Below are 216,772 nucleotides of genomic sequence, written 5' to 3'. Positions count from 1 at the left end.
AGCTTTAGTTATGAATTTACAAAATGGTAATTTTGATTCTTACTGTGATTCTGTATCTCATGCTTCTTAATTTTCATTCTTAATATTGATTGAAAGTAAAAATACTTTCACCATGTATTTCGTTTAAAATCATTAAACAAGAGCATAAAAATCAGGAATGAAATAAAAATTATTTTGATACTGTCACTCGGTTCATAAGAAAGACTTATTTACTTAGTATTTTTTTCCCCCTTGAAGTTCTTCCCCACAAAAAAGTTGATGGAGTTTTGATGTTTGTGCAGAGGGTATCTGGCCTTTTGGTTTGTGATACGAATCAAGTTTTGAGTATGCACAGGTGGGTCTGTGTGCTCATACTTGTGATTCAGTAGTTGTGAAGGGTATACCTACAGCTGTGTGCAAGATTAAAGCAATATTCTGATAATAATCTACAATTACTATGGTAACTGTTTAGTAAACAGCAGCAAATGATGGCATAAAACTCAGATGCCTTTCCAGAGTTTATGTGAGAGATGTTCCAAACAGTCTTAACCAATGCAGCTTCCTCTAGAGAAACAAAGGTATTTTGAAGAATGTCTTAATTTTACATGTTGGAATACAACATTCCCATTTCAGATGTGTTCTCTTCAGAATGATCTGTTCATGTGTACCTGGAGGATAATGTAGAACTCCATGTAAATAATGCACAGATTTAAATTAGACTTTAAATCTTTTCAGAGCTTATGGCACAGTATGCAGCCAGTACAGTGATACATTCGTATTAATAAAATGAAGATCAAGGGTGGTGGCTGGCAACAAAACAATACTTTTGAAAAGATGCCTTATGGTACTATTAGTCCAGCAGCTGGGTGGATAAAACTTGCATTTCCTTCGGTGCACTGATAAATACAAGGAGAGGTTGAGGGGGGTGATTTGGGTTTGGTTTATTTTTCCTGAGAGCTTCTTTTTCTTAATTACAAAAGTTGTGGTTCATTTAAGAAATCAAAGCATTCAGTGAAGAAGCCTTCATGTTCAAAACTGCAGTATAAGCTGTACATAGTTTTCCTTCTTCTGCTTGGTGCCATTTGCTTTCCACCCTAATGACCTCAAAGTGCCTCATGTGTATATTGTTTCCATTAAACCTCAACTGCTATTTCTTTCTACTAAATGATGTATAATTTAGTTAACTCATTCCCATAGGTGTTTATGAATATAGCTTGTTACTTTGAGTATATAATGTAAATATGCCTTTAAGTTTGTAACTGGTTTGTTACATCATATCCTTGTAAGTTGACATAGCAGATGACACCATAAAAATTGTTTAAATGTTTTTTCCTGTAATTAACTGATTAAAACTATCTTGAAGTGAAACAACTGACATGTTTTTCCATTCTGTGTTGGGATTACTCAGAACAGTGCATATGACATTAAATGTTGTAGCTCAAGAACAGAATAAAAAGATGTAAATACAGATAACTATTTTGCTATAGTATTCTGCTTACTCGTTAAACAAAATGTTATTCGGATCGTTTTACAATTTTAAGACTGGTCAAACAAACATTGCATTACTTTGAAGCTCCATCATCTTTCATTGTAAGAACCATTTTTGAGAGTTGCTATAATGTTTTAAAGTGTGTCTATACCAGCTTGCTTTCTATCTACAGCAGTACTTTTCCTTGACATCATCCTGTGGAGGTCAAGATTCCTTCATATACATCATGTTTGAGTTCCAACTCAACCCCACCACAAAAATGTGTATCTCTGAATATAATTCTAAGTCTGGTGCAAGTTAAAGAATAAGATACACACCAGAAAAGGAGGGAAAACTAGTTAGTCCATGAAGAAAAATGAACACATGGAAATCTGTGAGAGTGTAATTTGAAAACTCAGTGGTCAGGGTTTAGGATGGATTATTCTAAACTGAATTGTATTTGTCTCTTAGCTTTTGCAAATGTTTTCTTATTGGTTAGAACTGATACAGTAATTCTTACTCTTCATCTGATCAGCTTCTAACTTAAAGAATTTTGTTATTGCCGGGTGTAACCGTTACATGGACTATTAACTATCAATACTTGAGCTTTTAACTGATGATTTAAAAATGCAGCTCCACCAGAGAAAGGAAACAGGTAAATGAATTAAGTTACTAACAAGGTGAGGGGTTAATAGAGAATGTTACCGGACTATAAGACCACATATGAGAAAGTGACTCAGCATTAAACATAGTTTCATAAAAATTAAAAACTTAGTGTTAGATCTCAGACAAATGCACCTTAATGTCATGTATAATGCACAATCTTCTGGTTTTGAACAAGAAAAAAAGGAGAGGTAAGGGGCTCGTCTTTTTTTCTTTTATCTTTTTTTTTTTTGGATGGGTAAGTCAAACTCAGTTGCTGGGGTTTATAAATTAAATCAAAAGCAAGTTAATCCACAGACTGTAGACCACAGACCTAGTTGCCTGTTTCTAAAGACAGCTCATAAAAATACCCCAATTAGTCCTTGACATATAGCAATTAACACTCGGTATTTTGTATCACTGTTTCTCGAACATTTGGCTTACTGTCAGGTATGACTATGCACTCTTGTACCAGAACGGGAAGACTTTAGTCAGTAGGGCTGTATCATCACTACTTCATTCGGGAACACTGAGCTATGTAATGTAATTTAATAGCTTGGAAACAGGCATAGCAGGTAAATGGACAAGAATAAAAAGGAATCCCACAGTTCATACCTTTAACTTGAGGTTGGAGAGTGTGTGCATGCACACACAATGGAATCTGACTAAATTATGCTTTGAGTACTGCATAATGTGAATGACTAGCAATATTTGGTTTTACCTAGAAGGAAAAGAAAGAAAGGGATAAGTCAATTCTTAAAGAATCTTGTAGCTCTAGATACCCATGCCCTGACTTGAGAAATTTGGCAATATTTGAGAAGATACTGACAGAATAAGCCTCTTGGATGAACTGTGATTTCAGCTAAGTGGTGATTTGGCAGACTCCAGGCACATCTCAATACCCACCAAATTATAGCTGATATGTTTTCAGCAATATACAGGTATTTATGTCAGTTTGAAGTAATGCACAGGAACAATTATTCCATGTTTGGCATTTACTGATTTTTTTTTTTTTTTTTTTTTTAAACCCAACAGCAAACAACTCTTCTGCATTTGCATTTTGAGTAATATGTATTGGGGTAAGGTAACCTGACCAAAAAGCTCAGTGTTTGGTGGACAGATGGATGGAGAAGGAAAAAAAAAAAAATACCAGGAAAGCTCTTTTTACTTCCTACCCAGGCCTACGTGGTAGATAAAGAAACAACTCCTAAATGAAAGCTGTTGCAGTATGATCTGTTGTCTAAAAATGGAGACTTTCTATAAAGACAGATTTAGATGTTTTCCATTTAATGAGCAACCTTGCGAAGAGAGAATTCTGATCTCACCAGGAAGGACAATGTGCAGGTGATATTGAGCTTGCTAACACTGGGAAATACTGGGGTTTTGTGATGGTACAACCATATTTAGTGGGATCAACAATAAATATTTGAAAGAGAAAGAATTACCATTTTAAACATAGATCGATCAATTCTGTTTGTCCGGTCAATGCTACAATTAGCTGTAAGAAAGCCTGTTAAGATGATTAAACTTCCTGTTGCATGCAAAACTGGCCTTGAAGTACAGGCTAATCTCCCCTACTCCAATCTTGCAGCCCGCCAAACCATTCCTGTAAGAGCTCTCTCCTCCCACGAGTGCACATGTAGAAAACAAATGCACTTCCATGTATTAAAGACCTCTTAGTCCCCAATGTAGGTAACGTGCCATTTTGTACCCCCTGTGAACAGTAAGTAGCCTAGTGAACTATTTCTTTCAAACTGAATATATGAGACTCTTTTTGTTATTTCTGAAGTAAAAGGGGGTTGTGAAAACATATTACTGCTGTCAGCAGCTACTGCTGTCCCTTTGCCAGAGCTGACTGTCCCTTCATACCCACCAACGTGCTTAGGGGCTTTTGTGTGGTTGCTTTATATTGCCTATGAGGGAAGTGTTACAGTATGTTTTTTTCCATAAGTTGTTCCTGTTTCCTTTTATGTTGTCTGAAGTTGTCTTCAGCTTTCTCTGCCAGGACGTAGAGTTTTTACAGGCTGTGTGTGCATCTGATGACCATAGGTGCTGATTACTGAATGCCCATTATAAGTAGTATTTAAAAGTTGTATTGCAAGGGCTAAAAGAGTGTGAAATACTGCATCTCTCTTGAATATGATAATGCTGAGAAGTTTTCTGTTATGTGGGCATCCAGCCACAGGCTGACCAATCCAAAGAATTGGTTTCTGAGTCTGATATGGTTTTACCTAAGTTTTCATTTGTCTCTTGCCTATTTGTATATAACAGTCCATAGAATAGATAATGGGATGAAGTCTCTGGTACATTAGTGGGCAACCCTTTCCAAGGAGAGGAGAGAACCAAACCCTGAAGCTCTAAACAACTCTTTGTTTGCTCTCTTGCCCTAACAATCACATCAGTAATACAGCTAAATAATTTTAACAGTTGTTGAAACTATGTTGAAACCAACATGGTGGAACAAATTAGTTTGGGAGGGTTGTCACTGTTGGCCTTCACCAGTACTAGAAATGCTGTTGAGTCACCAGCTGTGCAGGATCCGCTGTTCTTGTTTTCCATGACGTTACAGCTATGTGTTAAAAATGCTGCTTATGAAGGAGAGAGCTTTTTTTCTTTCAGGGCTGCTTCTGTCATGAGAATGATGAAATGACTATTTCTTCTTCCTTGGGCCTGGTGGTCTTCAGTGAGTTCTTAGAAGCCTGGATATTGGTGGAGACATGAGATGTGAGAATGGTGATCCCCAAGCTGAAGAGGTACAGTGTGGGACAGAGGTTAAATTTTGTGTGTGTGTAATAATGGGAAGGGAGAGGGAGAGCAGAGGAAGAGGAGCATTGTCTGGGCCCTGTTCACAGAATTAAGTTCTTCAGGATGAGTTGACAAGTGATACAGTATTCACAAGAGATTTCAAACTTTCTGAATACAGCTATGCAACTTCTGACTTCCCCAGGGCCTTAGAGTCTCATTGTGTACCTGAATAAATATGTAAAGTCTGTTACACTCCAGGTCCTGGCTCTTCCATAATATGCACTGTCTCTGAAATCCACCAAGTCATAGTACAGAACACTTCTCTTCACAAATAGTGCTTGTCTGGGATTTGCACAGATGAATAGCTAATTGATCAATATTGAAGGTTGACTGCTCTCCAGACATTTCAGTTAACACCCTGTTCTAGAGTGGTGGTGGTATTCAGACTTCTGAATAATTTTAGCTTGTGGCAGACTTGCATAGACATCTCTGTGTTAGCCATGTTAGTAAAGTAAACTTATATTTCTAAAGTCATGGTTGTGAAGGAGTATCCAGAAGGCTTTAGTGCATTTGGAGCTGGTTGCCCACAGAGGTGGGTGAGTCTCCATCCTTGGAGACATTCAGAACTCACCTAGGTATGTCCCCGAGTCACCTGCTCAAACTGACCCTGCTTTGAGCAGGTGGGGTTGGACTAGGTGATCTCCAGAAGTCACTTAAAGCATTAGCAATTTTGTGGCTTGTTTTTCAAGAAAATGAAGATTTTGGAGAAGCAAGAGAGCAGTCTCATAAAAGGAATGTGATTTTGTGCCTGCTAAATCTGAAGGATTGTCATTTTAGTCATGTCATTGTTATACCTCAATATTTTTCACTGACAGAATTATTGAAATATGAATATATTTCATGAACAAAGGCTTCAGTATAAGTAATAGGTATTAGCATAGTATTGAGGTGAGGGGGAAAGCTATTCCAACTGTTAGTAAGCTCAAAAATATGCACAGGTGTTTGCATAAGTACCGAACAGCTGCTTCACATGCTCTTTTGGCACAGAAAATGTTTTCCCAGAGCTGCTAACTAACTTTAAGATAGTTTAGTAAAAAAAATAATAAAAAATCCAGCCCTCCAAACCTTTTCCAGATTACCGATCTAGCTTAAAAGCATCTCTAAAACCTGGCTGGAATCTGAGGCAAGTTTCCTGAGCGAAGGCAGGCAAAAATGCCAGAGCAGAGTGTACTTGGAAGGCACGCACACATGCTCAGACTAAAGAAGCATCAGCTGCAGGGTGAGACTGGACTCGGGTGTCCTAACGCACGCAGAGCTCACAACTAGCAAAGGCTGTGGCTCTGGGACCCGGTACCTACTACAAAATTTATACTGTGCTCAGTAGCCAGAGCCAAAGGATGGGTGGGGAGTTGAGAAGATTGAGTCATTCCTCTTCATGCCTCTCTTAAAAAATCAAAGTAATGTTACTGCACACAAACATCCATCCCGTTTTTAGACAGACGTTTGTCTCAAGTGGTTACTAGAATAGATTTTAACAATATAATTGCCAGTTCACATCTCTTAGTCATGTTTCTCTTCTTACAACATTTAGAATAATGAAATATTCTAAAAACCTTGGCCCTTTTTGTATTTCTAGAAAATTTGAAAGTACCTGAACTGCATCATTTGTTTGTCAGGCTTGTTGTCTATGGATGCCTGCTAGCTTACCTCCAGCCAGTTCTGAAGTGGTAACTCTGGCTCATCAGCTTACTCAGTAACATGCTGATCATGACTCAAGTCCTTCCTGCACTATCCTTGATGACTTCATGCTCTCTGTAGCTTTTCTCTCCATTCATCTACCAGTCTTTCCAAAAAAATGCTTAATTATTTCCTGAAGACTCTCTTCGCTTTAGACATATCACCTCTTTGCTTTCCTCTCTTTCCTCATTTGTTCAGCCTGATACCTCCGAACTGACTCAAGCATTCAGGAGTGTGGTGGCAGTTCTGACCACTGACAGTACTGTCTTCCTATATTTATAGATTCCAGGTCTCATTTCTTGGTAAACACTGTGCCTTAAGGCCTTACAGTAATGTAAGTAAAGTAGAAGGTTTTTGCCCCAAGATAAAAAAAAAAAAAAAAAAAAGTAACTTGGTCTCTTTGGTCTCTCCTTTCAGCAAGGTGGAAAGTAAGCTGAGGGAAGGTGGGAGTGGATATGTTGGTTGTACTTTTCTATGCTATCACTCCCCAGTCTTGCAGTAATGTACCTTTGGAGGAGGAGAGGTCATACAGGCACCAGAATTACCATTGTCAGCCACTGGAGCTGTAAGACTCACTCTGACTTCACACCCTGAACACATAGCCCATATATACGTACTGAAACTCCTTCACTACAACAGTAATCTCCATTCTCTCCAGTTTCTCTGTTTCTACCTTTTAATTTCTTTAACATATTACATCTACATTCAGAGGGAAAAGTAGGGTGAGAATGCTAGCAGATTTGTATTGCTAACAGTACGTTAGGACAGTTATTATTTAGAAGAATTTAGAAAACAGGCTCAATCAGTTGAGCTTTATATTTCTAGATGACTTAGTTTAGAAGATCTGAAACTACTCTAACCTTTACAATGTCCTTTGTCCAGTGCAGGTATTTTTAATTGTCTATATATCTGCTGAAGCATGATCTAGAAGTTACCTTTAACATACTCCTAGGGCTTAGGTTTCAGTTACATCTCAAGTGCAAAGCAAAGGCTGGCACTTGCCAACTGCTTTTTTCAAGTCCCTGATCCCTTGATTTTTATTTTTTCATGCTTTTCCTAAATACCTGCACTTCAAAATCTACTTGTAATCTTCTGATGATGATATAGAAGCCTTCCCTTTCATGGAGCAGGAAATCTTTAGGTAATACAGTGGAGTCCTTTTGCAGACCTGGACAGAACACCGTATGGGCTTGCTCTTCAATTCACAAGTAGCATGTACTAAATCAGTGACGGTTTGTGTTACCATCATGTATCCACAAATGAACCTTTAACAAATCAAGGCTTCCTTATCAGGCTGTTGGCTAAAGAACTGTCCTTTGCAAGATATCAAAGAGATACAGATTTGTAAGTGGTAAAACTAGATCCTGCTATGTGTATGGACCTCTTCTGGGATTATGTGCCTTCTCAAAATTTTGCATGTGTGAAAAATCTCACTTTGTGTAATTAATGGTTATACTGTAGAAAAGATCTTTAAGCATGCTAAATTCCAAACTCTGTGTGTGGTAACTGGACTTAGGAACATTTAAATTAAACTGCTCCCATGTGTTGCGAAGGTCATTTAGGAAAGGCTGACATCATGAGTGATTCATGTCTGCAAAAACAGAGCGACTGACATACTATCACAACATCACTTGAGATGAAAGTCTTGGCTGTCAGAGCATTTGGTGAACACGCTGCCAGGACTTGGTGGAACTTTGACATCTGTGATGCAGCCCAAGGGGAATTTCAGTTTGCATATTTACATGGATGATCAGATGGTACTTCATCAGCCACAGTCCATCTTGCAATGAATTTTTTTTTTCTATTTCCACTATATAGTGGAGTTAGGGCTTAACTATATCTCTGACTTGGAAAATCAACTCTATTTGCAGTAATCTCACCAGCTGCTAACATGTTTGGATAGTCACTTACCAGACTCTAAATAACTTCTGAAATGTGGCTGGTAACCATGTGCTAATACAATCTTTTAGTGAGTTCTTTGCTTCCTTTTTTGGACAGTAACTTGTCGATTACACCTCTACAGCGACAGTTTAAAGAAGATCATGAAAGATTATCAGTTCACTCCACTTGATTTGTTACAACAGTGGAGAAAGCTAGTTAAGGTAGGTATCAACAGGTGCTTTTTGGTGTCAGTGGACATAGCTAGAATGCAGAAGTATTCAAAAGCCTGCCATGAAAAATGTGTCATACCTTTTTCTGTTTATGAAACTGACTGTTAGATAGCAGTTGACAGTAGTTTGTGATGTCAAATCAGGACTGAAGCAAAGATTCCTCCCAAATGGGGTTTTTTTGGTAGCATCCTCCAAGGCAGCTATATGCTATGTGTTGGAATATAGCACCTTATAGTAGTCATAGGTATTAGGCATTCAGGATGTAAAATTACTTTAAAAGTCTTGGTTTCTTTCAAAAACTTTCCCTTGCTGAAGACTTTTATGTCCTGTAGCTATGTCAGGGAGAAAGCAGCAGTTTATCAGTCAACTAGATAACACTTTAGACAATGTCTTAAAATGGCTTATTGACAGTCGTCTTCAGGTGAAATAGCTCCTGATGAGTTATTGAGGGCTGATGCTAAACATCAGCTGTATAAGGTTGCTTCCATTTTTTCAAGCCATTAATGAGAATGAGAAAGCTGAGATGGGATTTACCTTGGCAGCTTGGTATTCAACCTTGCTCAACCCCTGCATTAGTTCTGCTCTTGTGTTCACAGCCATTCCAGCTCTTCTACCAAAATAAATACTTCATGCAGCACTCGGCAGAGACATACCACGAAAGGTTTCTTTTCAGTGGGGCAGAGCTTAGTGGACCACATCATGTCCCCAGAGAAATGGCAAAAATACCCACTTCCATGTTGAAACAGAATGTGGTATCTCAAGCAAAATCTCCACAGCCAGGTGATTCTGCTCCTCTCCCATCACCAAGTACATCCCAAAAAAGTGGGGTTTTCTTTTTGTCTTGTTCTCAGTCACTTGTTGCTTATATACAGTGTTCCCTGAGCAGAAAATACATGGTTAAGCTCTACGCTATTTGCCACCTGCAGCATTAGAAGGACATCAACTTTGAGAATGTTTGTAGAAAATTCTCCTCTATATGCATGCTGCTTTAAGAGCCCTTTCAACAGGGTCACAGCCAGCCCTTTAGGAGATCCGTTATGAGCTTGAGTCTTTGGCAACAAGAACATGATTGATATCACTTGTAGTCTTACAGGTTCCTGTGGTGTGACTTGAAGCCTCCTGATGCTTTTTGTTAGTGTAGCAGTCACAGCGCTACATTTCATCAGGCACCCCAACAATGGAATTGCAATCTTGTGCTAAGATGTATAGACCATGACAGAGTTTTCTACCATTCATCCCCTAGGAACAAAGAGAAAAAACTTGCAATTAAAACGTCTCTTAATGTTTCAGGAAAGAGAAAGCGTATATCAAGGTTTCCAACAATAATATCGCCAAATTATTTAGTTACCAGGTTAGAGGGCAGTGTATCTTCAGCTTGAGGTCCCAGCAGAAGCAGCTGATCCATCCCTTTTGAAATGATGTGGTCTGATTAGATGGGCTCCCTGATCTCATATTCCTTTTTTACACCAGCTTTTCTTTTTGCCTCGGAACTTCCAGTGTGACCCCACTCTATTGCCATTTAGTGTTTTCATTATTTAAGTGCATTATTAAGCACTACCTGCATGGCTTCAAATGCTGCAAGGCTAATCCAGCCTTCTACTGCTCCCCTTACATCTCCTGATAGGCCAGGTGGGAACCCCTCACTGGCTTCCTATGCCACCAAAGCTTCCAAATACCCAGTTTAATCTTTATAAATTGGATCACTACATAACAACCCAGAAAGCATCACTGTCAATGTGTGACCCTCCTGTGTGTTGTGTTCCAATGGCCTTGTTATGCTCTGTTTTTAGCTCACTTTCAGACTGTGGTTGTCCCAATTCCACTTTCCCTCTTTGTTTGGTCCAGTACATCCATTACAGCTGGTAACGGGCCTCTGAGTTTGTCATTGCTCAATGAATGAACCACCTTAATAATGTTTTTGTAAGTTGCATGGAGAAACCCTGTTGTGCCTTTCCTCCTTTACTCCTTCTGCAGTAAGAAGCTTGCATAAATTTTAGTGCCAGTCACACATGAATAAGACTCTTTCAGTGCCATGAAAAAAAAGTCATTGAAAGGCCAGTTATGAAAACAACTTTAATTTCCCTTAAATTCAGTGGAAGCTGTATATATTCATTTTATCTCTGGATCAGCCCTTTAGCTAGTAGAACTTATTATTTAGGTGCTGTTGTTGTGCTGTACATTTTGAGTGAATACTTTTTTCAAGCAAAACTGCATAACTGCATGAATTTCAATGTATGGATTGAGAAATGTCAACAGAGAAACACACTGAATATTTCCAAAATTGTTTTAACCCATAAGTGGTTAATGTTAACATTTGTCTAGTACCAATAAAGTTAAATTTATGTGGTACGTAATTTAGGAAATTGAGTAGGCAGAGAGCTGGTGGATGCCTTCTGAGCTAAAAAAAATGTTCACTTTCCGTTAAACGCTCACACACATTTGTCATAGCAACCTCGAAGGTGGCCATAATGCTAAGCAAAATAAACAGTGCTAGCATAATGTTCACTGTAATAACATGTCTCATGAGCTAGTTCAGTACTCCTTTTTATTACCTTATTTTCATTGCTCATTCACTGTGTTGGAGTTCTGTTTTGTGGTTTAATCATTATTACATCATTTTCCTTTCTTAATTTAAAGCTGCTGCCCTTTTCCTGTCATTCCATGCCACCTCTTTACTACGTGCACGTATCCCTCTTAACTTGCTTTATTTCTTAATAGTGAGTTCTCCACTCTATTAGTTCCCAGTAAAGACTAATAGTTGATAAATTTTGTATAAATCTAACTAGACAATACTCTCTCATTAGGAGGAAAAAAAAAAAACATGAAGGATTAACAGGAAAAGTGCAATACAGTTAACAAAGTATGACAACACAAAATGCACAGAAAGGTTAATCAAAGTCCAACATAGTCACATCTGTGAAACAAAACAAAATTCTGAAGTTTATAGCTAATGCTCATTGAATTTCATAAATCATAATCAAAATACACAATATTTTGCACAAATCATGAAAGCAGAGAAACTGTTCTCCATTCCAGTCTTCTTCTATCCCCCTCTTCCTTTTGTAGACAAAGAAACCTAGGTAAAATTAAGCGTATCTACAGAACAACATACCAGAGATTTCCAGCAGATGGGCAATTGCTACTCTATGTGCCTTCCCAGTCACTCCCAATGCATATGGCAAGATCTCCGCTGATCCTCCCTGGGAAAGGCCACCTGCCAGGTCAGGACTGAAAAGGGACAAGGCTTCAGGGCTGGCACCCTATTTTACTCTTTTTACCCTTTAATAATCAACATAATGAAATGACTGAACTGCTTTTTCTTAAGCAGCATGTATGTACTGTATGAACAGAAAAAAATTAAAATACTCTATTACCCTTTTCCCTAGGAAAAACATGCTAGTTCATCATACTGGTAGCTACTTCTATCAGGTAATCCTCATCTGAAAGATGAAACTCTGTTCGCCTCAGATGGCTCATGTGGAAGAAAAGAAATATTCAGTTTTCAAAACCCCTTCTGAGTCCCTTTCAATCAATTCTATGTAAATTTGGAAAAATAAGCAGTTTTAGAAAGGTTTCATATTGCCCATCCTCTGATATTCTGTCCAAGTCTCTGTGTATAAATGTATGAAGAAATGACCCTTGTCATGTCCAAAGTACATCTTATGTTTATCCACAGTGCTATATTCATGGCAAGACTATGTACAAGTGATGTAGAGTCCTCCAGCTTTTAATGAACAGCAGAAGGAACCAACAGGATGACAAGAAATCAAATTTAATGATACATTATCTATATTTGCTTTATAAAATCCCAAAGAAAATATCAAAATCCTTCCTCCCAACCAAAAATATAATCCACAGAAAAGATACTTGTTTTCAGGAGCTTTCGCCAGGTGCTAATGCTTCATCTTCCATAATTACTGACGCAAGTGGTGAAATGCACCTAAAGCAGCAAAGTTGCTCTCATTTAACTGTCTGCACTGAAATGTGATATCGTTGTTGTTATTGCAATGGTTTTGTGGTTTCTCCCTTTTCTCACTAATCCCCCTCTCTCTGTGCAATGTTCATCTACCAGAATAATGGGGAGGAAAAACCATTATGCAAAATGTATTTCCAAAGGTCTATCTGCATGAGTAAGGACTTGCATGCAAGAATGAAGATTGAAAGTCTGGGTCAAATTTGGCTAAAGCATGATAGCTTCATTTACAACCAAAACAAACAAAAAACCCCCACTTTCTTATTCTAGATGAAAAGGAAATCCATATAAGCAACAGTCTATAAATGGAACAAAAGGTCTTTACTGATATTTTTTCAGCAGTACAATGTGACAATTCATTTATGGAATTGGGTTCATTTTGAGTATATACACCCTAACCTTTTCATGCAATGGTATTCTGAAGAAAATAATAGATTAGCCAAGAGCTGGTGGGCTAATGGTGTTTGTCTTTGTTTTATGATGTTAATTAGGTTTACTTGATTGTCTGCCATTTACCTCAGACCACAGGATTAACTGAATGCCCTTCGTATTAACTCTCTCATCAAATAATTATCATTACTTTTCCATGCAGTATTATTACATACAACATTTACTTTCATTTCCTCCAAATATTGAATAAAAAGTGTATTCATTATATAACGTATTTACTCCTAGAGTCATGAAGTCATGAACTCATTTTAAGGACTGAGGAAAAGAAGCAAATACAAAATGATTATGGGCAAGACATGCTGTCTGCCTCAGCAGTCAGTTTAACGTCTATCATGGAGAAATGTATTTTCCAAGGCCAATTGTGGCACAAGTATTTTTAACTTGCCCTTGCTTACACTGGTTTAAATCTGGAGTAACTCACTAAAGTTAGAGAGTAGAAGCCTGGATGAATTCCACAGAGTGAGACAAGAATTTGGCTGCTAGCATATAAAGCTAAAGCTGTTAATCTTCCTTTTGATTCTAGAGTTGGTCATTTCTTTATAAATGTTTACTACAGTTGTAGTACCTAGGAAGAAACTTATTTAACATTTTCAGCTGAAAATATATTTTCTCCTCCTGAAGCCTACATCTCAAGAAGGTGTCTTATTCTATCAAGCACATTAAGCTCTCTCCCTTTCTGTACAGCTGTACTGCCTCTACACTTCTCAGTCTTACCAAGGGGTTTCCTTCACAATGCTTCCAGGAAGTAAGGATGTGATAGTATTCCCATTTCATGGGCAGCCAACTGAGTCTCATAGGAATTGTGGGTTAAATTCAGAGCAAGGATTTTTTCCTCAAGTGTCTCTGTAGGCACTTACAGACACATTCAGCTGCCTTACCTACTCAACACGGAAAAGCACCTGAAGTCACTCAATATTTAATATTTCCTGTGTGAAGTTATATTTTCTGTTGGACAGACATACAGGTGCATCAAGTTGTGACCATACCAAACAACGAACTGCTGGGCAGCTCCGGAGCTCTGTCAGGATTCACAAAACAGAGGATCCTCATCCTTTTTCATCCATGATTCTTGACTTACTACCTAAATCTGGAGTATAAATTCTCCAGTAAGATGGGCATACAAGGTGGTCCCAATAGTTCAGCCTGTCTAACCCCTTGGGCTGTGGGTCCTAGGCTTGGTCCCCAACAGCACTGGTGTGGTTGCTCCTAGGTGACTGCTCCATCCACCAGGTGCTCTGACAAATTTATTTAGTGAAGTTTGCTTTCTATAAAACACATACTGCTGTGCCAAAAAGGCACACTTTCAAGGCATGCAGCTGGGCAGGGGAGGACTAGGTTCTAGAAATTTCTCTGTGAAACCAATTTATTCATAACTGATGATCTTCAAGAAGAGGGCTTGCCTCAGCCTGTTGGCTACACAGTAGAGGACTGAATTTGGATCTCCCACGATACACAGAATGCTGGAATAGTGAGTTGAACTGTACCACCTCTAACCTTCTTAGCTATTAAAAAAAGAATTTGACTGTTACTTAGAAGAATAACAGTGACACTTAGATGAGCCCACCCCTCAGTGTGTCCTACTGGATAACCAAGCTATCTGTTGCTCAGATCACTCAGTCCTATGAACTTCAGACTTCTACATCTAAGTCTTTTCATGCTTTATGGAGTATAGGCTGGGCACTTACATCAAGGCACACATTACAGCTGGTAGCATGCACACCCTAGCTGAAGATTTGATCACCTTCGTTAACTTGTCTGCAAGAAGACTGACAGAGCTGAAAACTGACCTGAAAACTCTGCTCCAGTATGTTATCCCGATTCATCTCTTCTGTCCACCATAGTTTTCCTCTTGAAACATAGCAGTGTCTCAGCGGAATCACAAACTAAAACCATTTTTTTTCCATCTAAAAATACTTTTTCACTACCTTTGTTTTATCTTTATTTTTAGAAAGACAGTGAGGAGCACCAACCCTGTGTGAGAAAGGAGTGGTGAAAAGATCTTTAGATGCCCACATGGTGTACTTCATCTGTCTTAGAGTAAAGGAGCCTTTCCATTGACATCATGGGACTAGAGTGGGCCATTGACAACTTGTATACTTTGCACGTCCTGTGATTTGTAAGTGTTTCCAAGCAAAGAGCTTCCGGTCTGGCAAGATGCTGAACTCTTCATCTTAGTAAAGCCAATAGAAAACAGCATACCTCAAGGTTTGGTCGTGTCTCAACAGCACTTACTTTTTTGATTCATACTTATGATTGGAAATTTTCTAGGTAGGCTGGTGTCTGATTGGGTGTCTATATTGTAAAAAATAAAAAAAGGATGAGCAAAATCTCCTACAAGAGATTTTATATAATACTAACATGTGTACAGGTGCCATCTAACGATGGGAACAAATAAGGGGGATGATAATTTGTGAAGATCAGCATCAAGAGCTAACATAAAAGGTATTAAAAGTAAGTTTATTGCTAAAATGAGGCGTTTGAAAGACTATTAAGGAATATCATTCTCAGATAAGGGCCTGAATGGATCTACATATGGAGCTAAATGTAGCTGTGTGTATGGGGGTTACAATGAAAATCAGTTAAGTTGTGAAGCAAACTGATTTACTAGTTTGTTTTTATTTACTATTGTATATGCTGATGCAGAACTCAGAAGATCTACTGAAGCAAAAAACACTCTAAAAACACACCCGAACAGAAAGAGTTAGAAAAAAAATAAGGGGCAAAAAGTATATTTTAAAGTAATATAACTAAAATTATAAATAACTTTAATTTAATACACTTTTCTCCCTAGAAGTCCTTTCCATTTCACCAAGGGAAGGCTACATAATAATTGCTGTCTACAAAACCACTCTGTGCACCTCTATATTGTGTGTGTAGACAGTATACAGAGCACCATCTACTGACATACAAAGAGCATGAAATATTCTTCCTTCCTAAATCATCTTCACTGCAGCTCACAACTGTGATTTTAGTCTTCCTATGACTCCAGACAGTACATGTCCTGAATGTGATGATTTCTGTGAGTAATCACATCATGTATATAGTAATAAAAATGTGAATTTAAAACAAAAAAAATCTTCTTGCATTGGCAGGGAGAATAACATGCACTTGCAGGGGCCATAATCTCTCATTCATTTTCTCAGTCTGAATAATTGACACCAAATCCCATCTTGGATGAATTCATCTTTCATGACAGTAGTTAACTTTGCTTGCTTGTGGGAAGAAACAGTAGAAAGTAATATGTTACAGAGATCACTGTATCTGCCTTTCCTGTTAAGCTGAATTTAAAGATTTTAGTAGACTATTTGAGAGCTGTTGATTAAGTACCGCTGTCCTTACTTCACTCAAACAAGAGGAAGCGGTGTATTTCACAGTTCCTATTCCTCTGGCTTCCTCCAGACACACTGAAGTTGAAATTTGAGGACGGCTTGTAGCAGTTTTACTGCTGTCACCCTCCAGATACAAGCCTGTGTCCCTGAAGTGGCTCAGATAACAGTAGTTTACTGATAGAAGGTAGTGCAGCTATGTGAGAGCTCTATAGAGCTCTGTGGGCTAAATGTTTCTAACGTAGATTTTTCACCCCTAGTTTTAGAGAAATGAAATGCAGCTCCACAGAAAGAATGTGTGAATGACAAAAGATGTCTTGGAAATAAAAAGGAAATTGAGTCTTCCTTACTTCTCTGTTCCATAGTAAATTAAATTTTTTAAAGATCAAATAAAACAATAAAGGGAGCAAGAAATCCAGGTATTTTTCCCTATTTGTGCAGTTTAGCCACTAGTTACTTGGTGTATGAATTAGCAATGCAAATAGTGAGAAGGAGAAGAGTATTTACAGAGTAGCTGGAGGATTTGTGGAAGCCGTCACGCACACATGATGACAGTGTCTTGGTTTCACCCACATTACTCCCTCTTCTCAGTTACAAAGCCCCTAACTCTTTGAGGAGCAGCCATATGGTTAGGGAGAGGGGAACTGATGCTGCACAGACAGAATTTGGGTTTTTTTCTCTGCTCTCAGACAGAGATCTCCTTGGGGACAAGCTGGGCTTAGGTGGTTGCATAATTTTGCTTTATTTCCTAAGCAATTTTTTGCAAGATCCTTTTCAAAGGCTTTCACAATTCTACTTTTCTTAGTTTATAACCTTGTCTTTTGGTTTCTGTCTTTAAAACCCATGTGAAGGTATGCTGTTGGCAAAAATCTGGCAGTTAGCAAAGGCAGTCCTTCACAGCATAGCCAATATTTTAAAGGATTATACTAATATTAAGAGGACGCACAAAAATCGTGCTAGATTCTTTCTGAAAGAATTGAAAAATTTCTGAGCTTCCTGAGTATTCCCCGAAGGCATTTACAAAGAAAGTAATTTGCAGATGACCCTTCTAATTTCATCTTTCCAACAGTATGTTGAGGTCATCTGAGATTTATGCAATGCAGACATCTGGGGAAAGGGAGAGGAGACTCTTCTTAAAGATCTTCAAGGGTGATAATAATTATTGTTATTATGTGTTACCAGTAAGATCAGAAATATATCAGAAGCCTTCTAAGAGCATCAGCTGTGATGTTACCATTTGAAATTGGAACCCAAAAAGGAAAGCAATAAATATGGTGGAAGGTCAGAGGAAGAATTTGGCACTGTCAGAATGGACTGGGTCTGAGCATTTTTTGTGATGGGGAAAAATAGCCATTAGAAAAATGATTGTTGCTATTTATGAACATCAGGTTGCTAAGTGACATCATGTGATGTTCACTGCTTCATCGGCCACCCACAGTTCTCAAGGAACAGCAACAGAGGGGGTGAAAGGGGAGAAAGCAAACCAAAAGGCTGAGTTACTATTTTTAAAAAAAGGCCTACAGTTCAAGGCAAAGCAAAATAAGCTTTCTAAAAATACCTTCTTTCTTTTTCTAGGAGAATCCAATAGAATTAGGTTAAGAACTTTTTACAAAAGCAGTACATAGGTGAATCATTTGAAAGAGAGAGCCTAAGAACCAAAACCTACCCCCAATCTCAAATATAAGTTAGTGACCCGCTTTTATATATATGTACGTATATGTATGTATGTGTGCACGTATGTGTGTATTAAATTTTCTGAGAGGAAGACTGTATGCATTAAAGACCACGTCATACATTTTTAATTGCTTCTAATGTTTTCAGACTTCAATCATTTGGGCTCAAATGCTTCATGCTCCTTTAATTTACTCATTTTTTTATTACTTCAGCCATGTCAGCTCAGCTGCTTCACATAGATTAGATTATTTAAGAACCATTTCACTGAAACTTTCGGACTTCCCTTGCTTTGCAGTGTCTTGAAATTCATGAGGGGAAGTGGGACAAGGACAAGATTGAGATGGAGAGGAGAAAAAGGCTGGTTCAAACACCTCAGGAAAGCATGCATGAGAAACTTATGAGCGTGGATGTAGAAACAGAGAAGATGGAGAAGCAACAGACTGGACAATTCATTTTCTGTTGTCTTGTAAGAAAACCTCTAATGGTATGGGTTGGAGGCCACCATCCAAATCCTCACTATTTCCTATTTTGGATACTCCTCGCACTCAGGACTTGAGAGGCATGGGACATAAAGCAAGCATGCTCAGCCTTTCTAGCCAGTGTATCTTTTTAGTGGTTAATATTTAGTAATTTTTGTAATCTTTTTTTTTTTTTTTGTGATTTCCCTTTGATGGCTTTTTGAATGCTTTACTCTGGGACACAATCGTTCATCTTAACTTTACTGATGCTTTGCTTTAACCTTCAATACTAATATATAAAACGATCAAAAATATATCTATCCCCTAAAATGTCCCTTCTCCCACCCTCTCATAGCCTCCTGTTGCCTCTCTCCTCTTCAGATTCTTTCAGTCATGTTATCCAACTCTGGCATTTTTCATTTTTAATGAGCATAAGTACAACAGGTTATTAATTTGATGTCTGTTGTCCAGAGAAAACCATTTAGGATATTGAATTAATTTTATCTGTTCTCATACACAGTGACTAGAAAGGAAAGGCAATTTGGTAGTAGTGAGTACTGGGATAAATGTGTTAGCCAGGTGAGTTAGGGGGACTGTTTATTGGTTTTTTCCTCACAACATGACTATCAATAAGTACCTGTTATTGATACTACATCATTATTAACTTTCTGAATTAATACGCACAGAGGTGAGTAACCTGTTTACAGTTTCAGAATCACAAGTTTATGCTGATTTACATTCAGATCACACTTTGACCTGGAGCTTAATTCGCTATCTAGAAGGAAATTTCTGTCAGCGAATGCAAAACGTCAGGTTCTAATCTTACTTGTTGAAGCCTTTCCATTACCAGGCTCCCTGAAAACTGCTTGTGTAGCACTACTTCTTTAAATTAGAAGTGTGTCTTTTAGAGAGGGAAAAGCAAGAATTTCAGAATTTCATTTCATGCACACTTCTTTATTGACATTTTCATTTGTGCTGTTGAAAAAAAAAAACAAAAACAAAAAACAAACCAACAAAAAGACAAATATGCCCTCAGTTCATTTTCCCATGCTAACAGAGTAGCTTTTTTTTCTGTGGCAAACACACCTTCCAGACAGGGAGTTGCTTTCGGACTTTAGCGGTTCACTCCCTTCCTGTTTGAGACCAATTACGTCTCATTTGCAATACCATTAGTCAAGGAAGTGGCTATCCTGAGGTCACTTCTCAGCCCACCCTTCCTAAATGGCACTGGTATGCCTTTCTTCCAAGCCACCAGCCGTGAGGTTGGGCCCTCTTTGTGGTGTAGGCTCCTCCAAATGTACAAGCAATGTAAACCTTTCAGCACTGGCCGCAACTAGTGCAAGTTGAAATCCTCCAAACTAATTTGAAAGCTGTGGTTTGAAAAATGATCCTGGCTATTTATTAAAACAGCAAGCATGATCAGACCAAGCCAACTTGCTGGTTTAACAGATGGAAGCTTGTTAAAAATCTTTATTCCAATATGTTAAGAATCCAGTTTTGCTACAAATTGTGAAGTATGACTTGTGAGTCAAGCCCCAGTGGAATGGATGTCTCATACTTTGAAAGTCTCAGCTTTACATTCAAGACCCAACATTTGCCACTTTATGATGTTTTGATTTGGTTTTTTTTTAGAAGTAAACTATTCCCATAATTTAACAATATCCCATGTTTCCTGTCTTTTATTTTAACTAGGACAAATATTCTTTACATTTTATCAGTTGAGGAGAGCATGATGATTATTATTGTTGCTTAAATTTATTAAGTTCTGGTGTACCGTCTTTACTAGTCAGATAACAGTTTTTTACACCTGAAGCACAACAAGTTTTAAGTGACTTCCCAAGGTCACACTGTGTACATGACTAGCAGAGAAATCATTTTGTCTTACTAAATGCAAAAGACCTTCCCTTCTGCAATATTTGTTCTTCTCATCAGAAAGAAGCTAATAGGGTGAAAAAACACAGAGAATTCACTTAACTGTGGGAAATCTATGGAAGAGAGAAATGAGTAGTGATAACAAAAAAAGAGTTGGGAGCTAAAAGAGGGAGCTTTTGCAAATCTATACACCTGAATTCCCTATGGAGGCAGCGTAGTGCGTGCCATCACACACACGCTTTCGTGGAGAAGTCTGAGCCTTCCAGTCTTATTGACATAGGTTGTGGGGACTGGTAGCAGGTTTCTGACCTCAGAGAATCCCTCCCAGGCAACTCACACATCTGGTCACATGCTTTCTTTGCCATTTAAATATTCAGCATATTTTAATTAAATTGGTATTTGCAGAAGAACTGTCATAAGACTTTTCTCTGTTGTACTTTCTTGAAAACAGAGTAAGTATGAAACAGGCACCTATGACTACATCATACATGAGTAAAACAGCTTACAGTAAAACTCTGTGTACATTCATGAGATTAATTTTCAACCAGAAAACCTAAAAGCAGGAACACTTTGTGCTTGGTTTTTCACTCCTGTAACTCTAGTTTTGAGCTGAGCTGAATAAAGTTACCTTTTAGTAAAACAAGTGAAAGAGAACAGAGAATGGCTGTAATACATGAAGCTTCTCACAGTGAAGCCCCACCACTTAACTTCTAAGAAATAATGTCAGTGTAAATCATGATGTGATGAATGCTTCACTGAAATGATTCATGCCATATGGTCTGAAGAGCAAAACGGGCACAGTTTATTTTTAAAAGAATGAGAAATATGAACTTGGAATATTCATTGCTTTGTCCTGCCAGGCTGAACATTTGCTGTAGCAGGGGCCAGACTTACTGCAGGTCTGTCTTTTTTTGCTCACTTAATATGTTGCACTAATTTGAGACTTCAGTCTCATTCATAATGGAATCATGTCCACAGAATTATGACCAGTACTCAGCAGCCTCTTCTGCAAACAAATGTTCACTGGGCACCTACAGACTAAATCATCTTCTCACTTTCTCTTCAAAAAAATATCCATGAGAAACTTCAGAAGTAAATAGTCTTCACGGTGTAATGACTATCTTGGTAGTGAGAAGACAATTAAATCGAGTCCCCTGACAGAGGTGAAAGGTGATGGCAGTTCCATGAGTCACTCAGATTTCCCTTTTGTAAAGTTGCTAATGGTCAACACCTTTCTTGCTATATTGTTGTATATTAATATATTCAGTGTGAGACTCCACTTAAGCAAAAAGAAATCTAGGTTCTTTCAACAGTCTCTTGTACATCTCTTTCAACACTTCTCTTGTAATGCACTACCAGAAAAAAACAGAAGCAAATGAATGTAGATACCTGGTCTGCAACAAATTATTTGTTTTTCTCAGTGATGCTAAAAGGTATGAGCATAACTCACTGAAATATTTAGGCCCCACACCTGCTCCTTCTAATGTAAATGACAAAAGTCTCAGTAACTTCAACTATGTGCAATTAAGTATATAACAGTACAGAGCTAGACTGTGCCTTATTCATTTCATTCCAACTCAAGGACAATGAAGAGCCCCTGTCTCCTTAGACAAGTACTGGAAAAAGAGGACTAGTCAGTATGTTGCAGTCATTGTGCAAGGTGTTGCTGGCTGCCCGGTTCTGACTAGGCAGTCAGCACCCAGCTCCCCACCACTTGTGCAGAGACATGTGTCCTGAGAAAGTAGTTTGAGAGCAGTCCATTTTCAAGAAATAGAAATTTTCATTCTGCAGAATTTATCACTGTGCATAATTTCTCAAAATAATTCATTTTGGACTGAAAACTTTAATGTCACTACTTCAGCTGGCTCGATTTGGTCTGGGAGATGTTAGAAGGGTGATTTCTAAATCAAATGTTTATCATGGGAGGTCACCTTCAACTTCAGTAGGGTAACCCTTAAACTGATGGGCAGGATTATTGTAGCTAGTATAAATCTGCTCAGGTTCGGTGAAGTTAGCATAACCATCATTCACATTTACTTTATTTGCAAGATTGATGTAATTTATATATAGATCAATTTTAACTTGCAGTGCGGTTCCACAATGGCATAAGTAAGTTGATACTGTCTGGGGTGGGTACTCCCAAATCATCCTTAAAGATAAGTGTTTACAGAAGGATTAAAAGCTATTTAACATTAGTTTTTAGCAAGCAAGCTACACTTGTTTAAATGTCAGTAAAAAGACTGAAGAACAGTGCCTATTTTTTTTTAATAGGTTAAAAAAAGGGTCAGTAGTTTTTTACTGATGGAAGTTTAATAGGTTTAACCTGCATAAATTTAAACTGATAAAAAAAAATCTGTAAAGAAGTTACTTCATTTTAACAATTAAACCTGTTATTGATCTGTTTTAGACATAATTAATATAAGCGTCTTATATCAACTTAAGCATGCATAAAGTGCTGTCTTTTCTCAATCATTTTTAAACTGTGCACATACAGTACAACATTCATGTAGGCAATCGTGTTAGAGGAAAGTGTTTATTATGCAGTATATTCAATTTCTTCTCCACTCCTATGATCCCCTCTAGTGGTCAATAATTGCTAAACGTTCCTTAGTACTACAAATTATTTGTACCTCTTCTGCATTAAAACAGAGTCTGTTTCCTCCTCATCTGAATTCAAGAGATCTGTTTTTTGATTCCTGTGCTGCATACGAGAAGGACAAAGCAACCAAATCTTTTGAAACGTGCAGCTAGGCTACCCACGGGCAGTTTTACTTTCCCTACTAACAGCAGATAGATTGTGCACACCACATACAACCACGAGCCTGCTTTGCTGGCAGCGCAGACCAGGAGGTGACTGCTCTGCTGCAGCAGTAAGCACGACCCCTCCACCCTTGCCACTAGGCCGTATGAGAATGCCCAGCGTTCACTTGCAAGCCTGGCAGTAGGAACACTTCTTGCGCAGTTTTGAATAGCATCACAACACATGACTTGTCATAGTCATACGAGTAGTTCGGTAAGTGGTGGAGATTTACCTTAGTTTAACATCAATAGAAAACTGAGTTATGTATTTTGGTTTTTAGTAAGATTACAGGCAACTTGTCATTGTAGGGATTTAATAAGAATTGGCAGAAGACCTATCCCCCAGATTCCTACTTTCACCTTGCTTTCAACTCAGGGTACTTTCCAATATATTTAAGAGAGGTGTAGGCACCTCCAGCCACATGCTCAATTAAGATGCCATTTCATATCAGTTCAAGTTGATTCAAGTCAGTGCTGATCCTGTGCTATCTTCATTTTCTAACCTTGGTTGTGGATTTCTACTCCTTCCTTGTGCTAGCACCAGGACTCAGCTGACCGCTGAGGGAGGTGGCTAGCTGGCAGACTAGTGAAAAAGAACTCCTGACAAAAACCAAAAAGCTCTAGGGCACTGATGACCTACTTGAAGCCACATACACCTTTCACGTGAAAGTAATGGCTGTATGCTGAGATGTCTTCCCTTGGTGTTCTTGTTTATATATTACAAAGGGCACGGGGAAAAGGCAAAGTCCACTCCTGTGGGAGTAGGCTGCTACAAAATATTTTTAGCCAGCTTTATTGTGATTTTTCTTCCTCCCCCAGGGATGGGAAACTCAGGAATGGACATGGAGAAAGGTGTAGCCTGAATGAATGGCAAAGTTGTGAGAAGGTGTTAGGCAACCTAAGTATATGATCACAACCAAAAATGTCTTCGAATTGTGAGTCTCAAGACACAATTTGTGAAATTCAGACTTGTATTTCCTCATATACATAATATCTCTACAGTACAGAAAAGTTCGGATTTTTTTAAAAAATCTTAGAATTAAAAGAGTGATTGATGCATGTGCTTGGCTATCATATATATGCATTGTTATCAAAAGACAGTAGGAGAAATTACTAGTTTATGTACTGTCCTGTAACATAAATTAGCAAAATACACTTAAGGCATGTAGGAAAATTTACAGAGAGAGACCGAAGGAATAATGCTGCCACCTACTTGTACCACACAGTACCTCTTAAATTATCAGATTACTTTTTAGTTTTGATAGATGTTTTGCTAGTTTCACCTCCAGTTGTTCCTAGTTCTTTTTCTTAGCATGCACTGTTGGGTGCTATGAAAACTACTTGGTTTCTCAGAACAGCTGTACAGTGATGATTCACTGTGGGTAGCATAAAAATACAACTTTAGAAAAGAAAGGGAAAGAAAACTGGCTATTTCTATTTCTGTGTATCTTTTCTCACTCAATTGGACACCGTTAATTGGACATTAATGTTGTTCATATAGGAGTAAGAGTTCTTATTTTCACAGTCTCCACTCTCAGATGCATGCTCCTTCATTTAGAGAAATTACTGTTAACCCATTTGAAACAAAAATCCTCTTAAAGCTCAGTCATATGGAGCAAGACACACCTGAGAGCTGTGAAAGAGATGGCTGAGCTACTGGCACTGATGTACAGCCTATGGTCGACATAAACCTATCAGACTTTAAGATGCCCTTCTTTCCACTGACTGCCATAAATAATGTTGTTAATTTCTACATTTCTGTCTGTGTGTGTGGGAAGATGTCATGGCTGTCTTGATTCCCATTTATTTAAAGCTTAGTACTCAATAAAGCCATGTCTTCTGCTAAACAGAAATAATTCAAAATTGTTGCTTCAGAAATTGTGGAGATTTCACTCATTAAGAATATCTATGTTGGAATTATCTCCATCTGATTGCATGCCTTTACAGGTCTGATTTTCTGAAGGTTCATGTAAGACAACACTGGTTAAAAAAAAAAAAAAAAAAAAAAAAGGCAGAATTTTCCTTCTAGCTAATAGGAAAGATAGGAGTCTAGGGCTGAGCTAGACAAAATCAAAAACTCTGAGGAGATAATGTAGCAATATTGTTTTAGAGGGAATTTGAGGGATGCTTCACCAGAAGTGGCTGTGAGTGAGGGATAAACCAGGGATAGTTTGGGACCAAACACAAAAAAAGCTGGCACTTGTTTTTGCCTCTCAACATTGCAGTCACTAAGAAAAGCTCGGAAAGGAGAACCCAGACACCTCAAAATAGGAGACAAAAGAAAATCAAAGATCAGACAAAGTCACATGTTTTAGGAGACCTGCCTTTTTCCAGTTTTCCAGTTAATAGATCTAATAGTACTGAAACTGGAAATCCCTGCAGGTCACAGGACTGAAAAGTGACGTGCTCAGAGAGGGCCAGCGGGTCATCCCACTCGATGACACGCCGCACCAGCCCCAGGCTACAAAGCTTATGGCGCTGCCAAGGGCTTCCTCACAGGGGCCACGTCCGGCGGGAAACCCAGCACCCCTCGGGCCGGAGCAGCTGGCCGTGCTCACCGCCGCCACCACCGCCTGTGTCAGTCCCGCACCGCCCGCCCATCCCCGCTTCCCCCCCACATGTTACTGAAAATATCATGGACAACCTGGATTTTAAGCTCAGCCAGGCTCCGGGAGCTGGGCCCCGCCAGGCCCGCACCCCCGGGGCAGGGCTGAGGCCTCCCACGGTGGGAAATCGGGGGTACGGGCCCTGCAGCCGTGGTCTGCACCGCTTCAGGCAGAATTTCACAGTTCGAAATTCAGAGAGATCCCAGAATTACCGCAGAGATCCAGGCCTAAAAACCTGCTTTTTTGCACCACGTCCCAGGGAAGGCGCAGGGCAGGCTGTAAGAGTCTGCGGGCCGCAGAGGTGGCTCCCCAGGCACAGCCGTGCCCGGCAGGGCAGCCGTCCTCTCTCCCGGTCCCGTTTCTCCCGGTGGCTGGTACCCGGTGGAGGGGGGTAGGTGACGGGTGAGCCGACTGCAGCGGGCAGTGGTTTGGGGCCAAAGCCGGAGCAGGGCAGCAGGGACCGCTGCGGGGCCAGGAGACAAGCCCGCCAGGGAGGGGTGAGAGAGCTGGGACGCTCCTCCGTAATGGAGAAAAAGAAGGGCCGGCCGACACGGAAGGTCACCGCCAGCTACGTGCGACTCGGTGGCACCTCCGAGCGGTGAGACAGCCGCCGGGAGACGGGGCGGGGGCAGCCGGGGCCTCCCGCCGGGAGACGGGGCGGGGGCAGCCGGGGCCTCCCGCCGGGCCCGGGGCCTGCGGCGGCAGCGGAACGCCGCGGCGGGCGCAGGTTGCGGCGGGCCGGTTTGAGGAGGGCACAGAGCGGCGGCGAGCCGCGGTGCCGGCATGAGGGAGCTGGCGCCCGGCCTGAAGATGGAGTGCGACATCTTGGACGCGCTGGAGGCCTTGGGGTAATCGGGGAGCAGCAGCGGCTCCCCCTCCGCAGGGCGAGCGGCTGAGGGGAGCCCGCCGCCGCGCTGCCCGGCCGTGCGCGGAGCGGGGCCCTGTCGCCGCGGGCGGGAGGCCGGGCCGGAGGCGGGGAGCGGAGCGGGGAGCCGGCGGGGGGACGGGCCCCGCGCCCTGGCGGGTGCCGCGGCTGGGCCGCTTGCCTCGCCCGGCAGCGGGGTCACGGCGCCTGCCCTGGGCTTGCCCGGTTGTAACGGGGGCAAGAGGAAGGAAGCGCGTCTGCGTGAGCGTTCCTTGGGGTACGGAGGGTTTCAAAGGGCGGTGGTTAGTCACAGGGGGGCGGCCAGGTCCCTGCCCGGTTCGTTCGAGCCTGCCTTCCGCCCGCCAAGGTGCTACAGAGGCAACAGAGCAGAAAGTATGTAGAATTTAGTTTGGTATTCAGTTACCTTATTGCCGGTACTCTAGGGCAGCGAGTTGTTAACGTTGGAAGGAAATTATTTTGACTAGACGCTTGAATCAGTACTTGAATTCTTGGCTGTTTGGCGTGTATTGAGACACGAAACTCAAACGTGTGTGTGAAACCGTGAAAATGCCCATCTCCTATTCTCTGACAAACCATTTTGTTTATAAATTACCGCTGATTTTTTTGTGTGTTAAAGTCGGAATTATTCCTTGACAAAAGTAACTGAGATTAATTTCTTCCAGTGTAGTTACTAACCAGCTTACAGTAAAATGATTTTAAAATGTGTATAGTTGATGTTAAACTTGCTTCTTATCACTAATGTTTATCTCTGTGCAGGTACACGGGTCCCCTGTTGGAGGAGGAAGCCCTGAACAAAGCAGCAGAAAATGGATTGTCTTCTCCAGAATTTTTTGAGCTTTGCGTTTGGTTAGGTTCCCAAATAAAGTCACTTTGTCATATGGAAGAAAGCATCACTTCAACAGATGGTATATGAATGTCATTTTATTCAAGCAATTTAGTATGTGTTCAGTGGATTAGATCCCTGTTGTTCGGCTAATAGTGAAATTACAGCGTTGAAGTTTAGAAGATAGCTGAAAGGTAGCTGAACTGAGGTTGATATTTGTGTGTATGTGGCTCTTAGATTAAGGTCTTGTCTTGTGAAGATTCTTTAAAAAAAAAAAAGTGCTTTGGGGTTTTTTTTAGATCTACATAAATGTAAAAAGTACATTCATACATCCTATGAGTGGTTGTCATATGTAACCATATTTTGATGGCTTAAATTCCACTGCCTGGTATTTTCAGCTGATTGGTCCAGTGCAGTGTTGTGTTCAGTACTGTAGGTGGATACACGAGTGGCTCATGAGCACTACCTGATTCTGTGAGTGCTAGAACTTGGATGAGATTTTATATTGCTTATGTTTTCACAAAAAAAAAGTAGTAAAACTTAAACAACCACTGAAAGTCATGGCTTATGTCTCCTGTAACTTGTTCATCAGAAAACTGATTACACTGATACTCTGTTTTGTGACATAAGCTGTTCACTTCCTAGTGATGTTCATTTGCATTCATGTCTTCAAAGACTGCTGTAGCATTACCTTGTGCAAAGCATGAGTACAGTATTGCTGTAGCTATTAAAAGGCTTGTATGTAGGACTTCTTTAAGAAGAAAGAAAATGTTGTGAGTGTGGTAGGTGGTGAATCTTTGTCGGGGCTATTGAAACCTGCAATTCAAATGTGGAAGTTAAGAAAATTAGATTATACTTTGGTGTTTCTGTAAAAGTTCATTAGCTTTGCATTTATTTATTCCCATAGGTGATAAAGATATAGAGAGCTTCCAGCTTGAGATTAGTGGCTTTCTGAGAGAAATGGCTTGTCCGTATTCATCACTTATATCTGGAGACATCAAGGGCAGATTAAGAGAGAAGGAAGATTGTCTTAAACTCCTCTGTAAGTTATGACCATTTCTCCCATTTATAATACAGTATTTTACATGCATGCTCTGTCATTATTGTACAGTTTACATTAAATATTTCTTTATGTGTATTTAAGTATATGTGTATGATCATTACAACCTAGGTGAGCATGCATCAGCTCACTTGTGCAGAAGTGCAAAAACAGAAAACTATTAGGAAACTATTTTAGTAGAAACTAAAATTTCTTTATGAAGTAGGCCTCCTGCTCTCTCTCTTGATTCAGTACCAGCTTAGCTGAAACTGAGACCTTGCTTCCCATGTTTCTGAGAGCTTTCTGGGCAGCCTAAAGGACAATGCTTTGTGATTTGAAGGTGCTGAAAGCAGGATTGAGAGAAGCAAAGTCTAGGTTTAAGCTGGACTCGGACAAAGGAGTAGCAGCAGGAACCAGTGTGATAATATGAAACTAGCCAAAGAACTAGGGGTCTGGTGGCAGAAATGAGTTAAACAGTTTAAATGTGAAGTGTAGACTGAAGATAGGAAGTCAGGTGTTAGTTCTGATAAAGTGTGGGAAACTGATACTGTCTAGGAGAGAACTGAGAAAGTCTCCCTTTTATCATGGTCCTATTATAAATGTATATATTGTATTTGTATATGAGACTGTGAATGCAGAAATATTCAAGTGTCTCTAAATCTGCCTTTATGACACTTTTCTCTCTAGTATTTCTAAGTACAGAACTTCAGGCTTTAAAGATACTGCACAGCAAGAAAATTAAAGGCTCTCGTTCAGAAAAGCATGATGAAATTTATCAGGAAGTGCAAGCTATTTGCAGTGCACTGGGCCTACCAAATTCCTCATCTTGTGATATTCCTCCCTTGTTAACCAATGTGGAACAAAAGGTATGGGCTTTTATGTGTTCTCTGTATTGTTAAACTGCAAGCATTATCTCTATAAGCATTCATTTTAGAGTTAAGAGCCCAACAGTCTAGTCAGTAAAAGCTCTATCTGAGAAGTGCAAAGGAATTTTTATTCTGACAGCCAGTTTAGTGTCTAAGTTAAACTGTTTTAGTTATGAGGTGAAGTATTTCAGCATTTCCCTGACGATCCGATGTACCTGATGAGGCAGACTTTGCCATGCAAATTTAAGGTATGTGTTGAAGTAACATAGTTTTCCCCATTCGAATGTGCTGCAGCAAGCAGAAGACACTGGGTAATAACTGATTGCGTATTTATGTACCTGTAGTCTTTTCTGGGATGTATTTAAATTTAATATCCAAAACTTAAATTTTTGCTTTTTTAGTTTATGAATTTCTTAATTGCAAATATTGATTTGTTAGTACCATTTCCTTAGTTGCAGAAGAGGATGAAAATGCCTGAATTATCGATAGCCAGTGAATAAGCCAACTTAAACCTTCTTCAACAGGGTAGTTCTTGCAGTTGTGTCCCAGCAGTTTCTAACTCATGGATCACTGATGTGATCCTTAATCTGACTTCCTCACTGCAGAATGTAAATGGGCTCTTGGGGCAGAATTTATCTTCTCTGTCAGGCAGGTAAAAGTTTTGCTCTTTAATTCCCCCTAGTATTTGGGGAGAGAGTGGGTGACCAGTCCCCTTCAAGAATTATGGGAGATACATGGAATTAATTTCCCTCTGCTGCTGAGTCTTTGAGTTTAATAATATTACATGATTATGCTTCTTTTTTTCTTCTTCCTCCTCCTTTTCTCATGGGTCAGTGAGCAGTTGAACATTCAGAGGTTCTGGGGAGAGGGCCTGTTACTTGCATGGTTTTCTTACATCTGTACGTCTTTAGTATAACAAGACAAAACCTTTAATAGATTAATTTGTAAAAAGCACCATCCAGGTGAAAATGCCTATTCCTGCAGTATTAACTGTGCTTGATCTATTTAGTTCTAATGAAATCTTTATATCCAGTTTTTCCATTAAATTTTTTCGAGAGGGTGAAGAAACAATTCTAGCACTGTTTTCTGAGGATTAAATTTCAGAGTTCCAGCTAATAACTAATTGATTGAAACTTGCCTGGTACTGTTGCTCTCCCTCTACGGGTGTTAGCTGTGCTTACATCCATGTGGGTTTGTAGGTTGCAGCCACAGGCAGTGAGTGGCCTTCCTTGCTCTCTTCCTTGTTTCACTTCTTGGGTCCAGATTTAGTTTCATCCCATGTTAAAGAGGTAGGACTCTTAGTTCTGCAACTGCAGGACAGCAAGGCCAGACCCACTGGGCCAGTGCCTTCACACACAAATAGTCTAGAATGTTTTCTTTGAATTATTAGACTCCTGGTATCTGCCACCTTTTGCAAAGTCCAAGATTTCCTTTCACAGGCTTGAATGGGTGTGTAGAGTGTTAACTGTTACAGTTTGTGTAAACTGTTACAGTTTCATAAGTACTGAAATGGGCAGAATCTTTAAAGAGTGTTATCTTTTTTTTTTTTTTTAATAATACTGCCTGGGCTATTTTGCAATGGTTTTAAGGTCTGTCAGTTCAACAGTGGTTACACCACTTGTACTCACTTCAGAGTATAGACTGGTAGCAAAACTAGTTTGTTCATCTTCTGTGACTCCAAATTAATAGTGTAATTTGTTCTCTGTTTCATCCCTTACAAACAAAGATGTTTTTTTCCTATCAGGAGATTTAGAATTTCTACTATATGTTTCCTTGTCCTTCATCCCTTACTTTAATATAGCACAGGTTCAGAGTTATTTTGATACAGTGCAGAGTTAGACACTTACGTTTGTAGATGTAGCTGCGTTAGAATAGTGATATCACCAGTTGGAATTCGTTGGCTCTGTAAACGTTTTTTTTTTTTTTCCAGAGTGCCATTTGTTACTTTTTTTAGATTCTTGCAAAAATTCATTTGAAATGATCAATTTCTTTTCCGTGAATTTTTTTGCTTCTGATTTAATTACCTTCTGTGTAAAATTGCAGTTGGTTTTTAGTATTATACTATATCATTTGTAATAGAAACTTACATACTAATCCAGTATTTTTATTGAATTTACAAGTATACCTGCAGCATTTCAACATGTCTACTCTTCGTCTCTGTCTAGCATCTTCAGCATTGTCAGTAGCTGTGGGAATAGTTCTGAGAATAGTTTGTGGAGCAGCAATCTACCAAAGGGATAGATCACACATTGTATTTTGGTATGGAGTGTTAGAACATTCGTTGTTTTTAATAATTTGTCACTTTGTTTAAAAGACTAGTATAAAATAAGGATTTCTTTCTTTGTTCAAACTATGAGTTTTATAGTAGCTTAAACTTTGAATATGCAATTGTAGGAAGTACCTTTTAAATTTGCATCCCCTGTAATAAATTGGGATAGTGGTTATCGACATACATAAGAAAATGTGAGAGATGAATTGACAGTATTACAGCTTCCTACCACTAAATTTATTTTATTGTATAGCACTGAAACACTAATAGTAATTTTTTAGTTGTTTTTTTAAGATGCCATCCCCTTGTAAAGTATATTTACAAAGAGTAACTCTGGGAGGCATTCTGAAATTTAGTACCAAAAACCCCATAAATTCTAAAGGAACATTTGTCAAAGATTCAGAAAAGGTTATCCCGGCATTGTGCTTTGTAACTCATGCTCACATCTGGCTTTTTTTCCAGTCAAGATAGTGTGAATTTCACATCTAATTACAAAGTGATGTTCTAATACTGTTTATTTGAAAGACTTCTTCATATCATATTATTCAAAAGACTTCTAAACTTTTTTTGCCCACATTATTTGTTTTCTAATATGTGAAAAATAGCCCCCTAATACTAGAGAATTAAAAGAAATTATAAAGGGTTACAGAAGAATTTAATCAAAACTAAGCTAAAATAACATTTAAGTGAAATATGAGACGAGTATCTTTAAAAATATTTGGAAATACTTCCTAGAATTTATTCATGTTTAAGTTAGTGTGTTGCTTCTAACTGTTAGTGTTGAATAATTTTACAGACACAATGGTGCCTGTACATTAAGTATCAATGTAGTTGCAAGGAACAAGACAAAAGAGTTGTCCTGTTCACCAGACATAAAGGTCAAACAAAAATGTCTTTAAAGTTAGATAAATATTGAAATTAAAATGATCTGTTTGTAAATGGAATAGAGGCAGAGGCTGGGTTAAAAATATTTTAAGATTTTACATGATCTTTCTGCAATTGTGCAGTACACCTTATGACTAGTTAAGATAATGTTGCTTGCTTAAAGTGTTGATAGTTTAAATTAATAAAATTGCACCTCTCTCCGGGTCAGGTTTTTTTAAAAGTATTAGAAACACTGGAGGTGTATGCATATTTGATGTTTATCTGTGCAAATGGTGTTAAACGTAGAAATTCTTGCTCTATTTTGTCAGAGGGTAAAGATAATTAGTAAATATATGGAACATGGTAGTGAAATGTGACCTAAAAAAATTTTCAAAGGAGTATAGACATAAAACAGATGAGAAATGTCATGTTCAACACACAAAGATATGCTTTATTTGGTAACAATAGAATAACTGTGTGTTTTTATACAGCAGATTTTGCAGTCAATATTTTTGTCTGAGACAAATCCAAACAAACTGATTTGTTTTCAAACTATTTTTAGAGAGTATGTGAACTTCCAAAGCAATCCCATAAATATTTAATGTTACCAAGGTCATCGATTACACAATATGTTGAATAGTCAAATATATTCATCTCCCTCTAGCTTTTAATTGGTTTCTTTTTACAGCTGAGTTTGTGAGAACTTCAGGATGGTTTGGCTGTTTACGATCTGTTTTACTTTTCTATGAGTATGTTTTCACTGCTCTTTTATCTGAGCACTGCTTTTGGTATTGTTCCCACTTACACACACAGACTTCTTTCTGGGTTTTGGTGGTGTTTTTTTTTAAACTCCTGCTTATCTTTCTTAATCTAGGGCAGCTGCCGTGTTTAGGAATGTGGGTTATAGCATAGACTCTCACATCAGTTGTATTCTTGTCCTCTGGCAGACAGGTGTATGTCAAAGCTCTTGTGCTCACGGCCCCGTCATCAGTCAAGGCTGGATGATGTATGCTGCAGCTGTAGGCAGCTGAGTTTATTTCACCATTGTAGTTGTAGGGTGTGTCCTCAGAGTCCTGCTGGTGGGAGTGACAGAGTGAAGTGGAGATTCAGTAACCTGGGTATGACTCTACAGTGTCTCACAAACATGAACGTAGACCACTTAATCGGTGAAAAGATTCCTCCTTAATGTTACTTGATTACTAAACCTATCACTGGGTAAAATTACATAGGTATTCTCTTTAACTTGGAAAGAAAAAGTTGCAGAAATTTGGGGGCAGTTTCCTAGTCAATAAAGGATTGTTTCCTTTAGCTGCTCTTGTTTGTTCTTAGTTCTGATTTTTACTGATTCTCATCCTTAACTGTTCTCTCTAAACTTCCCTTCATTTTTCAGTTTATGGAAATCAGGAGTATGCAGTGCTGGGTTAGGTCTTTTGATTGTGATTGACTTGTGATGGCAGAATGTATGGTGTTTGTATGTGGAGCCCAGTGTTTTATTTACCTCTTAGCTGCCCTTGCAGCTGCAAACTTGCAATAATTCTAATATCTAGATGGTATTCAGCATCACTGGTTTCCAGGTTTTATTTCACTCTGTATTGAGGACTTGTTTTGGTTCTGTTGTGCTGGTTTTTTCCAGCAGCCAGTCTCATTTTGATAAACTCTCTTCCCTTCAACTCATTAGAACCTTTGAAGCTATATTTCTGACCTTAATGGTTTATGGATAGACACCTCTTGCCTAATAGAATTTTCCATTCATCTGCTGTTTGTTCCTTCTTCTATACTAATTACTGATTTCTTCATCTCTTGTTGTCATGCTGATCTTACTGTATGGTTGATTATTAACTTTAGTTTTTGATTCTTCAGACATTTGTTTAAGCATAGTTTGTGTTTAGATACAGTTGAATTTTGAAGTAGATTGAGAAGCATCATGTACATGCTTCACTAAAATCAAAACAAACAGGCTACGTTTAGAAGTCAGACAAATCAGGCAACCCTGGAGGGCTTTTTTCTAAAGAAAATAAAAGGTACGTGGAACTGAACTTCACCCCTTATTATAACCTGCCTTTTGATATGGATGGAGTATAATAGCAGGGAATATTACGGTAACTAGATGGCCACTTTTCAGATACTACTAGGCTGTCTTTTCTACTGCAGTCAAAATTGTTTTCCCATAATTTGCTTACTGCACAGCATTTTTTACTTCAGACTTTTTCTGGGGATATTGTGTTTTTAACTTGCCATAGTGCTGTCCAAAGGTGATGCAGAAAGAATAAAATACACACCTTGGTTTTCACACAGAATCTGAGATCAGTCTTTCCTTGGAATATGCAAAAAAAGGAATAGGAAATAATTACAAAACCCCTGAAATATGAGAGCTGATTTATCAAGTACTCCTTTTCAAGTAGCTTTCTTTAATCAATTAACTAGGTGCTCTAGAATTTGATTTCTGTCTCCTAGAGGTTTTTTTTTTCATAGTGATCACTGGAGATGATATTTCTGTGATGTGTAGAGCTCAAAACTCTGACAAGCTGAACTAAGATAATACTGGAAGAGTGAGCTTTGAACCATACCTTTATGATAAATTTAATGTAAATGCTTGTGTGCCTACATGAAGTCTTATCCTTGCAAATGTATCTAATGGCTGCATCAACTACAGGTGTTACTGTAGGTCATACACTATTTTAAACTTTCCTTGTGACATGTAAAAGAAAACTCTAGTTTGAGTCTTGTTTGACTTGATTCCCTATAATTATTTACAAAAGCAAATGATGAAGATGTAGTTCTTCTCCCCATCAGACTGTGTGCAAAACCTGCAGGAACAGTAACATGCATGCAGTCTACTGCAACTGAAAAATCAGTTGGCTGGAAAGTTCTGTACAAGTGTTGTGGGTGTTTATGATAACAGTTTTAGAAGAGCTGTGACAAAGGAGGTTCCTTCAAGAAGAGGAGGTAGAGGTTTTATTGTAATGAGAGAGGAGAATGCAGTGGAATTTGTAAGGCAGAAAGAGACAACATACTTCATCCCTGATTATTGAGGGAAAAAAATAATGTAAGAAGTATAGGCAAGGCTGATTTGGAGTGAATGCAAAAGTCTTAAACATAATCTTAAATGGAAGCTATGACAGGATTAGAAGAAAATTAGCAAGCAAGAATGACCGCATACTTCTCATGTCTCCTGCCTTTCTTACTAGCACCCATCACCAGATTTTTGTAGCCAAGTCTAGCACTTGACAACAGAACTCCTAGCTTCCAATTGTTACATTTCCGTAGTTGTAGTTACAACACTTAGTAATCAGAAAAATGAGTAATTTAACTGGTCCTACTGCCTATATGCACTTAATAAATTTGCCATATAGATATTGTTCTATTCTAAATGGGAGGAGAAGTGATGTCCCATAAAATATTTTTGTATCGAGCTTGGTCATGTAGTGAAAGTATTCAGGAAGTCTTCTTTTTGTAACGGATGATAAGCCAGAAGATGCGTATCTGTTTTTAGGAGTCTGCTAAAAGAAATGTGCTATATTTGATCTTACGAGTAGCAAACTGTGTTTGCAGCAAGTTGTGCTGAAATAAATGTAAATAACATTTGTGTTCTGAGAAGTTATGTGTTTTGTTTCAGATAAAGGACATACTCTCAAAAGTTCAAAATAACCATGTGGGAAAATCACTGCTAACAAAACCTCTGGATTCTGACCAAGTGGTAAGAAAAAGTCTCTTCATTTCTTTTCTGTATTTAACAGGATGGTCTAAATTAATGCATATGACTTCATCTATCTTTGTCCATTTTACAGTCACTGTTCTATTGTTAAATATTAATACTAAAATTCAAATTGCTAAATATTAACAGTGCTAATCAGATACTTTCAGAATTGTTATAAAACAGACTTTGTGTTGATTCATCCACTTACTATCACAATATTTTGTATATACATACTACTGTAGCGCTATACAGATGCACCCCTAATTTTATGTAGTTTATAGTGGTTACCTGGGGATAGACATTTTAGTTGCTGAATGGGATTAACTTTAAATTGACTTCTGTAACTTTATAGATTTGAATGTTTGGATTTTTTATTGTAACACTGCAGGAAAGATTGGAAAAAATCAATGATGCGCTTCGCAGTGAGTACGAATGTCGCCGACGTATGTTAATGAAGAGGCTAGATGTGACAGTACAGTCTTTTGGCTGGTCTGACAGAGCAAAAGTAAGCTTGATGTATTTTTTGCTTCCTGTAGGTGGGAGTCTGCTACAATTCCCCAGGTCTTCCTACCAAATATATGTACCATGTAAATACACTTCCATTGCTGTTGTCTTCTTTCCAACCAGTTTCTCATCCCTGGTTGTAACATCCAAGTCCTAGATACTGAAGAAGGGAAAGGATTTGACCAGATGGCATAGCTCATCCTTTGTGACTGTTTATAGCTTCACAATTATAAATTCTAGCATCCTCTGTTGGGGCTTCTCGCTTCAAGTTCACATCTCCTCTTTCTTTTTCCTATATCCAACCCCTCCAATCAAGTAAACTAGGAGGGAACATCAGCATTTCTCATGCAGATGCAAGAGGAAGAGGAACGCTGGGCCTTAAAATAGATTGGGTGCAAAGAATGACTGCCCATAAAGTCAGTGAGATTACAGTGACTGTTACCTATCTTGGATCAAAGCTGATAAGCAGATGGTCAGTTGAACAGGTTATTTAAATAGCAGCTTGTATGGGAAAAGCACACAGTTACCTGTAATCCTTCATGTGGCTAAAATTTCCAAAATTCCAAACTGGATTTTCTCTGCTGGTATCATTTTAATTGTGATCGTTTAATTCGTACTATTTCCTAGCAGTCTGTATATTAAAAAATATAATGATTTAACCAGTCTGATATTTCTGAGCTAGAAATATATATTGTTTTTATCCAAGAGAGTAAGGAGATAAGATACAAAATATTTGTAATTCGATGAATACACATGTGGGAAGCTGGAGGCAGATGTTTTTGCTCATGAGCTGGAAGATCAACTTTCCTTCCAAAGGTTTGTGTAGAAAGCTTAAGATAGGTAAGTCTTAAAACTTCAAAAGCTTACTGAAAGTATGGATTGTTACAAGTCTTTCTGGTGTCGAAATTTGTCATTGACATATGCAGACAGAATCAGTTTCATGAAGCTCACTGAGTCTAGATGCTGCTGTGCTGCTTTGCAAAGGCTCACTATTTAATTTCTGCAGGGGTTCTGAATGCTTTTACACTGCAAGAAAGGAAGAGAAGGGCATTTAGCTCATAGAAGCCAGGAGATGTCCCTACGTGTATAACTTCCTTATAGCTGTACAAGTATATATTTTCAAGTTTAAAGTATACTTCTAAAATGTAGCTGATGTTAACTGATGAGTGAAACAGATGAAAATTTTAAGTCACTTGATATTATTCCATTCAAACAACGTGAAAAACAATGAGTACACTTTCACAATAGAACAGTAGTTTAAAGAGATTTTTAATGATGGTAAAGTAGTAAGATGATTAATTTTCCTGTCTTATAAAGACTGTTGATGTGAAATAGTATGCAGTTATAGAAATAACCAGGTTACATATTAATTCAAAATTACATACAATTTTTAATCTTTTTTTCCTTATTTCTCTTGTAGAAATATTTGTTTATAACTTCTCCAAGAAGGTTTTGGGACTTGAAAATATTTTGGTGTTGATATAATTTAGATTTTTTTTTTTTTTTTTTTAAGCCAAGGGGCAAATTGTTGTCCTTAAAGCTATTTGTTAGCTTGCGTTTTCCCACCATTAAATAGGCATTGATACCTTTCTCTGCTTTTGATGGTGTGGCATTTTTTGAGGTGGGTTTTTTTGTTTGGTTTTTTTTAAGCTTGGTTCAGTCTCCAAGAGTTTGCAGGCTGAAATGGATCCATAAATGGTGTAGTAATTGCCTAGCAAAACAGTCATGTAAAGGAACAGCGCCTGTTTGGTCCATCCAAGATCTAATTTTTCAAATCATTCTAGATGTTCCTAGAAAGTGTATGTATTTTTCTTTTTTGTTAAACAAATGAAATGTCAAAGTGTGTTTGGGAAAAATCTTACGTTCTCCCCTTCTCAGTCTTACTTCTTCATGGCTTGCACAAGTGTTTTGCTGCACTGATACATTTTAATTTCTTTCCACAAATTTGCCTTACTTTGAAGCTGCTCTGTTTTCATCACATTTAGAATTGATCTGTTAAATATGTCTGTGTAAAGCTCTTGAGAGACCAGTTTGGACTCTTAAATTTTAGTCTTTAGATATGTTGGAAAACATCAAAGAATCTGTTAGTGGATAGGGGAGTTTCCATTGTAATGGTGCTAAGTTTCAGCATCAATTAAACATAATCAGCAGCATTTTTTGTACAATGGCTCCGTCAGTATGAAGAGAATTGGTAACAACTGGCACTATATTTTGTACGATAACCTAGATTTTCAGACGTTACGCCCTGTGTTCAAATTGAAACTTACTGAGACCAGTACGTGGTTTACGGTAAGTGTGTGGTTTTATGCATAGCAAGTCAGTTGTGTTTGATTTTATCATTTAGGTAAAAACAGATGACATAGCACGAATCTATCAGCCCAAGCGCTATGCATTATCTCCAAAGTCAACTATTACATTAGCTCACCTTCTTGCTGCTCGAGAAGATTTATCGAAGATCATAAGAACAAGTAGTGGATCAACACGGGAAAATACAGTCTGTGCAATCAACAAGGTATGCTTTTTCTTTCTGGGATGTGATAAAAGGACATGGGAGTTTACAGACCTATCAAAAGTAATTCTGGAATTATACTCTTTGCGTAGTATTTTTGTTTCATTTTTGCAAGATACCTGGTGCTTTGAGAAAGGAAGGTTTGCAGCATTCCAGTAAACATTGCGGCAACTTCTTTTTTGTCTTATTACACAATCAGTCATGCAACAGCATGAAACAGTAGTCTAGTAGTCTAGATGAGAAGGAACAGTGGTGGGGGGGTGTATGTGTGTGTGTGTGTGCATGTGTAAATGACATCCTGGGTTCAGTGGAACTGCACAGCTCAACTTAAGGATACATGTGAGTCTTTCTGGTATCAGTTCCTGGGCTACCTGTTGCCAGGATTATACTGTTCAGTTTGTAAATGAGCATCTTTAGTTTATCAGTATATTACAAATCACAGAAGTTTCTGTGGAAGTGTCATTTTGCTGCAAAGTAAAATTAATTGGTTTGGCAACATTAATAAATGAACATTTTAGTGCTTGTGTATCATAAAAGCTGAAGCTTGTAATGTTAGTTTTACCATTCAAATGGTGACTAAGCCTGGTTTTATTAATCCTTTCTTTACAGATTTTTCTAAAGTTTTGTGCTTCATTTAGGTGCCCTTTATGTTTTGATCCCAAAGATTCTGAAATTTCTTAATGATTGTAGGATGTCAGAGAAAGTTTTTTTCTTCTTGAGAGGACTTTGATTGGAGTGCCTGGGACTGACCAGAGTATCTTAACATTCATCACACAGAATTTAGGAAATATGAAAACAACAAAAAGACCTACTTGGATACTTCTTTGTTCTTTAACGTAACGTTTTGTGTAACTTTGTCCAGTACGGTTTCCCTTTTTGTACACTGAGTACTATACACCAAAGTCAAGATCCCTTTTTTTTTCCTTTCTTGAAAGTGTTACTGCAGCATGTTATGTATTTTGTCCATTCCAGCTCTAATCTAAGGCAAACTGGCATTCCTTTTAGAGTTGCACATCAGTTTGCCAGTTTGTTTTTTGCCAGTTTATGGTTTTTGCCAGTTGATTGGGTTTGAACTTGAACTTTGAAATTTAAATAGGAGAGCCGAATCATAAGGAGTCTTTTCTATATGAATATATTTATATATTTATATTTATATATTCATATATGTTATATATATTGCTTATTATAATACTAATACTTCACATGCATGTAGTTTTCTTCATAAAGATTTCACAAAAGTAATATGAGCTAGCTAGTTGCAGTTATTTAAATTTTACAGGTGGAAAATGGGATCACTTTTAGAGTTCTGTTGTGTTGTGGCAAGTTACAAGGACAGGAAATAGGGATTCTGCTGTCACGCTCCACACCAAGGGGACCATATTTCCTGTAAAGACCAGGCAGCATGTCTTTGTTCATAGGACAAGAACTCTGTGTCACTTCAAGTTGTTATTTTTTTAAACTAAAAATGATCTGGTTTTCAATATAGGTTCTGATGGGGAGAGTGCCTGACCGTGGAGGCAGACCAACAGAGATTGAACCACCTCCTCCTGAAATGCCTCCCTGGCAAAAAAGACAAGAAGGTGGTGGAAGAGGTGGCTGGGGAGGGGGTGGTGGTGGTGGAAGGGGCAACTGGGGGGGTGGAGGAGGTAGAGGAGGAGGTGGTGGTGGTTTTGGAGGTGGGGGTTTCAGAGGTGGTGGAAGAGGTGGTGGTGGCTTCCAGGGTGGCAGGGGAGATTATGGTGGCAGGGGAGGTTATGGTAGCAGGGGAGGCTATGGTGACCCATATGGTGGGAGAGGAGGGGGAGGATACCGAAGATACTAAAATACTGTAAATAGTAACAGAGTAACTGGCAAAATATAGTGGTGGTGTTTACCGGTATCAGGAATTTAGATACATTAACCTGGGTTTAGGTTAGAATTAAGTATGACCATATGAATCATTGCATTAGACCAACTGATGTTGTCATTGAATTCTTTTAGTTGACTGAACAGAACTTTTGTACTAAAATGTGATGGCTAAAGTCCTTGTTTTTCGTACTGCTCATATGGTGTTTTTTATTATGTCATTTTATTTAAAATAAGCCTCAGAAAACTGAATAAAACCCTTTCTAAACAAACAAAAAATACATTATTTAATATTCAGGCCTCTCTAATTATTGCATGTTGCATGTCCACTCCCCTGCTCCAAAATGCTGTGTAGAAAAAACAAAATGGCCTAAGAACCAGATGGAAACAGTTTTAAAAGACTCTAGAATGCTGCATGCAGGTTTTTTCTCTTCATCTAGTTTTCATGTGAGACATATAAATTAATTTTTTTTTATGTCAAATGTTAAAATCCTTAAGGCTTTTGTCAAAATTATTGTTAGGTTTCTTACTCTTCCAGAACTTCACATAAAAGTAACATTCTGAATTAGTACTCTACAGACACTAATAAATTCAGGTTGTTTTGTGTGTTCATAAATGTAGTGGAGACTATTTGAAGGTCAGAGTGTATACCATAAATTCAGAGTCATGGTGAGTTTTGATTTTATTTTCATTTTATCTGTTTTCCATTTTATTGGTGTTTCATAAAAATATTTTAAGACCAGATTGGGCAGCAAACTTCTGCAGCCATCATGTCTGGTAAGAGTTCATTTATATACTCCTTCTGAATCAGCCTTGAGACATAAAGGTTGAATAAGCTGAGCTTCTTGAGAAAGAACATACCATTTTTTTTTTTTTTTCCTCTCCTCTGCCTGCTCTGTGTTTGGGAATCACCAACTGCCCAGCTAATAAAAACATCCCATACAGTAGTTGCCCTTCCTCAGTGACTTCTCTCTCTCACTCTGCCAGCTAATTGGTCAGATAACCTAAAAGAAACTCTGTCTTGATATGGTATGAGTGCCATCTTCACAGTGTTACTTTAGAAGGAGGAGTTGGCTTTCATAAAATTATGGCTGTAAATACATGTAGACAAGAACTAAATTTAGAGCTATCAGTTAAAGACAACAGTTTCTGTTGTCTGGTGTCCTGAGTACAGAGGTGGAACAGGGAGGTGATGTCTAGTATATACTCATGACAGTGTTTATCAGGGTCAGGTTACTAGAGGGAGATTTGGGAAGGCATCTGACTAACCTGGGGGTGTCTCTTGATCGCATAACACAGAAACCTTGAAGTACTTTTGAGTATGTAGCTGTAGGCTTAACTGCAGGTTGAACTTTAGGATTTGGTTTTAGTTTTATAGTCCATAGTTACGAGTTCTTTCTGCACAGATTTCTTACTGGTGTCCATATTTGGTACACTTTAAAGATGTTATTTTACCTTCAGGAATGTGTGCATCATGTCCTGTTTCATAGGTAGCTTTGTGCATGAATGTAAAGCTCTGTTCAAAATCAAATTATTATCTCTTTCAAAAGCCTATGTCAGACTTTATTAATTAACCACCAACTACCTTTTCATTTAAAATTTTAATCAAGATAAAATTTGTAAGTTTCTCTCCTGTTATTTCCTCTCAGATCTTAGTCTGCTTGTGATGTGATAGATGTGGCCTTACCTGTGCTTTAGGGTCCCAGCAGATGCCTAACAAAAAAGGGCAGTAGTTTTCCTTGCTGAACGTGTTAGCTTGGGTGTGAACTCTTGAAATAAGGGGCTTAACTTCACCCAACTGCTAGCAGTATAGTTCCTTTGCCAATTTTTTTCTACACTCCTTTCTGGCCTCAGCTATTGTCAGCCTCTGCAGTCATTATGGAAAGACCCTCATGGGTCACGAGGGAGCATAGTACTGGTTTTCTTGCTTGTGAGCTTGGTTTTTGCCTAATGCTTTGGAATAGCTCACAAATTTATCACTTACCAAGTGAGATTGCCGGCCTTGGAGGTTAAGTGTTAGTCAGCAAAGGATTGGAGAGAGTAGTTTTTAACAACCAGAGCCTTAATATAAAATTCTTTTTGCTCATCCAGTGTTGTTTTTAGCTACACATAATTTCCAAACAGCAGTCAAGCATTTAGCTTCACCAAGGAAATATGCTAGGAAAATCAAACGGCTGATCTGTGCATAAAGATTTCATCAGTCTTTTAAGATATGAAGTTGCGCTAGTTTAGTTGAACTGTTGTAACTGTATATGTGGATGTGCCTTGGTGGCTTTACACTCATCAGTTTATGCTGTTGGTAGCAGGTGGGACGGTTCTGGATGAAATAAACCATCACGGGAACCAGCTGTGTGCCCACATGTAATTCTAACAGTTAAATTATTTCAGTATTATACTTCAGTTATATTTATGTAGACTGTGTAAAAGATGGAAATTTAAATAGGTTGGAGATTTTTTAACCTGGGCGCTTCATTTTTTCTTAAATAATTCCAAAGCATGAATGCAGGAGTTGAAAACTGAAGTAAGCACCACCACATTTCATAGAGGTATCCTTTTCTGTCCTCTGTTGTCAGAATGTATGCTTTTAATTTATCAAAAGATGCAATAATACCATGAAAGTAATTGATTTAAATTTCTTCTCAAATTTTGTATGTTTATCTTGGAAAAAAGTATTTTCAAAAATTCTGTTGTAAGTAAAAGATTTTCATATATATGTTTGTGAGCATTTTTGTGTTTATTCACACTTAGTGAATATCTACCTGAATATTGTTTTGTTTGATCAAGAATTGAAAAATAGATGAGGAGTTTTTTCAGGATTTGAGAGTGGCACCTTTATTAACAGCTGTAAACACTGAGGAATAAAGTACTGTATTTGAAGTTATTTGTATCACTTGTGTAGTGTGATTTGGATCCACTATCATATGTTCCTCCTGTGTTTATAAGGAAGAATTCCTGCTGGTATTTACAAGTGATGGAACTTACCTTTTATGATAATGAAAAATTTTGACCAAAACTGAGAAGGCTGTAGATAACAATATAGGAAGATTTCAACAGACAGGGCACATCACAAATATATCCCTATTACATTGTCTGGGATTACTAACGAATCTCAGTTAAATTTTATCTTAGTACAACAATAATTACACAGGTCTGTATGATCATTACTTTTGTCTTTATGTAAACTAAGGAAATATACTCCAATTACTTCTGAAGATTTTTTTTTTCATTTCTATAATTATGAAGTAAAACAACTTGTTTTGTATGTGCAAGACTATAGAGCAGATTTGCTCATATAAATAGGAATTGCATTTTCAGTGGTTAGTCTGCACTCCTTGTCGTCTTCCTTCACCTCCCTCAGATGATTGAAGATAAATGAATGAATGTTCATTACCACATATAAAAACATCTTCTGAGATCAGGTATTTTGAGGTTGACTACAAGGTAAAGAATAACAAGTCTTTAGGGTGCTACAGTGCTGCCTGTGTAATAGCCAGCATGAGCAGACACTGCAGAAGCCTGGGTTAAACTTGGTTATCATGCTGTGAAATCTTTTCAGAATTAGCATTCTTAACAAAAGTGAGAGATTGTGCTAACAAAGAATTGTGATTTGTAATACTTGGAATAGTGAGTAGCAAAACAGTGTCAGTACTGCGTCAACTGCTAAAATACTGAAAGAATAATCTGCAAATACCTAGCTTCCTAAGATGTGTTGGGCAGTGTTCCGAGGCTTGCCTCACAGAAGGTGAAGCTCGACTGGGGACTCTGGTACTGGGTTAATCCTGCAGAAGTGTCTCAGATGACAGGGTCAAGGAGGATGAATATAGGTTGTTTAGATCTCTTTGAGATACAAACTCAGAGGCATGAAGTGCAGTTTTAATAGTTTTTCTATTATAAATATTAAACTGAAATCTTACAATTTATATAAATTTTTTACAATCTATACACTTTTTTAATCTTCTCAAACAGCATTAAAACAAAAATTTTTCAAGTTGACAAAGAGATCAGTTACAACAAAATAACAGATTGCTACTTAACAAAAACGTATTTCCAGGAACATATATAAGCTACTTTAAAGGTAGTTGTGTTTAATCTGAATATGAACAGTAGCCCTGCCTTGTTAATTATCATATTAATCTATTTACTTTTACCTTTGAATGATCAGAATTCACACTTAAACAGTAGTTGGGATGAGGGGACATGCTCGGTTTTTTTCTTCCTTCCTGTATATACATGAAACAAAGCTGAGCCTGGAGAAGGAATAAAAGTGAGTGCTTTTCATTTAAATTAGCCATGACAAGATGAATTTGAATATCACTGTTATCTAACATAACTTTTAAACAGCACTTAGTACTTTAATTGTATCTTTTTTCGTAGCATCAAGCAGCTTGACGATTAATACAGATGTGATTTTGTTCAGTACCTTTGTCAGTTTTAGCAGTATCCCTGTAGTCAGTTTCTGCCATTAGTCTTCCATAGAGAAAAAAGGAAGTTCAAAAAAAAAAATAAGAAAGGACTACCACCATTTAAAAAAAAAAAAAGAAAAAAAAAAAAAGAAAACTGTAAGGGACTTTGGGCAGAGAACCTGAAGGTACTTTGAGAACTGTGAAATTCCCCAGGTATCAACTGACTTCTTTGAAGCAGGAAGTTTTCAGCATACATGAAGCACCACATACTTGTTCTGTAAGACATTCCTGCAAACACATCCCTTTTAAGTCATTCAGATCATTTGTAGGAACAAGAAGGTAACACAGAGAACATTAAATTAGCATTTAAGACTGTAGACATCTATGGTCATAGCTCAATTTTGAGTATTAAGTGTTCAACCTAGTAACACAGTAGCCTTTGGGCCAGCTGCTGATATTAGGGAATTTTCTCTTTAAAGAAAAGCTTGTTCATCATCTCCACCTCCCAGCCTAGAGAAAGTATACGCATACACACAAATTCTATTAGAATCCAGAGTTTAGACCAGAAGTGAGCAGTTATCTTACCTGCACAACAAGATAGGAGTCTTAGCTGCTTTTTTGGGGTATTTTCGAAATTCGTGAAAATATATTCAAATTTTATCTTGTTTATTTTAATTGTTGCAGAAACAGACTTTTATACCTTAAACACCTATTAGAAATATGCCTTGCTGTAGTTCCCTGAATGGAGGACAAAATCAAGAAGCTTACAGAAAATGAGCAAAGCAAGTTTGCAGACATGACCTGAATGCCATTCTGACTGCTTCATTGATCAAAGTGCAATTCCATGTTAATTGTTAATAAATTCAGGTTTAGTGTATGAGGAAAAAAAGCTGCACAATCTTCACAGCTGCTGGTTTTTGTCCTATGCATTTTAGTTATTTACAGTAAGGTGACAGAAAATCTACTACTACTACTACTATTTCCCTCCATTTGTTTTTACTTATACATGGAGATGCAAGCACAATCCAAGTTCAAAACAAGAATTTACAATCACTAAACTGACAAGTAGTTTCAAACAGACTTTTTTTTTTTATAAATAAAGCGTTCATAGATAACAACTAAATTGTGGATGGAATGTACATTTATACCACTTTGAACACAAAGCACACATGCCATTGTAATAGGTTGACTAAATTTCAATCTACAAAGGACTTTGGAGGAGCATTAAGTAGACTATCTACAAAGTCCTAAGTTTCTGATGTTTAAATGTGTGATGAGAAATCCCTGTTTGATAAATGCAAGCAAGTTTTATACAACTGTATGTGTACAGATTCTCTTGAAATGCAAATGCAATTTTTAAATTGGCTGTTAGGACAAGTAGATTTATCAGTAACTTGACAGACTGTTTTGTTGTCTCTTAACAGTATGTACACTTTGTAGCTTTAAGAAAACTGAGTTACCTCCCTAGCACCTTTTACTATACAGAATTTACACATGGAAGAGCACACTCAATCTTGACTCTTTACCTAAAGTGCATGTGAAATTGAGGAGAGAGAAATGGAGAAAACTTGCTTAGAACCAGAAGACGTTCGGAGCTCTAGAATACAGTAACTGTTGCACTGGGATTACTGTACAGTTTCCCTCATATTATGGCCCTCAAGGTTCTAATCAACAATGATGTCCACCTTGACATGAGAGAAAAATAATGAACCTTGTCCCATATCTACTGTATGTGGACAACAAGTTACCTGTTAAGCCAATAAGTAGGGCTAAGTGTTCCAAGCTGTGGCACAGAACACAAGAATGGAAGCAGTATTCAGTGTAAACTCTCTATAGTCTCATCTATTTTACTTTAACAAAGGTAGGCATTTGAGCAGCAGGACTTCTAAAGCTCTGAAAGAGGTTTAAAAAAATTGTCAGTTTATCTTAAAGTAAGAATCAAATAATCAAATATCACTAGCTTAACTACTTATTTTAATATTCTTGTTAAACTTTGGAAATAAAGATGACAGTTCGCTTCATGATTGTAACTGGTTTCAACCACAGTGAGAAGGAACTGTTTCTCTTAGTGGAGTATTTCTAGTTTTACTTAAATACTCAGATTTATTGAACATTTGTTTCTACAAACCTGAATTTAGGCCAAATCTGAGGTGACACAGTTGTGAATAGCTACTCCTAGAGTAAAGTGTGCTGCTGGCAGCTAAGTCACTGGGGAATCCACGTGGTCTTAATCATGCACAGAAACTTCGTTAAGAATGTCACTCCTTTTAAAAGCAAACCCAGGAGGTACTATTTTCATTGCACAGGTAATGCTAAATTACCTTAAAAAGTCAAAGGAATGGAGTTATACAATCAGGAGTGTATGTTTAATATGGAAATGTGTTGAGTAAAGAATATTTCTGTTAACATCCTTCAGACTGTCTCTCCAGTTCACTTGGTAAAGCAGCTTTATCACAACCCCTCCTTCAGTCTTACATTCTTCCATAGGAGATTTCCTCTCTAGTCTGCTAGGAGCAGTCTCTGTGTTGTAGGTTGTCAACAACATGGTTTCTTCTCTGGATTGTGAGAGATTCAATTGTTTTATGTGCCTGGTCCAGTTGGATCTTTAAACCTTCATTGTCTGCCTTTAGAATATTTCTTTCCTAAACAAAAAAATAGAGAATGGTATTTTAGTTTGAATTTGTTTTAGGACTGTCTGGTTGTATGTTTAGGTTGACTGGCATAAATGTTAAGTTGGCGTAGCTCTTATCAGTGGAACAGAACCAGTAACTTATATGACTGTTTCCGTAGTCACTGTTGTATCCTTTGTGTAGACTCTTAAAACTTTACAGCAGCTTGTATCTGACAGTCATGTCCACAGCCTGCATTTACCCACCCTCCACTGCTCCTCTCAGAACAGCAGTACTCTAGGGGAAACAGGAACACAGCTCACACTCCACTGCTCTACTAATGCAGAAACTGATGCACAATGATCTAAGACATTAATCTATAACGTCTGTTGCTGTTCAGTAATTGAGGTCAGGATCTGCTGACAGAGCAAGGACGAGTGTAAATTGTGGGACGCACATGAATGGGACATTCTTACAAGTGCATCCACACTTCACATCCTTGTCTATATTGAACGTACAGTTGACTGAAAGAGAAGTGGTCTGTACTGCAAGATTCTTCCTAATTGTCTTGTCTCTGTTTTAATAAACGAATCATCTTTCATGAAAGATGAGCTTACTTTCTCAACAGCAAAGTTATACTGATCATTCAAAGATCAGGCTGTGGTCCTGTTGATGGACTGTTTCCATGTTGGTCCATCTCAGAATAGTGACAGTAATGAATAAAGTATGAAAATAATTTCACCTTTGTTCCTCATAACCATATCTGGATCCATCAGTCACATTGTTGATATTGTGATAATCTGTCTGAAAAGGTGTTGTTTCTACAAACCTGAATTTGGGCCAAATCTGAGGTGACAGTCTTATGAATAGCTACCTTGTCAGAACACTTGTAAAGTGAGCCACAACTGGGCTGATGCAGGTGAAATCTAGCAAGAGGCATCACGTCTTGTTCACACAGCGAAATTTCTTGGTGACTTAAAGTTATCAAAAAAAAGAAGGGATTCACTGTCAGTTGAACAAAAGCAGAGCTCCCCAATCTCCCCGCCCCATATATTATGTCACTTAGGGGAGCAGAGGCCACCAAAACTAGAAAGAAATTCCGGACTATGTTACTCGTTTTATGGAGTAACACCCTGTCCTAAACGATTGGATTATGTTCACATGCTTGCCTGTCCCTTTTAAGACTGACAGGGATCAGTGTAATCATAATAAGGGCTTCAAAATTCATTCCATAAGCCCTATACTAAAGTACTGAAATTTATGCTTGAAGTGAAGCATTGCTGGAGGTAAAGTGGCTAAGAATTTATGATGCCACTCATGGATTGTTCTGGCAATTGTATCAGTTGTTTTATGTGCCTGTTCCAGCTGGATCTTTAAACCTTCATCATCTGCCATAATTGCACTGGAGTAAGGTGACAACTTCCCACCCAGCCACTCCCCCACAGCCTCCAACCACTTTACGGTACTGTTGTGTAAAGCAGAATTTGTTTCATCATGTATGTACCTGCTCAAGTTCCTGGTATGAGGGTTTACAGCTGTGATGCTCCTCCTTCACTTTCTGGCTGGAGTCCTTGTTTTCCCATTTAACATATGCCTTTTTGCGGCCTAGAACTGGGCTTGGACATGGGGATGGTGGAGCTGCCTGGAGATAAGGATTTTCTGGCATCCTATGTTCTTTCTTCTCTGTCTGCCTACGAGATACATCACCAGCCAGCAGTGCAGGATCAGTCTGTGTACCTTTATGAACCACAGCTGGTTTCAGTCTCACTGAGATTTTCTGAGCTGAGGAACCCATAAGCATAATGGTTCGGTCCTTGCTGTCTTCATTGTGTTCCACTACTTCTCCATTAGGAAATGTGAATGGTCCTTCTTCATGTCCTGTAGAATATATATGGCAAATTGAGTCAAGATCATATCCCAGGAAAGGAGAAACAGAAGGCACAGTAATTAAACATGATTTTAATGAATAAACCAACATTTGTTCTTTATTGATTTTACATTCATTGCTCTCCAAAATAGGTGTCACTGAAAATTTCTCAATGTTGTGTTTCCTGGAACAACTCTTTGCCCTGTCTCAGTAACATAAATATGGATCACTAAGAGGAAAAGAGGTGTACCATCAAGGTCACCTAGAGAAAAACCTCTATATGGCTAAGAGGTTTTTTTATAGACCAGTGATTGGGCTGGAAGATTAAACCTGGGTGTTAGTTCAGTGTCATGACAACTTGCAGCTCTAAGATACAACTTATCTCATCCACTTTATAAAGGTGAAATAATGACATTTTTGATTTTACATTGCTTTTGTATAGGTTATCCTAAAATACTTTTGCAGTTAAAAGTAAAAACTAAGCAGGGGAAGGAACCACGCAATGGTAGAAGCAGTGGCAAAAGATGAGATTAAAGGATTTTAAAACAAGATCCGTTTCACATAAAGTAATTTTGGTTGGGAAGAAAACAAAATGAGACCGCATGTTCAGACACGTGCGGGGAAAGCACAAAGTCAGTCCAGTAGCTGCTGCAGGCTCTGAAGAATTAAATGAGGATTTGGATGAACAGATGAGGCTTACACCTTCAGCCAGACCTGAATTCTCATTCTTCAACACGATGTAGCACTGAGAGGTACCACATTCTGGCGCACTGGGTGATGATGGGGCAACACACCGCAGTTCAATCTCTCTATAAGCGTGACATCCCACAAGGTGGTTATCAGGCAGTGCTGCAGCCACAGAGATGTACATGGTCAGTTATCAAGAGAAATTGGCTGCACTGTGCTCCATGTAAGTGCTAATAAGAAGCCTGAGATGGAATCCAGCAATATGAATCTTAAATACAACAGAAAAGATTGATATCAAAGTGGCAAGAAGTAGATTTGAAGAACATTAGATACAGGCAAAGAGCAGGAGAGAAATGCAAAGACAGTATGGAGAGAGTTGGAGCATCAAATTCAAAAGAAAAATACAAGTAGCCTGAAGTCTTATTCAAGGACAATACTTCCTCCTTTGGAGGCCTGTGTGGTAGTACACAATATGAAAAGTTCATACAGCTTGTTTGATATAAGGAGAAAAGAACAGAGAGGTGTAGATTTTTCATTTCCAATTAAATGGAAGATGGATGGACAAAGAGGAATTGTAGATTCAGCTACTGAAGTGGAAAAAATAAACATAATTAGCTCTTGGCTTTCCTAGCACACATATACATAATCAAACTGACTTTATAAACTCCACATTGAAATCTGAGTCAGAATGGTGAAACAGTGCAGTAGCCACTTAATGTGACTTGTCACAAGGTGAGAGTTAAGGGAACCTGTCAGCTGTTCAGTTCATGGCATCTAGTTCTCATGAGAATCTGGCAGAAGATTTACTCAGTTTCTGTGGAATTTGTGCACCACACATTGTGTAGTGTGACAAGAGATCTCCCAGAAAAGGAGTCCTTATTCAGACTAGAACTGGAACAGTGTTACTTGGTATTGGCTCACTTATGCCTGGTTCTAGTTTATATGTTGATAAAACACTGCAGTTAACTAACAAAACCTAAAACAAAGCTGTACAACTCAGCTTTAAAAGAAAAAGGAGCAAAGGAAAGATTAGATATTTTGATCTTTTAAATGTGATCTTTTCTCACCATGGAATTGCTCTTTGACTCCTACTGGGCAGAGGCTTGAAGCAAGAGCAGATGTTGGGCTGCTGTCTGCAACTGAAGTTTTGGGTCTTCTCTTGCACTCTATCACAACCAGATCTTTACATTGCTTGTGACAGTTCATTCCGCAGTCTGTAAACAAAACAAAGTTTACATGATTCGGTGGCTCTGTTGTAGCATCTAAGATCAGCTCTCATACTGTGTTGCCTCCCCAGGAAGCAAGAAAGCTTCTTTGGTGTTCTCTACATGCGTTACCTGTAACTACGGTAAACAGACCAACGACATCTCTTTGCTCTGTAAGTCTAAAACTCCTTTTCATTGTGAAAATACAAAATAGCAATATTCAGTCACAACAGCATCCTGACTGTAGGAGTTGCAGAGAAAGCAGATACCTGTATGAGGAAGAAAACTCTGCAAAATACATGTGAACGTGCTGTACAGTTTTTAGTGTTGGTGTTTGCGCCCACTGGAATAGAAGGGTCTGTTCCCAAACCCTCTGAATTCAGTGACATTTTGCAAAGGGTTAAAGCTATCAGTTATGAGTTCCTTTATCTTTCTTCTGGACCATCTGTCTGTCATACTAGTCTTGAATCAGTCTTCTCCTCCCTGAGACATCAGATTAAATAGGTCCATAGACATAACAGTGGATCTCAGGATGATCAGGTTTGTCACCCACCATCAATTATTGACTAAAATTAGCAAAGCATAAAATACCTTACCTTTGCATCTGTATCCTTGTTTAATGACTCCCCATAGCTGAAATTCAAACAAACAGAAAGACTGTGTATTACTATATTTCTCTGCACATTTGATACCTCCAGATATAAAAATCCACTAAAAGCTCCACTCACTTCTAAGTTCTGAGCACCTGCAGAATATCTTGGCTTTCTACCCTTTTAATGGTAAGGTCAAAATATGAACTATTTACTTCTTTAGCATAAGGTAAACAGAATATTTTATGTGTGTTCCTCAGTCACAGATGAAATACCTTGAGCTAGTCTCTAATGAATAAATCAGTAGATCTGACAGCCCCCAGAGAAGTTACAGAGCCAGAGCAGATGGAGAATTCTATCTCAGCACCCTTGTTTGATCCCAGCTAAACTGGGGATTGGTAGAAGAGTCAATTTTAATAAATCTTTCAGTGCCATAGGCAGGGGACATGTCATGTCTGTACTAGGACATGAGTTCCAACAGCCCCATGGAGTGGAAGGCTCTGGATTTGGAAGTCTTGCCTGAGACTGCAGTGACACAACTGAACACCACAAGGTAGGAGCCATGTTTAGCAGACAATAGTACTGCCAAGAGGGGTGTAAAGGGTACCTTAAATAAGTACACAGGCAGAAGCCTGGTGTTCTATGTAGCTTCACTGGCATTTTATATAGGTCCATTTCTGTATATGACACATAGTGATTATGAGATTAAAAAAAGCATTATTTGAAACAACATTAACATAATTTACTAAAAAGTAAAGCTTACAAATCCAGCACAGTTGTCGCAGAAAGTAGGCCTTAAGTAAGTGGTCTCTTGGAAGTTGTGAGCAAAGCCAAGTCCTAATTTGGAATAGATTGAGCTAGCCCTCATAAAGTAAGCTGTTATTTCATCCCTGCTAATCAGACCTTCCCTGAAAATAAACAAGAAAAAGTTGTTTGAGAGACATACATTTTCTTAAAAGCATAAGGAAAATTAAACGTATCTTTCTTCACAATTCATAATGGCAATAGTTTTCTGGGCCAAAAACTACAGTGATCTCAGTAATCTTGTCAACTGCTCCCAAAGGCTACAGAAGCTTATCTACACATTTAAAATGCAGCCTGTAAGGATAAACGAAATTCTGCATATGTGGTGCAACCTCAAAACTACTTCATAGAAAACCTCTAAATAATCACTATTTGTTTTTCCAAGCTTTAAAATGTTAAGAAAAATGTTCTTAATTTGACCAAAATATACATTTGCCAATTCTCTATTTTTGAAGGATGGGTTCATCCTAGGAAATTTCTTTAGTAGTATATACTGAGTATCATTCAAAAAAACTATTTGTTTCTCTATTATCTGTTCTTCCTCCTACATCAACCTGGTTACCACTGCTGTAAGTTCATGAAGATGTAATTCAAAACACAATTAGAAGATGCTTTTGTCAGTTACGTTTTCACTTCTATTTGTGGGTGAAGAGGATGATTTTACCACCCTAATGATAAAAATTAAATTTAAACACAAAAACCCAAAAAACTCTCCCAAAACAAATGCTACAAAATTGATAAGCAGAACTAGGTACTCACCAGTCCTTAGCCATTACACAAAACGAGAATGGAAAACTGGTGGCTATCTTTTCAAATTCTTCCTGGGAAATGTATCCATCCTGATCATGGTCATAATTTTTGAAGACAGACTGTGTAAGATAATGAGGATGGGCTGAATTACCACTTTAGAAAGTCTCCACAATATTTGTGGATTTCCTCTCCTGCTTTCTCCCAGTATCTATTAAACAGTGCAACAGTCTTAACTGCTTTTTCTGCTTGAGACTAAAGAAGCATTATGATTTCTTGATTTAAAGCAAAATATAGATAAGTCAACATAGGCTAGAGTAAATGCTTCACTACACAATGACAGCTCTTTTTTAGTTTTGTTTTAAGATCATTATGTCTAGGCCTACATATACAACTTGTACTAATGCTCTCAATTGGTGCTCTCAGTGATGATCTCTGTAGTCATATCAATGTAGCTGCCTAGCTTATTTCATCAGGTCAACGTTATGTGAAAATTAGTTATATGACAGAGTTGTCATGTAGACACATATTTCTATGTGTGGAATGACATCACTGTTTGTCTCTGGCCCTAAAGCAAGGAGCACACCTAGGCCAAATTAGAAATATATTCCAAAACAGCATGTATCAAAGGATACCTAGCAATATCAGAAGTGTTTAGAAGGAAAACAGATGAAGCAGGGATGCAAAGACAAACTTTACCTTTCTTTCCCCATCAGTTTTGGAAACAGTCACCTGAGCTTACATGATGGTTTCCAGTAAAGCCAGTGACCCAAAAGATAGAGAAAAAGCAATGGCTGCTAGTAACAAAGCCATTGAGAGGTCCACTTTCAGACTCCACCAGTGACATGATGTTGGAGTCCCTGGTAGAAATGGACTCCCTGGCTCCTTGGAAGAATGATTCTGGAATTACATAAACCAGCATTCACATTCCCCACTGGCTCCTTAGCCATTTAAGGAATTTCCTTCCATGCCTCATGGGCCACTGCTGCTATTTACAGCTAGGCAGAAATACCTATTTCTGAGGACAAGTGCTTACAAACTCAGCACAGCTTTGAATGTGTCCAGTATTTTTTCCCTTTGAATTTTCTCATACCTAGAGATTAAGGCTACAATTTGTAAGGTAAATGGGCCAACCATACTTACATCTACCATCCTCTGAACATGTTTGCTGATGGTTTTTGGATCAGGTTTTGGGGCTACTCCTGAGGCCCAGTCTGCAACTACTGGTGGTCTGGAAGGTGTCAAAGGCTAGAATTAAGTGAATGGGACTTCATTAGTACCACATGGGAAGATTTTCAGTACTACACTTCTTTCGTTTGCAACAATAAACTATGTGATGCAGGACTGAAGAAATGGCCTGTTGGACCCAGCGTCATACTTTTGATAATTACGTGGTACTTCAGAGGAAGCTCTTCCCCGAACTGTCCAAAACAGTGGCCGTTCCTTAAATTGTCAGAGTTCACTGACAGCCCTATAAATTCACAGTCTTCCATATTTATAAAACAGGAACAAAACTACAATGTAACACTCACGGGTTTCATCATTTGAATCACATATGAAGTCTTCATTTGAAAGACTCAATATCAAGTGCCAAGATTGAGCCTGATGTCATGTCTCTACACAAGTAACTTCATTTTCTGTTTGTGTTCGTATTATAAAACCTGATATGGTGTCAACTATTCCATATACTCTATCTTAAGCTTCATCATCAACCAAACAATTTATGCTTTAACAGATTTTGCCCAGTCTATAAAGCTGAAAAGTTTTCAGTTTAGCATAAAATAAAATGAATGCAAGGGATAAAAGTTACATTACTCATAAAAAAAAGTCTTTTTGTTAAGAATCTGTAAAGGCCCTTACGGCAGCTCGGTGACTTCGTGGCTCTCGTGCATATGAAAGCTCATAAATTTCATCTTCTGTGTAGTAAAGATCAAGGGACAGCTGAAAACAAACACAACATTAGTTTAATCCCAAAACAGTCACTACTACTTGATAAACTTGTTCCTGGCATGCATTAGTTTTTTTGGTGGATTAATTTTTAATTTAGGTTGCACCTAGAAAAATGCACTTGAGCTGCACAGGTGTTCACAATGATTTGAAATGAGTGCATTTCTAAACTCCAGACTGTTATTTCCATTATCTGGAAATCCATAACATTACACAGCTACAGTCATTAGCACAGCAAGTGACTGTAGGCATAATTAGCAGTCAGTTAATAAGTAACCTGAAAAAAACCTGTTACTCCCATAATATTCAAGTGGTCTATCATGCAACAAAGCACAAAGTACCATTCCAATGAAACTGTCCATCAACTCAAATTCTCAGAAAATTCTTGTTCAAACATGTCATATTTATCCAATCCAGCTGTAACCATGTTGAACTAAGAAGTACATAATGAGGATAAAAGATGGATTTGCATATATTTAGTGAGAAACTTTAGCTGTCAACAGCAGTAAAGTGAGAAACATTACACCTATGGAAATAAATGAATTTGAAAAAATTATCAAATGTATATCTTTGCTTTTGCATGTGTCCTGGAAAATAGTATAGCAAATATTTTATTGACTGGAAATAAATTTTAAGCTAAGATTGTAGACTGGTAACATGACACTTTTTGAATATTTACATGAAAATATTCACACTAGACATGCAGTTGAATAGAAAGGCCAGACATAAATGTGTTACAAGCCTCAATCTATGGCAAATCCAAAGAAAATATAAACTTGTTACACAGAGTCAAGATCATGGCAGTCATGTATATAAACTAAGAAACCAAAATATGCTATTTTATCCAATGAATAACCTTACTCAAATTGCAGATATGCAATAGCTTTCTGTGAACAGCTGCAAGAATTACTGTTGTCGTCATAACAGTGAATAATTTTAGATTCTTGGGGAAATCTTAAAGTAGTTTCTGACACTCAAAAAACAGAAGTCCAAATGTTACCATACTTCTGTGAATTATTGACCTATGCGTGTAATTACTAATACCTCTTCAAACTGATTTGCCTGCTAATGGGAAAGCATATGACTAAAGGAAACAGAAGGAGAAAGACTGTTGGAAAAATCAGGGAACAAACAGGAAAATTATGTGCCCTGGAATATTAGCAGATTAGAAGCTCCTGCTTTAAATTAAAAGAAATACTTTATTTCACGTCCTGCCATATATAGCTGCACAAAATTGTGGCCAAAGTTCTACATATCTGTAATAGCCATTTTTATAAAACATTATTTAAAAAAAAAAAGGGGGGGAGGGACTTACAATAATTTGAGACAAAACATTTAAAACATTTAGCAGGAAAAAATTCACCACTTGATGTAGCTCTATTTCAGGCCCTCGGCATATGTGCTTAATTTCACACACGAGTGCTCCCAGGGAGAACAAATAACCTGAAGCACATAAGCATTTTTATCTATTAGCTTTTTACTGAAATAGGTCTTGTAACCAGAAAGTGGAAGCAGCCAATCTAGTTTTCCAAGCTGACTACTTGTTAAGGCCAAACAAAACTGAGAAACAAGAAAGGTAGATTTAGTATTTTAATACAAGGTAGTATTTTAACTTACTAGGAGAAGCTAAAATTATTGTTGTGACATAAGTATCGATTTTGTTAGTAAAATGGCACTGACTAGATATGACTAGAAGAGTAATACAACAACTATATTTGACTAACATTTATGTCAGACAGTTTTTTTAGTACCAGAAGAAACTTGGCGAGAAATGTGGTATGTTTAACCCTACACGTCTTGAAGGACTGAACTTTTATGTGAAAGTTTGCATGTTCAACACAGGGAAGCTTTGTATGCAATCTTTTGCCTCCACGGTGCATCTAAGGAAGCTTTCTACCTCTCTCCCTATTTAGGCTTAATTAGCAGAGGATTCAGAGTGCTTCCTTAGTGAAAGTAGTGAAAGAATGCATAATACTATAGCAAAGCAGAAATAAACATTTCCTTCCCTTATAGAAATAATTGGAAGCATACTGCTGAACTGGCACCTCTACCCTTGCTGCCAGATAAAGCAGTATCACTAACTTTTTCTCTTCTTCTATGATTGTACATTTCCTTAAGGTAAAAAAATCTTACAATATTATGTATTAGTTGTTTAAGAGATATATGAAATTATTTCTAAAATCGAGGTATTTACTACTTACTGTAAGCAAATGAACAAGGTCCATATTAGCCTCCAGGGGAAGTGGCATTTCCTGGAGTTGTATCAGCTCATTTATGTGGTTATACAGAGAGTATAGTTTGTATATGTTAATTTTTTTGTCCTCTAAGTAGTCAGGCATGCCCTCATAAAGTGATATCAAGTCTTTCAGGTGGACCCCAAGGATTGGGATCTTAAAATTACTGCACTCGTTATAGGCACGTCGGTAACTATCATAATTTCTGTAAGATGAAAGCAGTTCTGTCATTTCATTAAACACCTAAAAATAAAAAGAAAACAAAAAAAAAAATCAAACTTCATTACTGTTTTTGTTCTGGTCATACAGCACAAGAATTTCTCATGTTATTGTTAAGGGGTTTACTCACAATGACTCTTGAAACAGATTTTAAAACTTTAAGCTTCAAATGAAATCTAGGTATTCACCTCACCTAATTTAACTACCTATAGTAAGTAATTATAGATAGTTAATATATAGCCTAATCTATAATGCTGGTCTTCCTACATTACCTATTTAGTCAATGAAAAGAAATATGATCTCTCAAATCAAGGGGATGTGTAAGCAGTTAATGCATAAGCACAGCACAAGCTCTCTGACCTTCATAAAAGCAATCATCTTCACCTTAAAATGTGGAATGCACTTCACTGGCTTGCAGGTGACCAGCTGGAATTGCTGGAATCCTGGCAGAGAAACCCTATGCTGTGCTATGGTCCCATTACAGCGTGACCAGAACTCCCACTACAGTTCAAGGTGGCACATCTGTGTTTTTAAGAAAACATTTTTGCATGGAAATGAAGAGGAAACAATATATTGGACTTGTAAAAGCCAAATGAATCTTAAGTCTAGCAGTATAAATATTTCCCTTGTTTAAAACTATACAGGTACAAAGCTGACTCTTAACATTATAAAATCAATGGACCAATGTTTTCTTGTGGAAGTCCCTAACTGCTTAATTTTTAACCTTCACAAACTCTTATAGTTAGATTTTGAAGTGTGTTCTCAAGTCATGAATTACCAGCCTTTATTTACCTGCTTTCTATTAGCGCTGGTTTACAATTTCTTGATGCAAAAAGTTATTCAAATGATGGACACATATGCAGTCCACTCCTCATAATGACAAAATTTGTAAAACAACATGCTTCTAAAATAAGCTTGCTAACTGGTTTTATAGATCCTGAGAGCTGCAACCATTATCAGGGGGAGGTCATACTTCTGGTCTCTATTTCAGGCATGCACTGTTCATTCAAGCTGATCATACTGTGATCAAAACAAGTTCATTGGATACCTATACGAAATATTTCAGGCCCCAAACAAAATAAAATAAAGCATATTAGTCTCTTAAGAAGTTGTCTCTTAAGAAGCCATTTTATTGCAAAAAAATATGCTTTCCTTCGCAGTTTTAGTAGCTGGAATCTCAGCAAAAAAATACATCCACCTGTATTTCACAAGAATTTAATTGGAAATTACAACTGATTCCTAACATTCCACTGTATTATAATGTGTGTGTATTAGGGCTAAGATTGTTCAAGTCTGAAGTAGATAAAATCTGTCATAAGGAAAAAATCAGATGAACAAAACCAGTCCTTTCAGTTTTGAACTCAAAGTGCAGAGCTCTTGTGCTAGCGTTTCACAGACTCAGGATGGTCACTGTTGCTATGGCTGACAATAGTTTTGTTCTCAAGTGTTCTAGGATCCAATTCTCTGCTTTTGTGTTTGAATGCCATTCTGTACTACTGCATACAAATGAAAATGCAGCTTGTCACATCTGAGTATTAAGAGAAACTTTAGAGAAGCTATACAAATCTTCAAGAAAGCTGGGGTTGGAAGTGTAGGAGTAACTGGTGCTATAGAGATGAAATGACAAAGAAAAACCTTCCAAAACTAAAGGAAGTCTTCTTTTTTCTTTTTGTCTTTCTCTCCATCTTATCCACTGAAGTAAGGTTGGGTTTTGTGTGTGCAATAACAAAAAAGTTAAAGGCTATCCTATTTGTAAAACTTAGAGGAGCAATACCAACCTTAATTACATCATGAGGAACACATGAGCTTGTTTCCTTGAGTCTGGAAATGGAACTGTGGCAGAGACCTCCTATCACTGCCATTAATGTATTGAAATTCTGCAGCTGGTGAAGCTTCTGTGTTGACATACAAAAAAATAAGTATTTATTATTTAAAAGTTCAAATCGTTCAATATGCACATCCAAATTCTACATTTCCTCTATTGTCTTCCTCTGAAGTCTTACAAGTTTTATGCTGCTATCCATTTGACTTCACTCATTTTAGTAATGAATTGTAATTTTACTGGGTGGAACGTACTTCTACTGTTATTAAATCAAACACTAATTCTACAGATACAGGAAGTCTTCAAACTACTTCCTCAGTACTTTTCCCTCTTCCCACAGTCTACCACAACCAGGAAACACTGCCTATTATCTTGGTTATGACTGCAGTTGAATTAGCATGCAAAGAATACTTATAGGACCATAACTCTGCTTCTATCCAGTAACGTGTATCTGGTAGAAATGCTTCTAATTAACGGCCAAAGGCATGATAGTAGTTCATGCTTTGGAAAGGTACACAGTCACAGCTTGGAATCTCACCAGCTGATTCAAAAGCAAGTCTAGTTTTTCAGTGAAAACAGTTTCTTCAGAATGGATATGAGAAAGTCATGGTGCCATGACACTGTAATATCTGAATACTTTGTATGAAACCACAGCATACACAAATAGCGGTGCTGTATGTATGAACCAGGAGACTAGTGCCAACACTCCTAGCTGACCCTTCAGTAGTAGCACAGGAAGAGCAACTAAAGGGCTGTATCAGGGAAAGACAAAATAAACACCACACATGTCAAAATTTAACTGACCTGTGCCACATGAATGAACTTGATGAACACTTCAGCCCGAAGCTGTGGTGTTGGTCTGCTGAGAACCATTAGCTGCACCCACTGAGAGATACCATTGCAAAGAGCAATCGATCTTTCCATTGTTGGATTCTCCTTCACACAACTATTCACAATGTAGTTCTGATAATCTGAGAACTTAAAATAACCAAAGAAAAGTGTAAATGAAAACTTATCTACAGTTTCATATACCTCGTGATCTGTGTGCAGATACAAGTCTGCTTTTCAAATTAAATATGCAATATGCATTGTACACCTTAAATATCCAGAAGACTGGAATCTGTCCTTTATCAAAGCTTTGTTCAGTTCAAAGAAGGTGGCTTCAACTATTTGAATTAACTGAAAGCATCTTTTGCCATAATTTGTATCACATCACTGCACCATGTATATCCCAGGACCCTTGGCTCTTATAAACCCTAGGATGAGTAGAGTTGGGGCTTTCCTCCCAGCTTCAATGGCTCCACAGGTTCATTGAATCTAGGCTTCTACAGGGAAGGTTAAACTGAATTTAAAGTGTAATCTAGTAACCCAGTTGATAGTTTAAGAAAGTTAAATGTTCAGTTTACGTAGCTAGGGCACACTTCTGAATTCAGCTACACTAATATAAAAAGCAAGTTTAATGAGATTAATATAAAACTAAGACCATTAAGAATGAGTGTTACAGATTTCTTAATATTTTTAATACAGCTTGTTAAGACTCTCTTATTTAACCAAAGTGATTAAAATTGTTCAGTAGACACCTGTATGCGACAAACAGATTTATTTTAAGCCATTCCTCCTATTAAGATCTAAGAGAAGCAATCATTTGGTTTTGTTGATGCAATGTTTATCCATTCTCTTGATTTATCCATTAACAACAATACACAAGAATTTGAATCATCAGAAGATGTGACGCAGGATTTATACATTCATTCTTTACTATGACCCTAATACTAACATTTTACTGAAAACATTCATAGCTGTAATAGACACATATTCTTTTCTTAAGGCCACAGGAGTATGCTGAATGGCACTGATCCTTAAGAAAAGGTCATAAATTGTCAGGCTGCTGTTTGTTTCTTGCTCTCCCTCTCTCACTTTCTCTCCACTTTTTAACTCTTTTTCCATCCATTTAATTAGAACTATTAACACTTTAAAAAGCAGACATGACAGAGGACATCTCTGGATTTGTCCTCTTATTAAACTAAAAATGGAAGAAACATTAACAGTAATAAGTAGAGCTGTCTCTGAGATTACATAGAACTTACTTACAATTATTATTTGAATTTTGAATCCCAGCCAGATTTGGCTGGATCTTGAAATTTAAGCAACTAGTCTATATAATTAGATAATTTTTCAATATCTGACTACATAATTATGGACTTCATAGCAGTTTCAGTACAATTATGAATCACTTTGATTAGTTTATATTTTGTTCTCAGCAGCTCTCTCCTTCAAAAAATATTTTTTTAAAAATGCTGAACTTATTTATATCTAACATACTACTTAAAGTTTCAAAATAATTTTGGTGCAAGAATTTATTAAAGAGGTCAGCTGTAACAAGATTGTTAGTGGCAGATGCAATAAAGAAGTTCAGGTACTTAAATAATGCAAGAGTCTAGTATTGCAATGACTAACTTAGGAGCCTCAACAGGAAAGCAGAATCCAGATTCTTACAAAAGAGTGTAGCCTCCTGTATTTTATAACTATAAATGAAAATGGTTGCCAAACACCAGTATACCTGCAGTCATTACTCTGTGAACACCACTCCCTGCATTCTTCCTTGCTGCAAGACACATGGTGTCTCATGGAAGATTTTGCTGTGTGCTGTATATGTTCAGGGGATCAAGTATTCCTTTCTGACTTTCAAATGACCAAACCTATGAATAGTTATTCCAGTGACTGATAACAGAGCAGGTTATTTGCAGCCTTTCTCCCATGTTAGAATAACAAAAAGATTCTGTGGCTTAGCATATCATGGACACATTCTGCAAGAGTTAATGAATATAGCTATTTATTAATTACACATTATTTTCTGATCTGAGGTCTTGGTAAACTCAATTTATACCAAAACATATGCAGGTACCCTGCATGTAAAAGGTATACAAGTATGTAACTGTTAGAACTCTATGACACATGCTGACTGCAATCATACTTGTTATGTTCATTAACCATTAACTACTTTATGTCTGCACAGAGCTTGAAAATGTCAAGGGTTATATAAACTTTGTATATTATTACTGCCTACAGGCAGCAATCTGTGCATAACTTCGGTTCTATGGCTTTTTGAATTTAACACAAAACTTGAAGAGTTGTGTGCTATCAGCTCAAAATAAAGTACACTAACACACGACTGAAATCTTCCACAGTCTATTGAGAGCCCCTTTCCTTACAAGACTTCATCTTCAAATTGTAGTGTTTAAAAAAACAAAACAAACAAAAATCCCTAAAAAGACCACTTTGCTTTCACTGTTATCATCACATTGACTTTGCAACCATCTTAGATTTTGGTCTCTAACGTTCACTTTTCTTTTCCATGTGTGAACTTTATCAGGTTTGAATAGAAGTTTTGTTGTAGCATACAAGGATGCAAGTGAAGTCCAGGCACACAGGGAACTTAACATCTTATCAGCTACCAACATAGCTGAGAAAACACATCAAATGAAAGAAAATATAAAAGAGATAAATCCTTAAGAATTGTTTGTATCCTTGAAAGCTTGTCTAATAAAATATTTTAAACCCCCCTCAAATTAAAAAAAAATGCTTTTTCTCGGGTGCTTTCTCATACCTAGTCTTTATTTTGTTATGCACAATCAAAATTGGCAAGCAGAGTCCAGTGGACATCTTCTGTACAGACAGTCCATTAGTCACTGCACAAGAATGCTGCACTGTTTCCTACAGCCACAGAAGGTTAGTATTCTAGGAGAATATTCCAAGTTGCCTTCATCCGATTTCATCCTGATTACAGATTTGAGTCAAAGAAGGCTGCTTGTTCCTGTGCCCAATGACACTGCTTGTTCTAACAAAAAGAGATTATTTAGAAGCAGATCAAATGGTTTACTTCTCTTCCTTCCAACTGACCTTGCCCTGACTCTGTTCAGCAGTTGCTTAAAAGGTTCACCCACCCTCCCTCAAATGACTGAAGCAAAAGGGTATGAACTCAGAATAAGTATCACTGTCCACCGTCAACAATGGTAAAACACAAAGAGTCTGGGCACAGACTCAGCTTGTTCAACAGCTTGCACTGCAGAGCTACTCTTGTAATACTACCCCTTTCCCATCGAGTACACCCTTAGTAAGTTTGCAGATGACACCAAGTTGGGTGGGAGTGTCGATCGGCTCAAGGGTAGGGAGGCTCTGCAGAGAGATCTGGGCAGGCTGGAGCGATGGGCTAAGGCCAACTGTAGGAGTTTCAATAAGGCCAAATGCCAGGTGCTGCACTTGGGCCACAACAACCCCCAGCAGCGCTACAGGCTTGGGGAGGAGTGGCTGGAGAGCTGCCAGTCAGAGAGGGACCTGGGGGTGTTGATTGACAGCCGGCTGAACATGAGCCAGCAGTGTGCCCAGCTGGCCAAGAACGCCAATGGTATCCTGGCTTGTATCAGAAATAGCGTGGCCAGCAGGGACAGGGAAGTGATCTTACCCCTGTACTCAGCACTGGTGAGGCCGCACCTCGATTACTGTGTTCAGTTTTGGGCCCCTCACTACAAAAAGGACATTGAATTACTCAAGCATGTCCAAAGAAGGGCAACGAAGCTGGTGAAGGGTCTGGAGCACATGTCGTACGAGGAGAGGCTGAGGGAACTGGGGTTGTTTAGTCTGGAGAAGAGGAGGCTGAGGGGAGACCTCATCGCCCTTTGCAACTACCTGAAAGGAGGTTGCTGAGAGACAGGGATGAGTCTCTTTAACCAAGTAACAAGTGATAGGACAAGAGGGAATGGCCTCAAGTTGCGCCAGGGAAGGTTTAGACTGGATATTAGGAAGCATTTCTTTACAGAACAGGTTGTTAGGCGTTGGAATGGGCTGCCCAGGGAGGTGATGGAGTCCCCATCCCTGGAGGTGTTTAAGAGTCAGGTTGACATAGCGCTGAGGGATATGGTGTAGTTGGGAACTGTCAATGTTAGGTTAATGGTTGGACTGGATGATCTTCAAGGTCTTTTCCAGCCTAGATGATTCTGTGATTCTGTGATCTTTTCTATGTCCTTCCAATCATTGTTTCAAACAAACAAACAAACAAACAAACATCACTTACTGATATTCTTCTGAAAGACTTAAACTCAAGATAGGTAAGGTGATCTGACAGCTCTTCTGGCTCAAGGTGATCAAAAAGAAGTGAGACTTTCCGTTTCTTACTGGTGTTGGCCTTCACACGCTGTGTCAGCTTTCTAGACCAATCCCTAGAATTTCTTTTAAACAAATTTTAAAACAGAATTACCCTGAGTTATTTTCTGAAGAGCAAACTTTTACTCTCTCCCCAATACAAAAGTAACATTGTTTCCATGCCTTACTGCAATAAAAAATGAAATATTTGAATTTCTAACCAGTAAGCGCCTTTCATGCATTAACGATTACATGACAAAACATTATTGTTAGTTTTTATTATACGGATGTAGCACATAAGTACAATACAACTATATTACTGAACAGCATGAGATTATATATTGCACTTCCAGAATTCTATCCATAACTTTGTCTTCACTGAACACGTCCAGTGCTCCTCCTTTTAAGAATTCTTAAGATTTCCTTGACCAGCCTCTGAGTATGTTCCCCCTATGCTATTTGACCATTAAGTAATGAAATTTAATTGGATTTGAAGAACTAAATTCCTAACCAGATATAAAATGTATGCTAAACTCTGCTCTGCTTTGCCTGTGCATTTCCAACCAAAGTACGAATTGACAGTTATACAGTTCCACACAAGTATCTTCCTCTCATATAACAAGGTTCTCTTCCCAAGAAAAAAACTCATGTGCTGTATAGCTGTGGGATTTATTTAATGAATAATGATGTATAAACTCTTCTAAGGATAGATAACATATGACTTATCAAAATTAACCCACTATAGGACCATTATCCTGATATACTGGAGAGTCATTACGCTTGAATAAAAGAAATTCAGAGCAAAAGTTTGTTTTCTGAGCATATTGAGAATTCAGCACTCACATTTGAGATGTGTCAATTAGACGACAGTGTAACTCTTCACCGTTAGCTTTAACCAGTTCTTGAAATTCCTCCATAGTTGTGGATAGTTTAGAGTCCATTTTGAACATAACCCAGAATTCTGTAATCCAATACCTATTGCACATTGAAAATACACAAATACAAAAATAAAGGTTTTGTTCTAACATCAATAAGGCTGAAATTGAGACAGTTTTGCTCCTGTTTATGAGTTGTATTTATTCCTGACCAACTTCAGGTGATAAATCTTGCTTTTAGATGCTTTTGCTAGGTTACCTTGATTTTATCAAAAATCAAAATTTCAAAATTAAAAAAAAATTAGCAACTACCAGGCTTAATGCTGTATAGCACTATACTACATATAGGTTTGCAATAAATTCAATATTAAAATTTCTAGTTTCATATTAAATATAGATAATATGCATGCTGATTTTTTCTTCATGAACTTATAAATAATTTTACATATTCCTTTAAAACTTGAAATTATTTGGTCTGGACATCAAAAAAATGTACCATGCTGGTCAGAATTTTATCTATTAACTGAAGAAAAATTTACAAATTAAATATATTTAATAGTTTACAGGTGATTCAGTCTCACATGCACAAAATATTTTCAGAGAACTACACTTCTCTATGCTGGGCATTTAAATGGTCTCAGTCATATATTTTATATTTCAATTCCTGTATGTGACATGTCACCCATTGTGGTAGGTTGACCTTGGCCAGCAACCAAGTACCCACCCAGGTGCTTGCTCCCTCCTACCCCCCACAGCAACACGGGGGAGGGAATAGGAAGGGCAAAAGCTGGAAAAATACGTGGGTCAAGATAAAGACAGTTTAATAACTGAATGAAAGAAAAAATGCAACCAAACAAACCAGTGATTGAAAGGCAACACTCACCATCTCCCACAAGATGCCCAGCCAGTATCTGAGCAACAGCGACTCTGGAACGACTACCCCCCAAGTTTTTATTGCTGAGCACACTGCTGTGTGGCGTGGAACACCCCTTTGGTCAATCCGTGTCAGCTGGCCCAGCTATGTCCCCTCCCAATCTCAAGCTCACCCACAGCCTACACTCTGGGGAGGCTGAATGAGAAACAAAGTCTCGACGCTCTGCAATCACTGTTCAGCAACAGCTAAAACGTTGCTGTGTTTTACTCTCCCCTGTAAAGCACAGCATCATAGGGGCTGCTATGAAGAAAGTTAACTCCATCCCAGCCAGACGCCCCTGCATGTAGAAATCTGTGCTTGTTGGAAAAATGGAAATGCACATTCTTGTGGATGCATGTGTGTATGAATTTGCCTAGAAGCAGAAATGTTCCCAGATCACCTACAATACCAAAGCATTCTGACCTAACCAATAACCTGCTTTAAGATAATAAAATCATCACCATTTAAAACAAATTTTACTTTCCTGTTACTACTTATTTCCCATTTTGTGTAAAAAAAGAGATATCATATGCTAATCTATTATCAGAGTTGCATCTTTTTTTCCTCTCTTCTGTTTTCTCTAAACTGAGATATCAAACTTTACTAAACTTAATTGAAAAAAAAAAAAAAATGTGATCCAGGATCATTGCAAGTGACTAAGTAGAATTACCTACCAAATACAATGAAGTTTTGTTTAATATAAAAATAGCTGCAATATCCCACTTCATTTTTTTAATAGACCTATCTAATAATCTTAGACACAATGCTACCAATTCCTGAGCACTGTCAGTTTTCACTGATGTTTAAGATATAGATTCATACAGACTCAGTTCAAAACCATGACCCAACAATTAATGCACTGACTTCAGTGCATCTGCACAAAGCCAGTTGGGCCTTTTTGTGTAAAGCTGAAGCAGTACAGCTGTTTCTCTTTTTAATGTCAGCTTAAGATAGGCAAAAGCATTCTTACGTATGGTACATGGATAGCTGCAGACTAAGAGCTACTAAGCAAGAATGTTCTTACCTCACAAAATAGCATATCTTTACACACAGCATTGAAGATTTATTTTCTAAGGCATTAAGATAGGTAGAAAACTGTTAAGGAAAACCATGTCCATTCACATATGACATGAAATGTAACATGCTTGATACTTCCCTACCTGTAAACAACAGGAATCTTTCAACTGATGGTACATAATATCAGATTGTGGTTTTACACAAGTGTATACAAAGTATATCCCAAGATCGTCAGCAACAGTTTATTGTAAATATGATTACTATGAGTAATACTGATGTAGCCACCCAAGTAGTGAGTAGTGTTAAGTAGTGAAATGATTCTGCTTTCTACATGTGTTTCTTTGCAACATGCCTCACAATCTCTAAAACTCACGCACTTGCACATCTCACTAAATCTTGAAACAGTTACACCAAATTTATTAATTACTGCTTTTATGAAGAAATCCTTTTCAGTTAATTACAATTCACTGGAGCTTTTCCAAAAAAGATGCTATTTTCTTTTAAACATAACTAGTTGTTTACATGTGAGAAAAAAACATGAAATGCCTCTCGCTTGCTAACCTCACCTTTCTAACTACGCAACATTTTTCATTTGACTTGCTGTCATAACTGCAAAGAAACACACATATTTTTAGTCTATTAGCTCTACAGAACATGTTTTGATATTGTAGCAAATCTTTTTTGAAGACATGGAAAATCCATTTAGAAAATGTATTATGCACGTCTTGATTCTTCTGCTGTAGATTACACACACATTTTCAGTACTAAAAAACATAATTTAATGAAAATACCTTGTGGACCCTCCCACAATCTGATTGAAATTAACTGCAGCCTAAATCTACTGCAACTGAGGGGACATACCATCCACAATTTAAGCACCTATATTAAGTACTTAACTTAGGTTGACTATAGAATTAGTGAGGTCTGAATAAGTTCCCGAATATTTTCAAGGGCCCTGAACTGAATGTCTGAAGTTAGATGGCTAACAAACCATCCATAACCATCTAAAATCACTCACATAATTTAGGGGATCAAAAATGGTGAAACTGGGACATTTGCAAGGTTTTTCAAAATACAAGAGCCCAGAGTATCTGACCCATTCAAAACTGTCTTTACCTTTCAATGTCTTTAGAGGGATCTATACACAGAGTCAAAAACCAAGCTTGCAAAACATGTAAGTCTGATAAGTTTGAATTGCTTCTCTGACTGTAGAAAATGCTACTTCTCAGAAACACACAGGCAATTACTTTCTTCCATTTTCAAAGCGTGCATGAGCCTAAGTTAAATGCAATACTACACCACAGTTGTAGCTTAGCACACTTGATCTAACAACTGTGGTTAGAGAAGCAGCGGGACAGTTAGAATCCAACACTACAGTAGAGCTCTGTTGTAAATGATGGTGCCTTTAAAAGCCAATAAGATACAGAGTTTGGGGGAAGAAAGGACTATCTAAATTAAATTGTACCAACATTGGCTGGAGATTCTTAGCATGTCAGGTCTGCTTCCTGTACTGTGCTCATCTAATTAGGAGTAAACATTCTGTAAATCTAAGAAGTCAGGTAATATATTCCACAATTAAAATACTGCCAACATGATCTAGTAGCTTTGCTGTGAAAAATTTAACGAGCCAGAAACACACATGTATGAGTCCAGGCAGTCACCTCAAAATGGGAACAAATAGTAACGAAAAGCTTATGATTTATTTCAGTGTAATGTAAGTTTGAGTGTGTGAGTGAGAAATAATATTTATTGAAAATTTTCACCTCCAGATTATACAATCAGAGTATTTTCAAAAGTCACATTTTTGTTCTTTGCTCTTCTACTTGTATGGTGGACAGGAGAGAGAAAGATATTTGAAACTTAGGTCCAGGTTCACAGTACGTAACTGAGGTACCTACATTAATCTAACACCTGCTAGATATTCCCTCCATGCCCAGTGGGGGGTGATTTAGCCTACTTAAAATCTGAGTTGGAGTTTCATGGTTTTTGTCTGTGGATGGTAAACTAAACCAAACAGACAAACAAAAAAACCCAACCCTAAACCAAATAAAAACACACTATACAACCAAAAACTGTAAAAAAACAAGTATATTGTTTAATTAGTGGAACAGTAATACACCCATAGATTAAATATCTTCTACTTACCCATTTCAAAGTTGTCAAGTTATCTAATATTACCTTAATAGCAGGTGAGTATTACAAAGGATATAGATCAATGAGTTTCTGGAGCATGTCTGCAGAGGAGATGATAAACTGATGCATGGCCAGAATTATCTTTAGCAGCTGGTTGTTTTGATACGCATTTCCTTCTAAATCTGGAAAAAAAAAAAAATTTCTATTGAAATCATGATATAACTTGGTAAACAACTTGTAAGAGGCCTTTTTAGAATACTAATTCTAATCAGGCTTGTTCACCTAAGCTATTTCAAAGCCAGCAGTAACTTACTAACTTAGGAAGTGCATCATTTTTCTGATGAGAGCTATATAACAACTGTATTTCACTACCAGGACTTGGAAGAACATAACAAAAAAAAAAAAAAAAGCCAAAAAAGCAGCTGTGTCTCAAAAGCACTCAAAATATCTAGGTAATTATACATAATGATCACAGCCCAGCAATGCACTTAAATGCTTAGCTTTAGGCAGATGATATAACCTTTGAAACAAATTAATGAATTGCAGCTCAAAAGAATTCAGTTACTGATCCGTACCAGTCAGTCAGTGGCATGACTGAACTCATCAAACAGAATGGCAATATTCTTAAAGTGTTTGTGAGGCTTTTTTGTAGAGCTGACATACATAACACTAAAGTACATGCACAGGTTAGGATCTATATGTAGATGTGCATGGAATGAGACGTAACATATGCAGAAGCCCAGAGGTTAACCTACGCATACTCCCAGTGGTGGACCTAAATGTCCTAACACATTTCCTTGAACTATGCATTACAAGGATTTTACTTGAAGAAGGTTTTTAGACTACATCTATCTTCTGGGTCTTGTGGGTTTTTTTCCCCGTATTCAGAAAAAATCAAGGACATCAAATGTAGCAGAACATTTTTAAGAGTTTCCATTTCTGTAACAAACAGCAGTGAAAGTATCTGTAAATATTAACAGAGGATGGTTTTCTACAGCCTGACATGAGAGAACCTAGGCAGTTTGAACTGGAATTAGACACACTTTCAAAGACAAAAGAAAATTTACCTATTTGAATAATTTAAAATACATTGTCCTCTATGAGGATAAATGTAGTTATCATGTAAAATAGCAATAACAGGAACAACATACAGAAGCAATGCACAATAAGGCAAAATAGAAGAGGTAGGTAAAACAGCAGATTTGCAGCATGTGAAATGGCATCTATTACTAGAGGGGAAGAAAAAACATTTTTAAATTGCACAAAACCAAAAAGGAACATTAAACTTAGCCCACTTGCAAAACATATAATCCATGTTAGTCACTGAGCAAGAGTTTCCATGCCCTTCTACAGGAAGGTACCAAATGTAAAGAGAGAACTCTAGAGCCCAGGACTTCCCTTTTGAACAATACATTGGATCTTTAGTAGCACTAATAAAGCCTGATTTCCTCTAGATCTGTCTCCTCTGTTCTTCGTTCCACAATAGTCCTATTCATCCCTTTATCACTATACTCTCCCCTGAAAGTCTGTTCCTTCTCTTCCACACAACAATGCCATAACTCCTCGCTCGTGCTTAAAGCTATCAGCTACACAAAAGTAATATATGCTGTAGCTGAATCCAGGTGGAATGGTCAGACATCAAATCAAACCATTGCTGGGCTCACACAGCTGCCCCTACACCAATGTGGGCACCAATCTGGATGTCTCTCTTCTACACAAGCTATTCTCTGAGATTCCTATCTTTCTATCAAATTTAGTTCAGGCTGGCAGACGGGCTCTCTCTATTTCATACAGAATAGATGTAATTTAGTAGGAAGATGACTCAGAATGGCCTAGATCTGTAGTTTACAAGTAAAGTTATTGTTTTAGTTGACTGTTTGAAGCCCTGAAAGTAGAGGATGTGCCGGTTATCATATACCTGGTGTGGGTAATACAACAAAAAGTCTTGAACTATCTTACTACAGCCAGACTCTCAGGCAAGAGAAGCACAAAAGTCCTCATCAGTAAATTATGGCAGAGCCCATGTGAACATGCAGCAACCCACTCAGCGCTATTAAGCCCAGAATGAGAACTTCATGCATCAGGTGATCTTCAACACTGAACACGAGACACAATTTTCTGAATCTACCTTCTGTAGTTACACTTAAATTGTAAGGAGCAATTCTACCTACAGTGATATGGGCAAGGGGAAAGTCTGCCTGTCCTACAGCCCCATAAACGAGAGAGTATGGACCCCAAGTAACTAAAAGTTCTTGAGCTGCCTTTTGACTTACAAAAGTTCTCAGTTTGATAGCATGAACTGAAGTTTATGCATTCCTTGTTTGTGTTCTCACATAATTTCATTCGTTACCTAAAGAATATTTCTGGGATATAAACTGCCTAGGTATTACAGCAGGTGCACTGAGGGCAAAACAGCAAAAGTATTCAGGCAGAGAAGTGAGAAATTTGCAGAGGAAGGTTGGGACATCAGGAATCAATATTTATTAAGGCCCTTAGTATTTGGCATTTTGTACTCCTCCAGTGTCTTCAGGAAGAGTAAAATTATTTCAGGCCTGCAGAGAGGCCTGTATCAATTTTCATCCATTTTACAAAACTTGGTGTTCTGCCAGAGCCTCCATCCAACAGCTCTTGTTTAATCAGAAAAGCAGTTCAATATATGCTTAACTTGGAAGCCAAATGGTTATGTGCACACATACTATTAAGTATATACAGCTGTAATTAAATCACCAGCTTTTCAGAAGTGCTCAATATAGATCATCTCCAGCTGACAAAGACAGCAAATAACTCTCCCTCCTAGCAGTTTCTCCTCTGTGTGCATTCCAAAATCCTCTACCATGACGTAACACAGGTACCACTGGGTACCAGGTTCCAGACTGAATTTCTGTCCTCTAGAAGGCGTCTTTTCCATTTTACAAAGATGCAGAGAAAACCAGTATGTTCTGCCTACTATTAGAGTTCAGGTCAACACATTTATGGTATTTTCTTGCATAATAAAAATGCATTTATGCTTCACAAGATACAAACTAATTATCTCACAACAGAGATAGAATTCATTACAACATGCAATTATTTTGCACACATTAAAGCATTACTAAGTTTTGTGCTATCCATTCTCTTACCCTGCTAAAAGGCTCACCTCCACAAAGAAAACATTATATTAGTGATGGTTTAAAAACCAAAACAAACACTATGCAGCGAAACATCTTAAGGTTCCCAGTACGGTTCAGCGCTGAACAGCAAACCTGTATGGAACTGTAGCAGCCCACAATTTTACAAACACATGCAGTATCAAATATTTAATGTCATCTTCCTGCCCAATTTTAAAAGGAAGCACTTTTCAAGTGCATAGACCATGTTATAGCAAACATTACTAAAAAGAAAAATATTGAGTCTGATTCCTCTTTCATTTGTATTTCACAAAATCATAATTAAAAAAATCCATGGAGTAATCCACTGGATAAAATGGGCCTTAGGTGAGAAGAGACTCCAGCTCAGTTTCAGTTTCAGAACTGTCATTGGGTGTTTAGCATCTCTGACCACTAGGTCACTTCTTTTCGGAGAGCTAACCTGCTAAACATAGCTGTGTGTAAGGAAGTAACAAAAGTTATGGTTAACTATCTTTGTGCAAATGGCGGAGCCAATAAGAGGGCTTTTCTGACTATGTTGCAAGAGTGTCTCTGAATGCCTCTGCAGTATTCTCTCGAGCCTCCAGCAGTTTGTTTTAAAACTTTGAGACTCATTTTCATTTCCGTTTGTATACCTGTTTCTAACCACACACCCTGCTGAGCAAAAACCACTAAGTGAATACTAAATAAAGTGAAATGGGTGTGTTTCAGTTAGTCAATTTACCTTCAAGCAAGCTGCAAAATACTGCATAAGCCTTAGCTCTGTTTCATTGCAGCAAAATACAAATAACCACAGGTTACACGCTTTTCCTCCTGCAATGCCCTTACAGTACTAAGATATTTTAATAAATATTCTCTGAAAGAAACAAAAAAGCCAGAGTTGAATATACTTTTCCAGTATTTAACTACATGAGTGAAAGCACAAAGACATTTAGGGCTAATTATTTTATTATCTATGTAGTAGCACAAAGCCACTAAAAACTACAATTACAAAAGTTCCATTACATATGAGAGACTCAGAACACACAAGGGCAAGAACATCCTATTCTGCCCATCAGCCACTCTATTGCATGATCCCATTGGTGGCTCCCTTGTAAACATGATTTAGAAAAAACTGAAGTATCACTTGTTCCTAGAATAGTTGAAAGAATCAAAGTACTCAAAAGTCAATAAGCAAGGCTTTAAGAGCAAACTGCCTGCTTTTCACCAGGTCTTGATGGCCACCAAGCCTGTGGTAAATATACTTAACAGAAAGAATATGCTCAATAGACAAGATTGTTGTACCAAGACCTTCCCACTCATAAGTGCAATGATAAGGCAACAGGAAGAATGCCAAGGATGTCTTAAGTGAACTGAATTTTGCAAGAAAGAAAAGTCAGCTTTTCTAGGTCTAGGAGGTCTTTATTTCATAAGCAGGTTCCAACTCTATCACCTAGCGTACAATTTGAAATGAATCAGAAGTGAATCACAGAGCACTGACATCACGTGATCAGTGACTAAGCTACTTAAAACATGAATAACTTCTTGTAAACTCCCTTAAGTCTTCCAATGGTTATCAAAAAGTAGCACCAAAACCAATGCAATGCAAGAAAGCACCAAGCAGTTGCCAGGCAGTCTTATCAAGCGCAAAGCTGAAAGTTGTGGGTTGCTACACTGAATTGATGTGCTACACAGAATTGTTCAAGATTTCTGCTAAGTCTTTTTTTTTCTGGTGACTTAAAGAAGATGGTATTGGGATGGTGTTATAAATGTCTGCAAGGATTATTAAAGCAGCATGTAATTTGAAAACTGGGGCTACAAATGTTCTTAAGGTCTCTAAGACCTTGATGAAACACACAGACATGTATGAAATATGGAGGTACATGTGGGAGTACATGCTAGGGTTTAGTGACTGAACTGAAACAGTCAGAAGTCAATGTCTCTGCCCCACATGCAGGGTGTGGTACTATGAGATAACCTCAGAATGGCTAGAAGGAACCAAAATTGAATGAAATATTTCATGAGTATTTTATGGATACTTCCTGGAACCTCCCTTCACAAATAGAAAACACTCTGTTCTCCTTCAGCTTAAAACTTATGCAACACATAGTAGTCTTCTTACTACAAGATTATTATTGCCCCGTTGGAATTTGGTATCCTGTAACATAGTCATTTAACTCTCTTCATTAAATCGATCACTTTTGGTCAGAATCAGATTCTTAAGAAGCCACCATCCTATTCATCAGTTATGACACCATCATCGAGGGTCAGCAAGCAGATTCAACTTAAACTAAGTTGTTTACTTTTTGAGTTGGAAATAGCCTTTATTTTTTAATGACAGTTGAAAGCTCAGTTGATGGCAGAAATCAGGGCTAGGAGCTAATGTACTCTATTCCTCTGCTCCAGTGCAGAATCAGCTTTCTCAAAGCCAGTATGCTTCAGAGACAGTTTAATTTGTTGTTAAAATTCTACGATGATGATTTCACAGCCTCTGAAGGTGACTTATTCCAGCACCTAAGCACCTCTGTCACTAGAGATTTCTCCCTACTGTCTAATCAAAGACTTCAGGCAACCTGGGCAGCTTAAGCCCATTATGCCTGGCCCCCAGCAGACAGAAAAAAACATTCTCTTTCCCTTATCAATATATTTTCTCTATTTAAGGATTGCTTCACTCATCTCTTTTCAGACCTAGGAAACAGCAAATTTGTCATTTTTTTTCCCTCAGAGGCCAGGTTTTCTAGATCTCTGGTCAACTTTGATGTGCATTTCTTCAGCCTTTGCAGCTTGCACCTTTATGAAGCAAACCTGAATATAGTACTCCAGAGGAGTAGACTAATCAGAGTTAGAATATTGGTTTTAGTGTCCCGTATATAATACCTTCATATACATACACGTTTTTATGTATGTAAATGTACCTATATAAAATATATATATAAAAAAATATAAGCACACACCTCTATGCATGCTTTGAGTCTATCCCCTTTGAGTTTATGCAGTGGTACGGTATCATCAAACCATTTTCAGTTTTAAAATCCATCTTCACATTGAGATCCTTTTCTGCAGAAATGCTGCGTATCAATGACTTTACTGTACTGTTTTTACAACAGATTACCCTAAGTGTAGAACTTTGTACTTGTCCTTAGTGAATTTTTATTTCAGATCATTATTTTAAATGCTCAGTATCTTTCAGATATAACTTAATTATAAAGTCCTTACAAAGATGACACCCTAATTAGGTAAAAGAACAATTGTTTTAATTTTAGCTGCAGCAGAAAGCAGGTGGAGTCTTGAGCTCTCCAGCTTACATTTAATTCCATACAGGATGGTGGTGTTCCCCCTCATGCAACAAGAATGCTATAATGTTTAACAGACAGCACCAAAATAGTCAGGGAATTGCACTACAGCTTTTTTTTTTTTTTTTTTTTTAAATTGGCTCATTGTCCATACATGCTTGTAACTATTGAGTCATACATAAATTTATTTACACAAGTAATTAGTCTTAGGAGGAAAAACTCCAAAATTAAAATGAGAACAAATCAGTATTTTCCAGAGAGGAAAGAATCATAGTACTCTGTGACCAATCCTGCACCAACAGAACCCTAAAAAAGCCAAGTAAACACAGATGTTGGAAGAAACCCTAGATACTTGACATTTCTCCAAGTCTACCTCCCCCCTTCAAACTCCCTACCAAACGGTGGGGGGAACACACTGCTGTTCCTCCAAATACTCATTAACAATGCAGATATATCCAAGACACAAGTGAGTCTAATATGCATCCAAAAAGGATAAGACTGTTCTGTGTGAGGGTAGAGAACATTAGAGGAGAAAAACCTCAAGGGAAAGCCATTACCCTCTCTTAAGAAACAGTATTTGGAAAGCTACATCTTGCAGAAAGAGCTCTGGGTGGGTAAGTCTTTGAAGTGAAAACAAGATGATAAAAGCTCTTGTCAAGGGAAATGGGATGATTTTGAGAAATTAAAATGTAGTTTGAGAGAAACCAAATGAAATGTGGGTGGAAAGCACTCCATTAGCCTTGGAAATTCAGATCAAGTACACAGAACAAGATAAAAAGTTAACACACCCCCCCATACATTGTTCTACAGCATGTTTAAAATATTGATTTTAGCAAATTTAGATGAGAACTTTCTAATCAAATAGGCTTTTTTCTAAAAAGCCTACAAAACATAATTTGGGCATTAAAGAATTTTTCAAAGCTTTAAATCATGATACTGGAGCCACGTGCAGCTTTTGAGCTGCAGGCAACTCTTGAATAATTCAAGTGTAATGCTTGGCAACACAGCTGTGCTGGCATTAAGCACTGATGGATAAGACAAACGAGACTCCCAGAACAGAATCAGAAACTTCTGAGGCTGGTATCACTATTTGACCACTGAACCCAGCTGCATGCTTAGCACTTACTCATCCCACAACTGCAGTGTTTTATAGTAAGCTTCTCTCTAACTGCATGATTGATCTGGGGGCAGGCAGCCATCAGATCCAACAAAGCACAAAGTCAGCCCCATCCAAAGGTTCAAACTGTAACAGACTGGCAGACACCAGTTGCTTTCCTCTCAGGGACTTGAAGATGTTGCAGATCACTTAGATCCCAGTTCCTGGCCTTGATTTTCATTACTGATGCATGCTCCAACTCTGCATCCAACTCTTCTCTAATATTTCTGACTTACTGTTTCAGCTTTCCCTCCCTTACATACCTCAGCTTCCTAGTTTTTGCTCTAACTTCTAGATATATTTCTGGAATCAGTGTTTACAGACTCTCTGGCAAACTAGCTTCTAACCCAGCAGTTGGGGCATACCTTCTCACACTGCCCCACCAGCGAGTAGGCTGGGGGCGGGCAAGAAGTTGGGAGGGGACACAGCCAGGACAGCTGACCCCAGCTGACCAAAGGGATACTCCATACCATATCATGTGCTCAGCAATAAAAACTGTGTGGAAGTTTGCCAGGGCTGCTGTTGCTCGGGGACTGGCTGGGCATCAGTCGGCTGGTGATGAACAGCCAGGGTTTTTCACATCACATGTTCTTCTTGGTTCTGTTTGGGTGCTTTGGTTGTTGGCTTTGTGCTTTTTTCAAAACTTATTAAACTGCCTTTATCTCAACCCACGAGTTTTCTCACTTTTACCCTTCCAATTCTCTCCCCCATCCCACCGAGGAGGGGAGCAAGTGAACAACTGTGTTGTGCTTGGCTGATGGCCAGGGTTAAACCACAACAGTTCATCTTTAGGCTGAAACATCTCTTGTTCACCAGAGACCAAATGAACTAAAGTTTCAAAAGTCCTGCAGCTTCACTCCAAACTTAAAACACACTTAATCACAAGGTAGCACTATCAAATACCTGCATACAGAAGCAGCTCCCCAATTGCAGATTCGAGCTAGTTGCAGTATGCCAAACTCTCATCAGAGAAACATTCTCACATGTCCAAGTATAAGCTTTATTGGCCCCATTGTATCAGTTGGTCTAGCACAGACCAAGAGTCTTATGCCTCCTAAGTACTGTTGCAAGGCATTTCTAATTATTTCTAATAAAGGTATCTGATTATTTTCTATGTTATTCAACCTAAACAAGTACTTTTTTTTTTTTTATGTATACTTTTACAAGAGTAATGCTACATACTGGAGATAGACATTAAACATAACCAGTTCTCCTGGAGGAAGGGAGAAGACAACTCACCCATATCCAAAGTGAGTATTCTGAAAGTGAATCTTCTTAAAAAAAAAAAAAAGTAAAGGTTAAAATAGAAAAGAAGCTCTTGACATCTCACACTATTGTTCTCTGCCAGAGGAGTTCTGTATTTCAAAAGAAAGATATTATGGCATATCTCTAAATGATTTTTCATCACAATATAGATGGCATAAGGCACTGATTTTTTTTTTTTTTTTCTGATATGGCCTCTATATACATTTCAGTATTAAAACTGCAGTGTTGAGGGATTCCTAAAGTCATCTCCAACACAAGTGTAATCTTAATAGCTCCCAGCAGGTACTCTCTTATCTTCGCCTTTTGCCAGCTGTTGCACTTGCATCTTCTTACCTCAGTAATGGCGGAAAAAAGCGGTATCATGTTTAGAAAGTTATCTTAGCTTTTGATCTCTAGCCTGTCCTGCATAACAGAAAGATCTACTGAGCGATGTAACAAAGGGAAGCCTCTTCTTTTACAGACTTTCAAAAAAAGCAATGCAAAAATATGTCTTCACACTTGGCAATACACAGCAAAACACTGAAAGGCTTCATACTTAAAGCACACGCAAACCAAACTGAGTAACAGAAAGTAAGATGCATGGGGAAGCCTAAAGAACAAGCAATTTTCTTGCTTCAACTTCATACATTGAGAAGAAAGAATTAAATTCATACAACATTCTCAGGAGAATGAATTATTTTCTAGTGCTATCTAAGCTTTTATGCATTGCTAAATACAATATATTGTTTTATCTGAAGTTATATTTAGACGTATGAAGATAGAATTTTCTGTTATATCCCTGTAAATATAAGTAAATCCGAGACTGCTTTATAAAGCAAGAAGTCTAAGTTTTCTTAATTGTCTTTTATTACTTATTTCTTGACTTTGGAAAATTATATTGAAAAGACTGAAGTTAAATTAGCTAAATAGAACTTTAAAATATATATAAAGATATCTGAAGTTTCTTTTCTTTGGGAAATTTTTTACCACAGACATCAGGTTAAAAAAGAAATCTATTTTCGTTTTGGTACAATCACAATTAACTTTAATAGTTAGCTAAACAGCACTTTGTATTCTCCAGAGCAGTAACTACTCTTCTGTTCCCACAATGTCATGCATTCTACAGAGCAGTAATGACTCTTCTGTTCCCACAGTGTCATTAATTGATCATTAACATAGTTTCTGTTGCCAAGCAATACTAAAGGTTCTGCACAGTATCTGACCAAATCATACCCAGATTACTTAACGCACAGTGATCAACAACATTTTAATACAGAACAATACCATGAACAAGCTTTAACTACTTTTGGGGGGACTGGAGTCCTCAGCATTCAGCCTAAGCTTCAGGGGCGAGGGGTGGAACCCTGGAAGTTTGTGGAGCATGAGATAAAAACGAATGACTGTTCAGGCAAACCTAACAGAAAAAAGTAAATGACCAAATTTGTCTTCTGTGGGTGCGCTTATGCTTTGAAATACGTAACTGCTTTTGAGTCAGGATTCTATGTTAGAATTTGGTATATAGTAAATCTGGTAAAAAGATAAACTTGGTACTTGAACTGTGATTGTTTCACCAGTTATTGTATGTTTTAACTAGACTGGAATAATGTACTTCTGTTAAGAGATAACTGAAAGGGGAAAAACTGGATAAGACTTTCAAATTTTCCGTATTTTAGAGGAGAAGATGGCTATGGTTCTCCTGATGAGTAAACTCTAACTTGCCTGTTTCATTGTTTGTAAAATGGATGCAATACTTATCTGGCTTTCAAAGAATTCCTAAGACTAATGTATTTTTGCATGATATTGATACAAAAGTGAGCTATAAAAATCTTACAGTTCACAGAACTAGATAGTTAATGTAGTTATTTTTTATTCTAGAAAATGCTAACTGTGATTAACTTGTACAGTTTTAGGCAGCTAGCACCTAAGAGGCAACCAGCACCTTTGCCAGACTTCTGATTTCTAACAAAATTCTGTCACATATTTCATCCAGATCAGTCTGGAAGTGGTTTCCAGGATTTCTAAGGTTTGTTTACAAACATCTCACTTTACCACATATTGAGGCAACAAGCTAGTTTAGCACTGATCAGACACTGCAGAACAATTTATACCACAACCTACTCTTAGACCTAGATGTCTAAGAGTATTATGACCACTAGAAGTTCCAAATTGCACTAGGTTCACACAAATTCTACTAAGAACATCGCTAATCTTTGAGGTTATGATTTTTAACTTCTTTGAAAAGTAGTAGTCATGGGTTTAAATCTTATTTCTTTTTCGTATTGAAGATTGACATAGCGGTATAAAGAACTAACTCCACTGCAAACAGCTAACTGTGGCTGAGCTTCCACACCGAATTATGCTACATGCTGTGGGAAATATTTTGGTTGCTTTCCTAAAGCCCTTTTAATTACATCTCTCTTAAGAAAGCAGACACAGGGACACTGCATGGTGACATGCATTTAGAGATGATGATTTCTTTTTTCCATTGAGCACACTCATTTTGTCCAGCAGTAACTGAAGTGTCTGAATTGTAGGACAAGCATAGGTCTTCTGTGTGCTACAGTGAACATGCTTCCAGTACTCAAAGGTAAGAGGTGAATGAGTAAGATATTGCACTGAAAGATTAAGGACAGAAATACCTTCATAATATTAGAACTTTCAGATCTTAGGGATTTCTCAGCTCATAAATGACCCTCAGATGCTTTTAGGAAGACACAAGTGTTTTTATAAATTATGACTTTCAAGTGCACTCTTGGAATTGTTTGTTAGGTAGTTCTAAGTAACATTTCAGGACTTTACTGCAGGCAAAGCAGGGAGATAGCAAAGTGACACTATGCTAAAGATACATTTTGTTCCAATTGCAACAGAGTTTTTAAACACTTGTAAAAACAATTTAGACATATGTTTTGTGTGGGCATATAGGCTATAAGCTTGAATGTATGTTAAAATAGTTCATCAAATCTTTGGAAGGTGTATTTGTTTAAAAAAAATAAGTACATTTAAACCTTACTCAAGATTTTTTAAAAAGGTACAATTATAAGATAAATGTAGAGTCAAGGGAGAGAAAGAGGGACCTCTTGCCATGCACAAACATGTAGCGAAGGCACAAATAGAAGAAAACTGTCTGCTAGAATAGAAACTGACTTGCTAACACATAGTCAGAACATCAAGCTCACAGTAGCATGAGGATAGCCTAGGGTGAAAAGCATTATGAACACTTATTATTTCATTTCTATAGTTAGCAGATATACAATTAACAAATTAAAATATCTATCCAGTGAAGTGAACACTGCTGGTATATTCTTCCTCCCTGATCTGTAACACTTTCTGGACTAAATATATGTTAACATGCACTTATGCAGTCTCACAGAGATTAGTATAAGAACAACTAGCAAAAAGTAGGGCTGTGCTCCTAAGCATAAGTTTTCTGTGTTCTACTGAACTATCACCATTAAATAGTCAATATGGCTGTGGACCAGCAGACTAGACCCTACTCTGTGGGTTTCAGCAACAAAGCTGATAGAATAAGTGTCTTTACAACTAGCAACAAAGTAGGAGACAAAGTCATATTGACTTTCGGAGAATTGTCTGCCAGTCAAAAGTACATTCTTTTCCAGGCATTTTATATACTACATAATGGAAAAACATGGATGCAGGGGGTTAAAGTCACTGTCCTACTTACAATTCCACTCCAGAATCACAGTCACTTCCCCAGAATAAATTATCTCCCTCCTGAAGCTGCAATATTCCAAGCCAAGATCTATCAATTACTTCTTTGCTTCTCGGAACTCACAAATTCAGCCATCTTGTTGCCAATTAAACACCTACCTTTAATTTTCTCTTTATGACCTTTCTGTTCAGAATTGACCTCTCTGATAGGTTTCACTGAACCTAACCTTTCTAGAGCCTCTGTATTTTCTCGTCTTTCCAATCATTTTACCCTACCTCCTGCTCTTCATCTCTACACACTCTCCTTGCTTCTTTCATTTCTCTTTTCCTCTACTTCTCTGTTACGACTTCTCTTTCTTTCCACACCATCACTTTTTCATCTTTAAAAGTTATTGTCAGCTCCACGTATAAGCTACACTTCCCCTTCTTTTCTAAGGCAATCACACATGACGCATTCACTTGCGCTCTACAGCTCTTCTTGTCAATCCAGATCATAGCAGTAACAGCATCCTTAGCTACTTAGAATGTTGAGCGATCTTCCAAGCCATGTAGAACATTTTTTAAATCATTGTCCTATATAACCAAATCTCTTCTCTTCAAACTGATGAGAGCGGTTTCAAGTCTCTACAAGTCTAATCTCAGGACCAATATTCCTTTCTAAAACACTTTCTGCCTTCAGTCTCTCATCATGCTATTTTTCCTGAACTCTTGCCCTAGCTTACATCCTGGCTTTTCTGTTGCCTTTACTTTTGGCAGTTCATTTGCAGGATGATTCATCTTACTCATCCTGATGCAACCTTTCATGGGACTTGAAGAAACCTCTACTTTTAGCATATCCTTGTCATCATGCTATTGAATAAACACTGGTGTAATACTGATCTCTCAGTTGTAGTGATCATCTACATGACTTCACACTACCTCATATGACCGTCACTGTTTCTATCTCTAAAGCACATGCCTATCATTCACCAGTTCAAGCTACAGAAGACCAAGTTTGAGAGGTGAAAGACCACATGCTAATCATCCCAAAGTAGATGTTTAAGTTAATTAAACTGAATAAGCTCTTGGTCTTTTCTAAAGAAAAAAAGAAAACAAAAGGCCTCCTAACTCTTTACTTTTGCAATTAGCAGGTACAACACCACCATTGTGATTCACACTATTCTGTCCACATTTTAGCATCATCTTCTACCCAGTACTGTTGTAGACCCACAGACAATATCACTAACTCCAAGATCCAAATCTTTCCACCTTGTCTCCATAACACAGGTTTTGGATTAACTTGGCTCTCTGGACAAAACTTGTCTTTCCACAAAACATCCTGGAATCCATTTACAACAGTGGCAAAGCTCAGTCTTCTCACTCTTCAATTAGCATATCCCCCTTTCTCATTTTTTCCCCCCTTATCCATACTGTAAGATAAATAACTTATATTGGTGTTCTTCACAGCTGTGTGTATTAATTCTTAATACCTTCTTGGTTAGACCTTCTTGTGATAATTCTCTGCATATATGGCAAAAGGCTGCCAACCTTCCCTTACACACCATTGTTGACAGCAGCCTCTCTTACAAATGATTTGCTTTTTCTGAACTTGTATAATTGAGTCCAGGAACATACTTTACATAGGAATTGTACCTGTAATTGTACACATAGTAAGTGCAGTATACAATTAACATGATGCAATATATATTCTGAAATGTGACAGATCATCATCTCTATCTACTGCCTATTGTTCTCCTTAACCCTAGACAGCAATCGAATCAAGTGCTTTCTCCAGAAAGTAAACTTAAAATATACAAAGGAAATCTGTGCTTATGCCTTGGGGGTTTCTGTATTTTTAATATTGAAATAAAACTTTCTCAGGTCACAATAATGAATTTCTAGCATAATATACAAAATATTATAAGTCAGAATATCTCAGACTGAAGGTATAACCTCAGTCTAAACAGAACTATTAGAGTACAGGGTAACAACTTTACTTCAGTACTATGCATGGGAAGAAACTTGCTGAATCACTCAGTTTACTTGTAATCATTCAGCAACTATGCTTTTTTTCCCATCATTTTTCTCCCTATCGCTAACCCTCCTCAGACTCCCAAATTAAAAGTTTTTTCCATCTCTTCCTTTATTGGCACAATAATGTGAATGAATTTTGCACAGTGTTTTTGTTGGTAGCTACAAGAACCTTCTTTAAGGAAATTTGTTATGTGGGTTATATCTATAATTGTAACAGTTGCACTTTACAATTTATGTAAATACCCTACTGGGAAATTCCAGTATAGCTTAAGAACATGCATAATGTCATAGCAGATGTACAAATACAGACACTACTATGAATTGCCCAATGAGGAGTCTGAACTTCTGCAGCACACGTCATAATTCTAACAGTCCTTAGTGAGTTTAAGATTATGTTTGCAGATGCCCTACAATTCACTTTGCTAGACCTACGCACCACTTGTCAAGGTTCAAAAAACCCTATTTAGTGGACTGTGGTAAATTTCTAACTGAAGTATGAAATCCTTTAGAAAGATTCACATGCATATATAGCTGAACTGGACAGGTACACTTGCTTTTCTTTGTCAGCTTAGTCCTTATAATATATGGATGCCCAGGAATCCGAGAACACCTAAGCATGTGTATGCTGATATACATAGAGCATTAAAAAAGCATTAAAATAATTAAGCTAACGATAATCTCCCATTCAGGGTTTGACCTACACTACCTGAAATCAATCACCATAATCATTTTACTAGATTTTCATGATGTTACATTTATAATACTTTTTTTGCATAAAAATGTGGACACATTAATATTGGTCAAGCAGTCACAATATTAAAACTGTATGAAGGTCTTAGATGTGCTTTTACATGTTTTATCTTACTCCTAGTGAACCAAAACTTATAAAAATGTTGGTTGACATTTCTTTAGGAATTAGGGCTTTATAGCAGTTCATTGGACATGTTCTTTACAATAATTAAATGGAGGAGAAAAGAAGCCAAAAAAACCCCCTAACAATTTATTACTGACAATTACACATTTCATCAACTTTTCTCAGATGCGCATTAAAGCTAAAAAAAAAAAAGCATTTCCAATGAATGTGAAATATTAGTCATTGTTTATACAGTATTTATGTGCTGCATCACTAGATCAGCACTATGTATTACTATTTAACTATATAGATTAAGTATTTTAGAGCTCAGTGGCTGTTCAAGTACATTTATTTTTCTAAGGACTACTCTGCAACTAAGACTTTGCTGTATATGCTTTGGGAATAGCTCATAGCACTAAGACACAGCATTAACAAAGAGATACACTACTTGCAAGAAAATTATTCGGAATCATTTTGAGTGCTTTCAGTACTAATGTATTTTAATAATATAAAAAATAAACACATTTACTAATGATAAAGTTGGAAAAGGAAACTAGGGATATAGTGCTCAGGCAACAGTCATGCTTGTCCATATATTACAATTCTTATTGTAAAAAAAACAAATGGATAACCAATAGGCTCAAAAAGGTATACAGTCGTGATTTCTGTTTGGATTCTTTCTCTTCTGTAGAGAAGCAACTTAAAATCTATACTGATAATGCAAGAAGTAATCCAGTGTTATTTCACCTAGCTTAAAAATAGTCCTGCTCATTTCAAAATGTTTATATTAAACATGTTGTTTACACACATTATGAGAATATTACGGCAACAGGCAAAATATAATGATTACTTGCTAAAGTTTACCAAATTGGTACTTGAAGGAACAACAGAAATCACACATAGAAGTATAGATGACTGGCGCTTGTCTTGTTCACTCACAAAAAAGCAGTGGTCACACTAATCTCTTAGCATATATTATATGCATATGCATAAACAGATCCACAAACCTATGAAAATATGTGGTCACCTACAGCATAGAAATTTCTCAGTTATGCCTTTCTAGCCAGCATGCTAACAAATCAATGTAACTCACGTGTAAGTGACCTAAACATAGCCAGGACAGAAACAAATTAATACGATTCTAAAAACCTCCAGACACTCACCAAAAGACTGAATGCAGGTTTCAAGAAGATCTTCCAAAGTGGCCCCTTTGGCTAAGTGCCCCAATGGCACCATCGTGACCTGGGTAAGATTTGAAAGGCTGGGACAGTGACTGATCTGCTTCAGCTCAAGTGCTGATTCAGGGGCAGTGCTGCATGCTTGGGCAGGTTGCCTAAAAGAAAGCACAAGAGTGAAGTAAATACAAGACCGAGTGGTAAATCTTACACTGCATGGGAAAGGAGGAGAAATTTAAAGGACAATTAACTCCCTGTAGCTAGGGTGCTGAAAGCCACAACCCTCCCACTTAATACGTACACCAAAGAGACTGCTCAGTAAGTGACTTTTTTTTTCCTGCTAAATGTGGACCGTAGAGCACACAGCTACAGAGCTCCTTGAATGATCTGTCAAGATTACCAGAAGTCTTGTTTCTTTGCTGGGGAGTTAGGTTTACATTACGATTTCAGCACAAGCATAAAACTCCCCCAAACTATGTAACAGGAATATTGTTATGCAGTAATCTACCACCACATATTTGTGTGCCCACCAGAAGTAAAGGAGAAAAAAATTATAACTGTAACCAAATATTACACACATTGGAAAATGCCAGATGAGCTTTATTGATTTAATTTAGAAAATCACTATTAAGTAAACAAAATATCAGTGCAACTTTCAGTGATTTCACAATTTAAAAAGAAAAAAACCAAAACAGATTAATCTGCATCTGTTCTATATTATTATTTCCCATTAAGTTGTTTTAAAATTGCATGCATGACTAAGTTAATGTCTTTAATAATAAAGGTAAAAAAGACCAAAATAACAGGAACCACTTCAAAATCTGACTTGAGAGTATAACCATACAGTTCACAAAAGGGCAACAACCACTGCTGTTTCAATAAAACTTGGGTTTATTTCAGGGGCAATTTACACTCTAGAGTCTTCCTAAACAAGTGACTCCAGCATCTTTAAGATGCTATCTTAAGCTTTTGTACAAATTTTCTTGAAACACTATGTGAGACTTTATTAATAAACTGACAGTCCTGGAAAGAAAAGGCATAGAAATTTATCCAGGTTCCATATTACATACAGATAGTGAAGGCAGACACAAACATCCCTGTATATAGGCACTCCCGGATGAAGTTGAAAATATGCATGCCTTGTGAAGACAGACTGGACCCTACCTCATCCCAGTGAATGTCAAACCTCGTTGTAAATTTCTGTCTCATCTGAATGCTGGGAAAGCCATGGAACTGCACTTGATGTCACTGACAACTCAACACTGACCCCAGGCCCCCACAGTTTCAAAATCAGAAAATACTGGCCTGACCCTGCAGGGGTACTGACCATCACTCAGGGCCTCCGTAGTTAAACTGACAGTGGCGACGCAAAGAATGTTTTCTTCCCTTCCCCCTTTCTCTAAATTTCCCTCTTAGCTTTGTGATCTGACTTCCTGTTCTCATACAAAAAGAGCAAGGGCCCGAGAAGCTTTCAGGGTTTTCTTTTTACAAGCTTAAACCCCTCTCCTAATTTTTTTCCAGTGACTCTTCAACACAGGGCAGAGGGTCCTAGCAATGCGGTAGTAAAAGTAGGAGTTGTTGCAGAAGGTATTTTAGGTCTTGGCAACAGAGCGTAGAAGAGCCAAAGTGTCCACACCCCCAAAAAAGTTTACAATAGCACGACGGCCGACTTGGCAACGCCGAACAGACAAAACTCCGCCGGTGACACGTCTGAAACTAATCATTCATTAGAACCGATTCCCTTGCAGCAGTTACTTGACATGAAAAAGAGATTAAAGCTGTGCTGGGTGGGGGGGCCCAGGAGCCCCCCGCGTTTCCACCGCATGCTATTCGGCGGCGGGGAAAAGACCACAAGCAAATGATCGCGGCTCCCGAAGGGCCGCCCGCGGCCCGGCGGGGAGCGGAGGGGACAGCCGTGCCCCCGGCCCGGCCGCCGCTCCTGGCCCGGCGCCCGCCCCCCGCTCACTGCCGGCGGTGCCGCAGGTAACCGGAGCCGCCACGCTGGGACCGTAACGTTGAGGCTCGTCCTAGCCGGCGCTGGCCGAGCTGCCCGGCGCGCACTTGCACTCAAAAGGCTGAAATAAAATCCTCCCCCCACACCCTCCCGCGCTTCTTTCCCCCTCCCCACCCGGCAGGGCTTCGGCCGGCCCCCGCGGTGCCCCAGCCGCCCGGACTACCGCGCCCCACGGAAGCCCCCGCCAGCCCAGCCGGGGCGGGGGGCAGAGGGCCGGCAGCGCCGTGCAGCCCTCCCCGCCGCCCCGGGCCGGCACCTCACACCCTCGGGCGCGGCGGCCTGTGACCCCGCGACCCACCGCCCGCCCCGCCGCCGCCGGGAGCGGGAGAATCAAACGGCCACGGCGAACTCACTGGTTTTCTCTGCGCTTCCCTAAGGTTCCCATGTCGGTGCCAGCCGCGGCTCCGCCGCCCGGCCGGCTCTGCCGGCAGCGCAGGGCGCGGGGCTACGCGGGGCGGAGGAGGCCGGGGGCAGCGGCACGGGCCCGCGCATCGCCGCCTCCCGCCCCGCCGCTCTCCCGCTCCCCGTCTCGCCTCGGGAGGAGTCTGGAACCGATTCAAGCGGGGCAGCAGCGGCGGCAGCCGCCACCCGTGACGAGCGCAAGCGAAGATCTTATCGGCAGAAGGAAGTACTGAGCTACCGGGCTGCTCTTCTCCGAAGCCACCGGATTTACCAGGTACCGAAACGCGCTCTCTTGATCACACCGCCCGGCTCTACAAGCGGCTGCAACTTTCTCCAGGGCACAACTTGGGCCCGGCAGGGCAGGCGCTGCCGCCGGGGCAGGCCCCCTCCCCACGGCGGGCTGACCCGCCGGCGCTCACGCGTGCCTCAGCAGCACGCACACCCACCCGCCCGCCCGTGGCCCAGGACAGCTGCCGCCGGGGCACCCGGGATGGGACGGGGGCTGCCGGGGGCTGTCAAGCTCTTGGCCAAGCCGCAGCCGGACGCCGCCCGGTCACACACCGGCCGCCGGGTCCTCCCAGCCCCGGGGTTACGTGACTGCTGGTGGGGTGGACCCACGCGCGCCCTGAGCCCGCACGCCCTCATTGGCTGGTTCGCCAACGGCCGGCGGGGGGCGGGGTGTCAGGCGGTGGTTCCCCCCCCCCGCCGCCGCTGCTACCTGCCGCCGGCCGCGGGGGGAGCCGGGCCGGGGGACCCCGCGCACGGAGCCGGGGGGGGCCGACCGGGGGGCCTGGCCGGCGGGAAGGCGCCCGGGTCATTCGCGCCGCGCCCGCGGGGACACGCTGCGCCCCCCCCCCCCCCCCCCCCCCGTTCCCGCCGTGGAAGTAAGCGTCTGCGCGGTGCTGGGGTGGGGGCACGAGACTGAGATACCCCCGTGGGCGATTGGTAATTTAAAGCCTCTGTGCTTATTTGGCGCTTTACGCCGTCCCTCCAGTTTACTCGCAGAGTAAGGAAAGGGGACCCAGTCGTTTTCATAGTCCTTGTATCAGAATTACGAGTTTCTGAGAGGTGCTCCAACCCAATGTTGACAACTCCTTCGCTTCTGAGGAGACATCACCGGCAGAAAATCTGAAAGGGAAAACTCACCCCATATCCTGTAATTTACAGTTGGACCAAATGGTCTTTTGTTGAGAAATAGCCTCAACAGAGCAGTACAAAAGTCCTGGGTCACAGAGCCCTTCGGCTGATGCATTCTCAACAGCTTATTTTGAGAGCACAGTTCATGTTCTTAAAAATTACTCAGGCATCATAATGGCATAGTGCCTCACACCGAGATCCAGACAGTTTTCATAAACTGTTTCTTTAATTTTAAGACTGACTGGTAAGGTTCAGGTATTGCAAGTAATTCTCTGCCACCAACCAGGGCACACTTCTTTTCAGGGCTCCAAAATGATCAGTTTTGCAAAGGACATGGCTCACTGGCATTTTCTCAGAGGCAGTGGTAGCAACCATTACCAGAACAGGAGCTGTGCAAACCTGACTTTTGTTTTGCTGAAGATCTCCAAGTAAAATGAAAAATCCTACATACTCCTGGAAATCACATCAGTGGTTCGGTAGGTCACATTCTTCTGAATAACTTCTAAACTAGTTCCTAACATAGAGCTTGAAGGTCACTGTGGTTTAAGAAACACAAATACATTAATATATATGCAAGACCACAGGTCAGGTGGTCTGTGATATTATCTGTAGCAATTATTTTGTTAAGCCAATCTCCTGGCTGAATTCTGCTTCAGAGAAGTACAACCCAGCTAGTATTGCTTTTTCTTTAACACATTTTACTTGAGAAGGTCATGTGCATGCATACGCACACACACAAATAAATGGCAGTTTGACAGAAATAATACTCTCTAGCTTTGTGGTCAGAAAATAATCCATATGTAAACCTTACAGCACACAATCTCATACAAAAATTCAGTTCTAACTTATGTGCCCACACAGCAGTCTGACATACTGATCCTTGAATGTGCCATTCATCAGATGAAATGGTCTTCTACTGTAAAGTAGATTCATGCCTGGTTTGTGTCCTCAGAGGATCAGAGGTTTGCTCTGTGGAAAGGCAAGATATTTCTTCTGTTCTCAGAGCTTCAATCAATAGAGGATTAATTTATAACTTATGATCCAAAGGAGCCATACTAACAGAGTTTCAAGATGATGTTGGCTAGGATGGGCCATATTGCTCCCAAGCAAGCAGGACCAGCCAGGCGTTCTTATACTGTTGTGCTTAGATTCCTGGAAGATCTTGCAACAATAGTAGTTTATAAATTGGATTTTACCATTGGAACCAAGTGAAGGGACCAATTTACTGCCTCAGCAGAAGCTGGATCTTTGAAGTTCTGTTGTAACAAGATATGCCTTTCTCCCTCCAAGTTAGTATGAGTCCACAAATCTAGCTTGGCCTTGAAGTGGGGTGAAAATAATTTTCTTAAGCTGTTCTTTTATATCTACTTTAAGCTCATTTAATTTGCCATCTTTCCCGGGTCCGTATTCCTGCTGTTCACAATGGGCCAATTAGTGGAGCTTGTACAACCACACGGTGAGTTGCACACAAAAATTAATCAAGGCAAAAAACCCAACCCATCTAAAAATGATGCATGTTCTGCCATGCGGTATCACTTATTTAATTCATTTCACCACCCACGCATATTAGCTCAACTGCAGCCACAACCAAACAAGGGCAAAAGAGCAAGACCACACATTTTGTCAGTAACTTTCACTTAGATCTGTTTTACATAGATCATTGTAAAATCACAGCCTAATTCTGAAAGCTTTTCGATGTCCTTGTGGGATCATGAATGAGACGGTTCCTTGGTGCTGACAGAGCATCTGCTAGGTGGTGGGGTCAGTAGACAACAGAAAGGCAAGCCAGACAATCTAGTGTAGGACGCAATTCTAGAAAAGGAAAAAAACTTGCTAACAAAATTGAAAAGGACAGCAAATGGAAGGCTAAGAAGAGTCGCTGTATGAAAAGTCAACATATGTTATGCAAACTAGGTAGTAATCAGAATCATTGGGTTTAACAAGTTGTCAGTGAGAACCTGCTAGCAGTTGCACATGAAAAAACTTCTTTCATCTGAGCTGTGATAACGCCAAAGGTGTGGCTATCCTGTATGATCAGCTGATAGGAATAGCTCTTCTCCTTAAGGCATCATCTAACTGTACTTCCCTATTATAATTAAAGTTTGTAGCTGTTAGAACCATTTTTGTTGGTCTGAGTGCTGATTTCTGTTACAGCTAGTGGAGAATTTCTAATGTCTTTTTCCAAGGTTGGGTCATAACTTTTGATCAGGATGATCTAGGCTTTGGGTGCTTTCACTGATTTATCAAATATTTTTTGTTTTTAGAAAGTTGTAGTGTTAGTGAAAGCTTTGGTCTCATAATCCCACTGAGGTTATTAGACCATGGTAATTCTCCCACTATTTTTCTGTTGATGCACCTTTGCCATAGTGGCCAGGGATGGAATGTTCCACTTCCTGAAGCGATGTGACCTATAAGAGTGTTAGGTTTTGTGACTTCATCCCAAGCATCTTCCTTCAATGGTACATGTTCTAGGGTGACCTTTTGCACAACTACAGCTTTCATTTATAAGTGGGAGGCAATAAAACTCATACTCATGATTGCAGAATGGGACCTAAAAGTGTAAGACTGTAGGATTGAGAGAGTATATAGAAAATTAAGAAGAATGTGAATCCTCTTTTTAAACATGATCTTTAAGTCAGGTTGAAGAAGACTGGACTGATCGTATTTAAGTGCTTTGGGTTGTCAGTACCTCTGAGGTTCCAGCTTTTCTGCAAGAATAGAAGGAATTGAGAGCACCCAGCAGCCACTGCCTCCTTACATTTAAGGACCATAGGTTTGTGTACATTATATTCAAGACATGTTACAAAGTTAGTAACTATACTAACAGATCTACCTATCCAATCTACCTCTATACTGGCATTTCTTCTGTAAAGGCTGCTTCTGCTAAACCTTTTAATGTCCAGCAGTCAACCTTGAGCTGAACAAGGTGGAAGAGACAAGACTAGAATTCATGAAAGAGGAAAAGCTTAGGAAAATTGTCAGAACCTAGAGTAGAGCATGGAGTACCTGGATCTCACTCATTTTGGATTTTGCCAGAGCATTTCTTAGGTTGTTTGCCAGCCATGGGTTCCTCACCACTCTCAGTGAACACTCAGGCTGATCATTGACTGTGAGTCATTTTGTCAGTTCAAATGCCAAAGGTCTGTGGGGTGGATTGAATGACTCCAGTCCTAGTAATGATACATGTAGGTGCAAACATGCTGCCACTTGATGGAACATCTGTGGGTTTTAGTCTTGAAAATTATAGGCAAGACATAATTTGTGGGTAAAGGCAGTATCTTTTATAAGACCAACTGGCACAGTTAGAAGAAGACAAGATTTTGGGTAGACTTGAAGAGGGTTTCTGCAGAGAATCACAGAATCACAAAATGACTGAGTTTGGAAGGGACCTGAGGTCCAGCCTCCTGCTCAAAGCACATCCAGCTGTGGGACTAGACCTGGTAGCTCAGGGCTTCATCCAGTTGGATCTTGAAAGCCTCAAAGTCTGAAGATTGCACAGCTTCTCTGAGCAATCTGTTGCAATGTTTGACTGCTCTTATAGTTAAAAAAAAAAAAAAATTCCTTATATCCAATCAATATCTTTTTGTTTCAGTTTATTTGTTGTCCCTCATACTCCTGCCATGAACTGCTGTGAAGAACCTAGCTTCTTCTCAATAACCTTCTCAGAAGTCCAGTCAGTCTGCTACTACATCCCCCCGAGGCCATCTCTTCTCCAGGCTGAAAAGGCCCACTTCCCTTAGCATCTCCTCACAGGGCAAGCACTCCATCCAAGCACTCCATCCAACAATCCCGGTGGCCCTCTGGTGAACTCACTCCAGTTTGTCAGTGTCCTTCGTGTACTGGGGAGCCTAGAACTGGACTCAGTCCAGAGTGCTGAGTAGAGGTGGTGTAATCACTTCTCTCGATCTGCTGGCTCTGTGCCTGTGAATACAGCCCAGAGTGCTGTTGGCCTTCTGTGCTGTCAGGGCACACTGCTGGCTCATGTGCTGATGGGACAACTAGATGGGTATCTAGCTGTTCACCCATCCAGACCTCTGTCCCAAACTGAATGCAAGAATATTGTATGAAATTATGTTGAAAACTTAAAAACCAGCAACATCTGGAAATCTGTCTACTTTTTCCTATATTATACTAGTGGGTCCAATAAAAGGTATTATCTCTACCTGTAGACCTTGTCTTGACTATGTCTTTAAGCCACTGCAGTTATGACAGCGTTATCGTGAGAGATGCCCCTTGAAGAACTGTGTACTCCAGAATTAGGAGATTCATATCTCACTGTGTGTATGGATGTCAATATTGCCTTTCACTATAAAACAAGATACAATTTCTTTCATAGCACCTCTGCTTCCATTCCGATTATAGTATGGATATGTAGCAGGGACAAATAAGGAGGCATACTAATGAGAGTTGTCATTTTCAACTGCTTTGGTTACAGAAGTTAGATGGCTTGTAGTCACTAGGGAAAGAGGACTGTAGAAGTAAAATTGTGGTCTTCCCTTTTAATTATTTTCAGACAAATCTTACACGATGAAGTGAAGCACTCCAGGAAAATAGATATTTCATACTTTTTAATAAGTTAATTTCTCCTTCTATTTTCACCCTGGACTCCCTAAAGGACTTAAAAGTCATCAAAGACTCTAAAATTTACTTGAAGAACTATGCCTAAGTTTGTCATTAGTCAGTTGTCATCAGTCTGTTGCAAGCTGCTGATTGGCAACAGTTTTGCACTGTCAGCCATGTGTAACTGAAACTGTTAGACTTTTTGGTTGTTTTTACTCTGGAAGACTTTAAATATCAGTGAACTAAAACTAATTAGTTTAGTCTGTTAAAACTAATTGTAAGAAGAGCAATGAACATATATCTTGATAATATATAAAAACATTAAGTCTGGTAAGTCAGAAAATGTTATTAGCTGGTGGCATTCTTCTGAGTAGAAGCACACTGATTTGTGTAGCTTTGAGGCTCAGTCCTACAAGTAATACCTCAGCCTTTCTATTGATTAAAGATTTTGATGGTTTCCTGTTTAGGAGAATGCTGAAATACAGTAAGCACTGATGATCTGCCTATCTTGCGTTAATGTCCAGCTGTTTCAGAAGTAGCACACAGTGGGGCTATTATGATACTGTAATATGTACTGAAAGGTAATGGTGTTGCTAACTGAAATCTGTGTTCTGTATCACTAAAACCAAAATCACATTTAATTCTGGCATCAGGGAAAGATAAAAGCTTTTATTTACTACAACTAAGTCGAAGAGCATTGTCATCATAACTTCTGTTTCCCTCCAGTAGTCCATAGCAAAATAGTTTTCTTTCCTTTATGGTCATTTAGAATTAACGTACGGTTCTGATTCGGGTCATCAGGATGCTTATGTGTACATACAATTTACCAATTGATTTTGATAAGAATTGCATGAAAATGAGTCTCCTTCCCTCAAAACCCCAACCATGCTACGATACCTTCTTTCTTAAAATGCATGTGTATAAAGGGAAAAACAGCTGGTACCCCTGAAATAACTACTGTCCAGAAACAGTGAGACTCAAGATACAGAAAAGAAAACCATAACAATACTGCTAAGAATGCTTCTTTTTGGTTCACCATCTGATGTAAAAGAACAAAACAGCTACTTAAACAGGATGTAGATAACATCATCCCAAAGGTCCCTTTGTAAACATTTTCCAAGGAGACAGTGATTAGCTACTTCCTCTACAGGATATCTCTTGGTCAGCAGCAAGAAGCAAGACACCACTCACTGGAAATACATTAAGTGTATTGTTTTAACCTTTTAAAAGTAGTTTCACAGATAAATTGTTGTGGATATAACAGTCCCTTTGAAAGTATCACAGGATGAAAGTTGGTCTCACAGAAGTGGTGGGGTTTTTTTTGTTTAATGTAATAATTACTTAAAATTTTTGTGTTTAGCAAATAGCTGATAAAATTGCAGTGCTCCTTTGATCTGGAAAGGAATGTAGACGTGATTTCCATGTGATTTGTTTCTGACAGAGCTTTTTCAAAATTTCCAAACTGAGTGGGCAAAATTTAATTTTGCTGCTGCAGTGTTCAAGGCCAGTATTAATGATTTTGCCCTTGCTCTTTGCAGTGACAAAGTCAGTGGTAGAGATTGTATGAAGAAGCAGGAGTGACAGTTGAGGTGAGGAGAAATTAGGAGTAATCACAGCGCTTTCACAGGATGTGGGTGTGTAGGAAGTAGTGTTTCTCTGCCCTTTCTGATCTCATCTGCAGGGCAGGAACCTTTTCCAAGGGGATTTCACCCTGAAGTGTAAGGTTGTGCTGATCTGAACTGAATACTGGATTGAGTTCTGAAAATGTAAATGGACATGACACACTACATAGACAAGGCCCATACTCCTCCTCTGCTGAGGGACTCTCCTTTTGCATCGCTTTAAGGGAAATGCTCTTTTTTCCCTTCTCACCAGGTTTTGCTTGCCCTTCTCTCTGTATGCTCAGTATATGAGTCAGCTGGGGAAGAGAGGAAGTGAGAGGAGAGGGGAGGAAGAACATTTTCCCTCAAACCCATTCCAGCAACTCACCCTTGGTGTTGGGAGATCAGAGGGAAGCAAAACAGAGCTAAGGCAGTGTGGCTGCAGATAATAGCAGTGGCTGCCAAGGGCTTTCTGTCTTCTGTTGTTATTGATACAAGACTTAACAGTAAATTGACCATTATTTAAAAGGAAAAAATAGTCTTAGTTGTGGGCTGAAAATGGTAAGTTTACCAACCATATGTATGCATGAAGGGAAAGATTAATCTTTCTAGGACTCCATTTGTCTCTCCTGTGCTCTCTTGTTCTCAGTTAGTCTGTATACTTACGGCTTGACCGGGAGGCTATTTGCTCCACATGTACTGCAGAAGGGAGGGTGGTTGACTGAAGAATTTGTTTGACACCTTTTCAGTTGAACAGAACTGATATTACATAACATATTTGGAGCTAGTTAGAAAAAAATCCTGTTTTATTCAAAGCTGTTTACAAAAACTGTTACACAACAGCACTTTGTTGAATTTCTACTTTGCCCCTAAAGAATATCATCAGGATACGTCAATGCACTGGTCAGTCTCTATAGTTCTTCAGGTTATTAGGAATGAATGGAGAAAATATCTTGAAGAGACAGGTGGCCAAAATGCCAGAAAACGTGTGCTCAAACTCTTTATAGAATATTTAACACTACCATGTTGATACCATCAGACTTCTACTTACATGAAGGGAATGTAAAACCTGTTCCTCAGTTTGCTGGATTTAATAGACACTTTGCAATAAGTTATGCTGGGAACAGGATCAGGCAGATGAATGCAATAAAGAAAATTTTGAGTAAGCAGAGAGATAATCTACCACCTTCATTTGTGGTCCATTGTGGGTAAATGTCAAATAGAAGAATACGGGGAAATGTCAATTACTTAAACCTAAAATGATGCAAGTTTTCCTGAACTCCTAAGATCTTTTCCTTCTCCCAGTTTTATACCTCATTACCTTCCCATCTTTAAAGCAATGTGTATTGTTTCATTTTAAAGGGCTGCTCAGAATAGCAGTATTGTCAAGCCTTACTGTCACTTTTCTGGATTAGAAGCATTTTCTATTGCTGGCTTCAGCTGCAATCAGGGAGAGTAGCTATAGCAGTACTGAACAGAATGTAATTGTGAATATATGATAAAACCAATTTCCAGTACCATATCAATAATCACATCATTTGAAGGTATTTAGGCACCAATTCAGCAAACACATTTGAACGCGCTCTTATTTCAAAATGTCAAACAGGGACAGGCTAAAAATTGATATGCTGAAAATGAATCTGGTTTAAAAGAAATTCTTATTTGTTAGGAGCTCCTCAAGGGGCAATATCAAGAGGTAATATTAGGGTAAAGCCCTAGCCCAAGTACTTTGTTAGGTTCAGGAACTTAGTCTCTAATTATAGGTGTCTCTGTGAACATCTCTAACTTAGAAAACAATGCACAATTGTCAAGATAAGTGGAGCACCTTTAGTGCTATTTCTGGTAGTCATGCTACAAGAGGGTTAGGTAAACTATCTAAAACTTTTTGTAGCCTCAACTAGAAGTTTTTTTCAAAATCATTAGTTTGCAGCTTCTTATTTTGCCCCTTCAATCATCTGTAAAAAGAGTTAACAGTACCTTTCTTTAACAGTTTTGAAAGCTTCTGAAATCCTGTGGTATAAACATGAACAGTGAAGTCTTATGACAACCTGAAAATAATACGGTATTGAAAGTTAGATATTCAATTTCTGTCTGAAAAGGGGCTGTTTGGGTGTGTTTTCTCTCTTCCTATCTACCTGTCCTATTTTATCACTTCTTTGGAATTTTGAAAGGAAGAGTTGTTAATGTTTGTTCAGGATGACTCACAGGTCAAAAAAAAAGGCTGTGTGCTATTTCTTGGTCAAATACAAGCACATTTTAAAATTTGAGTTTAAACTTAGTGGTATGTATCTTTAAAAGGTCAGAAAACAAAGTGGGAGGGAAAAACATTGTCAATAAGTTCTGTGACTAATGAGTCAGAGTAACTGAACTAGTATTCTTAATGCAGATTATTTTACATTGCTTTTAAGAATATGCCAAACACTATTATTCTCCGCATCTTACAGAATATTATTTAAGAATGTGGACAAAAAAGTTTAAAGCATATTTCCATAGTAGAGAGAAATGACAATAAAGAAGAATTGTGCTTAAATGGACATGTCCGATTCTACCAATATTCAAATATTTGACAAGGTGCAAACTATTTGTATTCAGTCAGGAAAGGTTGCTTAAGTGCTTTTATCTCAATCTGTGGTTGTGGCAATGAAAAAATAGTTCAGACTTTAAATAAAATAGGTCTGTAGATCCCTCAGCTTTTTTGTAGGATAGGTGGCAAGAAATAGATAGTAGCACTCTGTAGGAGTAATTGCTGATTGAGATGCAGAACCTTATATTTCTTTTGCATAGTTTTTATGATTTCTCTGACACACAGTGTATTTATGCACCAGTTACTGAAGATTCAGTTTGACCCACCAGTGGGATGCATTCACATGCCATGCTGACTTTACAACATTGTTCATCACCATTACAAGTTGGGCAACTATGTAGATGTGCTAGAACATTTCATTTTCATACAAATTTCCAAGACTGAGCTATGCTAATAGTTGTGGTCATGATGCTCAGATAAAGAGATATAATTTTAATGCTTGACATGCTTCCACAGGAAGTTGTTCCCTTGGAGCTGTGTAGATTGCAGAACATGCTTAGGTATATCACATAGGACTGAAAGAGTTACTTCATTGATTTTTTCTTTTGTTTTCATGTTTTATTTTAACTGCCTGTATTTACTTATATACAGTTCAAGTTAATATGCAGCCACCTTTTCAAGCATTGCTTGTATTCTTCAACACTACTTTCATCATTTGCCTCATTTGCCTGCTCCTTGAACTCTAATCTCAGTGCTTTTGGTAACATCAGGGATAAGAGGAAATTCAGGAGGTGACCCCAGCTATTTAACAAGTTTATCTCAATCATGTGCCTTCTCTCTTTCATTTTTCTGCCATTTATGTATAGACTAGAACATGCTGGGTTTTTCAAAATTTCATTTTATCTGTTGTGCAAATATCTCCTTTTCCTTTTTTATTTCTTTGTATCTCATCTGTCTCTTTGGCTCTCACAAAGCAAATTATTTAACAAGACAATTATTCAAAGTGCTTGGTTTATGGAATATGTTTTGAAAAACAACAAAGGCTTCCCACTATACAAAGTCATTGACTGATTAAATACTATGCTTTTTGCAAGCTTTATTCTTTTAATCTTTTTGATACTTCAAAAAATTGCTTAAAGGAATCGTTTAATTTGAAGCTATTTACATTTGTTAAATCTTTGTCAGTTTGTTTTTATCTTCCATGGCCATATGGTTGTAATTTCTGATTTTCTCACGGTTTTAATGTAGTTAATCACACAGAACCTGGGGCAGGTAGGAAACTATGAACACTGTGATTTTACTAATGGAAAACTGTTCAGCAAGATTGACATCTCGGTCCATAGAGTATTTTGTATTTCAAATTCTTTAGATCGAAGTTAAAATTCTTAATATCCTGACATTGCTGCTTCCTCAATCTGGTGGTATCCAGAGCTCTGTTTCTGGACAGAATAGTAAGCCCCCAGCAATCAAAATCCATAGGCTGTTTGCTATTCTGGCTATGTTGCTTGAAAAGCTTGATCCAAGGACTACTTAATAAATATAAGAGAAATGGAACCCAATTTTTCCCCTTCCCAAGAAAATGTTCTGGTAGTTGGCTGTGTTAATGTTTGTTATGTGCATTCCCTGTGCATCCAACGTTCTTTAATTATTGAGTAGGAGAGAGTGAGAGCATCCCTTCCCTTTTAAAGATCCTATAGCCTGGCATTTAAGTCATTTTTCCACTGAGATGTGGGAGGTAAGATTTGAATTTCTGCAGACAGCGGAAGGAATTGAACCTAGGCATCACATATAATGATATCACGAGTGCTAGAGCATTCTCTATGAGTGAGAGCATCTCTGTGAGGGCTCCTAGCATCTGAGCCACTGAATTTAAATACATTACGAAAACAGTGTTGACTTCCTTGTCCTTTGAAGGGAATCTGTCTTGAGGAGAGATTCCAGAACCTCAAGTAAAAGAAGTGCCTCCTTTCAGCAAAGACCACTTATGTCAGATGATGTAATTTAAAGTATGATACATCAGATGATGTAATTTAAGGTATGATCTTTAAGAAGAAATTACTATTAACTATGTTCAGCTGCTCCCAGCTCAGAATGCAGCCTGCTGTCAATCTGAGTAATTTATAAGGTTCTAGGTTCTGCTCCATGGCCAAGCACATAAAATGGCTTGTTGCTGCCTATAACTTAGTCAACACTGTGTTTCACTGGATCTGAACTGCATGACATGTTCAAGGTCACAAAAGTAAGTTGTGGAAGAGCAAGATACTGAATTTAGTGTAAAAAAATCTGATGCTAACATCTTAAAAAAGAGCCAGCCTTCCTCTCAAATATTTCACCATAATCCAGTAAACACGTAATAAACATGCTGTTGACTTATCTTTCCTTCATTACATCACTTTCTCGCACTGCAGTTGTATTGCTACTGTATGAAATTGCTACTCTCTAAATGTGTCATTGCAGTGACTGTGCAATCATCTTTATCTGTATTCATTACTATAGCAACCAGAATAAAAACATTACCTAGCCCATCCCATGTAAAAAGGGCTCAGAGTTTCAGCTTCTCTCCTTCCATTTGATGCTTATGCTGAGTGAATGCATGCGACACAGTGGAAATTGTTTAGTTTGGTTTGGTTGAAGGCTGTTCACATTAGTGAGGGTGGAAAACTGAATTATACTGGAACTCTTGTTTTGAAAAAGGAAATAAAATTTCTGACCTGCTCATCAGTACTCAGATGAAACATATGTGCCCTCTCTCCAGCTTCATTCACATGCTCTTCCAGCTATGAAGAGGATCAGTACTTGTAAAGGAGCAAGTAAGTTCTAACATGAGACAGATGCTCAAACTGCATATTTTAATATTAGTAGGAATCATTGTCTTCCCTGAGCCTCAGTGAGGCCTTGTCTACACTGATATTTTTGAGTAGACCCTGCCTAATTATAATGTTTGAGATCACTAACATAAATATTCTCGGTCATGAACATAGCTTCACCCCAGTTTTCATCTCTGTTTCCTCCTTCTTCCTTTAAATATAAGAGTGGGGCTTTCTGCTACCACCAGCTTTACCCTCTGAAGCATGGAGGGAATCTGAATGGTCTTGTGGCTGTGCATAAAGACATGATACTCACAGGCTGAAGGGAGAGATCCACATGTCATCCATGCATGAGCAGTTCTTCTAGTTCATTATTTTATTATGAATAATACTGTATTTGGCTTTCTTCCTTTAAGCTCTGGTTCCTAATGTGGCATTGTTTCATGCATTTCCATTTTGTTGTTGGGTTTTTAATTCATAAATTTCTTAATACAGATGAAAACTCTAAAACATAACAAAGATATCAATGAATGGTTCTGTTAACATCCAAACAAAAGTAGTATGATTTCTATCACCTGAATTTTCTTGCTCTCAGGCTACAGTCTGGCATCTACAGTTGTCCCCCTATTTTCACAATATTTGCATTACATTACCTTTGAAACTAATACCTTTGAATTACATTATCTTTGAGACCAGTACTTTGTGTCCAGTTTTGCTACAGTTTGCCAACAGGTTCAAAAGTTACTACTTTGAACACATGTACAGGCACCCATACACACCCACCATGATTGCACAAGTTTCATTTCCTTAGGAAACCAGACTGAGAACAAGAGGTGAAACCAGAGAACTCAAAACTGTGTCTCCTAATCCAATATGCTGTCCACGTTCTAGCAAGTGAAAAAAATGGAGTATTTCATTTCGCCCATAAATTCTACAGGTAAAAAGCTGCCTGATCCACTGCTTATCGGGCTTAAATGCAGGGAATCTTGATTCCTTTGTTTGCTATTAGTCAGTTGTGTAATTCTGGTCAAATTCTCATCTTCCATTTCCCCTTTTGCCTGTTTAGACACAGTTCAGTCAGGCAGGAGCAAGCATTTTGTCCATGTCTTGACAGTGCTTAGCATGCTGATGACCATGAAACACTAAAAATCAATTCGAATACATAGTGCAGCATTCCTCTAGTTGATTACTGTATAATTAACCAGAACAGAAGCAACATCTGAGGGCTTCAGTCACCAATATACCAGCAAATAGAACTGTTCACAGCTAACTTTTTGAAATCTTCCTGCAGATTAGAGGGGATTTGTTTATGGAGTCTGTGGACAATTTTAAACTCCTACATCTTCTTCTGGATCATTTAAAAGCAGAGAAAAGAAATCAAATAAATTACTCCTTATGAATAATTAATCCAAATTACTAATTTCTTCTACTCTTAAGCACTCTTCTGAAGGATTCTTCTCTTAAGCACTCATTTCTTTGGCTATTTAGAAAACGCAAGCATCCTAAGAGTGAATTAGTCTTACTTACTATTTTTCCTTTTTCTAAATTGAGAATGAAAACTGCATAGACAAATTCTGTCTAGTTTTGATATAGCTGGTGGTACAAGTGCTGATAACTGTAGTGAGTTCAGAAGACCTATAAAAGCCTGGTTTGCTCAGTACCTTACTGTAAACAGACCAAGGGATGGGTTCTACAGTAAGATAGTAAACATGGACCACACCCTAGATTCAATTAGATCACAAAAAATGACAGGTTTTCATTCACACTGTTTCTGTGAGATGCTGTTTACCTCTGCTTTTCTTTCAGCACAGACTAAAATAATGGATTTGTGCCTCAAGTTTAACATATATAAATAACGGTTCTGAACTGTTAAAAAGCCATCCTTGACTTAACCATAACTGATGTAGTCTCATTTTGCATGAAAAATGTGTGCTGTGCTTTAGACTGATATAAGAGTGATCGAACAAAGCCTGTGCAAATTGTGAGGAACAGCCAGTGAAACTTGAGTTTAGTTTGGATTAGATGTTCACCGTTCTCAGTTGATGTTAAATCAGTAACAAGTTTTAGATTGACAAAGCCACCTCCTTCCTCCAATTACTTTTAGGTCTCCTTCTTCTTATGCACAATGTGTTTACAAAGGCCTATTTCTCCTTCATGCGCTATTCTAGGAATTTCCAATATTCAGAAACTTCTGATTAATTTTCCTACCTGATTGATAACTAATCAGAATTTGTTCCTGATTCATAAAAGGAATTTTAAGCAAAAAACTTTGACAAGATAGGAGAAGTACACACAGCATTAATTAACAGCAGAGTACTAAAAAAAGCCCCTTTAAGCTGGCATTAACTGATGCTTTATGCAAATTAGCATGAAACGCAGTAGCAATGAGTACAGTTAAGCTGATGAATAGAGGTTGGAATAGTAAGGAGAAGCAAATATGTTTCTGCTAGGAATGTGAGAACTGTCATTATAGAATGCATCAATGTTCTTTCCTCTCAACTTCAGACCTTGAATTTATATAATACATGGAGTACTTCAAGCAAGACTTAAAAAAAAAAAGTGCGTTTTTACTTAAGCAAATATTTCCACCATGTGTTGTAGACTTTATAACAGGCTATTTTGCACTTAGACTGCTGCTTAGGAAAGACTCCCAAGTAGTTGGGGTTCAATCTTGTGATGAATGCAACAGTACTGTCATGAAACAGGACCTTTTCAAATCCTCTAGGTGCAAAGAAATTTTACTTTGGGGCTTAATTCTATTTCAACTTTTTTTTTTTTTCAAATGCTTTGTGATGATCTTTGAAGCAGCACATTGTGCAAATTGTGTGCAGTTACTACAGAACACTTTTTAAAAAATGGGTAATGCCTCTGTATATTGAAGCTCTGAGCTGAAACATCAGGAAACTGATGTCAGGGAAGGCATACAAAAAACACTACATGGACGTTTTCTGCAACTTAGATATATGACACTTGCACCCACACAGCTGTACGTGGAGTAGAGAAGACTTTTTCAGGTTTTGGGCAGGATAAGAGAGATATGATGTGTATATGTAGAGAGATATGATGTATATATGTTTTTAGAACACATCCTTGCTACTGAGATAAGTGAAGCTGCTGTGTAAAAAGCTTCAGATGATAAATAAGGGAAATAACTTGACAACATAGAAAATATTACTTAACTTAATATTGTTTTGAAAAAAATAGCACAGATATTTATCCTTTCTCATCAGCATATTTGTGAACAAAACTAATTTACCGAGCTTTGCATATTTATAAAATCTAGTTCGTAACTTACTGATTCTGCCATTCATTAAACATTCATTATTAGACTTACTACATCTCTTAAAATGACTCATGCACTTGTATGTAGAATTTCAATAACATCCTGGTTGCTAGGGTACATGTGATCACTCTGACATAAAACGTATCTGTTAGAAATAGATTTTTTAAAAGTATATAATGAACAAATCTGTAGGGTTTTTTCTTCAATAAATGTTTCTGCCAGTAGTTCATTATGCAAAGCAGCATGACATGACTTCAAATAAATACTGAGTTGTATTGTACACGATCCTTAACCGATACATACAACAATTTTTTTTTTCCATCTCAGTAAACAACTTTTTATTTCTGCCATATGCGTATGATACAATAGTTTCCTGGGTGATTTTTCTTGACATTTTTTCCCCCACTGGCCCACTCTGTCAACACTGTTGCTTGCCTATAATTGGATTTTATCTTTGTTTCAAGCCTCTCCTAGCTTTTTCTGAGGACCAGTACAAAAACATTACCTCAAATGTGCATATGGCTTTTGATATATGCTTCTATGTCTTCATTTTAGAACTACAGGCTTGTTTATGCACATGGCACTGTGTTTGTCCCTGCATGAAATAATACTTCCTTGCAGAGAGCAGGGAGATTTGCAGGTGCTATCACTCCTCCATTAGTCCAACCTTCTCCAGAATTTATGCTTGTGGATAGCATGACACAATCTGACCAGAGCTGTCTCTACCACACTGCTATTTAATTTTAAATTGTGTTCTGAAAAACCTGTGTTAAAAGAACACTAAACCTGCAAAGTGGTGGAGTAGACATATGAGACCAGAATTCACACTGCCTATAAACCTAGAGATGGGTTGAAAAATAATTTTCAGTTCCATTGCACAATCAAAACAATCAGAAAGTACATTCATTGTATGTCAATCCAAAAGACTTTTTTTTCCTCAAAATATGTTTTTCTTAGTTTGGATTCACAAAAACTGCTTAGTTGTGAGTCATTAAGAATTTTATTTGTTTATTCCATGTAACATTTGGGTCTTCAATTGTTTTTAATTTAGCTCAGTAATGAAACAAGGCATAATTTTTCAAAATGCAATATCAAAAATATTTTGTCATTTATTAAATTAAAATTTTGCCTTAATACTAGCAAAAATCTAGAGATTAATACTCCATACTTCTTAGTATTATGTATCAGATTCAACTAGTGTTTGCAAATAGTGTTAGTACAGTAGAAAAAGACATTTTTGTTTATTAAAAATATTCCCTAATTTATATAAATCCTTACTTTAGTCCCTAGATAAACATGCATCATTAGACAATCTTTACCTAAATAAGAACATGTTATTTCTGCAGGACTCCTGCGTAATGACTGTGCATTCAGTGCACATGATAATCAGTGCCCACTAATTATTGAAAGCAGTATATTATGAGGGAGGATGCTAGCTAAAAGTAAGGTAACAAGTGGCATTGAAAGGGAAAGTGTTGTCATGAGAGTGTGATTACTGGAGCTTTTCAAGGGTCAGTCTTTAAACAGTTCTTGTTTAATAATTTCATTAGTAAGCTTAGTATGGAGATACAAGAGTGTGATAATTGAGTTTGCCAATAGCAAAAAATATGTCTATCATTAACACAGAAGAAGGCTGCAATATCCAGGAAGACCTGGATGACTGTAAGGACTAGAATAATATACAAGGGATGAAATTTAATTATATGAAGTACAAGTACTCTTCAGGACTAATACTGAGAGTTTCTGTTAATTTGTGAGCTCACTGACTGGAAACAGCTGTGGTGAAGACAACTGTAGCGAGTGGTTGATCACAGAATGATTTATGAGTCACCCATGTGGTATGGCTGTGGAAGATGCCAGTGTACTAGATGACATTTGTTGCAGTAGTGTTGGAAGCAGTTGTGTTAACTGGTGTGCAGGAGCTATCTCATCTACAATAGTTTTTGGCATCCAAGCTCAAGAAAAATGAATTCTGAGTGAAATAAATGTTAGGGAAGGAGGTGCTCCATTTCTCTGCTATATCCCAAGCTGTCATAAAATTTTCATTCATTTAGCTGAATATATGACATTTCATTCTAAAGCAAAACATTAGCACAAGAACAGATAGAAACTTCCCATGATTAAATTCAGATTGAGCATTAGAAGTTTCTGGCAAAATGATCAATAAAATCCAGAGATGGCCGGGTTATGGCTTCTCCTATTATGGGCAAGCAATTCAATAGTCCTTAAAAACAATTTGGAACATTTAGGAAAAGGATTAGATTATGTGGTTGGCTGCAATTGCAGGATATTAGATTTAGTGACCCATAGCATAATTTAGGTCTGATAGTTGTATGGCCCTATGAACAGTTTGCTATTTTCTGTAGTATACTGCTCCATGAATTATTTGCAGTTTATTGCAGTCTGCACCAAATACAGAATAATTAGCTTCTATTTTACAATTTCTGTTGTTACTACTTAATTTACTTTAGAAAGATTGAGGGAAAAATTGTTTATGTTGAATATATGGAATACCAAAGTACTGAGAGTAAAACCCAAACAGTTAAATTAAGTAATGTTGGGTTTCCCATCTAAGATATCTATAATCTGCTTTTCCAAGTATTTAGAAGTTTATATTCAAACCATACTTATCACTAACTTCTGCTAAGGAAACTCAGCTCTGCTGCAAGACAGACCACGGGTGCCTTTTTTTTTTTTTTTTACCTGTGTCTTGAGTGATACTTATATTGCAGAACTGTACTGAAGAGGCAATTTAGTATAAAATCCTCCATTATGTTCTGTAACACTAGTTTAAGCTGTAGCAAAGTACCATGTTTCTTTCCACCTGATTTGTCCATAGAGATGTTTATCCAAGCAATGTTTTATCTCAAGGTGACTGCTAAGGCTTGAAACTGAAATGGTGCTGATATGCAATTTACGCAAAGGACTTAACTAGACAACGTGGTTGAATTAGTATCATTTGGTAGCTGCTCTATCAGTCACTGTTATTATCCCCCTAAGTTTTGGTTTAGAGGATAGCCCCCGCAGGCTCTAACTCCACTATATGAGGTATACAGTGGTAATGCCAGTCTAAGGCCTTGTTGTCTTTCCCATGCCTGGACATTCATTACTCCAGTGCTGCAGTTCACGTTCCCCGCCTTGTACCTGTACAGCTGACTCTGGGACTATGTTGGGAACTAAGTCAGTCAACTGATCTGCCTTTTTGTCACGTTTTCTTTCTTTCTAACAGAAATCATTTAAGTCCTCCAGTTCACAGATGACTCACAAACTGTTGCTCTAGCTTAACCTAGAAGGGGGACATGCACTACTGCATGAGTCCAGGAACAATCAACCTGAATAGCTCCTCAAGCCATGGTACCATAGGACAATGACTTCAGGGTATGTCTGTGTTGGACACTACATGTGTGACCATTGCTTGGGTAGACAAAATAGTTCAACTATGAATTGCTGTTCGGTAGAAGTGGCTGTAGTCATTACAAAATTATCAGATGAAACAAGTTTTAATCAGGGCAGGCAAATCTACACCATCATCTTGGTGAATTTAACAAAGCATGAAAAGATTGATTATATCCACTGGTACTGTGCATAGGTTGATCCTATTATTTAATCTTCTCAGTCTACAGAAGTCTAGAATGTAATTTAACACAGACAATACAATGTATTTTCTCTTGATTTTACTCTCAGAGAATATTCCATTGTGGTAGCTGAAATTTAGAGAAATAACCAGCTACTGACAAACAGCGGCATGAAGAATTTCAGCCCAAATTGTTGCAGTTTGCTAGTTAGAAACAAGAAAAAGTAAGTTCTTATTATGGAAAATTATAAGCACTGTAATACTTACAAAATGCTAACCCCATAAGCATTGCACTTAGTGCCCTACTTAAAAAAAAAAAAAGGCGGGAATGTTGTTTTTAAGCTGTGGTTTTACTCTCTCCTCACATGCTCTGCTTTGTTTTTGACACAGCCTATATGAGTGCTTCTAAAAACTGTGATATGATATGTGTTTTTAAAGTGTGATTCTGGGAAATCTTTGTGCCTGTCAGGTAGTGATTTTATAAATTCTGACAAAAAGAGACCATTAATCTCATCACCAGATTATCAGTTTCTTCTTTAACTTTCTTTCTCAGTCATGTGCAAGTAATTTCTATTTAGTCAGAATTCCTGAACAGTCAGACCTGAACTTTTCTCACACTATAAGGTGCTGCAGGTTGCACAGGTGCATGTGAGAAGTGTTCTCTCTCAAATGTTTGTAGAAGTCTTGGATTTAAGCCAGAATTTGTATGTTCATGAACTTCATGTTACAGTATTCTATCAAGCTTACCTGCCATATGCTTTAACCAAGGGGGTCATTCTGGTTTTGATACCCTTCCTTTCAAAGAGAAGGTAAAAACTGGAAATTTTAGCAGATGAGTTAATTATAGTAAAACAATTATCTTCCTTTTTGGATATGCTTCTTATTGGTATCATGTAAGGCAAGTGCCCATGTTTTTGTTTTACCTAGTGCTGAGCAGTGAGTGGTAAGTTGAAGGATAGCCCTTCAAGTTACTTTAATTATGGAAACTCAGAATGACTGCTTAAAGATGAATCTGTGTTGCAATCTTTTTGTATTTTGTCTATTCAAATTTTGCTCACCAACTTACTTGCTAACTCAACTGTGGTCTTATACTGAGTCTAAAAAAGGCACCTGTGACAGACAGATTTCAAATGAGTTAACTGAACTAACCTACCTTGAATGTTATATGTTACAACATTGCGACATCTAGAAGTGTTTAGCTCATTTATAGCTTAGGTTTGTGCTTTAGAAAGCACTTGTTTCTGTTTTGAAAATGGGGAAAACTTTATAAATAAATAAAATAAGGGAAGGATTTATTTAATATATTAATATATTAATTTTAATTTATTTATAAATAAATAAAATAAAAAAAGGAAATAGGTATTGAAACATTAGTTCTAAATGAGTAACAGCTGAATTCCCATTCTCCAACCAGGCTTTTGTATAAAGGAACACCACCTATATTTCAAATAGTAAATCCACGGGATGAAAACTTAAATTCTTTTCCTTTCATGCTACCTAAAAGTGCAGACAAGGATCCCTGTGAAGTAAACACTTATCCAGTAAGAAAAGTGTAATGGAAAATTTACATTTCCTTAACAGATAGACTCTACCTTTCTGTTTGTATGGCATGTAACACCCAACAAATAAGACTAAAAATTTTAAAAATAAATTCTACAATTGAGAATTATATTTAACTCATTGAACAAATTAGGTGAGGGAGAGAAGGGATGCTGCATGCATCACTGAGTAGAGAAGACAAAATCACATTTCTTATTGAAAAAGTTCCCAGGCATTGGTTCACTTAACACAAAATTTATCCTATTATAAATATTGCTTTGGTTTCATTTCTCTTCTTTCTCTTCCACTCTCTCCCTCTCCTCTCAGAGCAGTAATTCATTTGCTGTCTTTTAAGAAGTCACAAATGTGTTCCTTGTTATATAAACAAATAAATTATACACTCTTTAAAGAATAGGTGGAAACAGCTTCACAGTAGAGGAGGAATGAACTACATGGCCTTTCTGCTGAGGTGGTATGCAATGTCTGCTTAATGAGAGCCTACAGCCTTCTTACCCTAAGTCTATGCCTAAACAATTCTGTACCTTGTAAGCTCCATGATTCACTAATTACTTTAAACTTAGCCACCTAAGCATATAAGTAACACTTATAATTTAAAGATTCAATTAAAAAGTCAGCCTGAAACTCTAGCCTACTGTCTAGAGTAATCATCTGTATTCTGATTTCTACACCAGTATATACACAGGCATTCAGATGAAAGACCAGGGATGTGAACTTCTATCTTGCCCTTGAGTGAACACCATCACCAATTAGGTGCATCTCTTGCTGAGTGCATGAGATAATGCACAGGCCTGAATATTGTTTTCCTACAGGGTGTCAAAAACTAAGACAAGAACAGACTAGATGATACATCCTCCTATTTTGATGTACTTTCACCCTCACAAGAAGAATGTAATGTAGTCCCAGAAGAAAGCCCTTTTAGTGAAAGCCTAAGTTGCCTTGCATTCAATATTTAATTGCATATTCAAGAGACGATCTCCACTATATACCCTTCAGCAGCAGTGCAAAGGAGTAATGATTTGGAAGAAGCAATTTTCAGAGATTGCTATAGATAAGTACATAAAGTTTCAGATGTTATCAGCAGTGCTTCTGAGCTTTGTAATGGTTGATTAAAGAAGAAGCTATGTCACTCAGCACTGACCCAAGGAAGAATACATATTCTTATGCTCTGAAGAGATCTTAAATAGATGTTCCCTTTACACCCTGAGTATGGGTTGGAACTAAAACGGGAAGAGAGGAAAAGAACACAAAGTTTTGTAAGGAAACATAAAAGGCCATTAGAAAAAGAGGTTTTGAAAAGGAGACAGTAGCATATGGCAAAATGATCAGGCACTGCTACATAAAGAAGAATAATATTCAGCTGTTAAATGGAACTGAATGACTATATTTTGAAAGCAATAGAACATTCAGAATATATAAAGCTTGCCTGAGAGATGTTTTCTCTTTAGTTAAAAGCTATTTTTAAAAAGGCTTACCAAAGGATAAGCATTTATTACTTCTCTGAATTAATTTATTGTTTTTAATGGAAAATATTATTTATTGTTCATATATTGCTATAGGTACTATCTGGTTGTTCTAGGCTGAAAAAATATATAGATAAAAAGAGTTCAGCAGGTCTACCATTTTAATGCCTTTGAATAAAAACACCAGAAACTCCATGTGACTTAGTAAATAAGAGAACATTTTAATTAAATGGAAACATTCATTGACAAAAGAATGACCACTTTTAGTCATATCACTTTAATGAGGTCATTTTACATTTAATAACTCAGATTTAACACTGAGATTAACTGATTAAATTTTTCTTAAAGTTATTGCTAAACAGTATGCTTCTCCATTTAACCTAGTTAAATCTTTCAATATATATTTTTGTACCTCTATTTTATGCTAAAAATGGCCTCTCTGAGAATGTACTGACTACGTGGCAAATTTTTAACTATTGAAAACTTTAAAATGGCCTAAAATGCAAAGTGTCATTCTGAACCTGGATCCAAGCTCTTTCAAATTGTAATGTTATTTGAAATCTGGACTTGTTTTGAGATGCACATCCTTCATTTTAGAAATGCTTTCTCTAGTAAGCAAGCAAGAGCACAACTTTATCCGGTCATCCAGTATTGCAATATAGTAAGAGAGAATTCAGTATGCCAGTTCCTCTTAACTGAAATAATCTCAGCATGATGCAAAGGGTAAACATCAGGGCACATTTCAAAAGGAAGTAAAGGGCCAATTAGGCTCTTCATTCCTGTAGGCTCTTTAGAGAATTCAGTTACAAAAAATACCTAATCAGCCATATGATGATTTATATATAGCATGCCATAATTTGTTGGGTTTTTGATCTAGTTCTTAATCTCCTATACTATGAGATTGATGTGTTAAAAATAGGCTAATGTATAGCTACAATTAATTGCATTGGTAATTGAGGAATAAATTCAAATACTGGACTTGGAAAGTTGGTAGATACATCATCAATTAACTGCTAGAAAAAAATGTTTTTTAAATTGAGGCCATTTTTTGAAATTATTCCTAGATATTGCCACATTTAAATTTTGTATCTCTTTGTTTCATTGTCAATATTTCAGAACAATTGAGTCTGTAGATAAAAATCAATACTCAATGTCAAAGAGTGTAGAAATACAAATGTAAAGAAGTAAGTTCCTAATTTATTTTTCTCAGTTCTGATTTTTGTTTTGAATTGCTGTTTTAAGGCTGCTCAGTGTATTTGTCAGGGGACCAACAACTCATATTTTACTGAAACAGATTATTTACAAGAGTAACTTGAATGCATGTTATACTGGAAAGCATATGCGCCTCATTGGATGGATTAGAATTGACATTTTGCACAGTACCTGGCCTGCACAAAGAGAAAAGTCTCATTCTTTCTTTTGAAATTTTCATGGTTTTAGGCCAGGTGACATATGACTAGTGAGGTGCAAGACTGCTTTGTTCTTCACAAGACTTATCCAACTCATTGGATAGAGTAAATATCACGTCCTTTTGGAAGATCATGTCTTCATCTCACCTTGATAAAAAAGCAAGGAACAAAGTCAGGCAAGCAATATGGGGACCAGAAGCCACAACTGTATTGGCCATTCCATATTGAGCAAAACTGGCAAAATTCTGTCTGACTTGAAAGAAAAGGCTAGGAATCAGAGAGAAAGGTGCATCAATACCAGTGTCCACAAGATCAGAAGGTTACAGTTAGGAATGAGTTCAGCACCACCCAGGAGCCAGAGAGACTTGGTGCTTTTTGGTTGTTCTTTTTTTTTTTTTTTCTTTTCTCTGAAAACAGGTTTTTCTGGGAAACCACCTGTTTGAATCACAACATTTTTTCATTTATATTTCAAGTTAAATTTCTGTTTATATTGCCTTATGCTAAGTCTGTGGTACGTTTCCCTGGAGCAATGTATCTTACACCAATGTATGTTTTCAGAACTTGGCTGATTCATGATATGTGAAATAATTTGCTTTAGCCTTTTTGTTTGTTGTCATAGCCTGCATTAGCTATCTCAATGTGTGTTACATAAAAGAGTATGAAGACCTTGCTAGTCACCCTAGGATCTAATATATGTATATGATACTTTACTGAGAGCTTGTTCAACAACATATCCATGCACGCTCTATCACACAATAATGTGGTATCATCAGGTTTATGAGACATTACTGAAAAGAAATGGGGAGAATGTGCTGAGGTTGTCTTCCCTTTTTAACTCCAGTTTTGAAAGTCAAGATTTGTGCGGGAAAACTGCACTGACACTCTTAAGTTCCCTGCTGAAACAGCTGGAAAAATAATGTGCTGCTACATCCAAGACAGGTCCTATAGATTTCTCAGGAAGTGTATGTGCAGCTTTGCATCCCTTAAGAACATGCCAAGGAATGGATTTGTAGAGCATTTCCAATGATGTAGGAGTCTGTCAGACAGTCAAGGCAATCAGAATGCCCATCATTCACTGCGTGGTTCTCTCACACACAAAGTAATAGATGAAACCAGGCAGCCTAAACATCTAAGGAATACTTTTTGGGAAATGACAAGGAAAATCAAGTGGGAAAAAATCGGGAAAAATTATCTTTACTGGCCTAGCTAACTAAAAAGTCCAAATATAGTTACATGAGTTAAGAAAGTACAATAATGCCAAAACTGATGATCCACAGAAGCAACCCACCCTTTATCCTTGGTGCAATGCATGAGAGGTGAAGAAATGCTTAAAAACTTCCCAAGCTCTTGCATGTGAGGACTGACAGACCCACAGCAGAATGATCCCTTGGCTAGAACTGTTGACACAGAATGATCAACTTCCAACTCAAAAAACAGGTAAGCTTTCTTCTTGGTTAAGAGTTTGCAGAACAAGAACTCTCATACTGTAAACTTATCAGATGTGACCTGAAATGAACACATTTCTAGAGTAGGCTCTTATACTCTGGCAACACTGGGTGGCATTGTGCAATATGTATTATAAAGTAATAGAATATGTACACAGATTTTAAAAAGTTTATCTTCTGCCTTTGCAGCCCTCAGACTGTAAAAATACTGGGAGGAACTCACAGCTAGCTTGGTTACACATAGTTGTGCAGTAGTTTTAGCTCCTGAGCACACAGACGGACATGATGTCTTCATTGCTACCTCTCAAAGGAAGTGTTCATGTCTTTGTGTATAATTAACTCCACTGTGAAGAAGTCCTTAGAAGAGAAAGGCTTGGTTATCTTGTTAGACTTGTGGTTCAGCAGGGTGGGGGTAGCAAGGTAGAAGAGAGGGTTTTGCACTTAGTCATAAGTGGTGCTGGAAGCAACTAAAATCATTAGTATAGACTGGCTGTGTGTGGGATTCCATTACCAGCAGAGAAGGAGACATTCACAATCCGAGAGTGGTTTCAGAGAAATGCTGCAGTGTGGAAATTCCACTCCCTTCTAAGCGCTGGATCTAGGTGCTTGTTTCCCATTAGGGAACAAGAAAGAAGAAGAAAAATAAATTTCTGGCAGAGAAACAACAACTGTGCATCAAATGACACAACTAAACACAGAGGTGAATGACGTTCCTGATGATAAGAGTGAAATTTGTTTTCCTTTCAGTTATTTGGTATTTTATAGTATCTAACAAGTAAACTTTGGCATAAATGCTTCTGAAGAGGCACATAAGCAAGTTCAGCATAAACACTTACCTATATTTAAGGAAATCAATTGAGTTAGTATCTAGAAATTTGAAAAACAAATTAGAACTAAAATTAGACTACTTATTTGTCTTCTACTGTTATCGCAGTGGTTTTACCTTATGTAATTTTAATGTTTGTTTCTCCTCTGTTGTATAAAGTACAACATAATTGGTAGGACCCACTTGACTAAAGTATATCTGATAGGACTTGATGTATCTGATTTTTCAGCAACTAATACATAGCAAAACAAAGAAAACCTTTTTCATCTCACTCTTTCAGTGGTAGTTTGCTAAAAGTAAAGACAGGCAGCTATTTAAGTTGCAAGCTGCTTTTAATAGGATGCTATTTCTTAAGAAACGGGGCTTAAAAATAATTTTTAATTCAAGAAGGAGGAAAGAATATTAATAAACTAGAGCTCTGGTCCTGTAACAGTAACATGCATTAGTTGCTTTATTTACATTATTTGACTATATACAAAATCAGTAATTGTAAGGGTATATAAAACTACATCTCTACCTCAAAAATATATAAAACTACATCTTCACTCCATCACAAGTACACATGTAATGATGTTGATACGAAGATACTTGCACAAAAATATATTGTTTATTATACTACTGTACAGGTTTAATTGATTTGATAAAGAGTAATTGGAATCGTACTGGAAATGGCTAACTGCCCATAAAGTAGCAAAATCTTTGAAATGCTCTGCCTTCTCATCATAAGATCCTCAGGGCAGGGACTTTCCTTATTCATGTCTGTACAGATCTTATTTAGGAAAATGAAGCAGAATTATTTCCACTCTCAATTTTAGGCTAAATTAGTGCTCTACAGTCAATGACATAAGGAAGGCACTTCTATGGGGTTATTCAGACCATCTGTGTCAGAAGTCAAATTGCTGCCCCATTTTAGGTAGTCTGAATTGCCTTACAGAAGATTCCCATCTTTGTCCATTAATCCATGCAATTTAGGAAGCCTGCTCACCTGTATAGAAAGTTAATGTAGCTGCATATAAATTGGACAGTACTATTAAAATTTCTTTCTACAAGACCAATAGAGTATAGGTATGCACTTCACAGCCAGGAAATAATAAAAGCCACTGCATCATTTTTACCCTACTGTGTTTATTTGCAATTTAACCTAGTCTTGTATATTCTCTTACTGCTCTCCCCCATATTTATGTTTAGATGGCTGAGAATATAAACACATTACTTATTTCTCCTTTTAAAATCTGACATGACATTAATGATTCACTTGATTCAATTTTCTATATAAACCCTACTCTACCCCACCCCCCACCAAAAGAAAGAAGTGAAATTCGGAAACATAGGATTAGAAATTACTTTTTGAGTCACTCAGTCTAGTTCCCTTTAATAGGCAACCATGAAGTCTCTTTTGTAAAGTATGAGGTGCCATCCTAAAGCCAGTGAGGTTATTTACCCCATTAGTCCTATTGTAAGGCTGTTTTGGAACCTTAGTTTCCTGATGGTTGGAAATTTTCTTCTAATTTACAATATAATGTGTTTATACCAAGTACATCTACTTGTGCCTTGACTATCACTAGCCTTAATCTAAATAATATCTTAGTTTATCTCTGAAAGATTTTTTTACAGAATTGAATTTGTTCTTTTTTTCCACAAGAGCCAATTCTTTTAGTCTCCCCTTGCAATACATGCTCTTTATTCCTTTCATCATCCTAGAAGCATTTTGGATTGTTCCATCATAGAACCATAGAATAGAATCATGAAATGGTTTGGGTTGGAAGGGACCATAAAGGTCATCTACTTCCAACCCCCCTTCCAACCCAACACTTTCCACTAGACCAGGTTCCTCAAAGCCCCATCAAACCTGGCCTTGAACACTTCCAGGGAGGGGGCTGCCACAACTTCTTTGGGCAACCTCTTCCAGCATTTCACCACCCTCACAGTATAGAATTTCTTCTTTATATCTAATCTAAATCTACCCTCTTTCAGTTTAAAGCCATTATCCCTTGTCCTATCCCTACACTCTCTGATAGCAAGTCCCTCCCCATCTTTCCTGTAGGCCCCCTTTAAGTACTGGAGGGCTGCTATAAGGTCTCCCCGGAGTCTTCTCTATGCTGAACAACTCCAACTCTCTCAGGCTGTCTTCACAGGAGAGGCGCTCCAGCCCTCTGGATATAAGTATAAATAATTGCCAATGGTAGCATGATTCAAATGATAAGAAGGGAAACCAGGCTTTTTTAATCTGTCTAAAAAAACCCAACAAAATATTTACACCAGTCTTGCTGTCAACCTTTAGTTTTGTAGAAGGATGGATTTTCACAAGTGTGGCACATATCATTTGTGTGATATGTTGAACTTCTAGAAAGCAAGCTGCTAAACAAAAAGTATATAAGGAATTTAATTGTTATAGTGAAACCTCCATGAAGAGGAAACATTTGCAATAGAACTGGATGAAGATCCTAATTTATCTCTGCTTATTGTACAATGTGCAGATTTTACAGCATTTGACAAAGAACTTCATCTAAGAGTTATATTTTTCTAGGCCAATAAGGACTATACTGAAGTTCTGCTCCTACCTGGTTAATATAAACCAACTTATTTCACTTTACTGATAGCAGATGTCTAATGCTGATGCATGTGAACAACCATATGAGCTCCACAGCAAAAGTTATATAGATATCAAAGGTTGTGTTATAAATCATGGTTATACAGTAAGTTATACAGTAATTCTACAGTTACTTCATCAAGATTTTATGAGTTCTGTTTAGCTTAAATTGAAATGCTTATATATGTGTATGTATAAAAATATATATTTATATAAATTTAAAGAAAGACACTTAGTATTTACTTTGTCTTAGACCACTTAGAACACCGCAAAGCCAGAATGATTTTAATGGAGTTGCTGTTGATATACAAATTAATTAGGCTCATAATCAGTAGAACCGAAAAAATGAGAGTGCTGATAATAATGGATGAGAAGCATTTTCATATCCACACCCCCAAGTTTGAAAATCTTTAAATGGATGAAATCAGAGCATTTAAAACCTTAAACCCACATCTGGGGTTTTGTTTTCAAAAGTGCCAGTCACTCTGGATATTTCAGTTTTCTCTGCACTTGATTGGCAAATCCAGGTCTCTGGGGGTGACCATTAGTGACTACACCAGTTATTCTTAGTGCTGACTATTGCTGTGCATCAGGTCCTAGATATTTTGAGATAATCAGTCCAAATGGCATTTAAATTCAAACAGCTCCTAAAACCCTACAGCCCTTCTTTTAATTATTAAGTACTATTCCAGCCAACTTTATGAAATCTATTTAATTTAGGGGCCCAGGTCTCAGTGGTAGAAGCTGAACTATAACACTCTGACTGTGCTAACGGTCGGTGAGATCATTTTCAGCACCTAAAGCCCTGTAAACCCTTTTCTTCTCTCAGCGTGCACCTTGTCTTTGTACCTGTCCCTCGACTGGCCATGTAATGCTGGTAGAGCCACCCCTGCCCCATGAAGCAGCCATGCCCTTCCATCATGGGACTGTATTCCAAAGGTGCAGCAAGTGAAGTGTGGTTGGATGGGAAGGCAGGACCAGCAAGCTGTGGAGTTACTTCTATGTGGCTTTCTGTGCTCAAGCCCTTCACACATAGACAGGTATCAAACACAGAGTGGAGAGGAGACAGAGGCAGCTTGGCAGAGCCACACAACAATGAAGCTGGTGAAGGGTCTGGAGCACATGTCGTATGAGGAGCGGCTGAGGGAACTGGGGTTGTTTAGTCTGGAGAAGAGGAGGCTGAGGGGGGGAACTCATTGTCCTCTACAACTACCTGAAAGGAGGTTGCTGAGAGACAGGGATGAGTCTCTTTAACCAAGTAATGAGTGATAAGACAAAAGGGAATGGCCTCAAGTTGCGCCAGGGAAGGTTTAGACTGGATATTAGGAAGTATTTCTTTACAGAACAGGTTGTTAGGCATTGGAATGGGCTGCCCAGGGAGGTGGTGGAGTCCCCATCCCTGGAGGTGTTTAAGAGTAGGGTCGACATAGCGCTGAGGGATATGGTGTAGTTGGAAACTGCCAATGCTAGGTTAAAGGTTGGACTAGATGATCTTCAAGGTCCTTTCCAACCTAGATGATTCTGTGATTCTGTGATTCTGTGAACTGACCTCAGGCCCTGGCATGAAGCAAAATTCCTGGGGGTCAGATTAAGAGACCTTTAATGTGGATGGTTAGAAGGTCTGGGTTTAAAGGCATCCTGTCATATTTGAGAAATGAAACTCTCATCAACATCACACAGGCCTAGCAGCACTGAACACAGTATTGCCTAAATACTTACAGAAGCTGAATACCTAAGATAATGAAATGAGTTTAAATTGGACATTAAATACACTGAACATTTGGCTTTGAAAAATGAGTAGAAAACTAGGAGTCATCATCACCAGACAATAAATAAATAATAAATATAAATTAACATATTTTAAATTTAAAAGAAAAACCACAAAACCAATCTGCTAAGTACCACAAGTTAACTGCTGCCCTCTTCACATTGTTCTTTTAATTGTCAGTCATGTAACAGACATTATCCTGGCACCATGGGTTTGAATCTTGGTAACTGACTTGAAGAGAGTGGGAAGGATTTTAATTTTTCAGAAAAGCAGCAGGTGGAAAGTGACTTGGTAAAGATGACAGTTGACTGAAAAAAAAAAAAGCAGCTGCCTACTCTTTACCCAAATACATGCTCTTTGGAGAAGCTGAAACTGAAAATTTTGACAGTAAAGGATGCAGCTTGCTTTGCTTCATGCTATGTCATCACATCCAGCATTAACAGCATACATCAGCCAGAGTATCTTCTTCACAGAACATGCAAAACATTTACAAGCTGCTGTGCATCAGATACACTTTAACGCAGTAACTGCAGAAAGTGGAGGACCTCCTAAAACGTACCTTTTGTTCTGCAATTAGCTTATGGTTTCTCAAGCAGGAAATCAGCTTCAGAGCTGGTGGTTTTTCTGCAGCTAACATAACCAACGTAGGAATTGTTTGATCTTTGCAGGTTTTTAAACGGATAGTTTTGTGCACAGTCAATGGAGAGAGTTAAATATCTTTGTAGCTACCTGAAAATATCTCAAAAAGCTATAAATAAATGATGTGGAAATTACTGAAATGAGAATTTCTTCATATTCCTTTTTTTTTAATTCTACACTTAGCTGTCTTGAGAGCTTGTATATTTATGAAAGATTGAAACCAAACAGAAGAAATAATATGCTTATGCAATAATCTAACTTTGTTTCCTCTAAAACATGAACAAGGGAAGTTTTGCTTGTTTGAGGATTACATGATGTAGGTTATTTAAAGAAGTATCTGACTGGTAAAGGGAAAACTATCTAATCTGAAAAGGGGAAGAGCAGTCCTACAGCTGTGACACTAGAATTGGTGGATGCCAGTCTTCCATTCCTGGCAAAATTTTCTCTAAGAGCATGTAAAATTCATAGTTTGTTTCTATTGGAAATGTCTCATTTTCACTTTTCCTTTCTGACAAAAACAGTTACAAATACCACAATCTCAAAAGTGCAGTATTTCTTTGTTTTGCTGTATTCCTTTATTTTTTTTATTTTTGAAGGAAACATGAGTTATAAACATTTACTTGATAGAATACAGTACTCACAAGGTATTGTGGCAATTTAAGAGTAAATTAAAATTGGATGTAGCGTGGGAAGCTAGGATGACATGTAGTGTTTTCACCTTGACAGCCTTTCACTGGAGGTGGCGCAGCAAAAGATCTTGACACATCTTGACACCAGTGTGAATGCCTTCAAATGGAAGGCAGGTAATTTTTTCAGATGCAGTAAGAATCTAAACTTATTGGTAGTCATGAGACAAAAAAACAGAACTTCTTCATTTCCTAGTTGAGTGTTGATCTTATGTATATTTTTAGGAGCAAAAGTAAGTAACTAAAAATAAAATACATTTTAAAATAACATATAAATAACATATATGTAAAAATAGCTATGTATACATAGTTAGAACTAGTTTGTCTAGTAGAGTAAAGCTGTGGGAAAAGTCCAATATGGTAATTTGGAAAAATGAGCTATTTGGAAATGTTATTTTAAAACCAGTGCAAAATTCCAGAGATCACAAAAAATGGAGGAAATTTAAGTATACAGCAGCAGGTTCTTATTTGCCTCTTTTGTTAGCTGTCTCAAGAAACTTTTCCGTTCTTTTGTCTTCTGAATTGCTGCTTTCTCTTAAGTTCTCATTCTCAATGTTTTTAGTCTCTTTCAGACATCTTTTACGTTTTCTTCTAAAAGAATTGAAAATAATAGATGAGCAGACACTTAATTCTAATCCTGTAAAAATAAACAGTTTTACTACATGAAGTTTCAAGTTTATTTTAATAGGATTACGGAGTACGTTAACTAAATACAGTCAGTTTTCATTTCTAAGGTGATGAGGAATGAGATAACACAGTTAAAACTTACATAATACAATACTTAGGTAGTAAAGCTAGAAGAATAAATGAAAAGATTAACCCTTGAACAATGTTTAGCTATGAAGTGCAGACAGTTTCAAAAGCCTGCAAGCTCACACAGTGAGGCATGCCACATACCTGTGTATTGGCAAAGGAAGCGGCAGAGGCATGGTCATGTGGTGCCTCACCCAAGTGACAAACCCAGAGCCCCAAGGGTGGGTCATGTATGACCACACCAGACATACCTACACTGCAGACATCCACTTCCCATAGTCATGCACAGAAAGCTGACCCGAGCTTCTCTGCACCCACAACATGCTGAGTCTGTGAAATGGATTAAGATCCACCCACAAATAATAGAAAGGTATCTATATGTGTAAGAGGTTTCAGGATCGTGGCTTTGTAGGTAACAAGACTGTTTCTAACTACATCACGTATAACCCTTATGACAGTGAGATATCAGTGCTATTGGTAAAAGTAACTGTAATGGAAATAGGAGTAATAAATGTGACCTTACTACTGCCACCTACAATAATGCTGCATGTTTGTGTCTGGTTTTCTCTAAGAGTTTGTCAGAAGACTATTCAGATCCGAAAATGGGTGATAAAGAAGTTATACTGTTGTCTCTTAAATCAGTCGCCATTATCTAAATTGAGGTCTGTTTTTTTCTCCATCATATTTACTAACCAGTCCTGACTTGTGAAAATGTACTTGGTGAATTAGTTGAACTATCTGCGAAAGCCTATTTGAAAGTACGCTCCCCTTACTGATTTGCTCTTCCGTATGAGCTGACTCAATAACCATTAGAAGTCTTTGTGTTTATTACAAAGGTAACAGGATCGGGCCATATAGGAGAAATGTATGTTCAAGTCACACAGTACAACCATTTCCACCCAGTTCGAATTACTGATGCTTTATGAAAAAACAGGTTGCATAGGTGGATGGTTAGTGGGACTGAATTTCAAGAGACCTGGATTCTATATTTAGCTTAGCCATTGACCTACCTAGACAAGCCGTATCATCGATCTGTGCCTCTTCTACCTAATAATACATGCTGTCTTGTTTATTTGGATTCCAAGCTTTTCCTAATAGGTCCTGTCTCTTACTGGATTTACATAGTAGCATCTAGCATAGGCAGGCTAAAATGCTAGTTAAGTCCAGCAGGCACATCTGTAATATAAATGTGTAAAAAGAAAGAGAAGGGAAAAAAATGAAGTAACAAAAATATCAGTGAATATTCTTGTTCACATACAATTATCTTTTCTACTGGAGGGAAAAAAAAAAAAAGTGAATTTGTATAAGGAAATTAGATTAAAGCAACTCCAAAGATTAAAATAATGGAAAAAGAATTGGGGGAATATATTAAATAAACCCACAGAATATCTACTATCCTTTAAACATTCAGTAGACAGAGAGCCTTTTAGAGATGGAGGTTTAAGAGGAACCCAGGACCACACAGCAGGAGAAAGACGGAGTTAAAAACAGGGGCCAGATTTCCCATCCCAAGCACTGGGGTATCATAACAACCCCACAACAAACAACTATGTAACTGATGAGTATGGGATGACATGGGGGGAAACCAAGGAAGGAAGGCCCGTGTGTGCTCTTCAAAATAAGTTTGCTTAAAACCACACATCAGGTTGTTGTTCCCAGGCCAAAGAGTGCACTTTGATTACAGATATGCACAGCAGAGCCCTCCAGTGACATATATGTCACTATGCAGTCTATGAAACTAAACAACAATACCATAATGAATATTATCTACAGATTTTATTTCTTTGGACACTCTCACTGTTATGTTGAGAGTATGTTAAAACAGCTTATTTCTGCCTCACTACACACAGGAAAACCCCATTCCATAAGAGAAACAGAGAATGGGGTTATAAAAGGGAATCTGTGGCTTCTGTTCTCTGCTGTATTCCAGTAAAGGTTTCCTTTGAATTGGCAGATGAAACTTAGTTACTGCTTGTTTTTGTCCAACTCCAACTCTAGCTCTAGATACAGCAGCATGACCCTCAAGCCTGCACAGAGTTCCCAAAACTACATACACTCAACTGCAAAATAATGCAGTGATCACTGTATCTAGAGATACATTACACTCATAAATTGTTTAATTATAAGGCTATTGTGAAAGTAGTTTGAGACAACTGATCTGTAGTGATGAAAAATACTTCTATAACACTCAAATCCTTTAGCACCCTTCAAACATTCCAGAAACCAAAGGACACTAATTGTGTAGGCATAGCTTTAAGCTTAAAAACCTTTTATGCAAGAAATTAAGTCTTCATCAAGAAAATAACTGTTGAAATCTTAATATCTTTCAATGACAGCCACATTTGAAGAGCAATTTTATAGCATAATGATCCTTGTTGCATAATTTGGACGGGCTTTTGTTCTCATTTTAATTTCCCGTACACAGTTTGCTTTACTATCTCTCCTTCCCACACCGATTGAAAGGGAGAGATCAAAAGTCAGGAGAGAAAACATCAAGATATGGGTCTGGAGTTAAACTTCTAAAGATTTCAGAATCAGCTCCTACTTCAAACATGCTATGGCATACTGACTAAAGCCTTGGGAGTCTCATATAAGACGGGCAGCTGCATTCCACCTGAGATTCCACTGTAGGCACAAGTCCAAAATAGCAACTTTAAAATCCCCACTCAGCTTCCACCCAGGACTAGAAGTATCTAAACTTCCTGCTCTTTGATTTTTACATTCTCAAGGCATCTAAGATATGAACCTGCCCAGAAAATGTGCCAGAAGAAGAGGCATTTTTTCTCCCTTCTGCTTTACCTCATGTCACAGGTTGTCTGAGATCTAGAAACTAGTTCCTTAGTCTAAACCTTCCTCCAGTAATGATCTCACAGGCTTCCTCAAACTAGGCCTATAGGACTGGGTAGACTATAAAATGGAGTCTCAGATTCTTGCTTTATTATCAGTGTAGCTGGAGGAGAGGTTTATACTCATCTTTTATACAATTTCATAACAGTTACAGCATTTGACAAAGAATGCAATTGTCATATTTTTGTGTCCAAGAGAGTCAAACACACATCATTCTTCCATTAGAAAAAGTGTCTAACTATCAGTTGTTACCCTTAGTACATAACTTGCTGGATTGTGACACACAAGAGGTCAGACTAGACAATCTAAGAGTAATTTCTGGCTTTAAACTCTATGATAATCTGTGAAAACTAATGTGTTGCCATAAACAAACAAATAAATAAATAAATAATCAAGGTATTTTCCCCGAGTCACTACTTTCACAACGTGATAACAATTTGCTACAGCAACAATGAAAAACTAAAATCTTGTCCTTCTAGAATATTTGTGACAAGTTCTGTGACACAAGACATGATGCTTGGTGTCCCGTCTAACTTTTGCCTTGGGGTCTGTCCAAGTCAATGCCTCTGTACTTTCAACTGACTTAGGATTTCAGCAGGTCAGCTGAGTCCTCTATACAGTTTGTAAAGCAATGCTGATCTCAAGTATTCTATAAATGTGGAGTAATATACAAGGAATCTTAATTTCCTTTCCATGTACAGAATTATACCAGTCTGAAGCTGTTATTTCCTCCCAAGGAAGTTTTATTAACCGTTAAACTCTATAAACATAGGTCTTCAGAATGAATGCATTGTCTCAGCAAAGCATTCTCAGCATGATTGTTTCAGTGGATCAAAAACCATATCTCTTCAGAGAAGAAACCTATATTGGGTTTGCATGGCAAAGTTTTGGTAGTGGAGGGGCTACAGGGGTGGCTTCTGTGAGAAGCTGCTAGAAGTTTTCCCTATGTCAAACCAAGCCAATGCCAGCTGGCTCTAAGATGGACCTGCTGCTGGCCAACACCGAGTCCATCAGCAACAGTGGTTGTGATAACGTATTTGCAAAAAAACTGCTGTGGAACAGCAGCTGGAGAGAGGAATGAGAATATGTGAAACAGCTCTGCAGACACCAAGGTCAGTGAAGAAGGAGGGGGAGAAGGTGCTGCAGGCAGTGGAGCAGAGATTCCCCTGCAGCCCATGGTGAAGACCCTGGTGAGGCAGGCTGTGCCCCGCAGCCCATGGAGGTTAACGGTGGAGCAGATCTCCACCTGCAGCCTGTGGAGGACCCCATGTCGGAGCAGGTGGATGCCCAAAGGAGGCTGTGACCCCATGGGAAGCCCATGATGGAGCAGGCTCCTGGCAGTACCTGTGGACCTGTGGAGAGAGGAGTCCATGCTGGAGCAGGTTTGCTGGCAGGACTTGTGACCCCATGGGGGACCCACGCTGGAGCAGTCTGTTCCTGAGGGACTGCACCCCATGGGAGGGACCCACGCTGGAACAGTTCGTGAAGGACTGCAGCCTGTGGGAAAGACCCACGTAGGAGAGGTCTGTGGAAAACTGTCTCCCATGGGAGGGACCCCTCGCTGGAGCAGAGGAAGAGTGTGAGGAGTCCTCCCCCTGAGGAGGAAGGAGCAACAATCTGTGATGAACTGACTGCAACCCTCATTCCCTGTTCCCCTGCACCACTCAGGGGGAGGAGGTAGAGAAAATTAGGAGTAAATTTGAGCCCAGGAAGAAAGGAGGGATGAGGGGTAGGTGTTTTAAGATTTGGTTTTATTTTTCATTACTTTACTCTGATTTGATTGGTCATAAATTAAATGAATTTTCCCAAGTTGAACCTGTTTTGCCCCTAATGATAACTGATCTCTCCCTGTCCTTATCTCAACCCACAAGCCTTTTGTTATATTTTCTCTCCCCTGTCTATCTGGGGAAGGGAGTAATGGAGCGGCTTTGGTGAGCACCTGGCATCCAGCCGGGGTGGACCCACCGCAGAACCATACTGCCTTTGGTTCATTTTTCAAGCTGACTAGGCAATGAGTCAGTATGTTTCCAGATGAAGTGGGAACTGGGAAGATAGATCTCTTGAACTATGGTACACATGTAATGGACATAAGACACTTGCAAGTCTTATGCAAAAGCAGGAAAATATACAAGCCATCACTCTTTCCTGAGAGTGGATGGGAAATCATTTCTCCACATAGCAAATACTGACAAAATTGTTCAGTGACTCAACTCCATTAATAACCTCATAGAGCCTAGCATCTGCTTCCCTTACAGCTCAAGTCACACCATTGTATCCTAAAATAGTGGTTACCCAAATAAACTGAATTCTTGACACAGAGTTCTTAAAAGCCTGGATTTTGCCTTGGATATAAAAATTCCAACCCTTCAATGAATTAACTATTATTTCAAAATTAAAGTGTCCTACCAGAAACATTCCGTAATCCTCTAAACGTAGTCTCTACTTATGTAGAGCTGAGAAAAGGAAATTAAAATTCCTATTACCTAAGTTCTAAGATTCACAAGATATCAGGGGGACCCAGTTGAAAAAAATCAGTTTCTCCTTTACCTACCAGGAATTTTATGAAAGGGATGTGCTGGAAAAAGAGCTCATATCAAGTAGGATTTAAAAAGAAAATGGAGGGTGAGAAGTGAGACAAAGAGATGGGTTTTATCTTCTGAATGCCACTATAGACCCTTGATTCAGACTTGGTTAGAGGAAACTATTATGGTTTGGAGTTTTTTTGTCTGATAGCAGCATTAAATCTATGGTATTGCATCCTTCTTTCGTTTTTTCTGTTTGTTTTTTTTTTTTTCTCTGAAAGGGAAGTAATTACCATTTTGCTCTGCCCTGAAGACCTTGCTTGAGACTGAATAAGCTATTGTCCCTGCATTTAGAGAACAAGCAGACTTGCAATAGATGCCTTGAGAACTTGCTGGGGAAATCTGCAATCTTTGCTGATGTGAGAAGAGATGCAGCAGCAGCTAAGACCCAGATTTCCAAATGAGCTTGTATGTCTGCAAGATATAAAAAACCAAAAGCATTTCTGTACAGTAGTGGCCAGGTAACTGTCATTATCCTACCTATATCCTTAGACCAGGTTTGTAGATAATAGGTCTTGTAAGACCAACTGCTTTAGGTGGGGGAAAAAAAAAAAAAAAAGATAAGCCTTTAGGCACTCAGGCTCTTTTTCAATGCTAAAATAAAAATACTGGGTATGAAAGCTACCCCACCCCCCCAACAAACAAACAAACAAAAACCCCAAAACAAAACATCCAAAACAAAAGTTAGAAACTATTTTAAATTGTTATTAAATAAATCTGTTATGCCAGGATTTCAAACTGGTTTTTCTTTGTAAAAACCTAAACATAGGATTGCTATCCTAAATAGAAACAAAGACTGCTACGAGTATCTTCTCTGAGGAATGGAGTACTCTAGGAAAATTGAATGGGGGTAAATGATTATCCACCCTGAGGCTACTTATCCTGAATTATCAATATTGCCTAGGACATCAACAAAGCACTGACTGTTTTTTCTATCTACTATAGGCTACTATTTGTAGAACTACTAAAACTTTTGTTTTCTAGTATTGTTAAACAAAAGCATGGTTTCTAGGACAATGGCTTGAATTCTGGGAAATCTTTCCTGGGCTTTTGGATGTATTTAGGTATTTGAGTCCCCCCCTGGATTCCCATTTGTCATACACATATGTTAAGATGGAAATATGCATCATCAACTTCTGTGTTAGTTTTACCCTCCTTTTACCTTTCACATTTCTGTTAAATAAACCTTATTTAAACTGGAGAAGGCAACTCCTGCCTTTCCATTTTGACTCTTCTTTCAGGGTACCTCTGGTCTTTTTAATGTTACTAATAAGGTAGGAAGCAAACCAATTGCTTCTTATAACTTTTAATTCTAATGCAATATTTGCAAGCTACTGAGGTAAATGTTACTAGTCTTCATTTATTATTTCCATCCTGAGCAGACCATCAGTTGGGCCACCTTGCTTACATGTTGCCTAAGCTGTCCCACAGTCTGTGATGTCAATAATATATAAATATATATATATATAAAAATTTATATATATAAAACTATTCTAAGTATGTTATGTATCAATCTATACTTTAACTCGTGAAGTCAGCTGTGGTTTAAGCAGCAGATGTGAAAGTCTGTGGCTGTTTAGACAGCTTGTTCAACTCTGCTTTTATTTTAAAGGTACATCCTGCAGCTTAATGTACGGATCAATGTTTTGGTTTTACCACAGAAGATTCTGCATTGAGGAATATCTAAACACATTGTAATTGTTAGAGGTATCTTAACTCTTTTATTTTAAATTCTGTGCTTTGGGGTTGAAAACAACGGGCGAAGATTGCACATCTAGTTGTTAAATCATTGTATCACAGGTAAATTGCCAGTTTCAGACCATTCAACCACTCAAGTACAAGAACTGGAAGTGAGAGAAAACCAGAAAAGAGAGAACTGTTTTCCTACTAGTCTTGTTAAAGATAAAATTAAATGTATTATAAGTCCAAAATGTTATGCACACTGTCAAGTGTAAACTTTTAGTTTCAGCCATGCTTGATAACACTTACAACAGAAAGTGTCTACATAGAGTTGAGTTGACCAGTGTGGTATCATCAGTAGCTAAGCTGCTTTGAATCAGAAGCACTCTTTAAATTTCACATGCTGGTTTCCAAGACAGTATCTGGCTTCAAAAAAATTGTCCCTCTCCTTAGTGCGGTAAAAGGAGTTTTTCAAATTTCTCAGCCTAATCAACAAATCTTGTTATTTTCAGTCATTTTCCGATTCTTTGTTTTCTAGCAGAGTTTCAGATAATGTGGTCAACTTGAAATCTGCTCACAGTCAATTGATTTATTCTAATTAGTATTTGAAAGTATCAGAAGTACTGTCTCCAGCCCCAAACAAAAATAGGTAAAATATTTCCTCAGTGCAATAAGCATGGAAGTTTAGTCACTGACCCAAGATCCTAGCATTATACATGTTAGAATCTGCCTATGAAATCTTCAGGCTTTTCCGAAGTTTCACCTATGTAAATTAGAGATGCAAGTATCTTTTCCCTCACACGGTGTTTCCTCCATTCCTTCAAACATGTAGTCTTGCAGAGTAAATGCAGGAAAGGTACACTGTATACTGCTGTTCTCTAAGAGCGGTCCCAAGATTTCATTAGAAAAACTTATTTGACTACAGCACTAGTGAATGTAAAAAACAAATTCAATTCTACTTTTCACAAAATAAAGTTTCAGAATATTTCAGACAAAATACTGATGATTCTTAGTGTGGAATATTCAAACTTGAATGAGTTAGCTTTGATCTGCCCCCAAGAAATCTATATGGAGCAAGCTCAGATACAGAGTTAACAATTTATACAACTGATACTAAGGTTTTAAGATTGTCATATCTAATTTTCTGCAAGTCTCTTCAAAAACCTGAAGTGACAAGATGGTAAGTCAAGACCAAATTCATAACCCAAATGAAACGTGGATTAAATAGAATTATTCTATCCTCAAGTCATGGTTCAGAAGAAATTCATGTTGAATGTCAGTGTGGAAGACACTCTTTCTAACCTTATTTTCTTCCTCCAGATACACTTTAAATCCTCTTCCTTATTCTTTTCTTGATCTGGAATTAGTTTTCATCAAGCTAGTCACAGAGGTTGGTGATATAGTTAACCTTAAATGTTGAAGGTATTCAGAGTATTCAGATTGTTTTGCTTCTGACATAATTCTGAATGGTTGCAAGCAGAGGCACCATTGCATGAGACTGATTCCCCCCTAACACTTTCAGTCTTGGGCAGCCTTGTTTACTGAAGACAAGACAAAGCAGAGGAAGTGGGAGATGGAAAAGGGACATAAGTAATATAAATGCAGGCTGAGCAGCATGGAGAGATGACGACTGGGAATTAAGAGAGAAAGCCAGGAAGAGGCAAGAATGAGTAAGGATGTTCAGAATAAACTGTACTAGTAGTCAGACTCTGAGGACATCAGTGCATAAACATCCCTCATGCAGCTACTTTTCGCAGTGTCTCCTGGATGTTCTGCCTTTCTGCCCTTATGATCTTTCTTTTCCATGACCTGCCCTTATGATCTTTCTGCCCTCAGCTTGTTTGGTTGAAGAAGTAAGGCAAAGTTAGCCCTTGTATTGCCAGAATGAGGGATACTTACATTCTTTCCCACCAAGTTCTGATTTGTTCAGGGAGGAGTACTTCGGAGTAAGGTCTGGTTTCTGTACTCCTCATGATGTTACTGTGCTTGTTGAATTAGCTTGTTCTGCTTCCTCTGACTGAGTTTCTGGTCGGTTTGACCAGTTGCTGTTCTGAGTGGTTACTGAAATGAGACTATTAGTAAACATTTGACTTCTTTTTTAAAACTAATTTTTGGAGTAGCTTCCAAAATTCACAAAATGCCACGCTAAACATAGGTGGTCATGAGGGGTTTTTTCTCCCAAAATGTAAACATATACCTATATATGGATAGTGCAAAAGAGTGTCTCTGTGTGTGTGTACAGATACATTTGTGTATTACATTCTGAATGTGAAAAGGAGCGTAAGCCTGGCCCTCCTGATGACAAAAGAGAGTTATGCCATTTACTTCATTCAGGACAGGATTTCACCCATAGCCTCTGAAAATTGTAATTATTTAAAATGCCAGAAGCTTGGCATGTCAATTTTTAGACAATTCGGGGGGGGGGGGGGGGGGGGGGGGGAAGTAGCCAAATAGCTGTTTAATTTTTCTAATTCAGTTTTGAAAGAGTGTAATAGATCTGAGTCGGGATGCTACAACTGGTTCCAAAATTAGATGCCTAGTTTTTATTTGTGACGTAATTTTTCTGCTTCAGTCTCTATCTGTAAATAAAGCAGAAATATGTTAAAATAGACACTAAAGGTTATTAAAATATTTGACAAATGTTTTTGAAAAAATTACTATATAATACTGTGGCTTTAAATATCTTCTGCAAAATGTAAAAGGATTATCTCCATCACTTTTTGGGGGAAAAAATACAGCACATACTATCATCATGTATTTTTTCTCAGGTGAATACTGAACTGAAAATACTTGACATGAGAAGTATTTAGACATTTACCAGATCACAGCTCCCTCTTGTGTAATTCATCATTACTACAGAAAGCTAAGTTAGAGATTGCTTAAACTAAATTCTATAATACCTAATTATTTTACTAATTTACTTTTACCTTTCTTATCAGTGATATTTTAGGCTTTGGAATTTCATAGTTTCATGCAATTTCAATGCTAGGACAGATAATACTACTTACAGTAAGGCTGCACTGAAACTACATTTAGATGAATATTACTTTTGCTCAATGACATGATTTTGATGTCCATAATCAAAATCCTGGAGTTTTACTGGAGATGTCTAATCTGGTATTTATTATTGTTGCTAGGTCTTTCTTCCACATAACTTTCTAGGGGCTTTTTCTGTTTATATTTTGATGACTTTTGAAAAACTCCAGCTATTCTTTTGTTTTATTCCCTAGTTTTTGTTTCTATAGGTGTTCAGAGCACCATAACGTGGTTATTACCATTCTGTGTCTAATCTTTGACTTTTTTTCTATTCTCTCAGTGAGGGAAGACTCACTTTAGAACTAGTACCAGAATATGTATAAAGGAAAAGCTGGAAAGCTTATTTTTGCTACAGTACTTATTTCTGACTCTACACAGAAAGATTGCATTTCCATTAATTTGGCTCTTATTAACACCTTTGGAATAGAAACTTTGAAAAAAAACCCCAAACAACATAGTGCAAAACCCCAAATGACCCTCCTGGAGAAGCTGTATGAGAACATAGTATGGAATAGATAAGCAAACCCAAATTTAGAAAGTACAAAGAAACCTGGTGCTAATGGTTTAACAGCCACTTAAAATTGTGAACTGTGGGTTTGTCTACAGAAACTGAATCATTTTAGCTGGATCTGCACAGACCAAAGCTATCGTGGGAGAAAGTAACATCACTGACCAAAGCAGAAGTGAAAAGCCTTAATCTCTTTTAATCCCAATATACACCACCATTGTAATCAAGTAAGGTTACCATCATTTAAAACTGTGGTGGTTTACTATTTTAAATTGAAATTTATTTTCGAAGAAGCAAACAAACATTTATTTTCCACTAAACAACCAACCCCAAACTTGGTAACACTGGCCTGAAAATTGCTGGGGCTGAGGGGAAGGAAATGTGGTGGTTTTAGTGTTTGAGAACACTCCGGCTTGCCGCGCCTCTTGTTCTACCCGACACCCGACAGCCTCCCACAGCACCCGGCCCCGGGAGCCCGTCCCGACCCATCTCTCCCGTCCCTCCACGACAACCATAACACCCCCGCCGTGAAGGCCTACAGGCAGGGCCTTTAGGTAGCCAACATGATCGCCGGAAGGCGGCGCGCGGGGCCCTGGGAGCCGAGGGAGGCTGAGAGGCGGCGCAGGAGCCAGGCGCGGCCGGGGCAGCCCCGGCTGGCCGTTGAGCGGCTGGGGCCTGATTTCGAACGGCCAACGGCCCAATCGGCGGCGCGGGCGGGGTAGGGCGCTGGGTTTGAGCCAGGCGGTAACTGGCGGGGCGGGAGGTCGCGATGGCGCGGAGCAGGGTCTGAGAGGCGGCGGGGGGCTGGGGAGCGAGAGGCTGGGGGGCGGTGGCGGGCGCTGAGATGGCGGAGCAGAGGCGAAGGCTGGTGCAGCTGGCCGTGCTGGAGGAGCTCCGGGCTTCTTACGGGATTAAGGTGAAGAGCGGGAGCTGCCTGGCGGCGGCCAAGCAGCCGAGAGCGGCGGCCGCGGAGGTAAGGGCGGTGGTAACACTGCGGCGCTCGCGGAGGGGACCCGCTCCCCGGGGCGGGTCGCGGCGGCGCCCGGTGCTCCGCCGCGGCGGGGTGGGGGAGCACGGCGGCCGCCGCTGTGGGAGCAAAGCTTGCAGAGGCCCGGGAGCTGGCCCGCTGGCCTCGGCGGGGCCCGGTGGCCGCCGATGCTGGCATCAGTGGCGTTACCGTAACGCTATTGCTCCTGCTGGCCCCTGACAGGGCATAACCTCCCCTCGCGGGGAAAGGTATTATTCCCTGCAACGGGGAAAGTCGTTTTTCCCCCCCTGCTCCTCAGCGAGCAAGTGCTCCAGACTGTCGTCAGGATACCGTTGTTGTGATTTAGTAAGATAATGGTTTGAGTGATGCTGAATTCCGGCCCTCCCCCGGCCGTTTAGGGCCTGAATATTGCAAGGCAGACCAGATGGTGAACGAGATGTGTTCCTCTGTTTGTTAATGTAGTTGCTGTTCTCTCAAACACGCATGCATGCTGCTGGTCTGTGTAAGAGTTTTTTACACTCTGCTGTGCTTAATGTCACTCACTGTAGAATTTAAATCTTAGTCATTGTATTATTTCTTGGAATACGTAACTACTGTGTAGTTTCTAAAAGCTTTATGTCTTTTATTTTACTTGATTCCATAGATTTTCAGTTTGAAGGGCTTTATTTGCATGGTTTCTTAGTACAAGACACGACTATGGGCATTTTGGTATAGACAGATCTGGTCTTGATTTGCCTGTGCTCTGAGGAATGAAATCTGTCCCGTCACCTTAAATGCCTATTTTGAATTCGTTGAAGGAAAAATGTGTTTTCTGTCTCAGGGCTCTTATTTAAAACTAAAGTATCATAATGGATGCCAGCTTATACAGTGCTAAAGTCCATTTCAGACCCCTGATCTTCTGATAGAGTCCACTTTATAAAGCATGGACCACTATCAAGTCCTAAACAAGATCCCTGTGTAATTGGTATGGCACAGAACTGAGCATTCTTTGAATGAGCTTTCTGTAAAGCTGAGAAGATATTACAAAATGCTGCAGGAACTCTTGGTCAATGTAAGCCGAAGAAGTTACGAAAACACATGCTTGAATTGGGTTGTTTGGAAAGGGAGAGAGCAAGAGTAAAGTTAGACTTAGTTTCTTCCCCCTTGTCAATATCAAGAATGTGGTTCTAGACTGGGTTGGGTTTTTTCCATTTGAAGGAAAGGTAGTAAGAACTGTGAATAATATATGTATGTCATAATAAAAGATATCTATATAGCTGTCTGTAGTGCATAAATTTTTTACAAGGAAGAAAATGTATATTTAAATACCAACAGAGCAAGGTAGGAAAAGGTATAGAATAACACTTGTTTTGCTGGGGGGGGGGGGATTCTATTTCTATTGTAAGGGAACAGACAATTTTGTTTTAAGAATTTAAATCACAACTTCTGATATTTCAAACAAGATCTAGTAAAGTGAGGATATCAGCTATGAATTTTAAATGTTGAATTACAAGCCACTGCAATTCTCTATTACGTAATCTTGTCAATACAAAAAAAATTATATCTTGGAGTTGACTTTATTTTTGTACTTTTAGTAGCAACTTGGAATACAATGGCAAACATGTTGCTTCTCTTTCCTTATTGTGTTATGCTTGTTCTGTGGGATAGATAGGCCCAAGGTGGCATAATGGGTTAGTTGCTGATTAACTATTTTCCCAACATGGTCAGCACTTCGAATTTCAGGTATAAATGACTAAGAGTTTGCATTCATCTCTGATAACAAGTTGGGCATGATCCCAATCCTCTTCTGGTTGGGGGAGGGGCTGGCTTGCATGTTCTGTAAATAGAAAAGAGGTGGGGCAAAGAAATAAAAATACGAGTTGTTACATCAAAATGCAGACTTTTATGACTGAAACAACTGTGCAGTAACCTCAGATAAACATTTTAAAAAAAGATAGGTGAGCATCAGTAGTAATGACTGAAGAAATTGCTTGTTTTCTAATATGTAACAAATACTCTGATGTCTTGCTATAAGGCAATAGAGTTGTAAGTTTCTTAAATACAAATGCTAAATCTGAGAGTTCAGAACAGTTTTCTAGACTATTCTGTTGAGTTTAATCTTCCTTGAAACAGCAATCTGTTTCACCTCAGGTGAAGAAAAAATTAAACAAACCCCGAAAAGTTATTTCAAATGTGTTGTGCTGATTTTTAAGAAAAACAGGATTTAGTCAATTTGAAAAGGTGAGGTGAGATTCCAGAACAGCCTGTTTAATATAGTCACTTATTTGTGGGCCTTATAGGAAAACTGACTCCTTGTAAAATAAAAAGTGTAAAACATACTGCAGAAAACCTTTCTATTCTTCACAGTAATCTAGGGTGTTACCTGTAACTAGAATCAGCATGGGCTTAGATATCTAGAGATGATAGTGCTTCTCTTGACAATACGTCTTATCTGTCTTATCTGAAAGCCTTTGGTTTTTGTCTTAACCACCCTTCTGTTTGTACTTTGTGGAATACATGCTTTTCTGTAATATATCGTTGGGATTCCTATCAACTTTTGAATAACATTAATTGAATTTTGTATTTTAGGGTAAAATCTTTGGAATATCTTTTCATGCGTTACCACAATCACTTGTGCCAGATTATGGTTATATTCCAAGGTAAATTAACACTATATCTAGATTTACGCTTACTTTGCTGTCTTCATAGTATTGAACTTGTGTCAGAAGATGGAACATAATATTTATTTCAGGCCTGCTAAAGCTTATAGGGGTATAAGAATAGTTTCAGTTGGGGAAGGAAAGATGCAGAAGTTAGATGTGGAATTCAGAACCATGCCTATCATGCAGTTGTATTTCTTTATAGTTCTTGTCATTGGGGAAAATGATCCTATATATTAAGTATTTATCATGAAATAGTCTTTCTGGAAAAAACAAGCTTTATTCTGTGTTGGAAGTATGTTACTCTTCTTTCCTCAGCTTTCTTGTTGATACTTGTGAATATTTGGAAGAACATGTTCATACTGAGGGACTCTTCAGAAAGTCTGGATCTCTTGTTCGTTTAAAAGCTTTAAAGGTAAGCTGCGCTTCACTTGATCATCTGCATGTTTTCAGTTTTGGACTCCTTTCCATCATATTTGAGTTTTAATATTGGAAGTAGACTGGTAACATTACCTGCTTTAGAAATGAGAGGAGATCTAGTCCAGACACTGGTGACCTTCATCTTTTTTTTTTTTTAATCTCCTGGTAAATTTTTCAGCTTTCCAGATGGTGAGAATACACTTTGTGACTGAACAAACCTGTCAGCAGTTGTGCACACTGGATACTGTGAGGATATTTGTTTAACAATGTTCTCCCAGAAGGACATGTACCTGGGAAAGCTGTAAATTAACATATGTGGCCTGACAACATATGTCTCTTTGTAGACACTGTAGTTAGGTAAAACATGTGAAGGCTGAAACTAAAAATGGGGAAGATGTGACTGTCTTTTCTGATACGGGCTAGAGGATTAATGCCTGAACTTGGAAATCTGACTATGCTGAAGACTTCAAATCATGTTTCTTATGAACAATTTCAGAGTAAACTGGATCAGGGTGAAAACTGCCTCTCAGCTGCGCTGCCATGTGATGTTGCAGGGCTTCTTAAACAGTTCTTTAGGGAGCTGCCAGAACCCATCCTTCCACCTCACCTGCAGGAAGGCCTTTTAAGAGCTCAGCAGCTGGGAAATGAGAAGAAAACTGCAACTGTGTTGCTGTCGTGTTTGATGGCCAACAGAACAATTGAAGCTTTGAGATACTTTTTCAACTTTCTGAGAACTGTCTCCCTAAGGTCAGTATAAAGAGAGTGTTTGTAAACAGCTCCCAATTCCTTTAATGACTTCGCTTTCCAGGCAACTGCTGTAACTTTCTGTGAGTGGTTTGTGACTTTAAACTTTCTTATCTGCAGTCATTCACTAGAATTCACTCTTGGTCCTTTCTTTCATAAATCCAGCGTTTTCTTCATGGCACTTTATTTTGCTGGAGACTTGGACTTCATTCCTTTCTTTCAAAGCTGTGTTCCTCATGCTCCTTGGGAAAACAGAAGGAGGGACTAATAAAATTAACATAATCTAACTGATACCTTGCATTCCCCAAAACTGACCGGGGTCTATAACCTCCTGATTTCAATAACGTAGTCATGCAGTATGTAGCCTAGGGTGCGTAAGTCTACACATTAATCTTGGTGTATGAGCACTAAAGTGAATGGCTCCATTTTTTTTTTTTCAACTGCTTTTGTTTTATTTGGTCTTTTCTCTCTCTGCTGCTTATGTCCTAATGATTTGTGTAAGAAACCCTTTTCTTGTTAAGATCCAGTGAAAACAGAATGGATAGCAGTAATCTGGCAGTGATTTTTGCTCCCAACCTCTTGCACTCGAATGAAAATGAAAAGATGTCAGCCAGTACAGAAGAAAAAATTCGTTTGCAAGCCGCTGTTGTGCAAACACTTATTGACCATGCAGCAGAAATCGGTAAGATGATAAATGTTTATCAAAATGACTTGTTGCACATACTTGTATACAGCTTTTCTTTTCACCTTTTTAAATAACTTCAAAAAAAATGTTTTTCAACTAATTCAGGACAAGTACCAGAGTTTATCTTGGAAAAGATTCCTGCAATGTTAGGTGTTGATGCCTTTCAATCTACTCCCTCACTGTGGGGCCACGAAGACAGTGAAAATGAATCACCCAGTGAATGTAAGAAGAGGAGACACCGAAGTGTTGGGGGTATGTTGTGTGAAAGTCAGCAACTAAAACAGAATTATTTTGAGACTTCAGGTATGCTGATCCTAAGCACTTGCTTCTTCCACAAGCAGAACAGATGCCTCTGAAACTTTTTGGGTTTGATTTGCAAAATCTATATAAGACTTCAGTAATAGCATCACTTTATTGTATATTTACTGAGTTTATTCTAGTGTGTCTGTTGTCTACCAAAGCTATTTTGTTTGTGTTCACATCTGTGAAGCTAGATTAATGTTCCACCTTTTTGAGTCAACTTCAGATCCGGTTGCAGAACACTGATGAAGTAAAGAGGTTTGGGTTTTTTTGCTAGTTTTGAAATCATACCTGCACACTCAAAGATATTGCATACTTTGATAAGTCAGGTCATGAGAAGGCAAGGATATAAATGGTGTGTGTGTTTTGAAGTAGAGTAACTGTGTTTTCAAGTATAACTCCCAACTGGATGTTATTGGATACTTTGTGCTCTGATAGGGATCTGTTGGGTTGGGGTTTTTTTGCAGTTTAGATATTCCATAGGGTTTGGGGTTTTTTTGCCAAATATGGACAGTCAAAGGGTATATTCTCTCTTCTGCATTCTCTCTGAGGAAATACTATGGAATATGTATGCTTGACTTGATTCAGATCCACTGTAACACTGATCTTGTATGTATTGCTACAATGAGTATGTATTTAGCTCATGTACCTGGAATATTAAACCTGACAGCGATTGACATTAAGGTTTTACTATTGTATATGTTTAGCCAAGGCATGGGGGTTTTTGTGTAATATACTTTTCTACTCTGAAGGAGGGAGATCATCCTGGAGTTTCAAAGTATTAAGTGTTTGTGTATGTTAAAATTTTGAGGAGAAGCAGTTAGAATTTGTTAATTCTGTAGAGTAGGTTCTGGTAGTAGGCAGCTTCTACTCTTTTTCCAGATGTAGTAAAACATAGTATTACTGCATTTTATCTATTTTCAAAGATGAGTTTTTAAAAACTACCTCATATCTACCAGATACCATAAGTAGTACTGCAGGCTTATAGTTCAGTAAACTTTGCTATGAACACATGGAAATACAGCTGTGGGTTGCAATAGCACTTAGTAAAAATACTTCCATTTTACACTTTTAAAAGCAGGAAAACTTCATGCATATACTCTGCTGGGTTTAATATTGCCTTAAAAAAACAAACAAACAAAAAAAACCCAAACAAAAACAAAACCCACAACACACCAAAACGAAAACACAGAGCTCACAGAGAAGTTGTACGTTATTTCTTTGCAGGACCAAAATTTCATACTTCTATTTGGGCCTAACTTCAAAGCTCTGAGAGCTTTTTGGCTTCAAGATGACTGTCCAGTAAAGGGAGAAAGTCTGTGAGACTTTCTATGAGAAAGACTTCAATGGATACCTTCTAGGTTTGCCTACAAGAAGTCAGAAGGCATATAATTTTATAATGACCAGTAGAATTTTCTACAAGAAACTTCTGTTGTCTGTGCATGAATCCTTTGTTGGGTTTTTTTAAGAAAAATAGAATTTTTCAGCTATTGTGAAAGCAACAAAAACTATGTTGGTGAGAAGATCTGGACTAGAGTTCTTTACATAAAACAGCCATTTTAACTGATTTGCTCTATTTCCCTCTGAAAGAATACAAGTTAAACTTGAGTTGAAAATAGAGCAAGACAAACTTCATATTTAAATTTGATTGCTCAGTATGTCTTGCATTTCAGATATTGTTAGTGGAGCACTGAATAAATTTAAATCTAACAGAACACCCTCCACTACACCTCAACAAGATAGAAGTGGTAGGTATTGCTGTGTTTGTACTAAATAAAGCCCATGCAGTATCTTCTGGATTTGTCGACTATATTCCACAATTTTTTTTTAACTGAAGAACTAGAACTTAGTTGAAGATAAGTGATTATGTTTAAATTGTTTAAAACTTTGAATATAGTTATATATTTATTGAAGATACTGCATTTACTGGAGCAGCTTGGAGCAGCTACAATCACTGCAGCAGTGGGCTGTGCAGTTCTAGGATTATACAACTGAACTTGCGCTTTTTATCTAACGCACACTAAGGCTTCAGTGCAGTAGTGCAGCATTTTATCATCTTGGGAATGAATTTGCCAGGGTTGAAATTCTTTCACTCATACTCTGTCTCTTAAACTTGCAGAAGATGACCATAGTTTTTTTTTCCTCCTAATACCTATATTATTAATGTGTGGGTTTGGATTTTCTTTTCTGGTACTCTAACTTGGAAAAAAAAAAAATCCTAAACTGTATTGATTGCTTTGCCTGTTCAGAATGCATGCACTTTGGCTAAGCTTTTAAAACTCTGAAAGAAAATTGTTGTAAAAAAACAAAACAACTGTTTATATTTTAGTAAACTCTCAACCTTTTAAGCTGTTATTGCAAATTTCGTTGTCTTAATTTCAGTCCTTTCATCGGTGACTCCAGTGGTTCTTACTCCAAGTACCAAGCGTAAACTTCCAACTGATTGCTCTCAGGGCTTGTCCAGCAAGAAGAGAAGATCTTTTAAGCATAGTTTTGCTTTTGAGTTGTTACCAAGTAGCATTTTTAACAGCTCAACACCAGCATCAGGTACTTCATTTTTTTTCCTTTCCGCTTAAAGTTGTTGTTGTTTATGGCTTTAATTTAAATAACAGTGGAAGTCAAAGTATTTTCAAGCCAGTACTCCACAAAATAAGCAAACAAATCTGTGCTCTTTAAAAACCTATTCTTTATTGTATTGTGTTTTTATCTGAAAAAATGTGACTTTTTAAGATCATGTAAATGTGTTTTTTCTTCCTGTAGTTCAGTTTGAAGCAAGTCCTTGTGTGTCTCTTGAGTCATCACAGACATCACTGTCTCCTTCAACTGTTGGTGAAAATCATATGTCTGGTACAGGGAACAGAAGAAGTAAAAGACACGCAAGCAAAAAATTATACAGGTAACTTGCCTTAACTCTCAGAAATTAAAGATAAATTGGAAAGGTAAGTCTAGGCCCCTTGACTAATGATGTGTAAAATCTCAATCTGTCTTTAAAATGATCTTTTTTGGTGTTCAAAACATACTAAATTTTTGTAGTTAAAATCCTAAAATCACCAGATCTTCCAATATGGCAAAATGGAGCTCAAAACAAAATAAGATTTGGTATAGTAGCCTCCTGTGCCTATTAAAAGAGCTTGGCAAGAAGGCAATAGAAGAAGTAAAACTAGAGGAAAAAAAACATAAATAAGTGTCAGGATGTTTTCATTACCCTCATAAAGAGTTTTTTACATGTCACTTCTTCCCATCTGTCCTCCCAGGGCCGAATCAGGAAAGACTGGTTGTTTTTCTCCAAAGATTAGCCGAAAAGAAATGGTTCGTAGGTCATTACGCTTGAAGTTTGGTTTGGGGAAAAGCAACAGAGAAATGGTAAGCTGCTTCTGACCTAGTCTTCTTGTTACTGTGCAGATTTTAATCCGAAGTTTTGGGCACTGCTTTTCAGTAGCAGGAAGGACTTACTTGGTAATGGAGGGATCACAGCATAACTGGGCCTGCTAGGAAGTACAAGGAGCCCTAGGTTTGTTTCCATAGCAGTAACTGATCAGCTTGCACTGGGTTTGGCTGGGATGGGGCAAGAGGCTGTGGCAAGGGGACAGCTGACCTGAATTGACCAAGGAACTGTTCTATGCCATATAATGTCATGCTTGCTAATAAAACTGGGATGGAGGGAATTTTTGCAAAGTAGCCACTGCTCAGAGAGTGGTTGGGCATCAGTCTAAACATTGTGAGTAATTGCTTTTGCATCACTTGTGGGTTTGGGTGTGGTTTTGGTTCCCCTCCCCTTGCCTTTCCAATTCTCTCCCTCATCATGCTGGGGAGTGGAGGGGAGTAAGCAAGCCTCTAGATGGGAGCTTACCTGCCAGCTGGGGTCAACCCACCACACTTGTGATCACTAAGTCTCACAGTTCCTGAAATTCTGGTGTTACAGAGCCTACACACAGAATCACTGTGTACAGAGTGTGGTTAAGCCTACCTTACTGCAGATGGGTTGTTCCCTACCTAGGTCTACAGAGAATCGAAGGAAGATGAAGCATGGCCAAGAAAAGGCTGCTATGACTGATTTGCATAGCCTTTTCCTGGAGGTTCCTCTGTAAATGAGATTCCAAATCACAAATTTATATGAAAGTAATTTAACACCTTTTGTTTGTTCAAGAATATGGTATCAGGATGTGTGGTTGGTAATAGATCTGAAAATATTGGAAGGCGTCTTGCAAGTCAACAAGGTCTGGAAAGCAGAACTGAATGTGCAAAGAGAGATTTACTCTTCAGCCCATGTATCAATGAAAAATTCCCTAAGAAAGGTAAGTATCTAATAGAATGTATTAGATTGGGAAAACTTTTGCTTTTGTAAAGCAAAAGTAACTTTACAGGTAAAGGTATAAAAGCAATTGCATTAAAAGTGCTTCTAGCTAGTAGGACAAGTGTTACTTGAATGGTAGTGGCTTCTGGGGAAAAAAAAATCAGTTTAGGACAAGCTGGTTGTGTTTCTAGTGTGTTTTAGTAGCTCTCTTTTGTTAGTTAAATAAGATGAGATATATGATTTCCATTCTTAATATTATGACCTTTTTTCACATCTATGAAACTTAAGGTAATTAAGTAATGCATCTTTAAATTCAGTGCTGCTTTGATAATTAGATGGTTTTAGCAAGAATTTTGCCTATAATCATTGAAATTGCAAGATGTTATTCTTAAACACTGTGACATTTATTTTAAGGTTCAAAGAATGTGAGCAAGTCAGAAGAAAACTTGCTAAATCCCAATAAAGTAGTTCACCGAATGTCATGGAATAGTCCTACTGTTACATATTCTCAGGTGATCAGCAGGAATGAGGGAATTCTGCCAGGACACCCCAACCCAGAAATCAGTTCTTCAGAATCTGTTTTGATGTTTGGAGAGCCACCAGTTGTTCCAGATGAATTCAAATCCACAACTGTAAGCAAACAAGAGAACAGCTTAGAACTTTTGCTTTGTGAAGAGGAAAGTAATTCAACTGCAGCAACATTACTGAAAGTTAAACAAGCCTTCTCTGCATCTGGTAGTAATCTTCACAATTTGATAGGTGATACAAAATCTTCCTTCTCAGATGTAGCAGGTGAAACATTAAATGAAACTCTGTGTCTCACAGGGCTCAGTCTGGAGAAAGACTTGTTAGCTGAAGAAGTTTCTGAAAATCTAACAAATACAAAATCCAGAGAGCTGTTGCAGCAATTCAATCAGTCTTATGCAATTGATAAGCATCAATCAAAAAAAGATGAAAATAAAGTTTTAGAGAAAAGGAACTTCAAAGCTTCTATTGAGATCGAACTTCAGGTCGCGAAACCAGATATGAAAAATGTAACAGAACTTCCTGTGCCTCAAGTACTGGCCTGGAAAGACAAGTTGACTGTTCAGAACAGTTCATCAAAAGATGACTTAAACAAATTAGATTCCTTTGGAAGAAAAGAGAAAATAGAATTAACACACTCACAAACAGTTGAAAACTGTATGGTAAAACGCTGTAATTTGGAAGAAGATACCGCTAAACTTTCTGTGGCAGGACAGCTTCCTACTTTGCAGTTGACTAAATCACTAAATGAAGTAGACAACCAATACTTGCAAGCTGAAAATTGTGATAAAACTTTAACTAAAACATTAACTGTTTCTGACCATGGCAAGGTTTCTGACCACATACAATGGTTCAACAAGCTTTCATTAAATGATCCAAGTTCTGCAAGCAAAACTAAACCTCCTCTTAAGTTTCAACGTACTCCTGTTAGACAGTCTGTAAGAAGAATTAATTCCTTATTGGAGGTTAACAGGCAATCTGTAAGCTCTCAGCTGCTTAAAGCAAGAGATACGGGTTCACCGCTTGTTAAATCTTTGAGCTACGATTCTGCACTATTCTCCTGCACAGAAAAGCCCTCAAAGAATTCTGTGGTTTTGCCACTCAGGAGTGAAAGTACATATGACCAAGTTTCTGTATCTCATAAGCAGCTAGACTTGACATCCAAATCATGTTGCAGGCCATTAAATCCATCAGACAAGCCTGATGTTTCTGTCAGAACTGCTGGGATCCACAAACACAAAGCAACTGTTCATCCATCAAAGTCTGTTCTAGAAGATGTAAGCAATCATGAAATGGTGAAATCCAGTTTAAAAGCTAATGTGAATATAAATATTCCAGGTGCTGCCCCAGAGAAATCTACAATCACAAGAAGTGCTTCAGGAAGAGAAAGAGTTTGTTATAGAGGCTCTCCAAAAAATCCAATATCTAAAGTGAAACTGCTACCAGCTGCAAAACCAGTAGACTTATAAGATCATATATGATGGCTAAATAGGCTTATCGTAACTTGGTTAACCTTTGGAAAATCTAAATTGGTATGATTACTTTTTTAGCTCTAATTATTTGTACTTTTCAATTTATTTTTTTAACTGTATGAGTCATGGACTTGTACAAATAACACTTTGGTTTACGTTGAGGCTTTCTTCATTTACTGAAACACTTGTAAATGCTAGTCAGTTGATCCAGATGAATTTGACTTCTAAAACAAAAATAATCTGCTTTTACAAATGTTTGTGTTAGATCTCATATTTTATTATTTCGGCTTCTAAAAACATGCTGCATCTCCCAAAACAATTTTTGCAGTATTTAGACTAAGTACCAAGTTTTCTAAAAAATTCTCAGACATTTAAAACAAAAACTAACAGACGTGAAAGAAAATGTTTCAATGCTGAGTATTGATAGTTAAATTTATTTACTTAGAACTAAGTGTATTGTAACATACTTTGATATTTAAATTGGACCTTATACCAGCTCTACTCTTTTGAGACAACGGTTTTTATTTCTACTGGAGTAAATTTGGAGCACATTTTCCTTGCTGAGTAGGTAAATTAATTATATTTTGACATATTTGGAGAATTATAAATAAATGTGCAGTTTATTCAGGAAGTGAAAAGTCTTAAAACTTCATCCAGCAATGTGTTCTGCAAAAGGTACCAAGTATTTTCGGTTTGAGCAGTAGAATGTTTTATCTTAATATGAAAGGATGGTTTTAATTTATTTTTAGAGCAATAGGGTAGTGTTAACTTAGAGGGTGCGGAAGCAGATTTCAGATGTTGGTAATGTTGCAAGAGACGAATGTAAGAAGCCATTGTGTGTTAAAAGTTGATTTGCACAAGCAAATGTTTACATCTTTTGGAATTAAAACTGTGTCTGTCATCTGTTGTAAAAGTATTTAAGAGTAAAGACTTGAAACTGTTCATTAGCTTTCTGTATGCAAATTGCTTACTGGCAAAATGTAAGAGCTGAAAGCACTGCATACTTTTGGTTTTAATAAAACCATTCGTTTTGTCCCTTTTCTGAGCCTGTTCTTCTATAATGACTTAAAAATGAGTAAGTCTGAAAATACTGAAGTCAGAAGTGATTCTGTTCTGGCTCTCCTTTTTGTTCATCTGGGATACATGTTGGTGATTCTCACAACTAGCAAAAGGCATGGTGCAATATAACTTACCAGGAGCAGGCGTTTAAAACTTCTTGAGTGATACGTTAATGAAAGGAATAGTTCTGCTTGTTTTCTGTTCCCTGCCTCTCTTCCCCACCTATCCACCAACTTACTGGGTGATCTGGTGGAAACCTCCTGCCCCCATGAGCCCAGCTGAGCTGCCTCCCTTTGTTGCTACATTATTGTCAAGATCTAACACTAGGGAAACTGCATTGAGAGGATCTTAAGAGGATCGCTTGGTGTTGGTGTTAAGTATTGGAAGCTTCGGTTTCATGAGATAAGGGAGCCAACATACCAGTTCACTGCCATCCCAAGAGGAAGCCGCTTCTGCCTGCTCTCAGCGACGTGCTCCTACCCCTCTTGCCTTTGGCAGATCCCTCAGTAGGCTGAATGTAGGCACCAGAACACCACGTTTTGTATCATTTCACTGAGGTGAATAAAGCAACTGCTAGCTCATGCAAGCAGCTAGGAGATGGAAATAGGCCAGAAGGAGATAAAGGCAATGTAATGAGGAAGAAAATGAGATCTGACTCCCGTAATAGTGAGCTGTCTGAAAGAGCAAGACTAGAGATATTTTTTTTTCTGTTAATAGGTACCAAATATTTTGAATGCTAATGTAGCTTTGACAATGTGTCATGGGTGGAGCAGTAAACTATTTTTGATCATTAATACAAGCTGGTCTTGAGCCAGTTGACTTAAAACATCAGAAAGGGAGATTTTTGATAGGGACCTGACAAACAAACCCTTAAACACCAGGAGAGATTGTCAAAGCTGTGGGCTCTGTTAGAGGTTTTACAGAACAGTTTAGGCACACATCTATTTGCATAAAGATTAGAAACACTAGATGCCCAGTGGATGTCCCTACTGCTTAATCCTGCAAGTTACAGACATGTATATTGTGCTAGAGAGAGTGATTTCCATGTGAAAGCGTAGTTCATGGATCTGTTATGGTTTATGGGGTAATCTCAGAGCTTTTCTGTAGATAGCTATCCTAAAATGGAAGATGTCACACTCACAGCAGTAGCAGTGAAGATGTGTTACATAAAATAGCCTTTAGAAATTACAGTTTTGCCAAGTGCTATTGAATTATAGACTTCATGTGGCAAGATTCTTTTACAGTTGTCTTTGTTAACGTCTGCTAATGGAGGATGTATATAGATTTGCTTAACCTGGAGACCTTTATCTGCAAGTGCTTAGAGATGGTTGCCGTTGCTGTGTTGTTACCTTGTAAACCTGCAGTTGGGTAATACTACCGTTCTGCAAGTAAACCCTCGGTCGTATGAAGCCAGGGAGAGAAATCACAGCAGGCAGACGGACACAATCCCAGGAGTAGGTAGTATCTCATTTCTGTAACCGTTAATCCACCAAGAACCTTCAGTTTATTTTTAGGCTGTTGTGTTGGGCAGGAAAGGGAGATCTTCCATATTGCCCCCTGTGTCATCTTCTTAAGGGGACAAACCCTTGCAGCAAGCACACGGCCGCGGCCGGTAGCTGGGAGAAGCTGACGGGGCCCGGCAGCGGGGGAAGGGGGGCGAGGGGCAGTGGCTGCGCACGGAGGATGCGCGGCCGCGGAGCCGCCGCACTCGCGGAGCCGCCGCACTCGCAGAGCCGCGCCGGGAGCGGGAGGTGAGCGCGGGGTGTCCGGGGGGCTCCGCGCCGCGGCTGAGCGGCCGCGGGGGAAGGCGGGGGGGTTACGGCCCGGCTTCTCAGGGGCGCGGTGCGGACAGCGGAGCGCAGCCCTGCGCGGCTGCGTACCAGCGGGAACATGGAGTAGCAAGCGGGCCTTTTCCCGCTCGAGGGAAGAAAGGTGCTCGCTGGGCGTGCAGCTCGCCCCTGCAGAGGCTGGCGGGGAGGGGGAGTCGCGCACTGGCGTTCCGGGGAGCATTCCCAGCATTGTTTTTTTCAGCCATTTTTGCCTCAAAAGGTGCCTTGCGGGGGGTGGCTGGAGCAGTGGAACATCTTTAAACGTCTGGCGTGGAGAAATCAGGCAGCTGTGTGGGTTTTGAGGAAGACAAGGGGGACTTGAGGGGGCTTGGTTTATTTAAGGGATTGGGAGTGATGCGTTTTAATTCTCTCATGTGAGGGGAAAAGGAGCTTTAAGAAACAAGCGTTCCGATTAAAATTCAGCCTCTCAAAGAGGACAGTAAGTGGTGCTTGGTTTTGGTTTGGTTTGTTTTTTTCCTAATTAAACTACTCTGTGCAGCTATTTGGTGAAGGGGATTCAAGGAAACAAATGAAACCTATTTGTTCGAGGTGGGGAAGATGATGCATTTGAAGTAGGAAGCCTCTTGTTTTAAGGAACAAATAAAATATAATCCAGGTTGTTCAGCACTTTCTAGTGATTCATTTTTCAGGTAATGGAAGAATAGAGCTTGGAAAACACAGCTGCTGGCTGAAGAGTTCTTTGCTTTTAGCCCACAGCTTTATAAAATAATGTAATAAACCGGGGGGGGGGGGGGCAGAAAACGTATTCTCATTAAATGAAACGGTGGATCCATTTTGTTTGCAGTGACTGTTAATGAATGTTATGGGCAAATGCATATCAGAAAATTGATTTCTACAGTTTGCTACTTAGGGTTTGGTTTTTTTTTTAGAAAAGAACCTATCCACTCTATTCCCTCTGCTCCCCCCCAGTTTTCACCTGGATAGATTTTCAGCTGCCCCTAGAAGCTGTGGTAGTAAACTGTGATGTGCAGTAGTAAGATCAGAAGTTATTTCCAGCGTGTGTACTGGACTTTTTTCCCACTATTATTTATAATCAAATTCCTTTTTTTTTTTTTTCCACAGGATGAAAGTGGCTACCAGGATGACAGCTACCTTGCTTTGTAACATGATATTTCTGCTGGCATTTGGATTGGCTTCAGCTTTTAGCCACAGCCCTAGGACCCCTGACAGGGTTTCTGAAGCAGATATTCAGAGGCTCCTCCATGGAGTTATGGAGCAACTGGGCATTGCCAGACCCCGAGTGGAATATCCAGCACACCAGGCTATGAATCTAGTTGGTCCACAGAGCATTGAAGGTAGCTCATTTCTACGTTGAATTATGATGAATTTATTAATATCCTTTGGTAATAATTATTGCTTTGCATAAAGATGCAGAATATCCTAAGCTTAAAATCATGGACCTCTTCACCATATTGTTGCTGATCATTGTTTTAAAATCATCATCCATCTTTTACCTTTCTTAATATAACGATTTTGGTAGAAGAAGTAGTGGGGTTTTTAATGTACAGGCTTTGCAGAAAAAGTCATGTTGTCTTAGAAGTGCCTGATCTCTAGCACCTCAAAACAACAGGTTTACTAAATTCTTCTCCAATAGCGTGTATATATTTCACATGAAATAAACATGAGCTATAGAGCCCACATTTCATGGAGTTTTAGAAACATTTGCAGACCAGAAGAGATCAAATGTTTACGGTGTCATGCAAGATAAAGGGAGAAACCGTATAAGGGGGGGTTCTTCCTACGTGCTGCCGAACATGGTGCAGCCCTCCATGGGACAGGGTCAGTGCTGGAGTGTCCAGGGCTGCAGGACGCCAGGGCCCTGGCTCTGGGGACAGGAAGGACACAGGTGCTCCCCTGCCTGCGTCCATAAGCAGCACCCCAGCACTGTGTTGCTGTGATGAATGCTCTGAGCTCAGGTTCATTGTTTTTGGCTACTACTTCTGGTCTCACTCTGTGTGAGTAAATTTTCCTTGGAATCACTCTTTTATAACTATGCAAACCATCTGAAATATCTGGCTCAAATGGTGGGGTATTAAGATAATGTTGTACTGGATTGCTATTTGAATTGTAATAAACTAGCTTTTATTTTGGGATTACAGCAAAAGGTTGAAAGTATGCAACTCCAAATATTACAGTTTATGAGCAAACATCAAAACAGAGCAGAAGCTCTCAACCCTTCCCTCAGAATTAAACCACTTTGACACAGTACAGCAAGTCTTCACAGTTTGTAAGCCTGTGCCCTTTATTTTGTCCCCGTTCAGATCTACAGACTATCGTAGGCAGAGAGATACGATTGTCTTAATGGTGGCTAAGGAGAGGATTGAAGCTGAACAGGCATTTCTACAAATAATGGCAGACCTAAGTTTATATATTTTCTAAAGAAACTTTGATGGACATATGCTCTTCTGTAAACTTAAATGACAGAGATTAGGTTTAAGGAGTAAAATTTGGTCTGTGGTAACCTTTCCTCTTTTATGAGTGTTTGTATGTAGAGAAATTGGGAGAGACTGGTAGAAGCGAGTAATTTTACTCTCCATTGCCCTCTTTTCCCTAGACTTTTTTTTTAAAAAAAAACCTTAGAAAAGATGAGCAAATCTGGATCTCTGACAAATGTTTTATCTCAGCTATTTGCCATTACTTTCTAATTACAATGTTAGCAAAACCAGGTTAAGAATCTCTTCAGTATTGAAACTTTTCTGATGCTTGTGAGACTCAAATAATACTAGTTTTCCAGTCATCTGTACAGTCTTCCATAAAAAACAGGTTTGGAAAACATTTTTTTTTCTTTTTTTTCTTTTTTAAAAATAAAAATACCTTCCGTGTATAAAACAGAGTAAAACGGAAAGGTAATACATCCAGTTTGTTTATCATATTTAACATTCCCCTCTTGATTAGATGAGGATGACTCTCTTTTTCCAAGTCTACCATGGATATTTAACAGCCTATTGAGAAACTTCTGAAAAAGCAAAAAAGCCTTGGGAGGTGAACTATAGACAAGCAATTCAGACTTTCATGTCAAATGTTGCTTTTCATAGTGTTTTGCTGTCAGTTTTTCAGATAGTAATCACTTGCTCTTTCTTCAGTTCCTTATGGTGGTATGTGTCTGTCTATAGCTAGATAGGTATCTCTTAAAGTAACTGATTAGAAACTTCAACTTAAGAAAGTGTTTTTAAAGTGTTGGTTCCAGTTACAAGATTAACATGGCCTTATGTCATTCGACACAATATTTTCTCATACTACTCTTTTGAAAAGTATATATAATTCAGTAAATTTTTACTATGAGTTTATTTTTAAATATAGATCATGAATTACAGGACAGATAATTCAACAAAACTTGCACTTCATTCTGTACCTTCCGTAACTTTAACTATTACATTGTGAAAGACTTCAGAATTTATTATACCACTCACTAATCGGTTAATAATGCTCCATTTTATCCTCTTTGAATATTTATTTTTGTGTAATTTGGTGAAAAACTTGCACAATGGGTTTGACTTTCTATTAGGTGTCTACTTTGGAAACAGCACTGCTAAAATGGCAGGTAGGACATTTATTCAAAACACTCTGGTTCTGTAAGAGATTCCCATACATAATGCTTCCACATACAGTATCTGCCTGGAAAAAATGTGGTTTTTACCATTTTCCCAACAGGCTGCCTCGTACTTGGTTATTGCCAGGGGACTGACATTCCTGACCTCCCAGCAGCTCCAGTCAGTCAGTGTTTTCTGAGCAAAACAGAATAGGAACTGGATTCAGGCAAGGACCTTGTCCTCTGGCAAGGAATGAGGACAGGAGGCATTTGAACGAGGACTCCCATGAAATGTAATGCTCAGTATAGTAAAAATATTGCGACCTTTCTGAACTGGTTGGTTTTTGTTGTTGATTGGGGGGGGGGGGGCTGGATGTTAGACACATTTTGTGAAATTCCATCACATGATGTAGAAAGATAATTTCCTCTGAGAGGAGGAAGCTCCAATGTCTGCTAAGCTAAACAGACCTGCAGGACTTTCTGGAAGAATGTTTCTGATGGTGCTGAGCTCTTACAGCTTGCTTGTGTCTCAGATACTTCTTGGCCAATGTGCAAGGAGGTGAACTGAGCAGCACAAGAAACAGTGTCGGGGTTGTAATGTTTAAGCAAAAAACACCTGTGCCTGTAGCACAGGTGTCGGCTGACAGGAGTATTGAGGAATATTGACAGAAAAAATAACTGCATGTGTTTTTAGAGTGCATCAGTACAAGGTTTCAGATTCTGAAGGATTCACCTATGGGCTTTCCACAACAAAGTTATGCTGTTATCACTGGCTAATAATTCTGCGTGCAAGTGCTTAAAAAAGTCTGCAAGATAATAGGAGGGAAAACTAAGGGGGAAGGGAAGAAAGAGTTTTAACAATGCGGAATGTCACAGCAAAATAGGGTTTTCATCCTAAATACCATCGTGGCAAAGTGGTAATTCACTAACAACTCTCCTGAGGCTCTGTGTTCATTGGGAATTTTTTGCCTGAAAGTAGCAAAAAGTAGAATCAGGTATGAAATTAATATTACTTATGAGAAATTCTGAGCTGTCAGGCATGTTGACTTCAGCTGTTTTTCAATCTGTAGGTTGCAGTGACCAATGTAGAGAGTCTAAAACCTGAGTCATCTCATGGCAGCATCCTTATCATCAACCCACTGACTGTTCTGGAGTTCGTCTGTTTCTCATTTTAACCAGATACTGCATCTCAGCATAAAAATCTTTTATCAGTCAGAGCTTAATATATTTAGTATGTTCCTACAGAAAACTGTTTTATTTAACAAAATGTTTTTGTCAGAAATTGCCCCAGCAGTGTAGACCTGCAGCAGTGTTGCTAGCTGCAGATGCCTTCAGCGGAGCCAGGATTCCAGAAGTATCACTGATTTTCAAAAGGCCAAGATTTCACCCATTATATGTGTACACTTGCAAACGAGGTGCTGTCAGGAAAAATTAATTTTTGTGGGTTTGGAATTTGGAAACAAATTTAGGCTGCCATAATATAGACAAGTTTATACTAGTGGCCTGATTAAAATAAAATGTTTTCAAATTTGAGTGATTATTATAATAACCTTTTCCAGCTGAATAAAATCTTAATAATTTTATGTGTAACAAAAATACTGTTGCTGTTAGTTCATAAGCAGATTTCCTAATTATGCCCATTTTCCGTCTCAGCTATCTACTTTTTTTTCCAGTGTTAATCATCATACGTTGACTTCTAAATGCTAAAAAACAGAGGGTGGATGTGTTGCAAGGAACTACATGGTCCGTCCTGTCGTCCATGTCGTCGTAATCCCCAATCCAGTGTCCTGTGTCCCCCCTGTCCAGTCCCTGTCCCATGTCTGTCCCCCCCCCCCCAAAATAATCTTAGAGCAGCCTTGGCTGGAGTAACTGAAGTCACAAACTTGCTCTGTACCAAAGACAACTAAGAGATGGACACTTTTCAGAAAATACATTTAGCAGCATGTGTTCTCTTTCCTAAGTGACCAGATGGTTTTCTTGTTGATGGATAGAAAAAATAGTACAGTTTGTTAATTGGAAGAAGTTACTGTCTTGTTTTATGTTGAAATCTATAAATACATGGGTTGGGGTTTTTTTCTTCTCCTCTTTGCATTTGTCAATTTATGTTACCTCGGGTCAAGCTGCTAAAATAGGAGTAGTCTAGAAAATGCCTGGTAAAGAGTTTAATCTCCCAAGAAATTACTGTGAAGTTCAAGCTGTGTGTAATCCAGGGAGAGCTCGGAGGTCGGGAGGGCTGTGAGCGCTGTGGCTTTTCTCTCTCTGTGGCTTTTCTCTCTCGGTGGCAGCGAGCCACCTGGGGAGGATGGCTTCTCTGCCTTTACTAGGGCTCTATTAGCTGAGTGGAAGCAGTTTCACAAGGATAAATATGTCATAAAAATGGGAATTTGCTGGCTGATTCCCTGTACTTGTGTACCACAGCCGGCAGATGGTGCATGGTATGTCAGCACGGCAGAAGCCAAACGGATCCTGCATGAAGACTGTCAAGAGAAGATGTTTTTTTAACACCCGAGGTGGTATCTTAGAAGCAGCTGGTTTTTGCTGACCACTTAATATATTTTCTCTCTGCACACCCCCCAATTTCGAAAAGTAGTAAACCCATATTAAGTACTTTAATTTCTCTAATAATATTAGCCCTCCTTGTTAATTTATCTTTTCAGAAAGCTATACTGGAATCACTTAGCATTATCTATAAAAAGAGGGGAAAAACACAGAAAAGCAAAATAGGAATTTTTAATGAGTAGCTGTGTTTCTGTAGTTACTATTTAGGTTTATCACTAAAATACTGTACAAGCACCACTGGGCTATGCTCTGTTTTTCTATAGGCAAGAAGGGGCCTGTATCTATGGTAGAGGACAAAAGAATAAAGTAAAGAAATGCCTTCAACGTTTCAAAAACCACGGGGTTTTTTTCTGCCTGGCAGGGAGTTTATGAAGTAAGAGAACACCTTTTTTTTCTTTCCTTGCATGCTTATAAGTTTGTGACAATATTTAAGGATTTGGGGGGGAGCGGGGGGGAATATGTGCATAATGCAAATTTCAGGACTGCTATGCATGCATAGGAGAAAAAGTAAAATAGTAAAAAAAATAGTAAAATCTCACTTAAACACATGGGGGCACCAGTAGCTCAGCTCGGGCGGTTTATAGCACTATAATCTCATAAGGGGGAAATGTGAAGTCCTATTTTCATTTTGCAGGTATTATCTCCTTATATTTTCATTGCCTCCTGTACAATTCAATACAACAGAAAGCCTCTTGGGTGGTTCATTTGGTTTTATTTCTTAGAAACACTTCAGATGAGATGATGGTTGATAAAGGTGCTGACATGACAGCCCAGAGAGTCTGAAGTTTTCAATCCGCAAAATAGGTGTAATGCTGTCAACCTCAGTGACAGCATTAAATGATGTCTCTTAAATCCTGATTTCTTTGTAGGAATAAGAAAATATGATGTCTCTCTGGGAGGTTTTTGACTCTCTTGTGGAGACTGCTGATAGCTACTAAGAAAAGGCTGGGGTTTATTTGATTATTTGGAAAGGAAATATGTTTATTGTTGTAGAAAAACATAGTTACTGTTTGCCTGATTGAGATGATAAAACTCGATAGTCTGGAACGTTATGCTAATATTTCTACTAACAACTGGTAGTTAATGACTTGTCAGCACAGACTCTGTACAAATAGCACTTTGCATGAAATCTACTGTCTGTAAAATTATGCAAATTATCCGTGCATGTTAATAATGTCTATCTTGTTTACATTTTCCTGATAAGAAACCTAAGACAGACAGTGCTGGATTACCTCGCTTGTCTGGCCTGTAACATACCTGCAAGACCGTAGTGGTTTCCTACAGAGACGGTAAAATCTTCTTATTAGGAAGTTACCAAAACTTTTGTTTATGAATGCACTCAGTGAAACCAGTGCAGAAATGACCTTTGCTCTCATTTGCTTTTGGGCTACCATGTGCTATGCTTATACCCAAATTTATTTGGACTTCTTGGGTGACTAGAAGTAACAGCCATTGACACATGGGAGTGCGATATCTGGGGCTCGGCAGTCATGGCAATGTGATGGCTGCGTCCTCTTTGCTCTGTGCCAGTGTCCGGGGTAGCAGCGCAGGAGGCCCTGAGCTGGCAGTGTGCCACCGAGCTGGGGCAGACCTCCCGCAGCCAATTCTGCTGCTTCAGGGCTGCTTTGTAGTGTCAATTTAGTGCAAAGAGACCACACAATCATTTGGGATTTGGATTATTGTATCTGTTCTATAGAGAAAGTCCTGCTGTAGTTAAGACATAAAGTTACATTCACATTGGGACTGCTTTGGCTGAAGCACATATGACTTTAATCAAACGCTGCATTATGGGCCTGACATTTAACAAACAAAATCAAACCCCAACATCAGTCTACCACTCTCTGCTTTCAGGTTTTGGGTTTTTTTTGCAAATCACCGAAATAGCCCAGGAAATATGATTTCAAAATTTAATATGGACATCTCAAATTTGTAACATAAAATGAAAATGGTAAAGCTACACCTTTTTATACATTAATATGGTAGACATTTGGATTTGTATAGATCTGACTTAAAATACCTATCATTTTCTTTGTATTTTATTCCCCAAATTGTAATGTCAAACATAACCAGAATTTGACTGTCAGGCGGTAGTGCTTGTTGTGAGAGGTGATCTATCTAGAATGTTAATTCCTGAATTTAAGAGCTAATGACAGTGCCAAATGACAGCGGTGGTTTACAGTGGATTTTCTTTATGTGATATGGCACAGCTATGTGAAGAAATTGCATGTAAAATGATTATACCAGTAACTCCACAAACAGGAGAACAATGAGGTGGTATGACTTTATTTGTTCTTAACTGAAGACAAGTGTTTGAAACTTTGGCCCATAATATCCTTGCTTCCATATGAATTTATAAGCCATGACAAGCAGTGAATAATAAAAAAGCAAAGTTGATGTTTGTATTACTATGTGAAGGTGGTATTGTGTTACCTCAATGTGTTGGTACTATGTGGGGGTGGTATCATGTTACCTCAGTGTGTTGGACAATGCTTTTCAGGAGCAAGGATCCAGCAATGGCTGTGGGTGTTACCACTGTGGGCTCTGCCACTTCTGAGTTTGGGGAAGTGCCCTTCCTCAATGCCCAAGTGCTGCAGGAGGTGCGCAGGCACTACACTTGTCTCCTCAGTTCGTCTGGGGAGAGGCAGGGAAAATTCTCAAAACTAGTGTGCTCATCAGAGAAGTCAGTCAATGGGGAATGCAAGAAGAAAAGTGTCTTAATCTCTGTTTCTCTCTAGATCTTTGTTATTTGAATGAGGGTCTAACTAAGGGACCTATTTTGATTTGAGGCTTTGGACCTTTTCTTGAAAGAACGTTGTGTATAGCAGTCCTCGTGGCTGCAAGAGGGAGTGCAGGTGTCACATCCCTCTTCTGAGGAACCAAGAAGATAAAGTGACTCCAGCTCTTAAAACCTCCCACTAACCACTGTTACGTGGTATAGACTACTGCTGCTATTCATAAAGTCATCTTTAAAAGATGCTGCCAAGGAAGAAAGCAGTTTGAGATGGAACTCTTTCAGGGAAGAAGGGTGGCAGGTGTGTAGGGATTTAGAATTAAGTAGATTCTTATGTGCCTAAAGGTAATTAATCAATTAGAATGGCATTTGTAGCCACAGTTATTTTTTTGTACATGTTACTTGAGGGAAATAATCCAATAAGAGAGGTAAGAAACCTGAGGAGAAGAGGGAATATGATGGCTTCTGTATTGTCTAATGCTTTATAGTACTTCTGGTTTTCAGTGCTGGCAGATGGTATATAGAAATTTAATATGAAACGGTAAAATTTTATCTAGCAATGGAATACGGTCCATAAGTATTTAAAAATCTGCCGGTGAAGATCGGCCAAATTATGATGAGCTCTTGTTTTTAAAGATTTCTTTTTTTCCCTGGTTGTCTTTCACATGCATAAAATAAATCCTTGAGCACATTAGTTAGGATTTATACCTTTTTGTAATTGTTCTCAAAATCATGTGCATTTCCACTGCTCGCATCTGAATTTTAAATTAACTTGCAGTAAGAAAAGATTTTTTAATTTATTTGGTTCTATGAAAAGATATTTTAGAAGTCTAGACAAAGAAGAGATTCTTGCTTTTCTTGATCGTGGTGTTGTGTGCAGGAGATAAGATCTCTGGCATGCTCCAGAGGTTTCCAGAGCTATTCTCTCTGTGCTTCCTGTCGTGCGTGCTTTTGGCAGTGCCCTCACAGCTGCTGCAGGGATGAATGAGAAGAGGAATGTTCTCAGCTGCTGAACAGGAGGGAGGAAGAAGCTGGTTTTTCCCCTTTGGAACCTTAGTACATCAGGTTCGCTGGCCTGAGTCCCTGTTGCAGTGCCAAAGAGCAGCATTGGGCCTGGTCTTACGTGGCAAGGCTCTTCATCTCACCACTCTCTTGCATCTTCATTGTGTGCCAGCAGTTTTGTTCAAGTGCAAAAGAAACCTCATCTTGACTCAGGAGATGTTGGCGGAAGTTGTGAATAGGAAGGCCTCTGCTTTTGGAGTTGTGAGGTTATACTGGCTCACCAAAGCTGAGACTTGGGAGCCTTGTAGTCCCACACTGGTGGTGTTCACGATGAGGTGGTTTGGGGGAGTCAGAAAATCTGCCCTGGTGGCAGCTGTCAGACAGGCATGTGAAGCTTTTAAACACTTCCGTTGAAGAACCAGCTGGGACTTTGAGCTATCTGCATGGAAAATGGAATTGAGTGAATATGCATGGAGAAATGAACAGGAGAACTTTGTGAAGTTCAGTGGAGCAGTAAACAGAAAACGTGGTCCCGTTCTGGACAATTCTGGTGCCTCCACGCTTCACATTACAGGAGCCAAAGGAGTATTTTTCTGAGTGTGTTGATGCTGATGGAGCATCTAGGCTTCTCTCACTAGTGTCACTGCCAGTGAATAAAGTGCTCCAGTCTTCATCAGCACATTTACATTTAGTGTCCCATTCCTTGCAGGATAAAGTAGGTCACCGGCTTCCTTTTGCTGCTGTTTCACAGAGCCATGCACTGCACGCACGCCTGGTCATTAGCAAGGTAAATGTTATGGGAGCTGCGGGGCTGTTGCTTGCTGGACATGCTTTCCCTTGACTCTGTGGAGGCATGATAGCTGGAAGTCGGTGTGGCAGAGGGGCCCTACTGCTGCATACTGCAGGCAGTAGTGTGTCTGTAAAAAGGGTAAGCTTATCCACACAGTAAAGTGCAAAAGCTTTCTGCTCAGACTGAAGGGCAGATTAATATAGTCCATTAGAGGACGGTTCAACCAAGGGAGGCATAAGAGATTGCTTTTGCACTCTGTCAGCAAGTGAGCTGCTGGATTTTTTTTTTATTGTGTGTACAATTTGAATAATGAATAATAATGGTATATAAGCTACTCTTATAAACTTATTGTGAGAGGCATGGGCGTTACTTTGGTCCTAACCATTTTACAATAAGAGCATTTCATATCTTAAATATCTGTACTGTTTGTAATTAAAATACGGGATAAAATGGAATTATTCACTAAAAGCAAGGTCGGTATTTGTGTGATGTGTGTGCTTAAGGCTTTAGAAAACACACTAAAAGGAATTTGTCCCTCTGCGGAGAAAAAGAAAATTAGTCTTTATAGTTTTAAGAAAATTAGTCTTTATAGTTTTAAGAAACTTTGTGTCATTAAGGAGAAGACAAGCTGACTCTGGAATCTGGGATGCTTGAGTATGTATAGCTGTAGTTTTCTTGGGTTTCCTGAGGCATGCTCTTGAATGGTGAAGGAAGTTGGCTAGGTTTGCATTTTTCCATTCTTGGTTCTATGTTCTTTCTCTTTCCATATTCTCTTATTTAGCAGCTTCTGTGGAATAGAGAAAATGTGATCCTTTTTATAATTTTTTTGGTGCCTCTCACTTGATCTTAATCAATCTCAGCAAGCAGGATAGGACTCTCTAGGATTAAGCTAGCTGAAGACGTACAGGGAAAATGACATTGGGACTGTAAAGCTTTTAGTGATGTTAGAAAGGGTAAGAAAAATGAAAATGCATTTTTTGCATTCAGAATTTTTTTGACAGTTTGAATTAATCAGATTACATGGTGGGCAGTCTTGCAGATAATAAAGGAAAGGAGAAAGGAAGATTGTGAATGGTGTCCCATTTTAAGATACAAGAGCACCAGAAAGCATTCTGCCAAACTTGCCTTTGATTAGGGATGAGACATCACTTTTGAATGTGACAACGACACAGAAAAGGTAGATACAGCAAGATGACTGGGGACAGAAGTGCAGGATAGTATGGAAGGTTGTAATGAAAAAGAGCACACTATCAGAGAGGACACACTGGAAATAATTTTGAAGATTCTTCCAACTGATAAGAACTAATAGTCTAGATTAACAAAGATTTTACGAAGCAGCAAAAATGGTATTGCATCTCTGATTAGTATCTCAGGTATCTTACACAAATGGGATAAGGTATACCAGGCTTCCCTTGCAGTTCATATTTGCATACAGCTCAAGATCGTAAGAGGTGCAATTCTTACTCGGGGAGTATTCCTCTGTGCATCTAAGAAGGGCTTGGACACTTTAAGAATCTCCTTCATGATGTTCAAGAGGAAAAATATGAAAACTAGGGCATCTAGCATGACTCTCTAACTATAAAGGGCTTTAATTTGGGATCTGGAATTTATTTACTCATAACAGATACTCCATGATCCATTCTGTTTGGTATCTCCTTGCTAAGATTGGCCAAACTACCTCTCTTTTGAATTTGGAAGTGGGGTAACCCTATCTACACTGTGATGTGGGAAACTGTTCCAGTCAGACTGAAAGGCAAATTTGTCCCATTATTTGTCTTTAAATGTTCTACAATCATTTTACACTTTTGAAAATCCATTCTCACTGACTTTCTTAAAATTACTCTTCTGGGGGGCAGCATTGCCTGTTTGTATTTGATGTGGAGGATGGCTTCTGAGAGCAGAGTTGTTTCAGTTGTGCTTTACACTACCAATAGATGGATAGTGACAACTAGAACTTCAGTGGACTCACAGCATTTCCACTGGATGTGTTTGATCAGGGGAATATTCAATACTGTCAGGAAACTAGTTGCTCTTTTTTTTTTTCTTTTTTTTTTTTTTTTCCCTCCAAGAATGGAGTGCTTGTGTTGTCCTCTCACCCATAGAGACAGTATTACTCCTACAAAGAAATGAGCTAAAATGGGTGCACTTTGAATTTTTAGTCATTCCAAGTATCTCTAATTGAGATTATATCAGCAGTTGGTGAGATGATTAAAAACTTTTCCAGAATTATAGGAAAGGGGAGAGGCATTTTTCCATTTTTGTTTTCCACCCTGCAACAGTTCAAGACCAGTGCCAGAAAATGTTTACATATATGCATATATTCTAAATGAAAACCAAAGCTTACTTATGACAATACTGACCTCAGTCCGAAAGACCTAAACTTGTAGTTTATCCTTTAAGGATGTAAAATAACTACATGCTCAGCCAGAAATCCTGCCCACGAAAGGGAGCTGATTGTTTTGGAGATGTTGTTTTGCTAGTGTGTGGCACACAACAGCCAGTTCATACAAGTAAGGAGAGATGGGAAAAACATACATTTATCTATCTCATCCTTTCTCAGTACAAGGGTATTCCTGTACTATTCTTCTGGATTTTTACTAGTCCAATTTCAAATAAGTTAACAATGGTGTCTCTCATGCTTCCCTTGGATAGGAAATTATGAAAAGTTCCTCAGTATTTAGTAGGCTTGTCTTTTTCTTTCAGTCTCTGCCTCAAGGTTCAAGAGACCTATCTTGTGCTATTTTTGTAGCTGACTGTATATGTTTGTATGACAATATTTTGACTTGGTAGCTGCAGTGTATTTAATCCTAGTAAGTTTCTTCAAATCGGTAACATTGCAATACCAAAACTAATGCAGCTTGTGAATTACTGTACATAATACCCCTATTCGATACATTCATGGCATTTCATTTTTATTATTGCAGTCTTTACTGAGTGCACTATTTATCAGAGTTTATAAGGAATAAGCTTTGCTAATACTATTAAATCACTCAAGTGAGCTAAATTATGGCACCAGAGCAGGTGCTATTGTCTCCAGCTCTTTTGGAAAGAAAGGAAAAACCCTTAAACCATCCTGGACATTTATACCTAAAGGAAACAATCCTTTATATTAATATAAAAAGCTTGTTTTGTACTCAGTCAAGGGAATTCTTGGCAGTCGGTTTAAACTTACATGTATATATAGCACACTGGAGCCTGCTAAGTACCTCTGTTTTCTTTATGGATGGAGCTTTGGTGCCAAGAGGTCTGCACCACATACAAGTGTAGATACGCCTCTATCTGATGGATTGTCCCATAGTGAACCACATTGTATACAGGATGTTCAAACACATATTGATTATGTGGTTCTGTAGTTTACCGCAGAATCATAACCTGATGCTTTTAAGTACATATATGCAATCAATCTTCATGTGAAGGAGCTCAGTACAAAAGAGATATTTTATGCTACACAGTAGACATTAGATTAAATGACATTAGATTAAATGTATGTTATGCCTTTTTTTTTTTAACCCCATCATCATAGCATTATTTTGAATCCATACACTTAGTAGCATCATCTTTGTGTTGACTGTGGGCTGTAAGTGTATAATAAAGTTCATAGTGTCTGTAATGCTATTCTGGTTTTAGTACCAGGTCTCATGGTCAGCTACAATGGAAAACCTCACATAACACAGATAAAAATTTTTTATAGGGTTACTTTTATGTTTGTTACATATCTGTAAAACTCCTTCAACATTGTATTATGGAATAAGAAACTTGTACTTGAGGGGGGAAATTAGCATGTTGATTAGATTTTAGTTCATCATGCAAATAAAATTACAATATATATGCTTATAGACTAACTTGCTTCTGGTACTATTAATACCAGCTTCCAACGAATTACTTGCAAAATATAGACAATTTGACTCAACTAGCACTTCTAAATGTAGAAATGAATATGAGATTTGTCCAGACTGCCTTCTGTTAGAAATTTTTGAAAGTGATTATGTTATCTTACCATGCTTAGCTGTATAAAAGATGATTTAGGCTGGTAGTTTTTATTTCTAAGTTGGGACAGGAGTACTTGAATGATTTTTCTGGAGCAGCTTTCATATTCAGAAGCTTTATTCCAATCTTACAGATCTATGAAAATTACAGAAATTGAAAATAAGACTATTTGGTAATAATATGGTGATCGTGCTGTTTACCCAAACAGTCATGTCTGTGTTCACTCTTAAACTCACATTTTCAATCATTCAACTTCCTTTTCCTCTCATTCATTGTTAGTGGAATTTATGTGTCAACTGTATGTTGTTGTCCCTCATTATATAGGGTTTTTAAAAAAATGTTGCTCTGCTGTCACACAACCATCTCAGTACTCAGTAACTACATTAGCTGTTGCTGCAGCGTGTGTGGTGGCTGTCTTATGGCAGGGAAAAAGAGCATGCCTGAAACTGTTTTTATTTGTCCAAAATACAAAAGAATGCTGTACAAAGTATTTAGAAAACTCTGCAAGCAGCTGGGTTTTAGCCTGTAGATGCATTTGGCCAGTAATGTGCGCAGAAAAGATCTGGAGCAGGTAAATATTTGTAGAGAGGCATATAGAGAGAATGGCTTGAGCTTGATTCCCAAACCTTTAGTGGAAGGCCCTGCTTGTCAAAGGCAAGGCGCTCAAGCTGAGATGCGTGGGAGAAGGCTGTAGCACACCACTCTGTGTGTTTGCCCAAGAGGAGGAAGCCCATCATTGTGTCCTCTGCCACTGAGTTATAACACCTGCTGCACGCTGCTGTTGTAACCCTGCAGTGATGGTGCTCTGAGTCCTGCAGGGCAAATATAAAAAGCTGCATCTAGAACTGATCTATTAAGGTGTAAAAGTCACTGAATGTGATGTTTCATACCCTAATGACTACAAGGTGGACTCATTTAATGAGTTTTCACCACTACTGCAGGAAACTGAGGTTTGCATTTAAGGAATGGTTTGATTTTAAAATAATTTTCCTAGCTGTATACAATCAAATTTGCTATAATACCTTGGGTCCCCTCACATGACTTAATAAATTAATGTATTTCTAGGCTGAGCAAATAATATTATTTCTTTCTACAGTGTCATTAACTTTGTCTTCTTGCCATGATGTTGTCATGCCATATCTTCTTCAATTATTACTTGCTACAATAAACAGTGACTGAAGATGATTGTGCAGCAAACGTATTGAGTTCCATTACTGTCTCATGTTTCTTTTTTCTTTGAATTTTCTTACCTATAACTTAAATAGTTAAGGAAGAAAAAAATCCTAAGATTAATGATAAGTGGCTGGTTTTCTTTCTTAGTTTCATTTTTCATTACCTAAGTTATCTGATTTAGGTCACAGGGTTATATTTCTAAGAAAGACATTTGAAATCTAAACTTGGTTCTGTCTCTATAACAACACATATATATATTAAATCTAAATCTGGATTACTTGTAGCAACTAAAGCACTTACACTTTTAATCTTGAAAAAAACCAGTGTGTGTAAATTGTCTTTACTAGGTGGTGCGCACGAGGGTCTCCAGCACTTGGGTCCTTATGGCAATATCCCAAACATCGTAGCCGAGCTTACAGGAGATAACGTACCAAAGGATTTCAGTGAAGATCAAGGATATCCTGACCCCCCAAATCCCTGCCCTCTTGGAAAAACAGGTAATTCTGCTCTAGCCTTCACACCTCACTGTACATCTTTCAGCCTTTCAGCGCTGTACTAGGCAGTACGACACTTGATAAGCAGTGGGTATTCTCTTTCATTCTCTACCCCAGGAGCAGAACTGTTGAGCAATCAGGTGGTTTAGATGAGATTTTTTTTTTTTTTTTTAACATGTGCACCTTCTGTATTGCTGTATGACTGCTAGAGAACGTCAGGTGGAAGAAATCATCTTGACCTCGGAGTAGAAGATGGTGAGATTTATGATAGCATCTTGTTCCTGAGGGAGTTAATTTTTAGGCTGGCCCCTGAAAAAAGTTATCATTCTGTACAGACGAGATTTACCCTTATTTTAGAGACTTTCGTCGTGCCAAGAGGAATGAAACTGTCTGCCCTGATCTCCAACCCAGACCGTGAGTCAATATTTAAGATACTTGGCTCCAATCCATGTGGCTTTATAGCTCACTGAGGGTGCATCTGTGCCAAGAAATGGAAAACGACATGGACATACCCCAAGGTGTTGCATGCAGGCTCGCTCTGGCAGAGGAGCAGTGCAGCTGTGGTGTGCCAGCGCGGGGTGGTACCCAAGACACCCGGTGCATCCCTCTGCTTGCACCTGCGCAGACACCTAGCTAGGAGGGTGGCTACTGCTGAAGGATCTGTAAAACATGCACTGCATGTGCATGATATAGACGTACCCTAAGGGAATTGATCTTTTTCCTGTTACTTGAGCCAAGGAATGACTTCCAGTACTGAAAGTAGTAGTAAAACACCCATTGGCTGCCTTGGGAGCTGGAACTGGGAATGAGCACTCTTATTTTTCTCTCATTTTTTATTTGTGAGCTAAGCCATCCTTTCAGAATCTTTTCTGTTTAGTCTTCTTTTATGTTATTTGGATAATGCAAAACAGTTGTGTGTATTCTTATTTAAAAATGTTCTAACCAGCTTAAAGTTGATCAAAAAAAAAAATATTTGTCATGAAAAGTTTTGCAAACAGGCTTTTTACATTTCATTCAAAAATATGGCAAAATTGTGAATAGTTCTCCCTTACTGTTTTCTATTACAGGCCATTTGGTGATGATGCCTGCATCTTTTCTGAAATAATATCTAATCTTCCATTTTGTTCAATGTAGCTGTTGTCTGACAGGTTGCAAATGATGGGTTTAGGTTTTCTCACACACACAGACTTTCTATCTTCTGTGCTTGCCCATTAGACTTCTGTTAGTGATTAGATAAATAAATTAAAAACCTGGCATCCAGAGAAATGCCTGTGAAAATCCCTTCAATTTTTCTTCCTTAGGTGAATAAAAGTTGTTAGCTAAGCTGATAGTCAGATCTGAGCGCAGGGGGAATTCTTAGGGAAGTGCTGCTTGCTCAGATAAATTGCTCTGTCGTAGTGAAGATACTATCTACTAGGATTAGAGTAAAATGTTTTTCAGAGCCTTAAATGGAAATTCAAGTGGTGACTGTATTATGCATACAAATTACCAGAGGCCTTCCTCAATCAGGTCTGTGGATTTGTTTTAATGGAAAACAATTTTTCCAGTCACTGTCTACATATGCACATTCCACAGCAGGAATACATAAGTCTGGAGCACTTGAGCTTGAAGACACTTGGATTAGCAGTTGCGGAGGGCACACATATGTCCAGATACCCTTTGTGTTTTCTACCAAAAGACACTGATGCTCTGAGAAGTTCTACTGCATTTCTGTTGTCATCTGCTTCTCTCTTGAGATGACCCTGTCCCTGCTGAGACTGGGATAATTTTTAAGTGCTTGTAGTTAACTCTAATGGTTTCTGAGTTAGCTAGTATGGTGAGTTTTCCCCCATTTCCTACTGGCAACTTTAATCTTTTCCCCATTCTAAGGAGAAAAAATAGAAAGCAGGATCTGTTGGACTTAGAATAACCTTCTCAGGTCATTGAACTAACTTATTTTTAAGTTATGTCTTTACTTTTGCCACATCTAAGGAGAAAAGATAATCCATTGCAAATCTTTTTACATGAAGATCACATAAGGACAGAAGGGAAAGTCCACAGGTGTGTCCTCTGGAGTGCTTGTGTTCTGGCAGATGTAGCTACCTGGATGCCCAGCATCATGCCCCGGGTGGTAGGATCTCCTTGGGTATGTCTGAGAGGAAGTTGGGCTGCAAGCTCCCCATGCTGACAAAGCAGAGGGAGCTCCAGCAGCAGACTTTTTCCAAGAGCTACACTGGCCTTAAGTTGCTGAATCTTTGTTTAATCTAAAGATTACTTACTTTGGTAACAAGTCCATAAACTGATTTTTAAGAGTATTATCCTCTATGTGACACTCTCTGCAAAACCATCCATTGTGATTAAAGGAGGTTTCTGGACCCATCAGCTTAGTTACCAATCTGCAGAAATGTCTTCAGCATAAAACTTCTGCCACATTGCATTTTTATGAGCTCATATGAGGCATAAATGGTTTTCAGCCATTCTGAGCAAAGTAGCAAACCAGAAATGGAGTTCTGTGAGGAGCTACTCAGTGAAGAAAACTCTTGTCTTTGCTCACAGCATCATTTTACCACGAGCTTCAAAAGTATTGCCTAAACAATTTCTACAACCTCCTGTGAGCATTTAAAAATGAAAAGAGGATCCCTTCTGAATCAGAGTAACATGCAGTTCTATGTAAAATCAAGCTTAATCACTAATTTAAAAGAAAAACAAAAAGGAGGGGGGAGAGCTTGGAAAATATTTTTTTTTTCGTTTTGACGTTTTGTTGTGTTTTTTAAAAAAAAAAAAAAATTTAAATATATCCTGACAAACTCCTTTCAAAAGAAAAGAATACCTGGTTTTCCAGTCATCCAGTTTTTTAAATGTTGGGATTTTTTTAAATTGCATAATTGCATTTAAGAAGTTTGCTGATTAATGTGGCACGTAATGTGTGTTTTGAAGCTACTAAGCACTCAGTGCTTTCTACCATACTTTTGCAGTTGATGATGGGTGTCTAGAAAACACCCCAGACACAGCAGAGTTCAGCAGGGAATACCAGCTGCACCAACACCTTTTTGATCCAGAGCATGACTATCCCAACATGGGCAAGTGGGTGAGTACATGCTGCTTGCTTATTTTTGTTGCATGTGAAACTGGGTATTGTCTGCTGTGTGGGATACTATGAAACCACAAGGAGAATATTGTGCTTATTGCTGGAAAAATTGTCACCCTAAGGGAAACTTCTCAAAAAAGTGTACTTGCCCTTAATAATATAGAAATAATGCCTGTGATTGGTGAAAGGCCCATAGAAGTAGAAAGTAGAAATCCTCATCTTACTACCTGTCCTAAAGCATGTCAACTACGTATATGCTTGATAAATGTAACAAAACACATCTCAAACTACAGTGAATGTGTAACCAGTATTAGTGCAGATTTTAGCACAAGATTTCAAAACATAACAGGGCCCTAATTTGAAAGGTTATCCAGGTTCAGTGACTATTCACTGTTCAGTTACTTAGATGCTAAAAAATCCTTAATGGAGTGCAGCAGTGCCTAAACACCTTAAAAAAATCTAGGTCCAGACAACTTGCTCTAAGGAATCCTCTCTGGCTTAAGGATTTTGGAGCACTTGATGCTGCTTCTTCCTCTGTTTGGGTTATGCACTATATTATATTGAAAACCTATTTGACACATAGCATATAATAAATACAGCGAGCTACACTAAGGGCAGAAATCTTGTTCTGAGTGTACAAGGACTTTAATAACTCCAGCTAGACTATTTCTGCAGGCTAGAGGCTCCAAAGAAAGCTCTGCCACTTAATCTTAGATTACATCAGTTAAATGTTCAATCCCAAATCCATTTTCAGGCGCCAGGAAAACAATAACAATGATCATAATTTATGCTTCTAGAGCAAATCATGAAATCTCATTTTATATTGTTATAACACTTTACTTAAGATTGCCCTAAACCAGTGCTCTGTAAGCATATATTGATAAATGGACATGTTTGGCAGCCTCTTCTGCTGTAATTGTGAGACAATGATTCATCGTTCATAATCAAACCAGTGTAAGATTTATAGTCTTAATTACTTATGTGAGTGCTAAATTTCTAGAGAGAATCATGCCAAAAATCCAAATTTTGGAAACTCTTCTTGCATTCTAAGTAATTACCATCAAAGGTTTTAATTTTAAAAACACCAGATGGTGAACTTTCTTATTTATGCCAGATAATGCTGTTAGTTTGCTTATTATTCATAAGTAATTTACTTTCATAATACCATTTTGAACACTATAAAAGCACTTCTGTAAATCTTTGGCCTATAGCAATATTTCAGAATCGAGTGTACATACTGCATTGTCATCAGCAACATATATACTTAACAAATGGTAGGTAATCATTAGTGAATACTGGCCTTTTTTCATTTCTCCATCCATCACTACTAATTCAGGGGGAAAAAGCTGCTCATGCATGGATTAAAACAGACTGTTAGGTACTAAACAGTGATCATATCTAGCTGCAGCGTAGCCAACTCCAGATCTTTTTAATTAGAGATGAAACAGCTGGTAACGTGCATGAGCAAATGTTCTGCTGAGGTCCAGGAGAATTTCCCCGATTGCCTACTCATTGTATATTACTACACATTAAAAAGATAAATACAACAATATCTGGTTTTATGGCTGGCTTTGTCATTTTTATCTCTCTGGAAAAATAAGAGCAGAAAAGCACTCTAAAAGTTAGCTGTTTGAGACTTTATAAAGGAGAGATAAAGTAGAACAGATCTTTTAGGTCACTTACTGTCATCTGGATTAGGTTGTAAATGACCGACACGGCCAACTGTGGGCTGCCCCCAGCCACCAAAATCCCCTCTGCCCTCTAGCAGCCTGTTCCTTCTTCTCCCATGGAAGAGCCTGGGATGAAATGCACCAGGGGCTGTACTGGCTGTGTATTTACAGACGGCGTTTCTGTGAACTCCCGCATGCCGTGAAGGCACTAGGCTGTCACCACCGTCTGAAGCCCTCGGAGCCAGTGTGTCTCCTGGACCCACGCGAGCTGGCGTGTGCTCACAGCTCTCAGGGGAGCTTCTCCCCTGCCTTTTCCTGCCACAGAGCGGTTGAGGCAGTGTTACAGTTCCCACTGACTTGCCCTTTCAAGGAGCCAGCATGCATTCCTTAGCGTAACCACAGTAAAACCCAAATTATGTTAGCAGGTCAGGGAAAAAAAAAAAAAAAAAGACCTGCTTGTTCATGAATAATGGGAAGGAAACAGGTTGTTGGTTTGTTTTGGTGACAGACTCTCATGTTTGCAAAGCTGTGGGACCTCTGCAGTACCCTATGAATAGTAGATGTATTTTATAAGGGTAAAACAAGTCTAGAAGCTGTCGTAGACAGCAAAGTGTATGATTCCGTGTAGATGCTAAATATTATGTGTAAATACTGCTCATACGTATGAAGCTAAAAATATATAAATCATGATAAATGTATACTGGGTTAAGAGAGGGAAGAAAGAGGAAGAATTTTCCTGTCTTTGGGACAACTCTCCATGTATCCAAATTCCAATATGGAATTTCTATTGGAAGTCTCAGGAACAGACCTTGTGTATAGAGTGAGATACACAGCTTACCCTCTCCTCCCCAGCCCCGAAGATCCTTTTTTTCCTCCTCATACATGGAAAACATAGAAGGGACACTGGAAGTAGTAAAATGAGGGACTTTTGGAGGTTTCTACCCTAGTGTGCAACTATAGTTTCTAAGATTTCTGATAGTTTTTTCCCCTCAGTTCAGACTTTTCCTTGCAGGAGACAGGTACTTTGCATTTGAGTCTGCCTTTTTTCTGCGTCTTGCAACTTGACTCTAGATGGTCTGAAGAAGTGTTGTTGGCATCCAGAAAGACTTACACGAAGATAGTTTACAATATACAATTTACAATACAAATCTAAAAACCACTTATATGTAAGTTGTTATTTATTGAAACCCAAAGTGTTAACCACTACCACATGTAGAGGTTAAAAAGAGGCGGGAAGTTCAGCTGTGTTTTCTGACACCAGCATTAGTGTACAAATAGAAAATTAAAAGCAACTATGTTTTTCGGCCACACTTCTTTTAACTGAAGCAATGGATAACATTTCTAAGGGTAGGAATAATGCCAGTTCTGCTCGTCAGCTACACTGGAGGTATCCAAGACAGTACAAAGAAAGGCAAATGGAAAGGAGGGATAAAAATACTCAACAAAGTTGAACTCCTTGTTAAAGAAGTTACCGTCTCTGGCTTCCTAATTTTAATGGAAACCTGAAACTAGTCACTCAGATTTTATTTTTTTTTTAATTTCAACTCCAGTTATAGTGAGCAACATCAAGTGCATCTTTCCGAGCAACATTAAGTGCATCTTTCTTTACCAACTGATGTTGTTAAATATCTGGATGGCAGTGGTGATTATTGGGATGGTTATGGTAGGTCTGGTCCCCCTCTTCAATTTCAGACCGTACATATTGTTTAATTCAGTGTAGTATGCTTGGTGTAATAGAAATTGTCATGCTTGATGTTCCTGATAAGACTGTAAATTGACTGGGGAAAAAAAAAAAAGCCCTTCTGAAAGGGTGCAACTTTGCAATGCAATTTTCCTTTTCGGTTTTGTTTAATAATTGTGAAGGTCCAGATTACAGAGCTGCTGATTATTACTGACTTAAAGAAGTTTCAGTGAAGTCTGAAAGATCTAAGGGTAAATCTCTCTGGTATTAGTTGGTTATAAGCATTTTAACTTCTGAGTTGTTCCCACCCAAATCCCAACCTGTAGTATCCTAATCCAAGTAGCCAGGACAGTGCAAAGGAAGCTCCAGGAGTGAAGGGAAAGTAGCAATGCGCATGCAGCACATCTCCATGTGAAGTGTCTCTTTAACTGGAGAAACTCTGTGCAACTCCTAGGTGACAGATGAGAATGGTGAGCACTTCACGGGCAAATTTTGGTGGCTGATGGAGCTCAGGCTCTTACGCAGTGGAAGATATTTTCAGGATTGCTATTACTGTACGAGCACACTCCTAGCTCATGCTCCATAACCCCATTTGCTTTGCACTCCACATAATGCTTAAGTAGTAGTTATGGTCTTAAAACATTCCCAAACAGACTAAACAAAATGCGACCTTCCTGAGCAGGAACAGTTCAACTGTAAGGAATTTTCCTGAGTGACAGAAGTGTTAGCTCCAGTAGTCATGAAATTCTTTTTATTTCAGAAACACTATTTTTCTTCTTGTGAAAAGTATAAGGTCAAATAGTTTACAAGAGAGGCTTTGGTGGTGCTTTGTTTCCTAAAAAGAATAATTTACGCATCCGTGGGTTTCTTAAAAATGTTAAATTTAAGTTTTCCCAAAGTGAGTTTGCATAAATGACTAGCCAAGAATGCCTCCCTTGGCCAACTTCATCTCTGTTCCCTTTTGGCACAGCTCAGACAAAATAACTGAGGTTGGGCAAGAGATAGGCCTTGTGAATTTGAGGTTTAATGAACATGTGAAGTACAAAACAGACAATTTTGGCAGATTTCATTGTAACACTTGAAAATGTTTGTTTTTTCTCATATCAAGGCTGCAGAGAGGGTAGAAGTGTTTGGTGAATTTGTCTCGTGCTAGAATTACACTTTCTATTTATATAATCAATGTTAGGTCAGTTGTTTATAGCAGAATTAATGGCTTTGTTTATACAGTGTTCTGCTTTTATACATGTAATTCTTCTCTCCTTCCATTTTCAGGTTAGGGTTTGGTTTTGTTTTTCTTCATAATACACAATTGAAACAAAATGTGTTGAGCATGTGTGTGTTATTCCAGACTTTATTAGAATTCACTACTTGTATGAAATACAACAATATGTGGATGCACTTATGTAAACTATGGTCAGAGGGGGGTTTTTTTGTGTTGTGTTTTTTTTTTTTTCTTTTCTCATCATCATAACTTTCTCTTCTGCCAAGATGTTTTTGGCAGTTTTTAAAAGGTTTGCCATTAAAAAAATGTTATAGACCAAATGGTTTTTAGAAACTTTATTGAGGGCACTACTTAAACAAAGGAAGAGTTGGCACTGAATTCCTTTCAGCAGAACTTTGCACTGGGAAGTGTTGATATCTGGAAGGGAATGAGCAAAGACAACAAAACAGTAGGAATGACGCTGATTGCCGTTTTTAAAAGGAATCAGAAAATCCCTTGTAAAGCAAAATTTTTTTGCTCCTGTTCGTGTGTCACCTCAAATGTATAGAAAGATGTACCAGAGGTAGGATTCCTGCTTCCTCTCCCTCCTACTCTTTTCTTCTTTCCTTTTTTTTTTTTTAAAAATACATATGTATTTAGACCATGTATCACAGGATGGGGAACATCCAGTCTATATCGTTATACCAGCATGTACTTGAAGCACTTACTGCCTGAACACAGATGATAATATAGTGCAACATAGGGAAGATTACTGGGTTTTTAATTGTTAAGACTGTGACTGCTCCTGAAGAACTGCAAAATGTTAGTAGGAATATCCAAATATTTATTTGTGGTTTATCTTTCCCATAAAACTACACACCCCTCTAAACTTGCTAATATTTAACAGCAAAAGTTGTAAAAGAAGACTGTAATGAATTTGATGGCTGCATTTTTTCCCCTTCCAGAGCAAGAATTTACTCTTTGAGAAGATTAATGGTGGTCCAAAAAGAAGAAAGAGGGTAACTATCAGAATACTTTATAGCCCCTGTATCATCTAGAGAGCTAATAAGAATTAAAATCATACTGTTGAAATGTAGAGTTAGTCTAATGAATCTGCATTATACCTTAGATAATGCATAAAGTGAGGGAATCTCTGTGATAAACTACTACAGCAGGCTTCAGGACTGTCTACCAAGTACCAGATGTATTTCTCTAAATAACCTGTTGCTTTCAGAAAATGCACTTCAAAGCAGAGCATTAATTAAAAAATTTTATATGTGTTTTTAAATTGATGCTATTTGCATAAAACCATTTAAAAGTAATTAAATGTCTTTTAAACAGAAATTAAAAGTTTCCCACTAAAAATACTGGTAAAATTAATTACCACTATCCATACATGTAAATGACAGTACAGCTGTTTCTTTAGCTGATCTAATTTGATTCACTTATATACTTTGATTTACCTCAGATTGAACTCCTATCTCTGTGTCCCACTTGCTTGAAAGACAGAGAGAATAGATTCTCATCTTTCTGCCCCTGAAACGAGGAAGGCAATCCACGTATCACAGAGAACCTCACTATTTTCTCTCTTTTTTTTAGTAGTGTCAGCCCTTTTATCAAAAAAACACTTTCAGGCAGAGTCAAAGTCTTTAGCTTTGCAGCTGGTGGTTTGGTTTGTTTTTTTGGGTTTTTTTTTTTTAGTTGCTTTTTTTTTTTTCCAAGAAGAAAAAGTCCAGCTCTCTGCCAGAAAGTAGCTTTTCAAAATATGGCAGCACAGTTTATACTGTAAATTAAGTAAATTTGGTTTAAAATAACTGAAGCATAAGTGAAGATGATTTATTTATTTATTTACTTAACTCTCAAACCTAGTCTTTGCTAGAAAGGGAGAAGGTAAGTTGATTTCTTATCAATTCATGCATCACTGGTAATAAACACTGTTCAACTGTAAGTTAATGATCTATCTTGAGCTTAGTATCTGCCTTCAGCTTACATTTGATTTTTGAGTTTGTTAGCAGAAAAGGAAAAAGGGTAGTTATCTGATTTTAACTCTAAAGTAGAATTTACTCTGGAAATAGTTGTGTGGAATATTTATTAATACCTAGAGCAGCATGTTAAAGTGGGATTAGTGCAATATATACATGAGGAAAAAAAAAACAAAACAAACAAAAAAACATTTTCTGTGTGCTGACTGACGTAATCAGATACAAAAGGAATAATGGCTGGAGAGACATGACAGCCACATGGCCACGGGCAGCCCAGAATTTTGGAGGTGAAGCTCCAGTTTCTTGTTTTGCAGCAGATTTCTTAGCACAGGCATGTCACTTAATGGTAAATTCATTATCATTTAAAGTATTATATTGTTTTGAGAGTAATACTGTAATGACTACTAATGCTTTAATGAACCATTCAGAATTTTCACTTTTATCAGCACAAGGGTAACCTAGAGCTGTCAGCAGCAGAGTGTATTTTTCCAGAAACCAAAAAGCCCACAGGATTCCCCTCCTGGCTTCTGCAGTTCCTGCCACTTCTCCATGCCCTTCTGCACAGAGAGTTTAGAGGGGACAGCTTTTGGCAACCGATTGGTCTTTTGGGTCAGAATGTTCCAATTTTAACTTAAAGCAAGTCATATTTGGAGAATTGGGTTGTCCATGGAGAGTAACTGTGTTCTGTCTATACAAAGTTACAGTGCAACAGTCACAGAGGCACTACTGAGTCTACAAAGCTACATATTCTCTTAAGTATGTGTGTATATTCATATATTCCTATGTATGTATATAAACACACATACAAGCATAGATACACATAATCAGTATATATAGCAAAGGTATATATTTACGATTGTCTACTGTGTTATTTTTTGCAGCCTTTGCAGTGCAAGACAAGGAAGCCTCCAGTGACCTCTAATTTAACTAGCAATTCTCCCCTTTTTTTTAATTTCTATGCATGAGCATAGCCCTGTCCAGAGTCTGATATCCCAAATATGACAGGAGTGCTTCTGTAATCACTGAGTCCCGTTGCTGTGGGCTCGGAGCTGTGCACAAAGGTACTCGGGAACTGCATTGCTTTGAATTCAGCATAGCTGTATAGGATTAAACATTTTTTAGTCAAATCAGCCCAAGATTTTGCATTATATTTTGTGTTTTCTTTTGTTGGTTGAGAATGATTCAAATTTGTATGCATTTTCGTTCTCTTCTACTTTATTTCAAAAAGTAGCAAGCAAGTACCATTCCAAAAAAAAAAAAAGGCCAATTAATCTTCCTAAGAATCTTCAAATAATTCCTAGAAGTTTATGCAACAGCTGAATTTCACTACATTAACATTAAACAGAACTTCTTTCAACAAACACAAACAAATCATTTACATGTGTCTTATTTATAACAATTTAAAGCATTAAATTAGTGTTAGTTTTACTTTCAAAGATTTTTCCACATTTCTTAATATTTTTATGTTTTCACTTGCAGCAGGCAAAACACTCAAAAAAACAATAGAAGAAAGCAAAAGGGCTGCTCTGTTATGATTAAGTATGATAGCGTCTACAAATCTGGAGAAACCCAAGGGTTTAAACTCGAAGACAAACCCCAAATCTTTTCCAGAGATTTGACAAATACTTGAGATATTTGAAAAATAAATATTTCATGCCTATTTTAAAAGCTTTTTTTTTTTTCCCATAGTATTTAACTCCTACATTTTGGTGAAAGAAACACAGAAATATCTCAATAAAAGTAATTTCTATGATACTGCTAGCCTGACAAAAATCAGGAGATACTAGAAAATTTGCATTTCTCCAAAGTTTGTCCTTAGGTAAACAATTTTAATTGGCATCAAAAACAGCACACTAGAATTTTTGTCTATATCTGTGAAAGTATATACTTGAATTTTGTTTACACTGACACTCTTAACAGGCCAGAAAGTGGGTGTAAATAATATTTAATTCAATTCTCAAGCTCCACTAAACTGCTTGATACTTGCAAATACAATAAATACATTTTATTCCATTGGTATAGATAAAATTCAAGCATAGGCTTTCTACATTACTATGATCTCCAAACAGTTTTGAGACAGGATCTGTTCATCTTCAGTCTCACATTGTGCTGCTTGCATGGTGCAGAGTGAAGTTAAACCCTCGCCAGGGATGATCCTTCCAGCATTCCCTTGTTCTGGCAGTGGTAGGAGAGCTATTTCCTATGCCAAAACCTTGTTTGGCTCTGCTTCTGTGCCACCCGTTTTTTATCACAGCATCGAGAGGAAGCGAGGAGGGGTTTCCTGGAGAGATGGGCTAGAGAAGAGACTTTGGTCAAAAATGGTACCGTGGTACCTAACTTGCCTGTCAGCATAAGGTCTATCAGAGGCTACTGATTTAACCTAAAGCTTTACCTGTACTTCTCTAACAAATTCTGTCCTGCCTCAAGAATTAAGGAGTTAGATCTGCTGCTGCTTCTCTGCTGAGCTGAGGAAAGGAGGAGTGCAGCAAAAAGGCAGTGTTTAATTCAGACTGTCCTATATTCTTGATAGTCCTCCTTCACTTGTATTCTTTTTAGTGGATTGGATTAAATTCTTGCACACAAAAAATGTTAGAAAACAAAACACTGATTGACTTTTAGATTTACTCCCTGGCAGCAATTTTTTTTTCTTCAGTCTGCAAGTATTTGACAGATAAGAAATATATAAATATATTCAATAATCCTAGTTACCTTTTATATGTTTTCTTGTTTCTAATGAGCATAAATAATTTTTAACTTTTTCAGAGTGTGAACCCGTATCTGCAAGGACAGCGACTGGATAATGTTGTAGCAAAGAAGTCTGTTCCACATTTTTCAGATGAAGACAAGGGTCCTGAATAAGTACAATAAAAATGAATGATGAAAACTCATGCCATCCTCTGCTAGATCGTAATATTGCTTATATATAATCATCTATTAAAATCCTTGTGAATGGCAGCATGTTTATTATTTATATAATTGTAGATGAAAAACAGCTGTATTTATAACAGTATGTTCTCCTAGATAACAAAAATATGGTTCTGCTTTTCGTTAAGTTATGGTAAAAGGACATTTCTGTTATTTTTATTTTAGTCATGGAGCAAACTTAAAAAATGTTAGTCATTTTAATAGCTACGTGAGGTAAATGGTCTTAATGAGCAGCTTGTAAATAGGAAGATGTAAAAAAATTCCCAATTCGACTCCAACATTTAATCTTAAATGTTACTGTGTTTGACACATGAAAATTATAGTTTTATGTTTTGTTCACAAATATTGTTACTTAGCAAGGACAAAGTATTTATTTTACCCAGAGAATTTTGGCTTTTGGTCCATTTTAATAAACATTTAAGCAATCTACAAGGTTTGCAAAGTGACATTTTCCAAAATATTTCAGAGGCCCATTTGTCTTGGTTATTGCTGTGCAAATTTAAAAATTAAAGAACTGCTTTTTGACTCTATCCACTGGAATATTTTTCTGTTAGTTTTAGTCGTTCCATGTCCACAACTTTCCTGAACACTTGCACATCTATCTTCCTTATCAATGGTACTGTTGTGTGGAAATTAATCTCCCCCGCTGTTCTTTGTCTTAGTAACAGCAGCATTTATGCATTATCACATTCTTAAATTATGTGTCCCTGGGATATTATAAGTGAAGATGGAGACATTTGTCTGTGTTACTAATGTTGTGTCAACATCCTCTGAATCTAAATGCAGGATATGAAGGCCGTTACAGTTGATGATCTTCCAAAACTATGATATTCTAATAATGCTGGTAGCTATCACTGCTCTTGAAGTTGCTCTGGGAAGCTTAAATTGCCTTTTTGCCCCTAGGAGATTGAAGAACTTTATATTTCAGAAAACTGAGTTCTCCCTTTCTGAAAGATGAGACTATGAAATTATCTAATTTCAGAGCGCATCTGAAATATTTCAAGCCCATATGCATGGGGCATTGAAATTATGGAAAACAGCAGTAGCCTACACCTTTGAACTTCAAATCTATGGAAAAAAATTGTAGTTTCCTTTCCTGTCCTACAGAAAGATAACACTATGACAGGCATGATGACCCCTGAGAAAAAACAGGTAAGAAACTAACAGAAACTTAAAGGCCCTAGCTACCTAAGATTAAAGTTAATAGGATGGCACAAATATGACTGTGTATGGCATTTGCTTTTTCTATCCCAGCACTCAGTAATTTGTAGTAACTTATGTTATGAAGACGGTCAGTACTGTCATGTCATTTATGGGTAGATTGCAAAACTCTGTAACATTCTAGGCTAAACTATCATGTCTTCCATCATACTTCCTCTTTAAAAAGATTCTGGAAAACTAAATAGTATGCAACGCAGTGGGGTTTATACTCACATGTGATATGAAATTGAGGAGTCTGTGTGAATCACAGAGCTCCTTCCAATTCCAGTGCCTGGAATGGGATGGGAGTAATCCAGCTGTTCACATGAGGGAACTTGCATTCTCTGCTTCTGAAGCATACTCTTTTTCTCTGCGCTCCTGCTTCGTCTTCACACAGGTACTGAGAGCTGCAGGGTTGCAAAGGTTGTCTCCAAAACCAGAAGAAACCTATATATTGTGGCATGAATCTGAGATCAGAACCTACTGATGCCCAGTGGCCCAGAGTGTGTGAAACGGTGGTTCCTCCCACCTAACCCCACAGCCAGCTGCTGGTGCTGCCACAAGGCTGCCAGCTGGTCAGAGGCTACATTTCCATTACTAAGAAACTGGTGTTTCTTCAGATACTCAACTGTCTTATCAACACTTTTAAAACAATCTGAGGTATATTCTGTCCTTGTTAGCTGCAGTAAAAATCCATTTTAATCACAGAAATGAAGCAACCATGAAGGCAATTTATTTAAATTTTTACTAAGGACCAGCACATAATAAAAGGTGCTGTGTACAGTAAATGGGGGGCTTAAAAAGGGAGAAGTAAACAAGTATTGTTTCTTTAATAGTATCAGAAATCTCACATCTGATTTTTTGAAGCACTTTAGCTCACTACACCCCCTGTATGGGGATGTGCTAATCCGGTGCTGCTAGCTGACCAGCACAGGGATCCCCAGTGGCTGCCTGTCACCCTGGTAGGGCCTGAGGAGCTGCCCTTCTGTCTATGGTAGAACTGCACAGAGCAAGCGAAGGAAAAATTGCACAACTTAAGAGATGTTTTTGTCTTTAAATGCAGGCAAAAAAAACCTTTACACTGTACAATACAATGATGCGTCTTACTGGAACTGTCTGCTGGAAGAAATCAAACACATGGTGGTGAGCAACCATCTGCTGAGTACATCAGCTTGAGTGTTTCACCAGGAAGACTCAACAGCACTATTGTGAAATTTTAATAAAATATAGGTATTACACCATGATAATGAGATTAATTATTCTAATTTCAGTTTCATAGCAGAGCTGCCTTTCTGTACTGGTATTGGTAGTCCCATGTTAATTAAAAAAAACCCAAAACCAAGCAAAAAAAGTTGTCCTTCCTCTGCTCCAACAACAGTCCAAACACGTAGATGTATTTTTTAATAAAGAATCATCACAGTGCTGGTCTTTCAGAATCAATGAACAAAGATACTAACTATCCCCCTTACTAGGAGCTCACTCCACCAAACCAAGATTTACAAGAATGTAAATAGCTGTTCAGCTCTTACAGGTGTAATCACCCTTTTACATTTATGATGCATGTGAACTAAGGAGCATGTATATTGCTATTGTTGTTTAGAATTAAATTAAAACCTTTCAAGATTATTTTCAAATCTGCACGTGTATTAATTACCTCTGACATATTTGAGACACAATGTGCTTGAAAAAAGCTATACAAAATAAAGTGTATTGCCATGCAACATTGGTTTTGTCTGGTAAAGAAATATTTATGACCTTAGTTTAAAAAAAGCACTGTGTAACTGAGCAGATTATAGTATTTGATTGCAACAAAAAAACTTACTCTGGGGGTGCATGTGTACATATATACGCACACACACTCTTAACATACACCTTTTAAAAGATAGTCTTATAATAAACTCAGTAGTAAAGAATATAAAGATGTCAACCCACAGAAGAAAGTAATATAAAAATGCTTAGTGAATTATTTAGGAGGGGAAATAGCGATATGCTTCTTTTTATTGGCACATTTGTATTCACCTAACAAAACCATGCCACTAATCTATTCAGCAACTCATGAGCAAACCAAAGAAACTTGGAACTAGTTCTGGGAATCTGATGTCAGTGTCCCGAGAGTCACTTACAAGACTGTAAGTAAATCTGATCTGAAGCTTATTTTACCAAAATATGAAGTGTATTTTCATCTGTTAAACTGAGGAAGGACACAGGCAGAAAGATGACTACCAACTCAGTTAAGTTTTTGGCTTCATTGTGGACAAAGTGACAGGAATCTTTGTTTCCAAATGTCAAGAGTTGGGGATGAAGACAAGTATTTTTTGATGATGGAGACTTGAGTCCATGCCCTCAAATCAGGCCTCTAACCAGTTGCGGTGTGAAAGTGTTGAAAAGGCTTTGTTTTCATTTTCATGCTGTACAAAAACTAATTTTTGAACATTTAAATTTGTTGGGAAAAGCCCATAACAACACCAACACAAACCAAACTTGGAATCTTCTGGCCTTTTTGCTGGTAAGCTCACTAAACCATCTTACCTCATTTGTAATGCTGTAACACTTGTCCTGTGAATTAATTTTTATGCAAGTTCTTATTTTTTACATGCAAGTCTGGAATATCTGGATCATTATGACAAAGAGTTCAAAGATAACTTTTCAGGCAAAGTCACAGACTTGATTTATGGAGGGAGAAGGGGAAGGTACACAGATTCAGAAGATGCTACCATGACCACATGAAAATTTAAAAGGTACAAGGAAAGTACAGTTTCACATGACTCACAGGGGGGATGAGTGTCTTGTTCACTGTTTTATTAGCTAAGTGTGCTATAGGTAAAATTTAAGGTACCTCTCCATCCACATCAGAAGCTATCAAGGCTATTGGGGAATCAGAGAACATTATCATCAATTTTGAGACACCTGAATCAAAGGTTTCAGGCTAGTGGAATTGACAGTTAGATTTAATTGTATTTCCACCATGCTTGATACAAATAGAATGGCAATCTGATATGCCTTAAAGAAAAGACAATAGCAACAAAAAGCAAAGCGAACATACCGAATCCGTTGCCACATGTATACATATGCATACACTTAAAAATTTAGTTTTGTTTGAAGTCATGCAATTACATTCAATAATCTTAAATAACTATCATGTTCAGGAATTATCTCAAATAATAAGTCTTCTTTTTAAGTAAAGAATTACTGTGTCCCTTAAAAGGTCTGCCTGTTTGTGGTGCCTAGAGCCAAAGGCAGGTTCCAACCATAAGCAAAGACGACAAGCTCCCTTGAAGTGCGCAGCCACTGACAGTGACCTACTTACATGCAAACTAAATAAAAACTAAAAGGAAATCTAGAAGAAGAGAGTGGAATTGCCATCATGAAGGGCCCCATGAACCTCAAATATGTCTGACTGGCACAGGATTGGGTCCTAAGCCAATATTTCCAAATATGAGGCAATTAAAGGGTCAAATGAATCATTTTCCAAGCACATGCATGGTCCAGGTCTACCACACTCAAGCCTTTTGCTGTTAGGTGAAGAATGGCATTGAACTCCAGTTCATCATCCTAATTCACCATGAGAAGGAAGTATGTAGTATCAGCTCATGTTTGCTTTATTTCTGATGCTAACTGCTTTGCTGTGCTTACATGGATCCTGACAGTTGGAAGAGCTGCCAGCCGTGTGCTCAACACATGGGAGCATAACAAACTTTAAATGATGTGAGTGTCATGGCAGCAGCATTACCAGTCGGAACTAAAAGAGCTTAAAAAAATTTCCTGTTTGACTAACAAGGTCTGTTTTTGTATGTGGGGCAGAGGTGGGGAAGGGATCAGAGGTGGTAGAAATTTAGAATGGCTTCAGACTTTAAAGATTAGGTAGACTTGAGTCACCTCTTTTTATTTTTTCCTATAGTTCCTGTTACCAAAACACAAGGAATCCAGCTCCTATTTGCAATGCATGGGTGTCTTTTACATTTAATCACTGTGTTTCTTCATCCTACTCTCTGTCCAAGAAAAACAGTCGTGGGAGTTGGTGGCTAAACTTCATTGTAAACTGAGTGAGGCAAAGGAGAAAGCACAAAGAAAAATAATGTGTGCTACTAGCCTCAAACTCTCCCTCCTTCCCCAACCAGTGTCACTCATTTACAGACCATTAAGCTCTGATTTTAAATGTATAAACACTGACTACTTTTATCCAGACCTTTGTTCTGAAGGTAACCACCAGATGACAATGTAACATTCTTGGTAGACACCAAAGATGATAGCGGTTTTTAGGTCTGGGCATCTGACTATTTGTTAGATCATAGAAGGCACATACAGCTTTGATACTGGATTCAGTCTTAGCCTCTTTTAATTAATTCTGTATTCTGAGAAACAAAAAAAACCCCTAGCAGTTCTTCAGTGCATTATCTACATTCTAATGCCACAAAGTCCTCTAAAAGTGACTGAAATTCAAGTGGGATAGCCCCTATGGGGAAATGTCATCCTGACACCTTTCTACATTGGGAAATAAAACAACACACTGTGACATTTTTATTTCTAAATGGACAAAACAGACTCATAAAAGAACAAGTCAGATTGTCCAGAGAAGCACTTATAACTCACCATTGGTTAATTTTTCCTTTTTTTTTTTTTTTTTAACAATGCTGCAACCTAACTAATTCAATTGCAAAATTGCAATGCTACAACATGACTAACTCAATTGCAAAATTTTAGGTGACTCCAATGGGTAGTGCAGTGGCTGTAAGATTTATGGGCTTTAAAGCTGTGTTACTGCAGCTGAAGTAAGAAACCTATTTTTAATGCTGCATAAACCATTTATCAATTAAAAAAATAGTCATAACTGATTTAAGTAAGTTCTTTAAAAGTCACTGTAATAACAGATAAGTATTGCTGTCATAGTTTATGCATAGACCCTGGCTATTGGTTAAATTCCCAAACAACCTTATGACTGAGCTGCCACAGGGCTCTGTGCATGTGCTGGTAACGTGTGTGTGCACAGTTAAAAAAAACCAGAAAAGTTTGCCCTGCTTCTGATTCCTTACGGCTTTTTCCTGCTACTCCCACAGTGTCTCAAGCTTTGCTGCAGCCTTTCTGATGGTTATGGGTCTGAAGTTATAGGGTCTTGGAAGACTTGTTTTTGGGGGCTCTCAGGAGGGCAAGTTATCCAGCATGCAAGCAATATGTATCAGAATGATATACATTTCTTTCAGTTTAAAATACACAAATTATTTTCTACTTTAGTAGTTGAGGCTATATTGTAATTTCTAGCCATTTCCTGCTGTGTTTTTATGATCTCAGAAGCAACCTATGAGCAGTTAAAAAGGACAAGAATTTTACACAAACCTGAAGAAAAGACCTTCACAGACTGCCCCTAAAATATTGGTCACTTTGTATCTGGAGGTTCTTGGTGTGGAGGTTTACAAAACTGGGAATTATTTCCAATTAACAGATGAGTGGACAGTTGCAAAGAGGTTGAGGGCCAGCTCCACTAAAGGCGTAAGTACCCGTAAGGACTTCCGTGCAATACAAATACCAAAGTCCAAGCACATGATCCTCACGCCCTGCCTCCCTTGCTCCATTCCTTAGGCAGCTGAAGTCTATACACAACTATGTTTTCTTGTCAATGAAGTACCTCAGGCACCTAAACTTCTACTTCTGTGCATGCCTAGGACTGTTTGAAGCTTGGTGAACCTGCATAGCTCTACACCTATCTCAGTCCTAAACCCAACCTGAATTGACAAACTTGGCCATTCATCCCCTATATTCCCTGGGGGAATCAGCCTGGTGAGGCTCACGCCTTCTCACCCATCTCATGCATGTCTACAGGACCAGGCATTGCACAAAATACCACAGCAGAAGTAGCCAGTTTAATTAAAAAAAAAAAAAAAAAAAAAAAAGGTGTATGGCAAGAGGATCAAATCTCTAACGGTGCCAGAGGAGGGGATCAACAATGAACACAAATTTGTCATTAGTTAGGTTCGTAGGGCAGGGTGAACATGAAGAAGGACAGGGTAACACCTGGGATCTAGCTAATTCTCAAGGAGTGTTTCGGTAGCCAGCCAGATTCTGGATAAAAATATAGAAGTAGTCTTAGAGCATGGCGAAAACGATCCAACCACCCTCCCCCATCCTCTCCACTAGATAGATGCCTTATTTTGGCTCCATATCTTTATTTAACTGTTTCCTGAATTGCTGAACAGCCTCAGCAGGGGAGGTGCAGAGCCCTCCCATACAAACAGGCTCCTCTCTCATGGCTAAGCAGCTACACCTCTGGAGGTGTAGGAGATACAGGTTTGAACCCCTCCAGGGAGTAGACAGAGACCACAGTCTCTTCTTTTCTGATTTCTGAGACAGTAACAGCTGCCTTTTACTAATTTTTAAAGTAGTATTTTTGCAAGAAAATGAGATGTATTTAGCTGCTACCCAAATAATTGGAAGAATGTTGCATTTAGCAAGACAAATTATCAAGAGTTCATTTACTTGACTGTGCATTCTTTATTCTATAACTTAAAAAATATCTTTAGATCATTTTGCATCTATTGAAAAGAAAGCATTTTAAAACCTACTTTCTTACTCACTGTTAGCATTCTGGTGACAAATTTGATCTTGCAATCATTGTCATCCATCAAATTTGTTGACCAAGGGCGTCAGTGACCCTAAGAGATCCTGTTAGTGTTGCTAACAGGACATCTCCTTATAGCAAGACATGTCTTGTTATAAGAATTTTCAGCATTGAAGCTAAGTCACAATCTTTTTGTCCACACAGGCAGGAATAATTGCTTTCAAGGTGATTTTAGGTGGAATTCTGCTTATTAAAATATGCAGGGCCAAATACTGAAGGGGATTTCAAAGCTTTTCCAGAAGCTGGTGGTAGCATACTCAAAGCAAGAGGGATCTGGATCCCAGATAAAACAAACAACTTGATCTGATACTAAAACATAAAAGTACTTGGTCTTACAAAGTACATCCCTAAATTAGAAACAAAGAAGTCCTATTTGGTTATAGTGTTTTTTCTCTGCTAGGAAGGTGGTTTTGTTACACTTGACTGTAGTAGTCACCTCCTCCCTAATGTGCAAAGGCTTTCTAAAGAAATCATCCCAAATCCACTGGATAAAAAAGAGCTTTCTGCCTCCAGATAGCCTGTGCCCTCACATGGATTTATCTCAACTAATTGCATCAAGATAAAAACCACTGTACCTTGTCTCTGGGAGGTTTTTACATCACAATAGCTGTCTCAATGTAAAAACTTCAGCCTACAGAAGAAGCACGGCCAAAAGAAGTCATAAACTCTGAATGCAAGGATTTACTATATTAAAAAGGAGGATTTCTTCTTTGTCTCACAATGCAGGAAAATATCCTGTTCATTTCTGTTTTCTCTTTGGTCAGATCAGAAGAACAAGAAATAGCTACAGGGATCTTATATTTTCTTTTTTTTTAATGTGTCTGATAGCTTTTGGTGATGCCAACTCCCAAGGATTCTTTCCCCTAAATGTTCTATTATATTTTTCAAAAGGAAAAATATGTAATTTTTACTGTGAATTCATATGTTCATTTTGAAACCCTGACAAGAAATACAAGAAACCTCCTTTACAAGGAGTCTAGTTCCATCTGGTTGAGAACCAAAAAGCCCTGCCACAGTCTGATCTGAAGTGTAATTGATTTGGTCACTTGCGATTTAACTTCTTCGCTTACGTCTTTAGTGCATTAAGACTTCCTGGGGAGGGGAAAGAAAACTGTTTACATTTTTAGACTTTTTGAAAGTGCATCCAAAAGCTCCAAGTGTTTGGTGCCTGATTAATTACAAACACCTAGAGGATTGCTCCCAAGCCTATTTACAGGATCTCTCCTAACATCAAGCGATTTTACACTTTTCCAGGCACACTGAATTGCATGTTATTTGTGGGAAATTTTTTCTCTTTAAAAAAAACATTTAATCAAGCTGCAAATGAAAGCAGCTAATGGAGAATTGCTGGGCAGTGTGGTTAGTCCCAGAACATAAGATGACAGCTCTTCCATGGCTCTAAACAGCTCCACAAAACAGGGAAGAATGATGTCTGTTGTAGCTATATTTGGAGAATAAAGTAAAAGGACTTGGAAAACGCTAATTAGAATTCAAGATATGGTAAGAAAGGGAAAGATCAATGACTAAATATCCAACTGTCCTTAGCCAAACAGGCTAAACAGGATACTTTTGACAAGGAAACAGAAGAAGCAAAACAGAGCAGTTGGAAATATCAAGACAAGAGATTTGGCCCTAGGCTCGCCTGTGTAGTTTCCCAGAAGTGATTTTTTTTGGCAATTTTTGAAAGAGTAAATTTTTGGTAACCATACAGATAAAAAATAGACTATTTTTGTATTTTATTATTATTGTATTGTACTTTTGATTCTTAAGGTCATTAAGTTTAGCATTCTAATATGCACGTCATCTAGAATGCCCTTTAATGGGGAAAGATGTATATATAAATTATTTTTGGGTCTTTTAGAAAGGCTCGCCTGACTCAAGCCTCTTGGATTGTTGTGTGCGCTTCCTTCTATACACTCCGAATAGCCCCGCGGAAAGCAAAGTCAAGCATCTGGCAGGTCCCTGCAGGATTACGGTCCGAATCTAAGTTTAGCAAAAAACTGAAGTATAAGCACAAGTTCACCTTTCTTACCAAAGCACTTAACTATCTGTTTGCTATTCAAATCAACAAAGACTGTTAAATTGAAGCATTATCTTTATGAGTTCTTTTAGATAACCACAGCTGGTTAACACTTCTTTGTCTGTCTTTAGACTTTTTTTTTGTCCACAACAGTGAAAACTTGGCTTATTCACTGGAAATATAATTTTTTTTTTATTGTGGAGAATTACAGAAGTTAAAAGGCCTTCTTCCCTTTTAAAAGCTTTTAGAAATTTCAAAATGGATGCATTCAAGCATGTAGACACAAAATAGGTGAAAGTTAAAAAAATATGATTTCTCTTCCCAGATTAAGTCAAACTCTCAACTCCTCTTATTAACTGCTTATTTCATGGGAAGTTTGGTACTGAACCAACTTTAAGGATTTAGGCCAAAATGATTCTGGCTCCTTTGAAAACTCTGTTCCCTATTGCAGTTTTATAGGTGGGGAAACAGAATCAAGAGAAAATCAGTGTGAGTAAAAAAGGCAAAAGGATGAAGGTGGGGGGTGGGGTGTACTTGTGCCTCTTACACCTCTTCTTGACACAGAGACCATCTAAATAAAAAAAAGCTGTAAGGAAGAGCTCTGTTTTTCCCCACCTGTAGTATTTACTCTGAGAAGCAGACTAACTGATGCTGGAACAGTACAACTGTTTAACGAAGTTCTTTCCTCCCCATAACACAGCAGCCATTTTTGTGACACTGGATTTCAAGTATAAAATGCAGAAGTTCTACACAGTCTAAATAAGTTGTTGTCTCAGCCAAAAAAGGGCTTTAGCTCTTTCATTCCTGCAGAGCTACTTTTTTATCCGGTACTCCATTTTTACCCAGATATTGCCAGGAAAAACAAAACCAGATAAAATTTGAATTTTGAAAAGAGGGCAATGGGATAAAAGGAAAACCCAAACCAAAACAAAAGCCTTGCAAATCCTCTTACATAATAAAATAGTTCTGCCTCTCCTACCCTTTTTTCTTTTGCTACAGGCAGTAAGTGGCAGAGTCAGGAAAAAAGCCTAGACTTCTTGACTTCCAGCTATCTACCTTACCTGCTGGGCCAACATCGTATTGCACAGAAGTCCCCACACTGTAGGGAAGAGAAAGCACTCCTCTTCCAGGTAACCTCGAGTTACAGGTGGTTACAGAACAGTAAGCTACCTTTCATCATAGCAAGAAAGGAGTAAAAGGGACTGTTTTGCCAGAACTGTGTATGAGATATCTATATGTGTATTAAGAGTGCATGTAATCTGTCTAAGATGCTGAGGCGCAGTAAGGTGTGGGAAGGCAGTCTTAGTTGTACAGCATAACTGGAAACTCTATTTCATAGCTGTCATATCCCTGGAGTCAAATATGTAAGCAAATAACACATCGAGCTCCTTAGATGCCTCTTTTCATAATTCCCAGTTACAACCTCAGACTATAAGGGCTTCTTATGCTCATACAAACTCAGTTTGCGTAGCTGAGTCACTTCTTGTATCACATTGCTCCAGAGCTGCCCTGAAAGCAAAGCATGTCAGCAAACACCTCCTACAGATTCATGAGACAGAAGAAAAAGAAAAGCAAATGCATGAGGGCAGAGGAATTTTTCATGGGTATTTTATGGCTTTCATTTTCTTGGCAAATTCTTCTATAGCCATCGCATACATAAGATGTATCAAAAAAAAAAATTGTGAAAAGAGTTATAAAAAGGTTAGCTTGACAAATGATATTTCCTCATTTGGCATGAAAGTTTATATTTGTCCAGCAGTCAAACTTCATCCTAGTAAAATAAGCTTTTCTAAATCACTTTTGAAAAATAGTCACATATGGATTGTATTACATATGTAGGTGTTTTGAGGCCAGAAAACATATTTTTTGTTCTATGTCTGCAGCACATAGCAGAGTGGAATGCTGGTGGGTGACCATGGCTCTAGGTGCAGAGATCATTACAAGCCCACAACCTGACTCTGCATGTAGTGTATACTAAACATACCAGGCCACCATACTTTGCAGAGCAAGATCCCAGACTTAAAGTATTTAGGTGCTAAAAGCTAGGGATTTTGTCTTGAACCCATTCATTCTTTTGATTTCCAATGTTCTGTTTCTGAACATTCACAAATAAAATGGGCATATATTCCTAGATGAAGTAGCATTTTGAAATGAAAAAAAGTAAAAATATTTAACTGAAAAAAACCCAAAACACCAGAACATTTTCCCTTGCTTAATTTTCTCTCATTCAGCTGATGGAAATCTATACATTAAAATGTTCATGCTCCATCAACCTAAATCTACAATAATGTTTTTTTAATAGGTACAATATTATCCAAATATTTCTTCTCAGGTTGTGGGGTGGAGCCTCAGACACATGGACATTAATTCTAAAACTCAAATAAGATAAAGATTTAAATTATTTAATTAAACAGAACTTTGCTAGTCTCAAGTAATTTTTGCACAGTCTCAAGCTTGATTTTTCTAGTAAATTTTATGAGAAATTTAACTCAATTCAGACTAACCTCAGCCTTTTTTGGTATTATTTTATGGGGCTTCATATGAAGTACAATGGTCAGATAAGGTTCGGCTACCCTATTTAAATAAGGCTTTTTTTCAGACATTAATCTGTAATAGAATAAACAGTGGAGTACCCGAACAAGAACCATAAGACTGGTATGTTAATGGAGTATCTTGAAACCAAAGCCCACAACATCTCCTTCCCTCATCTTATGCCTTTTATTACTATCTACCTACTTAGGTCTGAAATAAAAAGTGAAAAAAATTTCTCCTTGTTGGTTTATCATAAGGCTTTTTGTCCATTACTTTTGGATATATCTAAATCCCACAAGGCTGTCACTTCTTTTCTATGACAAAACATGGGTTTTTTTCTCACATGTAAAGCAAACAAGCTCTCATACCTGGGCAATAATGTAATGATGGAGCATTTCTATACACAGCGCATCCAACACACACTACATATAAACTTGCTTATGCTCCAAGTCATGAATTACACTGCTCATCTTACCCATCAAGACAGGAAAATCTGTGTACACCACCAGAAGGTCAACAATCCCCATAATGTGATGATGTCCCTCAACTCTGAGAGCACATCCCATGAAATTAATTTCTGAAACCAGACATCTCTGCAATGCACACATCTTTTGTGGCTTCAGATAACAACTGTGCCAAACTTCATCGCCTCACGCCTCTGCAGGACAGCTTCAAATCCCTCCTGGGCTGGCAGGCAGTGAGCAGCAGACAGCAGTGGAAGCCAGCGCTTGCTTCTAGCCTCCTTACGAGCTCAGTGAGAAAAGTTATGGTTGTGTTGGTGAGACAACTTCTTCCTTAATGCTTCGCTCCCCTACTTTCACAAGATTTTCACAAGCACCACTGGAATTTTAAAGGGCAAAAAGCACAGCAAAATACCACTACCTCTGTATTAGGAAGAAGTTGAGGCACACTGGTTGGTAGGTACGTAGATGCATACATTTATATATTTTGCTTTGAAATACATGACTAGAGTGACATGGTATTACTCTTCTTGAACGTTACCAACAGAAAGGAAATATCTCAAGTTGCTGCCATACAAAAAGCACCAAAAACATTAGAGATTTTGTCATCAATGGCTGAGTTTTATGTACCCTTTTAGTTTTTCCTCTGTAAATTGGTGCCAGATTCATAGCCCTGTAAACCAAGCTCCTTTCTCTCCTTAGCAGAACAATTCAAAATACCAAATAAAGCAGCTCAGATGTGTCCTGTCTCTCCTGGACAGCTTGACTTACTTCTGACCTGGAGGAACATGTCTAGGAGTGAGAGACATTGGATTTCTAGGTATATTAGGGCCAGATTCTCAGCTGGCATAAGTCAGTTACATCTCCCTGAAGCTATTATAAGCTATTCCAATTTACTCAAGAAAAGGATCTGGCCCCTGACAGTCTTTGGCTTCTCTGCAAAGGCTTTTAATAAGGCGCCAACTGTCCTGGCAGAGAGGATATATTGAGTAGCACTCAAAGTTAGCAGTAGCAGACTTAGCTACCCAATAGCATTAGTTAGCAGTCCAATAACATTTTGCTCTGCAAGAATTAAGTACAGCACTTCTTTTAAGCTTAAAACAATTCTTACTGTTCCACTAAAACAAAGAACAACTCACACAGTGAATACCAGCAAGAAACGGGAGAGGAAATTTTTTTTTAAAAAAAAGCCCAACAAAACAATAGCAAGCGGGTAGTTGAATCCAGCCAGGTTCATAGTACATGCCGTTAGTGCCCCATGGCATTGAAGCTCTTCATCTCAAACCTATGCTACAAAAATATGTATATTCCCATAGTCCTCTTTTATACTAAATAATTATATAAAATTCCCCATCAGTATTCCAGCTCCAATTAGCAGCACTGGTGAGCATCAACAGAACTTCAAGTGTGGATAAGGGGGGAGGAAGGAAAGTATTTTCTTTTAGGCAGTGGGGGTTTTTTAAGCCAGAAGATAGCAGAACCTCATCTTTGGTTGGGATCTGACCAGTACAGATGAACCTCTGGAGTAAACTTGGAGAATGTTTTGTTAAAGAATCCAGCAGAAAAAGGAATACAAACTTCCAAGCTGGAAATGATTTGGGTACCTGATGTTAAAAGAACAACAAGGAAAAAGACATTGTCTTTCCTCCACCTCCCTTAACCACACAGAAATAAAAACAGACATAAGTGTTTCTTCTTTTTTGCCAAGTCTTTTTTTTTTTTTTTTTTTTTTTTTTTTATTTCTACCTTCCCTCAGTCCAAGAAAGCAGATAGAGCTACAATTATTTACCTTCTTGGTACCCAATTGGTTTATTTTTCTGAATGAGCCGGCAAACTCTTGCATGAATAGTTCTACTTTGCAACGATCAGAGAAATCTGAAAAATTGTCTTGCTGGACCCAAGATGCTAATGCCTACTCAAAACACTCTGGATTAAACTGAGTGAAAGAAAAGAGATGGGGAAATATGGTGCAGAACATTAATCCACAATGGACAGACATCTCAAGGAGGCAACACACCTTCCACACCTGGACATGCTTCTTAAAGGGTTTCTTAGTTTGCTTTAAGTCAGACTGAGATCTACTCCAGATCAGCCACTCGGGCTAGATGCCTGACTGCAGTGAGATGTTGAGCGGAGATGACTGCTCTGCAATAGATGCCCAGAGGTATCATCATCTAGGAAGGTCAATGCCAGAGTGGCATGTAAATTACATCCCAGAAAATTCAGCAGAGAGGCAGCTTGCCTGCAAGCCAGCAGCAACGCCTCGAAGTGCATGCAGTGCCATCATCAGGCACCAACAGGAGCTCAGAGCAACCACAGAAAACGCTTCCTCCAGCACCAAAGGCCTGGACCATGGCCCTGGGAAAGGGGCAGCCCCCCAGACCCCCAGACCAGCTCTGGGACAGGTAATCAGAGTGAGAGACAGAGAGCGGAAGAGAGGTGAATAAACCCTTTACCCTACACATTGTACAACTTCTTAACAGAAGAAAAGGAGCATAAAGTCTGTCAACATACTGAGAGGTGGGAATTGTGACTTTTTCTTTGGATTCACAAAGGAAGGACCCCAGTTAATTAAAAACATCTATTAATTGTAATAGTAGTTTTTTGAGTAAAAAAAAAAACAAAACCCTAAAAGTTCCCTAGGCCTCTCCTTCCATCCATCTAGATGTCATTTGCTGTGATTCTCTGCCAGTAGTCCTCCCCCCCTTCACTGTATTTGAATTTCAGTGGCCCCTGCACACCAACACATTTTCTCTCTCATGCTGCCACCTACCACTGCACTACGGTTGCTTGCCCTGATGCTTCTGCTGCCTTTCTACATGTGCTGCTGGTCAAGTAATTATTTATTAACAAGTTATTGCTAAATGTGCGTGTGAATTACAGCAACGGGCCTAACTGTCTGTGTTGCTGAGCACTCACCTAGCTAACTGGCACTAAGCGGAGTCATGCTTTGGCCTTAGCAAAGAGCAAGCTGATGCTAAGTGCTCTGGAGAGTCAGAAACCCGGCATCATGTCTAGCCCCGCCATTCCCGGCGTAGCAGAGCCTTTCATTCTGTCTTCCCCGTCTGCAAACCCAGGGTCAATAAAAATCTCTATTTGCCAGGTGAGATCTGGCCCTCTCCGCGGCCCGAGGTGGGTGCTGACTACTACCAGGGCTGGGTCATTGGGGTGCAGGGCTGGTTTGGTTCGCAGACAGGAATTGTGCCAGCCAGTGAGTAGAAAAGCAAACGGTGCTGGCGGCACCGTCTGCACGGCCCGGGCCCGTCGCAAGGCGCGTCGCTGAGCTTCGTGCCGGGTGCTGCCCACCGCTGGAGGCGGCAGCTGGCAAACGGCTCCGGTGAATTAGGAAGCCCAGAGGTCACCCCGCGTTTCCGAAGCTGCTCCTGCTCGCAAGGACTCGTCCCGCGATAGCGTCGCCGCCCTCCCCGCTAAAGCGCCTGGAGGGCGGCGGGCACGGAAGGAGGTGCGGGGGGCCGCCGCGGGGCTGGGGGTACCCTCGCCCCCCAGGGCTCCGCCCCTCGACGCCGCCGACCCCACGCTGCCCACGCCAGCCTCGGGCGGCCGCCGCGCGGGGACGCGCCCCCGGTTACGGCTGCGAGGGGCTCGCTCCCCAAAGCCGCGCAGCCCCCGCCGGTCTCTGCCTAATCCCGAGCGACCCCCGGGACCCCGTGGCGGCTGGCCCGGGCACCGCGGCCGCCTGGCCCCGGGGCTCCGGAGCGGCAGCTTGAGGGACGGCCGCGGGCGCGCAGCGGCGCGCTGGACTCCCCCCGCGGCCGCGCCGACGGGCGGCTCCGGCCGCCTCCGCGCTCAGCCCCGGCGGGACGCGCTGCTCCTTCGCCGTCCCGGCCCTTCGCGGGATGCCGGAGGACCCCACAGCCCTCTGAGAGACGGAGTGATGGGAGGGGAAAAAGCCACCCGAGGTGTCCCGCCTCTCGCGGGACACAAAAAAACCCAACCCAAAACCAAAATTCTCTGATAAAGAGCTATGAGCGCGGCTGCGGATGGGGAACCAGGCTTTAACACCATCCCCCCCCACACACACGCGCGCATACACACAGGGGTTGTTTGCCAAAGCTGCGTAACTCCCGGTATCTCTGCGGCGGGCAAACCTCCGCGATGTCAGTTAGTACCAGGGAGGGCCGGCGCGGTGGCTGCCCCCCTCCTGGCCGGGGCGGGCCGGGAAGGGAAGGGGCTCCCCGCGGCGGCTCCGCTGCGGCCCCGCTCCCCCGGCCGGCCCGGGGGCGGGGATGCGCCCCAGCAGCCCCGCCGCGGCCCCGGGCAGCCTGCGTGGCCGGGCAGCGGGGCGGGGGGCGGAGGGGGGATTTAACTCTTCTTAAATGTCATACTTTAATGGGGATGGAAAATGTGAATTTTCTGTGCATTCCAGGAACAATTCCTTGGGGTGGTGACCTTTAGCACCGATTCTCTTAAGAGAGGAAAGTAGTCGAGTGTTTATCTGGATGACTGAAAGCTTTCCCTGGTGGAAGTTTATGGAAGTGTTAAAGGGGGCGGATAACACGGGCTTTGGAGGCGCTTGTCCAATGATCTGGAGGGGCTTGGAGAGCAGATCTCAGCTGGCAGACATTTAAATGGGAGACAGCTCGGCGCTGCTGCAATTTGTAGGCAGGATCCGAGACTCTCTCTCTATGGCCTCCCGGGCAGCGCCGGGCTCCCGCGCCACCCGCTCCGCCGAGTGACCCGCCGGGCAGAGCCCCGCCGAGCCCCAAGCCCCGCCGAGGAGCCGCCGCCGCCGAGTCGGGCCCCGCCGCGGAGCCGCCGCCGCCGCCGCGCAGGTGAGCCGGGACGCGCCGCGCTGGGCAGCGCTGCGCTGCGCGCACGCACAGCGGGGGCGCATACGGGGCCGGCAGCTGCAGAGTTCGGCCAGTCCCTGTGGGAGGCAAAATTTTCATCTCTCTATCCTACCTTCGGGGAGGGGGAAGGGGAGGAGTCGTTCGTTCATCGGTGTCTCGCAAAAGCCCGGGCGCCTCGGTTTTGCGGAGGGTGACACCCGTCCCTCCCGTCAGCGGAGTGAGGCGCCCACCGGCATTTCCGCTGCCGTGCGGGGGTCAGGGTGCCGTTACATCCCTCTCCCCTGACAAGCGCGGGGATTGCAAAAGCCCCGTTAGCTCTGCCTCTCATCTCCGCCTACAGCATCACTCCCGACAAATTGGATTCGGCGCCCATCCGACACACGGCAAAATCCCGGCCCGGCCTCTGCGCGGAGCGGGGCGGGGGCAGATCCCCAGGTGCCGGCCCCGTCCCCTCCCGTCCCGCCGCGCTGCCCTTCTACGAGACCTCTCAGCCGGCGGCTCTGCGCCGGCCCGCCGCCTTTGCAAACCTCTGCCCCTCCGCGGAGCGTGCGGCTGGCCCTCTAGGAGCTCCGCGGGCCGCGGGCCACACCGCCCAGGTGTGTGCCGGCGGGGCCGGGAGCCGCGGAGCGGAGCGGAGCGGAGGGTCTGCAGCGGCATCACGCCCCCGGGGAGCGCCGCGCGTCCGGGCGCCGTCGGGCGGGACGGACCGCGGCTCCACCGCGGCGCTCGGCGGCGCCGCCACACACCGCCTTCCCCTCCGCCGCCTCCCGCCCTGCCCTCCCACCTGACTCGGAGCCAGGCGCGTTTTGCCGCCGCGACGGCTCCGTGCATCCGTCGGCCACCGCTCCCCTTCTCCGCGCTGAGAAGCCCCAGGCAGGGCTCGGCCGGGCCGGAGCCCTCCGCGCAGCGCGCCGGCCCGGTGCTGCCCCGCGAGCGCGGACTGGCCGCGCTCCGCTCGGCCCCGGGCCCGCGGCGCGACCTGGCGCTGGGCCTTTCCCCCCGCGAGGACGCTTGTTTACTCGCCCCGTCCGTTCTAATGCGAACCCCCGGGGGGGTCGGGAGTCACTCCCAGGGAGCTCGTCTTCCGTCCGGTGAGGCTAGACGGCGGCCACCCCCCGGAGGGGAGGCCCGGGCGGTGTCGCCAGCCACCGCGAGGAGCGTCCGCGCCCTCGGGGAGCCGGGCCGAGCCGCTCCCGGCCGAGCCAAGCCGAGCTAAGCCCAGCCCAGCCAAGCCGGCGGCCTCTCCGCCCCGACGGCCGCCGGCGATCCCTGCGGCGCACCCAGGCTGCGCTCAGCCACAGCCCCGGCTTACCTTGGCGGGTTGGGCGGTTCGGCGGGCCCGTCCTGTCCGGTGCGGGGCCGGGGCCGGGGCCGGGGCCGTGGCCGCGGCCGCGGCGGGCTGGGAGGGTGCGCGGCCCCGCATCCCGGCCCCGGCCCGCTGCTCTGAGGCGTAAAGTCCCTCCCCGGCCGTCAGCTGCGGCCTCGCTCCTCGTGTCCCGCTCGTGGGTCCTCTCGGTGAAAGGACCGCGAGTGAAGCCCCTTTCGATCGTCGGGGCTGAGGTCCAGTGCTGGGGAAACCGCTTTCTGCAGAGCAAAGGGCTCTGAAGCACCAAGGTGCGTTTGGCCCGCCCTGGCTGCCGGAACGCCGCGGGGTTCAGTTACCCGTTTTGGGAGGGACGCGAGGACCTTTGGGTGCAGCGCCAGGAACCCCCGAGCCACCGGTGTCCCGTGAGCTGGGGAACCGCTACTCCGCTGCCCCCCGCGCCCCGCTGCGCCCGAGGAGCCGGCAGCCGCGGCCGAGGCTGTGTGCAAGGGATAATGTGCCCCCACCTCTCTGCTCCTCCTCGGGATTCACTCCCAGGCGGTGCTAAAACATTTGTTTTTCCCTCGGCGATGTCACTGAGGAACGCGTGGCTTCCCCTGAAGACTCTCTCCCGCTCAGCACGCGTGGCTGCGCGCCGGGGCCAGACCGGGGGGTGGGTTTGGGGCAAATCTGGCGGCGGGAGGGTGCGCTGCGGCGCGGAGCGGGGCCGTCGGGCTGCAGCGGCGGCTGCGGGGCGAGGCTCGGCCGGGCTGGGGACCGGTCGTGCCCACCATCATGGTCAGCTTCCCTGAGTCCCGCAGGATGTCCCACGGAGCGATGCTCGCTCAAAGGGGGAATTCTCAAAGTTTCAAAGTTCTTTTTTTTCCTCTTTCGTATTGCTGCCTACACTCATTAGGTGTCTCAAAAAAAAAGCCATCTCCATGACTCGCAAGAAGACATTATCTGAAATGTAAATGTATCCAAATTCTACCAAACAGAGATGTTAGTTTTGCTGTCTTGATCTCAGAAAGAAAAAAAGAGGTTCTCTGGGAACTGCCATTGCCATGCCTTTTTGTATATTTAAAAATACAGATCTATGAACTATAAAAACATTACATAAGACTATTTCTGTAATCCATATATAATAAGCCAGGCATAAAATTATTCTGATCCTTTGGGACATAAACCACTTCAATTTTCTCAGTAGTCAAAGGGTTGTGTTTTGCCTCTCTTTGGCTGGTATTTGAAGCCCACCAAATACATTTATTTTTTTTTAGGTCTTCGTCAGATTAGTTTTCATGTTTACTGCGAAGCACATGAGCCCATGGCTCATCATAATATTTTCCTAGTAAATATGGTTCACAGATGAAATTATGGGCCTGCTGAGGTCTGTGAGAATTTTGCTGTATATTTCAACAGAACCAGGATTCCATCCAGTTCATTTAAACAAGTTGCTTTGTGCTGAAAATCTCAGTAATAACTTTCTGACTCTGCTTGGGAACTCACAGGGAAGTGCTGTTTATGAACTGACATGTGGAGATCCTTAATTTATAGCAGAAAATATATAAATGAAAAAAGTACAGCTTAATTGTATGAAATAATAAACCTGAAGGTGTTTACACTTCTCTATGAACGGTTGTTAGTATTAGTCCACAAAATTCCTAATCTGTTTTAGATGATGAGATCCCAGGCTCTAGATAAATCACATATGAGGTGGTATGAATGTTAGGGCCCAATTCTGCTCCTGTTTGAAGTCAGCAATAAAACTTCTCTTGGCTTTAGGACTAAGAGCTTACAGATGATGAAGAGTGGAACTCAGTTTAGCAGTGAAATATGGAAAGAATAGATTTTTTGAAGTATTTTGTTACTTTTAAAAAATAAGTATTAATTCTATCAGATGTCTCTGGATCTGAACGAAATAAGTGGGAAATGATCATTTTGGTTACAGTCATCTGTTTGTTCAAAGGATTCTCAAATGGATTCGCAAAAGGATTTCTGGTTATGCCAGTGTAACAGCCAGTATCAAGTCCTGAAAATTTTGCAGAAATTTGGAATATAAATTTTTACAGCCTGATTCCTCACAGGTCCTATACCTAAGCTCCAGAGCTGTTACTTCTGCAGAGTTGTGGCTGTGACAAGGAAAAAAAAAAATTACTTCAGGAGAGATTTGGTTTTGGTAAAACTTTGGGTATGGTAACACTGATTTAGCTATTTGTACTCTTCTGTGTTCTATTTTTTTGCAGTAATTAAAAAAACCTGCTAAGGAAACATTCACAAACACTAATTCATAGATGGATGAACCTCTCTAGTTCCCAGCGTAAGCAAACAGAGGTGTCATCTTCCCTCATAAGCAAATGCGCTGCCTTGGGACCAGAGGTGGTGCACAGCGCCTGCGCTGCATTTTGGCTGCTTTCCTTACTGAGGCATACCACCTCATTTGACTTGGTTTTTTGCATTTTTTTAAAATAATATTAATTTTTTAATAAATGTTTAGTAAGGTACTATTAAAAGAAGGTCCTGCTTGAGCTGCTGTGCGGGTCATGAAGTCCACACAGCATCTTCTGTGGATCTGTGTTTAAAGTATATTTATCCCTAAATGATCAGATTACTTTTACTTTTAGATGTGTGTTTTGGAAGTAACCATAACAAATGTTTTTGCTGAGTTGATAATTTTCATTTGAATCACAATTTCTTTTATGAGCATGTAATACAGCTTCCACCTTTAAGGCTGGAAACCAACTCAGTGAAAAATTACCTTTCCTCCCCCAGTTTAGGATTGTATTAAAACACATGCTTGCATTTCCTTAGGGTTAAGCACGTGCATGAATCTGGCATACAGATTTTACAATAGTAAACATTACCATCAAATTTCCCCCAAATTCCCATCCCAAAGTACACCTCATTTTCACATGACTAGACCTTACTGTGTCATCAGTTGTATATTTATGGAAAAAAAAAAAAAAAGATGAAGCAATGTGGAGGTCATCAGTTTTGGAAATAAAAGTAGTCCAGGAATATGCATGTTGGTGGAACTTCAACTCAGTTATGGGACACTAAAAAAATACCTGAAGTTTCTTGGCACTGCTTGTAAACTAGAAATTTATTTTCAACTGCATGCAATGACTTTTTTTTTTTTTTTTTTTTTTTTTCTTTTAAGGCTCTGGCACCATGTTGAGTAAATAAAGTGCATATTAAAATACTGTCTAAATACAGCATGGGTATACAGTTGCGGGAGAAATAGGAATAGTTTTGGAAGGAGTCATTCTGTTCTCTTGAGGAAATAAGCAGTGGTTTATAACTCTTTTTAAAAAATTATTTTAAAGACAAAATTAAATTTAAAGAGAAACATGTTTAAATAACATTCAGGTTGCAATAGAAACGGGGAAAAATCAGCAAATGTGAAGTCTAAGCTGACACTTGAAATTATGCTGCGCTAGTCTTCAATTAGAATTCCCGACTTCTTTTTTTGTTCTATGTCAGAGCCTTAAGGTTATTAACATTCCATGTTCTGTACCATATTTCATATAGATATTAAAAGCAGCCCTTACAAGTTGTCTGTTGAAGTTGGCAATAGTGTCATTCTTGCATGCCTCGCCTGAAGCATGAAGCTTCTGCCAAACATAGGACATACTGGTACATAAACATAAATGAATAACATGCATATATTTATCATACATATTATAAACTCTAGGTGCTTTAACAATCTGTAGACAACCACTTAAAATATTAGATCCACAAGCAAATCCCTGAATACAATGGAACCCCCCTATGATATTTTTCCACTCCAGTAATTCCTTTCCCAGTCCATTTGGTGAGAAATGCTTTTTGAACAGCTTAATATAATGTTTGTTTTCTCTGCGTGACTGCAAAGATACAGTAACTGAGAAATTAACAGTTATCTTTTGTAGCAAATGGTACTTACCCTGAGCCTCTGCTGAGTCTCTAGGTGGCCCTTACAGCATTGGCATTTGGCTGCTTTCCTGCCTAGTTGTGTGGTCTCAGGCAGAGCGGATAAAGCCGTGCAGGACAGTGCCCTTAGTTTCACATGTTTCTTGGGTAGAAGCAGGACTCTTCAGTTCAAACACTAATTTGTCCCTTACTGATAAAATCAGTCAAATAAGAGATACAAGTGCAGCACTCCAAGTAGGTAGAAGACACCAACTTTCTCTCTCTCTCTTTTTTTTTTTTTTTTTTTAATTCTTCCCCTTTTTAATGCATGTGCCTCTTCACAGTTCTTCTGTTTTATGTTTTTTTTTGCTAGCAGTCACTCATTTCTGGTGGCTTCCTCCAGACTTCCATGGGTGGGTTCCCCGAGAGCCTCATTCCCTGATCTGTCTGTCTTGCTGTCACATCCCTGGCTTTCCAGAACAACATGGAGACCACGGTACTTCTGGAAGGGGGAAAAGTGTGACAGCTGATGAGTTTCTTCCTGGCTGGTTGGTGTCTTGAGCTGACTGAGCAGCCAAAAGAACTCAGAGCTTTGGGAAGCTGCAGAAATGGTGGAATAAGGGAGGCAAGAAAGGCTGTTCTTGCACTATTAATTATGTTTGGAGCAGGGGTGCAGTTTTGAAGAACTTTATAGACTCCACTTACTGCACTTCTTGAAGTATTTTTTTGTGTGTGTGCACAAACTACATGATACTTAAAGTCATATACAAAACCCTGCTGTCCTTGTGTGTCCTTTCAATATCATGCTGTATATAATAAAACAAATTCAGAGATCTGAAAAATTAACACTGTGACTGCATCTGTATAACTTCTGTCAAGGATTCAGAGTAATGTGCAAGAAGATGTAATTTGAAATTACAGATGCATCTCTTTCAACCTATACCTAAATATTCTTTCATGTTAGTTGCCTATGTTGCACATCTCTTAAGCATCATTACACTCAGACACATTGGACCACTTCAGAGGTGCAGTGTGGCAGAGCTTGGGATGCTGTAATTTGGACAACGGGTGGTTATAGCATGCACGCTACATTCTGGATGTATATTATGCAAGGAGCTGTACAAAGCTTCTGAGTCTGACTAAGGAACACATAGCTGGACGAAGTCTCCTGAGTCAAAGAGTTTAGTCGTCTGGTATTGTAGATAGCTATGTGATATAAATCCTTGTGTAAGCATAAAATCTGTTCTTCCACCAGCGCAATTCAGGGGCAACCTTCCTAATGTCAGTGAGCTATAGGAAGGGAACAAGAACTTTTAATGAGGGTAATACACATGGAGAAAGGAGCTGGAAAACGATGCATGCTACACAAAATGAAATTCTGTTTGGACTTACTATAGCCTCTGACTTTCGATCACTGAATATGAAAGCTTTTATTACTTGGTAATTTGGAAACAGCTTTCCAGCTGGTAAAGGCTAAATGCTTATCTTTTATAAGTATGTGCATGCACACACACATTTCTTTTTTGGAACTGAAAATTTACTGCATACCTGGCTTCTGTTGATATCTGAAATCCACAACTGTGCTTTTTCTCCTCAACTTCCTCCATATAGGATGGTCCGCACACTGTACGCCATCAGTGCTGTGTTTCTTCTGATGGGATTGCTGCTACCAACAGCAGAAGGGCGAAAGAGGAATCGTGGATCTCAAGGTGCTATCCCTCCTCCTGACAAAGATCAGCCCAATGATTCAGAGCAAATGCAGACACAGCAGCAGTCAGGCTCTAGGCATCGAGAACGAGGAAAAGGCACCTCGATGCCTGCTGAAGAGGTGCTGGAGTCCAGTCAGGAGGCATTGCACATCACTGAGCGCAAATACCTAAAGCGGGATTGGTGCAAAACTCAACCCCTCAAACAAACTATCCACGAAGAAGGCTGCAACAGTCGTACCATTATCAACAGGTTCTGCTACGGCCAGTGCAATTCCTTCTACATCCCCAGGCATGTTCGTAAAGAAGAAGGCTCCTTCCAATCTTGTTCCTTCTGCAAGCCCAAGAAATTCACCACCATGACTGTTACACTCAATTGCCCTGAGCTTCAGCCCCCGAGAAAGAAGAAAAGAATCACCCGTGTTAAGGAATGCCGGTGTATATCTATTGACTTGGACTAAACTGAGACACATGCAGCGATTGCACTCGGACTGTACGCAATCATTGCCAGCGTGAGAGTGAGTGACATGAACTGGCATACCTTCGGGGCTGGACAAAACTGAAAGGAACCTAGCGAGTTACCTAAAACAAGCAAAATAACCCCAAAACCAAAGAAAAATAAATCGATGTAAGGGAAGGGCACGCACGTGTGTGTTTGTGTGTAAGGGAGAAAATGGATGTGTACAAGCAAATATATGAATGTTCACTACAACAAAAAAAATTAACAGGGGTATGAAATATTAAAAAAATCTGTTTATCCGCAGTCATGAATTAGGATTCCTAGTGTATATTCACATTCTTGCCGCTTGCTGGGAAAGTGGAGCTGTGGCTTTTGCTAATGTTCACCTACCATGCTATGTGCTTTTACTGTATTAAGAGAAACATCAAAGTGCGAGGACAATATATTTGAAAGCATGAATCTATTCTTAAATACGAAGTAGGCGAAAAGCAGTTTAAAGTGTAGCAAAATCATCACTGAAAATAGCAACTATATCAAGAGTTTGTAACATGCTTCTTCAAAAAAATAACTGTAATCCAAAAGCCATGTCTGTAGAACAATGGGGGGGTGTGGGAGTGTTGAAAAGTCACTATAGGTGGATGGAAAACAGAGCTAGAGCAAGTTAGAAAGCAAAAGGCCAAAGTAAGTAGACAGGGAGAGTACAAAAGGGAGTAGAAGAAAGAAAGATACATGAATAGGAAGACACAGAGGAAGAGATATTGTCTTCTGTTTTGCTTTAATTTATATACCTAGTCATATATTACATAAATTAAAGAGAAACTATATACAAGGCTATAAATATACTTCTGAATTCTAATGGCTCTCTAAATCAACCAAAACCCATTCTTGTGCCACTAGATCCATTTGATGTCTTGTATTTCTGGTATCAGTTATTCTTCATATCTACATATATATGTATATGCAGTATCTTTTAGTCATCGGTATCTATCGGTACATACAATGAGTATGCGTATTCCATTGTGTGTATCTGAACTCTCTCCTTCTCTTTTTCACACACATACATAAAAAACATACATAACCACAGCACAAAAATCTTGCTAACCAAGATCAAGTACAGAATGGCAGTAATTTAGTACATAAAGAGCAAAGCAAAAATTAAAACAAGCATCATGTGACTGCAAATGCAATAACCACACAAGAGACAAAAGACACGACATTCATGACTAGTAAACATTGCATTGTTATTGTTATTTTAGCTTTGCCACAGGCATGCAGTTTGTTGAAAAAGAGATGCAGAACTTTGCCAGCAATAATCCTCTTTTTATATCTTTTACCACAGACTTGCATTTAAACTGGATTTGGACTAAGTAAAGAGAATTTCCTGAAAATTAAGGGCTAACTGCCCCTCTCATTTGGGGGGAAAAAACCATAAAAGGGGACACATTACTTCCAACAGCTCGATGAAGCTCACCTGTGAAGTTACCCTGACTTTTCCTTTCTTCAGGATTAGGAGTTTAAATTTGTTCAGGGCTGTAGGTTTTAGCATGAGCACAAAAGGTCCTGCAAAAAAGTTGGTTTAGCGAGGTGGACCCCAGGCCATCGGACCTGCGATGCAGCCCTTCCGTGCATGCTGCCCTTGCTTTCCTGGGGGCTCGATGGGAAGCCTGGGTGTTGTCTCGCTGGCTGCACCTCATACCACATGGGGTGCAGACTGTTCATGCTGTCCTGGGTGCTGGCTTTGCACGGGCGCTTTCCAACGGGGTGCTGAAGAGCTCACAGAGTGCTGCACACACCTTCCTGCCTGTGCCTGCACCTGCACCTGCACCTGTACCTGTGCCTGTGCCTGTGCCTGCACCTGTACCTGTGCCTGTGCCTGTGCCTGTGGGGCTCCGGCAGCTGGCCCTGGCCGGTGGGGTACTGAAGGAAAGGTGTGTTCCGATGCCAGAGCTGGTACCAGGCCTGAAAGCAACTGACATCCCTGATGTGAGTGAAATGGGAGTTAGGTCCACATTAATTGTATGATGGGGCTTGGATAGTCCAGGTCTCAGTTTCCCCGTTCAGCAGCAGTACTCTCTAGTATCCACTCTGGGTGTACCTGTTCTTTCTCACACAGCTGCCTTTCAGCCACCAGGTGATTATCTTGACAGCATTTCTGTCCATTGAATGTGGAGGAAGACAATTCTGCTCTTCCTAACATGTCCAGAGGGAAAAATATAGAGTGAGTGGCATGTCACAGATGCATCTTGTGTGCCTTCATTATATTAGATGCCCCATCTGTTACACAATGTATCACAGTTATTGGCGATATCCTGCATCTCTGTAATGAATATATTTTTACTGTAAAATCCACTGCTGTGAGGCCTGCATTCGTAAGATTAGGAGATTGAAACACGTTGATTGATATTATTAAAATGCATTTAATCTGGTGTACTCTCACTCAGCAGGTTTGACACATTTCTTCATGGATTTTAAAATCCAATTTTAAAATCTGGAATTACAGGAGGTAGATTTCCACTGTGTGGAATGTGAATAGTTAAACAGAAAGATAGGGATATTTAATGTTATTATTAATACAAATCCTCTTTCACTGATAATAGGCAGGGGTTGTTTTCCTTTACTTTTTTGAGTTGGTTTGCAGGGGAAAGGGCCAATCTCAGTCATTGCTGAAAGTTTTAACTAGTTAGGGTTTCTGTTCAAGAAATGGGAACACCTTAAGAATGATTTTTCTTCTTCATGTGAAGTTGACAGCAAAACTCCCATTGTCTTTTACAGTGACTGCTATGTCCCTAAACCCTTAGCCTTTAAGCAAAGCTTTGGACATTACTGGCTCCTTTATTTAAGATTAGGCTAGCATTCTGAAGGAAAATTGATAAAAGTTTTACAAATCTTTATGTTCCAAAACAGCCTGTGCATAGATCATGACGAACTCCCCTTGAGGCAGATCCCCCCCCCCAAAAATGTAAATTTTATACAAAGAACTTTTATGAATTGCTAGTTATTGCCTGAGAGTAAGAAAGTTCTGCTAACTTACAATTATATGAGATATTTAATATCAACCACAATATGTATTTAAATGTCTGCTTTATTCTAAAAACAATGGACTATATAACCTAAGGCTGCAATATTTTCATGCTCGGTCTCACAAAGCAAAACTTGGTTTAAAATGAAGTTTTAATTATTTTGTAACTGAATAGAATTGGAGTTTTTTCTTCCCAGCATTTTGTACGTCATTTTAACTACTAGTAACAAATAAATAAAATATCTTCTCCAGCCCATGTCTATTCTATTGTTGGTTTTTTTATTTTATTTCTTCCTTAAGTTTCCAGCTCTTTCTGGATCTGCTGTACTTTACTATGACTTCTGTGGTTTCTCCTAATTATAAAAGGGCTTACATTATGACAATGAGACACAGAGACAAGCAATGGCACCATCATTCAACCCGGCTACTTCAATAAGGTTTTTAAATGAGATCTGTCACTTCCCCCTCACCCTTCCACAATTTATAGAAGGAACATCTCAATCTTTACTCGCACTTTTCCCCATGTAAACCATATAGTGACAGTTCAAAATATAAATCAGCCTTGAGTCGTTGTAGAGTTAAAGTTGGAGTCGGCATGCCTGCCTTACACCTTACCTCAGTTTTACATCTAGCTAACAGTTTACTCCCACTTTTAGAAAAAAAGATTAAGGAACACCTTTACAATACAGCACCTTAGAAGCTGTAAATAGGGATAGAGGAGGTGAAAAACAGTTATAAATGAGAACAAGAAGATTTGTCCCTTGAGCAGCACTTGAGCAAGGCCAGGGTTGAGGAAGGACTGCAACCACAGAGAACAGGTTTCTTCTAGCTTTCCACCCCGCTGGTGGGAGGTAGGCAGTAGTGGTGTAATTTTTACCTTTTCAACCTGACACCTTGTCAGATGTGTGAGGGACTCAGTCAGTCATTGCAGAGTCCAGGCAATCCTGCTGTCTTGTGTAGCAGTGGCAATGTCTGGCCTTCTGAAGAAAGCTGCTCTAACAGGGACCACCATCTTGCTGAACTGGACCGAGAACCATCACTGATTTCACGTAAACCTCTGAGCAGTGATATAATTTTCAGATGTACACCTTTTAGTTCAAAGGAATGAATGACATAGCCAGATATAGAGTTGTATGAGGGAGCAGCATGTAGTGTTTTCCCGTGGCGCATACAGACGGCCAGAGAAAAGGATCAGACATGCCGTTTCCAACTCTGAAAAGCTGGATGCTGTTAAGATCCGGTGTGTTCTTCCTTCATGCAGTAATGGAGCTGAGCAGTCTGATAGTACTGGTTGGGGTATTTTAAAGGTTTTTTGGTTTAGTCTTCCTTCTAGATTTTTTGTGCTTCTAAAACTTCTTGAAATGCTAATAACATTGAAACAGTTATTTTTAGAAGGCAATTGACTTTTCCTGGTCTGAGATATGGGCACAGTTGGACAGAATAAGTTTCCTTGAAAAGACGTACATATATATCTTTATTTGAATATTTAAAACAGAGAGAAAAAACTCCTGTACTTACCTTTCTAGTACTCTGTAGTGCCATGGTCTTACTATTTATATGCTAACAAGTTCAGACACTCGTTTTAACTTACGTTTGGCCTACATACCAGCTTGAATTGAAAATATGTCCACTGTGAAGTCCTGTGTGCTTTATAGATAGTTACATCGATCAAAAGAAGATAACAGAGAGGGAATTCACACACCCTAATCAGCTTTCAGGGACACAGATAGAAATAAGACTATTTTTTTTCTCTCTCCAGTGAGGTTGGCTAGATTCCTGCTTGGGATTTCTGTGTGTGCTCTGTCATCCATGTGCTGTGCAGTGGATTTGCACACACGTTGTAGGACTGAGGCATCAAGAGCATGTCAGATTTGCTGAGCATGTGCAAGACATCTGAGCAACACATGCGCACAGTAGGTATGGTGCATCCTGGATGGGTCAGTGGACAGACAGCACCTGGCTCCACTCCAGCTGCCTGTCAGTGGCGGTGCCTGGCTGGGAAGAGGGACATTGCATTTGCAAAAATGGTGCAGTAATTTAACCTTGTTATTTACCTTCTCCTGAGTGAAAAAAAAAAAAAAAAAATAAAAGGAGCACTGGAGAACTGTACCCTTGGGGAATGATGTTTCTTTGTGCTATCCAGTGCACAGGAGTAAACCTAAGAGTTAGTTCCAAAAGGTTTCCTAAAGGAGAAGCACCATGTTGCTGGTAGAAGACTGAGATGAGAATGCTGGTTTGCTGAACACAATCATCCCCTTACACACACTTTGCTTTTTAAAAAAACACACACCTTATTCTCTTCAGATTACTCAAACCTGCCTTAGAAACCACTACAGCAGTCAATATCAACAGAATAAGGTCCAAAATTTTTTTCTGAGTCATTCTGCTTACCTGAATGGTTGCACTAACCAACAGCTTCTGAAGGGGAGAGCTGCATCATTCAACATTTCAGGGAGTGAAAAAATTAACGTGTATTTGGATTTAGTCAAAGCACATATCACTGGTACATATTTTTAATAACCATCAGATCCTGGCCTTAAGGTATCAAAAAGATTAACCATAATAAGATTCAGACACCTTGTTGTATTTTTTTTTTAATCAGCTGAGACTGAAACCAGAAATATGCAGCAACACACAGGTATCATAACGAATCCCAGTGCAGGTTTTTTGATGCTACCTTGCGATGTAGCTTCATAAAAACATCTGAAGCCTGTCTGCACTGCCTGCCTGGGATGTGGTGATGACTTTAGGGTGCTCTTTGACAGTGTGTGGCTTCTGGCTGCCTGAATTCCTCCTCTAGCTTTTATGGGTCTGGGGGGGAGGAGTACAGAAATTTTAACTGTCACTTGCTCCCTTTGCTATTATTTTCTAAAAATATTGAAAATAAAATTCATAGTCTGCCTTTTTTGAATGAGAAAGAAGAAAGATATGAGGATCAAATTATATACTGACATAAAAGAAGAATGTTTGGGATGACATTAAAAAAACCAAACTTCTAAACTGTGATAAGCAATAACTCCTCCTTGCTGTGATACAGATGTAAATCACATAGTTTGGGGATGAATCAAATGGAGAAGTTACACTGACTCCCAATAAAAGTTCTGAAAATAAAATTTGAAATTGCCATGTTTGCATTTCTTTTTAAAAGAATACCTTATGGAAACAGCCATATTCCAATTCGTATTACAAGAGATCAAAAGAACAAAGGTTAAATAATACCATCATCTCTCCCTAGAATAATTGAGAGCTATATCTTATCCTTCTGTCTAGTAATAACAATATGGATTCCAGCAAAAAAGCAATTGGATTGAATTAATGAGTCAGTTACAGCTCATCTGGGACAGCAACACTCAAATTCATTAATCATAATTTTATAGTTATTGCATGGCATCACTACAGAGCACTGTTAAGTTTGTTTGATTTATTTAATGATGAATTTGCAGACATTAATATTGTTTTTCCTTTAAATTAAACTTTACTGAATTTCTGTTTTGTAAAGGTAAAGTCTTCTTTGTATTTAAGAAAAGAGATATTCTCAATCAGCTTTGTATTAGTGTATTCTTTTATTCAGAGAATTAAAAAATTGTGACATATATGCATGTATTTATCTGTCTAAACAAACGTATCAAAAGCCTAGGAATGCATTAGATTTATTTAGAAGTCTGAAAAATATACTCAGTAAAGTTTATTTCTAGACAATTACACTTAATGGCAAAGATGAAGGCTAGCTGAACCTCTTGCCTTAGGATCTGAAGGACCTTGTTCCTTAGGAAACAGATGTTCATGAGGAACATATATTTCCATTTTTGTTGTTAATTTATTTCAACTTCAAATGAATGAAGAGGCTAGAATTTGGGTATTAAGTTAGATTTAGCAAATAAAAAGGAGAAAGAAAACTATGTGTACAATGGAAGGAACTTACTGAATGGATCTAAATCCTATGGTAGGTAATTTGATCTAATTTTTGCAGAAAGGCAAATGCCAGATGTTTGCTCCACTTTGATCTTAATAACACTTTAGGCTGCAGACAATAAGATTGGTTTAAAATTTATTGTCTCTTTGATTTCTCCATTCTAATGCTTTTTAAATTCTTTACACAAGACAGATCTATATATAGGCAACTGGGGTGGCATCAGAAGCGTTGTGTACTTAAGACATTCTTGAAAACCTCAGTGTGGATCAGTGTTTGCTGTTTTATGCATCAAAACAAAGCCAGATTTTATACAAGCAACATTCAATTTTCTTTTTATTATAATGTCTCTTTTTATTTTGCATATGAAGTTCTGACTGTCGCATCTGTGGCACAGCTCCTTATATGCTTTTATCTTTCAATAACCTTATTAAAAGTCAAGACAATATATTAAACCAACATTAAGCAGCAGGAGTTGAAAGTTAAGTTAATCCATTCCCTTGCATTGAGAGTATAATCTATGTAGATCTTTAATTTCACTGTTAAGTTGCTTTTAGGATTCTTTTTGTACAGAATTTGCTTTAAAAGGAGAGCTGCCACTGAATGTACACGAGTGAAAGCCTCTGAGAAACCTTAACAGCCAAGAGGCATCCAACTTGCCTTCAGTTTGGATCTTCACGTTCAAGGAGGCCATTGCTTTGTGAGTGTGAGTTGAACTTAGCTTACAGCTGCTTCTTAAGTTTCTAGCAGAATATCTCATATAGTCACTATTACTGAGAAGCAATGAAAAGCAAGTGATATTGAGAAAAAATGGTAGAAGAAAAATTATTAAAACCAAACAAATAGAAAAAAATCCTGGTATGCAGCCTGAATGTCTTATCATAATTCTCTGGCATAGTTCAGAGCCATCTGTCCCTTAGATCCATGCATGATGTCTCTCAACAATTGTTTTCACTCTGCTCAGCCCAGTAGTCTGAAAGTTCAAAAAGTCAGAGTCAGTATTCCTCTGAAGGAAATTCTGAACTTTGTCTGCTGATGAAATTACCATCACTCAGCCATCTGAGAGAACAGCTACCCTGGCAGGTCTTTTTAAACTGGCAGTGTTGATGGGTTGTCAGAAGTCGGCAGCCTCCCTACTCCTGTACCACCAAGTTTAGTTCTTGCAACAAATTCATTTGTAAACTAAAAGAAAAATTCCTTCCTTCAGGACCAAATATTTTAGTTGATTGACAAGAACAAAACATTATACACAGATACATGGTAATAAATATTCTTCTTTTCTTATCATATAACTATGACAAGTGAGAAGACTTCCCGTTACCTCACCCCAAGAGAGAAGCTGGGTAAAGCAAAAGACTCTTCCAATGAAAATTGTTTTAGGTTCAAATGCATCTTCATGTTCTTTCTTCCTCATCTTTGCTGCATCTCCAGAGCTAAAACATCTTTAATGTACTCTACTATCTTTATTTAGCACAATTACATTGAAATACTGTTTGCATGGTTCCACAGCACGTTTTGTCAGTCCTCTCCTTGACATAATATAGCACCTGTACCATTAAAGAAGGGGCTATTTGAAAAGACTGGACAAATAAGTCACAAAATATAGGGAGGTTTAAATGGCATTTGAGTTCAATTAAGAGGCGTGCAGAAGCACTGGTTTCCTAAAAAGGCATGATGTTATGAGACTCTGAAAACCTTTTGCAACACTAGCCTTTGTGCATCATAGTTGAAAGGTGTGCAAATGCTACCCAATGAAATTTAATGGAAGCCACACAAGGAATGATTTTAGCCTCGACATTTATCTTTACCAACACATGGAACCACCTTGATCTGTTTTACTGTTGGTGAAAAAAGAGGGTAGTGTCTATTTCACAGGAGAGGATAGGAAGTAAGAGTCAGTGTGATGGATGGTGGAAAGAAACAGAGGGCAAGAGGGAAGAAATATGAGCGTCAGGTACTGATCTCAAAGATGAGGTCTAGTCTGCTGTCAGAATGTGTATAAATAGGTTATTAATACCAGGAGAGATGTATTGGCATTAGTATGAAAGGAGGAGTGTACTCAGTTTGCATTATGTTGTCAGAAATAAGCCATCTGGGTAGAGCACAGTTTATATTTGTTAGATATGAATAGACTATAGAAGTACAAATCAAGTACAGATCAATTCCTGTGAAAATATTTACTCACCTCAAGGCATTTATCCAGCAGATGACACTGCAGTAATCTCTGCCATCCCTATCAAACCTGTCACATTCACTTTCTGGGAGCATAGCTGTACTTCAGTGTAGCATACAAATCCCAGAGAAGTTTTAACCACACAGACATGGTTACCAGCAATCATTGAATTTCAAAAGCTTGAAGTTTATTCTTTAATCAGCATCACTCAATGGGTGAGACAAACCCTGCTTTCTGTCACAGTATAGGGAAAAACAAGGGTTATCAGGGAAATTTTCCTTTCATCTTCTATAAGGATTACATCTCATCATTGCTGAGCACAGCGGCATTTAGGAATGATGTCCTATTCTCTCCCTGGCTCTCTTCCCACTTAACCTGTCTATCCCAACAGCAGCTCAGCTTCTGTCTGGGGCCGACACATTAGGAAAAGGAAGACCAAAATCACTTGGTGAGGTGACACTGAGGAGGGGGTTTATGCTGAGGGGAATCCCTACAAAGTGGGATTTGGTGCTACTTCCATCTTGTCCTTGCTGGCAAGAAAATGAATTCAGGGAGGAGTGCAATGTCAGAAATACATCTGCAGGGCACCCTCGACACAAGTTCAACAGCTTGCTGCTGAAATCTCTCACCATCAGTGCCAGTACAACCAACATCTCCTGGGAAGCAATCTGGTTTATTGCTCCACACTCATATTTTTTGTGATATTTAGGAAATGCTTCATTCAGTGTTGCAGGCCTTGCTTCATTTAGGCACCTAAGTCTCATCTCGGGTGACTTGCAATAAAGTTGTTCTTTGATCTGTTATTTCTTTTCCAAATAAAATTAGTATTGGGCGATATGTTTTGGTTCTGGATTTTTCTGATTTCAGAGGCTTAATTAATTCAATTTGCTGCTGAACAACATACTGCCTGATAGCTATGGAAATAGGTTCTCCAGTCTGTGGATTGTGCCTCTAACAATAAAGTAAGCATAGAGTCTATTCAAGTGAAATGTTACAAAGGAGCTATAGACTGTAGCCTTTCCTCAGGGCTCATTGTTGGTACAACAATGTGAAGTATATATACAGTTTGCATTCAGGTCAAAACAGCCTGGAAGCTGGGGTAGCAGCTCTAATTTTTCCAGCTTCAGCCTTAGTCTGTTTGTTTTTGCACAAAAACCTAACCTTACAGCACAACCTTGGACAGGACTTGTTTTATGTAGACGGTGCAGACTGACAAAGGGCTGTGTTTGGGGAAGGACTTCCATGATGTAAGGCCTGGAGTGCTTATTACCCTCTGAGTTGAAATCGGATGTTACTCCCTGAGGCACAGGTCAGCATGTCCGTCATGCATAGACGAGACCGTCTGCTCCTCTCGGTTGGAGAGGGATGTTATTTTCTTAAGGAGCAGGATGTTATTCCTAGAGGTCTGCCCCTTGGTAGGGTCAAGAGTAATATTTTATGGTTAATGTTTATGATTAATTTTGGCTGTGGCCTTTCCTTTCAGAATTTGTATAGTGTCAGTTCAAGTTGGTAAGGGGGAAGCTTGACAAGGTTAAGGCGTGAACCGTATACTCACTTTTCCTTCCAAAGTAAATACTACAACAACAATGCACATGGGAACCAAGCAGCACATTCCTAAATCAAACCAGAAGATTCACACAGGGAACTAAACCAGTAGGGTCCAAGAGGGTGGTTTTTGCCTTTTTTTTTTAAGTCCAAAGGATACATTTTCAGAAGGATGCCTTGGGAATTAGCTCAACACAATCCCAGGAGCAAAAAGGGCAGTTTGGCATCAGATTTCTTGTGCTCACATTACTTAAAAATTAATATTGCCTTTGCCCCTTTTCTCTCAAAAAAAGCCTGCTAAAGTAAGGTGAATGATTCTCAGCTGTTCAATACTGCTTAAAGGAAAGGACACGCTAGCATCACAGTGTGCTGCAAGCTTATATTGAATCTTGCTTTTGGAAAACATCCAGATTTTCTGCCTGGCTTTGAGTAGGATCTTTAGATTCATGTGCAAGTTGTTCTCTTTTTAAGAATCTTCTTTTAAGAATCTTTTCTCAGCTTCTGGAAACTTTGATTTCCCTTCACATTTTTTATTAATGTAATTGATTCATGATAGGCATGCAGATGGATTTGGTTTGATATTTTAGAAGACACTTAAGACCAGAAGAGATGGGAAACTTCTTTTAAAATCTCAAGGCGTTCTTTTTGTTGTCAGGACATGACATCTGGTCCCGTAACTTGCTTTCTGTGGCAGTATCACCAAACAGAGCAAAGAGTAGAAAAAAGACATATTCTTGTGATATTGTGAAAACTTCCAAAAATATGCTATTGATGTAAGCAATAAAGATGACAACTTCAGAAGTGTGTGCATGGAGCAGTCTCAGAAAATCATCTTGGGCATCATGATTTTGGAGTTTTGGAAAGTATCCTCCAAGGGGTGTGTGTGGGAAGATCATGATATGAGAGTTTCTGATTATGAATTTAAATCATGAAAAAAGAAAAGGCAAAATTCACACAGTGAAACACTCTCTCTCTCTTTCTTTTAATTTTTAAATTTGATTCTTGTCTCTTATTCATCCTCTAGGAACTAATTTCTGTAGTCAGAGAATACATCTCTCATTGTACTTTCCTTTAAAATTCTGAGATCTTTAAAAATCTTTCAAATCTTTAAAATCACTGAACTTCAGACCCTAATGGTAGCAATGTTTTGGGAATGCATACACCTCAAACATCTGAAAGCATTTTGTGATCTATAATTAAAACCCTGTTATCCCACATCATGAATGCACAGCCTCCTTCAAACATTTGCATCATACCATTGCATCTCTCAAAGATGTCATTATGACTGTTCTGAATCACATATAAAACTAGCAAAGCTAGTCTTCATCAATATTTCAGTGGAAATCAAAGATGCTCAAAGTAAAAAAAAAAAAAATGGGCACAGCACACTCCTGTCTGATTCATAACCAATCAACAGCCCAAAATACTGCTATGGATGCTGTGAGTGAGAATGACAAAGAACACTTTCAAACATCATCATGTTGCCATTTTTTGAGGTTAATAAGAGAAGAGAAAGATAAAAAATATAGACATCAAAATTTAAAAATATTTCATTTAACTCACACACATGGTCTTTTGGAGCTCACTTTATATGGCTGTCGGTGGGTCAAGCTTTTCATAACAGGTTAATGTCAACTTTTACTGCTCAGCTAACTACATAGTTGTAGAATTCTCAGCGGTTGATTGGCACTATTTTGATTAGTTATGAATCATGTGGGAGGCTTTTGTGCCTGACTGTGACTAATAGAGTCTGAAATAAAAATTTGTAAGTATTAGTACAAATACTTACAAGTATGACCAATAATCTGGCTGAGAATTTTGAAGATCAATCAATGGAGACATTTCAAATGGCCTAATCATTGCAGTCCTGGAATTTACAGTTTGAATGAATTTCATTATTAGCAATGAACAAATGTTGGAGCTGGATAAATGCACATGAAACTAGCACTGGTTTCTTAAACAGGGAGGGAGAAAGAGGAAGACAGAAAAATTTACAAAGAGGAAACAATGCAAAAGAAAAAAAAAAAGAAAGAAGTCTTATAACACACTGTGATTGAAAATATTATTCCTCACTCACCCCTCACATTCTTTTTAAGAAGCTGCAGAGGGTTTTCATGAAGGCCCAGCATGCCTAAACAAGTTTCACTCAGAAAGAATAAGTTGTAAAAGTTAAATCACCACTCATTTCTTTTGAGCCTGTCTTCAGCTGTGATCTGTGAAGCTTTAGCTTCTCTTGTCAGGGTTAGATAAAACAGTACTGTAAGACCAAACTTGAAAAATCCCAACTTTTCTTAAGTATGTGGCAATTACCTATATAAGAACAGTACTTCTTCCAGCAGTAGCCCATACAGTAGGTAGCCTATATGGAAACCAGAAACTTCTGAAGCCCATACACCTGTTCATCCACTGTCCTACAGAAGAGATTTGGCACATTTACGTAAAATGCAAAAAACCCAGACCAAATAGACACAATGAAATGCAACAATTAAGTAGAAAGCAAAAGCAGGGCTTGCAAACTGTTTTGAACAGGTTTTCATCCTTTCCAGAAACACAGCACAGAGTGAAAGGCAGATATCCTATTTGGCTTTTTTCCTACTTTTACTTTTTTTGCACCTGGAATCCCTTGGTCTGTTGACTCATGGTAGCAGCACTCTCAAGACCAAGGACTGCTTTGTTTGACCTAGTGTATTCATCAATATTTGCATTGTTAATTTAATTATTTTGCAAAGCACTTCGTGATGTGTCTCATGAAAGAGGTTACACATAGAAATCCCCAGTCTGCTTTGATTGAAGTTTTCTGACAAGCACATCTCAAATACTAGTCATCAGCTCATTTGCTTTTAAATTATTTCAATCACTGCAGTATTCCACCTTTTAATATTGATTTTGTGCTAATTATCCTTTCCTGAACTAATGGATGTATAAAAATTTCATTATATATTACTGAAATATAGATTCTATGACTGTATCAATTTCTTTTGCCATATAAATAGCATAACTTGTATTAGAGATGTGTGTATAGATATATATTAAAAATAATATACATATGCATATATATGTATCTGCATATTTGTAAATAAAATAACTTGGGAATTGCCTGCTTTTATCTCCAACTTTAACCCATGGATAAATAGCTGTAATATTTACATATATGAAACAATTCATCTCTGAAATTATTTAATTGTATAAATCTAATCTGCCTATTAATTAGAAGCAATTTGTATTACAGTACTTAACAGAATTCTACCAAAAATTCATTCTGTGCTTATTAAATAACTTTTCAATAACCCTAGAGCTGAAATACACTAACAAATAATGAAGAATTCTACAGCACAGAAGGTTTATGTCTGATGAGAGTTTTGTATGTTCAGAAGAGTAGCATTTATTTTAGAACTTCAGGACTGGTCTCACAATTTTGGATTTCTATTCAACTTTGGTGTTATTATGTAAGTTTATTCTTGGAAATAAATTCACTTTATCTGATGTATTTTCTTCCCTCCATATGATATTTCTCCCTCAGAATAACTGGCGCAGCACTATGGCAAATACTGCTCTTTGGCTAGATCTTGTGAGTTAAGCATAAGTACCATTCAAGAACTTCAGGACTCCAACATTTCATTTGGACCCAAGGGTCAAATTTAAGTTCTTAATGAACACTAAATCAGTTGGTCCTGCGGATAATGAAAAACAATCTGTCATCTAACATCTTGGCATATCAGTAGGATTCCAAGCAAAAAAGCTTATAACATCCATCTCTTCAAGCAGCACGCCATTTTATTGTCTTAAAGGATCAAGAAACTAGACAATAAACAATAAGAACAGGAAAAGAGAACAACTGTCTCTATGTTGCATTGCTTTGGCTTAGCTAATTTTAATTAGGATGATCTAACTCATTATGAGCTTCTTAACTTTCAGTGCCTATCTAGATATTTCTAACATGCTCATCATTGTGGTATTTAAGCATCTATCCTGTCTTCCCAATACCTATGCGTCCCCTTCTCTTCTACAGAAAACTGATTACGAACAGTTCGTCATATTTGGTACACCTTAGTGATTATTTCTATCTGGCATCTCCAATTCATTTATGTAGCTGCAATCCTTGCTCAGGTTCTTGTCTTCTCCAGTCTCAATGCAGTAATCTATTCTGTGATGAGAAATGCAACTTTTCAAACCAAAAAGCATTGGTGTATCATGCTGCTGTAGATTTGTGGAGCATCTCCACTGACTCCCTCTTTTAACCTGAGTAGTTTGTTAACAATTTTCAAGGTCCTTCATAGCATATCCTTGCTCTTACTCTCTGTTGATGTGATCACATGGATAATGATTTTCAAACACACTAATGCTGTTCTCAGAAACATCTAAACCCAGATTGCATTCTTTCTGCTTTAAATTTATGCGATCTGTAAGGCCAAAAATCCCTCAAAACTGGCTAAAATATACATGTCTTTGGAGAGCTGCTGAGCATCCTGGTGAAGATGCTTCCAGTTTCTGCACTCCCCCAATGGTCAGTTGCTGGATGAAATTACTGCATAATTTTATACTTAAATCGTAATTGTTTTCTATTCTGACTGCAGAGAAACTGGAAAAATATATCTCTACTGATCTATGGTAAAGTTTCCTAGGCTATCAGTCTAGAGTAATACAAATAACAGCAAAATATAGGTAAAATTATAATGTATAAATTTTTTCCCCCTTAGATAATGGAGCCCAAATATTACTGTCTGGAGACATGAATGATACATACCTTTGACATACTATTTTAATATAATTTTGCAGGCAGTATGCTCCAAGTTACTAAAAAGCATTGAAGAGCTT

At 38.9% G+C, this 216,772-nt stretch overlaps 5 protein-coding genes across 17 annotated transcripts; 4 read left to right on the top strand and 1 right to left on the bottom strand.

Moving 5' to 3' along the window:
* Positions 1–26,529: 26,529 nt before the first annotated feature.
* FAM98B (family with sequence similarity 98 member B) lies at positions 26,530–44,023 on the top strand. Its single transcript, XM_074868165.1, has 8 exons — positions 26,530–26,688; positions 27,483–27,631; positions 28,457–28,591; positions 29,276–29,454; positions 36,204–36,284; positions 36,673–36,789; positions 39,133–39,300; positions 40,784–44,023. The coding sequence occupies exons 1-8, from the start codon at positions 26,624–26,626 to the stop codon at positions 41,117–41,119; spliced, it is 1,230 nt and encodes a 409-aa protein (XP_074724266.1). The 5' UTR covers positions 26,530–26,623; the 3' UTR covers positions 41,120–44,023.
* Positions 44,024–46,569: 2,546 nt separating this feature from the next.
* Positions 46,570–89,387, bottom strand: RASGRP1 (RAS guanyl releasing protein 1). Of its 2 annotated transcripts, none has more exons than XM_074868163.1 (17): positions 89,229–89,387; positions 86,850–87,019; positions 70,430–70,535; positions 68,228–68,290; positions 66,259–66,390; positions 65,348–65,501; positions 61,081–61,254; positions 60,233–60,349; positions 58,203–58,478; positions 55,915–55,995; positions 55,198–55,302; positions 54,067–54,176; positions 53,267–53,411; positions 52,510–52,546; positions 51,776–51,922; positions 49,659–50,032; positions 46,570–48,187 (listed from the first exon to the last, which is right to left on the bottom strand). In XM_074868163.1, exons 1-17 carry the CDS (start codon positions 89,258–89,260, stop codon positions 48,053–48,055), a joined length of 2,358 nt encoding a protein of 785 aa, XP_074724264.1. In that variant the 5' UTR covers positions 89,261–89,387; the 3' UTR covers positions 46,570–48,052. The 2 variants fall into 2 exon arrangements, with proteins under 2 accessions (XP_074724264.1, XP_074724265.1); XM_074868164.1 differs by lacking the exon at positions 46,570–48,187 and adding an exon at positions 50,722–50,870 and having other exon boundaries at positions 49,904–50,032.
* Positions 89,388–89,403: 16 nt separating this feature from the next.
* On the top strand, positions 89,404–148,708 carry ARHGAP11A (Rho GTPase activating protein 11A). 6 transcript variants are annotated; one of them, XM_074868160.1, is made up of 12 exons: positions 89,404–89,551; positions 136,109–136,179; positions 136,498–136,594; positions 137,096–137,346; positions 137,865–138,025; positions 138,134–138,280; positions 140,002–140,076; positions 140,711–140,875; positions 141,089–141,224; positions 141,583–141,691; positions 142,476–142,623; positions 143,037–145,659. In XM_074868160.1, the coding sequence occupies exons 4-12, from the start codon at positions 137,282–137,284 to the stop codon at positions 144,614–144,616; spliced, it is 2,586 nt and encodes an 861-aa protein (XP_074724261.1). In that variant the 5' UTR covers positions 89,404–89,551; positions 136,109–136,179; positions 136,498–136,594; positions 137,096–137,281; the 3' UTR covers positions 144,617–145,659. The 6 variants fall into 6 exon arrangements, with proteins under 6 accessions (XP_074724261.1, XP_074724262.1, XP_074724263.1 ...); XM_074868162.1 differs by lacking the exons at positions 89,404–89,551; positions 143,037–145,659 and adding exons at positions 133,395–133,525; positions 148,591–148,708; XM_074868157.1 differs by lacking the exon at positions 89,404–89,551 and adding an exon at positions 133,395–133,525.
* Positions 147,033–179,240, top strand: SCG5 (secretogranin V). 6 transcript variants are annotated; one of them, XM_074868167.1, is made up of 6 exons: positions 147,033–147,132; positions 148,591–148,823; positions 163,647–163,796; positions 166,748–166,860; positions 172,378–172,431; positions 176,158–179,240. In XM_074868167.1, the coding sequence occupies exons 1-6, from the start codon at positions 147,083–147,085 to the stop codon at positions 176,251–176,253; spliced, it is 696 nt and encodes a 231-aa protein (XP_074724268.1). In that variant the 5' UTR covers positions 147,033–147,082; the 3' UTR covers positions 176,254–179,240. The 6 variants fall into 6 exon arrangements, with proteins under 6 accessions (XP_074724268.1, XP_074724271.1, XP_074724267.1 ...); XM_074868170.1 differs by having other exon boundaries at positions 147,117–147,136; XM_074868166.1 differs by lacking the exon at positions 147,033–147,132 and adding an exon at positions 147,310–147,429.
* A 21,516-nt stretch (positions 179,241–200,756) lies between these two features.
* On the top strand, positions 200,757–201,437 carry GREM1 (gremlin 1, DAN family BMP antagonist). Of its 2 annotated transcripts, XM_074865206.1 has the most exons (2): positions 200,757–200,881; positions 200,987–201,437. In XM_074865206.1, exons 1-2 carry the CDS (start codon positions 200,757–200,759, stop codon positions 201,309–201,311), a joined length of 450 nt encoding a protein of 149 aa, XP_074721307.1. In that variant the 3' UTR covers positions 201,312–201,437. The 2 variants fall into 2 exon arrangements, with proteins under 2 accessions (XP_074721307.1, XP_074721306.1); XM_074865205.1 differs by having other exon boundaries at positions 200,757–201,437.
* The last annotated feature ends 15,335 nt before the right edge of the window (positions 201,438–216,772 follow it).

The sequence above is a fragment of the Strix uralensis genome, chromosome 4 (genome assembly GCF_047716275.1).
Source record: "Strix uralensis isolate ZFMK-TIS-50842 chromosome 4, bStrUra1, whole genome shotgun sequence".
Classification (NCBI taxonomy): Eukaryota; Metazoa; Chordata; class Aves; order Strigiformes; family Strigidae; genus Strix; species Strix uralensis.
Note: the sequence above shows the minus strand (reverse complement) of the source record. Positions and strands in the feature narration are given on the sequence as shown.

What these genes read in the sequence shown, in the direction of transcription:
- FAM98B (XM_074868165.1), top strand. Translation starts at nt 26,624, where the DNA reads ATGAGGGAGCTGGCGCCCGGCCTGAAGATGGAGTGCGACATCTTGGAC. An exon ending in GACGCGCTGGAGGCCTTGGG is followed by an intron (nt 26,689 to 27,482) that starts GTAATCGGGGAG and finishes ATCTCTGTGCAG; the next exon opens with GTACACGGGTCCCCTGTTGG. An exon ending in CAGTCTGTGCAATCAACAAG is followed by an intron (nt 39,301 to 40,783) that starts GTATGCTTTTTC and finishes TTTTCAATATAG; the next exon opens with GTTCTGATGGGGAGAGTGCC.
- ARHGAP11A (XM_074868157.1), top strand. Translation starts at nt 133,397, where the DNA reads ATGGCGGAGCAGAGGCGAAGGCTGGTGCAGCTGGCCGTGCTGGAGGAG. An exon ending in ACCTCAACAAGATAGAAGTG is followed by an intron (nt 140,077 to 140,710) that starts GTAGGTATTGCT and finishes TCTTAATTTCAG; the next exon opens with TCCTTTCATCGGTGACTCCA. An exon ending in GCAAGCAAAAAATTATACAG is followed by an intron (nt 141,225 to 141,582) that starts GTAACTTGCCTT and finishes CTGTCCTCCCAG; the next exon opens with GGCCGAATCAGGAAAGACTG.
- RASGRP1 (XM_074868163.1), bottom strand. Translation starts at nt 89,260, where the DNA reads ATGGGAACCTTAGGGAAGCGCAGAGAAAACCA. An exon ending in AACCTGCATTCAGTCTTTTG is followed by an intron (nt 70,536 to 86,849) that starts GTGAGTGTCTGG and finishes TTTTTTTTCCAG; the next exon opens with ATTTAGAAGGAAATGCGTAT. An exon ending in ACAAGGATACAGATGCAAAG is followed by an intron (nt 51,923 to 52,509) that starts GTAAGGTATTTT and finishes TTTTGTTTACAG; the next exon opens with ACTGCGGAATGAACTGTCAC.
- GREM1 (XM_074865205.1), top strand. Translation starts at nt 200,757, where the DNA reads ATGGTCCGCACACTGTACGCCATCAGTGCTGTGTTTCTTCTGATGGGA.
- SCG5 (XM_074868166.1), top strand. Translation starts at nt 147,362, where the DNA reads ATGCGCGGCCGCGGAGCCGCCGCACTCGCGGAGCCGCCGCACTCGCAG. An exon ending in AGCCGCGCCGGGAGCGGGAG is followed by an intron (nt 147,430 to 148,590) that starts GTGAGCGCGGGG and finishes TTTTTTCCACAG; the next exon opens with GATGAAAGTGGCTACCAGGA. An exon ending in CTGCCCTCTTGGAAAAACAG is followed by an intron (nt 163,797 to 166,747) that starts GTAATTCTGCTC and finishes ATACTTTTGCAG; the next exon opens with TTGATGATGGGTGTCTAGAA.